Source organism: Archocentrus centrarchus, chromosome 8, assembly GCF_007364275.1.
Source record: "Archocentrus centrarchus isolate MPI-CPG fArcCen1 chromosome 8, fArcCen1, whole genome shotgun sequence".
Lineage (NCBI taxonomy): Eukaryota > Metazoa > Chordata > Actinopteri > Cichliformes > Cichlidae > Archocentrus > Archocentrus centrarchus.
Genome location: NC_044353.1, coordinates 14,349,638 through 14,633,911, shown reverse-complemented (window position 1 = coordinate 14,633,911; position 284,274 = coordinate 14,349,638). Strand labels below are relative to the sequence as shown.

The window sequence follows — 284,274 nt, the reverse complement described above, 5'->3', positions numbered from 1 at the left end:
AAGTTAAACCAAAAGGAAGAACTCCCCGGGCAAAGAGAGAATAACCAGCATCAAAATGAGAGTGTCCTTCGTCCTGAGGCTGAAGTTGTAGGTACACTGCACACACTGCAGATTTGCATCAGGATGTGGAGCAAGTGGCTCATAATAATGTCTCCTCTGCTGGTGTGATGATACAACTGCTCAGCCACTGAGGGGTTTTTGTTCAGGTCTACTGATGTTTTGTGTTACAGTGGCCCTCTGATGCAGTAATACACAGCAGCCTCTTCAGGCTGCACAGTCTGTTCAGGTACAGACACCCTTGTGTCCTGTGTGAAGAGTCTAAGCTGGTGCTAAGCTTGTTATTTACTGAATCTTTGCAGTGTGAATCTTCAGAATATAATTCAAATCCACTCCAGTACTTTCACTGCTATAGGTAATAATAAATAATCAGTGGCTAAATATTAAGTAGCTTTTCAAAAAACAGTTTTACTATATAAGATTAATGTGCTCTGAAAGCTAAATAAAATGCTAAGTGCACTTTATTATATATATTGCTATGTAACTATGAACATAGTATTATCAAAATAATTACTAAGCCCAGCTGATATTGTTAAATATTTTACAGATCTTTGAACTCTTTTGATTCTTTCAGTGTGTTGATTGTGTTGAACTGCAGTTCATTTCTGTAAATGTGAATTGCGAAAAGCAAATTTTCATTTTGGGATGTGCTGAGTTTTTGTACAGCGTTTCTTCCTCTTGTGTCACTGTGGCTCTCGAGCAAAATAATAAATAACTGAATCCTCAGTCTTCAAGCTGTTGATCTGCAGATACACCTGCTTTCTGCTGTTGTCTCTGGAGATGGTAAACTGGCCTCTGACTGACTGAGAGTAGGAGATATCACTACCATCATTGAGGATCCTAGCAGTCCACTCCAGTCCTTTTCCAAGAGCCTGTCTGATCCAAACAGCATGAATATCACCACCAGACCCTGAGTATGTGCAGGTCAGTCTGTGGGATTCTCCAGGCCTTTTAATCACTGATTCAGACTCAGTCAGTGTTTGACAGTCAGTACCTACAGATAAACAAATAATTAAATTCTGTATTTCAAGCACATAACTTGTTATTGAGTCATAATATTTGTAAAAGAACTGCACTGTCCTTACCAGCCCAGTAAGATGAAAGGAGAAGAAAAACAACCATAAATTCAGATTGATTCATTTGTCTCTGCCCAGCCTACAGTGCTGGTTAATCATGTAGTCCCATTCTTATATTCTGCATCACATATTCAAACATGGTAGAGCTTATAGTTAGCATTAGCTCCTCCCCTTCAACACACACACACACACACAGCAGAAAATGTTACATTGACCTAACGTAACAAAAAGTATCTTGAAGCCTGTACATTTGTAACATGAAGCCACCAGAGGAGGCGCACTCAGACCATTGATCAGTTCAAAACCAGCTCAGAGAAAGTGCTTTTTATCTGTGCTATAAAGCGTTGTTGATGTTGAAATTATTTAAAATAGATAATTGATTATATTGATAGCATAAATTTATTAACAAGCTTTGATAAAATTGAATTCCTGTGCTTGGGACGACACAGATCTTGATCTAATTCTCATATATAGTGCTGAAAACAGATAACAGATTAAAATAATTTACACTGATCTGCAAAATTAAGTGAACTCAGTATGATCCGTCAGATTAGATTATATGTTATAGATTCATTTATTTACACAGTTAACAGTTAATTTTTTTTTCTGTAACAGGGTGGGATAAACACTGGCACATTATGTTTTTGTTTTTTTTCTTTTTATCCTTCTCCATAAGAAAAAAATATACAGTATGTTTTACAGCCTATGTTTGTGTGATACTGAAAAGCAAATTAAAAAGTAAAAGTAGAAAGGAACAAAATTTTTTCTGTAAATGTTGTTTTCAGCACTTAAAAAAACAAATAACATTGAAAGTGATATGTGGATTAGCACTTAGCATTACACATGAAAATTTTTCATCTGGCATTTCTCAAGACGATTATTGGAAAAAAGATTTTTCTTTGATAAAACTCAATGTTTTCAGTGCTGATGGTAAATACATTAAGTTTTCTTTTTCTCACATAATAATGATCTTGAATTCATCTGTGGTCTAAGAGCTCCTCTTCTGGTGGCTTTATGTTATAAGTGTTCAACCATTGAGGAGCTTTTGTTCAGCTCTACCGATGGTTTGTGTTACAGTGGCAGTCTGGCACAGTAAAACACAGCAGTATCTTTGGACTGCATATTCAGTCCAGCTACAGTCACTGGCTCTCTTGAAATGTCCAAGGCAATGCTGAATTTGCTCTTTAGCAAATCTTCATAGTAAGAGCTTCCAGTATCTGTCTGATCCAAACTGTCCTCCAGCTGCTCAGAGAGTAAGAGACCTGACAGCTGATGGTTAGACCTGGCTGCACAGTGATACAGGCTGGCTGTGTCCGCGGTTCACAATTTATATCTGTAGAGGAAAACATGTTGACTATAAGTCTAATATCCTGTGATCACGCTGTCTCTGCCTCAGTCACACTCACAGGATCCTGCAGCAGCAGCAGCAGCAGTGGAGCTACAGAGAACATGTTGGTGCTGAAGGCGATCAGATGAGAGCTTCTCGTTCTGCAAATGACAGCATAATATCAGGTTTTACATCAGCCTTTGAGGATGTTTGCTTTGGAAACCAGCAGATTACATGAGAAAACAGTAATAAAAAGAGTTTTGGATTTTAACCATTTAAAAGCAAATTATTATTTAAAACACAAATATAGTGTTTGATGTGTTTTTTTTTTTCATTCCTTAAAAACTCAATTCAGAAAAAGCAGACAAAAACATGCAAATCCACATGTTTACATGTGAATTTGATACATATTTTACATAATATGGTACATTATCATATTACATATACATGTATTATACATGTACCAACAAAAAATTTAATGTAAACCAGGAGAACACCAAAGCTTCACAAAAACATTTCCAAAAGAAGCAGCTGTTTTATCTCTTTGAGAATGTTGATGAGTTTAGGGTAATTTCTGGAACTTGAACATTACTGTGTAACAATGAACATGAGTATTATCAAAATGATTACTAAGCTCAGCTGATGCTGTTAAAATTTTTACAGAGCCTTGCCCTTTTATTGTTTCTTTCGATGTTCTGATTATGTTGAAGTGAAGTTCATTTCTGTAAATGTGAACTGCAGAAAGCAAATTTTTATCATTATTCTGTGATTTGATTATATTCGGTTTCATTTTAAAATAAAATAAATAAATAAAAATACACTCAGTGATTAGCACAGGGTATTCAGCTGGTGAGCAGAGTGATGCATTTAGCAGCTTAACAGTCCTCTTTATGAGCTGGTAAAGTCAGTTTATTTTCCAGATGGCCCAAAAGCACAGCTTCAAATAAATCATTGTGCAGTTTCAGAAGGACAAAATATAATTGTTGCAGATTTAAAACCCAGATTATTCTGACATTTCTCCTGCTCAGCAGCAAATCTAGTTATATATTGAATATGATATTTATGTTCCCTTACAGTGTTTTCTGCATTTGTACCATTACCTTGGCCTACAGCAACATTGTGAGGAATCTTGGAGTTGTTTTTGACCAGGATATATTCCTCATATCCAGTTCAGTCTGACAAGATTTATTATTCATGGAAACTGACACAGACAGATTTTGAAAGAAGGATAGGCTCTTTATTCACTGAAGAGCAAACACAATTCTACATACATCCATTAAATCTTTAAGCTTTACATTGTGATATGGCAGAACACAATGATCAACAATAAATGACAATATTTTTCTGTAAAAGTGTACATGATAATGAACACATTAGATTGACTCAGCATGTCAAGTTTTTGTACAGAGTTTCTTCCTCTTGTGTCACTGTGGCTCTTTTGCACAGTAATAAACAGCAGAATCCTCAGTTGTCAAGCTGTTCATCTGCAGATACACCTGCTTTCTGCTGTTGTCTCTGGAGATGGTAAACCGGCCTCTGACTGACTGAGAGTAGGAGATATATCTGTTATCATTCTCGATATAAGCGATCCATTCCGGTCCTTTTCCAGCAGCCTGTCTGATCCAACCAGCATGAATATCACTACTGAACCCTGAGTATGTGCCGGTCAGTCTGTGGGATTCTCCAGGCCTTTTAACCACTGGTTCAGACTGAGTCAGTGTTTGACCCTCAGTACCTAAGGATAAACACATAAATTTGCTTCTGTATTTCAAGCACATAATTTGTCTGTCATAATGTCTGCAAAATAGATGCTCTGTCCTTACCAGCCAAGTAAACTGACAGAATAAGACAAAGAAACAGAAACCCAGGACAGGCCATTGTAAAAGTCACGTGTCTCTGCCCAGTTTACAGTAGTGTAAATCATCATGTAGTCCTGTCTTATATTCAGCAACACATATGTAAAAATCGCAATTAGCATCAGCTCCTCCTCCTCCTCCTCCTCCTCAAAGAGGAACACTTCATCTCATACAGACCTATCCACATAACATTGCATTTTAAATATTAAAATATGTGTATTATTTATTACATAATAAATAATAGTTTGCTCTCAGAATTTAATCACCAATCCATATCTGATGCATGTGTAAAAATGACCATATATGTTCAATATTTAATGTTTATCCTGTGTAGTCAATAACAGGAACATTTTGACTCCTTAATGTGCATGCTTTTGGCAAAGAGGAAATGAACTCTGATTTCAATGAAAAAGAGAAGAGTCTATGAGTGACCATCACTCACTGTCATCTGATTGAAGAAAGCAAGAAGCAGTCACAGAGCAGGAGAGTGAATGTGTCCACCGTCCTGAAATCAGAGATGTGACCTCTCCTGTTCCACATAAAGTACAAGATTTAAGATCTGTGCCAGGTTATCTAGCTCAGAGAGTGTTAAATGTCCCAATTTGCCTGATTACAGTAGAACTGAATCATACCCTATATTGTGGAAAGTTGTCCTTAATTGTGGCACACAATATCTCATCCAAATGGCACACAGAACAGCACATTTTCAAACAAATGCATTTGCAAAGTTTCATTTTTAAAGCCCCTTCCTTTGAATAAACAGTTTTAATTACTGCTAATGCTGTGTTGATTTAAATAAATGGGTTTTATTTTTCAGAAGATGAGGGACTCTCACAGCAGAACCTAAAAACATGTTTAGATGGAGGGTGAAAGCCCATCAAAAATTCAAAAACAAAAAGTAAAGAGCAGAATCAAAAAGTCTTCCTGAGCTATAACCAGGGGTGAAAGTAAGCCTGTACGGTCCAGTACTGCGTACCACTAAAAGATTCTGCGCCGATACGCAGTACGTGGAAGAGGGGGTGCGGCTGTCTGCTGTAAAGCCGTCATTCAGAACAAATCAAGGCTGCACTTTGGGTCAGAATAGATCGACTAGCAATAAGCAGTCTAAAACATGACTTAATCAGTTAATAAATAGCTTTTTTTCTCATTTCAAATTGTTTCTGAACTGTTCATGCTATGCTGGAGACTCAATTTTCTAGCTTCTCTCCCCTCGGAGCTCAAGGCTTTCATCGATGGCTAGCCTTTAAAACATTCACCGCTACATTTAATGTCTGTCTGCTCATTACAAAATAGGGGAGGGAGAAACAAACAAACAAACAAACAAACAAAACATGCCAGAACAAAGAATAAATAAGTCAGTAAATTACACCAAAGAACACGTTTTATAATCTTATTACAAGACAGACACGTTTCAGGACTACTGCATTGTTTGTTTGTTAGTTAACAAATGAAGAGAAGGAACATCATCTAACTATCAGACCCTGAAATCCAGGGATTCAGCTGGAATATTTCATTTCATTTCTCTTCACTGTTTTTGTTTCTTTAGTGTTTTATAAAGTAGATAAAAGTAAATTTGATCTGAGTATTTTGGGCTTATAAGAATAAGTGATTTGAAAGCTCCTCCTCTTGTGGGTTAAGGTTGCAAGTGTTTTTAGACTTTGTGGAGTTTTTGTTCAGGTTTCCTAATGTTTGTGTTTCAGCATCTTTTGTACTGTAACAAACAGAAGTGTAATCACGCTGCACATTCTGTTGCAGTCTAACAGTGTGACACTGAACTCTGTTCTTTAGTGAAGTTTTGCAGTATGTTTAATCCAACATGTAATTCTGTGCTGGCTGTCTGATCAAAACTGTGCACCTGCTCACATAAAAGAGAAAGCTGATATGTAAGGGTCAGACTATCCAGTCATGGAGGCCAGCTGTGTGTGATCACACTTCACAACTGTGGATGTTAATTGTTAATTGTAGAAATGCTAACAGTGTGCTGTGGTCATGCACTGCAGCCAATGGATCTAGCAGAAGAGCTACAGCCAGACTTTCTTCGGAAGGTGATCTGGAGGAACAACTTTCTGTGACTGTGAAAGGATAGGCTCTTTGCTCAGACACAAGCAAAAATAAGAACGCACAAACCACAGAATAAGGCAGAGCTTCACAAAAATCTCTCCAAAGCAAGCATATTTATTGAGGCTGTGATTGTGTGAATGTACAGATGATGATGAAGACAAAGCTAATTCTTCTGCTGATGTTGCCTCACAGCGTCACCGTGGCTCTTGGGGACAATAATAAATAGGATCCTCTGATGTAAAACTGTTTATCTGCAGAAGCACCTGTTTCCTGTTGTTGTCTCTGGAGATGGTAAATGGCATGAAACTGCTGTGAGTGTTACTTGTTGCTACCACTAAAACTATAAAGAGTAGCTACCCACTAAAGTCATTTCCTCCCATTTTTTTCCCTGGAATTAAAACACTTTTGTGGTCTTAGGGCTCCTCCTCTGGTGTTTTTATGTTACAGCTGTTAGGCCACTGGTGGGTTTTTGTTCAGGTTTATTTATATTTTGTGTTATTACTGGCACAGTAATAAACAGCAGTGTTTTCACGGTCGTGCTTCAAGTGTGTAAGTCAATACTGGACTTGTTCTTTAATGAATCTTTAAAGTGACAGTTCCCAATATTTTTTTCTTCCTAATCCACTCCAGTCCTTTTCCTACAATTCAATTTAATTCAATTAAATTCAGTTCAATTCAGTTTTAATTATATAGCACCAAATCCCAACAAACAGTCACCTCAAGGCGCTTTACATTGTAAGGGAAAGATTACACACAGAAAACCCAACAGTCAAAACAACCCCCTATGAGCAAGCACTTGGTGACAGTAGGAAGGAAAAACTCCCTTTTAACAGGAAGAAACCTCCAGCAGAACCAGGGAGGGTCAGTCATCTGCCACAACTGGTTGGGGCTGAGGGGAGAGAGACAGGACAAAAGACACTGTGGAAGAGAGACAGAGGTTAATAATAACTAATGATTAAATACAGTTTGGGGTATAAACAGAGTAAAACGAGGTGAATAAAAAGAAACACTCAGTAGATCATGGGAACCCCCCAGCATCCTAGGCCTATGGCAGCATAACTAAGAGAGGGTTCAGGGTCACCTGATCCAGCCCTAACTATAAGCTTTATCATAAAGGAAAGTTTTTTCTTAAAAATAGAGAGGGTGTCAGTCTCCCGAATCCAAGCTGGGAGCTGGTTCCACAGAAGAGGGGCCTGAAAGCTGAAGGCTCTGCCTCCCATTCTACTCTTAAGCATCCTAGGAACCACAAGTAAGCCAGCAGTCTGAGAGCAAAGTGCTCTATTTGGGTGATACGGTACTGTGAGGTCTTTAAGATAAGATGGGGCCTGATTGTTCAAGACCTTTAATGTGAGAAGAAGAATTTTAAATTATATTCTAAATTTAACAGGGAGCCAATGAAGAGAAGCCAACATGGGAGAAATATGCTCTCTCTTTCTAGTCGCTGTCAGTACTCTAGCTGCAGCATTTTGAATCAACTGAAGGCTTTTCAGGGAGCTTTTAAGACAGCCTGACAATAAAGAATTACAATAGTCCAGCCTAGAAGTAATAAATGCATCAATTAGCTTTTCAGCATCACTCTGAGAAAGGATGTTTCTAATTTTTTAAACATTGCGCAACAGGCTGCCTGATCCAAGCTGTAGAGTAGCCAAGAGAAAAAGAGTCCTGACAGGTGACGATCAGTGACATAAAATGGTCAGTCAGTGTGTTGTCATCATCTGCTTCAGTGAGACTCAGAGGATCCAGCAGCAACAGAGCCACAGAGAACAATGTTGGTGCTGAAAGTGATATGATAGGAGCTTCTCATCTTCTTCTGCAACTGACAGCATGATATCAGTCCTTATATCTGTCACAGTTCTGGGCCTTTTGCCCAGTGTTCTCTGTTTTTTGGTTTTGAAGTTCTGATATTGTTAAATTTGTCTGTTGTGTTTTATAATTTGCTTATGGTTTGGATTCCTAGCTTACTGTACATTTTGCAGTTTTTAATGCCTCACATGACAATATCAATCAGTGAGGAAGTTTGCCTTCCATACAGATGGACACTGACAGATTATATGAGAAAATGGATCACGCTGTCAGTCCAGGCAGTAAATGAGAGTTTTGGAATAATTAAAAGAAATGAAACACAAATACATTTTTCATATCTTAAAAACTCAATTCAGCCAGAGCAAATGGAAATGTTCACATTCATACATTCACCAAAAAGATATTTTTCATATAGAACTGGAGAACATCAAAATCAGAAAAACTTAGATTTATTGTATCTTTGAGTACGCTGATGAGTTCAGTTAAATGTCTGGAAATTTGGGGGGGAAAGCTGACTTAATTTGATGTGTTGAGTTTTTGTACAGCGTTTCTTCCTCTTGTGTCACTGTGACTCTCGAACACAATAATAAGCAGCTGAATCCTCAGTTGTCAAGCTGCTCATCTGCAGATACACCTGCTGTCTGCTGTTGTCTCTGGAGATGGTAAACTGGCCTCTGACTGACTGAGAGTAGCTGATGCTGCTACTGTCCCAACTGATAGTAGCAACCCATTCCAGTCCTTTTCCAGCAGCCTGTCTGATCCAAGCATTCCAGTAAGGAGCATCAAACCCTGAGTATGTGCAGGTCAGTCTGTGGGATTGTCCAGGCCTTTTAACCACTGGTTCAGACTCAGTCAGTGTTTGACCCTCAGTACCTGCAGACAAACAGCTCATGAGATGCTATGATGCAGACATTTTATTTGTCTTTTCAGTGAACTTAAATTTATCATCCTTACCAGCCAAGTTAATAAAAAGACTGACAAAAGAGAGCCAAATATGAAGTCTTGTCATGGTGAAAGCCATTTATCTCTGTCCAGTCTACAGTGGGTATCGGTGTGATTTTGTGTGACTCTGTCACACTTATGTGAAGATAAGAACACTGCTTTGCATCAGCTCCTCCCTCTCAAAGAGAACCAACTGTAGCTCATGCAAAATCTGTCATAGTACTGATCACCTAATTATGATTATTCAAAATGTGTTAATTTGTTAATTATTCGTTAATTACTCGTGACATGAAAAAAATTAATTAATTATTTTCAGGTAAGATGGCTCAGTCCATATAAATCTATAATAGATTTATATCATTATATCATTTAGAAAAAGTACCGCATGTCTAAGAAGTTGTTTTTGGAAATCTTGAACTCGAAAACTGTGACAGTAAAAATAGCCGTCTTCCATGTGTGTCTGTTTGTGTTAATGTTTTCTAAAAGTTGGTCCTCTACTGGCAACTTTAGTTTTTATTAAGTTTTTGTACAGTATCTAGGTTTTTGTGGTGACATTTTGTTTATGGTTGTGGTTCATATGATAATTCAACAGATCACTGCTTTCACCTGTACATTGAACTACATTCCAATTAACTAATCTTTATAAATCTTTGTTGACAAAGTGTTTCACTCCAAAGTACTCAGCAGCTGTGACATCCCACTCTTTTTCCTCTGCCATGTTTTCATACAATGATGACTCTTTGGAAAAATATGTGTGCAAGGGGATAGCACATCTGTTTTCCAATATGTTGACCATTTCCAAATGGAACACGATTGGACGGTGATTTGAGTGCGTCTTTGTGAGCTGAATGAATAAGCTGGTGCTCTATACAGGCTCACGTTTATGGATATCTGAGCTGACGTTGGATGATTCACATTAGCAACTATTGTGCTGTTTTTTTTAGCTATCATGCATTAATTATACTGCAGTTTGTGGCGTCTTTTCAGTCGGTTTAACAAATTTGTGTTGCCTTGATGTTTTGCTTTTGATTAGTTGTGCAGTCCTGGTGTAAAGTGTTCAGCTGGTGAATAGAGTGACGCATGTAAAATGAGATCTAGGTCAAATATGACATGATGTCTGAAGTACACTGCAAAGACGACGATTTGTATGAGGATATCAGAAAAGGGAGTGACTCTTGTACAAACAGATAATTAGGCTTTAATTGTAGCATTTAGTGATTAAAAATGTTTAATATAGCTGTTTATCATACATGTTGTGTAATGAAAAAAAGGTGCTTTTTTATTGTGGTTCACTAAAAATCAATACAGTAAATATGAATAAAAGAGAAAGTAGTCAATTTACTTCTTAATGTAGCTTTGCTTTAAATTAAAACTGTTACGCCTGGTGCAGGCAAGGCAGGGAGGACTTCAGAGCAGGACACAGGACACGAGCTTAATAAATCCTTAGTTTTATTGAAATATACTTTAACACAAAAACCTGACTGGATGGGGACCAACTACACAAAGAAACTCAAAACTTGAAAAACTTGAAGACTCAAAAACAGAACACACAGCAGTCGTCAATATTGACATAGAAATGACGAGGATCCGAACCAAGAACAGAGGAAAACTAAGGGCTTAAATACACTCAAGTAAATCAGGGAGAGTGGAAACAAAAGGGAACAACAGGTGAAACAAAAGAACCTAATAACATAGGGGAAGTTACTGAACACAACACACAAGGAGCACAAGACTACCAAAATAAAACAGGAAGTGACTAACATAACACACACAGACCTAACACAGAAGATGTGACAAAGGGGAGAAGACATTACAAAGACACAAAAAACTGAGAACACTAAACTAAAAGAACACAACCCAAAATTAGAACAAAACAGAACTAAACAAAAAGGCCCAGTACCATGACAAAAGCTGAATGAATGGTAAGCATTTCTCCACATCCTGTTCTCTGGGAATCTCTTGCTTGAGTGCTGCATATTTCTCATGTCATCCATCCAACGGTCAGTCAACTTAGGTTACTCTTGACTCTTAATAACAATTTTGTTATGTCTTTACCTTACAAAATAAAGTGCACAGTAATTCTTTTTTATTAATTTATAATACAAAGTTCAAATTTATCATGATTCATTTATGTTGATATTATCTAAGTGGCTTCATGTTACTATGGATTATATTTATATATTCCCCTATTTTCAATTTCATAAAGTGACTTTTCTCTGTGGTCTTAGAGCTCCTCCTGTAGCATCATGTTACAAGTGTTTCACCATTGAAGAGTTGTTGTAAAAGTGTCCTCATGGTTTGTATTACTGTAGAATAGAATAATATTCAAGGTTCGTAGTAAAGCTGTTTCTTTGAATAATGATGGTGATTTTGTGAATGCCAGAAAGAAATTTATGTTTTGGCTTGAGTTTTTGTACAGAGTTTCTTCCTCTTGTGTCACTGTGACTCTCGAGCACAGTAATAAACAGCAGAGTCCTCAGTTGTCAAGCTGCTCATCTGCAGATACACCTGCTTTCTGCTGTTGTCTCTGGAGATGGTAAACCGGCCTCTGACTGACTGAGAGTAGAAGATATAGCTGCTATCATCCTCAATAAAAGCGATCCATTCCAGTCCTTTTCCAGCAGCCTGTCTGATCCAAGCAGCATGAATATCACCACTGAATCCTGAGTATGTGCAGGTCAGTCTGTGGGATTCTCCAGGCCTTTTAACCACTGGTTCAGACTCAGTCAGTGTTTGACCCTCAGTACCTACAGAAATGTTTAACACTCATTACTCCAATAATTTCTCTTCATGTGAGTTTAGTTTTCAACAAAATGTTTGTCCTTACCATCCAAGAAACAAAACAGAAACAGGAAAACAACTATATAAACAGGTCTGATCATTGTTAAAGTCAGTCGTCTTTGTCCAGTCTGCAGTGTGTGTATTAGGTTGAGTCCCTGACTCTTACTCTTGAACACTTATGAAGACGATGAACACATCAGTTTTGCATTGACTCCTCCTCCCGAGCAAAAAATATCACTTTCACAATCCATGTACAGTACACCCTTATGGGTGATTTAATTATAATTAATTAATTAATTATTTTTAATTTAAATATATTTTTTTCTTTTCAAGAACACTGAGAAGTATCTGTGCAGGTTTTTGGTTTTAGTTTGATGCCAAATTATGACATAATAAATAAATACGTACAGTCAAAATGTCATTTCAACCAAAATCTTTCCTTCATTGACAACATTTTATGTCAAAATTTAAAATTACTTCATCAAAGATGACAGCAAAGTTCAGTTTCATGACATTTTATTTAAGAGCTGCATCAAAATATCAAAACATTTTCAAAATCAGTTTTGTGGAATTTTCTCACAGAAATCATTTTGAATACATTAGTAGTCTTAGAGCGCCTCCTCTGGTGGCTTCATGTTACAACTGCTCAGGCAGTCAGAGGTTTTTGTTCAGGTCTGCTGATGGTTTGTGTTACTGAGACTCTCTGGCACAGTAATACACAGCAGAGTCTTCAGGCTGCATATTCTGTCCATTTAGGGTCACTCTGTTGTTGGAAGAGTCTAAGTCAATGCTGAACTTGTTCTTTAGTGAATCTTTAAAGTGAGTGGCCCCAGTATATCGCATCCCAATCCACTCCAGTCCTTTCCCTGCAGGCTGCCTGATCCAAGCTGTGTAGTAGCTGCCCACAGAATAAGAGACCTGGCAGGTGATGGTCAGATGCTGACCTGGCTGTATAGTCTCAGAGGATGGCTGTGTCAGCTGTTCACAGTTCACAGCTGTGGAGAAAACATGTTGAATGTAATTGTAATAACAGTAAGAGTCAGTGTGTTGTGTCCATGCTGTCAGTGTCTCTGCCTCTGAGACTCACACAGAGAACATGATGGTGATCTGATGGAAGCTTCTCTTCTTCTTTGGTAAATCACAGCATCATATCAAGTCTTCACAGATGAATACAGCCAGATTATAAAAAAAATGGATTAGCCTGTGGCAAGTAGTAATGGCAGGGGAGGGGGTCTTAAAAACACAATTTAGAAGACAGATGAAATTTTTATTTTATTTTTTTACATAGATTTACAAATGTTATAGATGCAATACATATGAGTAAGAAGGCTTCACAAAACCATTTTGCAATATTGCAGCTTTATTGTGTCGTTGAGTGTTTATGGAGTATGATTGTTAGGTTGCATTTAATTCATGTGACTGTGAAAAGCAAATTGATGTGTTTTTGTACAGAGTTTCTTCCTCTTGTGTCACTGTGAGTCTCGAGCACAATAATAAACAGCTGAATCCTCAGTTGTCAAGCTGTTCATCTGCAGATACACCTGCTGTCTGCTGTTGTCTCTGGAGATGGTAAACCGGCCTTGGACTGACTGAGAGTAGTAGATGCTGCTACTGCTATCACTGATAGTAGCAACAAACTTCAGTCCTTTTCCAGGAGCTTGTCTGATCCAAGCGTTCCAGTAATGGCTACTGAACCCTGAGTATGTGCAGGTCAGTCTGTGGGATTCTCCAGGCCTTTTAACCACTGGTTCAGACTCAGTCAGTGTTTGACCTTCAGTATCTACAGACAATCAAAAATAATTATTTAAGTATTTAAAACATATACTTGTCATAACATATACATATATTTGTCTTTTATGGTTTGTAAAAGAAATATTCTGTCCTTACCAGCCCAGTAAATAGAAAGGATAAGAAAAACAACTATAAAATCAGAATGATTCATTGTAAAGGCCATTTGTTTCTCCCCGGTCTACAGTGGTGTTGCTTCGTCTTGTTGTGCCCATGTTATACACTACACCAAATATTCAAAGATGGAAGCAGTCTGAGTTTGCATCAGCTCCTCCTCCACCTCTTCAATCTATTTTACACAAATCATTAATATATTAATAATTATTTGTATATATTTTTATATATTTCATTTAACCAGGAAATAAAACTCTTTAGATTAAGATTAATCATTTTTCACAGCACTGACAGAAAGTGCATTAAACTTTCATGTTTTTCAAGTTGCAGAAAAAATTGTTCTACTGGAGAAAACCACAGACCACACATGCAAACTCCGTACAGAAACCAGGCCCCTCCTGCTCTAAGGCAACAGACACAACCACTGAGCCACCATAAACATTATGTGAAAATGTGTAAATATATTATCAACACGTGCTCTTCAAAGTCAATAATAGAAACATGATGCATTACTCTTTGACTGCCAAATTCAATATAGAAGAATTCAGCCACTGAGGGGTTTTTGATCAGGTCTGTTTATTATTTGTGTTATTGTGGCCGCCTGTCATCACCCTGCAGATTCTGTTCATTTAAAATCACTTTTAGCCTATTTTAGCCTAATAAGAGACTGAAGTTCTTCTTTAGTTAATTTTTGTAGCTTGAATCATATCCAGCATGTGCACTTCCAGTCAACTCCATGTTTCAGGAGAGGGTCAGACACTGGTCTGGCTGCAGCCTGACTGTGTGTTTACACAACTGTGGAGAAAATAAGTAACAGTTAGTGTGGTGTGATCATATTGAGGTCACCTGAAATGACAAGGTTTGACGGGTCTCACGGTGGTTTCACAGGAAACAGTTTGTGGTAATGACCAACATGTTTTTTCACACCTTGGATCATTTGTTTATGAAGAACAATGGGTCAAAAACCACCTTCAAAGGGGGCAACCCCCACTAGGGTTTAAATAAAGTCCAGTCACTTTTTTTCAAGTTCTTGAGAACACCAAGAACAACACATTTCTCATCAGCAGCAGACAACAAGTGGTAGCTATGAGGAATCAAAAAGCATCCAGTTTCATCAAATTATGCTGTATACGCATATGGTCAATATGACTGCTAGATATATTACCAAAAGTATTTGCTCTTCTGCCTTCAAACACATGAACTTGAGTGACATCCCATTCTTAATCCACAGCGTTTAATATGATGTTGGCCCACCCTTTGCACCCAAGCCCAAGTCCTGAAAAACAACCACATGCCATTAGTGAGACGCCATTTCCTCTCCAGCTTACGGGTCATCTGCTTTAAGCTGCACATTTGTGAGTTATACCAGGCAGTCAGCCACCTCTGATTTGATTCTCTCTTGTTCACAGGAGCCACAGTATCTAGTATCACAAAGTGAGGATGCAAAACTACTGATGAGATAATCGACCTCTGTGGGAGCCAACTGAAGAGGGGCATTAGGGAGGTCAAGGCTGTATATGAGAAGAGGTGGTGGGTGTGGCAAAGGGTTCAGCATATAATAAACTACAGACCCTGCCTGTCAGTTGATGACAGCAACATCAATCTAGCAGAAGAGCTGAACAGTTTCTTCCCCACTTTGAGGTACAACAACACCCATCAGCCGGCAGCAACAATGACAGCAATGGCAAGAGAGAATGCCATTGCCAGAGCCCTCCACTCTGCTCTCTCCCACCTTGAGTGGGGGTGGGGGAATTACGCTCAGCTGCTCTTTGTTAATTTCAGCTGTGCATTTAACACCATCCTTCCTGGCAGACTGGTGACCAAACTGTCAGGGAATACCAAGCTCCACCTGTCTTTGGATCAAGGACTTCTAGAAAAGGTGTGAGAAGGCCCCACCTCTCCTCAGCCATCAGCCTCAGCATTGGTTCTCCACAAGGCTGTGTATTGAATCCACTACTCAAGTTTGTGGCTGACACCACCACGGTGGGGATCATCTCAGGGGGGGGATTTCACTTTAAATTTTGTTGTGCAACATGTGTGTACAATGACAATGATATATACATGCGTGTGTGTGTGTGTGTGTGTGTGTGTGTGTGTGTGTGTGTGTGTGTGTGTGTGTGTGTGTGTGTGTGTGTGTGTGTGTGTGTACACATACACACTTTATTTTTATTTTATTTATTATTTTATTTATTATTTTTTTGTATTTGTACTCTGCACTACACTGCATCCCTGCTGCTGTTCCTCCAAATCTACTCTGAGCCCATAGCAACATAATTTCATTCTAATGCGCACTGTATAGTGTAATTTGAATACTAATAAAGTCTGTCAACGTCTATCTAATTCACTGACCCTGATTTCCAAGGCTACAAACAGGCTACATTTGTTACGAGTATTGTTACTGCTAAAGGAGACCGAGGAGTAACTAAACATCTGACACACAGAGCAGGAAAGTGCAGGATGAACAGGAAAAGAAGTCATGAAGATCAGAAATTAAACAGTAATGTTTAAAATAAGCAGCATAACAAGCAGCACACAGTATGTACAGAACTCTTGTTTCTAATAATGTCTTATGTTTATGTAAGTCAGCAGACACGTGACTGCTAACCAGAGATGAACACAGAATCCATTCGGCTCAATTATTTGTTCAAAATCTGTGAGATATGGATCTATAATCACAAACATCCATGAAGTAAGTAACACTTTAAAATCAAAGCTGGTATTTTAAAATAAAAGAGGACTGGAATATTAATTTCAAGCAGAATTATAAAACACAGTGGAGGCTCTGTCATGGTTTGGAGCTTCATTTCAGCCAGTGGTGTTGGAAATCTTGTGATTTATATTATGTTGAACATAATATTTTATTCAGAGGTGAGAACATGCTATAGGTATTAAAAGTACTGTGCTGCAGTGGTTGGAATCATATCTGTCTAATTTACTCCAATTTGGCTTGTCAAAGGACATTCAAACTCTTTTTATTGTCCATTGATGATTAAAAAATGAATTCCCTAATTGTTTAAATAAATAGAAGAAATTAAAAAGGAAATGAATTTACTGATATATAGTTTATTGCACTATTAATTAAATCACAAAATGCTTTATTTCAGTGTTGCGTAACTCTCCTGGTCCTCTAAATCAGGTGCTTGTAAACCAGATCATTTAGTGCCCCCTCCTGGCAGATTGCGTACATGCAGAGTGACTGCTTGATTGTGACTTCTGCAGAGAATCTTTGTAGAACCTGTGATGTTGCCTACACAAGCGGCCAATGCCATTGCCAGCATTTATGTCTCATATCTTGTGGTTGTGTCCCATGTACGCTGCCAGCCACAATGGAAACAAATAAAATGATGATGGAACTGGAACAAACACAAAATCACTACTATGATTATGTTGCATGATGCAGCAATCCGATTCTTTGCTTTTCTTTAATAGATGTTCAGCCTACAGTTAAATGTGTCAAAGGCAATTAAATTCTGTATTAGAATAAAGTTTTAAGCAGAGATTCACTGTGGGGTAGAATATCAAGATACTGGTTTGATGGCACAAGTCTTCTCATCCTCTTCCTTCTGCTTGTCATCCTTATGGAAGATTTTTCCATCAGGCTGCTTCACCCAGTTTAGCTCAATGTCTCCACACATGCTGTCCTCCTTCAATTTCTGACTGAGCTGTGAAACACAAAGACCTTACTTTAATCAGCTATAATGTATATAAGATGTATATATGATGCAAATAATATGCAAACTTTCCCAGTCTAGTTACTGAATCAGTTCTTAAAAGGAAAGCGAGTCAGGATAAACTGGAAAGTAATTTTTCTCTTTTCTTCTGCTGGATTGTTAATATGTAGGGATGGGATGCTCAACACTGACATTTTGACGCGGTGTTGAGACTATAAAGCGCAGATGTTTCAAAATCCTGCTCCGAAGTGTGGTTCAAAACACCCACGTCACGTGACCATGACTAACTGAGGTTTTCGTGCAATCCACCTCCATTTTAGCAGGTAGCTTAGCTGCTACCTTTGGGTTTGATTGACAGTGCGTAAAATAAACCCCCACAATAGCAGCCGAAAAGCAGCTGTTAGAGAAACCCACAGAGCAAATGCTTGTGCCACTGTAGAGGTCAAAAGACCCCACTGATGAGTTTGTTTCAATATATATATATATACACACTTTTAGAACGTGGCAAAAAAAAAAAAAAAACAATATGCTATGTACAATCTACAACAACTGTGAATGGATCTTTTCTAAGACTTGGGAGGTAATTTATAAAACAAGAAGCTGGCCCAGCCAACAAACAGCTGAAAAACTAATATTTTTGATTTTAAAAAGAGTTTTTTATGACAATTTGAGGCATCGTTACTTGACTTTTCTCTTATTCATCTTCATTTTCCATAAGCATTTGTTTATTAGACAAATTCAGTCACAGTTTATTCCACCACAGACAAAATATCTTCCAAAAAAATTATTGAGGTTTACATTTAACCACAAAACCTATGTGGTTATAACAATAAGCAACGCAGACTTTTATGAATATATTTAATTTTATAAATTGGTTTGTTTTGAATCGCAATGAATTACTAAGCAACTGAAACAGCCTCATGTGTGTTAACACAACAGAAGCAAAATAGTATCTGCTGAAACACACTGTTCATTACAGTCACAGCTTGCTGTCTTTAACGGTGGCAAAACTTTTTTTGCTTTATTTTATGAAGATTTATTCAAAGCATGTGTTGATTATAATTATTAATAGACTGGTATTCTCTCCAAATTGATCTTATAATGTCTTCCTCTAAACCATTAGACCCCATTCCTACCACAATGCTCAAAGAAGTTTCACCATTAATTAATGTTTCAATTTTAAATACAATTAGTCTGTCTTTATTGACAGGCTACATGCCACTTTGTTAGCTAATTATAAACAAATTTCTAACTGTCCTTTGATATTAAAAATTCTTGAAAGACCAGTTACCAACAGTTAACTGATCACTTGCAAAGAAATGGTTTATTTGAAGATTCAGAGTGCATCACAGAAAAAGCACCAGTGAACATCACAAATGATCTTTTTGTGGCCTCTGGCAGTGGACTCATCTCTGTGCTTGTCCTGCTAGACCTCAGTGCAGCATTCAATGATGTTGAACATAATATTTTATTCCGAGGTGAGAACATGCCATAGGTTTTAAAAGTACTCTGCTGCAGTGGTTGGAATCATATCTATCTAATTTACTCCAATTTGGCCATGTCAGTGGGGAGTCTTCTGCACACACTAAGGTTAATTATGGAGTTCCACAGGGTTCTGTGCCTGGACCAGTGTTTTTTGCATTATACATCCTTTGCTTAGGCAGTATTATTAGAAAACACTGCATACATTTTCATTGCTATGCAGATGATTCCCAGCTTTATCTGTCCATGAAGCCAGATGATACAAATCAGCTAGTGAAACTACAGGCATGTCTTAAAGACATAAAGGCCTGGATGATCTCTAATTTCCTATATCTTAATTCAAACAAAATATGGTGTCTAATCAGATACTTACATTGGATGGCATTACCTTGGCCAGTAGCACTGTGAAAAAATCTTGGGGTCATTTTTGACAAGGATATGTACTTCAGCATGTGTATTAAACAAATAATGCACATGCTGTGCATTCATAGTGCATTCATTTGCACTATGATGCTAAAATTAGAAACATTCTGTCTCAGAGTGATGGTGAAAAACTAGTTTATGCATCTCTTACTTCTAGGCTGGACTACTGTTATTCATTACTATCAGTTTGTCCTAAAAGCCTTCAGCTGATCCAAAATGCTGCAACTAGAGTATTGACAGGGACTAGAAAGGGAAAGCATATTTCTCTCATATTGACTTCTCTTCATTGGGTCTCTGTTAAATCCAGAATATAATTTAAATTTCTTCTTCCCACATACAGTAGAAGGTCTTGAATAATCAGGTCTCATCGTATCTTAAAGACCTCTTAGTACCGTATCACCCCAATAGAGCACTTTGCTTTCAGACTGCTGGCTTACTTGTGGTTCATAGGATACTTAAGAGTAGAATGGGAGGCAAAGCCTTCAGCTTTCGGGCCCGTCTTCTGTGGAACCAACTCCCACTTTGGATTTGAGAGACAGACATTTTAAGATTAGGCTTAAAACTTTCCTTTTGGATAAAGCTTATAGTTAGGGCTGCATCAGGTGACCCTGAACCCTCCCTTAGTTACAATGCAGTAGGTCTAGGCTGCCAGGGGGTTCCCATGATGCAGTATATAGCAGAAAGTTCTCTAGCAATGTGTTCATGATGTCATGCAAGAAACCTCAATACTCAGAAATCATTACCCTTTCCAAGATGTCCTCCTTCAGCTCCTCCATATCCACAAAAGCATCAGTTTTCTTCAGCTCCACCTTCAGCATCCTCCTCACCTTCATAACTGTTTTCACATAAAATAACCAAAAGAATAAATTCCATTTGAATTGTAAATTATTTGTAAAAGTTAAATATAACAATTAAATAGAAGCTCTGTGACCATTAAATTCTTCTTTAAAACTGAGAACATACAAATCAGAACTCACCAGTGTTACAGACAAAGGGCCGCAGGTATTTACATTCAGAGTTGACCCACATGCCCACACCAAAGAAAGCACCATAAGAGGCTGTGACTAGAGTAGATATTTTGTTAGTCCAGTTAATGAATGAATATGCACTCCCCTCTGACCACCTCCATGAATTCCTGTAGAGACCGATCCATGTGTAAGAAGTCACCATCATCTTCAGCTGTTCATTCTCAGATTGGTTCCTCACAGTGGCCAGGTCAGTGTAGTTCTCCCTGCAGTAGCTTTGAGCATTGTTCCAGGACTTACCCACATTCACAAAGATGAATTACAAATATCTGAACCATGTTACATTTACCTCTTATTTTGTCAAGGTGCTTTAAACCTTGCACGTGTTTAGTTCAACATTAAATCATTGAAATATATATAAAATGACTAGAGATAAATTATGGATGTTCACTAATTGCTTTATTGGTTTAATTGATAGTGATCAATAGTGATAATATAGTGATAATAGTGATTCATTACTTCTGTTGTAGCAGAAGAATGGGAAAGTGTTTTCACACCCCCGATCTGTCCAGTTCCCATTTGCAGCCATTGCCACACACGCTTTATACATTCCTGGACCGTCATTGGGTTCACCATTGTCCCACTGTCTGAATGCAGCTTCTCCTTCACCATAGTCATCCAGAGACCACCTCCATGCTTCAGTGTCAGTCTGGAGCCCGATCCAGGCAGTGCTAATTGAGTTCATCGTTACGAGTTCAGTGAGTCTGGCCAAGTCTTGCTCATTATCTACACTGGCCAGGTCAATGTGATTCTTCCTGCAGTAATCTTGAGCTTGAGTCCAGTTCATTTGAGTTTCAACAAACTGGTAGTTGTGAGGAAAACAGGCAGGTATGAAACACAGTCCTGTGGTAATGACAAAGATAGTTTACTCACAGTTTATGAATGAATATGACATCATGGGTCCACTCATTATTGTGTGTTCAATGTGGCAAAGGCAGACTCACACATTGACACACTAACAAAACTTAAGACACAATTTTGCTTAATTTGGGGAAAATAATTTCCTCCTCTGTTATGGATTCACATCAAAATAAATGTGAATTTTAGAGGTTTGTAGAAAGAAATGATTTACACTGACCTGATAGGACGATCACCATAACTGCAGTCATGATGTTGGAAAGCTCACTTATGCCTTGAACTGATGAAAGTCAGTATATCAGTGTTATTTTCTGTGGTGGGAGACAAAATATAGCATAAGTTGCAAAGTACAGTCCCAGCATAAAAATGACTGATACAAGTAAAAGTGTTGCATTTAAAATAATAAGTACCACTCTTCTTCTATTAAAAGTAACAAAAAATGACTGATTCTCATCAATTAACATTTTGATTAACTGCATTACATTTATTAAACAAAAACATCTTGTGGTTCTTTGTTTTAACAAATGTATTCTTTTTGCTTACCTGAAATAAATGTTAGTTACCAGTAAATAAACAGCTGAAATAAACATGTTGTCTATTCTCAGTGTAGTCAGTGACTGAGTGCAGTCCTCTGATTTGAAAAAAATGCTCTTGATTAGGAAGAGTGAGTCTATTAAATTGGTGCGCAACATCCGTTCTTGAAAACGACCCATGACAGCAGGCATCAAATTTGTTTATCTCCCTAGCACCAAATGTAAATAACTAAATCCCTGTTCTATCCAGTTAAGTAGGAATGACACTCCTGGGACTGCACTCACCTTCAAACACAACCTTCACGTTGATCTCAATTACACACCTGTAGGATTTTGTTGATGATGGTGTCTTTTGTTTCCCTCTCATTTTCTGCTGGGTTGTATGGCTTTGAAAGCACATCATTTTTAATACATACCCAAACATTCAGTGACTCTTTGTGTACTATAAATGAAGGCATTGTGATCATGGAAGAGAGCACAGAAATGCTTCATCATTCATTTACAGTGACCCTTTCTTATTTAGAGACGAGTACTTTGATGCTTTACCACTTTCTGTTTATTTATCACATCATACACTGAAGGTATCAGTTCCCTGAGGAGCAGTTGTACTGTACTACAGTATGTAAGGATTTTTCTTATTCAACACGACACCACAAGGACACATAATACACAATTTCTGACCCTTTTTACTAATATACTTCCTGACAAATAAAAAATGATAATGAAAAATTTGTAGTACAGTTTCTGTTTATTTATTTGTTCTTTGAGTTTTGCATGACTTCTGTGACGTAGATGGCAGCGTGCATAAATGCAGCAGCTCAACTCTGTCCAATTAGGTGCTGTTTATTTGTGTTTTTTGTTTGTATGTTTGTTGGCAATAGTTACATTAAGTACCGCGAATCCTATATACAGATGTCAGGATCTCCTGAGTATCGGATTACAGCAAAACCAGGCCATTACAAGGGATATTCTGCACTCACACAGCATACCAGAGGAGATAGCCAGAACACCAGGCGCTCCGTGTGAAGGCACACACACAGGAACACTGCAAGTGACACACACATACCGCAATGCTCAGAGACACGCACACACACACACACACACACACACACATACACACACACACACACACTCCAGTTGCTAAACATTGCAACCATTTTTTTCCTTTTTCTCTCTCTCTTTCTTTCTCTGAGCCACACACACACACACAGATACAGATACAAACTCACACACACAGAGAAACGCTGAGTCTTACTCTCACACACCAACTCCAGTTGTTCTTTCTCTCCAAGGCACACACACACACACACATGGACTCAGATACACATGCACACAGACAGCAGCTCACAGACGTTTTTCCCAGATTTCTGAGCTTCTGTTCTCAGATGTATAAATCAAGCAAAGAATTTATTTAAATTTCTACTTTACCTAATTATTTAAAAATTTGGGACTTCTCACATTTTTTGTTTATGTTTGCTATAACCTTAATATTTATCCATTGTTTTGTTTTGTTTTGTTTTTGTTTGTTCTTTTTTTTACATCTTTAATTTTGTTTTACTGGTTTCTCTGAGGATTTCATCCTCTTTTTATTCACTGCAGTATCAGCCCACTTGTTCACACACACACACACACACACACAACATTCCAAGCATTCAAAGGCCTCCTCATTCACACTTTTAGTTGCAACTTTACTAAACCAACAACTGCATGCCAATTTCTTAGTCTCTATTTTATTTATACAACACTTTTGCAACAATTTTTCTTTTCTGCCAACGTACGCCATGAAAAGATTGCCTGAAATAGTGGTTATGTTCAAATTTATCTAAAAGACAGCCATGAGACTATTAAATAAGCAAGTCATTATTCTTAAGTCTTATTCAGTTACAATGCTTCTGGTCAGGCCAAACCTCTATAACAGCACAAACTTTTTCAACACGCCACCACTTACAGCGGGACTCTAGCTATTAGTCTTTAATCCGGTATTCCAAGCCACCGGTCATGCCCAGACACTTAGATTAGCTCTACTGATGTCTTGAATGGTTTCAACACGCTACCACTTAACGGCGCGACTCAAAAAATACTCTTTAGATGTTACTGCACAAACGTCACTACTCATCATCTTTCATGGTATAAAAGCAGTTCTCACACACATTCTTCATGCTGGGGATATCAGGAATTATTTCTATTCAATAGAAAAATTTTCCAACCACATACACTTCTTGGTTTTAATAAATAAATTTAATCAATACCCTAATGCTTTAGTGCAGTTTTACGTTCCCAATCTCTCTCACACTCCTTTTTCACTCATTTCAACTCTTATCACTTCACTTACTTTGTTTCTTTTAACCAATATCTTCAATTCTTAATGTCTACCATTCTTCTGGTGCTTCAATATATGTACATTTCAAACAGTTTATTTAACAGATTCTCTAAAATTTATTCTCTTGTGACCTTACCCCCTCCTCAATCACAAAATTTGTTCACACTCAATTTTGAAGAATTCGGTTATTTGAACAACAGGTTCCTGCTTACGTTTTTTATGAGGCGCCCCCAGTGAGTGTTTTGAGGAGATAAGAGCCTGAGGTGAGTCATGGAGAAAATATTCCCCATCGTCTTCTTATGCCAATCATCCTCCTTCACAAATCACCTGTTAATACCTGTTATCACATCTTATCACATCGAGGTCACCAAATTGACAGGGCGTGTGATTTGTTTGTGAAGGAAGACACCTGAAACACTTTAATTAAAAAATTATGGCATTTAATCTATTAAAGAATCAGAAGAAATCACATGTACATGTGGGCAAATCTTGTTGAGTGAGGCACAGGCCTTCCCAGCCAGTTGCCTGTGCTCCCTCCCCAGAAGAGCACTGCTCTTAGCAAAACATAACAATTTTATGCTACAGGCACTATCAATTCAAAAACAGTTGGAGAGAGCCGTGGTTTAGACTTGTCCGTCTCTGAGTGGTTCATCCAGTAGTTGGTTCCAGCGTCACGGCACAAGCTTCTCCAATCAGCAATAAAAGCTCCATAAAAGACACACACGCCTTCCCCTCTTACATATTCCTAATCATGACTTGGCAGTTTTATTCTACTTAGCAACAGGATACGATGACCTACACATGCCCTTCCCTCCTTAGACACTGACGTACATGTTTTGGTAAAACCTTTGAGGATATGATAAACATATTCTTCTCCGAGACCGAGAAGGTGATAAATAAGATAAACATATCGCCCAAAGACTGTGAAGTTGGTCTGGTACTATCTATCTGTTGCTCTCTGTCTAATGTATTATTTAATTGTCTATTATTTGCTTCAGCCACTTATTATTATTTCTATTTATTTATTATTTACTGGAGTTTACTTTTAAACATTTGTCATTTTATTCATTGAGTAAAAAATAATCCCCAACATGTTCCTCATCACCTCATTATCTTGTGTGTACATATAGTCTGCTTTCTAGTCCGTTCTTTGTCATGTGCCGGTGTCTTGTATTTTGTTCCATGCCTTGCTTCCAAAAGGATTTTGTTGTTCCTGTTTTGTGATTTCACAATGAAGACTTTTAAGTTGACGCCTACGGAGTCCTGCATTTGTGTACAACTCTTCGCACTCACACTGCCCAACATGACAGAAACAGGATTTACCTAAAAGAACAAGCAAGTACATCATGAATCTGATATGCACTTTTCTCAAAAACAAAACAAAACAAAATGATGAATGCTTATTGTATTTTATGCACTTATTTCTATTAAAAATTCACTTTAATTTTGCCTCAGTGCATTCATTTGTGATGAATCAGAAACTCATGTTTGCTTCGCAATAAAGGCTAATCTTACCAGTAGCAGTGATAGTAGCAATTATGTAAAAGTGCAGGATAATTGTTTCTATTTTTGAGATGATTCTAAAAATAAATATTTCCCACAATCATGAACATGCTGGACTCCAACAATAAAACTGCACTGAGAGTAAAATGCATGCTGAATTCAGGTAAGCTGGTGATTTATATATGGGTGCGCCATAAACAACATGTGGATGTATATGCTTGTGCATATAGACCAGGGCTCTTCAACTCCAGAGCCCCTGTCCTGCAGGTTTTAGATGTGTCTCTGCTTCAACACACCTGAGTCAAATATAGACGTCATTAGCAGGACTCTGGAGAACTTGACTGCACACTGAGGAGGTAATTCAGCCATTTGATTCAGGTGTGTTGGATCAGGGACACATCCAAAACCTGCAGGACACGGGCTCTCGAGGCCTGGAGTTGAAGAGTCCTGATATAGACTATACTGCCAAAAGTATATTCCCATCCAAGTCATTGAATTTAGGTGTTCCAATCACTTCCATGACCACAGGTGTATAAAATCAAGCACCTAGGCATGCAGACTGCTTCTACAAACATTTGTGAAAGAATGGTTCATTCTCAGGAGCTCAGTAAATTCCAGGATGGTACTGTGATAGGATGCCACCTGTACAACAAGTCCAGTCATGAAATTTCCTTGCTACTACTGGATGGATGCTGAGGCACATAGTGCGCAGAGGTTGCCAACTTTCTGCAGAATCAATCACCACAAACCTCCAAACTTCATGTTGCTTTCAGATTAGCTCAAGAACAGTGCCAAGCAGCTGCATCCAAATGGTGTAAAGCACGCTGCCAGTGGACTCTAGAGCAGTGGAGATGTGTTCTCTGGAGTGACAAATCATGTTTCTCTATCTGGCAATCCGATGGACAAGTCTGGGTTTGGTGGTTGTCAGGAGAACAGTACTTCTGTGACTGCATTGTGTCAAGGGTGAAGTTTAGGGGAGGGGGGATTGTGGTGTGGGGTTGTTTTTCAGGAGTGGGGCTCAACTCCTTAGTCCCAGTGAAAGGAACTCTTGATTCTTCAGCTTACCTAGACATTTTGGAAAATTTCATGCTCCCAACTTTGTGGGAACAGTTTGGGGATGGTCCCTTCCTGTTCCAACATGACTGCACACCAGTGCACAAAGCAGGTCCATAAAGACATGGATGAGTGAGTTTGGTTTGGAAGAACTTGACTGGCCTGCACAGAGTCCTGACCTCAACCTGTCAGAACACCTTTGGGATTAATTAGACCTCACAAATGTGCTTTTCGAAGAATGGCCAAAAATGCTCCTAAACCTTGTGGAAAGCCTTCCCAGCAGAGTTGAAGCTGTTATAGCTGCAAAGTGTGGGCCAACATCATATTAAACCCCATGGATTAAGAAAGGGATGTCACTCAAGTTTGTATGCATTTAAAGGCAGACCAGTGAATACTTTTGGCAATATAGTTTGTGAGGAAGTTTAGTTGTGTCCAGATTGTGGACAAAAACTTGGAATTGGCTGCAGCTCTCAGCTTCATTTGATATGAAAAGCAAATCAAACCAAATCAAAGCAGGCTACAGTTTGAAAGAGGATCTCTGAGAAAAGAGTGGAATTGTTAATACATGAATTCCAAAATATTAACTTAATTCCAAAAACTTAAATTCAACTGACCTTTGCATAAGTCATATGTGTTTGATATGGACAATAATGATATTTTTTTCTGAATTTGTTTCTTGAAATAAAGTTACAATATCAGGAGCAAAATCAGTGAAGAACATGAAACAAATTATGATTAAATTCTCAAACTGTGTGCAGCTGCATGATCAGGAGGATATGACAGCAGGTTGTTGCTTGATCAGAAGAACCAACTTCTAGCACATCACAGAATTACTTTTGCAGGGACCCCTTGTTATCACATTTTTATACTATTATTTCCTCTGTGCTGGTTACTGCACCAGGACACCATCTTGTTGTTGGTTAAATTAAGGCACAAAAATTACCTGGTAAAGTATTCTGACAAACAACTATTTAACTTGGAACTACCAATAAATTAGATTTTTCTGCACCTGGATCAGACAAACAAGTGAAGCCACAGTAACATCAATTTCTGCCCATTACATTGAGTGAAGGGCTCACACTCACTTCTCCAGTAGGTGACTGTTTCAGATATTGGTTTTGGAACATTTGTATATTAATTTGAAGTAAAATTTTCTAAACAATGATGATCTAGGGTTAAGATGTTTTTATGAATCTTTATGTGTAAGGAGTTTCTTTTCACTTCTGTTTACTTTCAGCACATAGAAATTAACTGTGAATAAATGAAAATAAAACATGTAGATAACATAGAAAGCAGCCACACAGGTGCAGTATAACTTGCAACATTCTGGCTGCAGATTTGAACACAGTTTTGAAGTGAAAAAAAAAAAACAGATGTTGTGACCGTGCCTTCAAATGAGGATTCAAATGGGATTCATTCAAATATTCTTTAAAGGACAGAGGGATTTATTTTACTAAACAAATGAACTTAGATGACTTACACAACCTTTACATCCCCCAGGTACCTTATAAAAAACAGTCGGCATATACACAAAAGACACTACTTCTACACTAAGAATACACAACCTTTACATACACAGATAAAGTGCTTGTTTCTGCTTTTTGTTCGATATATAATAATTGAATTTCATGTGATGAAAAGATCATCCAATAAACTGACACACAAAATTTAATGTGGAGTCCTATAGCACATACAGTGTAGTTACAGGCTATGCTTTGTTTTTTGTTTTGCAGTAATACTGTGGACTATCACTGCACAGTAATTATTGTAAGATGCAGTGACTTTTTACAAAGGTGAGAAAAAAAAAATCCTCATTCAACAACCATTTTAATAAATCCCAGCCAGTTACAGCACCAAAGACAGAAATCGACCAGAGTAAAATGCATAGGGTTACCAGGGCCCCACCCAATACATCAGGTACGGCAGCATTGACACACACTCTATCACAGTCTATCACTGTCACAGCACTACTGAAATGGAGTGAGCATAAAAGGTAATGAATAATAAATAAATAATGAATAATATTTTTTGACATGAGGGTTTTTGTTGCAGGTAAATGCAATATTTCTAACGGCTCAACAATACCAGTAAATACAACTAAATGCAACAAGCTAATGGTACTGGTAATTAGTGTATTCCCCAGGGAGGAAAAAAAAATGGAGAAATATCAAAGCTGAACAGGAGAGGATGAATGCTATTTTGAAAGTAAAGAAAGTAAATGACCTTTAATAAACTGGAAATGTAATGCTTCCGTATAATATCCTAATTAAATTTAGAGTTTTAGGATGACCGGGTAGCTCAGTGGTGGGGCAAGCAATCGCATACGTATATATGCTGCATTGCGGTGCAGGCGGCGCAGGTTTGAGTCCCGGCCTGTTGCCAATTTGCCCGCATATTTTCCCCTGTTTCCTGTCTCCCCTACTATCAATGAAAGGCCCTGTGGCCAAAAATGCAAAAAAAATTTAGAGTTTTAAAATAAGATGTTGGATCTATATATAATTTGTTCCTGAACTGGTTTTGTGAAATGTCTTGCAAAACAAAATGAAATATACTAACTTTGTGTTAATCAAAGACTGAATTGAAATACTAGGGAGGTTTGTGCAGAATAAACTGTCTAGTTTACAGTAATGCCCTATGTTAGAATGGTGCAGAGCATGTTAGGTTACATCAGGGATAACAGACATCAGTATAAATTTAAGGCAATGATACTGATAAAATCCACTCACTGAATTCCCCTTTACGCTATCTTTATGTAGTACAAGGCTGGGAAATCAGACATGATAGCTCATGTAACATTTGCTTATCTTGTTCAGTTGTGTGATTCCAAGAACAGCAGAACAGATCAGCTGCTCACAGCCAGCACATAAAATCTACTGGAGGCCATAATGCAAATTAACGTAACTTATTTCAAGGTGACCTTTTTCCACTCACTACAGCACTACAGCACTACAGCTGATTTTTGGAGATCCATCCATCCATCCATCCATCCATCCATCTTCTTCTGCTTATTTGGGGCCAGGAGCCTAAGCAAAGAAGCCCAGCCACCTCCTCCAGCTCGTCCGGGGGGACCCCAAGGCTTCCCAGGCCAGTCGAGAATATAATCTCCAGCGTGTCCTGGGTCTGCCCCGGGGCCTCCTCCCAGTAGGACCAGAACACCTCACCCAAGAGGTGCCCAGAAGGCATCCTAGTCAGATACCTGAACCACCTCAACTGGCTCCTTTCAATGTGGAGGAGCAGCAGCAGCTCTACTTGAGCCCCTCCCGAATGTCTGCACTCCTCACCCTCAAAGGGAGAGGCCAGCCACCCTTCAGAGGAAGCTCATTTCTGCCACGTATATAAGCGATTTCATTCTTTCGGTCACTGCCCAAAGATTATGGCCATAGGTCAGGGTAGGGAGGTAGACTGACTGGTAAATCGACAGCTTCGCTTTCACGCTCAGCTCCCTCTTTACCACGACAGACCAGTGTAGCGTCCACATCACTGCAGACACAGACCTGATCCGTCTGTCAGTCTCCTGTTCCCTTCCCTCGCAAACAAGACCCCAAGATACTTAAACTCCTCCACCTGGGGCAGCAACTCGTGCCTGAGCTGGAGTGGGTACTCCATCCTTTTCTGGCTGAGGACCATGGTCTCAGACTTGGAGGCGCAAATTCTCACGCCAGCTTCTTCACACTTGGCTGCGAACCTTTCCACTGCAAGCTGGAGGCCACCACCTGATGAAGCCAACAGGGCCACATGAGCCACAAAAAGCAGAAATGAGATTCTGAGGTCACTAAGGCAGAAGCCTTCCACCACTTGACCACACCTAGAAATTCTGCCCAAAAAAAAATTGTGTCTCCTGAACTAAACAAATAATTTAAGTTGTTTAGTGCTGTGATTTGACACAGGTGAACTCAGGTGAATGATGAAAGGAAAGGGCATGGTCTCTTCCTCTGGCAGAGTGAACACTCAGAACAGCTCCTCAGATTAAGAAGTTGATCAGGTTTGAGAATCAATATATCAATATATACAAGCATTAAATGGCCATAATAAATGTAGAATCTAAATTCTTCTTTATTTCTTAAAAAAAAATACAGAATTAAATAAATAAAGATTACCAAAACTACTAGAAAAAAAGCCAGAGCCTGAGCTTCAACAGGTAACAAAGGCAGTGGTGAACAGTCAGGCTTGTAACATTGCAGCCTCCATTTCTACTTGTTCATGTTTCTACAGTAGAATCACTCTGACGACCGCTTTGAAGTCTCTTTGGGCTGGAGCAAGAGTCTATATTAGATGCATATTATATATTTTACCATATTCAAGGATGCACAAGATTTTCCTATTGTGCTGACCTGAGAGCTCCTCTGGTTGCTTCATGTTACAAGTTTTCAGACACTGAGGGGTTTTTGTTCAGGTCTTCTGATGATTTTTGTAACTGTGAGTGGTTCTCTGGCACAGTAATACACAGCAGAGTCTGCAGGCTGCACATCAGATCAGAAACAGTCCTGCTGGAAGAGTCTGTGCTGATACTGAACTTGTTCTTCAGTGAATCTTTGTGCCATGTGCTGTCTCCATGTGCACTAACAATACACTGCATTTCTTTTCCTGCAGCTTGTTGGATCCAAAATGATCGAGCATTTCTAAGACAATAAGAAAGCGGGCACGTGATGATCAGTTGTTGCCGTGGCTGTACAGTTGCAGGAGCTGGCTGGGTCAGCTGTTCATACTTCACACCTGTGTAGGAAAACATGGTGAACATGAATTATTGTAACAGTGTGACAACAGTAAAAAAATTTATATATATATAAAAAAATAAGCTAGGTCCTCTACAGGAAAGACTGTGGGCTTCCTGAGGCTTTTTCAACACTGGAGTGGTAATGGACTCCAGAGCCTGACCACTGAAACCTGCCAAAGAACCAATGACAGAAACAAAATAAAGAACATTTAACAAACTTCCACACTGTGTGTCATAACATGAAGACACTTACAGTACAGGACAGATAGAGCACTGTCTGCAGTACAGACAGTCTGCGGATCCCCTCAGGCTTGCTTCCCCAAAATCAAGAGGACAGCCAGTCACTAAGGAGAGAAGTATGCCATCTGAATTTCACTAGGGAGGGACTAAAATATCTGGCTTAAATATTATTCAAATGCATCTCAGTATAAAACTGTTGCATCCAGATTTATACATACATCTGCATATTGTAGATTCCCTTGCTTCAGCACCTGTGCTTTTATAACTGCTAAACTTTGAAACATTTTGATTTTCTTGTTCATTTTCCAACAGTTTGATATTAATGGTGCTAGTATGTCTGATAGGCAGAGACATGCTGTGGTAAATATAGGTGAATGCAGCAGCAGAACAGATACAGTGAACAGACACGTGGACAGCAACGGAGCTGTAATTCTTCATTTCTAAAAAAGATCAAAGATTATGATAATAAATATTTAAATGATAAGTGATGTACTCATATTTAAACCACTGAAAATATTTATTTTCTGTGTATTTTAAATCTTGATTAAATGTGTTCATATATTCTTCACTGTTCAAATGTTTGTGTTCATGATTTTTCATTTGTCTTTATTACAATCACACATTTTTAGATAAATTAGAAGACTTTATTTGAGTTCCAGAACACCCATCCAAGAGAAATACAAACAACAGAAACAAACAGGGGGGACAGGTGTCTGAGGTCATGCAGCCATTTTACCGGCGCTACCTTTAGCAGGAAAACAGAAAGAGCTACACTGGGATAGGTAGGTTAAAAACAATCATCTCGTACTGTGTTCATTAAGAACACCTTACGAGGTTCCAAAAAACACCTCAGCAAAGCAGTAGCACATTTAAAGCCTGGAGAGCACTAGGGTGGGTAGGGGAGGGGCTGCCAGCGGAAACGAGCAGGATACTGTGATGGCCACACAGCTTCCAGACCAGCAGTTCATGATAATGTTCATGATAACATGGTATAGTCAGCCTTAGTTGCCAGGATACCAGTTCATACAGGTCACAACACGGGGCGGGGGTGAAGAGCATCTGTTTACATAACATCTCCAGGAGACAATTTAGGTATCCCCAGGTCCAATTTGGGACAAATCCTGGTATCAATATATATGCCACATCCACACAGTGCAGCCAGGAACGTTATCTTCCATCCCTACAGGAATCCATAACATAGCCAGCCGGTTATGTAGTTGGACCGGAGGAAAGAGGGTTCTCCTCGTGATGAGAATGTGACCATCAATAGTGTTGAGAGACCAGCTGACCAGATCCATAATTTAATTTCCAGTTCGGGGATGTGTGAAGAGACGCTCTAAGCAGCGAAACAGCAAAAAGCAGAGGTAGATAGGGAAGGTTGGAGAGAAGAGAAAAATGCATCCGTCTCCACTGAGAGCAGGAAGAAAAAAAAAAAAGATATATTTTATAAATATATGTTTTTCTAGTTCGTAGGATCACAGGTTTTATTGTGTCTGTGAGTTAAACATCATATTTTTGATCATCTACTGCCCCCTATTGGTTATTGTAAAATTGTATGGCTGCAGGTTTTTTTAAAGCCTCTCTCATTACTTAAACCACTGTGCATCTTTGGCGCAGTAATACACAGCAGAGTCTTCTGCCTTTAAGTTGGACAGTCTCAGATGCACCATGCTGTTGGTGTCATCTCTACTGATTTCTATACGTCCTGCCAGACTACTCACATATCTGTTACTACTGGGATTAGAAAAGCCTTCTCCTATCCATTCCAGTGCTTTTCCTTGTTGTTGTCTTATCCAGTGCATAGTACAGCAGCTAAATGTGAAACCAGATCCCCTGCAGGAGAGACTGAGAGTCTCCCCAGGCCTTTTCACTACTGGACTGGAAGAAATCGACTCCATGCTCTGACCTGTAACACCTGATAAGATAAAAACAGAGAAGAACCAGTGAAATTGTCATCTGTAAAATGTTCTGGTATCACTGACTGACAGTCAGTTTCCTGGTAAATGATGAAACATTAAGAAACAAAAGCACTCACAGGGCAGAGAGAGAGCAACCAGCAGCAGCAGAGTGTGTGTGTTTGTCATCCTGGACCCTCGAGAGTCTCCACTGTTTCCCTGAAGCTCAACACACAGTACAAGATGATTCAGCAGGACAGAAGTACACTGCACACTCTGAAAATTTGCACTCGATATTATGGTGGGAGGAGCTCTTCTGGCATCTTTTGTAATTAATCACATTTTGCCTTTATTTTGTAATGTAAATGGTTTCCTCAGTGTACAAAAAAAAAAAAAAGTGCAACTTTAATCCCTTATATTCAAGAAAATATAGAAATGTCTCCAGCATATATCCATAACAGGGCAACTCACACCAAAGTAATGTAAACAGATGAGCAGCACATTAAAACTAAACTTGTTTCATTTTCATTTGATTTAATATGAAATTGAATTAAAATAGAATTAAATGTATGGCTAAATGTTTTTAAAAATACATGCTCTATGGAGCTTTATATATTCTCTATTTCTTAAGTTATACAGCTAATCTAGTTTTAAAGTTCTGATTTTATATTATCTAGGATTTATCTTATAGTTATTTCTTTTTGTTGTGAATTTCATCAAATTCTGTCACAGACTGGGCGTGTCAGGGATGTAGTGTCCATCAGAAATCTTTCTTCCACTGTCTTTGAATAAAATTATAATATTTCACTGTCTCTTTTTTTTTTCATACTGTAGGTCTACTGATGTGTTGTGTTACTGGGATTCTGGCACAGCGACACATCAATGTCTACAGACTGTACAGAAGATGAACTGATAGGCGCTTCTCTTCTACTGCTGCCTCTGACAGCATCATATCAAGGCCTTATATCAGCCTGTGATGCATGCTTTGCATACTGATGGATACTGACAGATTATTATGTCACTAATAGTTAGAATTTGGAAATGTGTTTTCATGTATTTTTGTCCTATAAAACAGTAATGAGAAATTTGTAGGATGGTGTTTTCATTCCTCCATAAAATTCAGAAAAGATGAAAACATTTGCACACTTCTTACACCATCTGAATTATATATCAAAATTAATTACACTCAGTCTAAGCTGAACGAAATGTGTTGCAGATCCTTGCACTTTTGTTGTTTCTGTCACAGTGTTATTGAACAGCAGTTCACTTCTGTGAATGTGAATTGTAGAAAGTATTTTCTTGTACAGCATTTCTTCTTCTTGTGTCACTGTGGTTCTTCAGCACAATAATAATCAGCATCGCAGTTGTCAAGCTGCTCATCTACAGGTATATATAGTGTTATTATTAGTAGTATTAAGGTTAATCTTGTTTGTTGATTTTATATATATTCCTTTCTTAATAGTGTGAATTATTATATCTTATTTATATTTATAATAACTGCGGCTGCTGTTACACCCAAATTTCCCCTCTGTGGGACAATAAAGGCTGTTTCTTCTTCTTCTTCTTCTTCTTCTACACCTGCTTTCTGCTTTCTCTGGAGATGGTAAACCGGCCTCTGACTGAGAGTAGTAGATATTACTGCTTCCATCCTCGAGCCAAGCAATCCATTCCAGTCCTTTTCCAGCAGCCTGTCTGATCCAAGCAGCATGAATATCACTACCGAATCCTGAGTATGTGCAGGTCAGTCTGCGGGATTCTCCAGGCCTTTTAACCAGTGTTTGACTTTAAGTTCCTATAAAAAAATGGTTCATTAGTATAATCACATTTTCTTTATACAGTTTTATCGGTCCAACAAAAATGTATGTCATTATCAGCAAAGAAACAAAGGAGAAACAGGAAAATTACTAAATAAAAAGGTCTGATCATTATAAAAGTCAGCTGTCATTGTCCAGTCTTCAGTGTGTGTTAGGTTGAGTATTTGTTATTTGTGCTGCAACACATATGAACACAATGAACATGTCAGTTTTGCATTGACTCCTCCTCCTTGTGAAAAAAGTACTATTTCACAAAGCAAAAACCTGAAAACCTTAAATGTTTTCACCATTATTCTGTGATTTAATTGTGTTCTTTTTCTTTTGAAAGCAAAAGAGAATTTTCAAATGTTTAAACTTAATAGTGTAGCAAGACACTCTTGATATGCTGCGAGCCAGTTGTCTTCAGTGTGAAAGATCTAAAGTCCAACAGTATACACAGTGATTAGCACAAGGTATTCAGCTGGTGGGCAGAATGATGCATTTGGCAGCTTAATATTCCCCTTTATGAGCTTACATGTCACATGTTTTACACGTGTTCTCTAACCACTAATTAATTTACTCTCAGACAATTCAGACAAATCATTAATACTTAATAGTACTTCATTTTATTATATTAATTTATCCTTCTGAAGCTTTAAACTCTGTTATTGTTTAGTTTTGTATATTTGCAAATCTATCATATGCTCTGTTATTGATGCATATATATTTTATAGCACTTCAATAAAAATGTCATTAAATGTGTGTACTGCTATATAATTTTTAGACTGAATGTTGACAAACTGTCATGCAGATTAAATAATCAGTCTGAAAAATCAGAAATAATTCCAAAATGTTTCCACATTCAATAAATAAAGTGCATGCAAGACTTCTCATCAAACCAGTATAAAGTCATCAGTGGTCTTAGAGCTCCTCCTCTGGTGGCTTCATCTTACAGGCACTGTTGAGGTTTTTGTTCAGATCTCCTAATGGTTTGTGTTACTGTGGCATCTGGCACAGTAATACACAGCAGTGTCTTCAGGCTGCATGTTCTGTCCATTTAAAGTCACTGTGTTGCTTGAAGTGTCTAATTTAATGCTGAACTTGTTCTTCAGTGAGTCTTTATAGTAAGAGTTCCACTTATCTTTCATCCCAATCCATTCCAGTCCTTCCCCTGTAGGCTGTCTGATCCAAGCTGTGTAGGAGCTAAGAGAGTAAGAAACCTGACAGGTGATGGTCAGACGTTGACCTGGCTGTACAGTCACAGAGGCTGGCTGTGTCAGCTGTTCACAGTTTACACCTGTGGAACAAAACGTGTTGATTGTAATTGTAAAAAACAGTAACAGTCAGTGTGTTGTGATCATCAGTGTCTCTGTCTTAGTGAGACTCACTGGATCCAGCAGCCAGCAGCAGCGGTAGCAATATATGATATGATATTTTGTGCATAGTATACTGTGGCTTCCATGACTACCAGATCTAAATGTAACTGTAATCCTGTGGGAGATTCACAACTTTGACTGACATTAACTGAATGAAAAGAAGGGGTTTATGCTGTATAACATGCAGTCTATGAAAATGAAAGAAATTCTGTGTTAAACATCTCTTTTCAGAGGTTATGTGTCTTGTTTAATTTTGGAGGCTGTAAAGTCTCAGCAGTGACAGATGAAGAACAAAATAGAGTTTATATGTTTTGAGAATCTGCCAAGCAGCATTGTACTGTGATATCTGGATTCATTTCCTAGTAAGTTATATATAAGATACATATTCTTCATAATGACTTCTAGAATCACTTGTGTTTTTGTGTTAATGAGTTGAACATCATAGTTTTGATCACCTACTGTCCCCTGTAGGTTCTTATGTTTTGTCTTTCTCATTACTTAAACCACTGTGTGCCTTTGGTGCAATAATACACAACAGAGTCCTCTGGCTTTAAATTGGAAAGTCTTAGAGATGTCATACTGTTGCTGTTGTCTCTGATTTCTACACATCCTCCCACACTGCTTGCATAAGTATTACTACTGGAATCAGAGAAACCTCTCCCTATCCATTCCAATGCTTTTCCTGGTTGTTGTCTTATCCAGTGCATAGTACAGCAGGTAAATGCGAAGCCAGATCCCCGACAGGACAGACTGAGAGTCTCCCCAGGCCTTTTCACTACTAGACTGGTGGGAATGGACTCCATGCTCTGACCTGTAACACCTGATGAGATAAAAAGAGAGTCCAGTCAGAATTTTCTGGTATCAGTGACTGACCATCAGTCAATGCGTCCTCGTAAAAGATGAAACAGTAAGAAGCAAAAGAACTCACAGGGAAGCAAAATAGTAACCACCAGCAGCATCAATGTGTTTGTCATCCTGAGTCTACAGATTATCCACTGCTGCATGATGATCAACACAATTACAAGATGAGTCAGCAGGACAGAAGTACACTGCACACTCTGAAGATTTGCATCAGGATATTACCGAGGGGGCATGGCTCTTATGCAGGGATCCCATCTAATTTAACCTCATACCTGACTTTCAATCTATGTGCAGCATTAAAAAAAATCAGATATTTTGAAAAAGGGCATTTTGAAATAGAAATAAAATAACACACTCTACCTCACAGATAGAACTTGTTTAGACTTTATAAGCTATAATATGAAAACAAAGTAGACCCCAAAAAATTCAACAGTATCTCAATTTCCGTTTTCCATAAAAAACATCATGAAAATATAAGAAATGCATCATTTTTTGTTTTTATTTATGTTTAGTAGCATTGATAAACTGCTGTTTTGGAACTGACTAATTGACCATCAGTCCACCATATTTTATTTTAAAAAAAGGCAAGAGCTGAGATCCTGGATGCTTTGAAGTTCCACAAACTATTGTGGGACACATTTCTCTTTTTTTTTGTATGTTAAAATAAGAATATTTATCATGTGGAATATCATTAATTTGAAATAATTATGAACTGGCATTATATAATTTTTTTCCCCAAGTCAATCATTTAACCTGTCAGTTACAAATACAACTACAACTTATTGCACTCATAATTTTGTTTTCTAGGTTATTGTGCCACAAACATGCACCTGCTGTTGCTTCACAATTCAGTCTAAGGGTAACGGCTCTTGCAACAATAAGATTTTTTTTCATGATCAATATTTTGTAATGTAATATTTTAGAATTAAATTTCTGTCATTTCTTTCTTTCCTCTTTGTCCATAGGGCTGCCCGTTTCTGATTTGGCACTCCCAACCTGCAGTGTTTATTTTTGTGTTTGTTGTCTCTTTAATTTCTGTTCTTCTTTCTTTGCTGCCATCCTTGAATCTGGGTCTCCCAGAGGTTTCAAGGGAACTTTTCCTCCCCACTGTCGGTGTAACATTGTTAGGTCTTTACCTGACAGTAAACATAGATAATTTTTGTTATAAAGGAATTATACATAAATAAAAATGAATGAAATGGAATGTCACATAAATTAGGACAAAAGGTTTCATGCTGATGGCAGCCAACCCAGGATTCAATTGATTATATTTTACTAATATTTAATTGGCATTTTATTACAACTAGAATAAGACTCTTATTTATATTGCATATACCCCAATTTTCAGTATTATGCAAAGTGCATATAAGACATTGCTTATTGTACTGAAATCATCAGTGGTCTTAGAGCTCCTCCTCTGGTGGATTTATGTAACAAATGTTCAGCCACTGAGAGGTTTTTGTTCAGGTCTAGTGATGGTTTGTGCTACTGTGGGGTCTGGCACAGTAATACACAGCCGAGTCCTCTGGCTTTAGGTTGGACAGTCTCAGATACACCATGCTGTTGCTGTTGTCTCTGGTAATTTCTATACGTCCTTCCACACTGTTGGCATAAATAGTTTTACTGGCATCATACCAAATAACTCCCATCCATTCTAGTGTTTTTCCTGCAGGCTGCCTGATCCAGTGCATTCCATAGCTGCCAAAAGTGAAACCAGATCCTCTACAGGAAAGACTGAGGGTTTCCTGTGGCTTTTTTATCACTGGAGTGGAGGGAATGGACTCCATAGCCTGTCCATTCAGACCTGCCAAAGAACCAGTGAGATGCGTGAAGGACTGGGAGAAAAGAGTCACCTAATAAATTAATTGAAATAAAAAAATAATAATTTAGTCAGTTATAAAATGAAGCAACTTACAGGGCAGGCAGAGCACCATCACGAGAGCAGACAGTCTGACCATCATTTTGAAGATGAAGGTGTGAAAGCAGTACTTTGAGAGGACAGCCAGTCAGTAACAGAACCTAAGTATGCTATCTAGATTTCAATAGGGAGGGGCTAAAAAAAACATTCAAATGCACCTAAAAAATAAAAAAGAAATGTTGCATCTAATTTTATGCAATTTTTTTGTTTGTTTGTTTCTTTTTTGTTTTGTGTTTGTTCATCAGCATTGGTTTTACTCATAAACTTGCTTTTGTAATTTCTAAGCTTTGAACATTTTGGTTTCCTTAATATTAATGGCACTATTTCTCCTGATGGGCAGAAACATGCTGTGGTGAAGTGAGGTGGGCTGCAAAAATTAAACTTATACGTTGATCAGAGAAGCTGACAACAATGGGGTTGTGCTTGAAAATGAGACATAGTACACACACACATACACACAAAAAGACAAGAACACATTTATGACAAAGCATAACTGTGAGTTCGGCCCCATATTAGCTTCTGTTGAGTTGAAAAAATGCTGGGACACAGAAGTGAAGTTAAATAATATAATTAACATAAATGTTTCTGCTTAATGATTTATCCATGTATTCATTGTCTTCACTGCTTTTCTAACTTGGGGGTCATAAAGCACGAGGCAAGGTACGCCCTGGGTCAGTAACCAGTCTGTCACAGGGATTTATTTTATATTAATAATTCATAAATAAAATGCAATCAAACTCAGTGTCACAAAAATTAGACTAACAGAATGATCATTTATGATTTATGCTTATTCTATCCAACTTTTTATGACTCATTCCACTACATCCTGCTGATATTTAAGTAGTATCTCATCTCAATGCCATTTATTTCTTCTATATAATTCTTATATTTCTACATAATATTCTTACATTTTCAAGATTATATTAAGTACGTACAAGCCTTTTTCTTATGGTGCTGATGTGAAATGATCAGTGGTCTGAGGGCGCCTCCTCTGATGGCTTTATGTTACAAGTGTTCAGACACTGAGGAGTTTTTGTTCAGGTCTCTTGATGGTTTGTGTTACTGTGGGTGGTTCTCTGGCACAGTAATACACAGCAGAGTCTGCAGGCTGCACATTCTGCCCAATCAGAGTCACAGTCCTGCTGGAAGAGTCTATGTCGATACTGAACTTGTTCTTCAGTGAATCTTTGTACCGTGTGTTGTGTCCAACATGTACACTACCAATGCACTCCATTTCTTTTCCTGCCGTTTGTCTGATCCAAAATGTTCGAGCGCTGCTAAGAGAATAAGAGACCTGACAGGTGATGGTGAGACGCTGACCTGGCTGCACAGTCACTGAGGCTGGCTGTGTCAGCTGTTCACAATTCACACCTGTGGAGGAAAACATGGGGAATATTGAAACAGTAAGAGTCAGTGTGCTGTGATCATACTGTGAGTGTATCTGCCTCAGTGAGACTCACAGGATCCAGCAGCCAGCAGCACCAGCAGAGCCACAGAGATCATGTTGGTAGTGAGGGTGATCTGAAAGGAGCTTCTCTTCTTCTGCTGTAACTGGCACCATGATTTCAAGTCTTTATAGCAGACTGTCAGGAAGTCCACTTTGCATATAGAGAAGAACTATGAGAGGTCTGTCACAAGTGGCTACAGCTTAAAATTGTGCTAGTAAAAAGGTGCATGTTATTTAAACCAGGAAAAAAAAATGGTTCACAAATTAAACTCTTATACTTGGTGATTGCACAATTTGGAGAATTTCCCCATAAATTTTGATTCAGGATTTGTTAAGTGCTTCTCTCTTACTCTGTCTCTGATTAAGTGACATATCTGACATGTCTTTCATCTTTTTTAAAAAATGGTTTCACCATTACATTCACCACACCACGTCAACAACATTCATCAGTGCAATGTAGTGTAAGTGCAGTTGGGTTCTTTAACCATCATACTTGTCTTTTTCAGAGGTCAAAGAGGTCAAACTTACACTAACTAATTTTTGAAAACATCAAGGATTATGATAATATATATTATTTACATGATGTTTTGTGCTCATCTCAAAACAACAGAAAATATTTATTTTCATGTGCATCTTAATTAAATGTGTTTTTGTATTCTTATAAAGGTGCTTAAATGTTTATGTGCATAATTTTTCCACATTATTTTTTATTATTATCATAACATGTTTTTAGGTACAGTACATTTCATAAATATGCATTGACAGTTGATAGAATCACAGGTGTTATTGTGGCAGTGAGATGTACATCATGTTTCTGATCATCTGCTGCCCCCTAAAGGTTCTTCTGAAACTGTAATGCTGCAGGTTTTTGTAAAGTCTCTCTCATTACTTAAACCACTGTGCATTTTTGGCACAGTAATACACAGCAGAGTCCTCTGGCTTTAGGTTAGAAAGTCTCAGATACACCATGCTGTTGCTGTTGTCTCTGGTGATTTCTATACGTCCTTCCACACTGCTGACATAAGCAGTTCTACTTGCATCATTCCAAATAGTCCCAATCCATTCTAGTGCTTTTCCTGCAGGCTGCCTGATCCAGTGCATTCCAAAGGTGCCAAAAGTGAAACCAGATCCTCTACAGGACAGACTGAGGGCTTCCTGAGGGTTTTTCAGCACTGGAGTGGAGGGAATGGACTCCAGACCCTGACCACTTAAACCTGCCAAAGGGCCAGAAGTCAGACATCAGTGAAAATCATTTCAAACAAATTTATAGCAATGAAAAATTAAATTAGTGTATCATAACATGAAGCAATTTACAGGGCAGACAGAGCACTGCCATCAGAACAGACAGTGTGAGCATCATCATGAAAGTGAAGGTGTGAAGGAAGTGCTTTGAAAGGACAGCCCGTCAGTGAGAGGACTTAAGTATGGTATCTAGATTTCACTAGGGAGGGGCTAAAATATCTGTTTCAAATATTATTCAAATGCATACTAAAATAAAATATTGCATTGAATTCATTCCTTTTTTTTTCTTCCTTAGTTTTGCTTCCAAAACATGGATTCACTTGCTGCAGGATATTTGTGTTTGTAACTGCTAAACTCTGCAACCTTGTTGATTTTCTTTCTCTCTTTTCAGACAAGCCGACACACACTCACACACAAACAGAGAGAGAGAGAGAGAGAGAGAGAGAAACACACACTTTTTACGAATGCATAAGGTTTGCAGCCTTATTTTATCTTTTGTTATTTGATATTATGTCGGAAGAAGAAAAGTGAATTAAAGAATTAAATAACTATCCTTTTCTTGAAATACCAATTTTTAATTGTTTGTTATGTCAGAAATAATTAATAGAATCTAAGGATGAGTTGGCAGCAACAGCAAGTAGTGGGACACTTGCTATTTCTTCACACTTCAGTACAAGCATGTGTGATGGCCGCTGGGTGTGCCTTAGTTTCTTGGTGCCTATGTTTTATCTTAATCCGCTAACTGGTGGGTGGAACTGACCCAATTTCAGATGCAGCACATCTGAGCAGGTCAGTTTCAGGTGCATTATAAAGCAGCCCCGCCTGTCTCCTCAACTCTTCATGGATGCTGCTTGGCTGACAAAGCGTTTGGTTTGTGGCACATTCCCATCTGTGGCATGCATTCTTATATACTGACAACCCATACACACTATTTTTTTTTTGGTTTCTCAATTTCATTTCATTAAAATGAGCCACAGGCTTCCAAGCCTATGTGTGGTCTCCTTCCTCTTGTCACATACTTGGAGCTGGGTTGCGAACCATGATGTCCCTTTGGACACCACACTTTTTTTTCAGCTTGCCATGAATCTGCAATTTAATTTTTTTATGATTAGTATTTGATGAAATTTCTTGACAGAATTTTGGAAAATTATATAATAAATGCTTAACTTTTTCCATGCACATTTCATCACTTTTCTTTTGCTCCAGCACTGGAATAAAAGCCCTAAAAGACGGTAGTATCTGAGCTATGATACCTCTGTATCCATTACAAATATGGCCAATAACCCGACAAATGCGCACCGGATCTTTGACGGCTAAGTAAACAGACAAGATTGGACCCTGAAAAATCCAAACTCTGAATGAAAATCCGTTATATATCTGGATAATATCCATTTAAACATCTGTGAAGGATCAGATCTTCCCATATTCTCTCCGGAAACATTACAGATCACTGGCAGATCCATATCTGCCATGGATCATTCCAGAGCGTCTTGGGTCTTTCTGGATACAAGCCCTTTTTGTCCAGTGCAGAGCTGCATGTTTCAGTTTAGGATTCTTTTAGTGTGTGTTCGCTCTTACACTGACTCTGGTGAAGCGGTCTGTCTAAAACCTTTCTTGTAAGCCACACTTCAAACATTTTAGTTTCACCATGAGATTCACCACTTTATTTTATATGTTTGATCTCATTTTAATGTGATAAGCCCCAGTGATAGATACACCAATAGGACTGTCTTTTATGTGTTATTGCTTCCTCCATTTAGGCTCAGTTCAGTTTTATGCTTGAAGGCGCACATTTATGTAAAATAAAAATTTCCCTCAAGTGTGTTAAACATAAAGTAACAAGCCTGTTTTGAAAAAGTAAGGAGGAGAAAGTACAGATATTTGTGTAAAAATGTAGGGAGGAAAAGTAAAAATACTCATGTAAAGTGCACCTGAATATTCTCCTTAATTACAGTAATGAAGTATTTGTACTTTGTTGCTTCCATCTCTCTACATACAGCAGTGTATCCATAATTATAGAGATTCAGAAAGGATTCAAATCTGCTCATTTTTTCCATGCTTCATTATCTTTATTAGGAGTTAATGTTTATATTTTGGCCCTAAATGTTACATGTTTAGAGAGGCAGACATACACAAACCAAATACTGAAAGAGGCCAAATGTGTTCTGTGAAGAAAATGTTGAATGTTGAATCACTGCAATATCTGCAAGCAGAACTACAGAAAAACTTTTGGAATTAATGGTTTGTGTTATTGTGAGTCTGTGGCAGAAGTACATCCAACACATGTGATACAAATCCATCCCAGTCCTTTTTCCTGCATGCTGTCTGATCCAAGCTGTGCAGTAGCCACAAGAATAAAAACACCTGACTGACCTGACTGCACAGTCACAGAGGCTGGCTGTGTAATGTGTTCAGTACTCAGTGTGCTGTGATCATACTGTCAGTGTATCTACCTCAGTTAGACTCACAGGATCCAGCAGCAGCAGAGCTACAAAGTTTCTTTTGAAGGTGATCTGATAGGAGCTTCTCTTCTAATGCTGCAACATACAGGATGAGGTCAAGTCTTTACAGAAGATGGCTAAGAAGCTTACTTTGCATGGAAAATTACACTGATTTAAAAACAAGCCTTTCATGGCACAAGTACTTTGAAACTTTGAATAGTATTTTAAATTGGCTCTGTCTAAATGACTAAATTATTGGTTTGTTCAAAATAGTGAAACATTTCAGGTAGAGTTCCCTTTCTTTGCTGGTGCAGCTGCATTTCAGAAAGTAAAATGCAGCTGCACCAGTCAGTTATATGTCAGTTCTTGTGGTCTTTATTGCGTTTGTATTGTTTTTAGACCTGGCTGTCAGAGATGTTGAATATATGGCCATATTTTTTATCTTTATAACGCTCATCATATTCATTCACAATATTTAAATGGATAGGTAAATACTAATAGTACTTACTTAACCCAGGAGACCGAGACATCTGCAGCCCCCAAAGTAAAAATTAGCAACTAACAATTAACAATTTAACAACATGCAGCATGGTGGCACAGTGATGACAAAAAAATGGATGGATGAATTCAGTAGTGTAGTGTTTCAAGTACAGGCATGTTTTCCAACAACAACAGATGCACGTAAATAAAACATAATCAAAACAGGAAGACCTCAGCTTTCACTCTGTGTGTAAAAGCATGACATGCTTGTCATAATATCTTAAATTATCGATCCCCTGCTTCCTTCATTTGTTGATTGCAGGAATAAGTTGCCTCTCTGATTACTTAAACCACTGTGGGAGTGTCTGGCACAGTAATACACAGCAGAGTCTTCTGCCTTTAGGTTGGACAGTCTCAGATGCACCGCTGTTGTCTTAGGTAATTACTATACGTCCTTGCACACTGCTGGCATAAAAGGTTTTACTTGCATCATACAAAATAACTCCAATCCATTCTAGTGCTTTTCCAACAGGCTGTCTGATCCAGTGCATTCCATAGTTGCCAAAAGTGAAACCAGATCCTCTACAGGAAAGACTGAGGGTTTCCTGGGGCTGTTTCAACACTGGAGTGGAGGGAATGGACTCTAGAGCCTGACTATTCAAACCTAGTGAACAACCAGAAGTAAAACAAGATCAGTGAAAGTCAAAGAGAAATGTTTAATACATTTAAAAGCATAGAAAATGCCGTTAGAGTGTTGTAAAATTAGGCAACTTACAGGGCAGACGGAGCACTGTCATCAGAACAGATGACATCATCTGAGATCATCTGTTCTGATGTCACCTGTCATCTGGTATTTGAAAATGAGTGTAGAGGCAGTGCTGTGACAGAGTAGCCAGTCAGTAAGAAGACATAAGTGTGGCATCTGGATTTTACTAGGGATGGGCTAAAATATCTGTGTCAGATATTCAAATGCACTTCAAAATCTTTACCCTACAATCTAAAGTACACTGACATGACTTTGCTGTTGAAATAATGATATATGGATAAAACTGAGTGTAAAATGAATGTTACAGAAAGCAGGACAACAGAAAAATATTTTATGATATTCTGATAGCCAGCTTATTAGGATACTTTGCTGTTGTCATGGTGTAATCATTATTTAATGTTCTTCTGATAACCATTTGTAATGGCTGAGCTAATGGATGCAAAAATAAGCATTACAAAAGTCAACGACTCTCTTCCTGCTACAGCCACACCCTCCTCGTGCCTTTATCTCCTCTGCACAACAGTTTAAACATCTAGATGTGGCAGATTCAAGCAAAGGAATATTAGACACACCTGTGGAGCAAAACATTTATATGTACCCTTGTTTTGATTATTTTTTGTCATTAATTATTATATTTATTTATATAAAAGTGCTCTAGATTCTGTAAATATGCATTCACAGATGGTAGGATCGCAGGAGTTATTTTATCACTGAGTTGAAAATCTTATTTTTGATCATCTACTGCCCCCTGTAGGTTATTGTGCAACTGTATAGCTGAAGGTTTTTGTAAAGCCTCTCTCGTTACTTAAACCACTGTGTTCTCTGGCGCAGTAATACACAGCAGAGTCCTCTGGCTTTAAGTTGGACAGTCTCAGATATGTCATACTGTTGCTGTCATCTCTACTAATTTCTACACGTCCTCTCAAACTGCTTGCATAACTGTTACTACTGGAAGCTGACCAGCCAATGCCAATCCATTCCAGTGCTTTTCCTGGTTGTTGTCTTATCCAGTTCATAGTACAGCAGGTAAATGTGAAACCAGATCCCCGACAGGACAGACTAAGAGTCTCCCCAGGCCTTTTCACTACAGGACTGGCTGGAATCGACTCCATGCTCTGACCTGTAACACCTGATCAGATGTAAAGAGAAAACAGTTAACTCAGTGAGACAGACATCTGCAAAGTTTTCTGGTATCAATGACTGACCATCAGTCAGTGTTTCCTGGTAAATGTTGAAACAGTAAGAAGCAGAAGCACTCACAGGGAAGCAAAAAAGCAACCAGCAGCAGAGTCAGTGTGTTTGTCATTGTGAGTCTGCAGATTCTTCACTGCTGCTTCAATGATTGACCTAAAGTACAAGATGAGTCAACAGCACAGAAGTACACTGCACACTCTGAAGATTTGCATCAGGATATCTTGTAGAGGGAGTGGTTCTTGTGCTGGCACCTCTCATAATTTAATCTCATTTTGCCTTCATTTTGTGCTGTAGCTGATTTTCCTTCTATGTAAAACATCCAAAATTATATGTTTATTGTTACTTCAACGTAATTTTTGAACCATAAAGGTGATATGTATGTATGTTTGTGTGCATACATTAGATGCATTATATCCCATACTGCATCTTGTGCATTTTTTTGTGGATTCAGCGGGACTTACACAATATGCTATTCATGAGGATAATGACAGGTTCACATGCTCGCGCGCGCGCGCGCGCACACACACACACACACACACACACACACACACACACACACACACACACACACACACACACACACACACACACACACACACACACCTCTATTTTCTCCTCACTATCTGCCTAAGGATCTCCTCCTTTCTTCCTTTCCTCCACTTTAACACTTCTTGCAGTTCCACTTCTCTATCTGTCAGACTAGTTTATTGTTTCCAGCCACACTTTCAGTAGCAGATGAATGTCTGAGCAAAAACACAGCAAACAATCTCCTCTTTGTCCTCTTTCTGCATGTACTTTTCTGCAGGTATCTCTGGTTGAAGGGTTGCATGTTTCTGATCTGGTCCCCGCCAATATGTTGAATGTTTGTTTTATCTTTATCTTCTTCCTTTCTGTCACCCCACCTGGTCACTTCAGATAGCCTGCTTAAGCCTGATTCATGAAGTACATTGTACAGCATGACTTTTTATTGTTTAATGCTAATGACAGCTTACCCATGATTCATTTAAATATGCTGCTGTGTACTGCTATTTAAGGGACATCTTCGGTGTTATTGCATGTAAACCATATGGCATACAGAGTACTGTTATCAGGACAGACAGTCTGAGCATCATTTTGAAAGTGAAGGTGTGACAGAAGTGCTTTGAGAGGGCAGTAAAAGGATATAAATATGGCATCTGGGTTTTACTAGAGAGGGGCTAAAATATTTGTCAGATATTCACATTCATCTCAAAATCTTTACCCTGCAATCTAAAGTACATTAAGATTTTTTATTGTAAAATAGTGATATAGAAATAACACTGAATTAAATTGAATGTCACAGAAAACAGTAAAACAAAAGAAGATTTTATTTTATGCTGATAGCCAGCTTATTTGCTTTTATGAAGGTGTAATCGTTATTTAATGTACTTTTTGCTAACCATTTGTAATGGCTGAGCAAATGGATGCATAAATAACCATTAAAAAGTCAATGACTGTCTTCCTGCTCCGGCCACACCCTCCACGTAACATCACCTGCCTTTATCTCCTGTGCACACCAGTTCCAGTCTCCAGATGTGGCAGACTCAAGCAAAGGAATATAAGACACACCTGTGGACATTTATCCGTGGTCATAAACATTTTTTCATTAATTACTACATTTATTTACAAAGAAGTACTCTGGATTCTATAAATATGTGTTCTCAGATGGTAGGATCACAGGCGTTTTTGTGTCAGTGAGTTGAGCACCATATTTTTGATCATCTGCTGCCCCCTGTAGGTTTTTATGAAACTGTATAGCTGAAGGTTTTTGTAAAGCCTCTCTCATTACTTAAACCATTGTGTTCTCTCTGGCGCAGTAATACACAGCAGAATCCTCTGGCTTTAAGTTGGACAGTCTCAGATAAACCATGCTGCTGCTGTCATCTCTACTGATTTCTATACGTCCTGTAAGACTGCTCACATATCTGTTATTACTGGAAGGTCTGTGGCCAACTCCTATCCATTCCAGTGCTTTTCCTGGTTGTTGTCTTATCCAGTGCATAGCACAGCAGGTAAATTCTGAGCCAGATCCTCTGCATGAGAGACTGAGAGTCTCCCCAGGCCTTTTCACTACAGGACTGGATGGAATGGACTCCAAACTCTGACCTGTAACACCTGATGGAATGAAAAAGGAGAAGAGCCAGTGAGACAGGCATCTGCAAAATGTTCTGGTATCACTGACTGATCATCAATCAATGTTTCCTGGTAAAGGATGAAACACTGAGCAGCAGAAGCACTCACAGGGAAGCAGAAAAGCAACCAGTAGCAGAGTCAGTGTGTTCGTCATCCTGAGCCAGGAGAATGTCCACTGCTGCTCCATTGATTAACACAAAGTACAAGCTGAGTCAACAGCACAGAAGTACACTGCACAAAGTGCAGATTTGCATCAGGATGTTATGAAGAAGGAATGGCTTTTATGTTGGCATCTCTTATTGTTTAATCTAATTCTGTCTTCATTTTGTAATATAGCAAGATTTCCCTCTATGTACAACGTCCAAAAGTATTGTATGGATGTCTTGGAAAAAGACACCTTTTTTTAAATATTTATTTTAACTTTAACACCCTTTTTTTTAACCAGAAAGGTGATCCACTTCACAGCTAGTAGTGTGACTGTAAATGGCTTATTCAGTAATCAGAGAATAAATATATTGTGAGACCACTAAAGCAAAACTTAGTTGTTAATTTTAGGTGAAAAATTTTTTTATGTGAAAAATAACTAACTAATATAAATTCATAATCTAACTATGAGTAGTCAACAACAGTGGCTACCTGTCAATGTGACTCTTCATACTTAAGTATAAGCATGGCATCCTTTTGAACAAAAGACTGATGGGGTATTGTCAAGATCAGAGGTTTTCTGAAAATCTTGTACTTGCAAAGGATTTGTGCCACCTAATGATTCTACTGCTGGGATGCTGAGGGGTGACAATGGCAGCCTGCAGTAGTTTTTCAGTTTGCCATCAACCTGCAAGGCTTTTTTTTTTATAATCAATAGTTTATGAACTTTCTTGACAGAATTTTGGAAAATCAGGTTACAAATCCTTGACTTTTCTCTAGCTTGTCCATTCTCCTCTCTGTCCATGTACAGGTGTCTCTTGCTCCAGGGCTGCATGTTTCTGATCCAGCTCTACCAACCGGCTAAATGTTTATGTCTGTTGACTCTTTAGCTTCCTTTTCCTCTCTTTGCTTTTTGCTCACCCCACCCAGTAATGGCAGATAACTGCCCTCTCTGACCCTGGTTCTGCTGAAGGTTTCATCCTGTCATTGGGAAACAAAATTAACAATCAAATCAAGTTTGCCAGGTGTCTTTAAATTGATGCTTTGCCCCAGTCCTTTGGAAATTATCCTACTACCATCATCTTTGTTATTTGAGGAGATTTCAGTGTAGGATTCTTTTAGTGACTTGTCCTCTGTTATACTGACTATCGTGAAATAATTTATCTAAAACACCTTTTTTGTAAACCATGCTTCAAACATTGTAGTTTCACCATCAGGTTCACCAAGCATACACACATCAACAACATTCATCAATGCAAAATTAAAGTAGCAGAGTGTAAGTGCAGTCAGATTCAGTTTAGTTCTGTTTAGGAACAAGACCCCCTGTAGGTTTTTGTGCAACTATATGGCTGAAGGGGGATTTTTTTAAGCTTCTCTCATTACTTAAACCACTGTGTTTCACTCTCTGGCAGTAATAGGCAGCAAAATTCATCTGGCTTTAAGTTGGAAAGTCTCAGATATCTCATTACACCTGAGGAGATGAAAAAGGAGAGGAGAGCCAGAACTAAATGTTCTGATATCACTGACTGACTATCAGTTAATGTTCCCTGGTAAATGATGAAACAGTGAGAAGCAGAAGCACTCACAGGGAAGCAGAAAAGCAACCAGCAGCAGAGTCAGTGTGTTTGTCATTCTGAATCTGGAGATTCTCCACTCAGCAGGACAGAAGTACACTGCACACACTGCAGATTTGCATCAGGATTTGGAGGTGGATTCTTGCTATGAGATGACAGTTCAAGCCACTGCACCTAAAGTGACTTTTTTAAGCAAAAGGCAAAAAGTGATGCTCAACAAACAGTAGGAGACTGTGAGACTGAGACGTAAAGTACACTGTTGTGGAGCACATTTCTTTTTTTATTAGTATGAGGTTTTGTTCTCTTTTTTTTTAACCTTTTTTAATTTTTGTCCAACTTAAAAGGCCTGTTTTTATGTCCATCCTTCCACAAAATTAATAAATAAACATGGTCAAAACATGGACCATGGTCAAAGATGTTTCTCATTTCTCATTTTACAAAATTTGAGACAGAAGCAACAAATCACTCAAGCATCTCACACTCAATGAACTTAACAGTATGAAAAAAACATCTCTGAGAGGCTGAGTCAGAGTACAGGTGTGGAGGAGCAAAGAATTTGAAACATACTGTAGTAAGGCTGTTTGCACTAAAAAAGGAAGTTTAAATGATTTGAAAATGGTTGTATATTTTTAATTTACATTTTATACAGTGACAACTTCTTTGGAAACATAGTTGTATTATTTGTGATTCCAATCCTGACAGACCACTGCAGGTGCTTATTTGACTGGTTTTTAATCACTCCTTCCTAATCTGCACAGGAACATGTTTGTTTCAAAATCACATTTGCACATTGTGTCTGTTTCATTTCAGTTTCACAACCTGCTGATGTTTTAACACAGACACACAGTCATACACAAAGCATTTCTGTCATCCATCATTAGTCAAGCAACTACATTGATTAAAACTGGCCATAAAAGAAAAGTAAAAGAAAACATACATTTTTACACACCACATTTCTAGAATTTGTCTCCTACAGAATGAAAAAGAGCATTAATATTTTGGATTTGTTAGAGTTTGTCGGTGCTTATCTTTATGAGGCTGTTTGCATACAGTGTATTCACCACTCCAGGCCCGGACACCTGCTGACATTCAAATGTGCGCAATGAAATGTGTGTCTTGTTTCAACAAAGTTTATTTGTAGTGTTGATGGTTTCAAAACAGTTTTGCATGTACAGCTGTGGTCCCAGAGGTAGATGAGGGCAGAGAGTTTCTAAAGCTCTGCATGTTTACAAAAACAAGGAAACTGGAAACCTTCAAAGTTTAACTGATAACAGAAGCTCACAGTATGACCTCACTATCACTACTTTTTTGTTTTGTGTTACCCAACAACAAAATCCTTCAAAAGCTGTCACTGCTTAGTACACTTGGCATTGTAACTGTACCACAGTATTATTTATCTCAAAGTGCTTTACATTACAAACCATATTCGCGTGCGCGCACACACACACACACACACACACACACACACACACACACACACACACATTTATGCAGGGCTTTTAATCTAGATGCACCATTTTCTCTGTCACACATACACACTTCCACTGGGAAGGAGCAGTGAATGCTTTACTAAAGGAAAACATCCGGCCAACAGCAGGACAGAAATATCCAGTTTACTGTCTGGATATCTGCACTGGGATCTTAAAAGGGAGGGGCTGAAATGTCTGTATCGATAAATACTAATGCAACTAAAGGAATTTCAGCTCTGGATTATTGTAGGAACTTTATCTTACAATATAAAGCACCTTGAGGCAATTGTTATTGTAAGTTGGCGCCATATAAATAGAATTGAACTGAACTGAATTTAATTTAATGCTGTTTTTTCCAGAACCGCTTCCACTAACATGCTCACTTTACTGCCGCACTTTCCAAAAGAACTGGAATTCTGACCAGTTTCCCCCACATCCAGCCTGTCCTGAGGATGAATAAGGAGCAAAAGAATCAACCCACTGAAGACAAACAACCCTGTGTATTTTGATAATGTCAGGAGAAACACTAGAAAAAAATCTTTGTTCAAAATTATTGTTGTTTGGCACCCAACTGACTCACAGCGTGAGGATGATGTAACCAAAATTAATATTCATTTTATTAATGATTTTTACAAAAGACATGACATAACCAAAATAAGAATCTACTGTATGTGGTGAACACAGTTATTCTGTTATATGTTACACATATATGTGTGTTATATACTGTATCACATATAATTTTAAATACATTGTCTGATTCCTGAGCTAATTGCCATGATCTAATATTATATGATATTTAATAATATGATATCTACGAGTTAAGACTCAAGAATATGATGCAGATTTACTTTACTACACACATCATATAATGTTGCCAAAGCATTGTTTTTTATGGTCATATAACAGGCCAATTTTCTACTCCCATAAAAAAAATCATGTCACAGTCATTCATTGCTTTTGCTGAATACTTGCATCATGTAGAGAATATGACAAATCCCTTGCATTTACAAATAAAGCAATTCTTCGATTGTTACATACAGTATGTAATTATTAAAGATTATAGATTAAAAAAAAACTGATGCTACAAATTTAAAAGCTTTTTTTATGCAAACACTAACATTTGACCATGATTGTGAAGTTGTGCACATGCACAGCATTTAAGCCTATCTTTCTTTTCCAGAGCAAAGCGGCAGACATAATCCATATGAGACATCCCTCGTCTCGTCTGGCGTATGCAGACCACAGCTGATTTCCACAGTTTATACACACACGTGCTCTCACTCACTCGCACTAATAACAGAAGGAAATTTAAGAAATTCACTAACACAAGCAGCCCAGGGAACTTGACTGAATCTGGCATCATGAGTCTTCAACAGCCCTGCATCTTTCTCAGAGGAGGAAAGAGGAGAGATGTGAGTAAATATGGTTTCATGATTTAGTATTGTTCAGTTTGTTATTGTGACTTTATATCAGTTTTGTCATGGTCATGATGCATGTCTTTATCTTAAATTTCTGAGTTTGTCAGAAATGTAAGAATATTCATTAATTTTTTCACTGTCAACAGAAATGCTTTTTTTCCCCTTTAACAGTCCTTCTGTTCTCATAGAAATTCTAACGTCATATCATTTTAAACTAGTTCCATTCTGTAGTGGAGCTAAGGTCATCTTTTTACCTGGTACTTTACCGGGATCAGTTACATTGAATACATTGTCTCTAATTTCATAGAATTAAAGCACCTTTTGCATAAATTAAGCAAATGTAGGTTAGGTTATATTCTATACGGGCTCATATTAATATTTCAACTGTTAATAATATTTGATTTGATCTACTCAGCTGCAGCTGTCAGCTGAAAAACATTTCATGCAAAGATTTAACAGATGACACAGATTCATGTTGGCTTAAATATGTGCATATTAACACATTTTAAAACATATACCATTCAGGAATACAGCAAGCAAATGTTAGAAAAACATACTGAACAAATGTTTGTTTGTTTGTTTGTTTTCCTCTGGAATCTCCTGCACAGCTGTTTAAGAGATTTTCAATTTGTAAATTAACAGACTTGTTTACTTTAGTATATGATGTTATGGAACTGTTGTTATGGATGTTATGGATGGAACTGATGTTATGGAAAATAATTATCTTGCCTCTTTTTACTTTACAATATTCTATTGCAATAAATTTTTAAATAAGTTAAATCTACAGTTTTCAGTTGTACAGACTCGCATATCTCAAAGGCATTGAATGAGAACAGTTTCAGCAACTGTGTTATGGGTGTGCTTATTGCACAGGGAACTTAGTTTTCTTCTACACTATATGATTATATATTTATATGCAGAGCTTAAGGAGCCTTGCAGAAATACACAGTGTGCACGACTGTTTCTATGACCCTGCTTTCAGAAAGCAGCATTTTTTACCCCGGGGATGAGAGTGTGTTGCGTGATTTGGTAACATCTGTCTAAGAACAACAGATGAAAAGTGCTTCATGGAGGACAATGTTTGTGGTGCTACTAAAGCATTACTAACATCAGTTCATATTTGTATTTATGTTGTTTTGCAGTCAAGAGCACTCACACATGATGAGATAGAAGGTAATTATTTGTTATGCTTTCATATTTGCATTTAAAAAGGGTGTATAATTCCTTACATTTCTCATGTTTCCTCAAATTGTATGCTCTGCAGAGTTACGTGATGCTTTTGTAGAGTTTGATAAGGACAAGGATGGTTTAATAAGCTGTAAAGACTTGGGGAACTTGATGAGGACCATGGGTTACATGCCAACTGAAATGGAGCTGATAGAACTGAGCCAAAACATCAACATGAACTGTGAGTAATGTGAAACCAAAGTAACTAAAACCTACGCTTTATTAACTAATGAAAATCAGTTCTAACCAGCGCATTTTACGAAAACTAATGTGGACAAATATAACAGAGACACTAAAAGACAGTCTTTTGAAATCATGTCTCATTGCAGTGGGGGGAAGGGTGGACTTTGATGATTTCGTGGACCTAATGACTCCCAAGCTTCTGGATGAAACTGCAGGAATGATTGGGATGAAGGAACTCAAAGATGCTTTCAAAGAGGTAAACACACCTTTAAGGCTCTTTGTGGTCTTTGGCCCCCCATGGTGGACAGTGCATGAACTTACCATAAAAAACTTGGAGTTAAAATCTGGCAAAACAGTGTGAACTTCTTGCAGCCGAAATCCAAATTTTTTTTGTATAAAAGTTGATTTCTTCTCACCCCTTTCTGCAGTTTGATTTAGATGGTGATGGTTCGATCACTTCTGATGAGATGAAACATGCTATGATGAAGTTATTGGGCAAACACACCAGCACAAATGAAATTGATGCAGTGGTCAAAGAGGCGGACAACAACGGCGATGGAACAGTTGACTTTGAAGGTAAGATACAAATCAAGACATAAACACATGCAGACAACAAAAAAAAAAAATCTGTCTACAGCAACATTCTATTTTATTTCGTGTTGCCTCACATAACAGCAGTGATGTGAGAGACAGGAAAGTTTAAGAAAGTAATCAACATAAATAAAATGTAAATTCAATTCAATTCAATTTCATTTACATAGCGCCAATTCACAACAACACTCTCCTCAAGATACTGGAGGCTAAAGACACTCCAATATCAGAAAGAAAAGAAAAGAAAGCTAGTTTCACCTGTGCTTTTGTTGTTGTGACAAGTCTATCCTCAATATTTGTCTTCCTATTATTGTGACAGTCCTCAGTAGAAAAAAATGGACATTTGTTTAAACAGTTTGGTTTTACCCATATTTCAATCTTGTGGGTGTAATCTATAATGTTGCTGTAAAACTGTAAGGCTTGAATAGGAGGATGAATAAATAGCTTTTCTACAAAGCTACAAGAAAATAGCTCATCAACATTGTGTTGATCTTCTTCACAGAGTTTGTGAAAATGATGTCAAAGAAATGAGAACAAAAGAATGAAGAGAGGAGCGGATGCATTTTTAATAAGCTTTCTATTGTTGTTATTTTATTTCTGGTAATGGGTACCCATGTAACTACTACTGTAGATACCGTGGCACTCCTGATTTTTTTTTTATTATTATTATTATTGGTTAAAATTTGAATGTTAGCTCTAGAGAGCCAGACCTGGTTTTGTATGTTTGTCATTTGTTGCATTTCTTAATGACTTTTCCAAGTTAAGAATGATTGACTGTAACTGTGTCATTGTTAGATGTTTTAAAGAATTTGTAATTATGTTTCCAATACAAAAAAGTAGCAAGTCTACAGAATTTTAAATGAATCTATGATGTGGAAATACTTGGTTTGCTGCACTGCAGACTCACCTTAGACAACTAAAATCAAACCCAGTGAATTTTACAGTCTTTGCTGGATTACAGGAGTTCTCACCTACATGTTCAGCTGAACTGGTGACCCTTGCTGTGAAAATAAAATAAAATATTGTATTCAACCAAGAAAGGAGACTGTAATTTATATAAAATTATAGACAGCCTTTGATTTCCAGTTTAGTTTGACTTAGCAGTGGAGTTGACATCAAGGACTGAACACATTGACTTTCTTCACATCTGCTGCTACTCACCAGACTGTATGTGTAGTCTAAATGGTGCTGGGCCCTTATTTGGATTATACATCACAGATTACCCTTGTTTCTGTGCTGCTTTGTGAGATGTGATATATTTAAATCATATAAGATGATTATGATAGAGATGGGAAAGAAAGAAGAATTAAAAGAATAAAGGTGTAGGATTACAATAGCAGTCAGGATTAAAAAAAAATACTAGCACCATCATACTAACAATGTGGATGTGTTATTGTTAGGTGTTTAAATGGCACTGTTTCAATGTATTTTTTTTTTCCTTGCCCTGACATCTTCACATGAATGTCAGAAAATTTTTTAATAATCATCATTTTCCATGAGTAAATGAACACAATTGATAATATGGGTAAAAATGTGTTATTCACGGAATAACATGATGAATATGTATTATTTATGGATGCTGTTCAAATTTTATCCCTATATTTTATGTTTTGTTCTATGTTTGTCTCTCCACTGTCCGCTTGGGAGCTCAGTCAGGCTCAGCTGTGCACGTTGTTTTGGGAGAAAGAAGAACAGGACACAGATGTTACTCTGGGGTGGGTGATATTTTGGCTTTATTGACAGACAAACTTGAAGTGGTTTTCTCTGTGATCAGGAACAACTAGGCTGCCTGATATAGCAAACAGATCATATTCTCATGATGTTATTTTACCCCAGACTGCATGTTGTGGAAAGCCTGAGGATCTTTTGTCTTAGGCAGGTCAGCTGTTGCATCCCACTTTTCTTTCTGCTGGGATGGCTTAAGTGAGAAGGAAACCATAAAGTTGGAACTGTAATTTAATTCTCCAACTTTTCTCTTTAACAATTTGAGTCCAGAATGCAAAAGCTGTAATAAACCTCTGAAAGATGACTGTTTCCTTGGAATTCAATTTAATACTGAAATTAATAATAGATCAATAATAGACCAAGCAGATTATTTCCAGTTGAATACTAATGACTGATGTAATGTCTAAACAGCAGATTGCCAGTGATAGTAAACAGAGATTTATTTTTTAACCACTTTCCACATTTGTGATCTTTCACTTTAGGGAAATCCCTCTATAGTTGCTAATTCTGTTGCATAACAGAAGAACAGCATGTAAGTTGCTGCGTGTGACAACGGCTATTTTTGTCTTTCAGATAAACGTGATAATTTAACCATTGCATGTATCACATGCGATGGTTAAATTTGTACCGACTAATATCAAGGCTGGTAATGAAAAATTATGTGTTATAAAATTGTTATAGTTGCAGAAAAATGTTTAATTAGCCTTTTTTATTAATACTGGCCAATAATAATACAATATGCCATTACCGGCATGCAAATATCTCTGGAATATAGGTTTGGCTTCATTTTAAAATATTTGACTGCATATCCCTTAATTCTGAAAACAAATTACTTGTTTGCTCACTTTTAAATTGTTATACTATTTGCTAATGAATCTGAAAGCTTCATTATTCCTTCCTGTCACATCTCACACAGCTTGAAGAGTAAATGTCCCCTGCTGAATGAATCATTGTCATATAACTACGTTTAAACAGTCTCAGGAATAATCTGTCTCTTTGGGATGGATTAGTTCAGTTGCTGTAATCCTCATCATGGGACCCTCAGAGGAACAGATGGCAGATAAGACAAAATCACCACACTAATTCTCATCTACTGGCCAAAAAAAAAAAAAAAAAGGGAACCAAAAAAGAGCTGCATGACCTCAATGAATGGGAATGTGTCTCAACATGATGTTTTGAATTAAAAGGCAGATAAATTCAAATGTTCTCTGTGATATGTTTTAGAGTGCAAACCTGCCTCTTTTTTTTTTATATTATTAACTTATCATGCTCTCCTAAATAATTATTTTTCCTTAAATAATTACATTTTGATGTATATACAGGAGTTGAGAAGTCTTTTTTTAAGGATAAATACTCATTTATGACTCATTAAATTGTGGAAAGTTTGTTAAATGTGCAACTAACAAAACTCACTCTTCCAGTATGCATCAACAAATATATACTCTCACCATTCACTTTATTAGGTACACCTGTTCCATTAGCACACGTGTCCATTCAACCAATACCATGGCAGCAATTAATGCATTTAGGCATGTAGATGTGATCATGAAGACCTCATGAATTTCAAATGAATTTAAATGTGATGTTGGTGCTACATGGGCTGGTCTGAGTGTTTCAGAATCTGCTGATCTGCTGGGATTTTTCCCACACAAACACCAAAAAAAGAGAGAGAATACCAGTGAGCACCAGTTCTCTGGGCAAAAATGCCTTGTTGATGCCTGAGGTCAGAGGAGAATAACTGCTCTGAGCTGATAGGAAGGCAACAATAACTCAAATAACCATTCATTACAGCCAAGGTATGCAGAAGAGCATCTCTGCATGCACAACATGTCAAACCCTGAAGCAGATGGGCTACAGCAGTAGAAGATCACACCTGGTGCCACTCCTGTCAGCTAAGAACAGGAAACCGAGGCTACAAAATGGTAGCATAGGTAGCAAATTGGACCATAGAAAACTGGAAAAACAATACCTAGTCTGATGAGTCCTTATTTCTGCCACTACATTCAGATGATAGTATCAGAATTCGGTGTAACCAACATGAAAGCATGGATCCATCCTGCCTTGTATCAACAGTTCAGGCTAGCGGTAGTGGTGTAATAGTGTGGGGGATGTTTTTTGGGCACACTTTTAGCTCCTTAGTAACAACTCATCATATATGCCAAGACAGTAATGGTTTAATCATTTATTTGTAATTTGGTTTCCAAAGAGCATTGACAAAAGCCTCATATGTACAGCACTGTGCAAAGGTTTTGAGCCACCCCTCAAAATTATTATTTTGTTTCCAATGAGCCAAACTTTTATGTAATTTGGTGGTCTTGATCAGTAGATCTTCAGGCTTTCTGAAGGTCTTTAAAAACTTTTCTTTGGCTATTTGGTGCTTTTTCACTCATGTGCAATCCTGTCCTTATACCTGACCATTTTCAGAGAAATGTTTTTTTGTTTTGTTTTTATTTTGTTGTCATTGTTGCCGTTTGCCCACGGCAGCCCCTGAACATGATAAGCGAAAGAGAATGGATGGAGGGATGGATGTTGCTGTTTGTTTTTTAAGCCACTTAACACTGAGGCTTTTTTCATGATTTGGTGCTCCATTTCAGCCAGTGGTGTTGAGTATCGTGTCAAAATTGACGGAATTATGAACACAGAAAAGTAAGAAGTTTTTTTCAGATTTTGATCCATCTTGCAATGCCATCTGGAAAGCATCTGATTGGTATCAGCTTCATTTTTCAGCATGACAATGATAACTGGCACTGGCAGTGCTTTTGGGCATACCTGGATAGAAAAACACACAATGGATTGCCCTCCCCAGAGCCTGGACCTCAACATTACTGAAGCAGTGTGGGATCATCCTGACAGAGAACAGAACAAAAGGCAGCCAACATCCAAACCTGGAGAAATATTCCTGAAGACTACTTAAAGATATGAGAAGAAAGCTGTGATGAAGCATAAAGGTGGTCACACCAAATATTGACTCTGGTTTTGCTTTATATACTGTTTTTCCATGTATGTTTGCACACATTTTTAATTTCCTTGCAAAATATAAAGAAATGACAGGTGGCTCAAGAATTTTTCACATTACTGTATGTTCTATAATAACCACTACATGACAACCAGTTATAAACAAATAAAACTATAGGAAAAGATCTCTAGATAGAAATATACAAGCATACACAGAGTACTGTAAATAGAGAAAGAAAGAAATAATATATATAAGTCAATATATGTTTGGGAAACAAAAATAAATTTATATTTATCTGATTTTTGGGTTTTCACAGTTTTTTTGGTTGAACCATATTAGCATATTCAGTTGAAGCATATTAGCACATGCACCAAAAGTTCAAAGCAAACTCCAGTAAACAGGTAATTTTCACATGCATGAAGTTATGACATCAAGATGCTAATGCTGGATCTGCTCTTTGTGCTTTCAAGTGATGTTCAGTTTGTTGGCTAGCATTTAGCCTTGACTAACAACAGCATAATGCATTCATGTGACAAATCTCGGTGTAGCGCAGAAATCCAACACCACTTGAAAGCATGGCTAGTAGCTTGTGTAATTCTTGGGGCAGATTCACACAGTGATTAATTTACTGGAATGAGAGCAGTGACGTGCAGTCAGGGGAGGCAGGTGAGGCACGGCCTCACCTGTCATCGTGGAAATATAAAATTAAAAAATAAATTAAATGGTTATATTCATTCAGTGATTTGTATTTTAAAGTTCTTTTCCATTTAACTACACCATTTTTAGATTAGTTTTTTCAAAATCGCTGAATTTTCGCATTTGCCGGTCAAATACTAAGAGACGAACGGTGAGGCACCAGCCCGGCGAGCCGCACCACGGATTGCGCAATCCGTGGTGCGGCTCAGTATAGTCATTGCCAATGACTACTAACTGTGCTGGCATGCTATGCAGTGAGACCGGATTACTTTCCGGTCTCACTGCACTTTTACTATATGAACTAAATTTCCATATTTTAGCTGGTGTATATAATGCACAGTTTATTTTTTGTTTTTTTCATTAACAACTGTATGTGTGTGTAATGCATTCTTGTGTTGAGCGATCATGAAACTGCTGCGAAGAGACTCTAGGTGAGGCACGCAGTTCTCGTGCCTCATGGTAGGGGGCGCTGGTGATCCCAGGGACTCTACGACTCCTCGGCGGCAAGCTACCATAAACAGTTAGCAAGGCCAGTTAGTTTTTCCTGTTGCTTGGCCTTATGTTCAACATGGAAGATTACATAACTCAACTGAAAGAATTTTCTAAACTGGACTTTCAATCGAAGCAGAAGATAATAATTAAAGGAAGACCAACACCGGAGCTAAAAGGTTTGCTTCAGACTATGTTAATGTTAAACAAAACAACTGTTGCCAATCAAATGGTGAATAAGCTATATGTTTGTAAATCTGATGTGATGACGTCAGTGCCTCACCAGTCACGACCCTCACCGCACGTCACTGAATGAGAGGCATGTCCCAGATGAAGCAGGGCTAATGTAAGGCATCCGTTCATGTTGTATACAAGTTTAGAGGTCAGGGCTGAACATGAAATCCAGAGCTTGTCTCTCTGCTGCAGCCACATTTGGATGCCAGAGGTCTACACTCAAAATGACGCTAGGTCTAGCATCTGGAGGGCCTATAAAAACACAGACACAGATACAGTTTTAGCATAAAAAAATGAATAGCTGTTTATCATCATTTAATTCAACTAATGAAAATCAAGCAAAACCCTTAAATAATCAAGGGACATTAAAAATTACTAAACTGTTTTGTGCACAGAAATGAGTTAAATTTAATTTTTAATTTTCCACCACATTTTGCATATTAACATTTAGTTATATGTCAATTAATAAATGCAATAAACTAAAAAAAAAAAAAAAAAAAAAGTTTTCCCAAGATAACAGTTGTGATCACAAATTAATTAGTTTTTCAAAACTGACCCTTGTGGGAGACAGTGTGAAGGAAGGAGTCATCAACCAGGAGGCAGTGTCCTTCTGACCAGCACTGAGGCTCCCCTCCCACCACCAGCTCGCACAGGGGCGGAGTCTGCAGACCTACAGAAGTGGAGTCTGTTTCTCAGCTTCAGTTAGAAAAATACAGCATTATGTTTTCCCCTTTACTTAAAAGGGCATGGGCTCCGACCCTGTTTTTATTTAAAGCTGCAAGGATTATAGCCAGATGGATCACATTACAAAAAGGACAAAAGGGAGCTGACTCTCAACCCTGACCAATGAAGTATCACATTATGCAATGGTTTAGTATTTAATTCTTTTTAGTGTAGCAAATTCTGACAACAATGTATTGTGTGCACTCAAAATAGTTCCACCATATCTTAAATCTGACAATACTGCTATGTTCTCTGTCTCTCACACTGCATTACCTGTGATAATGATAATGAACCTCTAATAATTTCCATTAGTGGCCCTACACTACATACATGTAAACATATTGGAGTCCTAGAGGTGGTCATATCTCTAGGACTTCAGTATGTGTAAGTGTACCTTGATGTAAATATCATGAAAACATGTCATTAATTAAGGAGGATAAGAGGATAACTCCATGTATTTGTGTCATTGGGACAGTTACAATCACTATAATTTCATTACATACCAAGATGACAACGTAAGCGTGTATTAGTGGGTCCATATGAGCTTCCCAAAGTTGCTCCAGGCCCCAGCAGCCAAAATCCCGCAGATCCCAATGAGTTGCTGTTTATAAATGTACGCAGAGACAAAAGCGTCCGGTAGGTGCAGGGACAGGCACGGCAGTTTCCTGCCACACAGACACCAGCACTGTACAAATGAAACACAGCTTGGCCCTGAAAAAGATAACAGTCTGCATTTAACCTATGACTCAGATGATATACACATGGTGAAGCAAAATCAGTATATTTATTATTACAAAGATCTCTGGATTTTTAGTGAAGAAAAATTGCAGATATGTTCAGTTATGTCAACTGAGTTATCAAAGCTTGCATAAATACTAATACTGTGGTCTTTCTTGGTGTCTCTTAGATGTGTATACGTGTGTCAGATTTAACATGTATTTATTATGAGATTAATCTGACTATGGCAGCATCTCTAAATGTGTAGTACTTGAGCAATTTTGTTATGGAGCAAAGAGATCCATATACTTTTGTTTTGTTTTGTTTTGTTTTGTTTTGTTTTGTTTTGTTTTGTTTTGTTTTGTTTTGTTTTGTTTTGTTTTGTTTTGTTTTGTTTTGTTTTGTTTTGTTTTGTTTTGTTTTGTTTTGTTTTGTTTTTGCCAACATAAAAATTATTTGTTTAACACAGTCATTGGATTGACTAAAATTCAGAACAATGGAAAAGTCCAGGGAATTTTATATAGTACATCCAAGTGAGGATCTAAGGAGAATTGTAGATTTACACAAATCAGGAAGGTCTCTTGGAGCTATTTATAAACAACTGCAGATTCCAAGCTCATCAGTTCAAACAACTAAGTTTTTGGATGTGACACCACTTTAGTAAGAAGATCAAAACTATCCCCTTCAGATGAGAGGAAGTTGTCTAGGAGGTTCAAGGGCAACCCAGGAACCAACAAGGCTCAAGTCTGCCATGAACTGGAAACCGGCTGGAACACCAGCGTCACTGTCCACAGTGAAGTGAGTTTTAGAACACCATGGACTGAGAGGGTGCCCACTAAGAGAGAAGCCCCTGCTCCATTATTGACACTTTCAAACTCAACTGAAATTTACAGCTGCCTACATGGACAAGCCAAATGCCTTTTGGAGAAAAGGTTTTTGGTCAGACAAGACAAAGATTGAACTGTTTGGCCACAATGACAAGAGGTATGTTTGAAGGATTTTAAAGGTGAGGCTTTCAAACCTAAGAACACTGTACCAGCTGTCAAGCATGGTGGTGGTGCATCATGCTCTTGGGCTGTTTTGCTGCCAGTGGTACTGATCCATTGCACAAAGTGGATGGAATAATGAAGAAGGATGACTACTTCCAAATTCTTCACTTCAAATCAACAGATAGAGGGATGAAACTTGGACACAGTTGAGCATTCCAACAGGGCAACGATCCCATACACATCAAAACTGTTTTTTTAAATGGATAAAGCAGGCTAACATTAAGCTTCCGGGAAATCAACCAGTATGAACTCTACCAATTCTGCCAAGAAGAGCTGTTAAATATCCAGCCAGAATTAGAAGCTTGTTAATGGCTACCAAAGGCATCTGTTCAAGGTCCAACTTGCTGAGGGGCATTTATCTAAATATTAGTGGGGATATATGTATATATTTGTGACTGTATGTATAACTTTGGCTCTTTGCTTGTTAGAGAAAATCCAAAATAAATTCAAACTAGTGCACCCAATTCTTGTTTTTATAGTAATTAAAGCTGTATGTTGTATGATCATTCCACCCTGGAAAAAGAACAGTTCAAGGAAATAATTAAAAGACAGTGATTACCATGACATTCATGCCCATGAGTAGTGTGAACTTCTGACCTCAACTGAAAACTAAAAGCTTGAAAACCAACAAAAAAAAAAGAAAAAACTATTAATAATCTGAAAAATTTCATATACTACAATATGTTTCAGGTCATAGTGCAAAAAGCAGATTTCCAAGATCTTGCCAAGTTCTTTTCATAATATTTTGAGTCACAGATCATTATTTAATTTTATTTTTATTTTATTTTCTCTCAGCTGGCCTGATGGATTTTATTGCATACCTTTGGTCCAACACAGGTCCAACCTAATTTTGAGTCAATGCCCTTCTGGTAAACAGCCTGGAATTCAGCCAAGATCATGGGGTAGTTAGCTTCCAAGACCTCAATGTCATGTCGATGGGCATCACGTGGGAAGAAAGGCACACTTGGAACATCTGGCAGGAAGAAAAGATGAGGCTTCTGTATAGCAGAATGTTCATTCAGTCTGACCTAAAGTGAGACAAATGTGAAATCATTGATTATTTCTTGGCAGAGTTTTCTTTTGCTTTCTTTGGCTTCAACAATATAGCTACTAATGAGATGTTAGAGTGGCAATGTAGCAACACAAAATTGTGCAGCTATGCATGCTCTGAAGACAAATCTTCAGAGCATGCATAGCTCTGTGCTTTAAATTCACAGATTGACCAGTTGTTACTTTTAAAGGACTGAATTTCTTTGAACAACTCTACTGCCACCATCTTGTAGTCCACATGGAATAAGCATACCTGTTCACGGAGGCCCTTATGAATGCGGCCCATGCCCACCCAACTGTAGCGTTTGGCATACTCTTGCAGGGCTGTGTACAGCTTCTTGGCTTCTGCAGATGCCTGGGCAGGGAACAGGGCATGACTCAGCACTGGGGTGAGGTAACCCCGTCCCTGCTCCTCATCATCCACTGTTTCCATGGAAATAAAGGGACTAATTTGATCACTCCTTGACAGCTTGGATCGCGCGCTACACCTTGTTCCAATGCAGCTACCGCTACGGGTCATCATGGACCGCCGTGAGCTTGACTTGAGCTTTCCAGCATGCGCATGGCCTGGGATTGGCAGATCGGATCCCATCCGATAACAGTGCCACAGAAACAAAAGCAGTAGAGTCCACAGAAGGCCGCTCAGTGAATGGACACCCAGCTCCATATATGGAGTCAAGGGAAGTGTGTTCATTGACCAGTGCATCCTTTAAACTGGGGAGACCCTGAAATAATAAAATAGAAACAGACTAAGAAATAATACACATGTGTAATAATGCAAAGTGCTGAAAAACATGTTGCAATTTTAAAGAATTTAGTTGTTTTACAGGAGCCATCACACTTTCTACTAGGACTTACTGTATGGTTATATTTTTATTGAAAGTGGGTTTTTTCTTAATTTACATAATAAAACGACAATTTTTCCTACAGTCAAGTTTTGCTAACAGTCTAACGCAAACAATAAATTGTCCTAGTCCAACTTATTTTCTTCATTTTAATCCCTGTTGAGCGTCATGGGGATTGAGGTCAATGTCAGAGTGTAATTGAGAGAAAACAGTGAAACATTTAGGACATGTAGCTTTGCACTGGATCACTTACCCCATTTTTTTTTAAAGTTGGGACTGAGGCTGACGTGGCGTTACATAAGCCCTGATCTGTGACCCAAACTAGCTGTGGATATAAGATTTCACAGCAGGCTGAACTCACACTAAGCCTTCTGACTACACTTCAGCCTTTGCTTTAAATTCACAGATTGACCAGTTATTACTTTTAAAGCTCTGAATTTCTTTATTTTTTCCCCCTTGTCCTGTTGTACAAAACCACTGTAGTATACTGTGTAGTGGCATCATCTATTAGTTGATAAGTTGAAAATATTAATTGTTAACACTGCAGTGAGCAAGTTCAACTGTTGCATTTGGATTTCTACAACTGTGGCTTTATAGATAAATGTGTGTGTGTGTGTGTGTGTGTGTGTGTGTGTGTGTGTGTGTGTGTGTGTGTGTGTGTGTGTGTGTGTGTGTGTGTGTGTGTGTTTAAAAGATTCGGTAAACAAAGTGTCGGGGTGGGGGGGTCTGCAGATTCGTTGGTCGCTTCAACATGTATGATGAAGATGCCCACTGGAAACACCCTGTGGTGCAGCACAGACACACACCATGAAGGTGTTTCATAATTTGTGGATGATTATCTTGCACATGCTTCAGCATACATTTTGTTTTTGCTCTGCACCAGCCCCCACAGCTTAGCTGTCTTGTTTATTGTCCGTGTTCCATGTTAGAGCAAACATCCACCCATTCCAGGAATCGGCGGCGCAAAATGTTCTCCATGCATACGGTACGGCACATGCAGGCCTTTAAATGAGCAAACACACACTATTTACCGTGCCGTCTTTCCCGTCTCTGTCAGATTACCTTGATATAGGCTACCGCGCAGCGCTGTCAGGACGCACTTCAGCACCGCGTCGGTGGACAGCTCCTCCACCGCTCACTGGCAAAATGTGGATAGTGGCTTCACGCCGCTTGCAGTTACAGCACTGCGCCGCTAGGGTGCACCTGGAGCTTCAACACAAATGCCCTCACATCATAGCCGAATGCGTCAACCACACGGTAACCAGCTAGGGGCATCTCACCAGCGCAAATCCCGCCGTATTTCAGCCTAAAGCAACAGGATACCTGCCAGGATAAAGAACACTAGAACGCCGCCTGGAAGACAAAGGTGAGTGGCAGGCGCGTTTAAACGCTGATGAGATGGTTGCTGGTCTCACGGTGGTGATGACTGGTGTCAAAAATCGTCCTTCGCACAAAGAGGGCCGAGGGAGAGAATCTGCCTCGCAGAGCCCCATCATTTTGTAATACACCAAGCTGGTATTTTCACCAAGGAAACGCCTCGAATAGCAGCGGAGGTGATTTTTGACACATCACCGTGAACAGGTAATGCGTTTAGATTGTGCATGCGGCGAATGCAGGCTTCCTCACTGAATTTTGGAATAGCGCATTTTCGGCGTGTTGTTGCAGATTTGAATGAGAAAATGCAGAGGAGAGCCTGAATATTTAACCTTATACCTTGTGCGACATGTGGGCCTACCTGGTTCTCTCTCTCACTCTCTCTCTCTTTTCAACACCTGTAACAATAGCCTTTAATAAATAGACGTGTATGCTTCTACACTTTATAAAATGAATTTCCATTTGAGATGAGATTTTACGGTATCGCAGTGATGTTCAGTTCCGAGTCATTGTGGCCTGTGTAATGTAAACATGTGCTGAATTTGACTGAATTTGCAATGATTAACAATTTGTAATTCATTTCCACTCCTGCGGATTATGCCTCCCGCAGCAATCATGATTATTACTATTATTAGTAATCATTACAACCTACAAAATGAAGAGGCCTAATTACATGATCACATAACAGTTTACTAATCGATCCGTTCATTTTAACCTTCTCAGGTCATCCATAACCATGAGGTTCACACGCCTTGTGACATTGTCTGTCACAATGATCCACCTAGTTTCAGGTAACTATGTGTATGTGTATGTTCTTTAATGTATGCACACTTGTTGTTCCAGCAGAATCCTGGTGGATTTAGATATTTATTTAGTATCTATCCAGTATCTTTACATCTATAAAAAAAACATTTGTAGTTTGTTTGCCATGACATGTCTTTGCTCCCTTTTGTTGCAAACTATGTGTGCCTATTCCAGGGATGAGCTTCATGACTCCCGAGCCTGATACACCACCAACATCCCCCCCAGACTCCTACCCACTGGGAGACATGATCCATGCTGCCCTGCAGAGTAAGGAATATTTAGGACAAGCTTCTGCAAGCACAGGTACACTAATACTGCTCTTTATATAGCTTAAGGAATGCAGCTATTGTTAATTGTTCATTAGAAATTACACACATTGAATCAAATCCTTGGACTGTGCAGGTACCACCACCAATCCAACTCAGGCTGTGCCCAGGCTGGGGCAGACTGAGTCAACAGCCAGTGCCATGTCACCAGGGCTTCTCACAACAGCTTTAAGCTCCTCATCTGCTGCCAGCCAGATGGGATCAAGGAATACCATGTCCCCACTGCCCATAGAGGAGGAGACAACCACCACTCTGATTACCACAACCACCATAACCACAATGCACATGCCAGGTAATTGCCTACCGCCACTTTGCCTTCCCTGAGTTTTGTTTGTTTGCAATGTGATGACCCACAGCAGCTACAAATTCCTGCTGAATCCGATCACGACTTCAACTTCTCTTCCTCACTTTGAAGAAAGATTACCAAGAAGATCTTGACATACAAGGTAAGATAAAATCATAATTAGTTTCAGTAAATATTAGTACTGAAACATTACCAGGTTACCAGTGTGACTTGTAAAAATAATAAGAAAAATAATAATAGTAATGTGAAGTAATATTCAATATCTAGGGAGTTTTAAAATATCATTTTAGCTCACTGCTAAAGATGGAATATTTTTCCATTTTCAGTAACAATAAAAGTGCAGTCAGCACAGATATATGTGTATATTTCTGGACTAATTCCTGCAGCAATACTGTGCTTCCTTTGTTTTTACATTTCAGGATTCGTGATGCAAAGGAGTGTATACACTCAATACTCAATGAAGAAGATGGTGATGAAGTGTACTCCTACTTTCCTATTTGATGTAGACAGTGAGACCACCTGCGGTCTCCTTCTCCCTTCGATAATCCCAAAGCAAAACAAAAACAGATTGGTTTACCAGCTTGAGTTGTTTTTAGATGGTTGAAGCCAGCTCTATCAGTGATACATCTTCTGTGGACTTGTGTATCTTTGATTCAGATGGTTAGTATAAGAAGGAATGGTAGTGAAGAGAGCCTGGATAAATGGGCTGTTCATCCTCTGTCATTAAATCTGGAGAAATTCACTTAGCATGTTCCTAACTGGCCCACTGAGTCATGGACAAAGTTTTACACTGATGTTTCAAATTAATTTTTAAAAAAAAAGCTTATCTGATATTTATAATGATGTCATTCCCAAATTATGGTGAATTACTTTTTGACTGGACTTGTGATGCTTTGAAACAATTATGATGTGCACACCTACACTGCTAATTAAATAACACATAATACATATGAATGAGTGAGTGTGTCCAACTTTTGACTGGCACTGTAAGTACTGCACAATTCCTTCTTAATTCAGTGGCTACATTGCGGTTTACACATTTGCCTAAAATCCTGGGAGGAGACACAAGTCCTTTGGGTTGCATCAGGAAGATCGTCTGGTGCAAAAATCAGCCAAATCAAACGTGCAGAGCTGCCCTCTGTGGCGAGCCCTTGTGAATAAGGGAGCAGTTGAAAGTAGCTTTCCAATTATATTTTAAGTTGTGTTTAATTGATCCACAAAATAGTTCATGGTTATCAAATCATTTTAATTACTTTAAAAGGAAAGAAAAAATGTCTCAGAACTCTAAATATTCAAGCCAGTAAAAATATTACAGTGTACAAAAGGGACTGTTCTCTTTATCCAGAGAAATCTTAATAATCTTAATAATGAAGTCTAATGACACTGTTTATCTTTATCAAAAAAGATGAATAAAATGCATTAAAAAAATAATTGCTGGGCATGAAAGTAACTGAAAAGAGCAACCGTGAACCTTGAAATACCAGTACATAGCTGTATGATCAGTATATCAGGGCAAGTATGCTGATACAGGGTGGTGAAAAGTGCAACAGCATCCTGTCAGAGATGCACTTAAGTGAGACACCAGTACAGCATTTCTGTGGGCTCGGGTGCCTGTGCAGCTCTCGTTGAAGATAGATGAGAGTCACACAGCGACAGCGCAAACGAGAATTGGGAAATTTGATTGAGCTGGAGGAGGGAGGTCAGCTGATTTACACCATATGTGGGAAGAGAAATGTCACAGAAGATGAACAATCTGTGAGGTGTGTGCAAAGGACACAAAGACAGAGTGTGTTTGTCACCTGATTCCTCTTGGGGTTTTATTGTGTCTTTAGTGTTAATTGTTTTCTGAGGAGCTGGGAAAGGTGTCAAATATTATTTGCTTTCCAGCAGTGGGGAGCAATTAGAGACATGTAACAGAGTTAGATGTTTCAAAAATAGAATAAATGTAATTTAAATCAGTTGCTAAGAAAAATGTGTTGTTCAGTTGCAGTTATTAAAACCAATCTTGGTCAGTAAAGAAGGAGCTCCATTTAAATGTTCATAGCTGTAATCAACCTGTGTGCCATGACTGCTACCAGTTGACACATCATGTTGCTGTGCTGTTGTCTTCCTCCTGAAACCAGAAGCAGGCTCAAATATAACTTATTTGTCAGATATAAAAAAAAAAATGTTGCCAGCTTCAAAATGTCAAAGCTGAAGAAACAGCCTCTACTTCTTTAGAGCATTTACTTTCCTGCTGTAGTTTAACACATTTGTCAGAAGAGTAATCAAACAGTAATTAAATTTAATACAGAACTTTAATAATTAAAGTCATTTTTTTAAAAGTTGCATGGCTAAACTTTAAACCGAGTTTCTAGTAATCTGTAACTCATACATTTCAGAAGTAACCTTCCCAACACTGTTGTTTTCTTTCTAAGAGTCGAGAAGACTGACCTGTGTGAGTCTCATGTCTGTACAGTACAGTGCAGTATGAGGCAGCAACAAGGATGACTTCCTTAAACGAGGTGCAAAACCAACATGTTACCATTTTAGCATGTTTTCATAGTCCTTTACCCAGTGGGGAATGCTTTCTTTGTTTCTGTTCAGTCTTTGCAAAATAGACTGGAAAGATTGTTTCCTCCCCAGAGACCATTTCTGTATAAGTGGTGGTCAGTAATTTGATTTTATTGATGCATAGCAGCAGTTTCAGTCAGTCAATAAAATAATTGAAGCCAGGACAAACCAGCATATTATGTGTTATCCAAGCCAGTGCTTCACTGCAGCCATTACTTGCTATTATTATTGTCAGTTACTATTTATCTAAACCAGCTGATGCACTGTTACTGAAAACTTCCACTACCTTATTGCACATTATACATCTGAAGAAGAGGAATGTTGCTCCTTGTCAGATTTATTTATTTATTTGGTCACCTTTATTTGGTACAAGATGACCAAATGGATGATAATTTAAGTCACATGCAGAACCTAACAATCATAAGCAACCAGCACCATATTTATATAGTAACTAAACCATCATGTGGGTCTCTGCAGGCATTTAAAATTGTACCTTCATGACTGCTCACTTTAGATCATTGGGCATGTTGGAGGCATCCAGAGTTTCAGTGATGACACAGTTCGGTAAAAGATCTTAAGACACTGGAACTTCTCTCATCTCTGCTTCCAAAATGCAGGCTACTGGAATGCAACAATACCACATCTCACCAGCATCAGGCTGATTCATTGACAATTTGTCATAATCTCAAGAATACATTGACAGCCTGTGAAGATATTGCTTGAGAAAAAAAGCAATTCATAATTACTTATAGAATAGAATAGAATAGAATAGAATAGAATGCCTTTATTGTCATTATACAGGATGTACAATGAGATTGTACATCCTAGAAACTCCCAAGAAGCCCTTGAGAAAAGTGTCTGACATAAGCTGTTGTTATAAAACGTATACGTAAGTTTGCCACAGCTTTTATTTGTGACACGCTTCTTCTTCTCCTGTGCTGTCCCTCTCTTTTTACAGTTCAGTGCAATGCTACTTTGTTAGCGATGGAGGATGTTGTTGAGTCGCCTGATCCCACATCGTCTTCATCTTTTTCCCCTTTGGAGTGCACCTACAGCATTACTGTCTATGCAGGTTATGGGGTGGAAATTCAGGTAATGTGTATCATAAATTCATAAATACAATTCCTCCCAAATCTTAACCAACTAATTTTATCCTCACACACAAAATAAAGTGGGAGGATATTGTCAACTGTCCATCTGTCTACGAGGTTGTACCTTTCCGGTCTATAGACCACGAAATTTGGCATGTGTGTTCTTTACTCTTCAAAGATGTGCAACATGATATTCATATTCCTTAATATTTAATACCCTTTGTACACTCTGGATGTATTTATCTGAAGTGGAGAGTAAACAACATACAATTTCAGACTGCTAATGCTATGATAATAAATGCTAATGATAAGCAGCCTCTTTCAGCCAAGCATTGAGATTGAGATTTATTGGCTTAGCTTATTCATGTGATCATATTGTGCTGTGTGATTGGCTATACCTACTCCAACATTATTGAGTGAAATGAAGAAAGTTGGAAAGCAAGTAGCTAGACAGTGAGAAACTGGAGAACCCCAAATTTCTAAGTAAACAGCCAGTCTATTTGTAGTAACATCAGTTCTAGGCTGCACCATTATTGATGAGCCTGCAATGCCAACTTCTGATTGGCTGATCATGTTGATCAGGGATGACTCATAGCCATAAATAGTACAGACTGACTCATCACTGAGCAATATTAAAGCCATACCTACTGCTCATTTGAGCATATTGCTCAAATGTAAGAAACATGGTCGCATTATGTTTTGTACATTGTTGCCTTATGAATATAGTGATGTAATACATAATGCATTGATATCAGCAGATTATGTAGTATGGGTGCATACTACATAATCTGCTGATATCAATACATAATGCATTGATATCAGCAGATTATGTAGTATGGGTGCATCATGTAGTAATATTCCTGTACACACAAGTATATTATGATGTGAATACCTTGTACATATGCATTATGTCTGGCTTATCATTATAGATTATATAAATAGAAAGACATTAATAGTATCCACCCTTTTATAAGAGTGTAGTATGTACATTCTCTAATCTGTTTACTATGGACATTTTTTGTGTGTGTTCTAGGATGTGGTTACCAAAAAGCATTTGTAGAAATGTTAAAGATAATCACAGAATCTCTTACAGCAGGCTTAAAATAGTTTTGATTTTATTAGTATTGTTAACATTGAAAACATAATTTTGCTGGAGTATGTATCTTTACTAAACCAGGGGTGACTGAAAGTATTTGGATAAAATTTTAGTACAAGACCTCCAAATTAGGGCAAAATAATTTTGCAGAAAGTAATAAAGATAAGTCTGCTGAAGGGTTTTCTGTTATGAAATGAGGCTGTAATGTTATCCTGACTTCTACATTTATTTTATATTTTCATTAATTGCAGGAGGATATCCCCATCAATGAGGGGTCTTTTTTAACTGAGTCTCTAACTCAGCTCATGCTCTTCTAGGTGCAGTACTGTCATGAGTTAAATAAGGTTGTATAGCGTCAGTGTCAGTAGAATAATTTCATGAGCTGCTAAACTACCTGACAAGTTTATATAACAATGCCAGCAGACAGAACAGGTGTCCTCTTTTTTTTTCTCAGGTGAGAAAGGCTAACCTTTCCAAGGATGAGTCTCTAACAATCATGGGATATGGAGGTTCAGGACCAGAGCTGTTAGCCAATGAAACCCTGGTGAAAGAGGGCCAGGTGATTCGCAGTACAACCAATCAGGTGTACATTCACTATCGCAGTCTCCAACAGACCAACCATGGCATGTTCAGCCTCCACTATCAAGGTAACTTAACCTTTCATAAAATAAATCGAACATTTTTAGGTCTCTTTATTGACCTTTTATGCCTTCTTTCTATCTGCCTTTATTTGGCAGCGTTAATGAGAGACAGTATTATGTGTCTGGCATAAAAGGCTGCATAAATGTACAGTGAAACCAAGAAGCATGGTAAATGCCTCTTTCAATTTAATTTGGAGGTTTTAATTCAGTGACTATCTTTTGAGTTTTAAAGTTAGAATTTTTCACCTGCACATTTTTATGTGCACCACGTATTCTCTACAGCCTGCCTCATTTAGCCAGAGAACACTGAGCTTCACACTGTGGAGTAAAATGAATGAGAAGACTAGAGGTGAATAACAAGTTTCAGTGGCGTCTTCATTAAAGAAACACCAGTGATGACAAACAATAAGTGTGCAGGTGAAGAGACAAGCAGTGTACAGTGGCACCTGCTCAATCATGCCACCTTGGATGATTCTGTTTGTCGTTTCTATTCTGCTATCTGATGAGAGCATAACAGATATCTAAGAACTTAATGATCAACACTTGACAGATGACTTTATAAAACATGTAGGGAGTAGAAGATGCTGAATAAGAGGAAGCTTGGGAGAATGGGACAATGATTATCAGAGTGCACATTGTAGAAAGTCACTGGCAAAAGAATACAGTATATAACTGAGAAAGAAGATTGGCATTGAACAACTGATTTGGACATGTTCAGAGGAGGGATAGTGAATGTACTGGACAAATGTTGAAGATGGAGCTGCAAGGCAGGAGTAAAACACAACAGAGAAGATTCAAAGATGTAGTGAAGGAGGAGATGCAGAGGGTTGGCATGACAGAGGAGGATGCTTTGGATAGGGTGAGATGGAAGCAGATGATATGCTGTGGCAACCCCTAAAGGAAGCAGCTGAAAAAGAAAAACTGAATGTTTATCTGTTTGTTAACCTTCATCAACAGCCTTTCTCCTGTCCTGCCCATTCCCAATGTCTCCTGAGGGTGGTGGAGTGACAGTGACAGACATTCATCCTGGAGGTCAGGCACACTTCCACTGTGATCCAGGTTTTCAAGTCCGCGGCCATGAGGTGGCGACTTGTGTGAACACAACACAGCCTCACTGGAGCACTCCTGAGCCTCAATGTGTTGGTTAGTGAACCTATTTAGATTGTTTTATATTTCCCACTGCCTCATAGTCTTTACTAACTGTTTTAGTGTGATGGGTGGTGGATTGTTAATTATTTTACGTGGATTTTATTTTTTTCTCAGCTGTGTCTTGTGGAGGGTGGATTCGTAATGCAACTGTGGGACGAATACTGTCCCCACCGCCTCCATCAGTAAGCAACCACAGTAATGGAAATAATCTGAGCTGTCACTGGTTAATAGAAGCCAAGGAGGGACACAGACTCCACCTACACTTTGAGAGAATTGCACTGGATGAAGATGATGATAAGTAAGCCTGTGTTTCTACTACTTTACATATTACACAATATCTTCCCTTAGTTTGTTTAAGGATGACTAGAATAGAGTACAATACCGATAACAAGTTTACATTTTTGTATTTTTATGTTTTGAATTTTAGTATTTGTCTCTACCTTCGCTTGTAGGAGCAAACTTCCAACTGTGCTGGATATCTGGGTTTATATTTTTATTCCAGGATTCCATTAGAATGGTTTTCTCAGTGTTACAAATACCCCCTTATTTATCCTACATTAGCCCTTTATGCAGCCCCTAAGCTCATCCTCCGTTTGAAATGAGTCATTTCAGTTCCTGTTTCTTTAAAAGCCCAGTTTCTTGTGACTGGTTGTCCTTGCTTCTGCAAACAAAAAACAGTTTTGCTTGAAAATAGCATATAAGGAAATTGAGGTGATGTCAGCTCAGTGGAAGAGTATCAAAGAAACATTGGAAATGCAGTCTGAAGCCTGCATTTTGGACTCATATGGATTAATTTTGCATTCACAAATTCCTCACTAGCCCTGGACCTGATCTTTGTCCTCCAACCCCAGTCCTCTATCAGAGGCCTGGGAGCTTGAGAACTCTGCACAGTAAAATCCAACCAATGGCTGGACACAGTTGGGCTGAAAGACAGCACAGAGGCACTAATCATGGCTGTACAGGAACAACCTCTAAACACAAGATCGATAGAGGCTGGGGTCTACCACACAAGGCAAGACCCCAGGCAGGCTGTGCAGAGATACCCCTGAGACAATTCAGGACATAACAGCAGGGTGCAAGATGCTAGCAGGCAGGGCTTACATGGAACGCTATAACCAAGCGGCTGGCATAGTATACAGGAACATCTGTGCCGAGTATGACCTGGAAGTCCAATGGTCAAAATGGGATACGCCCCCAAGGGTGGTTGAGAATGACTGTGGGACTTCCAGATACATATAGACAAACTGATGAGAACCAAAGCGATATACACACACACACACATATCTATAGATAGATAGATAGATAGATAGATAGATAGATAGATAGATAGATAGATAGATAGATAGATAGATAGATAGATAGATAGATAGATAGATAGATAGATAGATAGATCAACAGGTTCAGGTAATATTCAGTTGCTATTTTTAAGTCACCTACCAGACCTACCAGATTCACATTCTGAATTATGCAATAAAAATAAAACCTTATGTTTTTGAGATTGTATTATTTTCCCTTTTATTTCCCAGCTTCTTCTTTGAAGGCCATCCATCTATTCATCCATCCATCCATCCCTCCATCCATCCATTTTCTTATTAAATTCAGGGTCACATGGGGCCAGCTATCATGAGGTAGGGTGCACCAGGTTCACAGTCTGTCACAGGACTAAAACAGAGTCAGACATCATTCACACTCAAATTTACACCTATGCCAAATTTAGAATCACCAGTCAACCTAATGTACATGTGTTTGCACAGTAATAGGAAGGTTTATATTTTTGTAAGTTAGCTTTTAATTCTGTGATGACTTATATCCAAAGCTCCTTTAACCTGCTGCCCGTGCACATTCATGCTTTGCTTATTCACAATCTGATTGAAGCATTTCTGCTAACCTTTCTGGCATCTTTGTGATTTGTCACTTTTAGGTTAATTGTGCGCAGTGGAAACAGCTCGCTGTCTCAAACACTTTTTGACTCAGATATGGATGATGTCCCAGAACGTGGGTTGCTGAGTGAGAGCTCCACGCTGTACCTGGAGCTCACAGCTGATTCTTCCTCCATCCCTCTGCTGCTGGCACTGCGATATGAGGGTGAGCAGAGACTTTTTTGATGCTCAGCTTGCATCCTTTTTGCTTACATTAGATCTTTTCCCAGATTCAGCCAAACAAAAAGACAGTAGCAGAGCTGCACATCCTTATAACCTCATTACTGTGAAATATTTGATACACGGGTCAGCAGTGTCTGAAAAAATGTCTGAATTACCAGAAATAATAAATTCTACAAATGGGAAGAGCTTGCAGATGATGTGTTGTTTGTTGCAAGTTTGTTTAATCTCACTAAAACTGCTCATGTCTTAATTATTGATAATTCAGGAAAGATATTTGATAGACTGCATAATGAGCCACATAAATGCTTACAGTCTGCTCACGTTTCAGTGGGATTTATCTTAAGGCTTTGAAGCTGCTCAGTACTGAAGTTCTTAATGTTTTACACCTGGGCTTTTTCTAGCCGAGAGGGATCAAGATTCTGGGACATACCAGCTGAAAAGCTCCACTGCTCCCTCATGAATCAAATTAGTATGGCTGCTTAATTTTATCTACCAGGAGAACAGCTGCTAGAATATCAAATGCAGGAATGAGGAAATACTCTGTGATCTGTATATATGTGCACACATTATTTGTATTTTTTTTTTCCTGTGTTCTTTTTAAGCTTTCGATGATGAGCACTGCTGGGAGCCCTACATGCCTCATGGAAACTTCAGCAGCAGTGACATTACATATCAGCTGGGCACCACCATTACCTTCACCTGCTCTCCAGGCTTCGTCATGGAACAAGGTTCAGGGACCATTGAGTGTGTCGATCCCAGTAACCCCCACTGGAATGACAGCGAACCTGTGTGCAAGGGTAGGTTTAAGGATTCATTGTTGTAAGAGAATATGGTAATGTCAACGCTTAAATCTGCACCTTATGAAATCAGACTGTTTTCTAATTCTCAGTATAATAATAATAATAATAATAAGGTTTTTCATACTTTTTAGAAACAGAATAAACTTCAGTTGTTCTTTTCTCAGGCTGCATTTTTTTTTCTATTTATTTCAAGCTAAATGCTAATAGTCCATATTTTAAAAAGCATATGTAGTTTTGATTAGTTGGGGGTGTTTAGTTTGCATGAAGTGAGGAAAAATAATTGGATTCATTGATAGTTAGACTGAGTTGTGCTAAGATGAGTGGCTGAAGCTTCAAGATGCTGTATGTAGCCACATTGACTGTATCATCTGCTGATCTGCCAGCATGCTGTGAAAACTGAGAGCTGCAGAGATAAAACTGGCAGAGACTTTGCACCGGGTCAGGGACTGGCTGAAAACACAGGTGCCATAGTTTTATCCGTGACATATTCTGAAAGCCAAATGCTGTGTTTTATTTTTGCTTACAGAAAATAACAAGCAGCTTGTATAAATACTGATGCAGAAAGGTGAAAGATGTATGACAGAGCATTCTTTGTATGGCACTCAGGCTGGAACCTGTTAAACTGCTTACAAAATGATGGTGGTTGTGAGAGTTTTTATCTGTGATCGGTGTTTTGTTTTATAAAGTGAAGGTTGTTTAGTCCTAGTCTTCATATCTTTGTGATCAATTTTCTCTCACTAAATTAGATTTGGCAAATGCAGAGTACAAAATGTAGTGTGTGTGTGTGTGTGTGTGTGTGTGTGTAGGATGTTAACTCTCATTCTGCATGTTCTTCTCAATCACATTTATCTGAAAAGAAAAGCTTGTACTCACTCCATAACAACAGTTAGATGTGTGTCTGTGCAGCATCACAGTTTCATGCCTTGGCTTTAATAGGATTCAGTGAGGTTTATGTGAATTCAGCACTAGCCTCAAACACATACTTAAGAATATACATTAAAATATATTAACTTCACCCTTAGGGTTGCATCAGCAAGGGTATCGGGTGTAAAACCCTGTCAAACATGCAGAGAGACCCGCTGTGGTGACTCCTTGTGAATAAGAGAGCAGCTGAAAACAGCTTTATGCTGAAATAGAAGTGATGCTGAGTAGCCACTTCCCTACTGACATACTTTCCAAGCTGTTTGTATTCGATTGTATTGTAGTTGCTGAGAAGTAATGAGGTAAGAGTGTCAAAGCAATCATTCCCTAAAAGACTGAAAGTCAGCTACCTGCAGCTTGTGGTAAGGCTTCTAATGAATGTGTAGTAAATACAATTAGTAAGAAAGCTTATGCTCATCTTGCTTTATACCCTGTTACAAATGTCTCTTTAAGGTTCCTCATCTTTCCTTTTATTTCTTTTCTCTGAATTAATATTTAATTCTTTTGCTTTAATTTCTGCTTTTCACTGCCCACAATTTAAGCATTCTCAATCATTCTCTGTCTCTGAGCCTACATCCTCACTTCAGTTTCTCTCCTGTGTCTGCTCCATCAGCCCTGTGTGGAGGGGAGTTAACTGAGCCCTCGGGAACTATCTTGTCTCCTGATTGGCCCCAGAGCTACTCCAAGGGGTTAGACTGTGTATGGCAAATCCATGGTAACGAGGAGAAACGCATTGAACTGGATGTCCAGATGTGAGTGATTCATGTTTGTCTATCTTAAGCATTTGGACAACATGATGTATTATATACTATGCTGCTGAGAGTTTGAAAAATACATATTGTTTTAATTTGCACCCAAACTAATGCAAATAAGTATCTTCAATCTTGGTTGTTTTTGCCTGTGTTTGTTCACAGTATGAATGTATGATCTAAAGATTAGCTTCTAATTATTCATCATGTATAATAATATCTTTATGTACCTTTTTTCAGTACAATATAAACATGCATCCCCTTCTCCTGAATGCTATATCTCAGGAACAGCATGGGAGAATTTCTTGAATTTCTAAATATTGCTTAGTAACAGACTTAGTAATAAAGTACTAAAATTTCACTCTCCAAAACTGGAGCACAAATGTACTTAAACAATCTGTACAACAGCAGGACATGTTGTTTGCCAGGCATTTCATCAAAAATGCTCCACAAAGCACCGGCCATCGGTTGCAGCTGCTTGTGTCAGCATACCTGTCAGTCAAAGCGCCTACACCCCTAACTTTAAGCTGTAGTAGTCTATCCATAGAGAGCAAAACAGCTTGAATTTCTTTTCTTTTTTTTTCTTTTTTTTTAATGCTGTTTACTTGAACATTTTAACAAGAGAATCAATGTGGAATGACACATTTTGGAGGCAGCCTCAGGTGAGAAGTGGAAAATGAAGCCACCTTCTGCAATGACTTAATGTTTCAGCCTTCAGGGGCTGCTGCTTGGGTGCACCCTGGACATGTCCCCAGTCCACCACAGGCTAATACAGAGAGACAGGCAACCACACACACTCACATCCACATCTAAGGCTAATTTAGAGTCACCAAACAGACTAACAAGCATGTCTTTGGACTATGGGAGGAATCCAGAGCACCTGAAGGAACCCCACACAGGCACAGGCATAGAAAGGCTTCAGCCAACCAGGAAGTTTAAAGCATCTTGCTTCAAAGGCAGCAGTGCCAACCATCGTGCTATATATGATCAATTCACTAATTATGACAAAATTTCACACAATTTGCAAACTGGTGAACTGACTTACATTTTATATCCAAAAAGGTAAAAGCAACAGAAGGGCAGCTTGTAATGGTCTAAACCGGTGCCACTAAACTTAAAAATGGGGTGACAGTATAAATCTTCACTGCTGTCACGTTGAATATCTATGTGAAGCATCCGAGTTTTAGAATTTGTATCTGCAGCCATATTTCAAGTATTTTATACTGTCCTGACTTGAATGCTTCTATCAGAATCAGCTTTATCGGCCAAGCATGTGAAATCATATAAGGAGCTTGACGCTTTCTCTTAATGAACCCACAAACTGACATAGTAGAAATATAGCAAAGCAGGAATTTCAAGCACAAAGCCAAGTCAAATCAAATTTATTTATGTATTCCTCTATCAAGGATAAAAAAAAAAAAAAAATGATTTAAGAGGCTTCACAACAAACAGCATCCTTTTTCCTTAGAGCCTTAACTCAGATGAGGAACAACTCCAAATAATCAGCATACTGGAAACATTGAGATAAACTGCACCTTTGTGTGCTGTCTGGGTAATTGTATTTTAATAAATGCGCTTAATTAAATTTCCCCTTAAAGTAACAGAGTCACAGCACACGACAAACTGAATTGACAGTATATTAAATGAGCAATAGAGAAAAATCATTTAATCAGCATCCTGGTGCCAAATTTAGGTCACGAATGCTCCACATGTACAATTCAATTTCAGTTCTTTCTATTCTGCTGTTGTCTTTAATCACCAGCACATTTATATTGTAATATAAGTTACAGTTTCTTCACAAGTTAGACTGCATATCTTTGCACATATGAAAATAGTCTTAAAGCATTAAATGTAAATCAGCAAACAAGTGAGAAATAAGATAAACTAATATGAGAGCTCTTAAGAAGCAATTCCCTGCATTTTCATGTCTAGTGTATGTGGACTATTGCATTACAAGCTTATTTCTATTTTCTAATTCTTCTCTTCGCTCCACAGTTTAAATATCCGTCACACTGATGTGCTGACAATTTTCGATGGGCGCGATCTCACGTCCCACGTGATCGGCCAGTACCTGGGGTCCAAAGAGCGTTTCCAGGTTGTGTCAGGGGGGTCTGAGGTTACCATTCAGTTTCAGAGTGATTCAGACGATTCCAGTTTCATCCTGAGTCAGGGATTCCTCATTCATTATCGTGGTGAGTGCACTAATTGATTAGCTGATGCAGTGGCTCAAACTGTAATAATATACATTTACATTTAAAATATAGTGAAGGTGTGTGTATAAAGAACAGATGTCAAACAAGCTGTTTCTGTTTCTTCCACTGAATTGCTCCTTTGTCTGTGTTATGAAGAGGTTGAACCTAATGACACCTGCCCTACCCTTCCTGATATTGAGTTTGGCTGGATCAGCTCATCCCACTCCTCTCCCGTGAGAGGCAGCGTGCTGACCTATCAGTGCCAACCGGGGTATGACATCAGCGGCTCTGACATCATCACCTGCCAGTGGGACCTGTCCTGGAGCAGCAGTCCACCTACCTGTGTTAAGGGTGAGACAAACAGTGAGAAAAAGAGCTGGGCCTGTATTCACAAACATGCTGAGAATCCTCTGAGAGATGCTGGTAGTTGTCTTCTTGCATTCAATTGCTGGTATATTTAGCAATTAATCTAGCTGATGTTAACAAGGGAAACCGGTCAGCTTTTATCAGTTACACCAATCACTGATCGTTACCTGTGAATGCTGTTTTGTAGTTCACTTTAAGATGTGAGAAATAAAGTGTAATTCATCACAGAATGAGACTGTGAAAGCTTTGTTTGACACATCGAAGTCATCGCTGCTGTGCTGCTGCAATTTTCCAGTTTTTCCATATCGTACTGTTGTGATGATAACTTTGATTTCCTCCACCAAAGAAGTTATGTTTTTGGAAATGAATTCTGATAAAACTTTGTGGTGATGCAGAGTGTTAACAATCCATTAAAAGGTCTTCAAGGTCAACTTAATGATTAATTGATCAAAGCCCTATAACTTAAAAACTATCATTCTTACAAGTGTGGTGTGTATTGTCACCATATTGAAGATAATGAGATTTAAAATATCCATCCATCCATCCATCCATCCATTTTCTTCCGCTTATCCGGGGCCGGGTCGCGGGGGCAGAAGCCTAAGCAGAGAAGCCCAAGCTTCCCTCTCCCCAGCCACCTCCTCCAGCTCATCCGGAGGTCAGAAGACCCTTATGAGTGAAAAAACAAGGGAACAGTTTACCCTGCCCGGGATAGGGTTACCGGGGCCCCACCCTGGAGCCAGGCCTGGGGAGGGAGCTCGAGGGAGAGCGTCTGGTGGCCAGGCATTAGCCCGTGGTGCTTGGCCGGGCGCAGCCCGAAGAGGTTACATGGGCCCGCCCTCCTGCAGGCCCACCACCCGCAGGAGGTGTCGTAGGGGTCGGGTGCAATGTGTGTCGGGCGGTGGCCGAGGGCGGAGGCCCTGGCGGACCGATCCCCGGCTATCGAAACTGGCTGTTGGGACATGGAATGTCACCTCTCTGGTGGGGAAGGAGCCTGAGCTAGTGCATGAGGTTGAGAGATACCAGCTAGACATAGTTGGGCTCACCTCAACGCATGGCCTGGGCTCTGGAACCAGTCTCCTGGAGAAGGGCTGGACTCTGTTCCAGTCTGGAGTTGCCCTCGGTGAGAGGCGGCGAGCTGGGGTGGGTATTCTTGTATCCCCCCGGCTTGCTGCCTGTACGTCGGAGTTTTCACCGGTGGACGAGAGGGTAGTTTCCCTGCGCCTTCGGGCTGGGGAACGGGTCCTGACTGTTGTTTGCGCTTATGCGCCGAATGACAGTTCAGGGTACCCACCCTTTTTGGAGTTGCTGGGTGGGGTGCTGGAGAGTGCTCCATCTGGTGACTCCATAGTCTTGCTGGGAGACTTCAACGCTCACGTGGGCAATGACAGTGAGACCTGGAGGGGCGTGATTGGGAGGAACGGCCTGCCCGATCTGAACCCGAATGGTGTTTTGTTATTGGACTTCTGTGCAAACCACAGTTTGTCCATAACAAACACCGTGTTCGAACACAAGGATGTCCATAAGTGCACATGGCACCAGGACACCCTAGGTCGCAGGTCGATGATCGATTTTGTAATCGTATCATCAGATCTGCGGCCGTATGTTCTGGACACTCGGGTGAAGAGAGGAGCTGAGCTGTCAACTGATCACCACCTGGTGGTGAGTTGGATCAGGTGGCGGGGGAAGATGCTGGACAGACCTGGCACACCTAAACGTATTGTGAGGGTGCGCTGGGAACGCCTGGCAGAAGCCCCAGTCCGGGAGATCTTCAACTCCCACCTCCGGCAGAACTTCGACAGCATTCCGAGGGAGGCTGAGGACATTGAGTCCGAATGGACCATGTTCCGCACCTCCATTGTTGAGGCGGCTGCTCAGAGCTGTGGCTGCAAGGTGGTTGGTGCCTGTCGTGGTGGTAACCCCCGAACCAGATGGTGGTCACCGGAGGTGAAGGGAGCCATCAAGCTGAAGAAAGAGTCCTATCGGGCTTGGTTAGCCTGTGGGACTCCGGAGGCAGCTGACAGGTATCGACAGGCCAAGCGGAATGCAGCTCGGGCAGTGGCCGAAGCAAAAACTCGGGTGTGGGAGGAGTTCGGTGAGGCTATGGAAAAAGACTTTCGGACGGCATCGAAGCGATTCTGGCAAACCGTCAGGCGACTCAGGAGGGGAAAGCAGTGCTTCACTCACACTGTTTATAGTGCGGGGGGGGGTGCTGCTGACTTCAACTGAGGCTACAGTCGGACGGTGGAAGGAATACTTCGAGGACCTTCTGAATCCCACTGACACGCCTTCTGTAGTGGAAGCAGAGTCTGGGGATGAGGGGGATGACTTGACCATCACTGGGGGTGAGGTCACTGAGGTAGTTAAACAACTCCTTGGTGGCAGAGCCCCTGGGGTGGACGAGATTCGCCCTGAGTTCCTGAAGGCTCTGGATGTTGTAGGGCTGTCTTGGTTGATACGCCTCTGCAACATCGCGTGGAGATCTGGGGCAGTGCCATTGGATTGGCAGACCGGGGTGGTGGTCCCCATCTTTAAGAAGGGAGACCGGAGGGTGTGCTCCAACTTTCGGGGGATCACACTCCTCAGCCTCCCCGGTAAGGTCTATGCCAGGGTGCTGGAAAGGAGGGTGCGTCCGTTAGTCGAACCTCGGATTCAGGAGGAACAATGCGGTTTTCGTCCTGGTCGTGGAACGCTGGACCAGCTCTTTACCCTCTCAAGGATATTCGAGTGTGCGTGGGAGTTTGCCCAACCAGTCTACATGTGCTTTGTGGACTTGGAGAAGGCATTCGACCGTGTTCCTCGGGGTGTTCTTTGGGAGGTTCTGCGGGAGTATGGGGTGTCTGGCCCATTGTTGCGGGCCATTCAGTCCTTGTACAACCACAGTGAGAGCTTGGTCCGTATAGCCGGTAATAAGTCGGATTTGTTTCCTGTGGGTGTTGGACTCCGTCAGGGCTGCCCTTTGTCACCGATTCTGTTCATAATTTTTATGGACAGAATTTCTAGGCGTAGCCAGGTGGCGGAAGGCTTCTTCCTTGGTGGCCTCAGAGTCTCATCTCTGCTTTTTGCAGATGATGCGGTTCTGTTGGCTTCATCACGGGGGGGCCTCCAGCTCGCAGTGGAACGGTTCGCAGCCGAGTGTGAAGCGGCTGGCATGAGAATCAGCACCTCTAAGTCTGAGGCCATGGTCCTCAGCCGGAAAAGGGTGGAGTGCCATCTCCGGCTCAGGAACGAGTTCTTGCCTCAAGTGGAGGAGTTTAAGTATCTCGGGGTCTTGTTCACGAGTGATGGGAGAAGGGAACGGGAGATCGACAGGCGGATCGGGGCTGCTTCTGCAGTGATGCGGACGCTGCACCGGTCCGTCGTGGTGAAGAGGGAGCTTAGCGTAAAAGCGAAGCTCTCGATTTACCGGTCGATCTACGTTCCTACCCTCACCTATGGTCACGAGCTTTGGGTAGTGACCGAAAGAATAAGATCGCGAATACAAGCGGCAGAAATGAGTTTCCTTCGAAGGGTGGCTGGCCTCTCCCTTAGAGATAGGGTGAGGAGTGCGGCCATCCGGGAGGGGCTCGGAGTAGAGCCGCTGCTCCTCCACATCGAAAGGAGCCAGTTGAGGTGGCTCGGGCATCTGATTAGGATGCCTCCTGGCCGCCTCCTGGGTGAGGTGTTCCGGGCATGTCCCACCGGGAGGAGGCCCCGTGGTAGACCCAGGACACGCTGGAGAGATTGTGTATCTCGGCTGGCCTGGGAACGCCTTGGGAGATTTAAAATATAAAGATTTGAAATACCGTGTAACATTTGACCTCTGACCTCTTCTTCAAGGTCAGTAGATTGATCTGAAGGTCAAAGTGATAATAATGCTATACAGAGCTATTTAAAACTATGATTCTCACTGCCCTTGTTTGTATTGACAACATATAGGCATAAAGGGAATGATATATGGGGACTCTAAAGGTCACACTAAATTTTGCATTCAAATTTGACCTCTGATCTCACTTTTATATTTCACATCTGCTTTTCTTTCAAGCTGACCCCAAAATGTTACGTCTTTAAAGAAAGTGTTGTCAAGAGAAGGCGAATGAGCTGCCTGGTTAGTTAGTAAAAATATACTGTGATATAATATTATATAATAAGCTCAAGTCAGCATGTCCAGTTATTTACAAATCAGTACCTATTATCCATTACCTGATCCCACATAATGTTCATGTACATCTGTCATACTACCCTTATCTGATTTTTACTGCACTTCAAACTTTGTAAAGTACATTTAAAAGAGCAAAGTAAACAAAATGGACATATACAAAGTACAACACTATTCCCTTAAAAGTAAATACAGCTCAGAGAGTGAGCTGCCTCGGTGGAGGTTTGCACTCTCGGCGTGCTTCTTGTTTAGGCTGTTACTGTATTGGGTGGGTGATGTAACTGCATCTTTAATGAGATCCGCAACAAACATTGTTATCTAACCTTTGTGGTGTGTGGTGTTCTTTGCTTAAACAATGAAGCAGCTTTTAAGGTGGAATGCTTTCTTGCATGTTACTCAGTGGATGATTAGATGTCATCAATCAGTAAACACACCTTAAATATTCAGTCCTCTTAATCTTAAAAAATGAATTAACCATCCATCCATCCATTCGCTTCCGCTTATCCTGTTCAGGGTCGCGGGGGGGCTGGAGCCTATCCCAGCTGTCATAGGGCGAGAGGCAGGGTACACCCTGAACAGGTCGCCAGCCTGTCACAGGGAAATGAATTAACCAGATTATGCAAACTGCTTATACAGTATTTCATCACTTGGAGTGAGAAAACTTGGCAGAGCATTTTTCCAATCCACTGTGATAACTCTAAATTTTGTCTTTCCAGGATTTTCTCCTAGGGCTCTTAAAAGTCCTCTTCCCCTCTCCTAACAGTTTTCCATTATAGGAACTCTTTTAAGGGTTTGAACTGTTTTTGAAGACCTTTACCAGGATGTAGTCCTAATTTTAATTAAAAAATCTTAGGAAATGATGTAATTCTAAGCACTAAGAGCTACGTCCAGTTCCAGGAAACGTGTGCTCACCAGATATGGTGTAGAAAGTGAACTGCATGTGTAAACCAAGTTCTGACAATTCTGGTTAAAGTTTAATGTTTTCTTTTTGTTGTTGTTGTTGTTGTTGTTGAATTTTGAAAAAAAAAATATATATATATAAATTACATATAGATTTTTTAATTCATGCCCTTCTTTTTTTTTTCCTTTACTATTTTTAGTAAAGGAATATTCTGATAATATTGTATATTATCAGAATATTCCTTTACTAAAAGGAATATTCTGATAATATTGTATATTCTGAGCTCTGCTTATCTGGAATACCCCTGGCTTTAAGGCGCTAACACTACCTATTAAAACATTACATTTTCCAGTAAATGTTTTTTTTTTAAACTAAACTAAGAGGTTTAAGAAGTACCAGCTTGCTGTGGGTATCGGCCATGTTGTTGCTGCTTGTTTTTTCCTTATGTTGAATTTTATAACATCATTTCTGTCTCATTCCCACCCCGCCTACAGTACAGCAGTGTCCTGATCCAGGGGAGGTGGTAAATGGAGCACGCTCTGTGCGCCCCGAAGCTGGTTTTGCAGTTGGGACAGTGGTCCGTTTCTCCTGTAACCAGGGCTATCAACTGGAAGGTCCCAGCCAAATCTCCTGCCACGGACGAGACACTGGCACCCCCAAATGGAGCGACCGCAGCCCAAAGTGTGTCTGTAAGTGCACTTCCTGTTTCAGCTGACCTTTTGTGCACATTTCAAATCAATTGCCAGTACGTGACTGTCTGCTGTGTGTTTTTGTGTGCTGCGAATAGTAAAATATGACCCATGCCCAAACCCTGGAGTCCCCGACAATGGTTACCAAACTCTTTACAAGCACACCTATCAAGCTGGAGAAACTCTGCGTTTCTTCTGTTACGAGGGCTATGAACTTATCGGTGAGGTCATTATCAGCTGTGTGCCTGGCCATCCATCTCAGTGGAACAGCCCTCCGCCCTTTTGCAAAGGTGAAGCTTATCACTATGGAGGTTTTTTTAACATTGTTTTTCAGTCAAGGTTGAGAACAGAAAAAATGGCTTGCAACATTGTGTCCACTTCTGATGTTTTTTGGATTAGACTAACTAATTTCAAACTTTGTTGATTATTAATTATCTGCATTTATAGTAGCCAGGTAAATATCAGCATAAAAATGTAGCAGTAGCAACGAGTTCCTGAACACATGAGTATATTGTATTTTTTGTCTTTCTCTTTTTGAAGTGGCATATGAGGAGCTATTGGATGATCACAAGTTAGAAGGTAATTTGTTGATTTTTTTCTCAAATAGGTCATTTAGACATGCTGTTTAAAACTAATGCATGTGGGATTTTAATTCCTTTTAGCGGTGTCATTGGTGGCGTTTAAAGGAAAGTGTTACATGTGCTGAAAAGTAATCGCTGGTACACTTAGATTAAGTAAATGTAATAAATGTGTTTGGCAATTTAGGCTCATAGGTAAACCAAAAGTACACTGTGAATGAGATGTAATTAACAGCTAATGAAAGACTTCTGATTGATGTGCAGTGTCCCAGTCATTCGAGCCGTCCCATCAGATCCTGAGTGAGAACATTGCTTTGGCAATAATTCTGCCAATCATCCTGGTCATCCTCCTAATTGGAGGAATTTACATGTACTACACAAAGTAAGTCATGTACACTCATCTGTCTCTGTGGTATAAACACTGCAACACTGCTTTCCAAATGTTCTTCACCTCAGTTCCTAATAACCTGTGCACTGAAAAATTCATGGATGTGGTTACATTTTGTCCTTCACAGCATATGCAGACTAGAATGGAAGCCACACTTCTGGAAGTCTCTGTCTCACACACACTCCTACAGTCCTATCACAGTTGAGTCAGACTTCAACAACCCTCTTTATGAAGCAGGGGTAAGTACATGGGGGATTACAATTAATATTATTAACTTTACTTGGTTTTAATTGAGATCTGACTGAATGACTATTTTACACGTGCATTCTAAATATTTGCATATGCCTACTGGTCACTTTATTAGATACAGACAACCCAAGTATCTAATCAGCCAATCACATGGCAGCAATTCAATGCATGTAGGCATTTAGACATGGTCAAGATGTCCTGCTGAAGTTCAAACTAAGCATCAGAATGGGGAAGTAAGCTGATTTTACTTACTTTGATTTAAGTTGTTGATGCTGGTCTGAGTGTTTCAGAAACGTCTGATCCACTGGGGTTTTCCCACACAACCAGGGTTTACAGAGGTGTCAGAAAAACTGAAAATATCCAGTGAGCAGCAGTTCTCTGGGTGAAAATGCCTTGTTGAGGTCAGAGGAGAATGGTCAGACTGCTTGAAGCTTATAGGTAGGCAACTAACTCAAATAACTGCTCATTACAAGAACATTGCTTGTAATGTACCTAATAAAGACCACATCAGGTGCCACTCCTGTCATCTAAGAACAGGAAATTGAGGCTACAGTGCCCATAGGTGCACCAAAATGTCACACTCAAAGATTGGAAAAATGATGGCTGGTCTAATGAATCTTGATTTATGCTGCAAATTCTGTGATTTCTGCTGGATGGTAGGTTCAGAATTTGCCACGTAACATGTGATCCATCCTGCCTTTTATCAATGATCACACTGCGGTGTAATGGTGTAGGGGATATTTTCTTGGCACACATTGAGGCCCCTTAGTACTAAGTGAGCATCATTTAAATATCACAGTCTACCGTGTCCATCCCTTTATGACCACAGTGTACCCATTGTACCCATAAATCTGCAGCAGCTGTGTGACACTGTCATGTCAGTATGGACCAAAATCTCTGAGGAATGTTTCCAGCATCTTGTTGAATTTATGCCATGAAAATTAATGCAGTTCTGAAGGCAAAAGGGGGTCGAACTTGGCGCTAGTACAGTGTACCAAATAAAGTGCCCAGTGAGTATTTTCTGATACCATTTCAAACATTAAAGTTGGTCCTTTGTTTTTTCTTTGACAACAGGATACGCGGGAGTATGAAGTATCCATTTAATGGCGAAAAGGTCTTGATGAGAGCATAAAACCACAGAAAGATTAAATTCTTTGGGAAGACAAATTCCTCAGTATTATAAGGCCTCACTCCCCCTTTTAAATTCTGGATTATGTTTCTGATTTACCATCTCTGTAATATCTGGTTTATGATTTCTTTTGATTTTCTGTGCTGATGTGGTGGTCTGCCAAATGTGAGTCCTACTTCATCCTGTATCATTAGGACTGGTGCCTTATGAAGGGTAAGAAGTTGTCAACAAAGAAAACAAAATAAGTGAGAATAGAGCAGGAGAGCAGTAAATTGGATTTATCTAGTTAGTAAAATCAGAATGAGACCAAACATTAGAGAACTTGGCAATACTTTATTTGTAACAATCAGAGGTTACAGTCATAACACATCCTGAATGTTTCTCTTATACTTTAAGCAGCTCGTATTACATTGTTACAATACAGGGAAAGAATCGTTTAATTTTATCCCAGGAAAAAAAAGTAATTTTCTCTCTTTTACTTTTTCTCTGTGTGTGTAAAACACACACACTCACACACATACACACACAAACTGAATGTAAATATCTGACTTAATAGTGACTGAGGTTTATAAATATATAAGCCTCATATACAGATATATATACACACACTTATACATGGTGGCGGGAGGTTATATATTTTCATTATATCTATATAATGAAAATCCAGTGCCAAAATATAATGTTAAATTATTTAATGTCTCTTAAGTGTTTCATCTGTTGTTGAAATAGTGTTTACAAAAGCAGTGTTTATTTTATTCTTCGCTGTTTCTCAAGTGCATCATCATCACCCAACGTCACACGACATAATGTATAAGAAAAAGGTGAGGACATGAATGTCATTATGCTTAGAGCATGCACTGATTGTAAATTATATTGCTTATGCTCAATCTTTCCATTATCATTATAGTTACTGACAGTTATCATTGTTATCAAATTTGATGTTGTATGCACTATGTTGATGAAAAATTACAAATCTGGCTGCTTGCTGTGATGCATTATGTGTTGATTTACAAATGATTGTTTGAAAAGTGAATGTATTCTCATTCACTGTGCCAAATGAAGGATCTTGGAGACTGTTTCTGATCTTTGTAGATTTAATTCTTCTCTTATCATCAGTAGCATTTCTTTGCTTCATATATGAATACACTCTTTGGAAGGCGGTAAATTATTTGCTGAACTGGAAATAAAGTCTCTGTTGAATGGTGTAAGAAACGTGCAGTTATTTCCCCACGATCACACCACATGTGCGCATACTCAAATCTTGAACTCTGTTAATTATGTCAATAACAAATACAGCTTAACAAGTGGAAAGAACAATGGGAAATAACAGCTTACTGTACATTTCACATTTCTTTTCAGTTCTTAACTGAGAAGGGAAACAGGAAATACACAATTAAAAAGCTTTCCGCTGTTTCATCTTTCAACAATTTCATTAAGCATATTTTAATACAGAAATTGTCATTAAGTAGTGACAATTAATTTATGTATTGGTCCTTTAAAATTGGTCATAAAAACTTCCATTTCCAGCATTTGACTAAAAAGCACTGCTATCAATAAGTATACATAATACACAAAAGCATTAATATGATTATTTTAGCACTGAAGTTGTTTACATTAATTATATGCAGTATAATTGTATAGGTATTGTATGTGTGTCATTGTAATTCATGGTAACTCAGTTTGTAGCACGTTTGTGCGTACTATGCAGCTGATGTGGCCTATCTTGAGAAAAAAGAATGCATCGTTAAGGTCTTTGAAATCTAAAATCACATATTTGGATTTATTTCACATTGGAGGAGGACCTGCATCTCTGAGTCAGCTCAACCTGTCAAGCAGTGACCACACATTGTGCTTCTTTTTGGCCTCTGTGACTCATGCTAGAAAACCATAATGCTTGTGCTACAAATACCATAATCATAATCATGATTTGTGCTGAGAAAATGGGTCTACAAGTATACCAATACTTTAGTATAAGTATACCAATACTAAAGTATTGGTATACTTATTGACTTGTAAACTGGATAAAAACAGTTTGTAGTGTTCTAATGCAGTGAGGCGCAAGCATCAAAAAAATATTTTTTAAGTTCTTCATTGTGACCAATGGATGGCAGTGTATACACGGCTATATCAGGGACAATCACCTGCCAAAAAAAAAAGATTTCTGTATAATGTCAGAGAACTTCTGTTGCCTTTACATTTAGGGGCATGGAGTTACAAATCATTCGCAAATGAGTTAAAAAAAAACTGAAGAATATCTGTGGCAGCCTGTTACAGCATGTTACTGTAGGCACTAACCACTTACTCCAACAGGTGGCAGTAATTCCATTGAAAGGTTGGTTAAAAGTAGAAGAAGAAAGCAGCGGAAGAAGATGGTCTAGTTTCACTTCCGACTGACCTACTTAGCTTATATTAGCTGTAGTTTTGTACTGAACGATGGAACTGTAGTGAATGTTGAGTTCGTGGTTTTGATAGATATTTTATGATTTTTCGTCCACGAAGAAGCGGCGCGGAGCAAATGAGCCTTCGTGGCTTAAAGCGTGGCCGAGTAGCCTAGCTGTTGTTAGCCTCTTTAGCTGCGCTGTAAATTCATCTGGACTCTTCATAGAAGCTGGCTAACTGATTATCAACTGCTGGCTAATTAATGCCACACATTTAGCTTTGTTAGCTTAGCTAGGTTCACCCCGTTAACACCCTTGGATGTTCAGTGTGGTAAGTACAATTTATCATGAGCTCGCTCCGTGTGATTTGAGATTAATAGTCCGATATGTGTGCAGCTGTCAGTCAGGGCTATCATTTGAGGTGCCTCATGTGACCGAAGGTGTTTATGTTGCCTAATCCATTCCTGCCGGTAATACTGCTTACTGAGATGTGTCAGGGATCTGAGAGCTAACTCTTCCAACACGGCTTCACATAAAAGGCTAGTCTGAAACAGTTTCCAGTTTGTAAATAAAATAGAAATTTGATCCTAATGTTTTATCCTGATAGAGGTTAAAACCCATTAAAAGGAAAAAAAGTATAGAACACAAATTGGGTGTGGTTGTAGAACGTGTATTATTGAGTACCTTAAGGTTCTTATTTAGGTTTAATTGATCCTAAATTATCTGCAAAGACCACTACTTAAACGGCTGGAAATTGGAAATCCCCAATGCATTTTGTCTGACTTCTTGAATTTTTAATTAGTCTTTATCTGTGATTTCTGTCGATATAAATAATCATGTCATCAGTTACCGTTACAGCAGAAAGGGCAAAGCAAGCAGAAAGTACCTCAGATTCAGTGTTAGATTCCTAAAGTGCTAACAGCTATTATATTTCTGTGTTTACATCTGTCAGTTAAGAAATAGTTAAATTAGCATCATCTTCCACAGTGGCATGAAAAAATCACCACTTTCTCTTTTCCAACCTGCACTATAAATACACCAATGTAATCTTGTTTATTTCAGTCAGGAAGTGACTCTTCAGCCCCATGTCTGCTGAGGCTTCAGTCGGCAGTCATGCTGCCGACTCTGCCCAGTCTGCTGTTTCCCAGCCTGCCTGCCTCCCCACAGATGACCACAGGAACCATGGTCTGCTGGGGAGCAAGTACGTCAAGTTAAATGTGGGTGGCTCATTGCATTATACGACCATCCAGACGTTAAGCAAGGAAGACAGCCTGCTGCGAAGCATATGCAATGGAGAAACTGATGTTACCATAGACTCAGAAGGTGGGTGCATGTATCTCTTTAGTGAGCACTAAGACTGTGATGCTGAGATCAGGAATTTTAACATGATGTTAGTAACATGTAACATAACATGACTTATTTCAGGAAGTAATAACTCTAGATTGCTGTGTATTGCACTGAACAGAATGATAGAACATTAATGTTCTAGTTCGAAATATAGAGCACAAATCAGATTCTGCACCTTTACAGAGCGCAAACATTAAGCCGTCAGTGAAGACTCGGTGTGGGAGTCCACTAGCCCACTTCCACTTAAGGCTAGTTGATTTTGAACAGCAAATCAGTTAAGATGAGAGAAAGACAATAAACACTTCATTCAGCCCATGTTTGGGAAATGTTTTGGTACAGCAGTTGAAGAAAATTCTAATAGTAGTAGTAACAATAAAATAAAGGGGCATAGGGGACAGTTTAGAACTGCACCAAATTTTGGTTGTAATGAAACTGCATGTCTTAACTAGCTCTAGATGTCACATAATATAAACCCAGCACTGCATTATGAAAAATTTTTGCAGGACTTTTTTTGTGTGTGTGTGTATGACATAATCTGGAGTCCTGTATTCTTAAATAATTATACCACTCTCCAGCCAAAACAATGTTCACTCTGAAAGGAGGCAAATATTGAAATCTGTTGTATCCTTTTTCTTAACTGTTACGCTAACACATTAGGGGGACCTCTTTTCCTACCTCAGTAACCTTAATGACAGCAGAAGAATTCAAATGACTGAAATTAATGTTCCTGCTGGTCTAGGTTGGGTCGTTTTGGATAGATGTGGTCGGCATTTTGAGCTGGTTCTGAACTTCCTGCGAGATGGCTCGGTACCACTTCCAGAGGACCACAGAGAATTAGATGAGGTTCTAAAAGAGGCCCAGTATTATCAAGTCCAGGGACTCGTCCAGCACTGCCTCAGTGCCATGCAGGTAAACGGATAATATGATTTCGTTGATGGGTTTATTATAATAAAATGTGTATGAATTCTGACGTGTTTTCTTCACCTTCAGAAACAAAAGGACGTGTTTGAAAGTGTGTGTCGCATACCCATGATCACCTCAGCCAAAGAAGAACAGAGAATGATCTCTACATGTAGAAAGGTAAATTTAATTTAATCTACACCACCAGGATGACCCCCTAAGCTGGTAACACATGTCAGCTTAGAGGTCATAAACTATATGGACAAAAGTACTTGGCCACCTACACATTACACCAACAGGAGCTGCACACCCTGGAAGCCTGTGCCATGAAGCTCCCAGCCCACAGTTTTTGTGCTGATGTTAATGCCATGAGGAGGTTTGGAGCTCTGCAGTTTAATTCCTCAGCAGTCGGCAACCCCTCTCTGTAACATTACATGGTTTGCTACTTCACGGCTGAGTTCCTGTGGTTTCTAAACACTTCCACTTTGCAATAATACCACTTACAGTTGATCCTGAAATTTTTAGGAGGGGAAACTAGTTTGTTGCAGCTGTGGCATCATATTGCAGTTCCACACTCAAATTCAGTGAGCTCTTTAGAACCCATTCTTTCACAAATGTTTGTAAAGCTAGATTATGGCTGGGTGCTTGACTTTATACACCTGTGGCAATGGGACTTAAAATACCTGATTTCAAGGATTAAGAGGTGTTTTCCAAGTGGCACAAATATCATATTGGTATTGTAAACATGAATAAAAGTTGTGATTGCTCCAGGCTGCGGTAGACACTTCCTTAAAAAGTAGCCAAATAAAGCCCTGCTATCTTTGGAGCAGAAGCAGTCTTATGTCACAGAAAGTTCTGTATTTCTTAAATTCTGTTTAGAGCAGGGGTCTCAAACTGCAGGCCTCGAGAGCCCCTGTCCTGCAGGTTTTAGATGTGTCTCTGCTTCAACACACCTGAGTCAAATATAGAAGTCATTAGCAGGACTCTGGAGAACTTGACTGCATACCGAGGAGGTAATTCAGCCATTTGATTCAGGTGTGTTGGATCAGGGACACAGCTAAAACCTGCAGGACACCAGCCCTCGAGGCCTGGAGTTTGAGACCTCTGGTTTAGAGTGTGGGTTCCCATTTCTCTAAGTTACAGCATCACACTCTCAGCAGGAACTCAACATTTCCTGTGTGTATTTCAAATTAAAAGCAGTGTAGCATTTCCATGCACAGAAAACTTTTTATAAGACTGTTTTTACTGTAAAACATTTGCAAGAACCCATTGTGGGGAAACTCAGTATGGCACTAGGTATTTGCATTAAATTTTTGTTTGTTTTTTGTTTTTTTTTTGTGTTGTTCTCCAGCAATGTCCAGTCTTTACTGACCTGTTAGGTGTCTTTTCTAGTGGATTGTCCCAGGTGTTAGATTTGTGCTTCTCTCTGACTGTTAAAGACTAGAATCTGCTCCAGTCACTGGACACATCCTTTAAGTGTTTTATATCCCATTTTAAAATGTTTTAGCTTATATGTAAGTGTGCCTACATTTATTCCTCTTTCTTGTTGTTACAGCCGGTAGTAAAGTTGCAGAACAACAGAGGAAACAACAAATACTCTTACACCAGGTACAATCTTTGGATTTGTTAAGTGCTGATTAATCCACAAAGTTTATAGATACTTACCCTTCTTTTTTATGCACTTCTGTGACCAGCAACTCTGATGATAACCTGCTGAAGAACATTGAACTATTTGACAAACTGGTGCTGCGATTTAATGGCCGCGTCCTGTTTGTCAAAGACGTGCTGGGGGATGAGATCTGCTGCTGGTCTTTTTATGGTGAAGGCCGCAAGATTGCCGAAGTATGCTGCACTTCCATTGTCTATGCTACAGAGAAGAAGCAAACAAAAGTAAGTCTCATTAGATAAATATTGAAGCATTTGTTGTTTAATATTCTGGGAAATGCACCTATTTGCTTTCTGGCAGTGATGGCAGCCTTTTAGTAAACTTTAGTATATAAACTCTAAAGGTAACAAAATCCTTCCACTAGAGCCAGTTTTTTTTTTTTGTTTTTTTTTTTTTAAGCTTTCTACATTAAAAGGCAGGAAGCATGTGTTAAAAAGTGTTGACAGCAACACTGAAGTGATATGCCAATATGAATTTTAAACTTAGTACTGTGCCAGAGTTTTGGAATATACTAGATGGTGGTTGTCTTACAAGTCAGGGATAAACGCACACATCTCTAATAAATTAAAGGAACACTTTGGAAACACATCAGATTTCAATGGGGGGAAAAAATCATGCTGGATATCAATACTGATATGGACCGGATAATGTTTGAGGAATTAAAGGATTCCACATCCTTTGGAAATAAAAATTATCAACCTAAAGAGGGCTAAAGGCAGAATTAGTGAAAAACCAGTCAGAAAAGATGAGGAGGGAAAAAGTGTCAGTGGCCTCCACCTGTAAAAGCATTCCTATTCTGGGGGGGGGGGGTCTCTCTAATACCTCTGTTGATAATTTGATTAACACCAAGCAGCTGAAACTAATTAACAACCCCCTTTGCTACTTAACTGAGCAGATCAATATCCCGGAAGTTTCATTGACTGGATGCTGTTCATTTAATTTTTTTGATGAGTGAATGTTCGGGTCGTTTTCCAAAGCAAATAAATATTTACTCACTCCTACCAAACATCTGTTTTTTTTTGTTGTTGTTGTTTTTTTAGGTTGAGTTTCCTGAGGCACGGATATTCGAAGAAACCCTCAATATCCTCATCTATGAGAACAGCAGAGGATCTGGACCAGGAGGCTTACACCTTTTAGATTCAAGAGGCTCCGGTTCATCACTGGGAACCGGTCAGTCAGAGGAAGAGGGTGCCGTGGGAGGGGATAGACGAGTACGACGGATCCACGTAAGGAGACACATAATGCATGATGAAAGAGGCCATGGTCAGCAAACTGTGTATAAGGACTAATAATGTGAAAACAAGGCATGGGAAAGTGACTTAATATGTTTGTTTGTTTGTTTGTTTGTTTTTTAATGCTAAGGGAATGAAAGACATGACTTTGACAGCAATAGTTTGGTATGTAATTATTTCATTAGTTGTCTTTAAACTTTTCAGAAGTGTTGGTTGATGACTGATTTTTATAAATTAGTTTTAAGTGTTTCGAAAGAAAAATGCTTTTGTTTACATGAAAACAAGATGTGTACAGTCTTTAGATAGAAAATATGTCAAATTATTTGGTACTGATACTGGCATAAACATTACGTTTCTGAGGTTAAAGAACCTCCTGCAGGCTACTGAATGGACCTCAAAACCCAGCGTCCACCCCATCTTTATCTTAGAGGAGACAACCTAACGTTCATGTGGGTTTTAATGACATGCACATGCGGCCTCCTCTGTGTATGACATTTAGGAAACACGGTGTCAATTTATGCAGGCTGTGAAACTTTATTTCCCTTCTCTTCTGAAGTGAGATGCTGCCAAACATTGATGGACAGAGGATGGTGAAGTTGAGCCTTGATATTTCAACACTGGTATAAAACACAGTGGCCATTTTTAGGGAGGTTGTCTGTGAATGTTGAGCAGCTCAGTTTTCTTTGTTTAAATTATTACAGCTATTGCTTCAAGATGTTTTTATTAATTTATGAACCTAATTTATTGTTTGGTATTTAACTTTTGTATTGAATCTTTGTGTTGACTCGTACTCGAGCGAGTTTTAATTTCTGAAATGGTACGTTGCACTCTCTGCGCTCCATGTTCAAATTTACTTCTGTAAATGAATAAATTATAAAATTGCATTTCAGTTTAATGTTTCAAGAGGAACGGAAACCATTTTTTTTTGTCACATTTTATTCTGAGCCATAGATTTTCACTTCTTCTGTCTTAAACCAAACTACAGAAATTTCTTTTTTTGGCCATATAGTGACGATAAAGGCAGTGTGCACTGGGATGTATTTTTAGTTCTCTCAGGGAGAGGATTTTCTTTCTAATGTTCACTAGTGACTTGTGTAACCCTAATCACTCTGAATACTGGAAAAAATTGAATGAGAGCAATATGTATCTTGGATCCTTTATAAAATAACCCTGAAGTTCCTTGAAATATGCACTAATGTAATTTCCGTCCAATAGTTGTCATGGAAATGTTCTGAATAAATGACTGAAATCAAGCTTGGTCTATTTTTTTCTCCTTTGCTTTATTACACCTCTGAAGTAATATACTAAAGGATATGGTGGTTTTACAAAACAAGTGGTGCTTATTACTCATATGTGATGTGCTTTCTTTCAGTTTGTCAGCAATATTACACAAAAACTAACACTGAAATTAATGAAACTTAGTGAGGAAGTAGAACTTAGGCAAACAAAGAATCCACGATCTCTTTCTCTGTGTTGAGCAGTGGCAGATGCTGCCCTTCTAGCTATTATTTAATCATCGTTCAGCTGCTCACTTTAGAGGTTGCATCCTCCTCTGTCAGACAAACTCTCTTCATGTCCTACTTCACTTGGTCTGCTGTGAGCTTCATCTTTCTTCCTGTGTGGCAGGGGGGGGATAGTGGATATAATAGACAAAATAATTTTCCATTATATTCACTATCCCTCCTCTGCACATGTCCAAACCATCTCAGCCTTGCCTCTCTAACAACTGCAAACTGCTCAACCAGAACTGTCTGTCTGATATACTCATTTCTAATCCCGTCTACCTTGTTTCTGCTGGCTTTCATTCCCCTTCTCTGCAGTGCATACCTCCACCTCTCCAAACTCTCTTCCATCTGCTCCCTACTCATCGCAGTGTCAACTGCAAACATGATAGCCATCACTCCTGCTTGACCTCATCTGTCAACCTGTCCATCACCAGTGCAAACAAGAAGGTACCCAATTACTTAATATTCTTTCATTATTTGTTCAACCAATGTGACTGTACCGTAGTAGAAGAAGCTACTTTCAGCTGCTTGCTTTTTCACAAATGGGTCACCATGGTGGGTAGTTCTGGATGTTCAATTTAGCAGACATGACCCCAAAGAGATTTGTTTCTTCTCCCAAAATTAAACTGGATCTTTGGCTCATCAGGTGCAAGTGCAAACTATGGAGCCACGTTCCTGTACCATAGTATGTGGAACAAAACCAGAGTCACATACACATTACACAAAAGTATGTTACAATGCAGATGTATCAAAAAATGTTGCATCTGCACTGTAATACATTCTTGATATCATCTGAGGTTTCCTGATTATTTAAAAGACTACTAGTACCATGTAACTGGTCATTATTGTAATGAAAACACACATAAAAAGGCAAAGAAAAAATACTGTATATTAAAAAGCTCGTGGCCTCTAATGTAAAGTGCTTGGCATATACCTGGTGTTGGATTAAAGTGCATTATTAAAGAAAGTTTGAGTTTTAACAGGTTTAACTGTAAGAAAGCCCCTTTACTAGTATTTACTGTTATCTTTCTAATTCTTCAATATCATAAACAAAGAAGTGCAAACAGATCCACACAAAGAGAGATAACTAAGGAAAAAAAATCAAACTGAATGAAAACTGAAAGACATTAGTCAACAAAATTGGTGCCATTTGCGTTTCATAATGTCAGAGTATTATTTGCACAGTATCTCGGATTCACTGAGTGTCTTTAAAGCTGTGCAGGTTTTGTTTGCCTGCCTTCATCACATAAGATGGCGCTATTTTTTGTGCTCATTAATCAAGTGTAGCAAAGTTGTTGTGGTTCCTAAACTGTTCAGCTACACCAAAGGGGCGTGGTGCGTGTCTGACGTCACTTCCCATTACGCGCGGTGGTTCCTGAGCAACCGCCAAAAAGAATCCGCCGGAGCGCGAAAGGATGGTGTCGGAGAAAGAGGCGGCGGGTATTCGCAGGTTTGTGTGCGGTGAGCTCCGTGATGAGGCAGACCTCAGGTACGGTTGAAGGATTCACGACGTGTGTGCGAAGAACAAACAACACCGGCCTGTGTCGCCGCGTGCGTGTGTAACTTTTTTTATTGTGACTTTCAGTTACATTACCTGAGCCTTCTGAATAGTCAGACCAGCAGCATGTTGCCCATTTTAAAAGTAACACTCAACATTTAACTTGCCATTTACTACCAAGGCTACTCCAATGTAACGTAGTTTAAGTGTTATATAACGCCCTATTCAGATCTCTGCTTATTATTTTTCTCATGCTAGCTTGTCATGGTTTCACTTAGATTTGAGGTTGTTTAAAAACAAAAATATATATTTTGTTTACCAACAGTGGCTTCTTTAAGTACAAAAAGAAATGATTTTCTGAGTTCATCCATTAAAAACTGTAGTAAAAAATTGTTGACTGTGAAATTTGTCCATTTCCCAGTCTTTATTTGGGATTTTATTCCTTTTCTCTGAGGTATCAGTTAGGACAGTGCTGCTGGATCTTACAATTTTTAGATGTATTTCTCAGTGTGTTCAAACCACTAAGAAATGCAAACAGGTGGTGGTTCCTGTAAATGGCATCCTCCCTGTCACTCACTGATGTAATGTTTCTGCTGTTTTGTTTCAGCACACTGACCTTGGGAATTTTAAAAAAGCGATACCAGGCACACAAAAAATGTGACTCATTAAGTCCAGAAGTAAAAAGTTATATGAAACAGGTGGTTCAAGAGGAATTGATGAAGATGCAGGTAACTACCCCCCCCCCCCCCCCCCCCCCCCCAAATAATGATATATAAGTTTTCATTCTTTTGAAAGCCTGACTCTTAGTCTTGTCCATCCTAATTGGGAAAATCAAAAACCTGTTTTATTTGTTATTATTTATCGTCCACCTGGTCCCTACTCAGAGTTTCTGTCTGATTTCTCAGACTTTTTATCTGATTTAGTGCTCAGTTCAGATAAAATAATTATAGTGGGTGATTTTAACATCCATGTAGATGCTGAGAATGACAGCCTCAACACTGCATTTAATCTATTGTTAGATTCAATTGGCTTCTGTCAAAATGTAAAGGAGCCCACCCACCACTTTAATCATACTCTGGATCTTGTCCTAACATATGGCATAGAAACTGAAGACTTAACAGTATTCCCTGAAAGCCCCCTCCTGTCTGATCATTTCTTAGTAACATTTACATTTACTTTAATGGATTACACAGCAGTGGGGAATAAGTTTTATTACAGTAGAAGTCTTTCTGAAAGTGCTGTAACTAAGTTTAAGGATCTAATTCCTTCATTGTTATGCTCTTCAGTGCCATGTGCCAACACAGTGCAGAGCAGCTACCTAAACTCTGCTCCCAGTGAGGTCGATTATCTCGTCAATAGTTTTACATCCTCACTGCGTATAACTTTGGATACCATGGCTTCTCTGAAAAGGAAAGCTTCAAATCAGAAGTGCCTGACTCCGTGGTATAATTCACAAACGCACAGCTTAAAGCAGATAACCCGAAAGCTGGAGAGGGAATGGCGTCTCACTAAATTAGAAGATGCTCATTTAGCCTGGAAAAAGAGTTTGTTGCTCTATAAAAAAGCCCTCCGTAAAGCTAGGACATCTTACTATTCATCATTAATTGAAGAAAATAAGAACAACCCCAGGTTTCTTTTCAGCACTGTAGCCAGGCTGACAAAGAGTCAGAGCTCTGTAGAGCCGAGTATTCCTTTCACGTTAACTAGTAGTGACTTCATGGATTTCTTTACAAATAAAATTTTAGACATTCGAGAAAAAATTATTCATAACCATCTCAAAGATTATTCTTCATGTTCGGCTGCTTTCAGCACTGCTGGTATTTGTTTAGACTCTTTTGCTCCAGTTGATCTTTCTGAGTTAACTTCAATAGTTACTTCCTCCAAACCAGCAACATGTTTGTTAGATCCCATTCCTACTAGACTGTTCAAAGAAACCTTTCCAATTATTGATGCTTCAATCTTAAAAATGATCAATCAGTCTTTATTAGTTGGCTATGTACCACAGACCTTCAAGGTGGCTGTAATTAAACCTCTGCTTAAAAAGCCATCACTTGACCCAGCTGTCTTAGCTAATTATAGGCCAATCTCCAACCTTCCTTTACTCTCAAAGATTCTTGAAAGAGTAGTTGTAAAACAGCTAACTGATCATCTGCAGAGGAACGGTTTATTTGAAGAGTTTCAGTCAGGTTTCAGAATTCATCACAGTACAGAAACAGCATTAGTGAATGTTACAAATGATCTTCTTAGAGCCTCTGACAGTGGACTCATCTCTGTTCTTGTCCTGTTGGACCTCAGTGCAGCTTTTGATACTGTTGACCATAACATTTTATTACAGAGATTAGAGCTTGCTATAGGTATTAAAGGTACTGCACTGCAGTGGTTTGAATCATATTTATCTCATAGACTCCAATTTGTTCATGTAAATGGGGAGTCTTCTTCACACACTAAGGTTAATTATGGAGTTCCACAGGGTTCTGTGCTAGGACCAATTTTATTTACATTATACATGCTTCCCTTAGACAGTATTATTAGAAAGCACTGCATCAATTTTCATTGTTATGCAGATGATACTCAGCTTTACCTATCAATGAAGCCAGATGACACACATCAATTAGTTAAACTGCAGGAATGTCTTAAAGACATTAAGGCCTGGATGACCTCTAATTTCCTGCTTCTAAATTCAGATCAAACTGAAGTTCTTGTTCTCAGCCCCACAAATCTTAGAAACATGGTGTCTAACCAGATACTTACTCTGGATGGCATTACTTTGGCCTCCAGTAACACTGTGAGAAATCTTGGAGTCATTTTTGACCAGGATATGTCCTTCAATGCACATATTAAACAAATATGTAGGACCGCTTTTTTGCATTTGCGCAATATTTCTAAAATTAGAAACATCCTTTCTCAGAGTGATGCTGAAAAGCTAATTCATGCATTTATTACTTCTAGGGTGGACTATTGTAATTCATTATCAGGCTGTCCTAAAAGCTCCCTGAAAAGCCTTCAGCTGATCCAAAATGCTGCAGCTAGAGTACTGACAGGGACTAGAAAGAGAGAGCAGATTTCTCCCATATTGGCTTCTCTTCATTGGCTCCCTGTTAAATCTAGAATAGAATTTAAAATTCTTCTCCTCACATACAAGGTCTTGAATAATCAGGCACCATCTTATCTCAAAGCCCTCATAGTACCATATCACCCCAATAGAGCACTTCGCTCTCAAGACTGCTGGCTTACTTGTGGTTCCTAGGATACTTAAGAGTAGAATGGGAGGCAGAGCCTTCAGCTTTCAGGCGCCTCTTCTGTGGAACCAGCTTCCAGCTTGGATTCGGGAGACAGACACCCTCTCTATTTTTAAGATTAGGCTTAAAACTTTCCTTTATGATAAAGCTTATAGTTAGGGCTGGATCAGGTGACCCTGAACCATCCCTTAGTTATGCTGCTATAGGCCTAGTCTGCTGGGGGGTTCACATAATGCACTGTTTCTCATTCACCTTATTTACTTTGTTTATACTCCACTCTGCATTTAATCATTAATTGATATTAGTCTCTGGCTCTCTTCCACAGCATGTCTTTCTCTCCCCTCAGCCCAACCGGTCGTGGCAGATGACTGCCCCTCCCTGAGCCTGGTTCTGCTGGAGGTTTCTTCCTGTTAAAAGGGAGTTTTTCCTTTCCACTGTCGCCAAGTGCTGCTCATAGGGGGTCGTTTTGACTGTTGGGTTTTCTCTGTATTATTGTAGGGTCTTTACCCACAATACAAAGCACCTTGAGGCGACAGTTTGTTGTGATTTGGCGCTATATAAATAAAATTGAATTGAATTGAATTGATCAGCTGCACCATTAAAGCATTCACTGACAGTTAAAATGGATAAAACTGATCTCCTTATTACAGTACAACCTTTTGCTGAGAAACCTTTTGGTCCTTATATGGCTGTTACTTTTACATTCATTACCCACATAAAGATTACTGCAGACCAAGTAGTCCTCCATATGGCAGCAGCCCTCCCCAGCTGCAGAGCTCTTCTCCAGTTGAACAATCCCCAGCTATTGCCTGTCCTCAAACTCCCCATATCCCAATCCAATCAAGCGTCCATATGCGCTGGAGCAAGCCACAGTAGAATAACTCTGTGTAATAGAGGTCCCGTGTTCATGCTCTCATGGGTCAAAAAAGTATAAAACTTCTTAATATTTGGCAAAGGGATTTTAATGTGGTGGATCAGTGTTAGTGTATATATAATACATAAGTTGTTCTTTTTAAAATATTTATTTTTGTGGTTGGTCATTTTAGTTCTGTAGTTATTATCATTGTTGAATTTACTCATAGGATGAAGAGAAAAACGGAAGTGACTCAGAGACCAAGAAGCCCCAGAGGAAAAGGAAGAGAGAAAAGGGAAACGAGGAGGTCATAAGTGAGAGTGATGATGAATCCAAAGCAAAGAAATCACGAAATAATCATTCAAGCTCATCATCAGGTAGGCCGTCAGTGTCAAATTCATCTGAAATAAAAGCCACACTAGGAAATGTAAATCTCTGGACTTGTACATGTACACATCATTTAATAAATCTGATGCAGTTTGGTCCACAAAAAGCACGCTAGCCCTTTAAAACATTTAGTCAAGTCTATCAGTGCTTTCTCATTACTGCTCTCTTGGACGGGTGCCCTACAGCCACAATTCATTCCAAAATTATGGCACAAATGATGTTCCTTGAAAACAGAAATGATCATTTTGTAAATGGGTACATAGGCCTGAAGGCTACATTTACTTTAACTATTTCTATTCCTTGCAGCTTCACTGTCACACCTGTCTCCCTCTCATTCACACACATGTATTCTGTCTTGCTTCTACTGACTTTCATTCCTCTTCTCTCCTGTTTGTACCTCCACCTCACCAGACTCTCTCCCACCTGCTCCCTGCTCTTACTACAGTTCACCATGTCATCTGTGAACATCATAATCCTGCCTGACCTCATCCGTGAGCCCGTCCATCTTCACTCCAAAAAACAAGGGGCTCAGAGCCAATCTCTGATCTAATACCACTCCCAACTCGAATTCTTTTACACTTCTAGTGCATAATGTCTCTCTCACTGTCCTCATACATGTCCTGTAGCACCCTCACATACTTCTCTGCCCCTCCTGACTTCCTCATGCAGTACCACAGTTCTTTTCTTAACACCCTATCTAAAAGTGCATTTTCCTGTCATTTTTGGCCACCCTTAAATTAAATTAAACCACCCTTATCAATGTATTGTCTGTAGAATCCTGTCTGTCATAAGGTTTGTCACTTCTTTTTAAATGGTAAAATGTTGTCCTTTTGTGTGTTAATAATGACAGAATCTGAGGATGAAGAGAACCACAAAACAGAAAGTGAGGAGAGTGGTGACGATGAAGAACATGCCAAATCTCAAGCCAAAGAAGAGCAAGAGGCGAAAACATCAGGACAGAGACATGGAAATCGGCAAATTGACAGTGACATGTCTTCTAATGAGGAACTTAGTGAGTCAGAAAGAAAAGAGAATGAAAGTAACTGCAGTGATAGTCCAGAGGAAGTGGTGAGAAAGAATGGAGAGACAAGAACCAGCAGTAAAGGTGAAGGAAGGAAAACACCGCAGAGTGATAAAGAAAATGACACTGATGGAGACAGCAAGTCAGAAACAAGTGACAAAGTTAAGAGCGACGAGTCTTCTGACAGTGAAAAAGGTGACGTACAATCAAAATTTATTTATTACTCTAATTGTCACAGTAATTTATATGCCTTGATATGTGGGTCGGCTGTGGCTTAGGAGGTAAATACGGTCAGTGGTGGGATCCCCAGCTTCTATAGACTGCATGCTGAGGTATCCTCAGGTTAAGTGCAAGATACCGAATCCCAGGTTGCCCCCAATGCATCCGTTGGAGTGTGAGAGTGTGTAAGCACTTCGTGTAGAAAACTTTTATATATAATTAATAGTCCACTTACCATGTGTCTTACTGATGTGTTACAGAAGAAAAAGTGGAAAAGAAAACCAACGACACCGACTCAGACTCATCATCACTACCTTCTTTGGAAGATGACAAAAATGATGAGACCAATAAAACAAAAGATCAAAAGAAGATTAAGAAGAAAAGTGTGAAAAAAGATGAAAGCTCCAAAAGACCAAAGGTGAGCTTTGGGAGTTTCTGTGACATTTAAGATGGTGCTGCTTCTTATTTGGTTGAGTGACTTCAAACAAAGTTTAAATTCATTTAAATATTGCACATTCATAAAACATATTTATGCAGTATAGTACCTGGTCACGCACACCACAGGAGTTTAGGAATCTTATATCTTACGAAGAATTAGCTTAAATATTCTTTTCTGCATGTATTTGGTTCTTTAACTTGACACTATACTGAGTAAAGATATAGTTGCATTGATTTGGCTGCTTTCAGTCAAATAAATGCAACTAGACTAAATGACAGATGACCTTTTAAAACTATGTTGGAAAGCTGTAAGGAAGAACTATAAAAACTTTTTTTTTTCACATCTTCTATGTCCTTGGCTTCATCCTGCAGTCTGATGACAAATCTGTAGCAAGGCTCAAACGTTACATTGCCCTTTGTGGTGTGAGGAGAAATTATAAGAAACTCCTACAAGGCTGCTCCTCCATTCGCTCCCAGGTGACTGTTCTGAAGAAGGAGCTTGAAGATCTTGGTGTGGATGGTCAGTAGGCTCTTTATTTCAGAGATGATACATTCTGGCTTTATTTGCACATTTCTAAAATACAGGTTTCACATTTGCTCATAAGCTTTCATCAAAGCAGCAGTAGGTCTGTATGTACACCCATAGGGCTGAATTTGTTACTTTGTTTGTCTGGGTCATTCAGTCCTGGTACAACTGCTGCGAGAGCTTCGTCCGCCAGCAATGAGTCGGACTTGTTTCCAGTGGGTTTTGGACTCCGCCAGGGCTGCCCTATGTCACTCGTTCTGTTCATAATTTTTATGGATAGATGATGGTCCTGTTGGCTTCAGTTGCTGGAAACATTCCTCCGAGATTTTTGGTCCATAATGATATGATAGTGTCACACAGTTGCTGCAGATTTGTTAGAATCTTCTATTCAAACAATTCCCAGTGGTAACTGTGGAGGCCATTTAAGTACAGTGAACTCACGTTCAAGAATCCAGTTTAAGATGAGTTGAGCTTTGTGACATCATGTGTTATCCTGCTGGAAACAGGCTGTGGTGTTTAAACTGTGCTGAGTTGGTACTCAGGCTACGTTCACACTGCAGGCCTTAATGCTCAATTCCGATTTTCTGTGAAATAAATTATTTTTTTTTTTTCCTGCGTGGTCATTCACATTTCTAAATATATGCGACTTGTATGTGATCTCCTCTGTGAACTGCAAACAACCTATAAGTGTCCCGCATGCACAGTAGAGGATGCAATAACGTCACACGTAGCGAGCATGCTCAGTGTTTGTGGAAGTAAACATGGATCAGGACGCAGAATAGTGATGTTTGTCGAGTGTCAGTGACGTGCAGGTTGGATGAATGCGACCTGGCCGTACAGACACAGATCACATTTGAAAAGATCAGATGCGTATTGGATTTAGGAGAACATATCCAAGTGGCCTGGGTCATATTTGTTCAAACTGTCATGAAATGATCAGATGCAGGTCGCATAAGGGTAAAAAAAATTGGATTTGGGTCACTTTGGACTGCAGTATGAACGTAGCCTAAGGGGCCCAAAGTGTGCCAAGAAAATATCTCCCACACCATTACACCACCAGAAGCCTGAATTGTAGATACAAACCAAGATGGATCCATGCTTTCATGTTTACACCAAATTTTGATTCTACCATCTGAATGTTGTAGCAGAAATCAAGACTTATCCGATCAGGCAACATTTTTCCAATTTTCTGTTGTCCGATCGTGGTGAGCCTATGTGACTTGTAGGCTTGGTTTCCTGTTCATAGCTGACAGGAATGGCACCCATCTTCTGCTGCTGTAGCTCATCTGATTCAAGGGTGGGCATGTTTCATGATTAGAGATGCTCTTTTGCATACCCTGGTTGTAACAAGTGTTTTTTTTTTTTTTGAGTTACTGTTGCCTTCCTATCTGCATTAAGCAGTCTTGCCATTCTCCTCTGACTGCTGACATCAACAAGGCATTTTCACCCAGAGAGCTACTGCTCGCTGGATATGTTCTCTTTTTCAGACCACTCTCTGTAAACCGTAGAGATGTTTGTGTGGGAAAATCCCAGTAGATCAGTGGTTTCTGAAATACTTAGACCAGCCTGTCTGGCATCAACAAGCATGTCACATTCAAATTCACTTAAATTACTTTTCTTCCTCATTCTGATGTTCAGTTTGAACTTCAGCAGGTCATGTTAACCATATCTACATGCATTGAGTTGATTGGCTGATAAGACATTTGTATTAACAAGCAGTTGTACCTAATAAAGTGGTGAGTGTCACAGTCACTGCACATACCAATGCTTAAAGCCAGCAACTGAACCCACAGAGACAGTTACTTGTTCTGGCTGGATAGATGAGCCCCAAAACAAAAACTTAAATTCAGCTCTATCTCTCTATAAACTGATACGAAGTGTGCTCAAAAAGTTCTTGGATTCGGCCCAATAAATTAAAAAATTATATCTGATTTTTAAATTCAGCCATAAGGGCTAATTATCTTCCCAGGACTTTGAGATACTAACAGAGGAAATTAGCTAAATTTAAACCAAGTATGTTTTTGTTTTTTAATTATCACTTTTATTTTAATATACTCTAGTTCCAGAACATTTTGAGCACACCTGTTACTGCCAGGTGTCTAGTTTCTGTTTACAGTACATGTAGTTGCATTTAAGTGGGCTTTGATTGGATGCTGGTAAATAGTGCAAAGAAAGAGTCTCCCAATATCAAAATTTCTCTTTTTTATTTATTTATCTGTTATTTGAACATCAGCTGGTTACACAGGAAAAAGCAAAATATAGGTTGTTTCTCTCAAAGGCAGAGCCATCAAATGATTTCCATACTGAACCCAGTAGGAAAAACTTATTTAAAAAAAAATTATTATTTTTTTTTTTGGATGACATAATTTGATTAACTCTGATAATGATGGGTTAAAGTAACTATCTTATTCTGTTTTCACACAGGTCAGCCAACTATTCACAAATGTAAAAAGGTCCGAATGAAGAGAGAGCAAGCTCAAGAACTGGCTGCTCTTGATGTCGGCAACATTATTACCACACAAGGTAACCAGCTCTGTCCTCATGCCATGACTCCTTCAGAGCACACATGATTCAAAATGTTGCACTGACACAAAATGCACAGATGCAAGTCAACTTGCTCTACCTAATAATTAGTAAAAATTAAATTTCCATTGCTTGTGCATATCATTAATCTGAACATGATTTTAATTGCAGTCTAAATATATTTAATGGAGTGGATAAACAGAACTGCAAAAATATTTTTATGATATGAGTGTTGAAATAATTTTACTCCTAGGACTTGTAGTTGTGGTTTATTACTTGGTTATATGGAGAAATTGTTGCAAAAAATCTGCAATATTGAGTGTCAATTATCATGTGGCGTAATTCTAACATGGATGCTTCTAAGGTCGACCTACACGCAGAGGAGCTTCAGCAAGTCAGACACAGCATGAATCTCCATTCTCTGAATATCAGCGCACTCTAAACTCTGACTCCGAGAGTGACCAGGAAAACAGTACACACAAAGGGCGCAGGAGAATGTCAGAATGGGCCAACCTGCAGGGGATCATCAGTGACGATGGAGACAGTGACTGACCAGGATCATTCCTCCCAAAGTGTCCAGATGCATCTTGGACATGTTTTTTTTTTGTTGTTGTTTTTTTTTAATGCTTTGATGCTAAACATAGAAAAGTTTAAATATATTTTTTGTCAAATAAGGAGATAACAATGATAAAAAAAGGGTATTGATGGTGTTTGAGTGTTAAAATCTTGTTAAAGTATTGGTAACATTTTAAATGTATAGCTGTTCAATTTCAAATAAAATATTGCGATTAAAATAGTCATGTGGAGGAGTAATTTACTTTTCTGATTGAAGTACTGTTTATACGACGAGCAAAAGAGAGGAAAGTAAATTCAGAGAAAAGACGTAAAACTTTTTTTTTTTTTTTTAAAGTATCAGGGCTCAGTAGTTAATAGTGGTTTATTATTATTTCATAATTATTTGATGCAGTTAAGATAAGATAAAAAAAAAAACTTTAATAATCCCACGACGGGGGAATTTGTGCATTACAGCAGCTCAATACAGAGAAAAAATGAAAAGGATGAGTAAGAACAAATAACTAAACTCAAAACTAAAATTCAATAGAATAAAATAAAATAGCAAAAAACTATACACATATACATAAGCACTATATACATAAATATATAAATATATATATATAGTTACGTTTACACATTGTATCTTTGAGGCCAAAATAACACTGTCCTGTTTTGTAACCATGCTGGAGCCTTCTGCAGTCATGAGCAATTTGCATTAACTTCTACAGCAAAATCATATCTGCGTGGCTGCACCGGAACCAGTGTAAGCTCTTGAGTGTACGGAGTATTTCACAGACGGACTGGTCCTACAGTTTAATTTGACCGCCCGCATTTCTACAGGTCAATAAGGTATTGATCGTTATTGTAATACTGTTGCCATTTTTCAGTTTTGAATGTGTGGAGGCGACATGGGGCAAAAAAGGATTTTTGCCGAGACCACGTAGCCGGATAGAAATAAAGAACCGCGTGGATGTGATCCAAAAACCGCTGCAAACAACGAAAAAGCACCGCTGCTGTTCGCGTGTATTCAGCATAAACTGAAGCAAGTTTATTTTATCTTTTCAGTGTGACGGCTTTTTTGAGCCATGTATGTAAAATAAACCAATAAATGTACGACTTTTATGCGCAACAGTCCAACCAAGCCTTTGTACTTAAGGTTTAGGAATGTGTAGTTACATATTTTAGTTTTATTTATTATTGTCATATAGAGGTAACAATGGCACATCACTACCAATGAAATTCTGAGACTCAGGCCCTTCAGTATTGAACATAATCTAACACTTAAATAAAATATAAAGTAGCTATACAAAACGACTATAAGAGTCTATACAGATAGAGTAAAAATAGAATATATGTAATCATCTTACAGTAACAAATGAGTAAATCAGTGCTGGAGTGTGTGACACCTGCACCAACGTCATTACACTTAAACTAAAAACTATTAAAACTACCTGAAACTATAATAATACTTAAAAATTAACTAACTTTTAGTCTTTTGTGAGTTGGCTGATGAGGTTTTGGTACATTTGTTTGTGGAATATTGGGATGTCTACCTTCAAAAGATGTGTTTTTGTTGTAATACATGTACAACATCTTGTGTCCACACATGCTTCCAAACAACAACTAAACTGAAACAAGCAAATCCTCTCCAGAAAATAACTGAAACCAAACTGAATTCAAAACAGAAACTCAAAAAAAGAGAGAGAGAAAATACAAAACTTCTTATTTTTACATTCTCTAAAGTAGTATAGTTTCCTGTGGTTTCCACTAGTGTGCCACTAAGATTTGTTTCTTTGTCCAGCACCTGTGGCACTTTAATAATGCTGTTTATCTATTGTAGACTGCATTATTTTTTATTCTTTTTCCTGCCACAATAACACAGTAGTTTCCTTTGTGCAATCAATAATGTATCTATCCAGATATCATTTGATTCACTGCATCCTCATCTAATGGAGTGGTGCCAACAAAAATCTAAAATATTTCTATAGGTCCAGCTGTTTGTAATACTGACTGTCTTTATTTTAGAACAAAGAGAGCTGTAAACAGAAGAGTTTAATAAAGCAGAAAGAAACAAGAGAAAAAACAAGCTTATTAGAATATATATATATTCTTTAAGCTGACTTTCACATTTCATGCAGGAATGGATGATGACACACAAGATGAGGCATTTGCTGATCTGAAGTCCAGGCCCCTTGGAGGATGGGGTGTTGCTCAGATAGGCGTTGGCACTGGGCTTGCTGTATATGGCATGTGGGTGGGAATTCTCCAGCCCGGCTTCCGAAAAGTCCCCTTGAGGCTACAGGTATGGTCTACATCGTTTGTAACACTTTCAATAATAAGTGGTGCTCTTGTGTCACTTCTTTTCTCATCAGTACTTTGAAAATTCTCCCAGGTCCCCTACATTCCTGCCAGCAGAGCCCAAGTACAAAATGTAATGACATTGTTAAGGGGTAGAAAGGGAGACCTTGTGGATTTAGGATCTGGTGATGGTCGTATTGTAAGTATAAACAAAATATTTTGGCTGCTTTTTTTCTTGTGCAGATAAATAATGGGGTTTTAATGTGTCCTTTAAGGTCTTGGAGGCCCATCAGTATGGTTTCAGTCCTGCTGTTGGTTATGAGCTCAACCCCTGGCTTGTTCGCCTGGCCCGATTTCATGCGTGGAGAGCAGGGCATCATGGAAAGGTGTCGTACCGACGGGAAGACCTCTGGAAGGTTTGTCACATTTGTATCTGGTATTAGTGACCCTTGCATTCAGATTTGCAGAATTGCTTAAAAAATCATTAGGAAATACAGGTGGGAAATAACCAAATAGATTTATGAAATTTTCCTTTTCCAGTTTTTTTTTTCATCCTCCTTCCCTTTCACTCTTGCTGTTCTTTCCTAAAACAGAAGTGCTGTTAAAGCGGTTTGCTCATTTACATCCTGCCTTGTATCTCATCACAGGTGGACCTGACAAAATGCAAGAATGTCACAGTGTTTTTGGCTCCTAGTGTGGTGAGTAATATTATAAACACAAGCGAGCTATAAATTGTTTATAATACAGATATAAAGAGTAAAAAAATAACTCAGGCTTATGCAGCACTAGATTAAATTAGGTGTGGTGGGTCATTTGCAGGCATTAGAGGAACTTTGTGGTCATTATTACGGATAAGTATTGCAGTAATTTTTTTTTCTTCTGTTTTTAGCTTTCATTGTTGCAGGAGAAGTTGCAGACCGAGCTGCCTGATGATGCTTTAGTGGTGGCAGGTCGTTTTCCCTTCCCTGACTGGAAACCTTGCAGAATTGAGGGACATGGTGTGGACAGAGCTTGGGCATATAGCGTGCAAGCACAAAGACAGCACACTGTCAACAAAAATGATGACCTCACAGCCACATAGTGTGACTTTGACAATGAACTAACTAATAAGAAAGGATCCACTTAAAGCTATATGGATGGTCCTAGTTTTTGCCCTGGTAGAATGGAAGTATGGACTTAATTTGCTGCTTCAATGATATAAACACATTCACTGAACTGTGACGGATGTTCAACCTGATTATAACCTGATTAGATGTTTTTTTTTTTTTGTTTGTTTGTTTGTTTGTTTTAACTACATCTACAACATATGCCGCTCTTACTTTCTGCTCCTCTGTGGACTGTGTTCACAAACATTCAGAGAATTCCATCAGAGTGCTTCTAATCCTGCCTAAAAATGGGAAAATTAGGAGTAAATCAGGAAAATTCTGTGTGAAACTCAGAGCGAGGAAGTATTGATCACCTTACCATATCTGGCATTTCATTTTAAAAGGTGTGATCAAGAAAAAGAAAGCAGAAAATGCTTTCAGAGTGAGGATGGGCATGTAGCAGACAATGAAATCAATATACTTAATAAGAAGAGAAGAAGAAGAAGAAGAAACAGCCTTTATTGTCCCACAGAGGGGAAATTTGGGTGTAACAGCAGCCGCAGTTATTATAAATATAAATAAAGATATAATAATTCACACTATTAAGAAAAGAATATATATAAAATCAACAAACAATATTAACCTTAATACTACTAATAATAATAACACTATATACAATGTGCATGATGTGCCGGACTATTTACAGTATATTATTATTATTATTATTATATATTATCCTACATTGTGTAGGCTATTGTGGTTTTTGTTGGGAGCAGTGATGGTTATGAAGTCTTACAGCTGCTGGGAGGAAGGATCTGCGGTAACGCTCCTTTGTGCATTTAGGATGCAGCAGTCTGTCACTGAAGGAGCTCTCCAGCTCAGCAACAGTTTCATGCATGGGATGGGAGACCTTGTCCATCAGTGATGTTATTTTGGTCAGAGTCCTTCTGTCTCCCCCCACCTGCACTGAGTCGAGAGGACATCCTAGGACAGAGCTGGCTTTCCTGATGAGCTTGTCTATCCTCTTCCTCTCAGTTGTAGACAAGCTGCTGCTCCAACATACTGCTGCATAGAAGATGGCTGATGCCACCACAGAGTCATAGAAGGTCTTCAGGAGTGTCCCCTGCACTCCAAAAGACCTCAGCCTTCTCAGCAGGTAGAGTCTGCCCTGACCCTTCCTGTAGAGCGCATCAGTGTTATGAGTCCAGTCCAGTTTATTGTTTAGGTGAACACCCAGGTACTTATAAGAGTCCACTATCTCAATGTCCACCCCCTGGATGTTCACCGGTGTCCGTGTGGTGGGTCTGCGCCTGCGGAAATCCACCACCAGCTCCTTGGTTTTAGCGGCGTTGATCAGGAGGTGGTTCCGCTGGCACCAGTCCACAAAGTCCTGAGTCCACTGTCTGTACTCTGAGTCATCCTCACCTGTGATGAGGCCAACTATGGCAGAGTCGTCAGAGAACTTCTGCAGATGGCAGCGTGGGGAGTTGATGGAGAAGTCTGCAGTGTAGAGGGTGAAGAGGAACGGTGCCAGCACAGTTCCCTGTGGGGCCCCCGTACTGCAGACCAGCCTGTCAGAGACACAGCCCTGTGTCCTCACGAACTGTGGGCGGTCAGTGAGGTAGTCAAGTATCCACTCGGAGATGTGGTGGTCCACTCCTGACAGTTCCAGCTTATCTCTCAGAAGTCCTGGCTGGATGGTGTTAAAAGCACTGGAGAAATCAAAGAACATGATCCTCACAGTGCTTCCAGGCTTCTCCAGGTGGGTCAGAGCTCGGTGCAGGAGGTAGATGATGGCGTCATCCACCCCGATGCCAGGCCGGTAGGCGAACTGCAGCGGGTCCAACGAAGACGACACCATGAGGCGTAGATGGTTGAGGACCAGCCTCTCGAGGGTCTTCATTAGATGCGATGTCAGGGCTACCGGCCTGTAGCTGCTAAGATCCTTTGGATGTTTGGTCTTTGGTACCGGTACCACACAGGAGGTCTTCCACAGTTGTGGTACTTTCCCCAGCTTCAAGCTCAGGTTGAACATGTATCCCATGATGCCACACAGCTGATCTGCGCAGCACCTCAGGAGCCTGGAGCTGATGCCGTCTGGACCAGCAGCCTTTCGCTGCTGGTCCAATAATTCATTTTAGTCTGTTATGTCAGGGTGTACTTAAATGTATTAAGCCATGGAATTCATTCATTCATTTTATTTCCCTAGAATTTTGTCACTTTAAATAACTTTTTATAATAGTACTATTGTAAAAACAGCCCATGAAATTATATATATAATAATATATTTAGCACAGCTGCCCTTTCACAGCTGTGCAGGGCTTTTTTTGTAATCACACATCTAAGGAGGGCAGGCTTTTAAATATTCATCTGCTCTTGTGTGTCACCTATATAACAAAGAGGTGTAGTTTTCTGTTTGTGACTCCATTGTTTTAACTAATTATTTTTAGGCAGTATTTGTTGTACTAGAATATTATAATCTTAAGAGGAATTTTTCAGTCCCAGAGTGCAGCAAGTTTTTCAAAAGTAACTATAATTGTAAATGCTCTGTGGATGTGGGTTAAAGGTGCTCAGTACTGGAAAAAAAAATTGGAATGTGGCTTCAAGTGACTGGGCCCATGGTATCTAAAGTGTTCATATAGTAACAACAGCACAGTTGTAATACATTCCTGTATTCTTGTATGACACAGTAAGCTCTATAAATGTTATATATGTGTACATGCATGTATTTTCTGGTGTTATAAATAATCATACAGTGCTCCAATTTCTAATGTCTTCTTCCCTCACATACTTCTCTGCCACTCCTGACTTCCTCATGCAGCACCCCAGTTCCTTTCTTGGCACCCTATCAAATGCTTTCTTTAGATCCACAAAGACAAAGTGCAACTCCTTCTGACCTTCTCTATACTTCTCCATCAACACTCGCAAAGTAAACATTGCATCCATACCTGGTCTTTCTCAGCATGAAGCCATACTGTTCCTCAATGATTTTCATCTCTCTTTTTAACCTGGTTTCAGCAACTCTTTCTCATATCTTCATGGTATGGCTCATCAACTTTATCCCTCTGTAATTACTACAGCTCTGCACATCACTCATGTTCTTGAAAATTGGTACCGGTACACTTCTCCGTTCCTCAGGCATCTTCTTACTCTCCAGGATTGTGTTGTTAAAAAGTCCACTGCTCTCTGTCAGAGACATGTATAAACTGATCTTTCTTATATAAATTATTAATGGCAGGCCTTCACCTTTACCTGTATAGTGAGTAAAATTGTTCTATCACCGACAATCTTGGGCTGTTCAAAGTAAAATCAGTTTCTTCTTATCCAATTTATTGTTGATAATTTTCTGTTATATATGAGAAATATAGACGTTATCAAATTTTATTATTCTATTTATGTAACCTTATTTCCCTGATAAACAGGCAAATTCCTGTATTTGTATGTTTGTGGGCGAGCAGAAAGACAGTATTACAAGAGGAAAATGACAAAACGTAAACAAGCTGTTTTAACAGAAAATTGTTGTAGTGTGAAAGCTACAACCGGAGATTGATCTTTCTTAATCTGCGTGACTTGACAGAAGCTGATTGGGTTGTTTGCAGCAGAAGAGGAAGTTGCGAGACAGACTCTGAAACCTGCAAACCAGCTTTATTCTTGAGCCGCCCTAAGCATTGGAAAGAGGACTGACAGGAACAGTCGCGGATAGTATTTTATAATTGGTGTTTTTACGGGTTTGTGAATTATAGAATTTAGGTGTTTTTTTTTTTTTTAAAGCCCGCTTTGAATTTTGTAAGAGAAGCTGTCGTGACCGGACACAGAAGCATGTCTGCGGTTGACAGTTAGCTAACGAAAATTATGCCTTCATCCTTCTAGAAAAGCTAACTGGCTAGCTATCCGCCGCAACGTTAGGAACTGGGTAAATTAGCCTTGAAATGCTCGACACAAAACGCTAATTAACACTGCACACTTCCGCGGTGCTGGAGTAAGTGTCGGCTAGATGCTCCGCAAAACTATGTTTCTTTAGTCAACCTAACGGTGGAATTAGCGTTGTACTGCAATGCAGCTAACCTTTAGGGTCGACATAGCTAATTCAGTGTGCGAGCTATATGTCTGGTAATCGGAAGACGCTTTATTCGAGCAAGGTTAAATATATACATATTCAAGACACAGTCAACGACGTCAATCTTTGCTAGCTAGTTTTGTGTCGACCTAAGCAGTCGAGCAGAGCATGATGAGCTCCCTTTGCAGTTACGTTAGCCAGCAATACCTTAGCTAATGTTAGCTGCACGATAGGCTAGCTGAGTTAACTAATGTTGGCTTATTACTGTAAATAATCAGCGACTAAGTCAACTGAAGAAAGAACCAGAACCAGCTAAACATGGTAAGTATGATTTAAAATGTATCATTTATCCGGTTGTTCACGTTTCTTCTTGTCTTCCTGCTGATGGCTAACGGAATGCATAAGCTTTATTCTTTAAAGTATTCATGAATATAAAAATCTGCTTTAAGTAGTTTAGATAAATACACGTACATATACAGTTGGTAGTGTGCGATTGTATGCTCTACGCACATAATATACCTGTTATGTTAGCTAACGGTTCTGAGGCCAGGTATTTCACAGGATGTGACAGCTCTTAAAGCCATTTTACGGCACAGGACGCCCATCTTGCAAAAGTGAATATTTTCTTTGACTAGTGTTGAGTCTCGGAAAGTTGTGGCTTATTTGTGGAATTCAGACTTGCCTGACACCGGGGCTTCCCTTTAAAATCTCAATTTGCTATCTTGCTTTTACTTGAGAGGGCCCAACTTCCTCCATATGAGAAAACCGGGCTCGAGCTGTTCATTTGCCAAACTAAATTATGCTTAAACCTGTGCAGTTGCCTTTTATACCCAAGCGCAATTACCAGACAGTAAATGAATATAATAATTTACTATGGGAACAAAATACTTGGATGGCCAAATGTGAACATGTGTTTAGGGGCTTTTTTTCTGCATTTGAGCATGAATATGTGGTTTTACCACCATTATACACAACAAATAATGAGAAGTCCTTTAAAAACTCAGTGATTTTATGTTATATATGGTGACATGTAGCTCATGTTGCTTGTACTTAACTTTCTATTACCTGTTAGGCTTCAGAGGAGGCATCCCTGCGTGCACTAGAGAGCCTGATGACCGAGTTCTTTCACAGCTGCACAACTAATGAGCGAAAAAGAGAAATAGGTAAGTAAGACCTGAAAAAAAACCTATCAGGACACTTAAGAAGGTATGAGTATGGTGTAGTATTTTCAGGTTCCCATCAGGCTGGTTTGAAATGGAAACAACACAGAACGGTGTAAGAATGCGTAATTGAGGGTTAATGCGCATACCCCATAATCATCCACAGTTTAACTCCAGGTTGGCCAAACCGTTTGTACATGCTTACCCATTTTCCTCATTTCCTCTGTGATTGTTGCTGTTAAATAAATGCAAAATATCTCAAAAAAAGAATACTTAAGTACTTATTAAGTAAAATCTAAGTAAAAGATGGAGTCTGATCGATGCATCGTTTGGCAAATATTGGCCTGTCACAGATGTGTCAGTTTCTTTGTATACGTTACCATGCACTCAGGAGGTGTGTGACTAGTTTAGACATTTCCAATTGGTAGCAGCCCTTGCTAATTGGTACCAGAAATACTAATCTGCTTCACTCGCTGACAGAAATTCAAGTAAACAAGCATAGTTCTGCAGTACTTTGATGTAGAAAACCAAGTAAAAGACAGTTCAGTGCAGGCATGTGGATGTTAACCTGCTGCTGCCAGCGGTGCCACATTGCATGTTTGCATTTTGCTCACAGTGCTTACACTCTTTCAAAATTACCTCAAGCTAGAAATTTTACATTTTTGTTTTCTCTTCAATGTACATAAAAACTGTGAATATGTGAATTTTGCATCCCCTAAAGAAGTCCAGTATCAGTCTGGATGTACTGAAAAAACTTGCCTAACTTTTACCCAATATCAGTTTATACTGACATTAACTTTATAATTTGAATATGTTTTATCAAAGGTGAAAGAAATCTTGTAGCTCTCATTTCCTGGTAAAAAGATAAACAAGTCTTTGTCTTTCAACATAGATGAACAGTAGAGTTTCCTCTGTGACACTCTCTTCCCCTTTGAATCCATAAAAGATGATATATGTATGTCTTAATCAGTTATGATCTATAAAGACAATAATACTGTTAATTGATCATATGATAATCATATTTAAAATGGCCTAAGATAGTTTTGTTTCTATTAAAAGGGTTTTTTTTGCTTTTTTTAAAAAATGCACTTCCTGTGTTGTGACGCACTACTTTCAGTCTGTCTGCTAGCAAAGTACTAGCATTGAACTACTGTTAGAGCTCATGGTTACTTCCTTTTTTCTGCAGAAGAGCTGCTGAATAACTTTGCACAGCAGACTGGAGCGTGGCGCCATTGCTTGTTCTTCCTCTCCAATACTCGGAATGAGTATGTGATGATGTACAGTCTCACGGTATTTGAAGTAAGTCCTGTGGGTGAAAGATGCATGCTCTCAGTTGAAAGTACTGGCAAGAGCCTTCAAATTTTTTTGACATTTTACTTTCAGATACTTTTACATACTTAATATGTGCATGTTGCAGGAAGAGGCATGTATTAAGGAGAATGTGTTTCATTGCATTTTCCTGTGTCCTCATTTTATAAAATCTGCAAGTCAGATTAGTTAAGTGTAACAAATTTTGCACAGGATGAAAGGATAAACATCAAGTGCCCCATAAAACTGACTTTAACCTTTAATGCATGTCTGAGATATGTAAGCCTAAATTTAGGTGCAGCTTTATACACTGCTCAAAAAAATTAAAGGAACATTTTTTAGTATAGCAACAATTCAGTTAAACTTCTAGGATATTGATCTGGTTAGTTAAGTAGCATAGGGGGTTTGTTACTCAGTTTCAGCTGCTTTGGTGTTAATTGAATTAACAATAGGTGCACTAGAGGGGCAACAATGAGACAACCCCCCAAATAGGAATGGTTTCACAGGTGGAGGCCACTGATGAGGAGGCCACTCCTCATCTGGCTATTTTTTTATTTTTTATTTTTTTTCCTCACTAGTTTTACATTTGGCTAGGGACAGTGTCACTCCTGGTAGCATGAGGGTACACCTGGACTCTACAGAGGTTACACAGATAGTTCAACTCCTCCAAGATGGCACATCAATATGTGCCACCACCAGAAGGTTTGCTGTGTCTCTCAGCACAGTCTCAAGAACATGGAGGAGATTGCAGGAGACAGGCAGTTACTTTAGGAGAGCTGGACGGGGGCGTAGAAGGTCCTTAACCCAGCAGCAGGACTGGTATCTGTTGCTTTGTACAAGGTGGAACAGGATGAGCACTGCCAGAGCCCTATAAAAATGACCTCCAGCAGGCCACTGATGTGAATGACTCTAACCAAACCATATGAAACAGACTTAATGAAGGTGGCCTGAGGGCTCAATGTCTTCTAGTGGGCCCTGTGCTCACTACTTGGCACTGTGGCGCCCGATTGACATTTGCCATAGAATACCAGAGTTGTCGGGTCCCCAACTGGCACCTTGTGCTATAGCACAGATGTGAAAGTGTCTGGAGAAGCGTTATGCTGCCTGTAATATCATTCAGCATGACCGGTTTGGAGGTGACCTCCACGTCATCATGCACTTTAGACTGTCCAGGAACTCAGTGATGCCCTGGTCTAGATCTGGGAGGAGATTCCCTAGGACAGCATCCATCAGCTCATTAGGAGCATGCCCCGATGTTGTCAGGCATGCATACAAGCACGTGGGGGCCGTACAAACTAGTGAGTACCATTTTGAGTTACTGCACTGAAATTTTGGCAAAAAGGCCGCTGCATCATTTTTTCACTTTGATTTTTGGAGTTTCTTTTTCTAGGTTGATAATTTTCTTTTCCACCCAACATTGTGGATTCATTTCATTCCTAACACATGATCCAGTCCATATCAGCATGATTTGGTTTTTTGTCCCCCCCCCCCCCCCCCCCCCCCCCCCAAAAAAAAAAAAATTGAGATCAAATATGATTTCAAGGTGTTTCTTTGATTTATTTTTTTGAACAGTGTATTTATGCGTCTAGAAAGTTTTAAGGCCCTTTTTTGTTTTCCGCATTATGTCATGTTTCAGACTCAAATGGTTGACATTGTACATTGTTTATTTAATATAAAACTTGAAATATCCCATCTATGTAAGTATTCCCTTTCTTGGAAAATGACTCCCTACTTCTATCAGTGGTCTGTGAGATGGTTGTACAGCTTGATTGGGATCCACTTGTGCCTTATTTGGACATAATTTAGAAACGCACACATCAGTCTTTAAAATTGTCTCTGTATCCATGGTATATTAAGTTAAAACCAAAAGTTAAAACCAAACCACGAGATTGAGAGAATTTACTGCAAGACGTTATTCAAGTCAGTAAGCTGGAGAGGGTTGCACATAAAGCTCTGCAGTATTAAAAAGAGCTTAGTTTTATTCAGGACCCAAGAGCACTCAAACCTCTATAATTCTCAAGTGGAAAATGTTAGGAACTAGAAACACTCTTCCATATATCGATGACAAGCTAAATTGGGGGGAAAGGCATTCACAGCCAAAGGATCCTCATCAGATGGGTAACCTAGAACCCAGCTGACAATATGAAGGAGATCTGTGGAGATGACCCATTGCACCCTTCAGAAAGAGCTCTCAGAGCAGCACTTTTATCTATCACTTAATGCTAGTGGCCAGAGGAAAGCCATTCCTCACTAAAAGGCTGAGGATTTGCCCAAAGACACCTGAACAACTCGGAGCAAGAGCAGCAATATCCTCTTGTCTGATGAAACATTAATTTTCTTAATCACCTGTTTAACTTAGGGCTACAGGGGTAGAACCTATCCTAGCTGTCATAAGGCAAGAGGCAGGCTACTCCCTGGACAGGTAGTTTGTGCTAGAATTCCCAACACTATGTGTGGAGGGAACCAAAGACAAGCATCTATTGCACATCACCTCATTTATACAAAGCTGTGGTGAAACATGATGGTAGCAGTGTCAGTTTAGACAGTTGCATACTAAAAATTAAAGAGCAGTCTTGTTCAGTGAAAACCTTTTCCACATTACAGATGTCAGTCTGGCAGTCCAAGCTTGCAGGATTTTCCCCAACAGTATTTGAGGATGCTATAGCTGCCGAAAGCGCTTTAACCAAGTGAAGGGCCTGAATATTTTTGTAAACAGGATATTTCATTGGGCAGCACGGTGGCGTGGTGGTTAGCACTGCCGCCTCACAGCTAGAAGGATATCTAGAAGGTCTGGGTTCTAATCCACCTTGACCCGGGCTTTTCTGTGTGGATTTGCATGTTCTTTGCTTGGGTTTCTTCTGGGTGCTCCAGTTTCCTCCCACAGTCCAGAGACATGCAGTTACTGGGGTTAGGTTAATTGGTAACTCTTAAATTACCCAAAGGTATGAATGTGAGTGTGAATGGTTGTCTGTCTCTCTGTGTTAGCCCTGCGACAGGCTGGTGACCTGCACAGGGTGTACCCCGCCTCTCGCCCCATGACAGCTGGGATAGGCTCCAGCCGCCCCGCAACCCTGAACAGGATAAGCAGGAGAGAATTGATAGATATTTCATTGTTATAGTTTTAATAAATTGGCAAATATTTTTGCTTTGTTGTGGTGGTGTTATGTGAACAGATTGGAGGGAGTTCCCTTTTAAGATGACATGACTAAGACATGATCCACTGTGGAAGTGCACTGCATGTGTTTTGTATAAATGTGTTGTTCTCATTCATACACATTTTACAGCTGATTGTTCATTTTATTTTCAGAACCTGGTGAACAAGATGTGGATTGGACTTGCTTCACAAGACAAAATGGAGATTCGCAGCTGTCTTCCCAAGCTCCTCCTTGCTCAGCACAAATCTGTGCCCTATTTCATCCGTAACAAGCTTTGCAAAGTCATCGTGGACATTGGTCGCCAGGATTGGCCGATGTTCTACCATGATTTCTTTACAAACACCCTTCAGGTAAGCCCACGGAAGGTGTTGTTTAGGGCTGCAACGATTCATCGACATAAGCGATGACTTCGACTACAAAAATTAGTCATAGTGGAATTTGAAAGTCAAAGTGTCATATATACCCATCCATTCATTTTCTTCCACTTATGTGATTTTGTAACTGCAATACACTACAGGAAGATATGGGGGCATTATTACCTCCCTTGTCTGCCAACGATGCCAACATAACGATGGTGGAACAGAGGAGGGTGTAGAAAATGAAAGAAAATGGGGACAGACTGTCGAAGTTTTGGAAGCATTTGACAGAAAACAAAAATACTTGAATGCAGACTGTGCAAAGCAGAGCTTTCCTTCCACGGTAGCATCATTGCAATGCGTGAGCGTTTAAAATGCTGGAGCCCTGGAGCTGTGATGTCAGCTCTGGATACGTTTCAGAGTTAGTGCGTCGTGTTGATACCCTGTTAATGTTTGTACAGTAATGTTTCTGTTAGTTTACCTGTTGGAAACAAAGTCTCATGGATGATATTTGCTTCTTTTTTTTTCTCGCATTAATATTAGCATTCAATCTGAATAGTGATTGAATGCTAATATCATCAATATTCAAAGTTTACAGATGAATTGAATCATCTGTAAACTTTTCAGTTGTTCTGGACAGAAAAATCTTTTTGATTTAATTTGAAGCCTTATTTGAACTTTTGGACAGAGGCCATTTTTATTTATTTGCGCATTATATTATCATTTAAAAATAAAAATTGCATTCACTTTAATATGAATTCTTTATTTGATATTTATTGTGGTGGTCACATTAATGTTAAAAATACATTTGATTAGTTTCAGTCTCATATCTTTATGGGCCATTATTTTAATTGTGAGAAGAGACAACAAGGTGATATTAACAGGTGGGCAGGCTTGAACAGGTGAGGTAAGATTGAAATAATCATTGACTAATTGACTAATCAATAAAAGAATTTACAGATTATTTGACTACCAAAATAATCTTTAGTTGCAGGCCTAGTGTTGTTTAGTGTAACTGGGTGTGTATTGGTGTTTTAAGTATTGAGATGAAGTGAAGACAGAAGTTGCGTTACAAAATTAGAGCTTCTGTTGTATGGAACATAGTAATTTGAAGTAGTCCAAAAATATCTCTTCAATATCTGTCAAATTAATTCCAATTGTCTTTGAGGTTGTCTTTGTTTTTGATGTAATTTTTTTTCTTTTTTGTTTTGAAACTGTGTACAGTACTGTAGTTATGGTAGGTTTTTGCACAAAGATGTTTTGAGGAAGTGGCTTATTCTTAAATGGAGAAGTTAAATTATAAGCCATGAGAAATTCTTTTATTTTTTTTTTAATCTCACAAGATATCTGAAATAAACCCGACTGTTTTCTACATATATTGTTCATCCAAAGTGGTGAACTACATGAACTAGATCTTGAAATTGATATCTTGTCTAGTGGTGTGTTTTGCAAACCAAAGCTTATGTGTAATGAATTTGCTCTGTAAAGGATAATTATATTTCATAAAGGAAGTAGGCAAGAGTGCATTAAACTAAAAAACAGTTAATAAACATCAACTGTCAGCCAACCTTTTATGAAATTTCTATCAGGGGTGTTTTAACTGAATAGCCTGGAAAGCATTTTTGAAGAACTTGTTGGTCATTCATAAAATGAAGTAAACTTTCTGAGCTGTTGTCAATCTTTGGTTTACAGTTGATCCAGTCCCCAGCTCTGGCTCCACTGGGGTTGGTGATGTTAAAAACCACGTCAGAGGAGCTTGCGTGTCCTCGGGAAGACCTGAGTGTCTCCAGGAAAGAGGAGCTCCGCAAACTGCTGCTGGAGCAGGTACCAACGGTGCTTGGACTGTTGACTGGTGAGAACAACCTTTAACTTTATCTCTTTGTGATACTTCATAATTTAAGTCTCTTTCTTCCCCTCTGCAAACAGTGAAGATGCAAATTTTATTTATTTTTTCGCTAGTATGCTAGCTTACAGTTTAACTGCATATTTCTTTACTGAAAAAAAGTGTTGTGCAATCTTTATATGTCACATTGCAAAGGATGTGCAGGACAGTCTTAAATGCAAGTCCACTTTTCAAAGTAAAGCAGCTATACGTTATGTTTGCTAACTTTATTGAAGATAAAATCTGATAAATCAGACAAAAAGTCTGGTGAAAACCTTTTAGTATCTGTGAGCAACTGGGTATTTGTACTTGTTTTCAGGAATCCTGGAGACATACTGGGACAAGCACAGTGTCATAGCTTCTACTCCACCTCCCTCACCCACCTCAGGGGAAAGCAGTGAGTGAATTGTCTCTTACATTGTTAAAATGGCAGACTTAAAATTGTGAAAGAGAAGTTTGTTTCTTGTGTATGAACCATACTCTTTTGTGTTTCTTAAATCAGTGGAATTGCTGGGCAGCTTGTTTCAGGGAAGCCAGTACTCAAAGCTGCTTTGTCAGCCCATGGCAGCATTGGACAATGAGAGTCATCAGCTCTGTTGCCTTGTTCTGGAGTGCTTGGCTCACCTGTTCAGTTGGATCCCTCTGTCCACAAGTATTACACCCACACTGCTGGCATCCATATTCCATTTTGCACGATTTGGCTGTGATCTTCGGCCAAAAGCCAAGACGGACTCCTTCATCTCTTCAAATTCCTCCTCTTCAAATGGACAGCATAATCCTGGAACAGTGCCACCAACATCAAATGGAGGAGAGCTAAATGGACAGCAAAGCGAGGGTAACAAGGTGGACCGTGCACGGCTTGGTGTGCTTGCCATGACCTGTGTCAATGAACTGGTGTCAAAGAACTGTGTGCCAATGGATTTTGAGGAGTACCTGCTGCGAATGTTCCAGCAGACGTTCTTTCTCCTGCAAAGGCTGACGCGAGAAAATAATGCCCATACGGTCAAGGGCCGCTTACAGGAACTTGATGAGAGGTATGGCTGGGTGCTTAATTTGATGGGAGCATTGGTGCACTAGTAAACTCACTCAATACAGCCATGTACCTTAGCTCTGTTACATGTTTTAAGGTATTCTCTCTGCTTATAATGTAAAATGCCAATGACAATTGGTGTCTTGGTCTTTAAAGATGGGAATCACCAGACACCCCACAATTCGATATCATTGCAATACTTCACTCATGAAACAATATTGTGATTTTGAACATTTGAACATGTTGCAATTTATCTCCAACTGCAAATTATGTCTTCAAAGTTAAAACTTTGTCAGTATCTGTTTTATTCAATAAGATAAAGTTATCTCAGTTCAGTTATTTTTTTTTTTCTGCCATAAATTTTGCCATGATAGTCAGTCATATATTAGTCTGTGATTGAATGGAGTCAAGTTGGCAATTACATGCAATCTGTTTCTGATAATACAGTAATTAACTGTGATAAATCCTTGAAAATCACATATCTGTTACTGTCTGCATAGCCAGAAATTCACATTTAACTATTGTCTTTGCAACTTTCCTGTTCTAAAGCACTATAACCAGAATATAACCAGCCAGTTCAATCAAGTCCCCATCAAGTTGTGGTCATTGACAAAGGCTCATTCAGACTGATGGCAGGACGTTGGCAAGTTGCCTGATCAAAAGTAGTTGGGAGTGTGCAACACCCTCAAACTCTGGGCAGCCATTTAGTCACCACAAGTTGCAATCAGTCGCAGAATGAGGAAAAAATTCAATCCAATCACCAGGCAGCCACTTTTTTTTTTTTTTTTTTTCTCCCTCCCTCTTCGACTTCCCCCACCCCATTGGTCTTTGCTAAGAACATTTCCTTGTGTATTTTATTTATTTATTTATTTTTTAACTTTTGTTGAGTTTACAGGGTGATAAACTATATATTTCATTTTGAAGGTTGCACCAGATGCAGCAAACTTTTTTCATATTTCTGTTTCATATATTTCATGAAGCTTTCTTTGAACACCTCACCTGTGAAATGTGATCATACCAAGTTGGCATTTTCAGGAGTGGTCACACACATAAGCCACATTATGGTCTGATTATATAATGCTGCATTTAATCTGATAAGTAATTATATTGTTGACTATTATAGGCCATCTAAAGTATGTAATGACTTTGGTTTAATTATTTCTTTCTCATCTTGCAGTTACCTGGAAAAGTTCACAGACTTCCTGCGGCTATTTGTCAGTGTTCACTTGAGGCGAATTGAGTCAAGTCCTCAGTTTCCTATTGTAGAGTTTCTTGCCCTGCTTTTCAAGTACACCTTCAACCAGGTAATGATTACCTTTTTTAAACGGTCTTGTTCATGCAATACATGAAATGTGCACATTTCCACAGATGTGATGCAAACTTCCTTCTCACTGATCCTTTTTTTTTTTTTTTTTTTTTTTTTTTAAAGCCTACCCATGAAGGCTATTTTGCCTGTTTGGAGATTTGGAGTGTATTTTTGGATTTTCTGACAACCAAAATCAAAAGCAGATTAGCAGACAGGGAAAGTGTCCTGAACAGGTAAGTTGACCGTAAACAGAAGACAAATTTAATGAAGCCCTCAGGGAGCTAAAATCGTTGACTCTTGAGTGTAAAATTGCTGTTGTGAACCACGTGTGTGTGCACTCGTGCAGGTACAAAGATGCTTTAGTTCTTCTGTTGAGGGAAGTTTTGAATCGCATACAGTTCAGATACAACCAAGCCCAGTTAGAAGAGCTGGACGACGAGACTCTGGATGATGATGTAAGAGAATTTAACAAACTATATTTCACAACACATTACGAATAATATCTGCATCTTTTCATGCAATATATTCTGAACATCTCTTGTAGCCACACAAAGCATTAAAGTTTAGAATATTATAAGCATAAGTAAATGCTAAAATATAGCTTTATTTTCAAAGTCTGAATGTTCTACTTCATTTGGTAACTATAGCAACAGACTGAGTGGCAAAGGTACCTGCGTCAGAGTCTGGAGGTGGTTGCCAAGGTGATGGAGCTGCTCCCATCCCATGCGTTCTCTACTTTGGTAAGAGGTCACTGCTGGTCTCTTTGTTATTTTGTAAGAAAGTTTAAAGGCATTTCAAGTGAACTAGATCAGAGTTTTATCATTTTTTTAAAATTTTGAGCAAAAATCCATTGTATTTGATACATGGCTGCAAGAATGCATATGACATCATAATAAAGCATTTATCTGCCCAGTGTAGCGTCCCAAAACAGTGAAACTACTTGTCACTGATGGGAGGAAGTGTCTTCTGTTAAACCAAATACATCGATAACATTTAAAATTCTTTTATAAATGTAATAAAAGATTAAAATGACATTTAAATGCACACTAAGGTGTTTTTTTTTTTGGGGGGGGGGGGGGGGGGGGGGGGGGGGGGCGTGCAAAAATGGTATGTTATCTTTTTTTAATCAACTGGAAGTGTTATTTTAAACAAAGATCTGTTTTTTTAGTTTTTGTTTTTTTAGCTATAGAGCATGTATTTATATTTGTTATTCATAGTTTTCGTTTCAGCAGTGTTTGGTATAATGGTATATCTAGCGAATGCTTTATTATACTTGTGTATTATATCTGTATTTATAACTCAGTCTGTAAAACTGATTTTACTTTCAGTTTGAACTTGGTTCCTTAGAATATGTCTCTCAGTAAACTGCTTAAATTGCTCTTGGGTTCTGATGTCTAATAAGGTTTTCTTATTACATGTTGGGAAAGGTTAGGTGATATCCCTTTTCACTCTCCTCTCTTCTCTTTAAAGTTTCCAGTTCTCCAAGAGAATTTGGATGTATACCTCGGTTTGCAGCAGTTTATTATGACCACTGGCACAAGTAAGCACAATTTATTGGGAAAAAAAGGGGGGTGGGGGGGTGCCACATTTCCAAATGACATCAATTTATACATTAAATTGTTAGTGATGTGTAACATTTGTTTGTGTCTTTTTTTGTTTGTTTGTTTCACAGGTCGACGGCTAAATATCACTGCTGAGAACGACTGTCGCCGACTTCACTGTTCTCTCAGGGATCTCAGCTCCCTACTTCAGGCTGTTGGACGCTTGGCTGAGTATTTCATCGGGGAGGTTTTTGCTGCCCGTTTCACTGATGCCCTGGCTGTGGTAGAGAGGTAAGTGTTCTGCTACCCTTCTAAAACCTAGCGAGGGATTGTTGCGCTAAAATCAGAGGGATATACTATCAGTGTTCAACACAGCCAAACTTTCTTTTTTTTTTTTTTTTTTTTTTTTTTTTTGCTTTTGCTGGCTTGATAAAACCTAAAACCCCAGTTGGAGGTAACGGGTATCATGAAAATTATCAACTTTCTCTGTTAAGGCTTTCTGGTTTAGGGGCTGTGCACGCACACATTAAAAATAGGAATTTTACACATCATATAACTCTTCTGCAAAAGTTATAACTGAGTGCTGCTTACTGCAATCAGAGACATCAGATGATGATAGTGATTAGAAATGTATGAAGAGCATAAACGATATAACAGTATAAGACAAGAGAATGCTGCAGAAAATCATTAATCTGGTGACTTGGCACACAGAGCTTTAAAGTAAACATCTGAATTTAAGTTAATTATTATACCGCTAAGTGCACACTCAGTACTCCTCTTTATTTCTAATGTGGAGGCTGCTTTAATATGCATCCATTTAAATATTAAAACTTACTGTACCATAGGCCAATAAAAGGAGACTCTCTTTAGTTTAATTCAAAAAGAAACATTTTTTGACTGGACAGGTATTCTTGATGTGTGTTCTGTGTTCTAGTAGCTGAAATTCCAGGAGTGTAAAAAAGACTTGGCAGTAGATTAGAATCAAATATAAAACATTTATACATTTTCCACAGCACTAAATTAATACATGCTCATTTCAATTCAATTCAGTTTTATTTATATAGCGCCAAATCACAACAAACAGTCGCCTCAAGGCTCTTTGTATTGTGGGTAAAGACCCTACAATAATACAGAGAAAACCCAACGGTCAAAACGACCCCCTATGAGCAAGCACTTGGTGACAGTTTCTGTGACAATGTGAAGCACAGCTTGTTTTTCATTCAGCGGTTTTAGTTTGGTACAATTTAACAGTTTGTACACATGAAGTGTATTATTTACATATAACCGACCCCCAACCAGGTTATGTGTTCAGCATAAGTTACACACCTAAGCAAACAAATGAAAAAAGAGCCACTTTTATGACACAGAACGGATTTTTAAGCTCGACATAGCTCTCTAACCATGAATCTTGCTTCGTAGTACACCACTCTGAAGGCTATATTTGTATTTAAAAATGAACATTGTTGTTGCAAATTTTGTCAATATTACAAAATCTCAAGTTGACATTGATTTCTCTTTTTGTGTTTTATTTAAATTACTGTATGGCTTTCTTCATATTGTAATCGATTGTAGTGTTTAATGAAGGGTTAAAATACCAAAAAAATACCATTTTGTCTTTTTTTTTTTTTTTAAAAAGATTGGTTGAGGTGACTTGCTATGGCTCCCAGACCAGCCTCTATGACCTGGAAACCGCTGTGCCTTCTGTGCTCAAACCAGACCTCATTGATGTGTGAGTATCATCTTTAAAAATAACACATTATATATGATCTTCCTGTTAGAAATGAAAGAATTATAAAGTCACAGTGTCATGTAGAAGAGAACAGGGTACTTAGAGTGTGAATAGCTATAGGGTTTGTGTCAAATGTTGTGACACTTCACCGCCCACGCTGTTGGTACGTTGTTGGTGTAGTTGCCTCCCATTTAGAGCAACCTCATGTTTTACATTATGAACTTACAGAATATTGTTACTCTGACTTCTAGAAATCCAATATCTGACATGTAAGAGTCTAAAATATACACTTCACAAGAAACATTTCAAAGTTACACTAACAGCAAATTGGGTAAGCTGTATAAGAAGCATGTTTTAACTGAGTGGGTGTGGGGATGTGTGTTTGGTTTATTTTGTCACAGACATGCACAGGCCCTCGCTGCTTTGCAAGCATATTCCCACTGGCTTGCACAGTTCTACAGTGAAGTCCACAGTCAGAACCAGAGCCAGTTCATCAACCTCATTACATCCGCAGTTGATGCCAGTAGCCCACTCATCACAGCTAAGGTAACTTGCCTGCTATGCCTCATTTTTTTTTCTCAGGCATGTTACAAATCCAGTCTTTATTAATTATCAGTTTCTATTAAGAAAAGCAGTTTAGAAATAATTTGTAGAGAAACTTATATTCAAGTATACTTCAAACGATAAATGAGTCGATTATAAGAAGCTGCATGTCATGCACACAGAAAAGTGGTAAGTTTCAAGTTTCATTGTTGCAACAATGGTTTAAAAATTAAGGAAGACATATGATTCAGAAACTGTTAACTAAAGCTTAAAACATGCAGCACATGTTCACAGTTTATGTATGTTTTCGGCTTTATTTTTAGCTTTATACATGTGATCCATACAGTTTGTCTTGGCTTTGCTTGAGTGTAATTATAATGAGTGTGGTTGTGCATGACAGATTGATTAGCGCTGTTTAATTTTACACTTCAGTTTTGTTTAAACTTTTTTACACTGAAATCTCCAGGTACCTGAAAAGTTGCTGCTGTCAGCGTGCCATCTGATGGTCTCCATAACCTCTACAGTGAGGCCTGTGTTCTTGGTCACCTTGCCAGCTGTTGAGAACATCTTCAACCTGATTACTACAGAAACTCGGACACGCAGACTTCCCCAGGAGGTAAATAGTTTTTTATTTTACATATATCTAATCATTATAGTTTCTATACACTATATTGCCAGAAGTATTCACTCACCTGTCCAAGTCATTGAATTCAGGTGTTTCATACACTTCCATGGCTACAGGTGTATAAAATCAAGCAGCTAGGCATGCAGACTGCTTCTACAAACATTCATGAAAGAATGGGTCGTTCTCAGGAGCTCAGTTAATTTCAGCATGGTACTGTGACAGGATGCCACCTGTGCAACAGGTCCAGTCAGGAAATTTCCTTGCTTCTAAATATTCCACAGTCAACTGTTAGTGGTATTATAACAAAGGGGAAGCAACTGGGAATGACAACAACTGGTACGCCATGTAAAATCACAGAGCGGGGTCAACAGATGCTGAGGCACAGAGTGTGCAGAGGTCACCAACTTTCTGTTGAGTCAATTGCCTTAAGAGTAGTTCAAGAACAGTGCGTAGAGAGCTTCATGGAATGGGTTTCCATGGCCGAGCAGTTGCATCCAAGCCTTACATCACCAAGCACAATGCAAATCTTCGAATCCAGTGGTGTTAAGCACGCCACCACTGAACTCTAGAACAGTGGAGACGTGTTCTCTGAGGAATCACACTTCTCCGTCTGACAATACAATGGACGAGTCTGGGTTTGGCAGTTGCCAGGAGAACGGTACTTGTCTGACTGCATTGTGCCAAGTGTAAAGTTTGATGGAGGTGTGGGGTTGCTTTTCAGGAGCTGGGTTCGGCTCTTTAGTTCCAGTGAAAGGAACTTTTAATGCTTCAGCATACCACGACATTCTGGAAAATTTCATGCTCCCAACTTTGTGGGAACATTTTGGGGATGGCCCCTTCCTGTTCCAACATGACTGTGCACCAGTGCACAAAGCAAGGTCCATAAAGACATGGATGAGTGAGTTTGTTGTGGAAAAACTTGACTGGCCTGCACAGGGTCCTGACCTCAACTCGATGAAACACTTTTGGGATAAATTAGAGCATAAACACCCCTAAACCTTGTGGAAAACCTTCACTGATGAGTTGAAGCTGTTACAGCTGCAAAGGGTGGGTCGACGACATATTAACCCTATGGATTAAGAATGGGATGTTACTCAAGTTCATGTGTGTGTGAAGACAGATGAGTGAATACTTTTGACAATCAAGTTCAAGATTCTTTATTTATCTTCCTTGGGAGAAATTTGACTTGGGGGGGGGGGGGGGGGTATACCACTACACAACTGAGCGTTTGTACCTTATGTTTACAGAGGGGAACCTTTTACCTCCTACCTGAGTTCAACAATACGTTCTCTGTGTGCAAAACATGGGAGCTGTCAGTTAAGATATTATTTGCCTGTAAAATGACTACCTGGTCAAAGAGCTACTGGAGGTTAAAGGGAATGTGACCCATAATCTTCAGTTTTGCCTGCTGTTCTTATTAAATTGTGAATTTGAGTATAGTAGTATGTTTACCTAATATAGGAGTTCAGTGCTTGGAAGTTCTTTGCTGGATGGTTTCTCTCTGCACAGCGTAACAATTGTGAATATGTAGATTTGTTTAAAATAGTGTCAGTAATTGAAATTTTTGATATGTCCATGATAATGAAGTAATTACTCTGTCTGTCTGTCTGTCTGTCTGTCTCATACAGGCTCACATGTTGGTGTGTAGGTCTTTATCCAATACGTTGTTGCTCCCTTGGCCAAATTTACCAGAGAATGAACAGCAGTGGCAAACACGCTCAAGCAGCCATGCCAGCCTGCTGGCTGCGCTCACTCGAGAATATCGCATTTTAAGAGGAACAGTGAACATTACTTCACGGCAGCCTGGCCTAAATGACAGTCAGTGTCCACTTAACTTTCATAACTCCTTATCTGTTTTATTATTGCTACTATGCTGAGTCATTGTTTTGCCTTCCTTTAATTTTGTTTTCTCTTTTGTAGTTAAAGGAGTAGTACAGCAGACTCTGCCTGTGCTCCGAGACATAGTGGACAGCGTCTCCAGCGAATCCACCAAGTCACGTCAGATCTGTTATCAGAGTCTTCAGGAGTCTGTCCAAGTGTCCCTCAGCCTTTTCCCAGTGTTTATTCAGCATCCAGGTCAGTTTGATATCTGCGGTTTGGATCATTCTTAGTCTTAATGCCACAGCACAATTTGAAGCCTTAGAATCTGCTATTCCCTTCCAAAACCCTTAAACACAAACCTAATCAACATATGGTACTACGCTGAAGTATTTCCTTTGTACGTTCAGATTCATTTTTATTGTACTGATTGACATCAATTCTCTGTTAAAATTGTTCCTTTCATTATCTGATAGCCACCACCACCATTTTCCAACTAGTGCTGAGAAATAAAGGGCTGTCCAGATCAAGAAGGGCTCGGGCAAATGAAGAAAAGTGCTTTTATTAAGCCCGTGGCTTTGTTTTTATAGATTTGATTGCCTTTTAAATGTAAATACTGGAATTGAATTAAAAGCTGTTTATTCATTCACTGATACCACTGTCCCAGCACAGCTGCAGTAACTTTATGACCCACTTGGTGGCTACAGCATGGGCTTTGGGAGTCGCCAATCTAGAGTTGAAACTAACTTTTTGAGCACGGTGAAGCTTGATTCACTCTAATCTAAAGTCTAATATTTATTACTGTGAACACTGAAGTTGTTTTCTTTAACTTTTTTACTACCCAGCAAGATAATTTCACATGCAATTTGGCCAATTTTGTTAATTTTCATTTCACTTCTGCAGATGTGACAGATGAGATGTTGGCCTTCTTCTTGACACTGTTCCAGGCATTGCGAGTCCAAATGGGTGTTGCTTTCACAGGACAGATCATCCACACGTTCCTCAGCATGTTCACCAGGTAAAAAAAAACTTGTAGCTTAAAACTATATTTCAAACAATAGCTGCTTTTAGCAGCTGCATTCACAGTAGCATTACATCATATCTTAATAGGTAAAGGTTTAAATAGTATAGGGCAAACACTGAACTTGCTGGTATTGTTTTTAACTCCGAGTAACAATGTTGCTTTCATGTGCTTCAGGGAGCAGCTGGCAGCCAGTATTTTGCAAGAAGGCAGTGCAGGGTGTAGAGTAGTCCAGAAGTTCCTGAAAATCCTGCAGGTTGTGGTGCAAGAGCCCGGTCAAGCTTTTAAGCCCTTTTTACCCAGCATCCTCTCCCTGTGCATGGAGCAGGTCTACCCAGTTGTGGCAGAGGTCAGTTGGTGCTTCATTCTTTTGATTGACTAGCAGCTAAAATGTCACTTCTTTCTTTAGAAATCATACATAATGTACCTTGTTAAAATATGAATGGATTAATTTTTGGTTTGTTTGATAGCGATCTTCTCCAGACATCAAGGCTGAGATGTTTGAGTTGCTATACCAAATACTTCACCAAAACTGGAGGTACTTCTTTAAAACTTCAGTCTTAACAAGTGTCCAAAGAGGAGAGCCAGAAGACACAATGGAAAACGAGGCCCAGTTCACAGCTGCCATGCAGGTGCGTTCATGCATGTAAAAGTATTACCATATGTTTTGGAGGTTCTTTGCGTTTCCAAGTGGTGTAACAGCTATATACAGAACAGACATATACAGACTTTGAAATTGAAATGTATTCTCAAAATCAGCAGTAATTTGACTTTTTTTTTTAAATGTGCTAATTGTAAGTCAACTGATTGTTATCACTGTTGAATTTAACCTCACTAAATTGCCGGACTTGTGCTTAAATCTCTTTACCAGGCTTTTGGACAGTCTTTCCTGCAGCCTGATATCCACATCTTCAAGCAGAATCTGTCCTATCTGGAGTCTCTCAACAGCAAGCACAAGTTATACCACAGAGTGAGTTAAACTCTCCGTCAGCATCTTTGATTATAAGAAGCAGGCTGTCACAGTCTCTGGGGTTCAGTGGTGCACAGATTTCACATTTTGCTATGCATCTACAGGTGCAGCATATCCAGAATTCTTTTAAACTAACTTTTAGAGTCATCTGTGTACGTTGCTCTAAATAAAATATATTGAACTTGATACTAGATAGTATTCATTGTGGCTGGTCAGTTGATCTGTGCAGTGTTAGCAGAAGAGTTGCAGATTCTGCCTGTTGCCAGTCAAAAGATTGTACAGGACTAATAAAATGTGTCTCCTTTTTGAAGTCTGATTTAACATGTAACATGCTGTTCATGTCAAAGGGTGGAACTAGAGCTCGATTATTTCTGGTTTAGATACTTGTTTGTTTTGATCACAGTTTTAGTGAACAGAAGTCTCATACCAAATCAAATGGCCTTCCATTTGGTAACCATACTCAGATCAGTGTGACCCTAATAATCCTTAGGTTTAAAAAAAAATGTATATTTACAGTAAGGTTGTTAAAAAGAAAAAAACTACTACTATTTGTTTTGATTGCCTGTAATTAAAGTAGCAGTGACTGGGCCCCAGGTCAATGTCCATCTCAAAAACCCACCATCAGAAATTCTTGCACAATGTGTCCAAGGAAGCACACACTTCCTTTATCCACAAATGTACACTATATGACACATGCACCAACTTTATTGTCATGCTTTGTGTGTGTGCGTGTGTGTGTTCTTCAGAAGCTTTTCCGGACCTCAATGCTCTTCCACTTCATCAACGTGCTGCTGCAAGTCCTTCTTCACAAAAGTCACGACCTTCTTCAGGAGGAAATCACCCTTGCCATTTACAACATGGCCTCTGTCGACTTCGATGCCTTTTATTCGGCCTTCATGCCAGAGTTCCTCAATAGCTGTCACGGTGTGGACAGCAGCCAACGAGCTGTTCTCGCACGTAATTTTAAGCTTGAGCAGGTAAGTTCAGTGCCAGTAACTATAAAAATGCTATACGTGTTGTTCTGTGGACTTGCAGGTTATTCTCCACTGATAGGTTAATAAGGGTAAATTTGTTATCACACACTGTTATATTGATACACAGTGATCAGCTCCGATCAGCACATTTTCCCATTTCTTTGTATTCTGTTAAACACCTAGACACACACACATACACAGGCATTTTCACTTGTCTGATGGGAACTCTGCTCAAGGCTGTACGTGCGTACATGACATTTTTCTGAGTCCTCTGTTTCTGGTTGTGCAGGGAAACTACACCCCTATTTTTTGTAGAACTACAGGAATTTGTAGCCCTGACATCATTCACGGTGTAGCTCCACCAACCTTTAAGTCTGACAAAATAATCTAGTCTTATCAGTGCAGTGCTTTATATTAATGTTGACATACAGGGTGTAACCAGAACCAGCATTCCACTTCCACTTAGTCTCATTCTGCAGAAATTAGAGAGTAAGCAGGAAAGCCAGTTCTGCCTATGCTAGCATCCAGGTAATGTCTGCTGATTGGTCGATTTAAAAGATTTGCACCAGGACATACTCAGTTGATGGCACCCATTTCCAAACAATAGTTAATAACTACTGAATTTGGAAAACTAATGATCTTTAGGTGTGTAGATGAGAAGCCACTGGTTGTGGTGGTCAGTGGTAGCTGCTGTCAGGAAAATTTTCGGCTGCTTCACATTTCATGCTTGAAATCAATATAATGCACACTGTGAACTGGTTTGTAGTACTGTGTTGTCCACAAGACTTGGAGAAAGGTATTTTAATACATTCAAAGGTCAAAAATCTAAAATACTGAAAATATAATAAAAATTGGTTTAAAAATGAATAAACAAAAATTCACTAGTGCCGCATGTGAAACCAGAAGGTTTAGAGAGTGGGAGTTCTTGAAGTTTTTTGTTTTATTATATTGTAGCTTCACCAGTGTATCACTCATTGCTGTATCCATTTAGGGGAGATGTGTTTTTGTGCATTTCTTTCATAAATTAAAATTAGTGTTTATTTCTTCTTCTCTTAAGGACCTGCCTTCATTCACTCAAAGCGTGCAGCGGCTGGTGAACGATCTTCGCTACTACAGACTGTGTAATAGCAGTTTGCCCACTGGCACCATCAAGCTATAGCACGATGACTGTTTTGAACCACTCCACGAACCGACTATGATTTCAAGGACTGCCTGTGCTGACCACTTTTCCCGACACTCCTCCAGTTCGGCTTTGCTCCACCTTTTCAGAGTAACAGGACGGAGCAACACATGTTCGGTTATGGAGGTCGAGGATGCTGCTGATGTTTTTATTTGATTTCTACTGTAGTAGGTTGGCACATTTATTATTTTTAAGGCAGTCCCCTCCTTGTGAATTGCCAATGACAGTTTGGTAAGAAATGTAAACCTGGTCTGCAATTGGCTTTTGCCCAGACCGGGAGCAGTCTGAGCCAGACCTTCTTTCCCACGCCTCTACAACAAAGCTGGGCAGGGACAGAGCACTTTCAACTCATTTTGAGTTTTTTGTTTTGTTTTTTTTAATGTCTGCTTTTATTCATTTTGCCTTTTTCATCTCCAAAGGAGACAGACTCTGAACTTAAGACCTTTCATATCATTCCATTCTGAAAAGAAAAAAAAAAAAAGAATCTGCTTGAATAATAAAGTGCTTTTTTAATAAAACCTTCAACTGGTCTGTGTGCCCTCTGCTGGTTGTGTTACAGTATTAATGAGAATTGTGGCATAGACATATTTTCCTCCACTTCATTTACATTTTTCAGTGATGCATTAAAAAAAAAAAAAATTCTTTGAACTTAAAATCATCTGCTTCAAGTATAGAGTAACTTTTAGCCTGTAGTTTTTGTGCATTTTGTAAAAAATGCACAAAAACTATAGTTGGTAGGCTAAAAGATCACAAAAGGCAACACATCAGGCCACAAACTAAAGAAACAGCTGAGAAACAAAGGCATGGACCTGTATGAGCCTGGAAAGTGTTACAGAGCCATTTCTAAGGCTTTGGGACTCCAGTGAACCACAGTGAGAGCCATTATCCACAAATGGAGAAAACTTGGAACAGTGGTGAACCTTCCCAGGAGTGACTGGCACCATCAAAATTACTCCAAGAGCTCACTGACAACTTATCCAGGAGGTCACAAAAGAACCCAGAACAACATCTAAAGAACTGCAGTCCTCACTTGCCTCGGTTAAGGTCAGAGTTCATGATTCAACAATAAGAGAGAGACTGGGCAAAAATGGCATCCATGGGAGAGTTCCAAGGAGAAAATCACTGCTGACCAAAAAGAACACAAAAACTCCTCGAACATTTGTCAAAAACATCTTGATGATCGCCAAGACCTTTGGGAAAATATTCTGTGCACTGATGAGACAAAAGTTGAACTTGTTGGAAGTTCTGAGTTCTAGTGTAAACCTAACACATTTCATTAAAAAAAAAAAATCATACCAACAACATCAAACATAGTGGTGGTAGTGTGATGGTCTTGGCTGCTTAACAAAGTGAAGTTCCTGTTAAGTCAAAATGTCACTTGAATATTTTACCACCCAACGTTTAAATTGCCAGTTCTGGAAAGCACCAGATTTAACTAAAGAAAATTAGAGGTGGTTTTGCAAACAGGATTTGTGGAGGCTGAATGATTAACAGGCACACAGATGTCTTGATAACAACACAAATGTGCTTTGTAAATTGTAAATGCTGTTTAGAAGCCAATGAGTGATCCAAAAAGGGCCATCGTGACATAATTTTTCTTCTGCTGCATTAATTTTGGGACGTCGGTATGATTTGTATTTTACTACAACTACTCATTTTCACAAAGAGACTAAACTGAAGTGCAGCGTCATTGTTTGAAACTAACAGTCACCACCCCACTGTTAGATTTCGACTGTAGAAAGGGGGAAATTTAAGTGAAATAATATTTATGCATGGAACTGTTAATTTTTACATCCGTCTGCGAGGACACAATTTGAATGGCGCACACGTGTTCGGAGAAATAGGGCAAACACAGCTCTGGCATCACTAGAGTTAAATGATTCAAACTGAGTGACAATGAGGAGAGACGGACAGAGGGATGACTCGTGAGTTTTTATTGATGAGGGTTGACTTCACTCACTAGAGGCTGACAAAGCGCACATCAGATCACGGTCATGTTGCAGCTGCGCGTTTTTAACAGACTTCTCCAACACTTTTATTGGAGGACTCAAGAATCCACAAAAAGTCTCTTACCTGGGTTTTCCTCTCAGCTGTGGGCTGGATACTTATCTACCTGGCATAGAAACAAATCAAGTAAGTGGTTCATTTTGTATCAGCTGGTAAGTACACCCATATGTTTTGAGTAGCAGACTAATGATATTAGTTCTTTGAGGCAGAAATTGAGAAGGAGTGGTTTATAACACTTTCATGTTATTTTTAATGGTTAAGTACAGGTTTTTTTTGAATTACGAATTAAAAATTTGCACTGTTTTGAATATACGATTGTGACATGATGAATGATTTTACTACAAAATGCGATTTTAAAAGATTTCTGTTGAACGTGTTTGGCACCGAGTCTATCAGACTTTAGCCTCCCTCCAAAGTTTATTTGTCCCAAACTTAACGGACATGTTTGGGAAAACAAACTTGCTTGCCAAACGCTTGAGGTCATGAACTGAAAGTAGGTTAGAGGCATAAAAGTTGAGCTGTAGAAATGATGCGCACCGGTGCGCAATACCGGCGCAAAACTCTGCGTTTTTTGAGAGTACCATACAAAACACCCAAACCTTTGTGTCAGAACCAGACTTCCATCCAGCCCTCTATGGAGTCGCTGTGCTTCACTGACTCAGCCGGTCTTAAAGATGCAAGGAGGCTGCAGTTCTCGTGGATAGCCACGTGTGTATAATTGATCCCATGCAGTCATTTATAAGGGGTTGTGTGCAGCTTCTATTTTGTGTAACTAAACAAAAACCATGCATCTCATGCAGTTTTGGTCACTGAGGGTTGTCTGTCTGTTTGGCGTGCAAACTCACGTGAGCGCGTGAGTTCATTAGTAGTAGTTGGGACCTTGTCTTTTTAAGCACGCTATGGGGGACACCTTTTGGTGGGACAGAAGCATGTCTCCATAACGTCTATTGTGACTTTATGGTGTTTGCATAGGCATGTAGTGATAATGATTATGGTAACTCTTTTAAGATGATGAATATCAGCCAATTTAATGTATAAAATGCTTAAAAGATGCTTGCATGTGTGTATGTGTTTACCTGCTGTAATGCTGAAAACTTGAGGTGATTAATTTTTTTTTTTTTTTAATCTTCCCTGTGGTATGATTAACACCCAATGCTGCTCTGTTGTGTCTGGTCACATCAGCTCTTCCAGATGTGAGTGAGCGGACTCTTATAGCCGTGAAGCCAGATGGAGTTCAGCGTCGTCTAGTTGGACAAATAATTCAGCGCTTTGAGCAGCGGGGGTTCAAGCTGGTTGGCCTGAAGATGATGCAGGTTAGGAGTTTGAAATGTGTTTGGCAGTGTGTGTGTTTGTGTGTGAGATGTGCAAGCTTCCTGTTTAATCTGTCTCTGTTTTAAAGGTGTCTGAAGATCTTCTGTCTCAGCACTACTGTGAGCTGAGGGCTAAGCCCTTCTATCCTAGTCTGTTGCATTACATGACTTCAGGCCCTGTGGTGGTCATGGTGAGTGCTCCTTCCAGGATTCTACTGGTTTTCTCCTCATTACATTTCTGCTTATTTTTGTTTTGGGCTGATCAGGCTTCCCAATGCATGTTGCTTTTCATATATAGGTATGGGAGGGACCCAATGTGGTCCAGACATCGCGTAAAATGGTGGGACCCACTAACTCAACTGAGGCCCAAGCAGGCACAGTCAGAGGAGATTTCAGTGTCCATGTCAGCAGGTAACCTGATGTCATGTCATCTCATTATGTGCACTGGCTTTTCTGTGTGTGTGTGTGTGTGTGTGTGTGTGTGTGTGTGTGTGTGTGTGTGTGTGTGTGTGTGTGTGTGTGTGTGTTTGTGTGATTTAAAAGCAACTATTGAAAATTACAGCTTGTGACAGTGTGCTTTTTCTCACTTGGCAGTACAGTGACCGTGTGTGTTGATCATTTAAAGGAATGTGGTCCATGCCAGTGATTCACTGGAGGGGGCTCAAAGGGAGATCCAGCTGTGGTTTCAGGGAAAAGATCTCCTGGACTGGGACAGCTGTGACCAGAAGTGCATGATGGAGGACTAAAGATGTCCAAGGCAGCGAGGATCAGTAATAACTACCTCTTTGCCTGCTGCTTAAAGGTCTGTTCTGTCTCCCATGAGCCATATTTTCTCCCTCTAAGCAATTTACCTCAATAAGTGCACTAAGAATCAAAACTGCTGAAACAAATGTGAGATTTTAGAACTCAAGCTGCATTAGCAACTATGCAGATATACAAATATATTGTAGTTGTTGTCATCTTGGTCTTAGCATTGGTATATTATTGCTATACGCCAATCTGCTACAACTTGGAAAGAATACTGAATTGGTTCACTGGACATGCGTCTTAGGGACCACAAAGGATCAGTGGCTCCTCATACAGAGCCTCTGTTTAAAATAATAGTTAGCTTTATGAATGAAGCATAAAGCAAAAGAAACAACAACCAAAAGAGACTAAATAAAGACCATTAGATTCAAAATCTTCACAAGTACTGTTTTAGGTGCAGAACGGCTGTAAAGTCTCTAAACCGCCACAATGAGATGCAAAATTCATACAAACAGATGTGAATTTTGGCTCACAAAGAGACACAAAATGATCACTACAAGGTGCAGATGCAAAAGTGTGATAAATAGCCAGAATTAGATGCAGTTTTTCAGCCTTTCGGTTTTTGTTTTGGTCCTTTCAGAGGACCCGCCTGCTCTAGCAGGGTAATGCACCTCCCCACATTGCAAAAGTATTTCTGTAATCCTATGAAGAACATGATAGAGAGTTCAAAGTGTTGAGTTGGCTTCCAAATTCCTCAGATCATAATCTAATCAAGCATCTGTGGGCTGTGCCGGGAAAACAACTCTAACCCACAGAAGTACAACCTTTCAGTTTTAGGGACTTGAAGAATCTGCTGCTAACATCTTGGTGCTTGATGCTACAGGGTCCGGACCTCCACTGATTGGAGCGATTATGGCACAACAATGGGGCTCGAATATTAAACAGATGGTTTAGATTTTTGTTGCTGATTCTTTCTGACTTAATAGTTTTTAAAACTTACTCTATGTTACACCAAAAAAACATATATGCATATTTTTGTTTTCATATTATGAGATTTGATTGGACAAATATGTTTTGTTTACACTGTTAATTTTACACCCCTCCCCCCACATCTGCCTTATTGTGTGGTGATTATTCTTATTAACAAATATTATTATTTAATGTATACCTAATTAAATTGTTTACTTGACCTCTGTCCTCAACAAAAACCTAAGTGCAATTTTTATATGTGATTGAAATTTTATAATACATTTTTGTAACTGAAAACACTGAATAATTTTTCTACCTCTGAAGAAATAAAACAAGAGAACAGTTTAAAAGCAGGTGCACTGCACCACTCTCTGTAATGCTGACTGACTGCCATCAGCTACCACTGAATCGGAGTTTTTATGTGAATTTACATCTGCAGTATCACTTTTTCTTCATTATTTTAAATCATAATGTTTCAGTTGCAGTGCTCCTAACACTACTAAAATCATTAAGTGATTGAGTACAGCGTATAGCACGATATCTCAATGTTGTACATTATGTTTCGGAGCTATAAGCAAAGAAAGACAGCATATATTTTTTGGCTTGTATTTATTGTTAAGTTTCAAATATTGTCTGAACAAATTATACAAATATATTAACTGTAAAACAAAAAAAAATGCATTGCATGGGAGTAATAAGAGTAAACTTGTGAGAAGATCTAATAAAATAAAATAAAATAAATGGATCCTATGTCGGAGTACTGGAGCGTTAATTACTTTTAAAATCAGATGTTTTTGTTGATAAATCTGTCATGCGCATAATATTTAACAGATTTTGTGATTAAAATATGAGCATTGCCTTTATATCAAAGAAGCTCTGATGTCACATCTGTGTTAGAGGATAGTGTAAGTCTGTTACAGTACATCACTCCTGTTTTGAGTTAATCTTCAGCTTTTGCATCTCCATTGATGCGTCCAGTTCTGAAGCCTTGCGTGCATCCTGAGGAGGGCAGAAGATTTAATTTTACTTCACTTTTTTTATGCACTTAATGTTCTTTGGGCATATCTGTTTCAAGAATGTGCACTGAAATTCAGGTTTAAACACATCACTAAAGACACTGTTTATGAAGTCTATTTACTACAAGAAGAATTATAAAAGATGCCCACCAGCACCGCTGACCTATACAGTATTTCCTGAGCCACTATGCATTATGGATTTTGTAAACTGAAAAGTACAGTGGCAATAAAAAGTATATGTACCCTTTGAAATGATCTATTTCTCTTGGTTTTATTGGTAATAAAATCTTGAATCCAAGTGTAGGCAAACAAAATGTGACACATGCACTATCTTGTGGATAGTTCGTTTTCTTTTTTTTTACTAGTGAAATTTGCTCTGACTTACACTTCCAAACTTTTTGTTTAATTAGGCTTCAATTTAATTGAAGCTGTGACCACATTTTAAAAACAATTTATACACGACTGCATTAAATTCTAAATTGCTAACATTGTTGCTGCTGTAAATCTTTAATCAGTTTGGGGCAGTAGCAATGATGTAAGTCTGTGCATATGTCAAGGCTGAGGAAACAAATGGACCAGGGCTCACGGACCAAAGCATATCTGTACAAACACACACATACACACAAACTAGTCCACTGGACAAACCTCAAGCAGGGTCTTCTGCTCCATCACCTTGCTGTAAACCTTTGCACCCTCTTCTGGTGACACCTGAACAAACTCCTCCTTTTTTAGGGCGAACAGCTGCGCTCCATTTAAAATTCTCAGGCTCTGGATTGTCCTGGTAGAGCAACAAGGAGCGACAAGATCAGCATTTTCCTGTTTGTTTTCATAAAGCTTTCACTGTCAAAAAGATCCTCTTTTATTTTTTTTTCAAAATTCACCTTTTAACTTCTGTTGGGGAAAGTCAAATTCAGTACTCAGTAAAGCTATACTACACAGTATTGTCAGCAGGGGTATTTTAATCTTTACTACACAACATCAGCATGTGTATCTTTGAACTCTATGGCAGATGTATACATCTCTTGGCGGGCAGTTCTAATACACTAAACCAATATAAAAAAAAAATTTCACATACTTTCAAACATTTTGAATATGCTGGACATGATATGCTTCAATTTAGTAGCTCTTGAGTACTACCTATAGCTAAACATAAACAAATATACAAAAACTAGTCTTTCTCTGAATGTGAAGTACTCACAGTGGCATGAAGCCTTTGGCAGTAAGCCAGGCCTCCACCTCACTAGGCGAAGAGTCATAGTTCAGAGATGTAGCGTTATCAGCTGTCTGTTGAAATGAGCCTCTTCTCCAGGCTATCTTTTCTGTGATTTCCTTATTCATCAGAACTGTACAAAAAGGAAAAGCAACTCCATTCACATACACATGCACAATTGTAGCCAAAATTGTGCATGTGTATGTGAAACTAATTTTGAATTTGATGACAATATGTCTCAAAAAAAAAGTTGGGACAGAATGACGTTTACCACCGTGTAGCATCCCCTCTTCTTTTAACAATAGTCCTTTAACATCTGGGAACTGAGGACAGCAGCTGCTGGACTTTTGGTCCCATTCTTGTCTGATAGAGGATTCTTATTCAACAGTCCTGGGTCTTTTTTGTTGTTGCCAGTTAACATAATTAGTTGCAAAATCTTCCTCCAACTTTTCCTTTTTAGTAAAATTTACTGTTCCAACCTTTTGTTGCCATTTCCCACCTTTTTTGAGATATGTTTCTGACATCAAATTCACAATGAGCTGATATTATTCATGAAATAGTCAAATGTGTAACTTTGATATGTTTCCTATGTTCTATTGCAAATAAAATATGGGTTTACGAGATTTGCACATCACCGCATTTAAATTTACATTGTACAGAGTGTTCAAACTTTTTTGGAATGGGTTTGTAACTCAAACTAAGCTGAGACTAAACATTTTTAATTATTTAAAATCGAAACCGAAATGAGCATACTCACTCTGGAAACTAAACTGTAAACATACAAAACTATGATAACCCTGGTTGTCACTCAATTTCTTTTGTCTTAGAAATAGATACTAAGGACCTGAAAAAACATCAGTAATTGTCCTTTACTGTGTCTGTTTCTACCATCCTTCAATACAAAGTGAGTATGGAAAGCACTTATTAATGATAACATGTTGCTTGGATTCAATTTATCGCCATCTGCATGTTCATTTACAACATGGCATGCATGGGTATGTTACCTCTGTCGTTATTGTGTCCCTGCATTGTTGTCGATGGTAAAACCATGCTTTGAGGTCGCACTGTTGGACTTGTTGCAGTGGTACTCTCAGGACCCACACTTGATGGGGTGTATGAATAGCACTTTGTCCGAGGCACAAGACCTGCCTTTTGTTATGGAAAAACAGGAATGAATAAAAACTGCATTAGACAAAAGTTCACAGTATACACAGTTTCTGTGGCAGTGACAAAAAAAAACTCTTTGTGTAGCTGTGTCTCTACTTGTACCTTTGACTCTCTGTGCACCAGTGGGGCAGCTCTCCCTGTCTTATTCAGAGCAGAAAGAGGCTCCAAAATGTTAAAGGGAACAAATCCTATCTCGCCATAGCTGTTCTGACACTTCCACCAGCGTTTTGATGAGTCAATTACCTACGGAAAGATGACTCCTGTCAGCTTACTTGTGTGACGTATTCCCAGAATTTTGTAGGCAGATCACCACCCATAATTCTAACACAGGGTGTGTACCTCTAGTGTTTCTCCTTTGAGCACAGAGAGTTCGCTGCTGTTTCTGGCAACAAAGTCATAACTGCAGCAGTAATAGCGCTCGCTTTCTGGAAATCCATTTCCATCTCTGAAAAAGAAATATGATTTAAAAGATATCGAACGCATTTGAAAAGTAAACATCAAATAGGAGCCAGAGATCAGCAATCATAATCATGGTTTGTCAAGCTAACCACTAGACTGATTTTATTATAGCCAGTAGGAATATGGCTGTCATTGTCACAACTGCTGTAAAAACATAATATCTCGCTATATTTCTGCATATTTACACTTCATCACTGGTTTCCCCGGGGCCCTCTGCTGCCTGTCGAGCTTGGTCCTGTTGTCTTTGTGTCTGCCTGCTTTCGTTGAAAGCATCCACTTTGTGCTGAAGCTCGATGGGATCTTCCAAAGGCTGGCCAGCAGAGTCATAAGCCTGAGGCCGCCACCCATCCAGAAAGACGGGTGCATACGGAGGAACAGACACACTGAGCTGCGAACTGGAGAAAATGGAACAAATCTGTTGTTAAAACCATGTTACACACAGTCTCTGGTAAATTTGACATTTACAGTCACAAACACACAGACCAAGGTGAAGTCCAGTGGCTTCCCAGTGAAGTCCACAGCTCATGTTCCTCTGCAGTCAGTTGCTTCTGGAGCAGTGTAATGGCACCACTGGTCAAAGCGGGACTGACGATGGATGAAGCTAATGCTGGCCCTCCAGTGGTAGACACCAGCTGTAAGAGAGAGGGGTCACTACAGTAAAGATCACAGAGAAGGAGACACAACAGAAATGCTAAATGAAGTTTTCAGGTGTCTCACCAGTCTGAGAGGCAAACAGATATAATGGAGCAGCTCTGGGGCATCAGGTGAGATGGATGACTTCAGTCGGTCCTGATTAAAAAAACAAAAAAAAAACAATTTGGTTGGTTGTACTTTTTAAACAAATTTCTTTATGTTTAATTATGTGTAGTCTAATCTCACCAGCAGACTGAAGGAGTATTTGATTTTCTGAAAGATGTCCACAAATTCTTCCTCTGGTGGAGGACAAGCTTTAATGGTCAACAAATCATCTGCACACAGAAAAGCACAATACATACACTGTAGATATAAAACATAAGCTTGTTATAACCACACAGTATAACTGTTCTTTTTTGTTTGTTTGTTTGTTTGTTTGTTTGTTTGTTTAACATATACATTGGTCAGATCTGGAACATGTGGGTGGTAATTAACTGACACTTTAGTTTGAGGAAAACCTTTACAAAAATGAAAATAGAAATGAAAAGGACTCCTAGAAGCCGACACGCTGTGACTCTTGTTCTAGCTTGTCTCAGCAAGTGCTCTCCTAAGACAAAGCCAGAGGTAATGACTAATAATAACTCTGTGCCTTTAGTTCATCCCAGCATTAATTTAGGAAACACCCAGATCAGGTTCCCAGGTTAGACAAAAGAGAAACTCAAACAGTGACTCAAACATTAATTAATAGTGGTGAAGAACAGTCCAGAATAAAAAGCTTTATTGCAGCATGAAAGAGCCTCTCAGCTGTTCTCTTTACCAAAGAGAACTGCATTAAAGTCTTCTCAAAGAAGAACCTTTCAGATTTGTTTAAGAAGCTTGACAGAATTTGCACCATCTTTCACCCCTCTGAAATGCGCTTGGTGCCAGCTGCATTGTTCTTTATCTTCCCAGAGTTACTTTCCAGCTTCAGTCACTTTGTATGTCTTCTGTCTTACACATGCAGGAATTTTCTGCATTACCTGAAAGAGTTTTTTTGGCATCCTGCCCATTGAGTAGCTTTCAGTGAAATATTGCGTCAGCGTTCAGCCCTTGTGAATTGTTCCTTCTTCCACATGTTTTGAAGCTGACTAGAAGCCACCAATGGCCACACTCCTGCCAAGACTCACCTGCTGTCCTCTTTCAACACCTGAGCTGCATTTTAAACTCCAACATTGCCTGAAACACATCTGACTATATGCTGTCACTCGAAGGTTAGGCTGCCTTGCTTCCATTATAACTCACGTGTTTTGATCAGTGCTACTGTGGAGGTGCGACTCTCACCTTCTTGGGGCTCCTTCTTCTTCTTCTTGCTGCTCCTGCTGTTTTTCTTTTTCCTTTGGTTGAGAACACTCTGGGCCTCAGCCACCTGTTGTAAGCGCGACATGAATCGCTCGACATCGTCAAAGCAGTGGTTCAGAATCTCCTGAGGATTGGTTCAGACGTGAGGCATGTTTTAGCCACTTACCACTGACTTACAGGAATTAACAATAAAATTAATCATTTAACAGCTCATAATGCAACCAATTTAATAAAAAACCTTTAAATATAATAGGATAAGTTGACATTTATGCAGCTATAATGTAATGTACAAATGACATTCCATTTATAATGCTAAAATTGTTCTTTATTTTTTACATACTTGAATTATATTTGCGACTTTGTTTTTCATTTTCAAGAGCCCCACACCACGTCAGTTTACTATCTCTAAAGTTTGCATAATGGTTTGTTGTGCATATCTGTGGTTTCCTGACTTTTGATAAGCTTCTTTGTGCAAGCTGCATTTGAATTCAAGATTGCATTGATAATTTTTAAGTCTTTTTGTACCCACTCATATATGCACAAAAAAAGAAAGAAAAAAAGAAGAAAAAAAAGAGTATGAGTACATACCACTTCTCTCTCTGCATTCACTAGAGATTTATGATTTGACTCCCCACTGGCACCATTCACTGAGCAGATGAAGAGTAAGGCCATTAGTTCAAAATGCATAGAAACACCTAGGTTACCATAACGTGCAGAAGATGGAAATGTATCTTTTTTGCCGACACTACATGCTCACAGAGGAGTGTACCTTTGCCAGACCGTGTGTAGGTATGATGTCCACCAGGAACCTGCTGTTGTCCTGTAGGGACCATGACTCGGACACCTGAAGCCCTTCTAGGGTTTACCAGCGGAAGTGATGTTGACATCTGTTTTATGTGGATGTAAACAGGATGTAATGCAATATACACAGAATAGGGAATAATGCTTTAGTAGCACAGTACTTACATTTACTCTTTTTTCAGTGTCTCATTTCTTATCCCGCCGTGTTTTACAATCTTAAATGTCCACATGCAGATCACTGTTCTTCTAACTGAATCCTCCAATTATATAATAGATGCTCATACACTTTACGTGTCTGGCTGGCTTCATATTAATGTTGGGGATTAATTTAAAAAAATTATAAATGAGAGCACAATTGTGTCACATACCACAGGCTGATTGTAAGAATGCTGAGAATTCAGTGTTGTGTACACTGGCGTGTTCACATGCAGGTAAGTGACAGGTGCACACTACAGGAAAAACCTCTGTCACCAGCTGGTATGCAGATGATACAATCATCGAAGCATGACAGAGAAACTACACCAGCTCTGTTTTTTTTTTTTTTTAAGTCTCTTTATCACAGGTTATAATGTAGCATTCTTTAGTGCCATCGCTTCTCCTTTTTCTGCCTTTCTTTCCTTAGCAAGGTGACGGAGCACAGCACAAATATTTCTGAGTGGTATCTCATTCAACACAATTCATGCAGTAAGCAACAAGCAAATACACATCCTGAGGTTAGGAGCACTAGTTTGTATCTTCAAAAAGTCCAAACGCAAGACATCCGTCCTTCATTTGACAGGTTTAATTTCTAACACTGTCATTTTTACCCTCTTTTTCTCTCGCTCTCTCACACACACACACATACACACACACACACACACACACACACAGAGTTTAATTCTTTAAACCTAGATACATGACTGTACCTTTCAGTGTGGCTCGCGTGTTTAAATCCAGGACACAGACACCAGTCCTCCTGCTGAGCTGACTGTAGTGAGTTTAGCTGTTTTGTGAGATGTCTTCCCTCCTTGAGATGTGCCAAAACGAGAAAAACAAGTCTGGCTTCCTTTCACAGTTACACTGTGTTGCTTTATTCCCTCCTAAAACTCCAATACAGAGGCGCCCCTCCCTCCCTCCTTATCACAGGTATTTCAATCAACAGCTGCCTTTGGCTTGTGCCCGGAGCATAGTGTGATCTGCCCTACATTCCTTTTCACAAATGTAGGACAGTCTTGCTGAAGCACTTCACGTTCACTAATTCAGGGACATAAAGTTTCATTTGAGCAGAGGCCAAAACCAAGATAAAGTTGTGTAATCATATCATATGATGGAAATGAGCTAATAACTTAAATCTAATATGTTTTAAAATTTGTCTTTTACTCTGGTGAAACAGTATTCATGAACTTGCCTGTTAATCAGACCCACACACAAAAAAATTAATTGAATTAAATAAGCACAATTCTTATCATTCGTGTATTTGTTGCTTTCTTGGGTTCTTGTTACCCAAAGGAAACCAAAGGAAATAGTTTGAAGGTGGATCATTTATTAACCTCTTTTTTTATAGTTATCTTTTATTGGTGTGTAGACACTGAAAGGACTGATTCCTGAAGAATGAAAAAAAATAGAAAGAAATCCATGATTTATGGAACAATGTGGTAATTCATTTAAATTTAAAAAAAAACAAAACAAAGTTTGAGCCTCAGTTTAGGATTAATGCTGATGTTTTACAACTAAATGAAAGATAAAAACAATCCCAAGAGAGCAGCAATAATCAAGGGCTTGGAGCCAAAGGGGCATAAGTGACATTTCCCCAACTTTACAGGAGAGCCAAAACAAAAAAAATGACCATAGTTTGCTTTTAATTTGTATACTGATTTTAGTTTTTTTTTAAGCATGTTTCTTTTTACAAATTGATGACACAATGCTTAATGAACAATATTGTCTTTGTTGTAAATGCTCTTACGCCCTTTTGGCACCAACTTCTTCTGTGCACTCAGATTTAAGCCTTTTGGTTTTTGTTGAATAACTTTATTTCTATTAATATTTTACTTCTGTAATTTTGACAGTAGATAGAGCACATCAAGAGCTTTCATTTGATCTATATATCTCAATTTTGACCAAAATGTCACTTACGCCCCTATGGCTCCAAGCCCTCGTAATGTCCTTAGCTGTTTCTGAACAGAGAGGTGACTGTATGCAGGTAGGGATGGCACAAAGTGAACAGAGGGCTTTTAAGCTGGAAAATAGTGACACCAGCTGGTCATTTCATCTCATTTCCTCATGTTTGAATATCTACAAGCTGTTGCACAACTTGTAGATACTGCATGAGCTCATGATCTCGGATTGTGAATGTATAGATTCAATTCCATGCTTTGTGTGATCTGACACTATGTCCTATTTGTTTCCCTGACTCATTCACTCTTGGCAGTGTCACATTTTGGACAGCAGTAATCATGTATTAGTGGGCGGTGTAGGTGTACTTGTATAATATCCCCTGCTTTGTATCAGTTGTCACTTTCAGATCAGCTGATGTGCTGCTTAGCTCAGCCTGCAAAACAAACCTTTCCATGTTCTTGTTTGTTTTTTTTTTTGTGAATTAATGCTAAAAACCTCAAATAAAATTTTGAATTTCAAGGATGTGTGCAAACATGACATTTTCCACATTTGGATTGTTCTAAAAAAAAAAAAAAAAAAGAGATTAACTTTACAGTCATTATTGCACAATGACAATGAGCGATGCAGCACATTTTCAGGTGCACAGTTAGTTTAGGACCTACTATCCTGCTGTGAGCGTTGTCTTGTAGAAGGGCACTTATAATCTGCATTCCAGCAGCAGGGATACTACTTCAGCACAAAGATGTCCACAGCAGGAAAACAGTGGAAATTTCTGCCCCACCACCTTTTTAATGTTCCTTTTAGTGAAAATCTGGCCCTTTTAAATGTCAGTAAGATTTGAACTTAAGAAACATGTTCAGTCACTTGAACTGCTACTACTCTGAATTATCGCAATTCTGATCACACTGCTGAACCACAAGTTTCAAGCCTTCCAAACAGTGGGTTATAATATGGCTGAGTTGGTGGAAGTTGTCATTGTGATACATTTTCTCCACTAGAGGGAGTGTCGCTTCTTTAAAACTGACACTATTCTGTAAGAATGGCCACAGCGGCTTTTTAATCCCGGTAATCCATGTCATGTTTATTTAAAATCAGCATTCATTTCTATGCAAAGCCCAAAATTTCGTTTCTGTGTTAGAGCATGTTATTTTTTTTCCACACAAAGCTTTTTACTTCACTTCTAACAGCTCCGTTACAAGGCCCACGTTATTACAATTTAGTAACTGAGCTGTGCCCACTGCACACAGACTATGAGACGTTTGGTTGTGCGTTTGTGTGCGCAAATAAAGGCACAGGTGGCGCAGTCTTCTGCGCTCTCTGGTTGAGTTTTAATGAATCTGCTAATGGCTTTTATTTATGCGTGTGACAGTAGCCTATAATTAAGTCTAGTGTGAGCAGTTCAGCATGTTCACATTCAAGCTGTGCAGGTTCCACACAGTAATCCAGCAGCAGTGTGTATTCTTGTGTTGCCGAGCCCCGCTTCCCATTTTGGGGAAGGGCAGCTCAGCCCCTTCAGTCTTCCCATTGGCTCAGCTCCTCTCCTTCGTTTCTTCTTGACTTTATGACCACGGTTTGTTCCAACTCACGAAACGTGGTCACAAGTTGTCAAACCTAGTCAAGGCTTTTGTCCCTTTGTCAGCTGTATCTGCTACTTTGATTGCTATCAAAATTTTTTAAAAAAGAAGGTTTTTAAAAATCAGCCCTGTGGGAAGAAGAGCAGAGAAACCAACACCGGGACTACTAGAAACTCTACTCCTCAGTGGGACCCTGCTGTCAGCATGGTATGTCCACAGCACATCGTTGTTTGACTTTTACTCTGTAATGCTGCAGCTTCGTCAGCTCTAATGTCAAACCTCCCCCTGCATATCTCATTCACGCTTTTCTTTTTTCAGTGGAAAAAAAAGCTTCTTGTTGTTCTTATTGTTTGTATTATGTACCGGTGGCGGACTCCTTTGCCAGTTATGTAATCAGTCATGTGCGCTTTAAACCTGTAGGCTGCCTCACTATGTCTAGGCTCGCCTATGGATTTTTACACAAGAATGCCTTCACTGTTTATATGTTGAGAAATAGCTCCACATCCAAAATCAGCAACTTTCAGGACAAAGAGTGTTTCTGCGGATGAAAACCACTGCTCAGTGAAATTAAGTATGGATTGCTGCATAAGCCAAGCTGCAGCCAAAAACACATTTAAACACTTTTTAAAAATATTTGTTCATCTTCTTTTTGTTTCGTTTTTGGGGTTTCGTGTGTTTTATGTTTGTTTGTTTGTTTTTTTGTCCACTCAAACTTTGGGCACTGGTGATAAAATCTGCCACAGTTGTTACACATTTATCTGATATGTGGATGCAAACGTCCTTAGAGATGAAAGGCTGCTCTCCAGCATCATGATAACAGTTCAGTTTTAAATAGGATATTTATGATGGAGTAAGGAGCAAGTTCAGCCCTTTGTTACTCAATGCAATTTTAAAGACTAATAAATAAATCTTTTTGTTTTAAACTGTATTGTAAAACCAGCTGCGTTCAGCGAAAGTTTCTGTGGTCATTTTATACTGTGGGTAGCAACAAGCAGCTGTCATGACTGACAGCTACTTAGGCTGTGCAATGCCACAGTGCTGAAGCCTATATGCACAGTGTAGTGTTATATTATGTAATGACTGAATAATGTGATTAACAGTGTATCCTTTTATAAGTGGTTGCATACATTTTTATGCACATCCATTTTTTTAAATTATGTTTACAAAAGACCAGCATCATCACTGCAACAGGCCAAGTACTGACCCCCCCCCCTTTTTTTTCTGTCATGGAAATTTTGCTGTTTGATTGTCATTTTGCAGCAGCTGGCATGAAAAACAATTTACGGTGCATTGCCAGCTAGCTGTTAGCCTGATGAGTATGAGTATTTATTTTACTCTTAAGAACTGGAGAGACTTTTACAGGAAAAAACATATTCCCACTCTTCTTCAGATGTGATATTGAAATGTAAAATTGAAAAGGAGTTTTATTCGAGCTGTTTGCAGGGGGCTGGGGAGTCTGTAAACTGAGAAGCACATGTTGACCTCATGTACTTTGAGACATTAGGCCACATAATGTGACTTTACTGCAGATCCAGTGTTATGACATTAAACTCAGAACTAAAGCATATGCTCCAAATGTAAAAGTGTGCAGTATTGTGTCTATCTATACTTTATGCACAGGATTCAGTGTGTTGTACTTATGTGTTTACTGATGGAGTAATTTTGTACCTTAAGGATAACTGAACCACTGCTGCATGATTTTGTGCAGAGTAGAAACATAGATGTGTGGTTGCTTGTTTTCCAACTGGTCCCTGGGATAGATGCTCACTGACCAGTGGACAAAAATTTACAACCACTGATTGTGTGTGTGTGTGTGTGTGTGTGTGTGTGTGTGTGTGTGTGTGTGTGTGTGTGTGTGTGTGTGTGTGTGTGTGTGTGTGTGTGCGTGTGTGCGTGCGTGCGTGCGTGCGTGCTGGGGTTTCTTGTGTAAGGAGGACAATTAGGGTTAACCAAGTATAGCAAAAGAGAAGGAAAGGGAAAAATACTGTAGTTCTTTTGAGAAACACTGCATAATGGCTTTCAAAGTTGGAAAATGAGTTTAAAATTACAAAAAATATCAGTCAAAAGTGGAAATAAACATTGAATACAAAGGCCTCATATGGCAAATGTGTGTATATTGCTGATCTTTTTGAGTAAACTACAAAACCAAATACAGATTTGTGTCCTTGTGGTTTTGTAATGGCAGATACACTAAAAGATTCAGGAATTTAACAATATCAACTTATATATACAGGTCCATATCAATGACAAATGTTTAGTTTTCCTTTGAAGACAGACATACACAGTATTGTGTAAAAGTCTTGCGTCACCCCTCATTTCTTTCTGTTTTGCTAGGAAAAAATTTTTGTAGTGATTTATTGAAACATCCAAACATTAATGGAAATACAGGATAAGAGGCAAAAACAGAGTTTGCACCATTCTAAGGAGCTTGAAAGTCAAGATTTGGGGTGACCATCTTTATTCTTCCACACAGCCTGAACTCTCTGAGGCAGCTTCCTTGTCATGTCTTTAAGTAGCCTTCAGGAATAGTTCTCCAGTCTTCTTGAAGGACATTCAAAGCTCTTCTTTGGATGTTGGCTGCCTGTTGTTCTGTTCTCTGTCAAGATGATCTTCAATAATGTTGTGGTCCAGGCTCTGGGGAGGCCAATCCATGACAGATAGTGTTCCAGTGTGTGCTTTTCTACCCAGTTTATCTATCAAGGAAATCATAATAGTGTATTCAGTAAAATTACATGACTAACCAAATAATCTACTAATCATTTTAGCTCTGTGTTGTTCTAAGGTAAGCAGTCAAATAAACTCACAGGAGTGTGTGAAGCGACTTTTTTCAATATTGTCCAACAGAACTCTTTTTATAGTTTGTAAATCATTTGGATCTGTAAAGCGTAATGAAGCTGTTGACTTTTTAGCTATTTGATCAGTATATCCTGATAGCTGAAGCCTAATAACTTTTTTCCTGTCTTGTTACCGACTGCGCCCACTTTGTGGTTTATCCATGCACCTCAGCACCACCCACAGTATGAACCAATGCAAGCCTAACACCTCCCAGTGGATTTCTCCCTCCCACTCCCACTCCCACTCCCAACCACACATCACTGTATGCCTGCTGTCCACCCTGCTTTTCCCTCCTTTCTATTTGTGCATGCATATTTTTGTCACAGTCTCACATTCTACGCATGTGGGCATAGATATTTCTGAAATCACCTGCCCTATCCGGGCATGTGTCTTGAACAGCCATGAACTCTTTCTGGGTCATACATCTTGTAATTTTCCATTCTAACCAGCTGATACCAGCAGGGCATGTGCAAATTATCCAGATAGGTCATGTTCTGAAGCCGGCTTGGCTTGTGTTAAGCCATTTTGGATCCAGCCTACTCATCTGAGCTGACTTGGAGTGTTCAGTGTTGAGGTGATTTAGCTGGTGATTTTCTACATGCTTTTATTTTCTTTTTCTCCTAAAAGGCACACCATGACCCTGGGGTTTATGCATATCTGCACATTATATGAAGGAAGATTCAGGTGATCCAATTAATCTGGATAATTTCATAATAACAAACCACAGTAAGAAACACAGATCCTTTACCTATGCATTCAATATGGATTTAAACTTGCCAGTCAGTGTCAGCCCTACTAATGAACACATGTGCTTACTGGTCAATCACAGTTAGTCTTCACCCCAGTGCTAAATATGCCAGCTGAATGACTTTAATGTCAAAGAGCATCAGCAGGAAATTTAGTGTTTGCATTAGTATTTTATTATACATCTAACACAGTAATAGGAGAATAAAGACTAAAGGTAAATGTACATTAATAGTACATTGTCTCACTGTTGTTGTTTTCAGTGACAGGTAAGGAGTGGTGGTCTGAGCTTAGACTACATATGACAGCATAACTACGAAGCCCCCCCCCCCATTGTGGTGCCTGATAAATTCAGTGTTTTTCTAGCCTAATTAATTTTTTTCCTTACATAATTCTGTACAGAGTAGTTTATCTCCACACATATTTTCTTGTGCAGAAATGTTGCTCAGCATAATGTCTTTGATTTTGTGTAGACTGTGACACGTCAGCCTGGAGCTTCTACTGATAATTGGTTTCATTTATCATATTACTTCTTCTGTTTATGACAAGACGGAGAAGCCTCCGCTGGACTGCAGCGAGGGCAGAACCTGGATGGAAGAAAGCCAGTCTCAGACTCAGCTTACAGCTGTGGATGGTCCTGATGGAGTTGAGACAGACGACGGAGACCGTCCGGCATGGGATTCTAAGATCCAATATGTTTTGGCCCAGGTGGGGTTCAGCGTGGGGTTAGGGAATGTGTGGAGGTTTCCATACCTTTGCCACCAAAATGGAGGAGGTGAGTGTTAAAAGAAGATTAGCAGGTTTAGACTGATTAACTTAATGGCTGTTTTGATGCCAAAGCAACACAACACATAAAATCACCAAAATTGCTTGAATAAAAGTGAATTTTAATATAAACAAGCTGCAGGACCTCAAAAAACTAGAGCGCTTTCTACTACAGCGCAGTAATAATATGATAATACTGGGTAATAATAGGAGATAGCACCTTATTACCACTTAATTACCAACGTAATAGCCAGGGATATACAAGTAATTATCTTGTATTTACAGTGGTTATGGTTAAGTAATATATTAAATTTATGGGAAATTTAACAGGCCAGAAACTGGGGGTAATAATGTGAAAACAAATATGCCTATGAGGCAAAAAAACAATTAGTAATAATATCGTAATATATTAAAATGACAAAAATCTGTGCATTACAATTTTGATATACGGACTTGTGGTAGTAACCTCATAATAATGTTATATTGGTTGATGAGTTAACATTTTAGCATACTAATACCATATTATAATGCTGGAATTAATCCTATCTTATGTCCCCAGCATTCTTCTTTGTTTGAAGGCAGCAGTGTAAATATTATGTTCAATGTTGTGGCATTATTACGTGGATACATGTGTGGTAGTTCCTGTGTAATAACCAGGAATCAGGGCTGCAAAATGCAAAACTGTCTATTTCTAGTGATGTTAACACCCTATTAAAACAAATTTCAAGAAGTGTGATGATTACCTGGAAATATATGTGGTAGTTTATCTGTGATAACCTGAAACCAGGGCTTCATTTTTTTTTCTACGATAACTTAAAAGTCATTGTGATTGAAGCTGACTATTATTAGAGAAGAACAGATTTCCAAACTAGATTTTGTATGCCTTTATTTATAGGACATTGCACTTTTACAACACATACTTCCAGCCTGTTTGAGACTGAGAGACTCCAAGTATGTCTTGGAAAAGTTGTTAGCACAGAAATTCACTTATTTTTTCCAGCCTCAGTTGTGAATTATGAGTCTATATTTAATACAGAAAAGAAATGTAGAACTGTTTTTTGTCATGTGTTTAGTTAGATTGCGTTTTCTTGTAACTGGGACTTAGAGGAAGATCAGTATTAAATTTGTAAATGCAAACTTTTTTCCTGGAACTATTGGTAACTTTAGCTTTGCTGTTAAAGTATACCTCCTCCTCCTTGCCTTCCAGGGGCCTTCATGCTGCTGTATGTTTTTCTTTTGCTGGTTGTGGGGGTTCCACTGTTTTTTATGGAGTTGGCGGCTGGCCAGAGCATTCGACAGGGCAGCATTGGTGTATGGAAACACATCTCCCCAAAGCTGGGAGGGATTGGCTACTCCAGCTGCATGGTGAGCATATTCATTTTTTTGTTTTTGTTTTTTTGGGGGGGGGGTTCTGTGTTTGAAACCAGCCTGTTCATGTATCTATGTATGTTAAGTTGCATTTTGGATGATTTGTTAAGTGGGGCAGAAGAAAGCAAGAAAGCCTGTTCTCCACCTTTATACGACCCCTTAACTGTGAAAAGTTGGTGTTTGTACGCCATCACAATGATTACTCATAGCTTCGTACAAGGCTGCTGGTTTAACAGCTTTCTTGCTTTTTCAAGTCAACACGTGCCACCCTCTTAGTCACCTTTTTGTAAACCTTTTTTCTATATCCAGCTACGCTTCATGTGTGTATATATATACTCACACACTCACATGCTGTAACATGAGAAAGACAGTGTGCCGTACGTCTGTGCTGGCAGTTGATTGTGTAACAAGATGGGGAAAGCACAGAGTGCCCAAGAACTTTTTGTATGTATACAACACACAGAAACGTACAACTTGATAGCCTGTGCCTCTTATAAAACGCGTTTGTCTTAGTCAAGGTCAGCGTCACAAACCTTATGTCTGCATTCCCTGGGTTAATCATAACTAGAAGAACACACACGTAGAGAAGCATAACATTACACTGGAGCTCCATCCTATTTTAAGTCATTTTAGGTCTCACAAAACACATTTTCAAACAATCTGCAGCACAACATATTTAATCCGGTATATTTAATAATGATAATTTATTGAGTGAAGCAGTAATAAACCCCTTCTTCTTCCCCAGGTCTGTTTTTATATGGCTTTGTACTACAATGTTATCATTGCGTGGAGCCTGTTCTACATGGGTAACTCTTTTCGGTATCCTCTGCCATGGGAGCAGTGTCCAACTGATGTAGCCAGTAATGGCACAGGTAATCACATAACTGACAAGTGCAATGAGATGAAGTCCAAAAACTTATAAATCTATAGTGTTGTTTTCTCAATCAGTAGTGAAAGAATGTGCAGGCAGCTCCCCGACGTCGTATTTCTGGTTTCGGAAAGCTCTTAACATCACAAATTCCATTGAAGAATCTGGAGGGTTTAACGCCGTCATGACGGGCTGTTTATTGGCCTCTTGGGCAATTGTTTCCTTGGCAATGATAAAGGGCATCAAGTCTTCTGCAAAGGTAAGTGAAGGCCAGCCCCAACTTTAGCAATAACACACACAGGCTTGTACTATTTTACAGGATTAAGGCAAATCTTGGGAAATCACTCTTATCTCTCAGCCAGTATCTCTATTCAGACACTAGCATTAGTGCACTTCTATATATTACACTGTGTTCATTGTTCTTACTTGATTGAAATTCATCAAAATTAATGTATGGAAATGTTGCATTAGTTGCTACATTTTAGATATTTGAAGCTTGATGAACATCTGATGATACTAAAATCTTCTATATTGAAAACACTTCAAAAGTTTTTAGTGGGTCCTTCCGACTAAAAACATTACTGTGGCTCAGATGGTAGAGCAGGCTGTGTACCCACTGGAAGGTTGGTGGAAAAATGCTCAGCTCCTCCAGTCTGCATGTCAGGGTATCCTTGATAAGATGCTGAACCCCCGTCATGCTCCTGATGCATAAGTTTGTGAATGTTAGCAAAAAGCGCTGAGGAAAAGATAAAGCATTATGTGAATGAGAGTTGTAGTAGGAAGCATTTTGAGTGCTCAACTTGAGTAGAAAGGTGCTATATACGTACCAGTCCATGTACAATGGTAGATGGCCATAAAGGCGACCACAGCTTTACATGTGGCTGTTCAGCCAAATAGTGCACCTACCCAGCAAACAGTTTGATGCTGAATAACTGTCGGCTGGCAGTCTTTTCTCAATGTCCAGTCATTGTTGAAAAAAGCACCAAAATGAAAGTAGAACCGACATCGTGGACGTTACCACAGCATTGGTTCAAGCTTCATCTTCAGCGTTGCATGCACATCCTTGACTTTGTGGTCAAGAATTGTTTTCTGCTATCTCTTTATTGATTAGAATCAAATCAAATCAAAAAGCTTCTGGATAGAACAAACGAGAAGAAATAAAAAAAACAACAACACCTCCATGGTGAGTCAGACTCAGCCCCTCAAATTTGGGTCCACCAAGTTATCCTACTAAAGCGCTCTAAATTCTACTCTACTCTTGTTGTGAATCGGTGCTATATATAAAAAAAAGTGAATAGAATATTAGTTGTTGTTTAAAACAAAGCAAACACAATTGCATTGCTGTAGTGGCTCTGATATCTGGGAGTCCAGTACATCAAATGTGAAGGACAGACACGAGAAAAATAAATGAGCATATTTTAACAAAATGTTGAACTTTTCTTTTAATATTTTCTGTCTGTTTTTCATTTCTTTTTCCAATCTTAGGTGATGTACTTTTCCTCTGTTTTTCCCTACGTGGTGCTTTTTATTTTCCTCATCAGAGGGTTACTGTTGGACGGTGCCGTGGAAGGAATCACCTACATGTTTTATCCTAAAGTAAGCACACTGTTAAATCACGTTCATGTGAAAAAATCTTCATAGAACATTTTAAGGGTTGAAAAACACCATTTCAACCTAAAGAGAATTTTATTTTGTTGTATTTGTAGCTGGAAATCTGGGGTAATCTGCAGGTGTGGCGACAGGCTGCTACACAAGTGTTTTTTGCCCTCGGCCTGGGTTATGGCTCTGTTATCGCGTACTCCTCCTACAATCCAGTCCACAACAACTGCCACAGGGATGCGCTGATGGTCTCCTGCATCAACTTCATGACATCTGTGCTGGCCTCACTAGTGGTTTTCGTTGTGCTAGGTTTCCGTGCCAAGAACATTGCACTGCGCTGCGTGGCTGAGTACGGATGTGTGTGTATGAGTGTGCGTGATTAAAAACAATCCCAATCCAACTGCTGAGGATCTTGGGTTGACAAACTCTTAGAACGGTGGACTGTTTGATTGTGTTTCTTATATTAATTAATTTTGTTTTTAACTTTTCCAGAAATCTTGGTGTATTAAACACAATGGCATCCAGTGGATCTGACCAGCACTGGTGGCCATGGTTCAACATGACAGATGCAAGCTCTGTGACTATAGATGAGTACAGACAGTGGTACCAACACTACAGCTCCATGGTGGGCCCTAAAATCACTGACTGCAGTCTGGAGCAGGAGATGAATAAGGTAATCTTGAGATATTAGCAAGTCACAGCTTTACTTCACAGTGAGGTAAATCCAGAAGAGACCTTCAGAACAGCAACGTGATTAAAGCAATAAAACAAGCAACTTGAGGCATGTAGTTTCAAAGATAAGATTAAAAAAACAAACAGATCTGACTTTTGCCATAGCTTACAGGAACCTAAGAAGCTGAAATTAGAATATATAGTGTAGCTTGTAGAATGATAAGAAGGTAGGACTACACATCTATGAGCGAGTGTGCAGATTAGGAGACTAGCTGTTCTGTATTAGGCTACATTTTAACAAGAGGTATGTCCAATACTAAAGAGTGGTGACTGGTATTAAATCGGGCTTTTAATGTGGTATTTAGATGCAGTTCTAGCCTGTTTTGTATCATTGGGGGAACTTCTGATTTTTGAAAAAGATGCTCCATTCTTCCATCCATCCATCTTCTTCCACTTATCCGGGGGTTGGGTCGCAGGGGCAGCAGCCTAAGCAAAGAACCCGAGACCTCTCTTTCCCCAGCCTCCTCCACCAGCTCATCCGGGGGGGGGGGGGGGGGGGGGGGGGGCAAAGGTGTTCCCAGGCCAGCCGAGAGATATCATCTCTCCAGCGTGTCCTGGGTCTGCCCCGTGGCCTCCTCCTGGAAGGACATGCCCGAAACACATCTCCTAAGAGGCGCCCAGGAGACATCCTAGTCAGATGCCCGAACCACCTCAACTGGCTCCTTTTGATATGGAGGAGCCAGTTGAGGTTTCATTCTTCCAGTACCACAAAATGTTTTGCTTTTAGTCCCTTTTAAAGAACACTTTGTATAAGCGAAAGAACTGCAGGTGTCCTACGAGACACAAGATACTGGATTGCTTAAAGGAATTCAGGGACCAAAGGTGAACATTTCAGTAACAATTGTATGTAGGCGCTGATGTTCCCAGGACCTATGAGGAATCTGGGAGGTGCCATAAAATATCCAGCAGGCAAGAGGGTGAAAATGTATTGGACACTGAATCTTGCTGGTTTCTAGGAAGAATGGAAGCAAGCTGTGATAGAAAGGAAAGAAAGGAGAAACTAAAGAAACAGAAGAAGAGGTACAAAAAGTCATGTTATCTCACAGTGTTTATTTAATTTTTTTTTTTTTTTAAAGGCTTATTCTCTGTGCTGTCAAGCTGAAAAGCATTTTTTTTTTAGCATGTGGTACCAAAGAAGCACAGGTATACTTGTATAGGTTGCCTCTAAAAACAGCACTAACAGTTAACTTGCATTTGTTGTCTGTCAGACTGAGTGGATCCTGCTTATTCTGACATGTTTCCATTATCTGTCGGTCTTCCCTTTGTGTGCGTTCAGGGTGTCGAAGGGACAGGCCTGGCATTCATAGCATTCACTGAGGTGATGGCATTCTTCCCAGCCAGCCCCTTCTGGTCCACTTTGTTTTTCCTCATGCTGCTCAACCTGGGCCTCAGCACCATGTTTGGAACCATGCAGGGAATCCTCACACCTCTCATGGACAATTTCAGCCTCTTGGGGCGCCACCGGACCCTACTCACGAGTAATACAGATAAAGTCACATGTTCAAACTGTGCTGCTGTATTTTATTTTTTTAATAAAACTACATAACTAAGAAAGAAAGTACATGTTTTTCATAGTGCAGTGGTGTGTTATGAGATAAATACATATTTTCTGTTTTTTTAGTGTCCATCTGTGCTGTGGGGTTCCTTCTAGGATTACTGTTCACTCAGTGTTCTGGCAACTATTTTGTGACCATGTTTGACGACTACTCTGCAACCCTGCCCTTGATCATTGTGGTCATTTTTGAAACCATTAGTGTGGCGTGGGTTTATGGAACAGATCGGTAAGAAACAATATACAAATATACAAATTTTTGTCTTTATGTTATATCAAAAAGATGCACCTTATGTAAATCATTTTGATGACTGCAGCTTCTTGGATGATATTGAAGTAATGCTCAAATGGCGCCCTCCAGTGGTGTACAAGTACCTTTGGAAATATGTTTGCTTGCTGTCGATGGTCACTCTTCTGGCAGCCAGTTTGTTGCGCATGATCTTCAAACGGCCCACGTACACCGCCTGGAATCAGAGCACGGTAAAATCTTTGATTGTATCTTGTTACTTATACAGTGCTTTTCTACTCTGAGCACTCAAAGCACTTTTTACTACAAGCCACAATCAGGTACTTCTGCTTCCTCCCACAGTCCAAAGATGCATTTTAGGTCCCTGATGATGCTAAATTGGCTCTAGCTGTAATTATGAGTTTTTCTCGATGGGTTTGTGACTGGCAGCCTGCCCAGGGTGTACCCCACATCTCTCCCTATGACCTCAGGAATAGTCTCCAGCCTCTCTGTGACCCTGATCTGCATACGCAGTTAATACAGTGAATGGAAAAAAAATTGTAAAAAATAGATTTTTAACTTCTTGTTCCCTCTCGCTTTTTTTTTTTTTTTTTTTTTTTTTTTTTTTAAAGCAAAACTTCATTTTAAACGGCAACTGTCAACTCGGAGCTGTACATTTAGTAGCCTAGCATTCAGTGGTTTAAGCGTTGGTAATTTGGATTGATTAATTATTTTATATCAATCAATTGTACAAAATGGCAGACCCTCACAAGAAAAAACTAATTTGTAGCTATCCAAATAATTATGTAGGTCTAGACTGTCATGACTGAGGAGATCTGGTCGACTCAAAATGCAGACACGTAAATCAGAGTTGAGTGCATTTATTTACAGCAAAAGGTAAGCAGCATATAATAATGGGAGGGTCAAAGGTTAGTGGCTTCTGATGTTTGCAGTAGTCTGATCCAAAGCTCACAGCTCTAAGTCACAATCCATCAGAGCCACCAGAATAACAGAGCCTCTGTTTCTTCACTCCACAAACTCACTCACTCTCAGGAACACACTCAGGGTCCGGATTTCCTGTACAGAAGGAGACAAAGGGTTACAAAGGTCTTCTGGTAGCCAGCAAGAAGCAACACACAATGCACAACCACTGGAGAGCCAATTTCACTGACTAGGTGTGGGTAACAATCCAGTAGTCCGTCTCCCTCCAGCTTAGGTAGGAACTGCTGATCACCAAATCACCAACAGCTGCAGTAATCTGCCCGGGTGCTGGGCCAATGAGAGCTGGAGGAAGACCCGTCTCTAAAACACAGGGAGTGGTTAGACGACATATACACAACAGAACAGAGAGAGAGCCAGAGTGAGAGAGCGAGAGAGAGAGAGAGACCATGACACTATCCGGCATGTGCTCCACAACAATATCTCTGTAGCTATATATATAGTGGAGATGAGACCCAAATCTAATGGAGAATAAATTTAAATTTGTTTCTAAAGAAAATCTGTTTAGGCATTTGTTGTAGCATCAACTTGTTCATCTGATAATTGTACTCATATGCTTTTAGATTATGTGATATCATATTGCTTAATTATCATTTATCTTCTTATTAATGTCATAGTTTCTGTAAGTCTCACAAATAAGCCATACATACGAACAGTCAAAGGTAATTCTGCCTGTGCTTTTCACCGATCAGCTCTGTGTCTTTGCCTCTTCAGGCTTCAGAGATGACCCTTGAGTACCCTGGCTGGGCCCTGGTTATGATCATCATGCTCATACTATTTGCCAGCTTGCCTGTACCTGTTGGCTACATCCATTCCTTCGTGAAGAACCGCCGGGTCCGTAGCACTCCCTCCCAGGATGAGGTTGGCCAGGAAATGTGTCGTGAGTTGTACACCAAGTGCAGCTCCACTGAGCAGCTTGATTCCCATTCTCGTCGAGTCCCCTCTGAAGAAGATGAGGTTCATCCCAGGCCCGTCTTCCTTTCGGTGAGCAACGAACACTACCAGCTCCTTTCCCAGCAGGAGGACGATGACGAGGAGCAAGACACAAGGGTGTGAGCATGGTGGTCAGAAGGAAGTTGCTTGTAAAAGGACAAAATACAGCTATGAAGAAAAATACAAAGACTAGAAACTAAAGCAAGTAGAGGCATGAACAGCATTAGCCTTGGGTTATAAATCTTTATATTCCATAAACTGTAAAGCTTTGACAAGCCAAAGTTGTTTTAAATCTGTATTTATATCGTGCTCCTAGTGCCTCCCTCCATTTGTTTTCTGAACCATCTTTGCTGTTCAGAAGATAAAAAGAGTTGTATTTAAAAAAAATGAAGATGAGGCTGCTGTATTTGGTGAGACAGTTAATGGAAGGATTTGGAGCAGGAAACATATCTAACACGTTGGCGTCAGTCACAGCTTTTCTGTCTGGTGAATTGTGGAATGCAGCAACTCATGAAAATGTTCATATGATTTTTTTAGCTACAGTAAAAGTTAAATATGTATTTGCATGAAAACATTCTAGCTTGAGAAACTGTGATGTGTTTGCATGTGTATGTATGTGTGTGTTTAAATGTTGTGAATCAAGCTGGTTTTGAAATGTAATTTTTTCTTTTTTTTTTTTTTTGTATTCTCACAATTTTACCTCAGAAGACAGATGTTTGTACATTTGTTCAGAAAAAATGTGCAGTAGCAGTATTTTTACTGTATTTTAATAAACCTCTAGGTGGCCGCAGCCTGATTCTGTGCCTTTTTTTATGATGCACAGCTCATCTCACACTTTTTTCTGCTGTTGACACCTTTAAAATCTGATATTTGTTTTGGGTAAGAAAAGAGCAGCTAATATTTGGCTGCTTTGTTTTTCCCTTTCTGTGTGGTTTGTTTGTTTTTTACTATGCAAAAAGAGATATGTATAATTAGTGCCAGTGTTTTCACATTACTTGTGCAGCTTGAATCCTGGATTCAAAAGTATGTCCTATTTTTGTGTAGCAAGTAATTTCCCAGGCTACATTTTTATATTTGCATGCCCTCTTAGGAAGATTTTGTTTGGCCTTTAACCTTGAAATTTTAAATATTTTATTGAAATTTACTAAACTAGGTGTACTTAAGAATTGTGGGTCTATCAGTGTTATAAATTGACTGAACTCTTCATGATGAACATGAGTTATAATATCCAGATGAGAAAGACGTAGTTCAAATGGTTACATTTAGATATTAGTTGGCCGGTCTCTCAGACATGAATTAAGCCTAGTCCTAAACTAAGGGTCTCAAACCTGAGGCTTCAGAGCTACACACGGCTCTTCTGCCCATCTCCAGTGGTTCCCTGTGGTGATAAAAACTCATCTGAATAACGTCCTCATATTTATTAAATATGAGGATGAAGTTTATTAAAACTTTTCTAGTTTTACAGACCACTCAACGTGGTTTAGATTTCAAGTCACACTTTTAACCAGACATTCATATGGCACTTTATTCTATACACTTAAAGCACTTTATCTACCTCACATTCACAGTTACAGCCAGTTTAGAATCACCACTTAACCTAACATGCATGGAAGCTGGAGTACCCAAAGGAAACTCATCCAGGTACAAGGAGAACATGCAGTATGCTGCATCAGCACCAAGAAATGAGCAAAATGTCAAAAAAAAAAGGGGGGGGGGGGTGGAAAAATGTTTGTAGAACAAGCACACTGGACCTGTTATAGAAAAGTATGGAAGTATTTAAGGAAGGATACGAGAAACAGAGCAATCTGTAAATCAGAGAGAAATCCGAGGACATCGGTTCAGCTCCAGCTCAGCTGCTTTACGTTTTATATTTGTTATAACAGTAGAATCCTTTCATTTTTGATTAATTTTGCACAAACACAGCTCAAAGTGGCCTTTAAAGCAGGTCTATACTACAGTATATGTGAGTGTTTTTCATGGTTCAAATGTGCCTTTGGGGTGGCTGTGCAAGTAAGCATTGTCTGAGCATCAGTCTATTTTCCTATTATTTCTGGCCATTTGGTGAATACAAACGTATTTAAGGTTAAATTTAGCCCCTCAGGATTGTTATTTAAAAAAAAAAAAAACAATCCTGGTGATTTTCCTTTGCTGGAGGACCAAAACCTCGTTAGTGGATGTCACAAATGTTTATATGAAAAATTTTGCACATTCGCATTGTACATTGTACTGAACTATCAGCTCTTCTCTTTTTTCCTACCACTTCAACCATACACACAAAACAAGGAATACATTATCGCCCATCTTGTTTATTTATTTATTTATTTTCACGGCTTTTTTCATCGCCAAGGACGGCAGTGAGCATCGTCTAGTGTTTGGAATTGGTATAAATGAAATTCTACCCGACTCCAGAGTCCATGCTCGATTAGAGGGAATCAATCCCTGTACAAGAAAGATCAGAGGCTGAAAGGCCCACACCTGTCCGAGGGGTGGTTGGCTCTGAAAGTGAAGAGGAGGGTAGTGCAGTGAAGGAGGGATTTGTGCTTGAGAGAGAGAGAGAGAAAGAGAGCGAGAAAGAGAGAGAGAGCGAGGCGTGCGCGCTCAGGCAGGACAGGAGGGCGCGCGGGACATCAGCACACCGGCCGGGTCAAGAAGCTGCAAAGATGGAGATCCGACCAGACAGGTTTAAGGCGGTCGCGGGCAAAACTTTGGGGAAAATTCACAGGTACATTCTTATTTCGAATATTCCCAACTCACCCGCTTTTCCTGGCGTTTTATTTTTTCCCCCTGCAAAACAGAGCATTGCTGGTGGTGGTGGTTCTGTTGCTGGTCCCATCATCTCTCTCTCTCTCATCCAAGCAGTAATTTTCAAGTCTAAAAAGTTGGTTCTTTATTGGTTTTAATTGTTGTGGAATGCAACTGCTGGGTTTAACCAGCAAGAACAGCGACAGAAGTCCACGTTTGTGCGGTAGAATTCTTTGATTATAACAAGAGCGGGGAAAATAGTTTTTATAACTGATAAAATCCATAATATTTTGCATATTTTGATTTATTTGGATGGATGGATGGATGGATGGATGGATGGATGGATGGATGGATGGATGGATGATTTATTTGGAGGGAATAAATATGACACAATGTCTTCGCTGTAACAGACGCCCATCATGAGTAGCCCGTAGTATGACAGAACTTGGCAGTGAAAGTGTAGCGATCCGGCTGCGGCGCAGGAGACTAGAAATTTTGTTTGTTTTGCTTTTGGTTGTTTTTAGTTTGGGTTTTTTTTGGGGGGGGGGGGGGGGGGGGGGTCGTTGTGGTTTGATGCTTTATTGCATACATGATTTTTCCTTGTGTGCTTGTCTGTTTATTTGCTGTTGTGCGATTTGGTCCAGCTCAAAGTGGTGTTTGTGAGAAGAAGAAAGTCCGGTTACATAATGCGTCCGTGCGTTACTGGCACGATCTGGCTGAATGGAAGCGGTGGCCAGATAATACCGGAAAGTGTTAATCTTCCGGTTTTGCTGTTTAAACTCCAGTTCCTGGACTCCAAATTGTATTTGCCGCATTTTTAAATATAATGGGTTTTTTTGTTGTTGTTTTTTTTTTTTTTTTTTTGAATGATCACCTGTGTGTGTGTGTGTGTGTGTGTGTGTGTGTGTGTGTGTGTGTGTGTGTGTGTGTGTGTGTGTGTGTGTGTGTGTGTGTGTGTGTGTGTGTGAAGTGCAACATTGACTTCACCTCCCATTTGTCATAATAACGCTGTGCAGGAGTAAATAAACAATATTTCACATGTTTTGGTTAAACAAAATGAGAAGAAAGCACAAAAAATCATGTCTGAATTTCTCAGGTGGAAGGTTAAGCCCTGTGCTGAACCCTGATATTTCAAGGCCATGAAATTTACCAAGAAAATTAAGTTTCTGAAACTTTGAGTGACAGAAATACAACCTGGTATTTTAATAATCATCTGTGTGATAATACACACAAAACTCTGTGGACACTCTGTGGACAAAACAAGCAGTTTCCTTGAAATAGTGCTTTTTTCCCTACCTATATCTGCTACTTAACTATACAAACCAATTGATTATTCATATATATCATATATATATATATATATATATAATATATAGCAAAATTATAGGGGGTTAACTAAGACCAAAAGTACTTCTTAGTTGCAGTGGAACAATGATTGTAACTGTGTTACTGCCGCACCCTGTATGATACAGTGCCTCTAGTTGATGACTTTGCAGGTGCATGAAGGTATTATTTAAAAAAAAAAAAAGATATACTCTCATTCTCTAAAAATTGACATTTTAAAGTGCTGCATATACGTAAATAAACTACATATGAGTGCAAAAGTTGCTACATAGATTGATGTACTAACAATATTTCAGTTAAAAAAAAAAAAGAAAGGACAGATTAAAGACAATCATAAAACCTCGTGCAATAACCATTGCTTTAAGCTTTGGCTCTCTCAGGATTTGAGGTAGCAACCAAACGTATAAATCCTGTCCTGAAATAGCCTGTTTTTCAGTCCAGCTGTCGAGCCACGCAAATCCCCAAACTCTCCCCTCCCACTCACTCCATCCCATGCAGCCCATGTCACTTCCTCCAGCCGCTGTCTCCTCCTTCTCCTCCTTCCTCCTTCTCCATCCATTGAGACACCAGCATGGGCAACTTTCAGTCTATTGGGGTCTCCCAGATTAGCAGACATGCAAATCTCTTTTCTCTCTTACTGGTCCTGAGCCATGCACCACCACAGCTGACTCCATGAGAGATGTGATATGCTGGAGCAGATTCAGGTTGACTTTAGTGGGCGTTTCCTCAGCTTAGTGTGACCTTGTGGTTTTATGTCATCGCACGTGTTAGGTGCAGCCAAAGAAAAAGAGAGCAGTGTGTTTAAATGGGTGCAAAAGCAAATATTGTGAGGCATACATCTCTGTGTGTGCATGCGTGTGTGTGTGTGTGTATATATAAAGGTGTATAAGTATGAACACATGCAGAAACTTGGGCATCCCTGCATTGTGTAAGTAGATGAGTGTGTCTGTGTGCAATCTCACCACCTCACAGACAAAACCATGATCCCTTCTGATGAAAGCAGCCAGGAGTTCATCTATTATTTAAACATTTTCTCCATCAGAATGCATCTCCTGTTTCTATATTAAACTCCACTAGGTAAGCACAAACTTCAGTGCTATAAGGTCACTCCACATCTCTACTTTCATTATTTGCTCTTTTTCTCTTTTTATGATTTCACATGAACTCCCCAAATCCAGCTATTCTCAAGGAATTATTTGCACATCAAATATGATCATACAACTGTCTCTCCTGGTTCTAATTTGGGTTGTGTGCAAAAGTTACTAACAGTACCCCACGGACATTAGCATAAAACGCTCCACCTCGATTTATTAAAAGACTTTTAAATGAATTGGCAAGTGTATGCATCTGCAGGATTGCTTGGCTACACAATGAGAGCTCGTGTTGTACTACACACAAGGCAATACAGAATATGACAGGTAATCCATTTTTAATCCATCCTGCTTGTAGTGGAGTGCATTTTTCAGTTACTGTCGTTCAGTGTCATCGCAGAAGTGGTCAGAATAAAAAAATAAATCAAATAATTTAATCACAGCATTCACCATTAGTTGTTATATCATATGTAGTATGTTGCTGACATTAATTTACTGTTAATCTTGATATCACTATAAAACTGTGCCTGGGAAAATAGCATGAGCACAATCAAAAGGCAGTGAATCCCATGAGACCGAAGAGCACTTTTGAGACACTTCTGACGGTGTTTCCTATCTTGATCTTTTATCTGTTCATCTGTCTCTATTATTGTGTGTGGAACATGAACACAGGTTTGTGAAATGGTCTTCACAGATGAGCAGAGATGCATCTACAATAGCTGCGCACTTTGGAGAGTCAGCTCCAACGACTCAGCATGCCTGGTTTTTGGCAGCAATGCTATCCCTGCTGTCGCTTTCAGCATTTAGTGTCTGCTTCAGTTGTTCAGTTTGTGTAGAAATTTTTTAATATAAGTTAATATGTGGTTTGATGATCATATTATTACCTGGTGCAGTTCATTGTGGAATCGCTGTTCTCAGACAAATGCAGAAGGAACTGTTGTGTGCATGTGCAGTCGGAGCTCACAGAGTGATTGGCTTATACTGTGTAAGTATTTAGATAATATGTCTATGAAGGTTACACGTGTGTGTGTGTGTGTGTGTGTGTGTGTGTGTGTGTGTGTGTGTGTGTGTGTGTGTGTGTGTGTGTGTGTGTGTGTGTGTGTGTGTCAGCAGGCGAGAGAGAAAAAAAGTGGTGTGACAGGATGGGGAGGAGGGTGTCTCCCTGGGTGACATAGTCCCACCGAGACCCAATCTGTTCACTTCAGGGAGAACGAGAGGCTCGCAAAAGAAGGGTGTGTGTGTGTGTGTGTGTGTGTGTGTGTGTGTGTGTGTGTGCAACACAATCACTATTAAAACTATAAAATGATGGGACAATTTAAAAACTGAAAGCAAAAAACAAATCTTCAAGCTATTGTGCACACTTTGAAAAGAATGAAATGAGGTAAGAAGAGAATGAGAATCAAAGAAAAGAATCAAATCAAGGATTGATTCAGCTCACAAATTTGGAGAAATAATGACGGGGGTGCCCGGTGTTATATAATATTTTTAGTCCCTCTCCCTCTCAGTTTCTCAGGATTCCACTGAATACACTGTGAATTGGTGAATTCAATACACAATCTAATAAAGGTCCCAGATCTCCTGCGAATCACTGTGATTTTATCAAAGATGACAAAAGACTGCAAAATCAAAGACTGCAAACACTAACTCACAGTTTAGGAGTTTTAGGAGTTCCATATTAAATACATGGACTCTGTTAACTTTGACAGCTACACAGACTCCAAAATTAATAGCTGCAGACTGAGAAATGTGCTGATTACTTTTTTGTATGTACATTTGTTAAGTCCATACAATCTTTAGAAATACATGAGCTGTGAGATTATACTACACAAAAAGGCAGATTTTTCCACAATGATATCAAACATATGAAATCTGCTTCATATCTAATAATGTTCAAGTTGAAATGCAACTTTGATACTGTTTTATTTAACTTTTAGGTAACTGTAGGCACTGGAGCCTTCACATTGGGGTTAAACAGGTTTTAGAACGTTGCTTCTTTTGCTCGGCTGAAAATCCTGAGCTCAGTTTGAAGTGTGTGCCTCCACTGAGCCTGCTACTATTGTAATTATGATATTTCAGAGAGCCCCAGGTCGCGGGACTCCTGCCTGCTCATGCTCACTTGCTCATTAATTGTTGACAGCTGAGACCAATCAGGTCCTCTCTAAGCTAACGAGAGATGCTCCATCAGATGAGTGGAAGCTCACGGTATTGTGAGCCTGTGTGTCTCATGCCTCTGCTTGAACAGAGAGCTGGTAAAATTTTACCAAAAAAGCATGTTAAGAAGTAAGAAGTTTGCGTATGACTTCTGTCTTTGCTTGCAAGCCATAAACACCTTCACTTCAGCTTTGTACACACACACACACTGGGGTGAGGCTGCCTTTTAGTGGAAAGCATCTGTAATTAACAACCATTTTTTGCTGTGGGGTAGCCTCGTTAGCTCTTAGCATATGGGCAGGTGTCAAGCTGCAATCTGTCTTGAGGTTTAATGAGGATCCTCCTGCAGCCTTCACCAACTCTGAAGGAGGAGCTCCACGCAGGGGGACGAGTCAGCACATTTGTTTAGCAGCAGGAACTTGGACAACTGATTCACCAAATTTACATACACCACTTTGCTTGTATCATAGCACCCTTTAAAATCACTTACAGGATTGGTTGCAATTTTCTTTTGTAGTATTTGATGCACGTGGATTTACACACTAAATCATGTCCTTAGGTCAGTGCACTTTGCATGAAATATCATCTGACTGCATCTGCAGCTGAAGACATTATGAGCACGGGGGGTATGAGCCTTTTGGTCCCACTTTCAACAATCAAATAGGCCATTTTACAGAAATGTAGAATATTAATGAACAGGTGAAACAAAGCTTTAAATTTTCTGAAAGGTAGACTAGAATAGCTGAAAGAAAAAGCCATTACAGTAGGACTAAAAACATGACCAGCACAGTGTGTCGTGATAGAGGGAGAAACATGCTGAATCGTGCCCAGCAGAGCCAGTCTGTCCATCCATATTCATTTCCGGAAGTAAATCATTTTTGTAATCCTAATCTTAGTGTAGTGACAGATTAAAAGGGAGGGAGGGGGAGCAGGAGAGAGAGGATGCGGCCTCTCTAATCTGTCACAAATTCAAAAATGCTGCTTTCCATTGTATTTTCTCTTGTCCTTTGAAAAGTTGAACATTTCTTGATGTAGACTGGTTTAATTATATTCATAATTGCATTGATCTGTCTTTTACTCTTATTCATTCTTTTTTGTTGTTTTTGACAGATTGCATGGATGCATAAAGAGATTATCCAGTCTGCTGTGTGCAAATGGGGGAGGGACTGGAATTCACAAGCATAACTAAAGAAATAATGACTGTGCATGGGTGACGGTAGATGGATAAATAGTGACATGGTGTAAAAGATGGACTAAATTATTTATCTCACTCAAAGAAAAAAAAAACATCAATAATTAATTAGTGTCAGATTCTAACATGTCTTGTGTGTAAAGTGCACAAATAAGTTATTTTGCACACTTGCTTTAGAATCGTGTATTAACCCTGAACACTACGAAACCTCATCAGTCAGACCCTCGTGTTGATTGTGCCTTTTTCTGTCCATAATTCTCCAGCTCACTGGCTAACTGGATCAACCCAATGGAAAGTGGATGGCTGACACATGAGTGTGCTCTGCTGTGAACAAAAACATAACACACACTCACAGTGAGCGATGAAATATACTTTCACTGGAAATGGTGGAACTTTGTCTAATTTAATGTATATCTTTGGGTATGTAGGTATTGTTTACTGCCTGCGTGTATGTGTGTGTTAGTGGGAGTGTATTGTTGTAATACACAGATGGCTGCTCTCTGACTTCCCTGTTTGACTCCTGTGTGTGCTCGATGCTCGACAAAATTTTACAAAAATGGCCACACAAACTGAACAATAGCATGAAAGAAACAAATATCCTGGTCAAAACTATTTGATTTAAGTAGTTAAAAGAAAAATCATTATGTTCCCACGATGAGCACATTTCAAGTTTGGATTACACCCCTCTCTTTGCAGCTCATTGAATCATGACTCTGTGAAAGCTGTTTTTCCTTTCTTTCTTCTTCCTTTTTTGATTTTTGACATAATGTACAGTTTATTAAGCAGGGTCAGCTGAATGATGTCATAAAATAAATGAATGCATTTGGTGGTAAGATGCCATCAGAGCGAGTGGACTAGGCAGCAGGTTCCCTGCACCCTGTAGCAGAGAGGACACTGCTACCATAGCTCCTCAGCTTGTGGCAGCTGCTTGCACATGCTAGGATGCACTGAGTCAGGCATGACCCCAGAGTGGAGCATGATGTCAGCCTGAAGGAGTGTGTCTGTGGGAGACAAAAAAAAAAAGGGATAGAGAGTACAAAATCTTTGCAGCTTAAAACATGCATGAAGAAAAGACAACCTCTTTGTCACAGGCTGAAAATAACCTGGTAACTCCATGTGACGTCAGCATGAAGATGGAAACTGCAATCACTCTCTTGCTGAAGCTTTTAGAACCAAATAGAGCTCCTTTCTAAAAGAAGCTCCCATTTTTGTGTCCCTGTCTTTCTTTAAAGGAAGATGGTACACTAGATTGGACTGCTTAAATCAGCAGGTATTGTTTGTTTTTTTTTTACTTTGATCTCTTAGATCAGATCATCTGTGAGGCTAAGTATAAAGATCAGTGCTAACATCCCAGCATCAATTGCTAAAAGGCATCGATTTCATTGCAGCACATTGTAATGCATTGAATTTAGTATTTTCCATCATTTTCTATGCGTTCACCTAAATTCTATCACATACTCTTTTGTCTTCTGTCAGGCTGATTGAGAAACGGCAGGCAAATGGAGAAACCATTGAGCTATCAGCAGAGGGTCGTCCTGAGCTGGTGGAGGAGAAGGAGCTGCCTGTGGTGGATTGCACCTGCTTCGGCTTGCCCCGGCGGTACATCATTGCCATCCTGTCTGGCCTGGGATTCTGCATCTCCTTTGGCATCAGGTGCAACCTTGGTGTGGCCATTGTAAGTATGGTCAATGACCATACTGTCTACAAAGGCAACAAGGAAGTACTTGTGGTGAGTAGCAAAACAGAAATTAAAGTTTTTGTGCTTCGTTCTGTTTGATTTCTCTGACGAGCCTCTCATGCGTCAACATTTTTAAATATTTGTTTATGTTTCTTCATGCCTTGGTTTATTGCCCTACTTTATAACTTTGATATTAAACCATGTGTACTGGGTGTACTCCAGGATTCATCCACCCTGGCAACCTTTCAAAATGAAACCATGAAGCGTTGTAGCATGCTTAATTTTGTGAAGGAAATCATTTAAAAAAAAAAAAAAAAAAAGATGCGTGCACAAATGTTAGACAAGGTGCTTAAGTATAGAAAAATTGCCTGTGTGAGCAATGTGCATTGTTTTGACTTAAGTACAGTGGAGTGAGGAGGCCATCAAGAAATTTAGAAACATGTAACATGAACAAAATATGCACAACACAACAAATAAAAGATTGAAAATAGAGTTTTTCCTGTGTGGACAGAGGTCTTCAGGACTATTGATGAGTGCAGCAGTATTCTCCTCTGTTTGGAAATGAACTGAATTAAAGTTGTGTATTTTCTTCTTCTCTCCAGGCTGCACAGTTCACCTGGGACCCGGAGACAGTAGGCATGATTCATGGCTCCTTCTTCTGGGGCTACATTGTCACACAGATCCCGGGTGGCTTTATATGTCAAAAATTTGCAGCAAACAGGTTAATATCTCCACATTTATGGTGTCTTTTCCACAACGAACAGCTCAGTAATCTGAACTACTGCTAACCGGTTGAATTGGAATACATATTTGTTATGAAAAAAGAATAATTTCACGTTGCATCAGAATGTAAGAGGTGAAGCAGTTGTGGCAGCACTGACAGAAAAAGCCATTCCTTTGTTCCTGTATTGTTGTTTCATGTTATGATTACAGTGTTACTGCTGACTGTTAAGGCTGCTTGTGTGTCCTTTGTGTGTTTAAGAGTGTTCGGCTTTGCCATAGTGGCCACATCCACACTCAACATGCTGATTCCATCTGCCGCTCGCTGCCATTACAGCTGCGTCATACTTGTCAGGATATGCCAGGGCCTTGTTGAGGTAAATACGAGTTTTTGTCCACATCTGGATTCAGTGTAGGACAATTCCCACAAGCACAAGTGTTTCCCTGATCGTATTCTGTCCTTTAGGGTGTATCATACCCAGCCTGCCATGGGATCTGGGCCAAGTGGGCGCCTCCTCTTGAGAGAAGTCGATTAGCCACAACGGCTTTTTGTGGTAATGTTTTAACAGCTTGCTGTCACCTTTCTTCACAAATCAATATCTATGATATCTGCAGAGGTTCTGTGAGTTTGAAATCAAGTTTATGAGTATATCTAAACCATACTGTGTGCAAAATATGATATAAATAAGCTAGGAAAATTCTTATTTTTATTTACATTTTCTTTGTGTCTTTTGCCTTTGCAGGATCCTACGCTGGAGCTGTGGTGGCCATGCCTTTAGCAGGGATACTGGTGCAATACACAGGGTGGCCTTCTGTATTTTATGTCTATGGTTAGTACCTTTATCCACAAATATGTGTTGTATTACTTTTATTACTATCCTTCTCAGCAATAAAGAGTCATTTGTTTTCCTAAAAGTCCACTTCTTGATTCTCTTGAAATTTCAACTCCTTTTCATTTTCACTCTTTCTCTCTATTTTCTTAAACTTCCTCTTTCTCTGCCATGTCTGTGTCTTTTGCATCCTCTCTCGCTTCCTCTCCCAGGCAGCTTTGGGATATTCTGGTATTTGTTTTGGATTCTGGTGTCTTATGAGAGTCCTGCAGCTCATCCCACCATCTCACCAGAGGAGAGGAAATACATTGAAGATGCAATTGGAGAGTCTGCAACATTTCTCAATCCTCTTCAAGTATGTGTATTTAGACACATGCAGTCAGCTGAGTCTGCAGTTCTTGATCAGTGGTGCATGTTATTAATATCTTATTACTTTTGATGGCAGAAATTTAAAACCCCATGGAGACACTTCTTCACCTCCATGCCAGTCTACGCCATTATTGTGGCCAACTTCTGCAGGAGCTGGACCTTCTACCTGCTGCTCATCAGCCAGCCGGCCTACTTCGAAGAAGTCTTCGGCTTTGAGATCAGCAAGGTGAGATCAGAACAAAAGCTTCAGTTTCACACAGCATCCAAGCTGTTACATTTAAGACCGTAATTTTCCCACACCATCAGAACAAATTTGAACATCCATCACCCCCCAATACACTATTCTTACCTTTTTCACGCACATGTGCTCACTGTCTGCCTCTCCTATACCACCCCCACCCCCTGCCCCCCACCTTTTGACTTTCAGGTGGGCATAGTGTCAGCTTTGCCCCATCTGGTGATGACAATCATCGTGCCTATTGGGGGCCAGTTGGCCGACTACCTGAGAAGCCACAACCTGATGTCCACCACCAACGTCAGGAAGCTCATGAACTGTGGAGGTGAGACTATCAAACATAAAATAACACCAAAGATGGTGTAAGAGCAGAAACTAAACAGTAGTGCTGTATAAATATATGAATAAATTGTGGCTTAGGAAAAGGCCAGTAACAGGCACTAAGATTTCATCTTGTCATCAGCTTGAACTTATGATAGCATTTCATTTTTGCTGGATTGAAAGCAACATACAAGTGAAACTCTTTCAGTGCTTTCCATAATATTCAAAAAAATCACAGTGATTAAAGCTAAATGAGCAACATTTCTAAAAAAAAAAAAAAAAATACATACAAAATACAAAAATAAAATGAATTATTAATGATGCTGCAGTTCTCCTAAAATTCAACATATTATGATACATTTCTGTCATTTGTGTGGCACCTTTTACCCAGCAACTTACAATTAGGGTGCTTGAAGTGCAGCAGGTGCCATTATTAGAACCAAATTAATATTTCAGCACAGCTTAAAGGTCATATCAGTCTGTGCGTAAACACCTTCACCATTTCAAACACAGCAAATTACAACATACTGGTACTTTCACGTCCCTCTGTTTTGATTGTGAAGACAAGGTTTGTGGTTAGTTTTCTTAATTTCTTTGTGTTGTTGTGGATTTCTTTGGATGGATGCGTTTCAGGTTTTGGAATGGAAGCCACCCTCCTGCTGGTGGTGGGCTACTCTCACACAAAGGGTATTGCCATTTCTTTCCTGGTCCTCGCTGTGGGATTCAGTGGATTTGCTATCTCAGGTAATCAATGTTCTAAACAAGTCAGGCAAAAACCTGATATATCATGTTACTGTTACTGCACAAAGGTGATAGGAAGGTCACTGTAAATTGCCAAATCAAAAATTTTGAGTTTAAATTTGAGCAGTAAAGCACCTCAGTGTTTAAATGAAGAGGAGACAGAAAAGAGAGCGGGGAAGACACGCAGCAAATTCACCCTGAGGTCAGATGGTGCAATGCTCAGAGAAACTGCAAAAAAACAAAAAACAAAACAAGAGCTCCATCTCAGACTCTACAGGCCTCAGTCAGCATGTTAAATGTTAAAGTTTATAATGGTACAATTAAGAAGTGGAAGGTTTGACAGGAGAAAGCCCTTTTTCTCTAAAAACAACATGACAACACAGCTTAGGTTTGCGAAGCTGCATCTGAATAAACCACAAGACGTCTGGAACAGTGTCCTTTGGACAAATGAGACCAAAGCAGAGATGTGTTGGCAAAAACCAGACACAGGATATCTGTCAGCACAGGGGTGGAGAGGTGATGATTTGGGCTTCTTTTGCAGCCACAGGATTTGAGCACCTTGCAGTCATTGAGTCAACCATGAACTCCTCTGTGTGTCAAAGTATTCTAGAGTCAAATGTGAGGCCATCTGTCTGACAGCTAAAGTTTGACTGACAATGATTCCAAGGACAGCAGCAAATCTATGACAGAATGGATAAAAAAAAAAGAATCAAGGTGTTGCAATGGCCCAAAGTTCAGACCTCTCCTATGGTGACACCTTAAGTGAGCTGTAATAAACAAATGGCCACAAATCTTAATGACCTAAAGCAGCGCTGTAAAGAAAAGGAGGCCAAAATTCCTCCACAGCGATGTGAGAGACTGATAAAGTCAAGCAGAAAATTATTACTTCAAATTAATTATTGCTGCTAAAAATGGTTCTACAAGCTCCTGAATGATGGTGTCTACTGTTGATAAACACAGTATCCCTTTTTTCTACCTTAAGTGCAAAAATCATCTTGTGCTTTTGTTCTTTCACTCAGGGTTTAATGTCAATCACTTGGATATCGCGCCCCGATATGCCAGCATACTGATGGGCATTTCAAATGGAGTGGGAACATTATCTGGAATGGTGTGTCCTCTCATAGTGGGCGCCATGACCAAACACAAGGTGAGTCATTCACATGTATCAATAAAGCCAAGCATAAAACTCTAAATGTAAAATATTTAATGGATAAAGACATTAGGCAGAGTTGTTCTTTGTCTTGGATATGCTAAAATACCTTTTTAATTATTTCAGACACGTGAGGAGTGGCAGTACGTCTTCCTTATAGCCTCACTTGTTCATTATGGAGGGGTGGTTTTCTATGGTATGACTTCGGCTTTACGATGTTTTGTGAGGCATGTCCAAAAGATCTCACTCTCATTACTGACTGTATTTTTTCCTCCCTAGGACTCTTTGCATCAGGAGAAAAGCAGTCGTGGGCAGACATAGAAGATACAAGTGAGGAGAAGTGCGGTATAATCGATGAGGATGAACTGGCCAATGAAACAGAAGAGCTATACCGTGGAGGCGGGCAGTACGGAGCCATAAGCCAATCAGGGGCTGGTTTCAATGGCGGAGGAGGAGGAGGAGCAGGGGGAGGAGGAGCAGGATGGGTGACAGACTGGGATAAGTCTGAGGAGTATGTGCAGCCGCCTGGATATAACTCTTACATGTATGGAGGAGAAGTGGCGAAGGAGCTCACATAGAAGACTGACATGACACAAGTTTTAAAAAAAAATAACATAAATGAAAGAGGAAGGTTGTTTAAGAGAGTCACTGAACGGACCTGCTCTGTGCTTCTGAAAATGTATAACAGCACATATCAAAAAAATTGATTTGCTTCATTCCACTGTAGGTGTGTGCGGGAGTGAGAGTGTGTGCAGGCATGTGCATGCAGAGTGCTTAAAATACACAAACACAAACAGCTTCCATTTTCATCAGAACTCATCTTACATCCTGATCCTGATGCTCATTGTGATTGGTCAGGAGTTTGTGCGTGTGTGTGTGTATTGTGGGCTTTTGCCTGTATAGCAACTTGCTGAAGCCACTGGGATTGTGTTGTGTTTAATTTTTTATGTGTGAGTCATGCATTTACTTTTATTTTGCTGGGAAAGCACCTTCAGAGCCTCAGTTTTAAAACCTCATACTTCTATTTATTACAGAATTTGTTACCAAATCTAAGCTTTCAAGGTTCAACAGATACATCAAACACACACTACCAGCCACAGTGAGTTCAACTTTCAAACTTTCTCATCAAAGTGAAAAAAAAAGGTGCTTACGTGTTGTAAAGTCATACATTTGTATGTGTAAAGCTGTAAAACCTCGGTGAAAGCAGGTTGCTCTTCACATGTGTGCTTGACACACAGAGCCGCCTATAGTGTCTCACTGCATCTCACCTGAGTCTGACCTAACTAGGTCACGTCCAGCCAGGCTTATGGGTCACAACAAACCTATCACCAGGAATCATCTGACACTTGCAGCTTTCCATTCAGTGTGTATGCTCCCATCAGAGAGCAGTAGTTATAATACTCCCAGGCCTCACAGCACTTTCTGTCTCTGTTCATGCCTTTTGCTGTTTCTCTGGCTGCCTCTCCCTCCATTTTCCTCTCTGTCTTCTTCTTTTTCTTCTAAATATCAGTCATGTTTGTGTTGGTAAAGCTGAGCTTTTCAGACCGTCTGTGTGTGGGTGTATGTGTGTGTTTGTGACAGCAAGTGTGCCGTTGTGTTGGGTGCAGGTGCTGAAACGTTGTGCAGTGAGCATGTTCTAATGGACACAGTGGTGCAGTACTGCGCCAACCCTCTTTTTTTTTTAACTTTCTTTTTTTTATTCCTTTTACACACAAATAAACACAGGAGGCTAATTTCATGCAAGCACAGCCAAATGTGCAGAGAGAGTGGGACAGGCATACATTATTAGAGAAGGTGTTAAGTTTGGTAATGGTCACGGCCAATCACATCAGCTCCTCTTATATCCCTTAAGAGCAGTGTCCCTCTGCCTGTCAGTGCACTGGCAGCTGGGAAATGGAGTGCACTGTCATACAGGAGAGGAAATCTATTGTACAAGCTGAACAGTGCAACTCTGTGCAGTAGATAGAGCCAACAGAATTGGACAAAAACAGTGCGCGCACACACCCACCCACACACAACTCCTACATTTGTTCGTGCTGACGGACAGAACATTTATGGATGGTACTCATCGGGTCACGTTTGTGAGATTAAAAAAAAAAAAAAAACTGCTGGAATGTTAAAAAGGATATATTTGATTCACTTGGGGGGGGGGTAGTTTTTAAATGTGTTGCTATGTCAATAAATAATTTTTTTAAAAAGTGAATACAGTGAATTGCCATTTTGCTTTGAGAGAGTCTTAAAGAAGTGAATGATTATAACTGTGAACAAGTTCATTTTGTACGTGTTGTATCAGTGTATCTTTGATCTGCTTTCTTCTTCTTTGTCTCAGTTTATGGCTGCTCCAATGTTTTCCTCCCCATCCTTGATGAAATGTGTGGTTACCTGGTGGGCATTGGTGTAAAAATTAAAAAAAAAAAAAAAAAAAGGATCGTATTTAAAAATGCAAAGACATGGAAAATATTTTATGTATAAAAATGTACATGTGAAATAACCTTGTGTATAATAAAATGTGAGCAATTTAAGATGATGTCACTATTTCAGCGCAATTGTGTCATCAGGGTTTATCACCTACAGCATGATGACGCATTAAAATAGTGTTGGTTTGTAGATTATCAGAGCGACCTCGGGGCTTTGTCTTTCTCTCTCTCTTTCTCTCGGGACAGATGGATGCGGGATTATCTCTGTGATTTTAGGCAAAGATTAGATAGGAGAGCAGATGCACTCAGTGGGAGAGTGAGGGCAAAACATGGGCGTCACAGACAAGGGAAGTGAGGGTGATGGATCAGAGGGTAGGGCGTGACGCCTGCCTGTGTGTGCAGCGCAGTGCCGCTTCCCAAAGAACTTGCAATTTATAATCAGCGATTCTCCACAATAAAGTGTATTTACTACTTACTTTATTTTACTCTGTTGAATTATTTATTTGTAATTTATACAGTCATAATAATCATTCTGTTTCCAAAGGAGCTGAACTGATGTAAGCAGTGATTTTCATCGTCATCTTTTAATTATTTAATATCCACTCTGTCGGCACTTTATTAACGAATCAGTTTGGTCTTTATTTTGAAAGAATTAACCGGAAGTATTGCCTGCATTGTCATGACTAATGGATTTAAAAGTTGTTTTGGCCACTAGAGGACAGAAAAGATTAATGACTCAGGTCATCCAAAATTCTACAAACCCATTCCCGAAAAAGTTGGGACGTTGTGTAAAATGTAAATAAAAAAAAAATGCAAATCTCATAAACACGTATTTTATTCACAACAGAACATAGAAGACATGTCAAATGTTTAAACTGTGACAATGTACCAGTTTTTTTTTTTGTTGTTGTTGTTTCTTTTGGGGTTTTTTTGCCTTTTTTTACAATTAAAAAAAGTTATTTTGAATTTGATGGCAGCGAAATGTCTCAAAAAAGTAGGGACAGGGCCATGTTTACCAGTGTGTAGCATCCCTTCTTCTTTAAACAACATCTGGGAACCGAGGAGAGCAGCTGGTGGACTTGTAGGAGAGAAAGGTCGTCCCGTTCTTGTTTGACAGAGGATTCAAGCTGCTCAACAGTCCTGGGCCTTCTTCGTTGTTGTTTGTTTGCTTGCTTGTTTTTCATGATGCTTGTTGGTGAAAGGTCTGGACTGAAGGTAGGCCAGTTCAGCACCCAGACTCTTCTACTGTGAAGTCATGCTGTGGAACAGATGCAGTATGTGGTTTAGCATTGTCTTGCTGAAATATGTGAGGCCTTCTCTGAAAAAGGAGGTTACTGACCTGCTGCCAGTTAAACTAATTAGTTGCAAAATGTTCCTCCAGATGTTTTTGTTTTCCATGCTACTTACTTTTCCAGCCTTTTGTTGCCCCGTCTCAACTTTTTCTGTGTTGCTGCCATCAAATTCAAAATGAACAAAATCTTTGAGAATAGTACTAGTAATAGTAATGAATTTCTCTGCTCTATTGTGAACAAAGTATGAGTTTATGAGATCTGAAAATTATTACATTCTGTTTTTCTTCACATTTTACACAACATCCCAACTTGTTTTAAATTGGGGTTGTACCGTAGGTGGTAAAGGTGCTATGCTGATGAGCTTGATTAGCAAACTCCTTTCATACACTGTGAGTGCAACACATAGATGCACATATAACTGCTTATTTGTACTAAATAAAAAAATACTAGATGGTAAAACGCTAGCACAAAGTTCTTGGACAAGCTGTAGTCAGATGAGCCATTAAAATGCTACAAAAGGCACCAACATGCCAGCACAAATATGGCTGCCAAGTCCAGTTCAGTGACTCCCAATCAAGGAAGCCACGCCATTCAAGAAGGAAGACTATGGAGATAAAGGGTTGCTGGTTTAATTCCAGCCAGACACACATCCCTTGTCAGGGTTGTGTCAGGAAGAGTATCCGTTGTAAAACTGTGGCCACCCCCTGTGACAAGAGAGCTGCTGAAAGTAGCTTTAGGCCCTGTTTTCAGGTTAAAACGATAAACTTTTGTTGTGTTTCGGCCATTCGTTTATACGACAGTGACGTTTTGAGTCCCTGAAAATGGCACAATTTGAAAACGGCTTCCAGAGTGGAGCATTTTGATAAGATGAGAAATTCTTTTATTATTCCCAGGATGGGAAAATTCAGTATCTCCATGTGAGTAGCAAAAACGCTACTTTTTAAAAAAGGGAGGTACTGGCACATGCGCACTATGGTTGCTATTTCCAAACACACACTGCCAGATTGTGGCCTGGTATGAGAACTACAGCGTTTTCAATGTCACTTGTGGTTTCATGTGAACGGCAATCATTTTAAAAACGTTTCCGTCTGAATGTGCTACTTTTTGAAACTGAAAACAGAAAAATGATACCGTTTCAAGAATATCATTTTCATGTAAACAGGGCTTTAGTCAGTGGCGATTGACTTACTTTTGAAGCCCTCTAGTGGGACCTAGAAGAACTGCAGTTTCTGCCACTGTTATTGGCTTCATTTTTCCAACTCTGGAGATTGCCAGCAGTTAAAGGTTACTGCCATGTGGTGCTGCTAGTTGTCTTTGAACAATTTAATTTTCATATTACCAAGACCAAGTGCATTGATTATAGCGAATACTAGTGATATGACAATCAGCAGTGACTGCCTGGAAATTGTAGTTTCGTACAGTGTCCACTAGAGGGCAGTGAACACAACTCAAAATTTGAAAGTCAAAATCGGTTTGCACAGCTGTTTATATAGATAACTATTAAAAAGTAAATGTTGGATAAATTCAAGATTATCACTAGTAGTAAAAAAAATTGTGAAAAAGATCAAAATCAAAATATTGCTTAAGTAGGGTGCTGCAATACAATGCCATTAAACCTTACAGCAAAGTAAAAAGAAAAAAAAAGTCTATATTTCACAAAGCTACTGTTTCTCAGAAAGAAATAACTTTAGTATATTTTAGATGATTTGGTGACCCTGCTGTGCTGGGTTAGACAGAGTTTAATTTTTTTGGCCAGTTTATCTCTCTAAATCCAAAATTAAAAGGTATTATCCACATTGACCTGCAATAGGTCTGGGGCATCTAAAACTCATTTAGGAGACATAAAAAATAATATTCCTATATTACCATTTTATTTAATTAAAAAATAACTGTTTAAAGTATAATGTTCAAGAGAAATGTATTTTCATTAATATAATAATTGCTATATTTATTAATATAACAGTTATTGTGCATTAACTAATATACTGTTGCAGGTCATCAATCTGGCCAGTAGGGGGTAGTGAAAGCTCGTATCTACAGCATATTCTGGAGTCATCAAGTTAAACATCGTAACACTTCCGGAAAGCAGTTTGCGAATAAAATAATCGTTACGCAAAGCATTCACAAAGCTACTGTTTGCTTCACATTTCTTGGGGTTTTTTTGGTTTTGTTTTGTTTTGGGGTTTTTTTGCTATTGTTCGTAATAAAAATTTTATTTTGTTCTATTTGTGAGCATTTTTGTCCACTTAAGTCGGTAAGCAGAGTATGCGAGAAGAGGAAGATTGATTTTTAAAGGCCACGCCTGATTAAAGCCACACACCGCTTTGTAATTGGACAATTCAGCAACCGTGGGCGAGGTCACGAACAAGATGTCCGCTGTGATTGGGCGGCTAGGATGTCTGTCTGCGTGCTGTGCTCCCGTTGGCTGTTTCACGAGAGGATTAACCTTAAAAAAAAAAAAAAAAAAAAAAAAAAAAACGCCCGACTTCCAATGAACGACAATGAAGAATAAGTAGGAACTCCAGTGAATCTGGGATTTTAATTAATTAATGACATAAATTCACATTTCTATTAGTAACTCCACAGATTCGCATTATTTTTTTTGACGCGCAGGTCAGAAAAGCGAGTTGCGGACACATCCCGAATTGTTTCTACAAGTGTTTTAAACAAGGAAATCAGGCTAACGTTATGTAGCGAGCTAATCTCATTTATCTAGTCCTAAACTCCGTTACTATTTCACGCCGTTATCACTTCTACACAAAGGTAAGCCCGTCTGCGCAGCTTATACATTCATTTGGTATTCATGTAGATCGATTCAACTTTCGTAAAGAAGACTTAAAACGTCTGCGGATAAATCTGGGTCAGTCAGTGTCTTCCTCGCCATAGCAGTTTAGTGAGGAAGGGGGGGGGGCAAATGGTTAGATCTGTTAATGTTTACCTGATCCGGAGTCGCAGCTTTCCACCTGTTGGCTTCATCCTCTGCAGGTATGACCGAGTACAAGCTTGTGGTGGTCGGGGCAGGAGGTGTGGGGAAGAGCGCGCTCACCATCCAGCTCATCCAGAACCACTTTGTGGATGAATACGATCCAACCATCGAGGTGAGAGTCCAGCAGACGCAAAGTGCTGTGATATATGGGCTAATCTGGAGTTCAACAAGTCACTGCACTGTTCATTAGTGCTAAAATTGTGTTATTAATTAGGATTTTATGTTATCAGAGTTATTCAGGTTTTAATGGTTTAGCTGGTTTTAGAGAGTGATATCTACTGGTAGTGCTGGAAGAAATGTCCCCTTGGGATAGGTATCGTGTGTTTACTTAATAAATTTGTTAATCTTAGGTAAGTGTTTGCATATGAAACTATCTAACCCAAGTAAAAGCTTAATTTAGTACCTCAGATGGAGCATTCCTTTTAAACCATTTTAAACTTTTAAATATCACAAATACATATAAACAGATTAATGTAGATATTACAGTTTTACAGTAGTGCAGAATTACATTATAGGATTGTTACTCATGCTGCACAACCATGTGAGAGACATTTTTAATGTGTTTCTAGTTGCGATTGAGATTTAATTTAATATTTTTCTGCCAAGTGTTTCATAGACTTTATATATTTTGTGTCCAAAGTCTGCAAATAAAATCTAGCAACTATAGCTGTCTAGCAACCGTGGCGTACGTCACTGTGCAGACTGCTGCCAGTGTCAGGCCAGAAGATCTGTTAAAACCTGCCCAAAACCATCTAATAATGTAGTCTTCTGCCAAGGAAAGTTTTGAACGGTTCAGTTTTGTCAGCAAGACTGTGCATAAACCACCAAGGTGGAAAAGGTGAAGCATGGGGCTAGGCACGAGCAAGAATCCATTAAATTTTGGTGCAAATCCAGACCTCTTCAATTAAAATTGCTAAACAGACCATCTGCCTTGGGAGAGAAACATGCCCTCAGGGTACCCTCCAAGTTTAAACATGGCAGGTATTTGATAAAACAGAATAATTAGCAAAGATTTAAATAACTGTCACTTACAGGTCTAAATTATAATGTGTTTATAATGTGTTATCATGTTTTTTAAATGTCAACCTTAAAGCCAATGGTGTGATTTCATCATTGCTTAGAAAATATTCAGTCATACCAAAACCGCCTAATCATCAAGATCTTGTTTCTACATGATGCAGCAGTGTGAGTGTTAAGGGGGGAAAAACAACTACAGGACTCAGTATGATGCAATCTTGAGAGATGTGTTTGTCCCTGCTTGTTTGGTCTAACTCGTGTGGTCTTGCAGGACTCATACAGAAAGCAGGTGGTGATTGATGGAGAGACGTGTCTGCTGGACATCCTGGACACTGCAGGTCAGGAGGAGTACAGTGCCATGAGGGACCAGTATATGAGGACGGGAGAGGGCTTCCTATGCGTCTTTGCCATCAACAACACCAAGTCCTTTGAAGACGTTCACCTCTACAGGTACAAGAAGACTCACAAGTTCACATCAGCACAGACAGCTGGAGAAAGAAGTTAAACCAGTGCTGTCCAAGTAGGACTAATTCCTTACTTAGCCACACAGTGATTAAGACAGCTGTGCATAGTGTAGCCTAGTGTGCAGGTCTAGACACTCAGAGACCATTTCCTGATTAGCAACTGCGCTCAGTTATCTAGCACAAATCTGCAGATACATAGAGCATGTCTGCAAGTTACATGTCATTTGTAGATTTCATATCTGAGCCAAATATCTTAAATCATAAATTTTAAGTGTTGCAAACAGGGAACACACAGAAAAAAATTGCAACACTTAACCCAGCAAATGTTGCAACACTGACTGAATTATTCTGTCTGAAAATCATAAAGCTCTAAAAACTCCAGCCTTCACTCTGACCTGCTGGTGAATATTTTGAATATTGCTGCCGGCCTGATCTGGTCTCAAAAGGAGGTGATCAGTGATTGTACCTACCTGTTCAAAAACCACTGTGCTCTGTTATGTGTGTTCTCAGAGAGCAGATCAACAGGGTGAAGGACAGCGACAGCGTTCCCATGGTGCTCGTGGGGAACAAGAGCGACCTTAGCACCCGCACGGTGGAGACACGACAAGCGCAGGAGCTGGCTAGAAGCTACGGAGTGCCGTTTGTCGAGACCTCCGCCAAAACCAGACAGGTAACCATAACCTGCAAACGGCGTACGTCAATCCATTCATGATTGCCTTAATAAAACAGTTTGAAACCTTAAATCTGCATCTGTGTCATGATGTTTTGCTTCTTCTCTGTCTTGCAGGGTGTGGAGGAAGCTTTCTACTCATTAGTACGGGAGATCAGAAGATACAAGGAGACCAACCGCAGCAACAAGAAGAGCAAGAAGAACACTCAGAGACGTTGTATAATACTATAGCAAACCACACAGAGCCAGCATTACTTACAGCACTTGTTTGACCCTCTCCTCTCCACTTAGAAACTGCCCCTTCACCTTGGGGACATTGTGCACAGCTCCACACAAGGACATAGACATGGGGGGAAAAAACAATTTTATTGCTGTGACAGTTTCCAGTTATGTGTGTTGCCACAAGGTTTGTCATTCACACATTCATGTGCAGTGTCAGTTTAGCAGCATTTGTGCAAACTTACTTTTTTAAAAATCTGATTTTATTGGAAGTTAGTGAGATGTTTTCAGCATCTGTTGACCATTTAGAGGTCAGGGGTTCACAGTAATGCATCACTGCACTTTATGCTGTCACATTTCCATTTATTATTGTAGTGCTCAGCACATTTACACTTTTCCTTTTTTTTTTTCTTGCTGAATGGTCAGTGTTTGACTTCACCAGGAAGCAGTGTTCAAATGATTTTGAGATTTTTTTTTTCCTGTGAAACCATTTTACCCCACACAAGTAGTTAGACAAAACATGTCCAGTCTTCCCCTTGTGTTCATTTAAAAAATATATATATATAGGTTGGTGCAGTCTCTGGGGTTTGAAACACAACAGCAATATTTACTTAGGAATTTATCTGATTAAGTAAAAAAAAATGGATAGGATGATCACATTAACAAACCTCAAAACTGTGTTTCAGACTCTCAGGTGCACTTTATTAATTTTCTGTTGCGTGTTTAATTCAGATTTTAGGATTAGTGCCACTTTAAAAGTTACTCAGGAATACAGTTTTATCAGATGCTGATTTATAACAGAGCAGTCAGATAATCAGCTGAGGTCTGATTCTGGCCTGTTAGTAGTTTTCTACCATCCAAACTTGATTTTAAGGCTGTTGGTCTCATATGGTCACACTTTATTCCAAAGTCCAACTTTTAATGCAGTTTTTTTGCCTGTCCTAGTGTTGTCGGTGGTTAGTTATTGTGTCCAAACACTGTTTATGTCACACCAACTTTTACCACACCATGTAGTTTGTGAAAATAACCCTGTGGTATTACAGAGAACATTTCAGGCACAGTAACAGTTGTGAGATCTGGTCATACTTGATGCTGGATGATAAGGATATTCAATAGGGCAACATAAAGGATTGTTAAAATATATAATATATATATATGCTACAAACATCCAATATAAAAACCAGCATCTGCATTAATAAAACGCTGTTTGAATATTTACTAAAACTACATCAGTGTTCATTGAACTAACTTCATGTGAGGTGCATCCTGCTAACAAGTCAATCCATCCATGTAAGGATTTTTAATCATCTTAACCAGCAGGCTCCAAATGCCATATAAATGTTTACATATATATATATATATATATATATATATATATATATATATATATATATATATATATATATACAGTGGTGGCCAAAGTACTGACATTCTGTACTTAAGTAGAAGTACAAGTACTTGTGTTAAAAACTACTCTGGTAAAAGTTGAAGTACTGGTTCAACTTCTGTACTCAAGTAAAAGTAAAAAAGTACAGGCTCTGAAATCTACTCAAAGTAAGAAAGTAAAAGTAGCTCCTTGTTTCTACCTCTTTCTTACATCTTTCTCCATCTGAGTGAACTTATCGCTCATTCTTTGCTCTCCCCTAAAATACAGCAGCTGTTCTTTTAGCTAGCAGACACACTGTGTGACAAACTGCACACACTGTTTTTGTCCTTTACGTTTTCTGTCATTTATTTTCCTCACCGTTCCGGCGTGCAGCCTCTATGTAAAGTGTAACTTCCTCTAGCTCTTTCCGGTCTCCGTGCGAGCGTTGCAGGAGCCTCTCCCTCTACCGTGCCGGATGTTCCGACCCGCTCGCAATCAGAAGCCGGCTCCCGCACTGACCGGAAATGCAAACGTTTCTCAGACGCATTCAACCTAAAGTAACGAGCTTGTTTTGAAAATGTAATAAGTAGAAAGTACAGATACTTGTGTAAAAATGTAGTGAGTAAAAGTAAAAAGTTGTCAGAAAAATAAATACTCAAGTACAGATACCTGAAAAATCTACTGAAGTACAGTAACGAAGTATTTGTACTTCGTTACTGTCCACCACTGTATGTGTATGTGTATATATATATATATATATATATATATATATATATATATATATATATATATATATATATATATATATATATATATATATATATATAAAAAATATGTGTAAAATGTTCAAGGCTGTTATCTGAACAACACTGTGTAAATCTGTAATGCACTCTGCTGTAAGGAGGAAGTAAAAGTCTTCAGCTTTTACACTGTGTCTGTTTTATGTAATCTGGATCTTTACCAACAGGCTTTCAAAATGGTATAACTGACACACAGTAGGTGCATCCTTGTGAATAACTGACACACAGTAGGTGCATCCTTGTGAAAATGAAGCCCCTGAATTGGGATCCAGCTAATAATGTAAATTCCCAAATTTTCAAGTTTCTCACAGGCCAACCTTGACAAAGCTTTACCAGCACTAGTGCAGGTGATCTTCACACCAAGCCTCACAAATGATCAGATTAATGGATTTTTGGCCAGATATTGTCTGTACTCCAAAAATAGGAGGGGTGCATTCTCCCCATCAATGCTTTCTGCCATCCTTTGAACATAAAGTTGCAAGAGCCCTACACCTCCTTCCTCTCCCATTGCTGCTTGCAACTATATTTATAGGGTTTTAATCTGATGTGTCAAATCGGTGGAGAGGAAGGCCTGTGGTTGTGAGGTTTGACTGAGACAAAAGTGCTGGAGGTAACCAAGTTCCTCTTTTCATTTCTGTGAACTAACACACTTTGATGTCAAAGACTGGAGTGTGCACATATAGCTGAACAAAGTGATTTCATTTACTGTAGACATGATGGTGTGTTCACTTTGATTCCTTTTTAAAAGACAGTTTAATAATAAGGAAAGTCCATAAATTGCTTTTTGATTTTATTTTACAAAAGACACTTAGAAAACACAGAAAATAGATACATATGCATTTTTTTTAAACAAAAGACAGAAAATACAGTGAGAGGTAATCTGAAATGAGGCACGTGAGTAATGGCTGTGCACATGCCTCCCTCACCATCCGAAACGAGACACCAGCTTGCTCTGGTCGTCCAGATCTTTCTGAACCTTTTTCCTCATGTAGAAGATGGGACAATCCCGGCTGCAGAGGAGACAGCAGGTACTGAATTATACCTCTGCAACAAACAAACCAGCTGGGATCATAATGTTAACTGTATATGCACCTGGTACAGAGCACATCCTCATGGAGGGAGCCTTGACAGCGCTGACACTGAGTCCACAGGCGAGAGAAACGCTCCTCCAGCGTGTTCAGGTGAAAGATCTGTGATTAAGAATGTGCTCATTAGCAACACACTAAAACGGACAAAATGTTTATTTGGTTTTTTAATCCCCCAACAATCTAATAAAGTGGTGCTCCTATATGACAGCTTGAAAAGACAAAGCCACAATTTAAACATCACAGCAGCGTGAAGCCACTTTTACCTCCTTTTGGTACAGCTCAGACTCCTTCTTCTTGCAGAAATCACACACAGCCGCTGTAAAGATGTACATTACAAATAAAACTTACAGCCAAATGCACACAAAGTAACAGGATCTGTGGTGTTTTCCAAAAGCAAAACACCACCTAAAGTAAAAAGGTGGAAGTTTAAAAAAAAAAAAAAAAGAAAGAAAGCATACACACACCGTCTGTCTTGAGCACAGCTTTGCAGCCAATGCAGGTGCTTCTCTTCTGAGCAAACGCCATGAGGCCCCCCACCTTCGACGTCAACACGGTCTTGCAGCGTGTGTGGTCGCCCTCTGAAACACACCACCAAATTCAACAGCAAGATTTACAGTACTATCTCAGACTTTTAACTTTTATGTTCACAATAACGGGTTTTTTTTGTTTGTTTTTTCCCAGAAAATCAGTTATTTATTTTTGTTAGTTATTTTTGTTTGTTTTTTCCCAGAAAATCAGTTATTTATATACTTAGTTTTAGTTACACACAGTAACCTTGTTTTGATGATCTAGCTATAGATTAATGAAGCAACAGTTTTTATTTCACAAATATTAAAACAGGCTCTGGAAGACACCATAATGTTTAGATGTGCCGACTTACTGAGCAGGATGCTCTCTGCTTTGCTCTCTCCCAGGATGGGCTCAAATATTCTCAGCAGAGGTTTGGACAGCTGCTGTTCCAGATAGTATTGTGTGTCAATGGGAATGTTGTTCTCCAGCACGTAGATTGGGTCCTGAATGGACACATTTAGGAATGGAGATCATCATCATCATCATCACCAGGGCTAAATATGTACAATAAGATCAAAGGTGCAGATGCTCAGATTGAACATTAACAGATGCTACACACCTCTGATTTCATGTACGCTGCTGCTCCCTTAGCAGCCTTGATGATGACATACGGGACTCGGTCTCCCAGGTTGGGGGCGCTACCTGCATCCCTTTTCCTCATCCTGTAAAACAAATTTAAGGTTTTAAACATTTTTTTCTCTGATATCTTAATAAGTTGTCTCTGTGTCTATTTAGGGATTAATCAGACCTCTCTGCCAGCTCCACATGCGCCTGCTTGCCAGCGTACTCCTGGGCAGTGCGTGTTAATTCCTTGGTGATCACCAGCTGGCTGATGTCGATGCGATTGCAGAGCAGGTCTGAGATCACTTCTTTGGCGTGTTCCACAGCTCCTTGGGGATCCCTAAAGAAACATCACATCAACTCTGTTCATTTTTTTTTAAACCACATTAACATTTCTCAGTTCGGGTTCAACCAATAAGGCAACGAGAGCTGAGTGAATGGAAGCCAAAGTTTTAAAAGTCATGACTTATGAATTTCTATACGCCGCAAAATGAACAGAGAGTGCAGCAAGCGTATATGTTTACCTGTCTATGAGGATTTTCTGCAGACAGGTGTTAATGAGGTTAGCCACCAGAGGGCAGTTGTCTCTGCGGACAGTCTCAATTCCTTTGCAGTCCATCTTGTCATGTGTGTCTGCGCTGGAGGAGAAATACAGGCCTGCATAGCGCTTCTTATTGATCAGCAGATATGGGAAGTACACCTGGTGAAATATCAATAAAGACATAATTAATACAAAATCCCTCTGACAAGTAGAACAGGTTATTGATTCTGAAAGCTTTGGGACTTTGGTGCTAAGAGGACCTGATTGCAAGCCATGGTCACCCTTAGACCGTAGCTGGGACTCAGGACAGAGGACCACAGTGACACAGATAAAGTAAGCAAAGGGCCAAACACTGAACAGCTGAACTGAAACATGACACACAGTGTTGAATTGTGACAAGCAGCATAAATCTGGCAGAAAAGGAAAATACTTGCTGGCTTGTACATTCGGTTACAATAAAAAGATTATATAAAAAATCCAGGAAAACACTGTATCAACTTTTGAATTAGCCTACATCTGTCTAATTATCTAATATGCACCACTGATAAACTGACACATTGGAAATTAAATATACACTCGAGGCAAACAAATTTACAGTCAGGACAATGTAATACTTGTCTCCATCAGTGGCACTCACATGAATAATTATAAACAAGCACACAATCAGCTTTATGAATATAAATGAAATCAAAATGTATATTTTTTTGTTTTTATGTAGCTAATAGATGTTTTCTCTAGCGTGACAAATCACGTTTCTCCATCTGGCAATCTGATGGATGAGTCTGGGTTTGGTGGTTGCCAGGAGAACGGTACTTGTCTGACTGCATTGTGCCAAATGTAAAGTTTGGTGGAGGGAGGATTATGCTGTGAGGTTGTTTTTCAGGAGTTGGGCTCAACCCCTTAGTTTCAGTGAAAGGAACTCTCAATGCTTCAGCATACCAAGACAATTTGGACAACTTCATGCTACCAACTTTGTGGGAAAAGTCTGGGGATGGCCCCTTCCTGTTCCAACATGACTGCACACCAGCGCACAAAGCAGGTCCATAAAGACATGGATGACCAAGTTTGGTGTGGAAGAACTTGACTGGCCTGCACAGAGTCCTGACTTCAACTCGATGGAATACCTTGACATACGGGACTCTGTCGCCCAGACTGCAAGCCTGGCCTTCTCATACAACATTAGTGTCTGACCTCACAAATGTGCTTCTGGAAGAATGGTCAGAAATTCCCATAAACACTCCTAAACCTTGTTGAAAGCCTTCCCAGACAAGTTGAAGCTCTTATAGCTGCAAAGGGTGGGCCAATATTGTATTAAACCCTATGGATTAAGAATGGGATGTCACTCAAGTTCATATGCATGTGAAGGCAGATGAACGAATACTTTTGGCAATATAGTGTATATTAATATCTTTGCAGCACAGACCTTAAGTGCCCTCTGTTGGATTTAAATAGTAGAACCCTCATGATAGGCATTTGCCTCTTGATTCATTAACATAATTCTATCTTCCATTGTGGGGGAACTAGAAATCCCACCTCACAGCACTGTCTCTGTCACACAGTCACACTACAGTGTCTATCTAGACTCATAACAGACTGCTCAAATAAATTAAGGAAACACTTGATTTTTGATGACCCTCATGAAAACTAGAGGGTGAAACACATTGGTCAAGCAATAGAGGTGTTCTTCATACTACAAGTGCTGCTGGAGCTTCAACTTCTTTAGCCATTGTTGGAACTGACAGTCCACTCAAGCTGAACGGCACAGGACTGTGAGCATAGGTCCCACTAAAGGCTGCCAGGTCCTCATGCCTCATGGAGTCTGTCTGTTTAACCCTAACAGTTTAGTTAGAAACATGCGTGAGTCGCCCACTGGAGGTCATTTTGAAGGGCTTTAGCAGTGTTCCTTCTGTTCCTCCTCACACAAAGGAGCAGATAACAGTGCTGGGTTGATCCCCTTCTACAGCCCTGTCCAGCTCTACTTATGTAATGGCTGGTATCTCCTCCACACTCTTGAGACTGTGTAGGGAGACACAGCAAACCTTGCTGTGACAGCACATATGGACGTGTCATTCTGGTGGAGCTGAACTACTTGTGCAACCTGTCTCATGCTCCCAACAGTGACAAGGACAACAAAAAGCAAAACCAGGAGGAATAAGGAGGGTGCAATGGTCTGTAGCTGCCACCTAAAAAAATCCTCCTTTTTTGGGGTCTGTCTTGTTGTTGCCTCTCGAGTGGACCTTTTGGCACGTTCATTGGCACCGAAACAGCTAAAATTGATTCAAAGTGATTTATACTTCCTAACTGTACAGAATGATATCCATCAAGTTTAACTGACTTTGTGTTATACTGTGATGACCAAGGGTTTTGAGCACCATACATGTAGTGAAGCCACAGAAGAAACCTTTGGACTAAAATGGTACCTTCTCAAACTCCAGTTTGATGGGTGGTGTGAAATGGGATGACACCCACTCGGCTGCCTCTCTCCCGATATCCATGGCCTCCCTTACTGTTGCAACACCAAGCTTTACCATGACAGAGTCTGTGTCTCCATAAATTACCTGAACAGGTTTAAATAAAATGGAAAAACAAAACAAAAAAAAAAAAAACATGCATGTCAGGATAAGAACAAATCTTGTATGTCAAGTGTTTTTGAAATGTCAGACATCATCGAGAAAAAGAAAGAAAAGGAGAAAACTTTGGTTCATTATTGGGGGAAGCAGCCATATGTTCTCACCTTGGCATCAGCCTGGTACCCATTGGAAATTGTGTATTTAGACTCCACCAGCTGCTTGGTTTGCTCAATCATCTGTCTTCCAAAACCAGTGACACTCTGGATGAGACGAAAAAAAAAAAAAAGATTTAAATACATTTATCACTAAATTACCAACAATGTTGGGAAAAGAGTTAATGTTTTAGTCACATTGCAGGCCAGAAGTTTCAATGTTTGGGAAAAAAATATATATCTTCCCTCAAAACAGCCAGACACAGAGCTCTCTGTAGTTCAGCTTTATACCTACAGAAGATCTTTTAGGTTTTCTTTTTACTTGTTAACATGTTTTCTCCACCTGTTCTGTGGTTTCTTTTTCATTGCTAATCTTTGCTCTACATCTTTGATGTTTGCATTTACATCTGTGCACACAAAGTATAGTGCAAAGAAGTTAAATGAGGACAACTTGGTTTAGACTGATAGACAGTTTTGCAGGTCCTTAACTGTGAACATTTGCTGCCCAAAAATAGTCATCTGATCTAAAATGCTGACCTGTGAGATCTCTAGGCAGGGCAGTTTGCCCACTTGGGCCCCCGTGAAGCCATACACAGAGTTTGCACTGATTTTGAGGGCCAGCTGTCGGCCGTCCAGCACTTGCTTCTTGAAGGGGTCAGTTTCCTTTTTTAGTTCTGCCTTGGCCCTGTGGACAGACAGTGGGATCACACAGGTTGTGAACTCAGACCATTTCCATTTTACAGCTTTTGGAAAATTGTCACTCCAGTCCAAACAGTTTTTGAGATTTATTTTAACCAATGCGAACCTCTTTCGGGCAGACAGCAGGTTTTCCAGGATCTCTGGAAGAAGTCCTTTTCTTACAGAACTCTTCACAAAAAGATCACCTGTTGGAGTCTTGATGAAGTCCTGTGGTGCCAGACTGAAGATACACAATAATTTTGATTATTAACTCGACTTTCACTTAAATTAATATAAACAGTAAAGATTTGCAGACGTGACGTGAATTAACACTGCACACAATTTCAAACTGTTTGCTTACTTAGTCAGTGGTTTAGTTTAACTAGCCGAAGCTGCATGTTTGTGAAGACAGGCGCAACTTTATGACATTTCAACTCTGATTACAGTTTTAACAGGCTGAGAGGAAGAGTTAATATGCACATACACACTGCAAAAGCATAGCAACTGGCAGAGCAAGAAGATCCTAACCTAAAGATAAATTAAATTATTTTGGCAGTTTCACATCAGCCTTCTTTTGATTCCTGTTCAATTTAATTTTTTAGTTTTTGTAGTGACAGCAAAAAGCAGAGGTCTGCTGACAACACTTCAAATATGGGCAAACAGGCTAAAACTATTCAACAAAACACATTAATTAAGCTTAAGAAACTAAAGGCAACAAAGTTGCATAATGTGAACAACTACAAAACTCAGTTTCTCTTACATGCTTGAATTGGAAGAATTGGATTGAGTGAAACTGAAGTGGTTTCATTTCATTTTAAATACAATCAATTTTTACAAAGCTACTCTCAGTTGCTTCCTTATTTACAGGGGGTTGCCACAGCAGGCAGCTCCTTATCTTTGATTTGGCAGACTTTTAATATCAGTTGCCTTTCCTGACTCCAAAGGGGTTTGCACTCTTCCTGGGATTGAACCAGGAGTTTTGTTTGTTAGGTGAATGTGTAAACCCACTACACTACAGAACCCATACATCCACCCATTTTCTTCCATTTATCCAGGGCTGGGTTGTGGGGGCAGCAGGCTAAGCAGAGACACCCAGAACTCTCTCTCCCCAGCCACCTCCTCCAGCTTATCCGAGGGAACACTGACGTGTTCCCAGGCCAGCCAAGAGATATAATCGCTCCAGCGTGTCCTGGGTCTGCCCCAGGACTTCCTCCCAGTAGGACATACCCAGAACACCTCACCAAAGAGGTGTCCAGGAGGTATCCTAGACAGTTGCCCGAACCATCTCAACTGGCAGAAATGAGCTTAAGTGGCAGAAACAAGCTTCCTCTGAAGGGTGGCTGCCCTCTCCCTTAGAGACAGGGTGAGGAGTGCAGCCATTCAAGAGGGGCTCAGAACAGAAGCACCTCAAAAAAGAAAAAGAAAAATGCATACCCCAGTTTCTCCACTGAGCCCTTCTGCAGCAGGGTGGTGTAGCACAGATTATGAGCCATCATGATGGATGGATACAAGGAGGAGAAATCCAGGGTGGCAATGGGAAGGCTGTAATATCTACACAGAAGAAAGTGGGATAGAAAAGTACATGACGAGGCCGTAAGAGGAACAGTGGACTGACATAATCATAGATTATACTTACCCTTTCTCTGGCTCAATGACAGTGGCTCCAGTGTAGTCTTCTCCTCCTTCTGTCTTTATAACGGGCATTACCAGATCCTGTTTCATAGCCTAAACATATACATGCACTTAGTTTCCAAATCCAGGTGAGCAAATGCAGAAGCCATATTTGCTTTGGCTTTCTTACCTGTCGCAGCAGCTGAGAAACAACTTTGATCTGCTGTCCTCTTGAGAGCAGATAGGTGAGAGGCACACCTGTCACTCTGGCCATCTCCATGTAGTTAATCACACACATCAGCTTCTGTAGCAGGCGCAGGGGCAGATAGGCATCTTTCAGACAGTAGACTGCCAAACGACGACGCGTCTGTTCATTTCCATTCTGTGATGGAGGAAGAAAAGGCAAAGGACAGGGACAGGCAATTTAATGTTAATTGTTTTTAGGTTCTTTAGTAGCACATAAAAATTGATTGATAGGTTGCTTTGACCTTACCTGCAAATCAGTGATGATTGAGTGCTGCACATCCTCCTTCTGCTCTTGCAAAAAATGGAAACTCACAGCATTCAGTGTATAAGAGCGCAATTTATAATCCCTGAGAAGAACCTGAAAGAAACACACCAACTCAAAGCTCAGTCTTTCCACAAAAATATTCTTAGCTACATATTGTCTTTGAAGCAACCTATAATTGGAATTAGAACGTGCTCACCTGCAGCAGGTCAAACTGAACTCGGCCCTCCATGTTAATGGTTTTGTTCTCTCTGCGGCCCATCTGCTTGCTCTGAAAATTTGAGTCTTTCAAAACTGATCTGCTGTTTCGCACTCGGCCCAAGTAGGGAAAATAATCAACCTGAACACAAAAGAAGATTTATTACTAGGTGGATAAACATAGAAGTTAACAGGCAATTAAATATTTCCATGAAATCTTTACTGCCAAACTTCAATACGAGCAGTGAAGCTTCTTTCTCAAATATTTTAGGCCTTGGCAGTGGCCTAAAATAAATCAGGCTCCATCTAACCTTCAAAGCAGCTGCCCTGTTGAGCAAGTAGGGAAAGTCAAAGTTTTGGATGTTGTAGCCAGTAATAATGTCTGGATCCACAGTCCTTAAAAACTCAGCCCAGCTCTGCTCATATAGAGACAGAATAAAAACAAAATATTACTCATAAGGAAACAAAGAAAACATGTCAAACTATGTATGTCTTTCATTGCCTTAAAGGTACACATGTATACCTGCAGTAGCTTTTTCTCTTGTGTAAAGCAGAATATCTGAGAGCCAACAATGCTGGCACAGGACTGCAGGGTGAATACTGTGCGAATGAAGGGCTCCATCTCACCCTGCCGCTGCACCATAGATGCAATTTGAATCACAGGATCTTTGTCTGGCTCTGGAAAGATTCCTGGAAATAAAGAATCAACACCAGAGTCATTTAATTTTCATCAGGTTAAATGAGGCTTTGGTCATGAGTTTAAATAACATTTTAATAGGTATTTTTATCCAGATTAAGAACTCCAAAGAGGACTTTCTTTAAAAAAACAAACAAACAAACAAAACAAAGCACCTTTTCTTCCTGCACACTCTATGTCAAAGCTGAGGACTCTGAGTGGTGCAATCTTCTGCCACTCTCCCTCTGCTGGGTGACTTATCAGATCTGTCCATCCTACATCCACCTCATACTGACACAATGAGACCTGGAGAACAACCACAAGAGGGGCAGAGTTCATGAACACCAACATTAACTACAGAAATGCACCAAAATAGCATGAATGGACATGAAGGTTAACTGGTGACCAATGTAGCATCATAGCCATTAAGTGTATTATATGAGAGATTGTGTCCTATGTAAAACATATGCTACACCTACCTTTCCTGATGACTGAGAATTCGTGTTGTCTATGCTCTTCTCCTCACGCACTCTGTACGTGCCTTTTGGGAGTTCAATCCAACAGCAACCCACCACGTCACTGTCCACCATAAACCTGAAAACACAGAGGCTTTTTATACACAGGCATAAATACATACATACTCTAAAGATATACAGCATTTTTTTGTTTATTGGCTGTTTTATAATAATGGGTTCCTTAAACACTTTAAGAGAGGTGAGATTTCAATGGTGCTTCGCATACAAAGGGTAAGCAGACACCCTGATAATATAACCAAGAAAAAAAACATGAATATGGCAGTATAAGAATACCTTACTAAAAATCTGGAATACTTCACATAAGCAAAATAATCATTTTGAATGAAAATGCATCAAATATATGATGCATTTTCATTCAAAAAAGGGCCCACTCCGAGTTGGGAACAAGTTACTGCCCTAGATGCAGGAGTTTAATTATCTTGGGGTCTTGTTAATGGGTGAGGGGAGAGTGGTGTGTGAGACTGACAGATTGTTGTGGTGTCAGCAATGATGTGGATCCTGTACCGGATGTGGTGAAGAGAGCGCTCAGCCTAAAAGCTGGCTAATCTACATTCCTACGCTCACCTATAGTCACGAATGCTTGGTAGTGACCAAAAGAATGAGATACTGGATACATGTTCCACTAGATGGAGTCCCCGGGGCAGATGCAGAACAGGATGAAGAGATTACATCGATTGGCTGGCTTGAGAATGCCTCAGTGTCCCCCACCCAGAAAAGCTGGAGGAGGTGGCTGGGGAAAGGGAGATCTGGGCACCTCTGCTTAGACTGTGCCCCTGCGACCCAGAACATGCATGGATGGATATGATACATCTTTTTTTCCTTGGTTTAACCTGAATACGCTGCAGGTTCTGCAGTGCTCCGCAAGCAGATATACACGTAGTGTGCCATCACATTCTGCTAACTTAATAATTGCTACCCAAGACTCATGTTTTCTGTGCTGTATAATTCACCATAACAAAACACAAACTGACAGAAGAACCCAGAAAATCTTGGTGCAGCTATAAATGATTTCATATAAAATTGCAATATGGGAGGAACAGGCCCTCTCTGGGCTTGTTTTGGTATGATTTCCAAAAAATATTCAGCTTCCTTTAATAAAAATGGTCCTTTTCATCTCTCTGTCATGTTTTCACAAATTTTTTTTTTCAACCATTTTTATTATGCACACACACCTGATTTCAAAGTCTATGTTTGCCTCGTAGGACTGGTAATTCTGGATAGGAAAATGTGCAAACTTAAAGCCCTGTTCCAGCAGTCTCTTTGCTGGGGCGATGAGACGAGGCATCGCCATGGTTATCCGCAAGAAATCCATACTGCGTTTCCCATGGTAACCATACATGCCTGTGGGGAAAAAGAAAAGAGTGCTTGGATGCCTCTGGGAAAAAAGAAGCTTGCATCTGAAAATTAACACCATTTTATTTTATTATTGTACAAGATTATAGTACACAGTAATAAAATATGCAAGTTAATGTATTAGTGAATGTTGCTGTCCAACAAGGTTCAAGAGTTTGATCAAAAACACATTTGTGATTGTGCTTCTCTTCACAGATACACTGTTTGTTTCACCTAATAATAAACTTTAAAAGTCACTTGTACTCACTCTCTTTGCGGGTGATGTCCACAGCCAACACTGTGACAGAGATATTGTCCTTATTGGAGCGCATGTCCTTCAGGACAGCAGAGTTCAACTCCTTTTTGAATTCTACCAGGTGAGCAGATGTGAACCCTTTCCAATCAAAGCAGAGGGGAACATAAGTACAGAGCACCAATTAGATAAATTATTTTCTTCCTGAAAGCAGAATTTTTCTTAAGAAATGTGACAACTCAGATAAAAAAAGAACAAAAAAAAGAAGAGAGTGGTATTTTAAACAGCCACTTTGAAGTGATTTGTACTGAGGAAATGTAGTATATCACAAAAATGCAAAGATTAAAGGATGATAAGCACTCACCATTTGGAGCAGGAACATAGAAGTAAGGGGCAAAACCATGGACATGGCAGCACACGCTGTTGCCATTGTCTGTTACACCAAACATTCGAATGATTGGCACTTTTCCTTGTGACTGACCAGGCATGTCAGCTACCGTTTCCCCTGCAAGACACAAAACCATTAGAAACCGAATTACACACCATGATATATTTTCACTTGACTGGGTGGATATGCTCTAAAAAGGTCAAAATAACTGGAACTTAACTAGGATCTTTTCACATGATACCACAAGCCAGCCAGGTCCATAATTCTGAGACTCAAATCTACAGCAAAAGTGGCTTTGACAAAAATGATATCTGATAATTACCCAGATAGTAGTCCAGATCAATCTGCTGGAACACCAGAGTATTAGATGATGGGTCCAGTGTCGGGGCAAGAGGGCGTCGCCAGCGAGGGTTCAGGTCTGCTGAGAAAAGGTCACCTGACAGGATGGAAGAACCAAAGACCTTTAGTTATTACTGTATGTCAATGGACGGGGCTATATGAAAATACAGCTTTAGAAAGTCACTTAAATAACTCAGTAATCTCCTCGTACACAATGCAAACATGATTCTGCACTTTGCAGTTCAACACTCACCTACTGGGATAACATCATGTCCTGCCTGCCCCTCCATCTCCTCTGCATCCATCTCTGCTTCTTCAAACATGGACAACTCCTCTTCAAACTGTGAGGGACTGTCCTCCCATTCACCCGATGCTTTACCCTTTTTGGCATGTGACGCACCACCCATGAGATGGCCACCATTGTGCCGTTTGGAATTCATGCCTGCAAGCCGATTGAAAGAAAACTTTGTAAAAATCTACATGAAAAAATAATGACAAAGAGAAAGATATTACTTAAAACAGCATAAAAAGAAACCCTGAAGGACAGCAGAATGTGACATCCTATTTTTGGCAAAATTCAGGATTAGAAAGATTAGCCAAAACGGCATATTTGACTAGATTGCTGTCAGTGTGCAGCACACAAGATCAGAATCAGCCCTGGGGGCGATGAGACTACATCCAAGCCCGAAATATTAATTTTAAACAAAAGGCAGCATTACATTAATAAAGCCTGAGGTGAAAGACTTTAATAAACAGAAAAAAGAACGGATACCATAACACTGAATAAAAAGAAACAAATGCAGCATCAAGAAGGCAGTAAAACTGGGACATTTAAAACACATTAGCGATCTAAACATGTAATAAACAGACTGTCATGGGTCTGGTGATAACCATCCACAACCTTCACACCAAACAGCCTGTTGCCATGTAACTGTGACTGCTGTTGCACCCCTAATAGCTCTCCACAGCACACTACACATTAGCATCACATCCAGGCAGTGCGGGTCGCTGTCACCATCTCCTCTGCTTCTCTGATAATTTATGCACGTTTCAGTGCCGTACGTCCAAATGCAACATCTGACTGGAAGGAGTAAAAAAACATATGAAGCTCAGTAACAGTGCGGTAAAGACTCATCGCAAGGTAGAGGGAAGCCTCTTTTCTTTTGTAAGAGCTAAAGCTGAGTAAGCTAGCGAGAGCAGATATAAACACACACAAGTCTCGCGCCCTCGAGCTAATCTTACCCAGGTGTAGAAGCGACCTCTCTGTGAAATCTGCCAGGACCAGCTATCAGTGACCGCCGCGTTTCTAACCAACTTATAAACGCCTAACAGTGGTACTTCTTCACAACAGACCCTGTCTTACAGCAGCTCCCGCCACTCTTCTTTAATTTGTGAACTTTCACCGACGAACGCGCGGAAAATTTCCGTTTAGATGCCAGGCTCAGAAGTAAAGCAACGGACAATTACGTCACACAATGGGCGGAAACCTAACGGCAATAAAGAAGAAGTTGAGCGCGACTTGGCTAAACCCATTACAAGCAAAAGACCGTGCGTTCGCGGCAAAATGACGCAGTCAGTGCGTAGCGGCAAGGGAGGGAAACTTGCCATTTCTTTTATTGTCTGTCCTGTTTTAAAAAACTAAATAAATAAATAAATGAAAGAACGATTAATACAAACTAAAACCGTTTTTGGCATGAAATTATGTGTTTTGTAAATTTGTTTTTTACATACCACCTTATTAAACACTGTTAAATCCCCATAGCAAGAGGAACTGGTTGATGAAGTGTTGATGAAGCTCTTGTATCTGAAGTTGACACAGTTTCATCCAATGAACACCTATTCACAGACTTCCAAACCTAGGGCAGACAAGACAATATCAGATATTTGATTTCTGCAGATGTTTTATTGATAAATAGAAAATAGGTGGTAACAGGAAGCTGCCTTCACACAGAAGAGTTGGCAAGAGGAAGTTTACTAATCTACACATGAAAGAAAAACGTTGTGTAAAGTGTAAGGGCCACTAGAATATCTTCATTGCACTTTAGTATTGGTTCTCCAAATGTCCCTGGAGTGCTACTGAAAATATAATCATTATTCATAATATATTCTCCTTTTCAATGTTTTGATGATGCTGCACTGTGAAAAGGTTGCATTACATTTTACAGCAATATACCAACATCACACTGCCAGTACAAACTGTATTTTTTACAGTATTATTACTGTATTTTCATTTATAGTATTTACTTAATTTTACTAATGTAAATCAAATTACAACACAGAAAAATTACAGTAGTGACTATTTCACAATCATCTTTTGTTAGTTACAGTAATATACTGTATACATATATTATAGTTTCTTACTGTACACATTGGTTCTATACAAAAAAGGAGATCAAGAGGCTCTTTTTCTAAAAGAAACAGATCTTTCAGTGTAAACAGTGAAATGTGTGTGTGTGTGTGGTGAGTGCAGGGTCTGCATTTGAAGCTGTGGGGGAGAGGGGGTCATCCTGACCACCTTCTGCACCACTTACTGGACAGGCAATATTATTCTGTTTATTTAAGATATTTATTATATATTTGTTGTGTGTGATTTATTTATTTATTTTTTAACTGCTAAGTATTTCCCAAGTCTACCTTATCTTATCTTATCTTATCTTATCTTATATCACACTGTTTGGAAACAAAGATCAGGCTCAGTGTGGTGAAGAATACTGTCTCGCTGGTCCAGTATCTCTTACAGGGGTTCAGTGGAGGCCACAGCATATGATTCACATGATTCTCATTCTCATCACACCCTTCAGTGACCCCCCTATGGATAAGTACTGCCATCCAAGAAACGACCGCTCCCATCAGGCTATAAATGTTTTACCATAAGATAAATGTGATAGCTCTGCACTGACTCCCCTTTCCAAACCATGCTAGAAAACCCCTCCTGCAGCATAAGAGATCCACTGGATCCCCCTCACTGCAGCAGGGGTGGAGAGGTCAGGGGTTTTCCTTTAATTTGATAGCTCTGAGTATTTCCATAGGTACGATAGACCACGTAAATCTGTAGGGTTAAGAGGCTTAATGACACTGGTCATACTGCATTTTCAAACCTACTCAGTGTGTAGTTTGAGGAGCTTATAAATAGCTCTTCCTCTTCTCCCTCTCACAGGAAACGAGGAAAAGTTCCCTAAAGACCGTGACTCCCCATCTTTTGTCTGGATAAAACGTTAATTCACCAATAACCTCCGCCCTTTAACCTCTTCCCAACCAATTGCATCTCCTCGCTGAGGAAAACACCCAGTTCCTGTCGTGTCTCGAGCAGAGGCGGAGTCACAGAGGAGCCCCCGGCCAATAGCAGTGACGCTCATGAATAATGTGAGGACGCAGACTCCGGGCTCACCAACCCAAACCTTCTTCCTGCATCGCAGGCCATGAGCGTCTCGGCCCTCCGCACGACTCGAGCGCACCAAAGCAGTGTGACTCGCTGACATTTAACCAAAGCTGCCGCCCCCTTCTCCTCACTCTCTGCTGTTATTCTGGTTGTGGACTGACTGCGACAGCTGCCAATGTGTGGTTCATTTTCGTGAAGTTGGGGAAAAACTGAAGGGTAAGTGGACATCTGTGTTTTATCCTCCACGGCGATAATAAGTGAATAATTTCTTTAGCGTGCGCGCGTCTGTCCCGGACGCGGCGTCTGTTTTTCCGCAGCTGTGTTGCAGTAGGTGCTTCATGTCACGTTCGCCCCGCAACTCACGAGAGGCACGCAAACATGCAGACGTGCATGTATGCTGTTGATGCCTGAGGTCTTAAGACGTGCCTGTCTCGGAACATTGTGGGCTTTTCTCAGAAACGTGGCCCTGCTGGACAGCAACCACTTTATTCATTATAAGGGGCATTAACAAGGTCACCGTGGTGCTGCTGCTGATGGTGATGATTAGGCTGTGGATGAGGATGGTTTATAATGAAATACTAATGAGGCAGATGGGTACCCCCCCCCCCCCCCCCCCCCCCCCCCCCCCCCCCCCCAGAGCCTGGGGGAATCCCATGTGGATTCAAAGAGAAAGTTTAAATCAGCAGTGATGTATTTACTCTGAGAGTGTTTGTAAGGATAGTGATGGTGGAGTGAGGACCTGTCATATTTAGCTATCTCATCAGAACAGAATATGGGGAGGTTACATCCAGAAAGATGGTAAGTTTATATTAGAAAATGTTTGGTTAGCCATCAGATTGAAGGCCTATCAGAGACTTGTGTTCTGTGTTATCAGTAGCAGCTCAACACAAACACGTTGGAATTTGAGTATCAGCTTCTTTCTACAGTAAAAGTCATGGACAGGATTTTTATAACATGTGGAAGAGGCTATACATTTGTCTGCTGGTTTTTGTGGCAGTTTTTCACATGCCTGAACATCAGCTGATTCATTTCATAGTAGCCCATCATCAGTCCTTGCCACAGGATCAAGTTTATACCTGATCTATGTCCTTGTTTGTCTCTTCCTGCATCCTTTCTCATGCCACTCCCCTCTTTCTTCCAGAGGTTTCATTACATCTACAAGCAGGAACAGAACACAGTTTGTTTTACTCAGACAAAGGGAATGACACCACCTGCCCACCTACTAAATGTCTACTACTAATGAGAAGACAGGTGCAGAAGTGATTGGAATTAAAATATTGTTTTGACAAAGTGAAACTTCACATGTTTCATGCAAAAACTAATGTAACACGTGATATGCATTACTGTGCACATATCTGTGTCCGTGTGTGCCAGAAGAAACCCTATGGTCCTATCCGATAGTGCCCCAAAGAAAATCTGAACATGTGTGCACTCCTATGTTAGACCACCGTTACTCAACACTTCAGTGTGTTTGTTTGACTGGGCGCTCTGTTCCTGTGAGAGCAGGTACAGGTTTGTCTTCTATCAGGAATAGAAGGGAAATGTGTGGAAATGAGAACTGTAAAAGAATTGAGACAGATTGAGTTTAGATCCCAGTTGTGTAATATTGTAAGAATGATGCAATAGGGTGTGTGGTTCAGTGAAAGCGTAAAGGTTTCATACAGATATGTGAGGAAATGTTGGTTCAGAGGAAATTACTCATATAAACCTCTTGAGGTTAGCCTGGTTCTATTTTAAAGCTTAAGAGTAGCTTATGTTTATGATTTAGATAACGTATTCAAAATACTTGAAATATTTGATTAAACATGAGCTGTTTAAAATAAGTGTGTGAAATTTCCATGGACAGAAATAAGCAAATTGGCAAGATACATATTCGTACATGTGAACTGCTGGAAAATAATTCCAACACATGACAGCTACATTTTGTGTGTGCATGGTTGTAAGGTGTCTCCATCTCAGGGGAGTGTTTTCTATATTTACCCAGCATGCCGCTGGCTCGCAGCCTGTCCGTCACGTCCCTGTCAGGACTGGAGGAATGGGACGAGGAGTTTGATTTGGAGGATGCCGTCCTTTTTGAAATAGCCTGGGAGGTTGCTAACAAAGGCAAGTGTTTGGTGCTTTTGAAGATAATTGAAACAAGTGACCAAGTTTTGTTGCTCCACAAAAAATAATGTACTTAAGGTTGAATCACATTATATCTATATATGTGTGGCATCTTTTGTTCTGTGTGTGAAGTCGGAGGCATCTACACCGTCATCCAGACCAAAGCCCGTCTGACCTCAGAGGAATGGGGGGAGAACTATTTCCTGGTGGGTCCCTATGTGGAGAGCAACGTGCGCACTCAGGTGGAGCTGATCGAGCCCACTAACCCCGCACTGAAGCGGAGCATTGACAAGATGAACTCCAGTGGGTGTAAGGTACTACCATATGCACACTGTAAACACACACACACCTCTGAGTTAAATTTATACGTTCCACTGAAGGGCAGCCATTCTTACCACTCGTGGCTGGGATACTAATAGACTGATAGTTGTGTACACATGCAGTGAATGTGCATTCTAAATCTCAATTGGAGTTTATCTTTAGCCCATCTTTTATATCTGACACACTCCCACTCAGCTCAGCCTTCTATCCTTGAGCACAACTCAAAACCCAGTGACATTTCCCCACAAAGGTTAAAAGTTGTATCAGTGTCTCCCTGTTGCTCTCTCTCTTTCTTTCACACAAATGCAGCCCAGAAATAGATGACTGAGTGTCATACTTTTAATGCATTGTGCTGTGTCATTCTGAAGTATCAGGACATAATAATTAAAAAATTATCTTTACTAGGTTTTAAAATTATTTGAATACAACCTCAGATGAACGACAACACATATGACATTTTACACAGTGTCATTATTTGTATTTAAAAAAAAAAAACCTCAGCCAAAATGCAGATGCAGTGTGTGAAAATCTAACTATACCTCATGATTCAGTAGCCTTTAGAACCACCTTCAGCAGCAATAACTTTTAGTAGTGGTTTTCTATATGACTTAATCTCTCCGTTCATTGTGAAGGAATTTTGGTCCACTCTTCTTCACACCATTGCTTCAATTCATTGAAGTCTGTGAACTTTTGTTTATGCACAGCTCTCTTAAGGCCCCACCACCGCATTGAGACCTCAGCAGGTTGAGGTCTGGACTTTGCTGCTTACTCTCTTAATTCTTGTAGTAAGGGTGTACTTTATTTTTTAAATAAATAATGACACAGTATAGTATGTCATGTGTTGGTGTTCATCTGAGGTTGTATTTATCTGATTTTAAGACTTGCTTAGGACCAGATTATTTAAAAAATATTTTTAAAAAACTGTGTCCTGATACATAAAACCTTAGAATTGAAAGAGGTTGTAGGTTCTTCTTCACATGACTGTATGTAGCAGTAGTAGCAGTAGTAGAACTTGAATGAATGGGGCCCAGGGTTGCTCACAGATGCACAAGTGAAGTGGGGGAAGGGTGCAAGCAAGGGTAAGGGGGATAATTTGCCTATTCATGGATCTGTTCAGCCTAAATAAGGTAAAGGAATGTAAGAACCTGAAAGCCATTTTAAGTCTTGAAGGAATCATTTGATGACAAAAGATGCACCTTTAGGGGTTTAATCATTGTTTGGAGAGAAACTTTAGATGATACTTAGACACTTTAAACAACTTTGAACCACTCGATCCAGTTTAATCTCAGATTGTATGGTTGGAATACATTTTTGTAAAGGTATAGATGCTATTCACTTAAGTTTTGTTAGAGAGAGAAGGACTAATCAATTAATATAAACATGAAAACAAGTTTAAAAAATGTTAGACATTGTTGCAGCTCTGAATGCAACTAAAGCAATAATTTTAAAGAACTTCTCATGACCTTATCCATGAGTGCAATGTGGCAAAACCCTTTCACCCTTGTCTCTATTTTATTACAGGTCTACTTTGGCCGCTGGCTTATTGAAGGCAGTCCCTATGTTGTGCTCATTGATGTCGGATTCACCGCTTGGTCTTTAGACCGCTGGAAGAGTGAGCTGTGGGAGCTTTGTTCTGTTGGTGTGCCGTGGTTCGACCGTGAGGCCAATGATGCAGTGCTGTTTGGTTTCCTGACTGCCTGGCTTCTGGGAGAGGTCAGCAGCTCAGACTAAATACTACACAGCTGACAAGAATGGACATAAAACATAAAGATTAATTATCTGTAGGTCCTTCAGCAGTGTAAAAAGCCCTTTAAAGTAGCATAGTAAACTAATCTGAACCACTTTTTTTTTTTTTTCTTCTTCCATGTTGCAGTTTGCAGCCCAATGTGAGCAACCTCCACACATTGTGGCCCATTTCCATGAGTGGCTGGCAGGTCTTGGGCTGGTGTTATGTAGACAGAGACAGCTTCCTGTTGCAACCATCTTCACTACACATGCTACACTCTTGGGGCGCTACCTGTGTGCTGGAAATGTGGACTTCTATAACAACCTAGCAGAGGTATGTGTGTTTGGCAGTATGTACCTGCTTTTTATTACATATCATTTCAATAAAAAAAAAAAGATGTCGTTCAACAGTTTTTAACTCTGGATGATTTATGATCAAATATTACCTAGTTCAAAAATATGTGACTACATTATAATCTCTTTCTGTCCCATCTATGTTCAGTTCAATGTAGATAAGGAAGCAGGCGATCGACAGATCTACCATCGTTACTGTTTGGAGCGTGCAGCGGCGCACTGTGCCCACGTCTTCACCACAGTGTCTCAAATTACAGCCATTGAGGCAGAACACCTGCTCAAGAGGAAACCAGGTACATGGAAGTGAATTAGTGTATGACTTTGCATTCAGGCCGTGGAATAGACTGGCAGCCTGCCCAGGGTATACGCCGCCATTCGTGCTGTGACAGCTGGGATGGGCTCCAGGTCTCCCCGTGACCCTGAATTGGATAAGTGGTTAAGAAAAACGGATAGACTTTGTATTCAGGAACATTTTTGATGGTTAACTCTGTTCTCATTAATATTGCTGGCTGATGTAGAAGGCCATGTAATTCTGGTGATTTTCAGTGTAGCACTATTTTTAATTAACCAATCATCACTTCAGCAAAGGGAGGTTTTTCAACAGTATGCTTATGTTTTGGATTTCCTCCATCACAACAGATATTGTGACTCCTAATGGGCTCAATGTGAAGAAGTTCTCAGCTATGCACGAGTTTCAAAACCTCCATGCTCAGAGCAAGAGTCGGATTCAGGAGTTTGTCAGGGGACACTTCTATGGGTCAGTCCACAAATCACTGTGTTCTAAAAATGCTCAAAATGTAATTAATTTGGCCAGAAAAGAAAGAGACCAATCCCATTGGTAAAATGATCTCATTAACATAACTTCTTGACCATCAGACACCTGGACTTCAACTTGGACAAGTGTTTGTTCCTCTTCATTGCTGGAAGGTATGAATTCTCCAACAAAGGAGCCGACATCTTCTTGGAGGCTTTAGCCAGACTCAACTATCTACTGAGAGTACGTATGTATGATTGTGTTAAACACAGGTGTGATTGGAAGTGTGTTTGAGGAAGGAACAAAGGGTCAGTCCTAGGTGTAAAAATGTAACTCTATATTTTTGTGTGGTCTACACATCAAAGGTCAACCACAGTGATGTGACTGTGATTGCGTTTTTCATCATGCCAGCTCGGACGAACAACTTCAATGTGGAGACCTTGAAGGGTCAAGCAGTCAGGAAGCAGCTCTGGTGAGGTTGTTTATAGATGCAGTTGTTTCAGAAGGTGTAGCATTTAGATGGTGTGTCTATCAGACGCATTTACTTCACAGTGGGGTAATGGCTATGTATTCTTTTTTTTTTTTTTTTTTTTTTGTCCCTGACAGGGATACTGCTCAGACTGTGAAGGAGCGCTTTGGGAAGAAACTTTATGAGTCACTCCTAGTGTAAGTTGGCCACTTTTTGAGTCTGCTATCTGAAGCCTGCAAGATGTACACCCAGCTTCATTACAAAAAAATATCTCCTTACAAACAAAATCCAGAAGTTGTTCATTAAACCTGGATATACGTAAATCTGCGGTAAACCTGTGGAAAATTTAGACATTGTATTGATTTTTCAAAGTCAAAACAAGCTATTCTGCTAGTTATTTGGGGTTTTTGTGCATCTGTTCCGCTGCGGTGCAAGGTTCTTTTTAACATTAAGTCGAGCCATTTTCTTCAGTGGGCAGCTGCCAGATGTGTCAAAAATGCTGGACAAAGAGGATTTCACCATCATGAAGCGTGCCATCTTTGCCACTCAGAGACAGTGCCAGCCACCAGTCTGCACCCATAACATGCTGGAGGACAGCAGTGACCCCATCCTTAACTGTGTTCGCCGCATCGGCCTTTTCAACAGCTCTGCTGACCGGGTCAAGGTAGGTCAGATGACAGGAGTGGAAATAATGTTTTGTTTTTTTAAGTTGGAAGGCATCCTAAACACATCTAAAAGTGTAAAATGTTCAGCTGAGCATGGTTCAGCTATTTTTCAGTCAGTTCACTGTGTGGGTCGCCATCAAGTCATGGGCAAGAATTACCCCTCACACCATTGGTTCTGGTAATCCTTGTATTTGGGATATCTGTCTGTAACACTGAATGTCTTCATCCATTAGATTATCTTCCATCCTGAGTTCCTTTCATCCACCTCTCCTCTTCTTCCAATGGACTATGAGGAGTTTGTAAGAGGTTGCCATCTTGGCGTCTTCCCCTCTTACTATGAGCCTTGGGGCTACACACCAGGTATGACTCATGCATACTGACAAGATGCATCTATGTGTATAATATAAAAATACTAATTAAGCCTCACTGTTTCTGTGATCATCAGCTGAGTGCACGGTCATGGGAATTCCATCGATCTCCACTAACCTCTCGGGCTTTGGCTGTTTCATGGAGGAACACATAGCAGACCCAACAGCATATGGTGCGTGCCTTCATACTGTATCTTCTAAATTCTCCTTGATTGTCAAAAGAAATCTTCCTTTTAAAGATAATCAAGAATAACTGCTTTCCTTTTCACTTTGCAGGTATTTACATCCTGGACCGCAGGCATCGGGGGGTGGATGAGTCATGTAACCAGCTCACTTCCTTCCTGTTCCAGTTCTGCAAGCAGAGCCGGCGCCAGCGGATCATCCAGAGGAACCGCACTGAGCGCCTGAGTGATCTCTTGGACTGGAGATACCTCGGCAGGGTAACATTACAAATCCTGTTGCACATCTCTGGAACCCCCTGGGTGGTGCAAGAGTTTAGGTGGCCCATGGGCTTTACTGTCTTTGTTGTACTCACCATATTCTCAAGGCTGCTCCTCCCTTTCCCTCTAGAGTTTACCTTAAGCTCTCTAGTTATTGAAATAAATGCTTACTTTTGGAGGTTTTTGTGTTGTTCTCCACTTTATGTTGCAGCCCACAGCCAGGCTGTAACAAATCTCCAAGATAAAATTTGCTTATGCAACAGATTCTCAACATTTTTTTTTTTTTGGTATTTTTTAAATTCCTTCTTCTTTTCTGTATTAGTATTATATAGCTGCCCGCCACATGGCCTTGGCTAAAGCCTTCCCTGACACCTTCATATATGATCCTCATGAGCCAACTCAAGTAAGTTAACTGGTGTTTTTTATTTTATTTTTATTTTTTGAATTGAAGCAATATTTAAATTAAGTGTGAAATCTTTTAAGCTTCATCTTCCAGTTTGAGTTTCTGATACTTTTTACTTTAATACTTTCAGACCACCGGTTTCCGTTACCCCCGACCAGCCTCTGTGCCACCATCTCCAGCCCTGTCTCGCCACTCCTCCCCGCACCACAGTGAGGCTGAAGACAACGAGGAGGACGAGCGCTACGACGAGGATCTGGAGGCCGAGAAGGACAAGGTGAACATCCGCCAGCCCTACACCCTGCCTTTCAAAAACAAGTCCAATGCTGTCACTGGGGCCAATGGGAACGGTGACAATGTGACGAGCGTGAAAAACTGAGACCGACGCACTACTGCTAAACCTCACTCGTGAAACTGTGGTTCAAGTCATCTGTGTACTCGCAAACCTTACAAATGAGCGTGGCTGTGTGAACGCGTGTGGTGAATTTAATATTGGCATGTTGTGACAAAATGCATCACTGTCAGTGTCTTCCCGACCTGTGCGTACCTCAATTGGTTTGATATATTTTGGTATTGTTTCAGTTACACCAGCAGTGCAAACAGTAGTTTGCTTTGTGGAGTTAAATGGCAGATCAACACAGGAAAATAAATCAGGATTGCTGGATTTTTGTAGAGTACTAACAGTGAATAACATAGATGTAACAGAGGATTATTAGTAGCAGACTGTGGAGTTTGATTTTATACTTGATTCAAACATAGGTCAGAGCCTAACCCTCCTTTTTTTTTCTCTTTTTTTTTTAAAACCAGCTTATCATCTGTACAAGTTCAAAACAGGATGCTTCCTGTGAAAAGCCCCACATTAACGGTATTATGCATTAAGAGCCAGAAAGAGCTTCTGCTCTTTTTTGTTTTGCTTTTTTTTTCACTTGTGGCCCACCTAATGTGACAACCATACAGTGCTTCAGACTTCGTTTTCTGCCTTGTAGAATTTTTCTTTTTCTTTCACACGCCTTGTTCATTACAAAACTGCCCAGAATGGAAATAAGATCCAGAGCACACACTTAAAAAACACACTGCTGAAAATGTTCACATTTTGAGAATACTGTCAGGTGTGTGTGTGTGTGTGTGTGTGTGTCCTCATTTTGTTTCTATGCCTTACAGTATCACAGTTTGTCCACTGTACTCCTGTTCTGTGTGTGCACTTGTGTGTGAAGATCGTTATTCCTTAGTTTACCTGTTTCAGCAAGTATTTATTTGTGAAAGGGAAAGAGGTGAAACGTAGGGGAAATGGTACTGTGTCCTGAGATGGCAACTATACTTTCAGGTAGAAGACCTGAGAGCAAGAGGGCTGAGAAATATGCTACTGTATGTGTTGACTGTTTGTCTTGGAGGAAGAAAAACGGTTTTACCAGGCGTATACTGTCACTATCACTCCATGTAAGAGTTATATAATTTGCTACAATCTTGCACCAGATGAAAATATAATAAAATTGAAATATCTATATACACCTGTTGGTGTTTTATGAACAATAACTGGCTCTTCCTTCATTGTGTTCATGGAGTTTATTGAAACAAATGCTTCTAAAGATCTGCTTCTCTGTAACACGCTGATCTTGTCTTCACGGTGTATCCTTCATAAATTATTCAGATCAGCTGGAATTTTGCAGTGAATTCTCTTCTTATGGTATAGGTAATCCTCCATAGTCCTCAACTTCTTCAGCACAAGTAAACTCTGCCCCCGTGACCTTTGCAGACTGAAAAGAACAAGAATGTAAAGGTTAAGATCTGAATCTTAACATGATACATACTGATGCACACCGTACACTGACACTGATGAAAAGTAAGAATCTAAAAGGGGTCTTATTTTGTGACTTCCACCTCCAAAATTGTTATGCTTAGACTCTGCTGTAGACATTTTGCATCACTCACACTTAAAATTTATCCCCATTTATCTTATATTAGCCTCAGTGCACCTCCTAAGTTCCACTGAGACAAACTCACTTTATCTTTAAGCCAGTTTTCCTTCTTTTGCCCCTCATAAACAAACACTTTGAGCAGCAGGTTTCATTGATGCTTTAATTATCATGGTGGGTGTGCCAGAGATTACCATATTAAGGGTATCTGCTTTCATTAGCATCATATAGAGCCAAATGTAGAAAAAACTGTGTAAAACTGAATATTTAGAGCCTCTTGGCTATGGAAAAATCAATAGGGAGAGATCAATAGTCTGTGGCCACCACTTCAAAAGAATTCTCTTTTTGGCAGTTGTCTTGTTGCCTCCTCAGTACACCTTTACAGGACTTACAGGACTTTACTCTCACTCTGGCCATTATCTCTTTGCACTGTTGCCCTCTGGCAGGTGCTACAGGTCAGCCAAGACAGGCACCTCCAGATACAGGGACAGTTTTTTTCCCCCCATGTGCAACAAGTATTTTAAAGGAAAAGCACTAAAAATGCCACGCATCTTCCTGCTGTGCAGTGTGCACCCACACTTCATTTATTAATGTACATTCAAATTTGTGTATTTTTAATACAGATTTTTAAGTCTTTGTTTATTCTAGATTCTAATTTTTATTTTATGTATTTACTAAGACCATAAAGGCAATTCAGCCATCCATTTGGACTTTGGGATGAAGCCAGAGTGCTTAGAGAGAACCCACAAAGACGCAAGGAGAACATACAAAGTCCACACAGAAAGGCCCTGGGCTGGATTCAAACCTGAGAGCCGACAGGTGCTAACCACCTCATCACCATGCCTCCCCTAAAGGCAATTCATTTCAAAGCAGGTGAAATTGATTCACAGTGATTTCTGCTTTTTAATTGGACAGATTGACATCCCTGAAGCTGATTTTGTGTCACACTGAGATGATCGAGCGTTCCCTGAATCGTTTTAAGCAGTGAGAAAGTATCATATAGCATGAGAGAAAGTGAGTGGAAAGCACCACTTACAGAGCTTCAGAACAGTTTGGAGGTGTTTGCATTTATGCTACCTTCTGCACCAGTACATTTATTTTACATTAAAACATGTAGCACCGAAAAACCTAAAATTGGTTATTATTAAATACATTGTTGTTACTTATGCTATGTAGTCCCCAATGAATGGGGAAGGACATTTTTTAAAGAGTAATATTTTACTTTTAATACTTTATGTAGGATTTTATTTTAAATTGTGTCTTTTTAGACTGATTCTTAAGGATATAAGTTATTTTTTAAATACTAACAACAGACAGTGTAGATGACAGTGAAAAAAAGGGTCAGCTTGTGTCCACAGCTGACAAACCAGATTCACTGAAATTTGCTTTTATCCAGCTATTTGCCTGCTTTTTTGAACAATAAAACAATTGTCACCTTAAAGGGGTGGCTTAGAGTGCTTTACATCAGAATCACTGAGAAAGCGTTTGGCAGTCATTCAGGACTTACTGAGTAAACTATTCCAGAAGGAGTTGTATGTAGCACTGCCAGTAACAGCTCCAAGTTTGGCTGGATTCCTCCTCACTGTGTGTACTGAGAAACCATCAGGCCCAGTCACCTCCACCTCCACCACGTGATAGTCCCTTAACCTGCAGCACGAAGGAACCTGAAGTTGGATGATGCAGGCAGGATGTGAAAGTTGCTGTTTCGTGAAAACAGATTTTTTTAGAAGCACTCACGCTGTATCTGACACAATCTCTCCCTGGACAGCAGTAAAGCCCAATGTTCCTGCTGCCACTGCTGCGGCTGCCATGGTGTTCACATTGTTAGGAGCAAGTGGGCACAATTCTGCAACGGAGCCTCTGAATAAAACACGCCTGCCCTCTCCCTCCGTCCAGTCAGTGAGGACATCTCCTGTCAGCCGAAAGCAGGATGGATGCTTGGACATTCTTATGAACAACGCCTGAAAATAAGCCAAGAGAAGACAAAGTAACATTAAGTCTGATATGTTCATGTACTCAGGCGAAAGGAAAACTCAGAGCAGCTGCATTTTCATTCCCACAGTTTAAACATTGTGCACTGCCCTGTGTTACCTTTAACATCCCGCTGTCATTCAGCCTCTGGATGTCCTGGCCTCCCCATAATGCACCACTGGGTACGTAGAGAGTCCTGCCATACTGCTGAGCAGCCTGACGCAGCTTCTGGTTCAGATCAGGATCAGCAAGGGCAGACGGAGAGCCCACCTACAGGAGAAAAAAGGGGGTATCATGACAGTACGTGGAGACTGAATGGACACTTGTTTGTTCCTCTAATTTTTTAAATCAGATGCTGAATTTAAATCTTAAGAGCAAATGCTCTTACCTGTGTATTTGTAAGATCCTACAATAGTTAATATATGGGACATTTACAGTAAATTTTTAATTTCAGGATGGTTCACAGTCACAGACACAGCTGGAGATACTATGTAAAACAAGTCTGTGATTAAGAAGTGTTAATTGGAAACTGTCAAAAACAGATGGTGTGTCAGGTGTGTTATATGTGTTAGCTTAGGTTAATCCTGAGGCACATAAAAGACTTTTATCTGCAAGAAAGTGGACATTGAAGTATAGCAATAAATATTTTCATTATGTACAATGGCCAGAGGACCTCTTTGCCATTCTTTTTCTGATAGTAAAGTTTCTCTTTGTGAGGAATGAGTAGAATGAATTAATTTTAGTTTATGAAGTAGGACTTTAAGCTTAACTATCAAATACTTATGAGGGGTCCTTTTTTACCAAAGGAAGAGAAAATTTCATGTTGTTTTGCTATGACTGGAACAAAACCCGGCTGTAGTATGATTGGTGAGTTAATAAAGGCAACGCAGTTTCAAATTTACCAATGCTTCCCGGATTTTATGCCTGGAAGGGAAGAATGGAGGAACTACTTTTGTGTTTTTGTGTGATTTTAACCTAACCAATCAGAAGAGACTTCAGCAGGACCAACATGACAAGATGATTACAGTTGAATCACATGATATTCTATCCAAACATACAGTATCACTACTAATTTATCTACACCCACTGTGATCAGTTGAGTTAAGGCCACTGTAACTCAACTGATCACTTGTTAAACCGAAGGTATGCAGAAGAGCATCTCTGAATGCACAGCCTTGATGGGCTACAGCTGCAGAAGATCACACCAGATACCACTCCTGTCAGCTAAGAACATAAAACTGAAGCTACAGTTGACATAGACTCACCAAAATTGGACAACAGAAGTTTGGAAAAAAAATGTGGCTTAAACAACATGAAAGCATGGATCTATCTGACCTTGTAGGTGTAGAAAACGCCTTGTTGAGGTCAGAAGAGAATGGCCAGACTACTTCAAGAAAGGCAACAGTAACTCAGACAACCACTTGTTACAGCCAAGGTATGCAGAAGAGCATGTCAACACGCAAATTATGTCATACCTTGATGCAGATGGGTTACAGTAGCATAAGACCACACCAGGAGCCACTCCTGTCAGCTAAGAACAGGAAACTGCTTGCACAGGCTCACCAAAATTAGACAACAGAAGATTGGAAAAATGTTGTCTGGGCAGGTGAGTCTTGATTTCTGCTGTGACATTCATATGGTAGGACCAGAATTTGGTATAAACAACATGAAAGCATGGAGCCATCCTGTCTTGTTTCAGCAGTTCAGACTGGCGGTGGTGGTGTACAGTAAGTATTTTATTGTGTAAAGTGCTTACTGTACACCAGTACTTAATGTCAGATTTATTGCTAACCACATCCATCCCTATTGTGACCACAGTGTACCCATCTTCTAATGGCTGCTTCTAGCAGGTTAACACGCCATGACATAAAACTCTTATCACCTCAAAATGACTTCAGATCTCAATCCAATAGAGCGCCTTTGGAAACGGGAGAGTCACATCATGGATGTGCAGCTGGCTAATTGTGTGATGCTATCATGTCAGTATCATGGACCAGAATCTCCGAGGCATGTTTCCAGCACCTTGTTCTGTGCCATAAAGAAATAAGGCTGTTCTGAAGGTAAAAGGGGGTCCAGTCTTATACTAGCAAGGTGTACTAAAATCACCAAAGTGTTTAAACAGTATGTGTCCATAAGCATTACCAATTTAAGACATTTAAAACAAACTATATCAATAAATTAAATAAAATGCTTCAATTACTAAAAAATTAACTATAACGTTTAAAAAATATATCAGAAAACAAAGAAATGTGCCAGTTCTTTCACTCAAATATCAAAATCAATAAACAGGAGAAGCTCACCATGAAATGAGACTGAGACAGAAACTGGAGCCCAAATTCTTTAACTATCTGAGGATGGCACACCTCCACAATCACATCACATCGCCTGCAAAACACACAGTGATTATACCTAAAACTTTATAAGAGAGGTTATGGAACACAAAAAAGCATTGTTTTTTTATGGTTATGTGTGTATTTGCACCTTTCTACAAAGGATGATAGTTCCCCAAGTATGAGCTCAGAGGGGACGAAACCACTGAGTTTGTCAGAATTCCTGTTCCAGACAAAACCCAGAGTCAAACCAAGGGCAGGTCCATCTTTAAGGATCCGCTCCACCAGGTACTGCCCTAAATTGCACACACACACACACACACACACACACGCACACACACACACACACACACACACACACACACACACACACACACACACACACACACACGCTGTCAGGAAATAATATACAGTAATTTACAGAGTGTTTGCTGGGATTTAAAGGGAGACTTCAGACCTAGATGTCCAAATCCTACAACTCCAATCTGCAGGAGGGAAGAATCGGCTGCCATGTCTGTACAAAGGAAGCAAACAAAGCAGATAAAAGACAAGAGTGCAGCTACAAAGAAAACCAACACACATGCACGTATATACATATCTATTTAGACCTTAAACCCTACCTGATATCCCTGAATTGCTTCTTGTACAGTTGCTGCATTTATTGCTCTACACACCAGTAGCCCTGCACCCCCTCGAGCGATGTCTCCCACCCTGAATTTCAATAACCAGCCCACAGCTCCAAGAACCGTGGGCAAGCAAAGCACAAAGTTTGACTCAGAGTAGCCTGTAGTTAATCATTGTTGCAGGTCTGTGAAATTTTTACACGCAGGGCTCCTCCCCATCCGCTTAAACTTAAATTTCAGCTTCAGACCCATTATGTACAAAAGAATTTAAATAATTTGTCTGAAAATTAGAAACCACATCCAGTCAAGACAAATAATGAGCACCAATCAATACATAAAGCACTTTTTTTGTCCTATATGCACTGTGAGAATGTGTTTCATGTTTTAAACAGTGCAATTTTCTTTGATCACAATCCACAAAAATGAGTAAACAATACTTTTAATTTAGTTTAAAGCTAAAACTAGATGGGGCATGGCACAGAAATTTTTCAAAACCATGCACATTTCTTGAAATAGTTGCCACAAAGATAAAATAGAGCATTGTGAATTTACTAACAGGTCTACAGATATGAATCAAAGAATTCAATAATTTCACAGGAACATGAACATTTTCTTTTTTCATGTTTGTTTAGTCAAATACTGAGACATGAATGTCTTAATGACAGTAGTCATCAGGTTAAATCAGTTCACCAATATAAAAGTTTACATTTCACAGTGATTACACCTGCACACTTCAACTTTGCACCTTACGTGCTGCTGTCACCAATTTATTTCTGCTGGTGAGGTCAAAGGTCAGCAATTTGACCATTAGAACTCAAAACAGGGAGAGCATTGATTATCAGAGTGCAATCAGACAGTGAGGATAGGTCTAAAGTTCATTGACATGAAACGCCAACAGACTAAAAGACACGACAGAGGTTCAAGGCGAGGGGTGCGGGAGAAGAGCTGAGGATTGTACCTGCTGGGAATCAAGACAGTAAAGCCAGAAGAACAAAGGAGTTTGGACAATTTTTTTCCTTCTGAGACAACTGACCACAGCAGCGCTGACTGATAGAAGATGGACATCCTTGAGACTCACGCCTATCACAGGCGGCAGAGAAGAAATGAGGTACAGTTGACCTATATTTACAGCCACTGTTCAATATTTCTTTATTTCTAAAAACAGTTTACTTATTGCAACCAGATGGAAAGATGTTTAAAATCATAACTTCATTCTGGTTCATACAAAAAAGTGATGCCTCTCCCACTTTCCTTCTCTTTGTCTCTTTCCATCAGTCCTGTGCTCTCTTTTTCTTTCTCTTGCCTTTCTTTTTGTCTGCAGCTTTGTACTTCTACCTCTGGACTCCTGATTCCCCCCCGTCCATCATATCTGCAGGTGTCAAATCTGCACCAGTACTCCTACTGGCTGTAGCGGTGCTGAGCTGGAATGGAGGTCAGAGTGTTTTGGGTGTGGTGGGAGGACTGGTCTTCTCTGCTGTTGGTGATTGCTGCCTAGTGTGGCCTGAGCTTTTTCTGCATGGTAAGAGCCAACGGCTGGACGAGTTAAACACAAATTGGAGCATTTTTGACTATATTTCATTGTAGGCCTATTGCTTGCAAATGCCTCATTATTGTAATGCTTATTTGTAATAGTTACCTTGAGAGGATATGCTCAGTTTAACATGCCAGGATTTATAAATTGCAAATCACATGCCCACTATGTCCTCAACATCTGTTTCAGGAATGAGTGCATTTGCTGTGGCTCATCTGCTGTACTCACTCTCCTTCCTATCCAGACGTTATGCAACACATTCCTCTTCCTGTTGGACCCGTTTTTTGTATCTGGTCTTGTTCATGGTTGGAGGAGGTTACTACATATTTCTATTTCCTTTTCTACAGAAAGACCCAAAGGCTGATGTATTAACTCCAGCTGTTGGAGTCTACTTTGCCTTAATTATTCTAATGTGTGCATTAGCGGCAAGATCTGGCAATGTAGCAACACTGTTAGGAAGTCTGAGCTTCATTGTGTCTGACGCAACACTGTCTGTGCAAGTTTTCAAGGTGATGGCACCAATGCAGCATGGTAACTCTATGGTAATGGTGACATATTATTTGGCACAGCTTCTAATCGCTGTGGGTGACATGACAGTAGCAGAAGACACAGATGACTTTTCAAAATGGAAGAGGTCCTAATCAATATCCCTGTGGTACTCCAAAAGCTTGTAATACATTACATGCTCTCCATTTTCATACGTATGTCCTGTAAGAGGTGATGTTTTTTTTAATGAAAACATTTTTAATATTTTAAATGGAAGAATTTATTTACAAACAAGATGGAAAAAAATATTCAATAAACTTCAGTTTATAATATTTGCATTCTGTGATTTAATGATCAAAGTATTTTCTTAGACATCCATGTTTACAGGTAGATTGTGCATGTGGTGGTATGATGTGAACTGCACATTATACTGTATGTATCTAAACAATCCTGTGTTTCATTAAAAGCAAATAAATATGTCTGTAACTGTGAGTTCTGTTTTCTGAAAAAGACAACTGAAATGAAAGACTGTAAACCTTAAAGCAATGAAAATAACACAGATTAAACAGATTAACACCAATTAAAATAGGAAGGACTTTACATACTGTCTGTAATGGAGATGCTTGGAATTCTATTTAAGATATTAAAAATGTCAAAGATTGGACTGAAATAACAGTACAGTTATTTTACACATTACAATATACAGTACAGTTATTTACACAGTGAAATCCAGGTCCTGGATTACATGCAACTGTCATAACAGACAAAAAACATTGCTCAGCATCCATGACCCAGCTTATGAATGCTCAATTGCATCTTTTCATACTGATGCCAAAACAGGTGAGGTCAGAAACGAAAAAACAAATTAACGATCCATCCCGACGTCATCTGAGTGCTGCCCCGAGAAACACATAACCCTGAGACGCTCACAGAAGTCAAGCTCTTCCTGTTGGAAACAAACATGTGACTTTAAGAAGATTCAGCTCATTTTTTTATTAATTCTTTTATGTATCTCAGTATTTGCAACTAGTTAGCATTTAACAAAATCAGCTGTAGTTTTATTTCTAGACTGAAATAAAAAATTTATAACATAATCATAATATTTGTATCCAGTTTTAACAGTCTGATTCTCAGACATGAATTACCTGACTTTCAGCTTTTCCTTGGAGTTCTTTGGCTCTCTGTTTGAGTAATTCCTCCAGACCCAGAGTAGGATTCCTACAGTCTTTGAGCCCTTGTGGAAAGTCTTCCACCAGACTACACCAGCATCAGAAATAAGGATGGGTAAAGTTACTAATAAGAACCATGAAATAATGTCAGCTTCTCAGTACCAAAGCCAGCAAGGTAATTAATATTTCTTACCAGCAAAGGGCACCAAGCACGTGTTCATGGACAGGTGAATGTGGTGTGCGGAGCACTGATACCAGCTGCTGTACCATACCCATGGAGACAAGTGTGTCTGCAGGGAGAAATAATCAGGAATAAGCTGGAGTTCATGTATATTAAACCCAAATTAAATAAAAGCTTGCATAGAGAAGCACATCCACAGTAAAAGATCTGTGGTGGCTCCTCTTGTTATGTCTACTATACATGTGTTCCCTGGGCAAAGGTAGCAAGAGCAGTGAGTAACACAAATATAACAAGGACAAAATGAAAGGGCAGAAAGTATAAAAGTTCTAACACAAGACTTAATTCTAAGAAAGACACTCTTAATTGCTGCATGAGGAGATTCATATAAAGGCTGCTTTTTTATTTTTTTACCCAGTAAAGTTCTGAATTTGGGACATCAGAAACTAATCACAGATGGAAAGCAAAGTTGTTCACAAACTATACAAACAGTACAAATTTTACACACAAAAGTTGGCTCTATAAGCTGTTAATGACATAATGAGAAAATATTGTGCCTTAATAAAACACTATAAAGTGCCCTATCCTCCAGGTAAAACTAATTGGCATCCCCTTGAGTGTAAACCAAAAAAAGAAAGAAAGAAAGAAAGCTACTGGTATAGGTTCACAGCGCTGTCCTTTCTGAATGTCATTCTCATGCATACCTTTCTGTTCAGGATGTGACGTCAGCAGATTGAGCAACAAGAAAGCCGACTTGGTTCTGAGCTTCTCGTTCTCCGACTGCATGCCTCGCATCAGCACTGAAAACCCATCATGGGACAGGAAGGCCTGGAGACCTGCCTCCTGCTCTCGGACCAGACCTACGATCACAACAGGATACAGTATTGTTGAGGGATGTGAAGCATGTTGGTCCTAATATGCTCTCATACCTTTTACATGTCGCCAAACAGCCCTGAGCCACTAAGATGGTGCCATGTGCTATTTGGCATTAAAAAGGGGAAAGCAGCAGATAATTTTGGTTCTGCAGGTTTACAGCTGAGATGAGGGGGTACACTTGGCAGATTGGTAAAAAATAGACCTAGAACATGCAGCTGTGGAACAATACATCAACTATGGGAACCAACTGTTCACTTAAATATTCTCAGACTGTGACATGCACAGTTAAAATGTTCTTGCTCATGTATGCTGCACATCAGTCACTGCACAACCTGATGCAGACTTGTTGTTTTGATGATAATTTTTGAAGCAAAGTGTACCTGCAGGTTAGAGCTCTACTTACATGAGACAGCGTAAAGAGCTTTCACTCTGACAGTAGGGTTTGGGTCTGAATCTGTCAGCTGCAGCAGCTTTGGCAGAGCCCCGATGCCAAGCAAGTGGACCTGCAGCTGTGGCATGTTCTGGGCACAGGAGGCAATGAGCTGGGCAGCACGCCACCTCAACCCACTTTGGGTGTGATTAAGATACTGGGAGACACACAACTCCAGCCCACCAAGGATCATCAGGTCTGTAAAGGACAGGATACAGTGAGCATACAATCAGCACATACTGTCTTTAGTGTGCCTGATCACTACTCCAGTACCATTTATTACAAACCTCTGGCATTGTCCAGATTCTCACACAGCTCAGACAGCATCTCAAAGGCTGTTTCCCGCTCATCATCCTCATCATCCTCTCCCCTCTCTTCCTCTCCAACTCTCTCCCTTTCACTCCCCTCTTTATGTAGGACAGCCAAGCACTGCTTCATCTGCTCCACTTCATCCAACTGCCCTTTGCATAATTCTGTAAGAGCTTCTCTCAGCCATGTTTTCCTCTGGAACAAAGAAAAGAGCGTGAGGCTGTCACGATTAATTCATATTCTCTGATGTGATATCTCCAAATATTGAATGAAAAAGAAAAGAAAGAAAGAAAAGAAAAATTACTCAATTTTTGTCGTTCATTACTCAAGTAAATGACATTTCAGTTGATGTGAAATTTTACATTACTGTAGAAAAGTCTTGAGTCACCCCACATTTCTTTATATTTGGCTTCCAAGGAACCAGAGTTTCTTGTATTTTTAAGCAATAATTGAGCAATAGCTCTCCAGGATTTCTGAAGGTCTTTCAAAGTTTTTCTTTCGACATTGGCTGCTTTTTTTGTTGAAAAACTTTTTCAGTCCAGTCTCTGTACCTGAGGAATACATATATTTCAGAGGAATGTGTTTTCTGTTTCTTCAGCCACTTAACACTGACCTATGAATCATTCAAGCATTAAAAAAGGCAGAGAAACAATTTTAAATTGTATCTTTAGGCCCTTTTCACTAGCAGCCTGTCAAAAAAAAACACACAATTTGTTCCCATTTGTCGAGTGGAACCAATGAAAAACTCCGAAGTTAACACAGTTCGACAAGCATAAAATAGCATTTTTCTACCAACAAGGTGATGCCCTAAAAGCTATTAGCCAGAATCTTAGTATATCTCAGCCTGGTGTGCAGTGTGTCTTTAAAGAATTTGATGAAACTTGAAGTGGCAGCCCTAAAAAAAACTATCTACAGCAGATGAACAGTATCTGAGAGCCTTGTCATTAGGAAATATGAAAAAACGACAGCAAAGAGCTGACACAGGACCTGAGAGAAGCATCTGGCCCTTCACTTGTTCATCTACTGTTCATGAAGCCTCATCAGAAATGGTCTCAGTGGAAAAGTGGCGGAAGGAAAACAGGCGGAAAAGGCTGAGGTATGCCACATTACACATGAACTAGACTGAAAATCAGTATCAACAGGTCTGATGGAGTGATGAATCCAAATCTGAAGATTTTGGTTCAAACCATCGTGAGTGTCTTACAGTCATGTGTAAAACATGATGGAGGCTATGCCATGATTTGGGGCCAGTGGTGTTGAGGACCACAGACTGAAACAAAGCCCCCAAAACAAAAATGATCGAATCATGAATGCAGAAAAGACCATCAGATTTTAATCCACCATGTGGAAAGCATCTGATTGGCAGGAGCTTAATTTTTTCAGCATGACAATAATCCCAAACACACTGCCAATGTAGTAAAAGCATACCTAGACTAAAAAAAAAAAACCTCTCAAACACACAGTGTAAAATGATCATGAATTGGTCTCCCAGAGCTCATACCTCAACATTATTGAAGCAGTGTGGGATCATCTTTACAAAGAACAGAATAAAAGACTGCCAACATCCAAAGAAGAGCTTTGAATGTCCTTCAAGAAGCCTGGAGAACTATTCCTGAAGACTACTTAAAGAAAGACAAGAAAGCTGCTGAAGAGAGTTCAGGCTGTGTTTAAATGTATTGAAAGCGCTGCCAAAAGCATGCCCCAGGGATATTCCTACTGGCTTACTGAGGACTGGGGTTGTCAACACTTCTAATAAATAAAATTTCTATTCTCTTTTCACTTAAATTAAAAGCTTTGTGTGATCCAGTTTTATCCTGTTTATTTATGGCCATAATGTCTGTCTTTCATTACTCATTTTTTAGCCCACTCTAGTTATCATTATGTTATTACACCTATGCCCCAGTCAGATGAGGTTTTCAGGCTTTTAGTTGACGAGCTGCTCACTCTACTTATTTAAGCTCTATTTCTGTCAAAGCCAGAGGTGAAGTGAGGTAAGCTACAATATTTGCACCCAACGCTTTGTGAGGTTATCAGACTTAATCCTGTTCAGGGCACAGGTACTTACCTCCTCTGACATGGGTTCAAGAGGGGCAGGACCCTCTGCAGCGGATCCAGCCTCCACTGCGAGCTGAAGGACCCCCTGGAGGTTCTGGGGATATCTTCTATCTTCTGACATGATGTTCACAACTAAAGAGTAAAGTGGAGAATAAAACAACCAAAAACAAAATAAAACAAAACAAAAACAGATCAACAAGACAAGTAGAGGAAGATTTAAAACAAACAAACAAACAAACAAAAAACCTCGAGCTAATATAAGGCTCCTAGCAGTGGCACCAAGTAAAGCCCCAGGATCACGCTTTACTACAAACATTCAGCCTTAATGGACAAAACCCGCTGCTAGTCTCTTACGAATAATATTGCCCACTTACCTTTGAGTTGTCTATAAACCACCGTAGAGTTTAGACAGGTTAAGTTTTTGTCTGAGCTCAGAAACAGCTCCCTCCCTCTATAAACACACCAACATGAATGCGCTCGAACCTTCTAGCTAGCTCTCGTCTCACGAGTGGCAAGGGGAGCGCCATGTTGTACCGTAAAAAGTAAACCAAGTGGGCAAGCAAAGTGATTTTTTTTATACTATTTACTCTTAAATCAAATTCATTTTAGACTTTCCTTTTCTTGCGTCAAATCAGCTTCTCAAAATTATAATACTGAATATATAAGACAGTATAACCTCGAAATTTAAAAATTGATTACCGCAAACCTCCCCGTATTAGTATATTTAAGGTAAACCAGCAACGCTTGTACGGACAATTTACAGAGAGAATTAGTTATGTTAAAATGAGTACGTGCGAATCCAGTCAAACAGAAGAAACGTGTCAAACTATGACTGTCTGAGATACGTTTGATATTTTTTGCATATTATTATAATATGATACTTTTTTCAGTCAACTTATTAACATACATTAAGTGCAGGCTACTTCGTATTGCTTACTTCTTTTTATCATAATATCTACCGATTCTATTATCTAATTGTTTAAATAGGTTTTAGCTTATTGTTTTGCCCGTCATTATTATTCATAATAGTGGTATTTGGGATAGCTTCGTTAGTAGTTGCTTTTGTTTTAATGATAATATTTTATACACTAATTTAAAAATGCGCATGTGCATGTGCGCAAAAGGCGCGACATCTTTGATTCTGGCAGGTTACTCTCTTGGATTCTGATCGTCTTTGGTGTGTCTTAACCAGCGAAGATGGCGGCGCTTGTAGGGCTACGTGCGTGTTTCTCTGGTAAAATGGTTTAATTCATTGAAACCCTCTCACTCTGTTTGTGTTTCTGACAGCTAATTGAGCCACGCCACCTTGGACTGCTTTATAAATAATATCAAACGTTGTTGAGGGCTCTAGAATTACAAGAACATGAAAATAATATATGATGCTGTGTCTCCGACAGCGGAGCAAGGTCACGTTACTAGTGACGGTTAGCTAACAATAAGGCCAGCAGTGGATGAAGAATGATTATTAAAACCAGCAAGTGACAGTCAGATATGTAAGGAAACATACTGCTGAGATAGGTAGCCTTTAAAGAGGTGTGGTGCCATCCTTCTGATGCAAAAGGCACCAAATGACTAAATGTTAGCTGCAGCTATTAGCCTGATACAGCCTGCGTGGTTTATGCAAAAATCTCATTAGAGCTGCTCCTGGCATAAAAATTTCAGGGCCAGTGCGAGTGCCGAACTCCCGGAGCTGTGCAGATATGCTGGCTCATCTATGTGAGCACACGCCTGCACTGATTGAAATGGAAATGAAGGCAACAGCCAAATGTTCATTGGCCCAAAATCAGTACATATGTGCTTTAGAAACAAACCCTAAACAGTTTATGTATGTTTGTCGATGTTTCAGTGATTGCATTGTGACAACTATAGCTCAACTATCCAGCAAGTTATCACTCTTGATCAAAATATTTGTAATCTTCTGATTTTCTCGTCAAAGCTCTTCAGCTATCTTCACCAAGCCTCTTGCACAGCTCCTACAAATTGGTAAGTAGTCAGACAAACTGCATGCTGCACACTGTGAAGCATTGATTATTATTTTTATTTTTTGCAATTGTTTAATTAATAGGTTTCTCTTTGTCGTGCAGTGTGCTGTCCCTCTGAGTCGGCGAACCTTCGCTGCAGAGGCGAAGAAGACGTACAGCAGAAGCAAGCCCCACCTGAACATCGGGACAATCGGCCATGTCGATCACGGCAAGACCACCCTGACTGCAGCCATCACGAAAGGTAGATTCTGTCAAGCTCCTGCTGTCGCACTGTCCTGGCCACAGACTCATGTTAACATGTCTAATGTCGTAGTCTGCCATAAATTTGACCTTCTAAGGAAAGTAAAAACTTCTTCAGGGTCTTTTTCAAGCTTCTAAGATGGACAATTGCAAGCCAGATGTTTCTTCCTACCTTTTATGCTTTGCTGAGAAATTTTATATATAAATTTATGTGTTGATTAATTGAGCCATAAAATGTGGTCATAATTGTTTTACCTGTACGTACTAGTTTTTCTGTTGTGTGATTATTTTGTAATCCTCCCCAGTGCTCGCTGATGCTGGTGGCGCACACTATAAGAAGTATGATGACATTGACAATGCCCCAGAGGAGAAAGCCAGAGGAATTACCATCAATGCCTCTCATGTAGAATACTCCACAGCCAACAGACATTATGCTCACACAGACTGCCCTGGACACGCCGACTATGTCAAAGTATTCTGCTTTATTTTAATTATTTTAAGCTAAGAAAACAGTGACCTTGATGCTACCTGGTTGTTTGAGTGTTTAAGAAATGTGGCTGCCTTTCTTTTTCAGAACATGATCACAGGCACAGCTCAGATGGACGGTTGCATTTTGGTGGTGGCGGCCACTGATGGCCAGATGCCTCAGACACGTGAGCACCTGCTGTTGGCCAGGCAAATCGGCGTCGAGCATGTGGTGGTTTTCATCAACAAGGCCGACGCCGTGGAGGACAAGGAGATGCTGGAGTTGGTGGAGATCGAGATCCGCGAGCTGCTCACAGAGTTTGGCTACGATGGCGAAAACACCCCTGTTGTGATTGGCTCTGCACTCTGCGCCCTGGAGGTGAGGGGAAACAGTTTTGTATTTACGAGCCAGTCGCAGCTTTGTCAGCTTAAATATTTGGTCAACAAAATAAAAAGCATAGATGCATAGATATGGAAGCCTGTTTCCACCACTGGAAAATCCTGTTTTTTATTTTTTTGGCATCTGTAAGTCTAAAATTGGGGTTATTGTCCCAAAATTTCAGTTTACTCAAACTTCTGAGAAAAGAAATCAAAATTGAAAAAATAACTTAAAGTTTTGAAATAATAATTTTTTTAATAAATTGTATGATTCTTTGAGAAATACTATAGATTGATATTTAACTTTAATCCCCTACTCCTCCCTTATTCCTAGACCAACTCTTTTGAAACTTTGTATGAATATTCAATGTGCAAAAGTCTACAAAATACTTAAGACAATTTTTTTTTTTTTTTTAATTTTGAAGATAAAGAGTGCATTCATGTTTAACTTCAGTGACTGCTTCTCCCTTATTTAATGGCTGAATCTTTTGAAATTTGCAACATATTCATTGGGAAAATCTTTACAAAGTGCCACAGATGAATCAGATTTTTTCACTTTTTACGAGTTTTCTAAATTTTCAAGAAATACTGTAACTTCAATCGCTACTCCTTCCTTATTTATAAGACGACTCTTCTGAAAAGTGCCATCAGTATTCATTCACAAACTTCTACAAAATGCTGGGGATGGATTTTCTGACTTTTTACAATTTTTACAAATTTTCAAAAATTTCAAGGAAACATTGATGTTTAATCGCTGTTTCTCCCTTGTTTTGTTGATCAGTTCTTCTGAAACTTGTCATTAATATTCATTAGGCAATGGTCTACAGAATGTTTCAGACAGATTTTAAATTTTTTATTTATTATTATTATTATTATTATTTTTTTTTTTTTTTTTTTTACAAATTTTCAAAAGTTCTGAAAAACAAACTGTCAGCTCAATGATGGTTGACCTACAGCCAAATTAATTTACCACATATTGTACAAGTAAAGCATTTGTTAGGGGGCTCTATTGGCCAACAGGTCTCTTGTCTCTCCATTTCAGAACAGGGACCCCGAGCTGGGTGCGAATGCAGTGATGAAGCTGCTGGAGATTGTGGACGATTACGTTCCTCTGCCCAAAAGAGATATGGAAAAGCCTTTCCTTCTGCCCATCGAAGGGGTTTATTCAATCCCAGGTAGGAAAACACACAGTAACACTTTCAGTCTGAAGCTAGTTAGGTAGGAATAATGTTGGTTTCTCATCAGTCCCGGTGGTTGCATCATGTAAAGTTGAAGGCAAATGAAAAACTACAACAGTTAGTAAATTTTCTATAAACCAGTTGTGGATAACTCCAAACATCCAAATCAAGAGTCACCCTTTTTAAAAAAAAAAAAAAAAGAGGTAAGGCTGAATTTGTAACCATCCATGGGTCTCTGAGGATGCTAAAATGGTGAACTTGTGCCACATTTGGTCTGAAAGCAGTGATTCTGCCCTGAACGTAAACACAACAAAATTGTTGATCAGCCAATTCAGCAGCTGGCATTATTTGATAAGTCTATTAAAGGGGTTTAAAGAAAACATGGTGACACTTTCTACCTGTGTGTTGCATGCTGCTCCAGTGGTGTGTTGTGCTATTGTTATCAGATGCTGGAGAGCCTTCCTGTTGTGAACAGTGCAGGTTGCAACAAAGCTACAAGGAAATTTATGCGCTGTGTGTTTTGTTTTTCATGCCCCCAAAACCCCCAAAACATTCATTTTGTCATGATGCATTGCATTAAGAGTTTTGAAGCTTTTAGTGGCAAAATGTTAGTGATTCTAACAATTTGCAGTAAGAAGATTGTCGATATCTGACACAGTTTCTAAGTTGAGAGAGAAAATGTGGTGTACTTTGAGTCTGAAGGTTGCCACTTGTCTTTCAGGCAGGGGTACAGTCGTGACGGGCACTCTGGAGAGGGGCACCATCAAGAAAGGAGACGACTGTGAATTTGTGGGGCATAATCGCAGCTTCAAGTCTGTAGTGACAGGTGAGTGAAATAAAATAGAAAGCAAGGGGACCTCTTATGTTAAGATTGGATGTACAGATAAAACATGACAGCTTGCAAGTGAAAGGAGAACCCTAGAAAAAAGTAAGACAGAAACTGTACAAATGTGTCCAGGGGCTCACTGAATAGTTTGAAGAGTATACATGTGCTGCAAAGCTCATACAGTTGGCTCAAACCTTTATTGGAGTTCATGGGCTGGTTTATTGAGTATTTAATCTTTTTCTTTTTCTTTTTATTGGAGTGCAGGTGTTGAAATGTTTCACAAATCTCTGGAGCGGGCAGAGGCAGGAGATAACCTGGGCGCTTTGGTCCGAGGCCTGAAGAGAGAGGATTTGAGGCGAGGGATGGTGATGTGCAAGCCAGGGTCCATCATGCCTCATCAGAAAGTCAAGGCTCAGGTGTGAGACCATAGAGTTTGACTGTTGTATAAAGACAGTTTTAATGATTTATTTGTTACATTAAACAAGTAGTGTTTACTAAATCAAAGTCACTGTCTATAGTGTGTCTAACATGGGGCAGCAAGACAACAGTGGACTTTTCAATTCAGTGTTATTTATATAGTGCCCAATAACAACAGTCACCTCGAGGTGCTTTTTATTGTAAGGTAAAAACCCTCAGGAATAACAGTGAAAAAATGTGAATTATTTATGAGTTTTCTACAGTTGTCACACTTTTGCAAGCCATCCAGATCTGATGTAGATTTTTGTGCAGCAGCACATGGTTACTGGACCTGGAACTCTGGTGTGGGTGTTCATCATTTCTTTACTTTGTTTCAGGTTTATGTTCTGAGTAAGGAGGAGGGAGGCAGACACAAGCCGTTTGTCACCAACTTCATGCCCGTCATGTTTTCTCTCACCTGGGACATGGCCTGCAGGGTCATTCTGCCTGCTGACAAGGTGTGTGTGTGTGTGTGTGTGTGTGTGTGTGTGTGTGTGTGTGTGTGTGTGTGTGTGTGTGTGTGTGTGTGTGTGTGTGTGTGTGTGTGTGTGTGTGTGTGTGTGTGTGTGTAATTGAAGATCCCAAAATTATAGGCACTGATTTCAGAGGAAAGTGATTGTTTTTGCTTTCTTTTAGGAAATGGTGATGCCAGGTGAGGACACTTCATTGACGGTCACTCTCCGCCAGCCGATGGTTCTGGAGAAAGGCCAGAGGTTCACTCTGAGAGACGGAAACAAGACCATCGGCACCGGCCTGGTCACAGAGATCATGACCGTGACAGATGACGACCAGTGCAACTGGGGCTGAGGGGAGCCTCTGTAGAGGGCTGGGCTTGGGGGTGGGGTGGGGTGTGTCAGAGGGGAGACTGAATGTGTGGTTCTGTGTCTGGTCAGATCCAATAATTATAGAAATATAAATGAACAATACATAAACACAGGTGAACAGGAGACAGAAGAGGACCTGGAGAAACGCATGTCTCCGTTGTGCAGGTCCACCCAACCAAAACACCTGTGATGTTCCACTTTCAGTCAACATTATGTCGTTTATGTAATAAAATGTATTTAATAATAAAAGGGACTCCTTGGTTTTGTGCTACTCAGTGTTAATTTCATTGACTAAATATTTTTGTCATAGTTTTCGTCAACGACCCTTTTTTTCATGACGATAACGAGAAGATAACTAAATGAAAACTACCTAAAAGGATAAAAACGATAACGAAATTAACTGACACTTTCGTCAACGAATGAAAATGAGACAGAAATGCTTGGTGGGGACAGAATCCAATCAGAACTTATTTAACTTTGTGACAGGGCGGGACAAGTTAGGAAAACATCCAATCAAATGCACAGCTGGGCAAATTTGCTCTAAACCTGGGAAGACCAAAGTAGCCTGTGCATTTTCTTTACTTCCGATAGAACTAAGTTATGTAAACTATGTCAACAGGGAGAAAGAGAAGTATGTATGGACACATTTGTCCTTTGATACCGTGACAAACGAAACGATGTGTAAACCATGTGGGGCGACTATCTCGGGTAAAAACATGACAAATCTTAAACATCTGCAAACCAGTCACCCAGATCTCCATGCAAAGGTAAGCATTTTAATATGCAGGGTAAAGTGTTTTTCCCAGTTTAGCATTTGTGTTTAGAGAAAATCACACCGCAGTGGATTAGCCTTTCCTGATCTGAGTCCTGAACACTGCCCTGTACCTTTCAGAGCGTGTCCTGCTGTAAAACACTCGTATTATCTCAGTAAGGTGGTGTTAATGATCAGGTGTGTGGGAAGCAGGTGAAACGCTAATGTTAATATTAATAATATTAACATTAGCGTTTAATAATATTCCATAACTTTTAATAAATGTTTAATTTTGTGTAAGTGTGTATAATGACTAATTCAAGGTAACTGAAGAAAAATCATTTACATTTTACACCCTTTATATTTTAGTCGACTAAATCGACTGTAGATTTAGTCGACTATATTCTTACGATAATTTAGTCGACTAAAACTAAACCTATTCAGGTGACTAAATTATGACTAAAACTAAATTACATTTTCGTCTTAAGACTATGACTAAAACTAAATCAAAATTTGCTGTCAAAATTAACACTGGTGCTACTTGAGTCGATTTTCATGATATCAGTTTGTGCTTTGAAGTCTGCATGTAGAAACAAATGCTGCAAAGAGAGGATGTGTGTGTGTGTGTGTGTGTGTGTTTAAACAACACACTGGTAGCGGTTTCATGTAAATAACTGCTCTACCTCCACTGCAAAAATAAATACCTAATATTCTGTTTATTTTCTGCCAGTGCATTATCTGTTTTTCTTTTACAGAAGTTTATGGACATTTCCATAAATGCTAAAATTAAATGTGGTTAAAAATACAGAAAAATTATTTATAAAACTCCTTCATTCTAAAACTCCACATTTTATTATTTTTTTAGGGATAGTATTTTAGTGTTGCTTTGCTGTTGTTATCAGGGTAATAACTTGGGAGAGCGGTCTAATGGTTAATACAAATAAAACAATGAGGAGCAGGCTATAGCTGTATCCCACCTATCCAGAGCTGTTACAAATCAAAACATCTAGGCAGCTTGTTTGCCGTCTTTTTTGAGTTTTTCAGAGCTGAAGGAGCTTTCATCCAAAATTTTACAGCTCTAAACTTTTTTATATTCATTCTGACACTATGTAAATGCACAGTGAGAGCTGCGTCACTGTGTGTAGAAAGGTTAAAATGCCACAGGAGGGCAGCAGAGACGTGCCTCAAACAAGGGTCAAAGTCTTGTAAACGATTGTTGTAATAAACATGATTAGGAACTCGATTTGATTATGCTGCTCAAATACATGTTCTTAGCAAATTGTTCTCACTCATCAGTTTGATGTACAGTACTTGTGCAAAAGTCTTGAGCCTGTCCCCTGTTTCTTCATATTTTGCTTTCTAGGAACCAGACTTGTCCTTTTTTTTTTTTTAAGTGGCCTTGATCAATAGTTCTCAAACTTTCTGAAGGTTTTTCTTTGGACATTGGCTGCTTTTTCACTCATTTTCAGTCCAGTCCTTGTACCTGACCATTTTCAAAGAAATGTTTTTTTGTGTCTGTATTAAGCCATGTGATGTTTTATCCATAGCCACACAATTTAAATAAGTTGGTAATATTCATTCACACTCATATAAATCAGGCACAAACTTAAGGTTTTATGCTCCTACATTCTCACATTTAAGTTAATTTTGCAGTCATTGAAGCTGTTTAGCTTGTTTGGTTAATTTGTTTTAATAGACATTATGACACTAGACTTTTTAAAATGATGGCATGCATGTTTGGGTAACATTGTTTTGTTATTGATTTCTATATGGTGCGTTCATTATTATTTTTTCTGTTTTCTTGAGTTATGCCTGTCTGCTGCTCCAGTCCTCTTCTCTGATCTGAGCAAAGGTGAAGGTTGAGGGTTGAGGCCAACCAAATGAACTGAACCATCTCCTGGGACCACATGAGGGAGAATAGAGTTTTAAATTAAATTTAGTTATTGTCCCTGTGGTTACCCCCCTTTCCATTTAAAATATACTCTGCTAGTGTATAGGTTAAGCTGTTAGATCAGTTGGTTGATTTAAGGTACTTTTTTGTGAAGCTTTATTTTTGAGTAGATTTCTGTTTTATGTGACCTCTTTTTAATTTTGCACCTTGTGATTTGGTGCTATATAAATAAAATTGAATTTAATTGAATTTTAGGGGGTGCTTATTTCTTAAAATGACCTGTTTTCATGATTATGTATTTTGTATTTTTTTGGGTATAATAAAACCCACATTTTGAACATGAAACCCATGTCTGTACATGCTTTAACTGCTTGGTTACTTACCAGCCACTGAACTCTGATCTGTAAATCATGCAAGCATAAAAAAGTCTCCTAACTCAAGGAATAAACCAGTGTTGTGTCTACACATAATAGACAACTTAGCAAAGAACTCCCTTTAAATTGTATCTTTAGGCACTTTGTTATTAGCAGCATGCCACAAAAAAATACAAAACAAAACATAATTACTTCCCAGTCCTTTTAGCTGAATCTATGAATGTCAAAGATAACACTTTTTGACAGGCATAAAGTATTACTTTTGCACCAATAAGCTGATTCCCAAAGAGCTGTTAGCTCAAAACCTGGAATATCTTTTCATGGTGTGCAGTGTGTCCTTATGGCATGGCAAGTGGAGGACAAAAGAAGATGTGACAGGCCTAAAAAACTATCTACAGCAGATGAATAGAATCTGAAAGTCGTGTCCTGAAGAAATAGGAAAAAAAAAAAAAATCTAGCAAAGAGTGTCCTTCATGAAGCCTGGAGAACTATTTCTGCAGACGACTGAAAGAAATGACAAGAAAGCTGCCTCAGAGAGGCCTCAGAGAGGCAGCTTTCTTGTTCAGGCTGTGGTGAAGAATAAAAGTGGTCTCACCAAATATTGACTTTTAAGCTCATTAGAATTGTGCACTCTGTTTTTACCTATTTCCATGTATGGTTGCACATGTTTCATTACGTCACTGCACCTACTTCCCATTTTTCTAGCAAAATACAAAGAAATGAGTGGTGACTCAAGACTTTTGCACAGTACTGTATTTTTGACTATCAGCTGCTTCAGTTTGCAATGGATAAATACTCCACGACGAAAAAATGAAAAACTCCACGCACAGTATTTTTGGAAGTTTGTCTGTCCAAGTTTGTGTAATACACTAATTAATAACTAACTTGAAGGTAAGCAATTAGTGTGGTAGGTGCATACAGTACATAAAACAAAGCCTGCTGCCAAATGCTCAAACACAGTGAAATTAAGATAGTTAAGTGGTTCATCAGGTTCTAAGCTAGAGTCAATGCTGCAAGTAATCCGAACAGATTTTCCAGGTTTACAATAACTGCTTTTTGTCACATAACCAAAGACCAGCCTAAGAAAGAAAAAAGAAAAAGCATCAAATGAGACTGATGGTGAGAGTAGTTTTTATAGCTTTTGGATGGTGATAGTGTTTGACAGTAGAGTCCTTCAGCAGATCTCAGCCAACCTGACCTCAGTGTACACAGAGCAGTCGGTGTCCCTCAGCTCGTTCATTCCCAGAAGGAAGCTCTCCAGTTGCTCTGTGTTTGCTGTCGGCATTTGAGTCAGTGCCTCCAGTAATCCAATCAGCCCCATGCTGTAATCAAATACTGCATGTCTGCAGGAATCGAGGCTGGAGCAGCAAGTACTACTGAGTGATGTGCTCAGCTGGAGGGTAAACATCTCCAAAATTACCTCCTTGGGACAGACACAGATGACCAGACAGAAAGCGGTAGTGTGTTTCAGTGATACAAACATTAATTGTGTCACAGGTGTGTTAGCACATTAGATGTGATTCAGCTGTGTTTAAACCTGTGGGGGATGTTTGCTGAATTATGCTGAGACAATTTCCTTGTTTATTTTAACAACAAGCTGAGATTACCTTCAAAGAGCTGTTTTAGGGCTGAGACTTGGTTTCAAGGTTAGGGTTGAACACTGTTATCTTTCAGCATAACTGGTTTGGCTGCCTGATTAATAAAAAAAATGAAAGCATTTATATACAGACATATGTAACATTTTAATGATTTAAAGCATATTATGATAAAGATTGGTTAAAATACTATTTAACAACTATAAAAATAACAATTGATAAAGTCAGTGGTGAAAGAAATAGATACACTCTTTATTAGGTACACCTTGCTGGTAGTGAGTTGGACCCCTTTTGCCTCTATAACTGCCTTAATTTTTCATGGTATAGTTTCAATAAGTTCCTGGAAACAACTTGTTTTGGTCCACATTGACTTGATAGAATCACACAGTTGCTGCAGATTTGCTGGCTGTACATCCATGATGTGATTCTCCTGCTCCACCACATCCCAAAGGTGCTCTATTGTGGAGGCCATTTGAGTGCAGTGAACTCATTGTCATGTTCAAGAAACCAGTTTGAGATGATTTGAGCTTTGTGACATGGAAGCAGGCATCGGAAGATGTAGTTACAGTTACACAGGCAGCAGCAGCAGCAGCAGCAGCAGCAGCCTGAACTGTTGATACAAGGATCCAGGATAGATCCATGCTTTCATGTTGTTTATATCTGGCTTCGGTGAGCGAGGAGTGGGACCCGATGTGGTCTTCTGTTGCTGTAGCTTGTCTGTTTCAAAGCCCAGCATGTTCATTCAGAGATGCTCTTCTGCATATCTCAGTTGTGATGTAATGAGTGGTTATTTGAGTAACTGTTGCCTTCCTATCAATTTAAAGCCATCTGGCCATTCTCCTATGACCTCTGGCATCAACAAGGCATTTTCACTCAGAGAACTGCTGCTATTTTCTCTTTTGTGGATCATTCTCCACTAGAGATGTTTGTGTGGGAAAATCCCTGTAGATCATCAGTTTCTGAAATACTCAGAGCAGCACCAACAACTGTGCCACATTCAAAGTCACTTAAATCACCTTTCTTCCCCATTCTGATGCTCAGTTTGAACTTCAGCAGGTCATCTTGACCATGTCTAGATACCTAAATGCATAAAGTTGCTGCTATATGATTGGCTGATTAGATATTTGTGTTAATACAGTTTTAGGTTGAAGCAGTTAAAATGTTGTAACTGGTGTTTGCAGTCACATTTCTCTGTTTATGAGCTTTTTCTATGATTTTTCTTTGCTTTTTTACACAGTGACATCCACACACACTTCTTTAGCACAGCTACTATTAGAGTTAGATAATAGTTTACATTACAGTCTAATCTGCCCTGATTTCCTCCCACAGTCTTTCCCAGACAGGGTGGTACTTTCCAACCAGCGATGTTCCATTGACAAGTTCACTTCTCTGACCTTTAAGCTGTTCACACCCCTCAAAAAAATAGTATGATGCCACTTTAGCTGCCTGGTTTTGCTGTTAGTGGAAGGAAAAGCTGCAACATAATATAATAATACCAAGAAGATGCTACAGTGGTTTCCCTGACATGTTCTGTCTTGGATAGATGTGATACTGGAAGGCCAGTGACAGCGTTAATGGTTTCATTTTCACCATGCACACTCATTTCCCCAAAGCCTGATCATTATTCCATGAATCTTGGATAAATGGAGGGTATATCAAGCCAAATAGCATCTGAATGCAGAATTTTTAGTTTATATTAAATTGATGATTAACCACAGTAGAACATGCAGGCAACATTAAGCTCTAGGGTGTTTTTAAAAATTCTACTGATTTGATGCAACGCAAATGAGGAAGCAACAAGAATGATACCTCCATTTTTGTCTTCAGTAAATGGGCCACATCTACCCCCTATAAAACAATGTGTTGTGTTTTAACAACAGATACAGCATACAGTAACAGGAAGGAGAGAGTTAAGTAGCAGCCATGCCATGTATTATCTACTCCAACAAGGTATCATTTATGTACAGCTTTTATTACACAGAGGGCCTGTAATCTGTTCAGGTCAAGTTTTGTTTTTTGTTTTTTTTAACTTACAGTGTCTTTAAGGAGCTGAGAACATTCAGAGAAACCTGAGTTTTAATGTGACAAATTCAAGACATCATCAAGGCAGAGGCCCTATTGTTCTCTACCTTGATGATGTCTTGAATCTGTCTCCCTGTGCCTGTGTGGGTTCTGATGCATGATTTTTTACTCGATAGCAGAAAGTAGCTCTGAAGTAAAACAGCTTATATGCAGCAAGAATGTAATCTAGGTCCAAAATATCTGGAGTTATTGCTTAAGGAACAGAAATGCAGCTGTTAGTACTGCATCATGTTATTTTTTTCCTCCACCCTCCACCTCGTTCTGGCAGCTGAGGTAAAGAATAGAGCTGGTCCAATTAAGGCTGAATTTGCCTTTCAGCAACCCACTCTGCATGTTTGAAGACTGACCCTCAATGGCTTCTCATCCTCCAACACTGCAGAGTGGGTGGGAAGCATCCCAGGTTTATTCTCAGTGCTCCTTCCATCACACAGCACATCTCAGAGGATGCAGCCGGATAAAAGTAAGAAATTGTGCTTTCATTTGGCACTAATAGTATGAAAGTCAAATGCAATTAAATGCAGAACAGCGTGCCACGGGTTTAATATTTCTCACAGCCTCATTTCAGCTCCTCATATGTCAGGTCACATTAGGTGGTAATTGAGTAAAACAAGATTTGAGTAGCATTACAATTAGACAGAAGCACCACCAACACATAGACACAATAATATTCTACTTACATGTGCACATTTTTACTAAATTTGAAGCATTTCCTATCAGTCGAGACTTTTGGTGACTGTGAAAGAGAGCTAAAGAGAGTGAGAACAACCTGTTAAACTGTAGCAGGAGCAGTGACGAAGGCTCTACATCGCATTTCTTTGGTGTGAGTATATGTGCATGTGATCCCTCTTCAAGTGCTCAAGGTTACAGGGCAGCAAAATCCAAAAGAACTGCCAAGTCTTGTGTGTGTGTGTGTGTATAGATGCAAAGACGTGACTGATTGGTTGCATAAGAACGAAAGAAGAAACCTCTGACCCCAACCAGATACCCTCAAACCAAATCGCAGTCATAAATCCCAGTCCATTCCTTTCTGCTTATCAAAAGGCTCACTTACTTTCCTCAGTCACGCTACAACATACGCACTCATCAGATGCTTATTGCAAGATTATCCATGCACTTAGTGTCTGCCTACCATGAAGGAAAACTTTTTTTGTCAGACAGATTTTATTGTGGTAATGAGCAGGAGAAATCTTTTTTCTTTTCTTCTTTTTTTTAGCACATCTCCCACTTTTAAGCTGTTGTCTCACACAACAAACGAAACTCTGCAAGGAAAAAACAAGGCATAAATCAGAGTCAAGAGTTTGGCTTCAAATGCATTTAGTGGAAACGAGCAAAAAGAGGTCAAAGTTGTTCATGTCATTAGATGTTATTTTAGTCCTTTAAGCAAAGAGAGTATTTCCAGTTTCTTGTCTTTCTCAAGATACTTTAAATACTAACCCTCACTTTTGTAAAACAGTGTACTGACATACACTCACCCCAAATTTTATTAGGTACACCCAGCTAGTAATGTGCTGGAACCTTCTTCATGGAACAGATTCAACAAGGTGCTGGAAACATTCTTCACACATTTTGGTCCATTGGTTGTTACACCACCAACACCAGCCTGGACAGTTGATACATCCGGGATGGATCCATATTTCATGTTGTTTATGTCATATTCTGACCCTACCATCTTAATGTCACAGCAGAAATTGAGACTCATCAGGCCAGGTACCCTTTTTCCAATCTTACATTGTCTAATTTTGGTGAGTCTATGCAAATTGTAGCCTCAGTTTCCTGTTCTTAGTTGACAGGACTGGCACCTGGTGTGGTCTTCTGCTGCCGTAGCTCTTCTGCTTCAAGATTCCATGTGTTTTGTGTTCTTCTGCATACCTTGGCTGCAACAAGTGATTATCTGAGTTAATTCCTTGAAGCAATCTGGCCATTCTCCTCTGACCTCTGACATCAATAAGGCATTTTTTTTTTTTTTACAGAGAACTAATGCTCACTGGATATTTTCTCTTTTACTGGCCATTCTCTGTAAACCCAAGAGATGGTTCTGTGGGAATGTAGATGAGCAGTTTCTGAAACACTCAGACAAACATCAACAACCATGCTACGTTTAAAGTCACTTAAATCACCTTTACCCCGTTTGCTCTCCATCTTTGCTCCGCCCCATTCCCCATTTGCTGGGATGTGATTGGCTGATAAGATATTTACATTAAGAGCAGCTGAACAGGTGTACCTAACAAAGTAGCTGGTGAGTCTCTCTCTCTCTCTCTCTCTCTCTCTCTCTCTCTCTATATATATATATATATATATATATATATATATATATATATGTGTGTGTGTGTGTGTGTGTGTGTGTGTGTGTATTTACAATATCAAATGTATGTACATTATCAGACTGACACATATACTAAAGTTCTTGCCATTTTACATACAAAAACCTTTGACTTTGCTCTTAGTGCAACTGTTATTTGAACCACCGTATGTTTTCTGGAGCAAATCTATTCTGATATTTTCAGCACAAGTCAGCAATATATCTACATATACAAATGTGTTGAAATGTGCTGAAATGGCAGTTAGGTGTATAAGTTAACCCACATGGAGTTTTTTAGTTTGATGAATATGGAGGGAAAACTAATTTCTCTCTCTAGCTCTCCTGAGATAATACAAACAGTGCAACACAAGCTGACCTATTATCCTTATTAAGAAGAAAAGGAAGTATAAAACAATAATCTTTCCATAAGAAAAATCATCGGGCTGTTACCAACAGATTAAACAGTAGAACAAAAATTGATAAAGTGCATCTGTTCAGTGGCTGTTGTTACTGAACATGATTCATCATTTGTAGCTGTGCATGTGATCTTCCGCCACATGAGCAGGTCAGAGTAAAACTAGGACACTCAGGGTCACTTCAATTAATAAATAGCTAAGATATCTGAAGTGTGATTTGATTAGTTTGCACTGGTTGAAATTATTGAAATGTCCTGACTTTACTCTAAATACCTGTTCCACAGAAAAAGAAGCCACATCAGCCATCTTCTGAAAATCCCTACAAATTATAAACCAATTGACTTCATATGAACTTAGTTGTTATGTCAGGGCCTCACTTTTGGATTTGTCCTCTTAACTCAATATAGAGCTCACATATGACACAGTATTAGTCCAATCTGCCTCCCATGGGTCACATATGGAACAGTGTTTCATTTCACATGTCATTAATTAGACTCTTCTGTTGCCAGTGGGGTCCCTCCAAAATTATATGTCAAGCTTTTTTGCTGTTGTTTTTTTTTTAAACCAGTATCTGAGTCGTTAGATCTTATTAGTGTTTGCTTATTTCTAAATATATTTTTTCAGACCCACACAGCTCAAGATTTGCAGGATAACCTTTGAAAGGAGAAAAGTGGGCAGTTTTATTTTTATTTCATAGTCTGTTGCATCTGAGAGGAATGGACAAATTTATTTCCAATTTAAGTCCTGACTCAGATCACAAAATGTGCAATCATGGCTCCAGAGCTGTAAGCAGGCAAAGCATGGATGAATCAGTGCTGGCCTTTGTAGTAACACCAGGTGAGGTTATGTAAGTAAACCTAGCAAATGTGCTTACTTTAGATTATTATAGGATTCAAGCTTCCAAATGACAATATTTTGTGTGGGCCCACTGGTTAAGCCAATAAAAGACATGCTCAGATCACATCCACTGTGCTTCTGTTTCTAAATGGCTTTTTGCATTTCTAATGTGTGGAGCATACCATAGGCCTGCTAATAGAAATCTCATCTCTGCCTTGGTTGTAGTTTGCGAGCTAAGCAAAATTTGCTAAACAAAAAACTTACATTTGTTCTTATCATAGATATATGGAGGAGTGAAATATGTAACAGTGTACGTGGGTCTCTTCTGCACTATAATTCACCACCACATTGTTGTGGGTAATTGGCACTGATTTGGGAGTGGTTTTGTGTGTCTGTATGTTTCACAATTACTGTGAGCCAATTAGGCTGGGTTAATTGAAGGCAGGTATATTTGTGCAGACACTGCTGCACATTTTCCTGTTTTTCTGTGCCAGGTCGTACTGCATGCTGCAGCTTGAAGGTAGAGTTGGCTGGCTGAGGATGGGGTGGTTGCCGGGCTACCCTGTACAGGACAGCTGCTGAATCCTGTGGAGGCTGTCAGTGTGCCAGAGAGGCTAGCTTACACAGCACAGCCAACGCTGACCTTGAACTGTGTGTTATGCCCATGAAGGTTTTCAATCATCTGGGTCATGGTAGTCTTCAGTGCTTGAAAAGAAGGCATCTGGACTTCTTTAGGTTTGTGAAGATGTTTTGTCTCTGGTCCAAAAAGCTTCTTCAGTTCTAAAACAACTGGCACAGAGTCTCAGGTATTTAACCCCTAATGAGGGCTTTGCGCCTTGGCATTCTTGAAAGAGTGTTCTTTCTCTTTTATGTAAGAGAAAACATTCATTCAATGCATGACACAACATAGCAGAGCCACCTCAATGGGACAAGACTCAGCTGTACACCTACACTTAAAGGAGAAAGGACACTCTTCTGATGATGCCAGTGCTCACATTTTGGACCAGGAAGACAGATGATTTGAGAGAGAGAAAGGCTATCTGTGCCCACTGTGAACAACTCATCGCTGAACACCAACCATCAGCCACCTGAAATGCAGTCTTGAGATCCGTTCCCTGGCATTTAAACCCCACTCATACCTTGCCTCAGGGGACCTCAATAGCCCACATGATGGCGGGGTGGTTTCACACTTTGGGCCTTGTGATGCCTTTTTTCACACCTCGGCTCAAGTCATGTGATGACTCACACAATTAATAATGACCACAACCAAGGGGACAGTCAGCAATGGGGTTTAGATACTCGGGACTCTCTGCCAGTTGTTTTAGAAATGAAGCCTCTTGGATGAGAGGTGAAATGTCTCCAGGAGCTTAAAATGAGTCCAGCTGCCTTCTTCTTAAGAACTTAGGACAGTGTGTTGTGTCTATTTTCCAAGTTGGACTCTTACTGTTCCCCCCTTAGCTTCTATGCATGAAATACCGTAGCTGGGATTGTTTCCCTCTGATTTTACTGTTTGTCTAAAAAATTGTATCTTAAAAATTCTCCCTGAAGTCATATTTTTCCCATAGCTGAGACTGTTGCTCAGACCAAGATCAATGCAGTTTCTTTATTTGCAGAGTTTCTGCACTGGTTCAGCATCTTGTGAGAGTGCACTTTTTGGTTTGGGGCTATTAGCCTTAGTCTCTGTATCATGATAGTCATGAGAATTTCTATATTTAAGACCACTTTCTTGTTTTAAAGACTTTACAAAGTCAGTCTTTACTGCCAAGTCACAAAATGAACATTACCTTGATTAACCAGCAAGGTACAGTAGATAAAATCATTTGGCCTACAAAACTGACAGTTGCAAGCTGGAAAAGACACTGTTTATTGAGAACTTTCTGAAATTGAGGAACCTTTGTTTGGAGTGAAAAAAACAGTGTCCATCATCAGAGTAAACTGTATAATGTGTGCAGTAACAGTGGAAAGTTTGACAGGCGTAGTAACAGTTACCAACAGAAGTGAGCAAACTGGTTCTTCAATGGTATATTAGCTCTGAAAACAGCTGATAGCATCATACAGCATATTTGGAATACTTAACACACTGTAAGACAGTTTGATTTCTGTGTAAATGAGAAAATACCCATAAAAATGGAAAATGAATTGTGTTTATTTACTGTAATGTATTAGTGTGCGTTTGTATGTATTAATATTATAATATACAGTATATAATAAGAATAACTCATTTTATGAACATGTCTAAATTCAATTAATTATTTCTTCCATTTGTTTTTCCCTGCTGTCCACCACCACTTTCTCCCTGTAAGCTTTTTCTTCCATTCATTTTACCATCATTTATTTGATACACACCACCAAGCTTCATGAAATAGTGACTCTGGTAAATCAAACTAGCAGGGGGATTGATTTGGAACTCCAGGAACATTTTCAGCAGTGTATCAGTAATGTATAGCAAGACGATATTTTGTCCCACCCTTGCTCTCGGTGCCGCAGAGTTTCTAGTAAACTGCAAGTAATTAAAATTAAAATTTAAGATCAAACATTTGTCACTGGTTGAAATAAATAGAGATGAATAGTTTTCCCTGTTATATACAAAGCTTATACATGATGTACCATCATGTGTGTTTCTCCTTTTTGGATAGAAATATGTATAACTCTATCTTGTCTTGTGTGCCCAGTTGTTACATGCAGCTCAAATCTGCATAAATGCATTTGTGCCAACCAGCCAAATCAGTCACTGACAGTGTTTAATGTAGAGCATTTAATGTTGTTGTTATTCAAATAAGTTTTAAGTTTCATTAAGAAGAAAATCCACCTTTTAGCTCCTTTCGATTTACACTTTTGTTCCTACCAGGTGAGCTTGGAGATAATATTTATACAAACCTATGCTATTGTCATGCAATTAATTACTAGGAACATCTGCAAATGCAACATGACAGTTGTGTTTCATAAAACTCGGTGACCATCTCAGGAGAGCTGAAATGTTCATCAACGAGTTTCACTCCTCATTAATGCTGGTCCTCCACCTGCTTCAGCGGCGTCCTCATATCAGCAGAATGACAGTCATAGGTCTCTTCATGTGACAATGTTCGAAGCACGCAACAGACAAAGGTTAAATCTCAGATTCCCTACGAGAGGACGTTTCATCGTGTTCAGTAAAGGTCGACTCATTCACTAAATCAGATGGACACTCTCTGTCTTGCTCTTTCTCTGTATCTCCCTCAACCTCCTCATCCCTGCTGATGAAGGCCAGCTCATTCTCATAGCAGAAGGAGTTGGCGCCAGATGTTGGGAATTTTCTCTCTTCCATGTCTTTGGCACTGCACCTGGGGGTAGACGGTACTTCAAATGTTTTGTGAAAGTAGGCGTAATCTATCCTGTACTGGTTCTTCTCCTCAAAGATGACGGGCTCAAAGCGGTGACCCCACAGGATCTCCGAGGGCAGGTAAGAGCTGCGTGCTTGCGTCGTCATGGCTGTGGCCTCCACCAGCCCTTCAAGTATAATTACTATCTCAAAGTCAGATGTTTCAAGATCGTGTTTGCTAATGCCAAAGAGTGGACTTTCTTCATCTATCTCGTGTATGACAGTGAGAGGAGCAACCAGAAACAAGCGGTCCGTGCCTTTGTCGTAGCCGACGTTCATGTCAATCTGATCCAGAGGGATATACTCGCCTTCCTCTGTGTACCGAGGTTTCACCATCTGGGCTCGTACGTGAGCTTCTACGATGTGGCTCTTCCTTAGATTCGCAACTCTGAACATCAGGCACAGCTTCCCATCACGCATAGCGATTACTGCATTATGGCTGAAAAGTAGCGTCTCTGCACGTTTTTTGGGCCTTGCCATCTTTGCCATGATGGCACCAATCATAAAGGCATCAATGATGCAGCCCATGATAGACTGAAAAACCACCATGAAGACAGCTGCTGGGCATTCCTCTGTGACACAGCGAGCTCCGTATCCGATGGTTGTCTGGGTCTCAATGGAGAACAGGAAGGCTGCCACAAAGGTATTAACGTTCATGACGCAAGGAACAAAACTGTCATCCCCTCCAGGATGGTCCATGTCACCATGCAGCAGGCCAATGACCCAGAACGCAAAGCCAAATGTTAACCAGGACACCACAAACACCATGCTGAACAGCAGGAACATGTATCGCCAGCGGATGTCCACACAAGTAGTGAAAATGTCAGATATGTACCGCTGTGACTTCTCATCCATGTTTGCGAAATGGATGTTGCATTGGCCAGTTTTGCTGACAAACCGGCTGTGTTGTTTGCGTCTTGTGTGGATCTTTCCATTGCCAAAACTGCCCACAGCAGGCATGGTACTTAGTCTAAAGCCTTCGTCTTCACAGGACAAGAAGCTGTGGTGGTGGTGGTGGTGGTGGTGGTGGGCTCTTCCCACACTCATGCCTCAGTGGAGCACAGCCACAGGGCTTTACGCTATCAGCCTGGCTCATAAAAAAATGACCAGGCTTGGGGTAGCACACAGCTCTGTCCAGCAGTCACTGAAGGTTTCTGTAAAAGAAGGACAGGAAGGATATTAATACACAGCATCAAATAAGTGGAAAATAAGATAATCGTATTTGTCTTTGCTTGAGCAAAGGTTTAAGATAACTGCACGGCCTCAGAAGATGGTGGGGTCACATGATTATCAGCATTGTATATCAGGTTCATTAGTCAAGTCCAATGAAAATTATGCTCTTTTCTGCTTCAGTTTCCCCTTCCTGAAGTACCTTCGGTATGATTGCATTAATCTTTTCTGTATTCATTCTGATGTTTTCTACCTTTCACATTTCTTTCTCAACCAAAGCACATCTACACTTATAAATGTGTAACTGCTGATTTAGGTACAGCTGTGTTTTCCCCTGTTAGTTTATTCTGCCTGTGATACATCAAAATCATGATATTTAAGTTTTTTCTTTTTTTTTAAAAAGCTGTTTAGATATTGTTGAAGTGAAATAAGGCAGAGAGATTTGATAGATACTTTCTAAAACATTTTTAATATCATTCAATTAATAATCTACTTTCTTTCCAGCTTTTCTGTTAGAAATACTCGCCTATATACAGTGCATGTTTCACTGATCAACAAGGTACAGAAATAGCCAGCTAATCCAATGCCCTGCCATTTTATGTGACGTGTCTTCTGTTTCTTCCAGCTGGCAAAACTATTAGAGTCACTGGAGTACAGTGATGAGGCTGTGTGATTCCCTTGTGAGGCTGAACTGGAAAGTAATATGGGCTGAAAGAGATGGGGCAGAACACTGGGTATCACAGAGATATAGATGGCAGAAATCAATCGGCTCACTTCAGACACTTTAATGCAATTTTCTTCTTTTTTTTCTGAAAAAGTTGCATGTGGAGGAAACCTTTGTTCAAGCTTGTATTGTACTAAGCATTAATGTTATACAGCGTGCCTGAAGAGGCTTTTCAAATTAAAGTGCTTTTCTATGTCATCGAATGGCCCACCATCCACCCCTGCCAGAAATAATCTTTACACTCTCTTTTTCTTAAATGTAATCAAACTAAATTTTATATATCTTTAATAGTACGATATGCATGAAAAGGCATAAATAAAATTTCCCTTCGACAGAAAGAATAAATGTGTTGGAAGGATCAAGCCTCACCTCATTTCTTGAAATATTTTTAAGGTCAAGCTTTCCATGAAATATTATGACTAAATAATTCAACTTTGCATCAAACAATATAGTGCAGTAGATTTAATAAAAATCATCAATAATTAAAAATGTGAAAAAAGTATGAAAAGTTGTATAGTGGTAGATTTTTTTTAATGCTCTTTCTTTTAAAAACAGGACATGCTTGTGCAGGCCAAAACTGCCACTGCCATCTTGTTTGTAAAGATGGCCACCATAGGTGCTGGTTTAGGTTACTAGGTAGAGTAGGCAACACATCTGCTGTAAGGCTACTGTAGATGGCCTGGGTTTGGATCTGCTCCAAAGCCCTTTACTGCATGTTTTTTCTTGATCTTTGTCACAGCATTCTTGTCTTCTCTCTGCTGTCCTATTGCAATAAAGGCTTAAAAGCCCAAAGGAAAAAAAAAACAACTACATTTGCAATATTTCAGTATTACCAAAGCATTCATTGGCTGATAAAATAACACGTCTTCCAATCTGACCCACAATATGACCCTTATAAGCGTTTTCAAAATGAACCCCCCTACATGTGGCAGGAGCAATCGCAACCTGATATTGTGAAGTGGTGAATAAACTACAGGCCAATTTTTAAAATAACCATTCGGGTGCCATGTCAGTGTGTAACATGGCTGTAGCTCAGAGGGTAGAGCAGGGCACCTGCTAATTGGAAGGTGGTGTCTGGGTGCTCCAGTCTGTGTGCCAAAGTATCCTTGGGCAAGATAGTGCTTTTATGAATGAGTGTGAAATTGGCATGTTGTATAAAGTGCTTTGAGTGCTCAACTAAAGTAGAAAGGAGCTACTGTATATAAGAACCAGTGCATTTAATGTTTAAGCTTTTCCTGTGGTATCTAATGCCATTTAGTCCACAGAGACTTATAGTCCACATAGAGCAAACTGAACACGTTATTCACACTCCCTTTCGAGTACGACTGCTAGAAGTCGCTTAATTTTAAGACATAGGTATTGGTCGTAAAAATGTGCCTGCTCATGTTAAATGAGGACAAACTTTAAGATCATTTATATTTGGACACAATTTAGAATCTTTTTTTTTTTCAAAATGTAAAAAGATTTAACCAGTTAATCCCACCAGGTGTTTGACAACCTCTTTAAGGTTATACGCGACTACAAAATGTCATATTGCAATATCATTGCTAGAGCAACATCATGTGTTTACGTTCCCTAGTGTGCACAACAATAAGGCAAGCCTGGTGCGTCTGTACTTTGCAAAATATGCAAGAAAACTGTTCCCGCCAAATGTGGAACTAACAATCTTGTTTCACCACTTGAGGCAAACATACACTGTCCAGTACAACCAGGCTATGAAGGAAGAGATACTAGCAGCTGGTGATGTGCCACTTAAATGTAGACAAATTACTCAAACAAGCATCATGTGACAGGAAGGGCAAACAGGCAGGTGGAAATTACTGATGCGGTTACATGGTGGAAAAGCAGGAGTTTAAGCAGCTGGTTAAAAAGTTTGACCAAAGACACAAAATCCCAGGTAAAAAATATTTTTCAGTCAAATGCGACAATATTGTGCAGCTCCTGCAGAGTTACATGGTTAGGTTACTTTAATTACTGTTAAACTAAAGTGTTAAACAGCTATTTTAGACTTTTACTTTAAATTTCCAGGGAAAACACTACTTTTGTGCTTATATTTGATTTATGCTGTGTCACTACTATTGCACTGCAATGCTGCTGCTGCTGGCACCTTGTTTCAGCAGATTCACACTTTAAATTAGGTAGTGTGCCATCAATGACAGTAGCTCAGTAGAAAACAAGGCTTTTGTACACAACATACCAAATGATACACAAGGAGATACATTTTAAACGAGGCTAATCTGAATTTGTAATAAACAAGACACTCGGCTATGTGAGGCAGTGCTTTGCGCTAAATTCTAACTTGTTGACTACGACTATGCTAAAATTTGTGATTTCATACCAGAGACATGATCAGAAAGAGACAGCATCCTGAATTCACACTTATGGGAAACTTTTGCAACACCAGAGATAGTATAGAAATTCCAAGGGGGAAAAATATGTTTTTTTTTGTTGACAGGGTCAGCAAACTGGTGAAGGTTTTTTTTTGTTTGTTTTTTTTTTATCAGATTTGAATGGGGACTGTATGTGTGCATTTCCAATGTCCTGGTGACTTCTGAAGGTAAAATTAATTTATTTTTGTTTCAAATTAACTGCCCGGAGACATTTCAGTATGGTTTCCAAGTCAACAGATTTCTGGAGGTTTCTAGAAGGACTCCAGAAACAAGTCTTGAAATGATACACTTGAGCAGATACATTTTATCATTATTATTATTATTATTTATTTTTATTTTTTATTTTTTTAGCTTCTACAGACTTGACTGATGTAGCTGCACTTTGGTCTGATGTACCCAGAAGCACCTTACACCTCAACTACAGATTAGCACAAGATGAAATTTTTACTGTGACATGTTTACTTTTACATATGTTTTTATCATGTTTGAGTCATTTGTTTTTTCATCATATTGTTTGGGCTTCTTTTCAGATATCTGAGAACATTACTGGATCATAAGACTAGTTGTGTATGCTCAGATACAGGATAAGGGATTTTTTTTTCCTCATCATAAAAGATGTAATCATTGACAAAACTTAAAAATAGAAGTTGACCACACCATGGATAGTTAGTCATTAATACCCTGTACATATAACAGAACAGATAAACATAAAGAAAGGCTATGTTTGTTAGAGCTTAGAGTTCAGGCTCTAGGATGGCAACTTATGATAACAAATCTGACTCCCCCCTCCCTTTCTCGAAGGTCTAGTTGCTAGGAAGCAGGATGTTGAGTGTCCAAGGGATATTAATATCTAATTATTTGTGCGACTGGTCCTTGGCTCTCTCAGGAGCCACTCTCTGCCTGCTGGGCTGTGATCTTAACTCAGGAGCAGCGATGAGTCTTTCTCTCTGCTGGCATTTATCACAGTAGAAACTGTTCTCACTGAAAATATTCTTGAATTGAGCAATAAGAGACAAGCACCTTACCGTGTGTGCATGCAAGTGTTCCCAATATGCGCTGATTCCCAACTTTCCTTTTCCTCCAAATGTCCGAGATTTCTAGCCAAGCTGCCGCATGTTTGACCTCAGGCTTCCTTCACTTCTTCTATCCTCCTGAGGCAGAAAAGTAAACAGCCACAGAGTGTCTTCATCTCTTTCTCCACTAAATGAGGAGAGCAATCACTCCTACCGTCAAGTACTCCAGAGTTACCTCTCAACTGATATCCAGTTGATCAGGAACAGAAATAACAAAATGGTTTTAGTCATGCGGTGAAGTTGTAATTTTGATCTTCAGTAGCGCAACACCTTGGTTAGAGCGTGAGCCCAAATCAAATGAATATAGTGCTCACGTGGCCTGTTGAGTCCAGTCCAATCAAAAAAGTCAATTCCTCACAGCTTATTTTAGAGTCTTGCGAGAGTGGACAGTCTCTCTTCTTCCATGTGTCTCACACTTTCTTAGTATATCTGCTATCTGATCTCGTTCTGCTGCAGATCCCACTCTGTATCCCACATCTAGTGAACTATTGCTCACTGCTCAGCTCCAGTCCTCCCCCTCCCTTCCACAGTGTCACTGTAGATACTTGGCATTTGGAGACTACATGCTCTTCCCCTACAAAGTGTTGACAGTCAGGTGATCATCAGCGGCGTTGAAAGAACCACCCGGTTTATTCAGGGCTGTTGTGCACCACAGAGCGATGAGAACACACTGATTTATTTATTTATTTTAGTTGTGCTACTTTTTTGGGACCATGTATTTAATTATTCTGTGACAGAACAGGGTGCACTCCTCCTGCATGAATAAACTTACAATTATTTCCAAATATGGATTATATATTCATATGTTTATTTTCTAACTAAAACCCAGCATATCACAGAGTGGGTGGTGTGGTCTCCATTTTTACTCAATGAGAAAGCAGAGCAGCTCCTGCTGAACATGCTGAACTTTGAAGAGCCCATGTAGGCAGTTTCTGATGTTTGTGTGCGTGCCTGAATGAACGAGGAAGTCTGTGAGGGTTTTGTATATCACAGGGCCATGGAGGAGATGTTAAAAGCAGCACTAGAAGCTCAAGCAGTTATACTTGAGGACGGCACCACTTTGAGCTAAATGGCAACATCGACATGCTAACAAAGTTGAAATGACTATGCTGATGGCTACACAGGCGTAAAAGGACTGGTACTTTTATAACACTTTATAGCCCTATTGCCCACTCAGAGTGTTATAATGCTTACCATTTTAGTTTACTGTGTTACCATGATATAATTTATTACTTGGCAATTGAATTCAAACAGATAAAGCCAATGGGATTATCAATTGTTTTTTTAAGGTGTGTAGCCATAATAGGACAAACCGAAAATTTTAGATGGTGGTGATAGACGGGCTCACCAAAAACAACATATCAAATGTTCAAACTAAGAAATTTGATTGTTTTTTTGAAAATAAACCTTCTCATTTTGAATTTGAACAGTTTTCTTGTATATGAAGAGTTTTATGAAGCATAGACGGGGAGTTCATCACTCTGTAAATGCAAATAGGCAACTAGTCTCACAATTAAAGAAAACGTTTTTTTCCTTTTTATAAAATAGCAAAGTAATTAGGAATTTCATCATTTACGCTACATAACGTCATTAAAAGAATCAGAGAAACCAGTACTGCCTACCTTGTGACTGCATGGGCTCAGGAAAATTTCTGAAAACCATTGTGAGTGAACACTGCTTCAACAAATGCAATTTAAAACTCAAGGTCCGACTTGAGTAGCTGAAATCTTATAACATGCAAGACCTGCAAAACTGTTAGCTTCCAAAACTGCAGCAGCTGGTTGCAGAGTATTATTGAAAGGGAAGATGATGCAACACAGGGGTAAGCATGCCCTTGTTGAAGTATTTTTTAAAAAAATGCATTTTTTGCAAATACATAAAAGGTTTTAGAAGGTGTATGTATTATTTTGGAAACAGCAGAGCTGTAGGTCAAACAGACTCACAGTAGCAATCAACATTTCCTGTTTTGAAATGTTTCTGCCCGGCCATTAGCAAATCTTAAACGAGACAAAAACAGGATTAGCACTTCCAGTACTGGCCTAACTCAGATTCACTGGAGGACGTCACAGAGCAAAGGGATTGGTGGAAGGTTTACGTGCAACACACCGCTATGATGACCTGCAAGGAAGCTAAGCCATGATGGTTTCGGTATCAGTTTTCTAAATATAATATGAAATAATATTTGACCTTTGTGAGTATTAGTCCCACTGGATCTGTTTTGAATGCAGGCATCTCACATGTGAAGGACTACCTCGCATACAAGATGATGCAAGTAAAATAAAAAAGACATTCAATTGGTCAGACCCTATTTTGAATGAAGACAATACATATAACAGATAAACACGGTGCTCTGAATGCTCATAATCATTACTGTACATGTACACTGTGAAGTGTTACTATGATGTCAGATCTGTAAATAGGTTATGGGTTCAGTTAGGGGATAGCGGCCCCAGATGGGGATGTGGAGTGTGCTATCAGGACAAAGCGTGTCCAGAGCTCGGCCAATACTTCATATCCAGCGAGTTATTTAAAGGCCCCTTCTCTGCAGCAGGATAAAGTGGGCCAAGCTTGACTGTACTTCAGAACATACAAGAGGCAGACTTTGATCACCTTTAAGATTCTCAGCACAGTGCTGATCAAAACACATTAATTTCAGGTATGTTATTTTGTGGTTATCCCTGTGTGAGTAAAAGCACACAATTTTTACTCAAAACTCTGTAATCCAACAATAATATTGCTAGTATCCTATGGTATTAATGCAGCAATACTCACAAGGCATTACCTTTCTATACCAGGTTGGCTTGTAATCTGCTGCTTTCTAAATTATTTTGTTAAAAACAGCAGGGGAAAAAAGTTTGAGATGTTGAGGTAACTTTGCTGCAAAACACGACAACAAGCTTGTTTAAAGGCCTGTTTCTTGCAGCAGTGATCAAGGAAGAAAGAGCGCAAACACGAAGGATGAGATGCTGTACAAAGTATCTGCTGGCAGCCAACACAAACTGAGTGTGAGTGGGGAAGAGAGGCGTTGTTCACCCACCCAACAGAAATAAAAGGCTGTACATACACAAGATTCATGATTTTGTTTTTCTTAAGGAGCTGTTCACTAACCTCCCTGCTCCAGTTAGTGAATATGCTTCAGACCTGCTTAATTAACATAATAATAAAGCACTCACAGTGCCAGTAACTCAGAGAGGCAATGATAGCTCCACACAGGACTGGAGGTTGAATCCAGGTCACTCTTACTGTACTCAGTCTAAAGGCTAATTAAATCTTTCCCTTATTCTGCCTTTTACAAGTGAATAATGAAAGTGTGTGGATTTTTTTTTTTTTTTTGATCACATGATTTCTATCATACTCTAGATGGAAAAAAAAAAATCATAATCTGGTCTGACAATGTTGGATCACACACAAATCTCATGCACCAGACTTCTTGTGTTTGATCTTACCATAATTTCCTTACAGCACATACAAAAACCGCTTCCCCAAACACCCGTCAGCCTCATCATCCCCCATCCCAAAACTGATATTCTCAGGTGAACAATGTAGGATTTATTCATTGTCATGGAAACAGTGATGAGTTTGAGTTAAGTTGCATGTAGGTCACACGCCTCTAGCCCTGATTTTATAACAGTGTAGTTCAAATCAGAGTGGGAATGAAGTTTGTGCAGCTCTATGTTGATCTGATAACACAAACTTGGACTTCTGTCACACGTGAGAGAAAAATAATGAAAGCTGTGGTCCTGTCCACAGCGCTGAACTGTATCTTTGGAGAAGCGGACTGTACAGACCAGAGCAGTCACTGTGCTGGTTGCAGTAATTGATCTTTGCATGGCTAAATGGGCCACTTATTTTTACAGCCTGAGCAGGTGCACCTGTGTACTGGTGTTTCTTCACCAGTTGCTGATCAGTCATGAGGACCTGGTGAGTTTGTGGGGCAGCTCGACTAAGAACAAACCCTGCAGGTGCACATGAAAAACACACACACACACACACACACACACACACACACACACACACACACACACACACACACACACACACACACACACACACACACACACACACACACAGAGTGAGGAAAGTTTGTAATGTTTTCCAGTGACAATTATTCTGATGTAGCAAGTTTTACATATATACATTTAAAGAGAGGATCATTTAAATATGAAATTTTTAAAAAGCACATGGTAATAATTTTATTATCAGTAAGAATGATTTCCAAACATGATTATCAAAGGTTTTTAATTTAAAATCAGTTGAGAGGTGAAGACGAGAGTGCTGGCAGGGTGGAGTGGGTGGAGACAAGAGTGACAGAAGGATAGCAGCAATGATGATGATGATGATGATGATGATGATGATGCAGATGGTTTGGACATGTGCAGAGCAGGGACTGTGGATATACTGGACAAAGGATGCTCATGGAAGTTCATGGATGCAGTGAATGGTGACATGCAGAGGGTTGGTGTGATAGGGATAGGGTGAGATGGAGGCAGATGATTTGTTGCGGTGACCCCTAAAGGGAGCAATCAAAAGAAGAAGAGGATTGGGTATTTTTGATGTAGAAATATTAAGTAGGCTGTAAAGTTTATTTTATGAATCCAATCATCTATTTCAAGAGCTATAATCCATGCAACAATAAGGATGTCAGCTATACTTAAAATATAATAGGAACTCTGCCACCCTGCTAGTACCAGAAGAAATGGGACATGATTTAAGTCAGATTAAATCCTAATCTGACTTAATTCTGGACATACTTATACTTATACTTTAAATACTATACTATGAAGATATATATGAAGATATAAATAGGATAATTTGAAGAATATAATCAAGATGTGCTCAGAATGTACAGTGAGATAAAATGAAAGTGGAATAATTAACAAAATATAGTCAAAATAAAACTGAGCGGCCTGCAGCTAGTGATTACACCGACGGTCAAGGAGTGAAAAGGGAAAAACAGGGTTAGAACTTGCAGGTGCTGAGGCGGGTTGGAACAGATGTGAACAGATAGATGCTGAGGATAAAGGATGGGGCCAGTTTACCACCATAGTAGAAGTAACAACCTGGAGGAGAATCACAGCCACAGCAGATCCTTAAATACTCAGCCTTCAGATGAACAATGGATTGCAGGTGTGTGGGAGTGAGCCCGGGAAAGTGGCTCCACCTGGAGGCAGAGACAGGAAAGAAGTAGCCTTTAATTCCACCTAAAAAGAGAAAGGAAAAAAACAGCCTGACCATGGTAAACGGGGCATGAGGTCTGCCCACTCCTCTGTATGAGGATTACATAAGAAAAAGCTTATAATGTATCATATAATATGATACAGCTTCTCTGTCAAGATCATCCCACACTGCTTCAATAATGTTGACATCTGGGCTCTGGGGAGGCCAATCCATGACTGATAGTGCAACACTGTGTTTTTCTGTCCTATCCAGGTATGCTTTTACTGCACTGGAAGTGTGTTTGGGATTGTTGTCTTGCTGAAAAATTAAGCCGTTGCCAATCAGAGGTTTTCCAGATGGTATTACATGGTTGATCAAAATCTGATGGTAATTTTCTACATCTATAATTCCATCAACTTTGATGGAATTATGGATGGAAGATCCCCAACACGACTGCCTGAAATGCCAAAAAATATACGTGGATTTTTACACACCAGCTTACAAAAGCTTGCAGGTGCAGAATTATATCCATGCTTAATAACACAAAGAATCAGCTTTGCTATTTCAAAGTGTCAACTCCCTTGACTGGAGTTTCACAGGCAGTCACAGTGAAGGAAAGATGGGTGTTGGGTTTTAATGAGGTGCGATGTTCCATTTTGGAAATGCGACTCCAAGGAACAGGGTACCACTGAAGTTACATACTCTCCACATGCACTGACAGCTATGACATTCACAGAAACTGGATCTCTGGAGGTGTGGGTCAGTGTTTCCAAAAAAATAAAGCTTAAAAAATATTTTTTAAAAAAAGCACTTATAAAAGCTTCACTTATTACCCTAATTAGTTAAATAAAAGGTTTTCACACACATAAAGCATTGAGAGTTATCTGAGGTGTGTTTGAGTAATATGAAGCCTGTTACAGAGCAGTTTAGTGGGACAGCTATTTAGAATTCATTACAAAACACTTGGGATCTTTCTGCCATGAAAGAGAAACGCAGTGTGATGCTGAGCAGCACAGCAGTAGGTTTTTGGAGACCAGAAATCCTGACTTCATCCTGTAACCCTAACAGCTCAGTTGTATATCTATGCACGGGATGTCCTGTGAATACAAACATGAACACACTGCTTAAACTGAAAATCTAGTCAACTTTTTTATGCTCAGGAAAAAGGCAGTGTGCTTTTTTTTTTTTGTATCCTTTTTGTGTCCTTAAGGGGCAGTTTCCCTGTAACACTGTAAAATCACTTGAGTCACTGTTTACGTGGTGAGATCAGTCACCTCCAACAGCTTCTTTTTAGAGTCTACAACCCCAAATCCAGAAAAGGTTTGGGACACTGTGTAAAATGTAAATAGAAACAGAACCTATATTTTATTCACTGGTGAACATACACAGAAAACATATCAAATGTTTAAATGTTTGAATTGTGACTTAGATGGCAACAACACATCTCAAAAAAGCTGTAATGGAGGCAATAAAAGGCTGGAAAAGTAAGCAGCACTAAAAATGTTGCTGCAGAAACAGCTGAGGGAACATTTTGCAACTAATTAGGTTAATTGGCAACAGCTCGGTAACATGATCGGGTATAATAAGAGCATCTTAGAGAGGCTGAGTTTCTCAGAAGTAAAGCTGGGCAAATGTTCACAGTCTACAAAAAACTGCATCTACAAATTGCAGAACAATTTTAGAATCATGTTCCTCAATATAAATCTACAGTTCATAATATTATCAAAATATTCAGAGAATCTGGAGGCTGGTCTCCTCAGCTGTTAAAAGAAGAGAGGATCTACACATGGTTTTAGTTTATATTGTATTCTCTGAGTCTCTATGTATTCCTGCCTCCCTTATGTCTGGTTTAGTCCTCGTCTCTGTGTTTCTTATGTGTTTTGTGTCTAGTTAGTCGTAACGCCTCGGTGTTTAGTTTTTGTTCTTGGTATCCAGTTTAGGTTTCACTTTGTGTTAGTATTTATATTCTCAGGCCTTCTTAGTCTTAGTTGTATGGGTTCTGTTCTTAGTTACAGGTTGTTGTATTCTATTCCTTGTTTAGTTATCATGCTTCCCCTGTGCTCCCCGTTAGTTGATGTTAGTCCCTTTCATGTCCGGTCTGTCTTAGTTTCATCTCTGTCCTTAGTGTCGCCGTGTCTGTCTTGTCGCTCTGTGTCCTGCCCCCATGAGTGTCTGATTGCCTGATTGTCAGGTTGATCTTGTCTCCCTGTTCGGTTATGTCTCTCTTCCTGTTTTCTGTGCCTTTAGTTCCCTGCCTGCTCCAATTGCTTAGTTGCTATTCCCTTTTATATTCCTATGCTGTCCTCCCATCTCTTCTCTGTATTGTTTATCATCTGTCAAATTTGCATGTCTTAGTCCTGACCTAAGTATTAGTCTTCCAGGAGTCTTATTTTAATAGCCTCTTGTCCCTCATCTGTATTTAGTTCCCTTGTCTTGTCTTAAATGACTCACCCCAGTTGTGCTCCCACCTGTTTCCTCTACCCCCGTTACCTTGTATTTATTATCTGATGTCCCTCATCCTCATACCCAGTGATGTGTTCTTCCCGAGTTCTGTGTTCACCCCTGTCCCTTGTTTATGGTTCCTGGTTCCAGCCCAGCTCTGTGTATTCTGTTTTGGTAAAACCTTCAGCATTAAAGATGCTTCTCTTGAGTTCATGTCTTGTTTCCTGAGTCGTACATTTTGGGGTCCAACTCTGCCTGTTTCACTGCACTTCATGAAAACATCACCAAAATTTTAATAAATTAATTTTGAAAGAAACCCCCCAAAAAACAGGCACCGTGGGTTCAAGCTGATTCATTTAAACATATTTTAAGTCTGTTTGGTAGCCCCCTGTTACACATATTGTGCTCCACTTAGTTTAATGTGTCTGCTTGAGGTAATTGTTTTCTGACTGATCAAACAATTAAATGAATCATGCATAAAGTAATCAACAGATTCACTGATTGGTTCGCCTGTCGTAAGTTGCTAAGTCCACGGTATTTGTTTGTAGGAAACATTAAAACAAACACTGATGATAGTTAATGGTTGTTTAAAAATAGTATTTTTTTATTATTATTATTATTATGGAGTGTATCTGGTAAAACTCAGTGAATTCATCAAAATACAAACCTTCTTTTACCTTTTGCTCCTATTTGTGAAAACAGTGGCCCACATTACATTGACCAATCTCATTTTATTCGAAAGCTCAGTTATTTTACATCATAAAACAGCTGCTTTGAATAAATTTGAAGGTTCAGAAAGTGACATCTTGGTTTCAGGAATCTGCTGCCTCTGCTGGAAGGGTAAATATTAGATTATGTGGTCCATAATGTTAAATATAAGTGATCCAATACATTTATGTGAGTTGTACTTTAATGTAAATACAACCAGTATGTCTATAAGTTACAAAATCACTGTATAATTCACTGAACTGTAAACCAGAAATATAATGTCACTATGATATTCTTTCCTGTGTTAACTGTATGTGTAAAATGATCTGTGTTTGTTGCTCCCTCTAGTGGTTGAGTGGGTTATTCTGTTAATTCAACACACCATCACAAACTTTTTACACAGTAAAAAGTTGTACTATTTCTGAAATGCTCTGAAGTGCAGATGCCAGCAGCTCATCTTCTTTGGATCAGAATGACTCAAACAGCTTCATTCTTTCTTGGACAGAAAGGCCCTCTTTCAAACTCTGGGGGATAAAGAAATGTACAAAACATATTTAAAATAAGATCATGTGAAGTGGTGAGGGGATGAAGGTCTATGTCTAGTTACTGCCACTGAATGTGGTTTGGATAGCGGAAACATTGTTGAATAGCATTTGTCATCACACAAGGTAACAGTTACAGTCGTGTGAAAAAGAAAGTTTTCACAGAGCTCTGCAGCCCTAAAAAGACTAACTAGATTTCTGGGCTTTGACTGGGCCATTGCAAAACCTTGACTCTTTTCTTTTTCAGCATTCTGTTGTAGATTTGCTGTCCTGATGCACCAAGCTGTCGTTCAGATGGCCTCACATTTGACTCCAGAAAACTTTGGTATACAGAGGAGTCCATGGTTGACTCAGTCACTGCAAGATGCCCAGGTCCTGTGGCTGTAAAACAAGCTCAAATGATCACCCTTCCACCACCATGCTGACAGTTTGTATGAGACGTTTGTGCTTGCATTGCACAGTTTGTGCATTATGGTCAAACATTCATACTCATCTGGGCAAAGGACACTGTTCTAGAAGTCTTGTGGTTTATTCAGATAAAACATTGCAAACCTAAGCCATGCCACCATGTTCTTTTTAGAGAGAAGAGGCTTTCTCCTTACTTTAACATGTAACATGCTAACTGAGGCCTGTAGAGTCTGAAATATAGCTCTCGGGGGGTTTTGCCATTTCTCTGAGCATTGCACGGTCTTGGGGTAAATTTGCTGGGATGTCCGCTCCTGGGAAGATTGTGGTATTATTTTAACACACACCTGAGTGCTCCAGACCAGCAAATTGTCAAAACTTCTGCTTTATAGAGGTGCTCACACTTGCTGATGATCAGTTAATCAACTGCATTTGATCAGCAGCACCGAGGTGATACTTACCCTCTTCATTTCTATGAAAGGGAGAACTTCACAGGACTGCACAGAGTCCTGTGAAAACTTTCTTTTTCACATGACTGTACTTTCTATTTTGTTAAAGCATTTTCCTAACAAAGACTTAAAATGTAGATGCTGCATCAGTTCTTACCTTTGATCTAACTGCTCTTATTTGACGCACGAGGGATGATTTCTTTGGAAAAGTAGCACTGTTTGTGTTTGTCGCAGAGTCCTCTGAGTGGGGAAAAGAGGACAGAAAGGACCATCTAAACCTCAGTTTCCTATAGTTAACAATGTGCTGATAAATGCCATCAGGCTTTACATCAAGACAGACATCACTCACTTTGTATTGGATGCAATGTTATATGGTTGGATGCTTGTGTAAGTAAAAAAATTATTTCATTTTATGATCTTCACATTGTTAAGAGCCTCTCACCATGACTCTGCCCTGAAGTGACTCTTCTTGGAGACCATGTGGAGAACTTAAAATGTTCACCAATATTATTGACGTGTTGATGAAGATCATCTTGGCTGTTTGTATAAGTGATCTTGAGCTTATTCTCAGCGTATATTTTGTCCTGTGACACAGATACACACACAGTTAGGTTTGAGTTAAATACTAAATTGAACAAGGTTAATGTGAATTATTTGCTTTTTTGCTATTAAATTCCTCCACTGTTCTCAGTAAATATGACGCATGATAGCAAAGTACATCGTTAATATAACATTGACATTCAGCAAAAATTACAACAGGGTTAAAAAAAAAAAGTACTACCATTTGAGCAATCTTCAACTCTTCTTTGAGAGAATGAGCTTCCTGTCTGAGAAACTGAATCTCTGCCTCCCTCGCCCTCAGAATCACCTGCAACATAGATTGATTAATACACACACAGTATATATTTTCTTCCTACTTAACTATATAACCCTTTGTTTTTGCAAAAAAGATAACAAGCAGTTAAGTGTTTTGTTTTGTAATGTGAATGTTTGGAGTCATTAAGGATACAGAAGCTGAATTTTTCAGCAATCTGTTTTATAGACAGCAGGGAGCACTTTAGCAATAAATGTGGCTGAGACATCATTTGTCTCCCTCTCTGCATGTCTCTCCTGAAATGTGGATATAAGATCAGTGAAAGCATGTTTTTCTAACCTGTTTATTTTTGAGTTCCTGGTTTTCTTTTTGGCACTGCATCATTGATTTTCTCTCATCTTGCAGTTCCTCTCTGAGCTGAGAGCTTTCCAGGCATTTCTCAGTGTGCTGGACCGACAACATCTCGAGCTCCTTGTGCAATAACTGGACCTCCTTCCTTTGATGACAAAGCACAGATGACGTTGAACAGTAAAGTAAGCAGTCCCCTCATCCTGCATGATATGGGTTGGGTATTTAATTTGTAAATCTGAAGCCTCTTTAGGCTCAGTCTGAGGCAAAACTATGTCTTAGAACAGATTGTGCTGGCAATTATGTGGATTCACACAGATAGCTCTGCAGGGAAACTGAGAAATGAGTCATTCACCAAAAAGCCATTTATGTGTATTTGTGTACTGCTCATGCATTTTAGTCAAGATTTTCACATATTTTTGAGAATTTTGTTGGTGTTGTTTGAGGTGTTGTTTTTGTCAGTGAGCTCAATTATTTTCACATCTGTAAATGTGCATACTATATATTTCAATTCAGTTCTATTTTAAAGGAAAATCATATCTTTTCAAATCTGACCTGTTGTACAGAGGAAAGAAAATAGCACTAACTCTTGAACCTGCATTTCTAGACACATTTCACATCATTAACACTAAGTTACCGGTAACAATTTAATGCAATACAGCACGACAACTCTGAAATAAGTGCTGCAGTAAACACAACTGCTGGACTTTCTATTGAGAACCTTCAGTGAAAGACAAAGAAATAAACGTGTTGAAAGGACCATCCGTCACTCACTCGTATTCGCTGTGGAGCTGCGTGATGTCAGCACTTTCCATGATGCGCTGAGACTGTCTGCTTTTCTCTAGTTCCTGTCTGTGGGCTCTCCTTATTGCCACAATGGCTGTAAAAAAACAAAACTTAATTTCAGTACTGCCCTGGTGAAATCGTTAATATCAGTCCTAAGTGTAATGAAACATTCTTATAACTAATGTTATAAAATTTTTCCCATTTTATTAGAGGTATTTCTTCACTATTGCTAAACTAATGGCCTGTGTACTGTAACTGAATAATAATTCTTCCATAAATCTCCCCATTTAAAAAAAAGGAGGAAAAAGGTGTTTTTATAAATGCATGGCTTTTTGCTTACCTGCCATTGTTGCAGCTGTCTCCTCCTGTAGGAGCTGTTCTTTCTCCTTCAGAAGTTCAGCCACCTCCTTCTGATGCTGCTGCTGCAGATCTTCTATAAGATTCCTGTGCATTTCCTCCATAGCAGTCAACCCCTGATCACAGGAAGCCTATAATGATATTTTAAATTAGTTGTTGCTTGATATAATTGGCTCCATAGTGTAGTGGTTTACACATTTGCCAAATAAATGAATGGTTCAATTTTAGGAGGAGTCACAAATCCCTTGGGGTTTTGTTAGGAAGGGCATTTAGTCACCTGTTTAACTGTTAGTTAATGCAAATATATAGTGATAAAAGCAGATATTTTCCCAGAAATAATACATGAAACAATGTCTGAATGATTCTGTCATGGCATTTTTGGAAGTCTGAACCAAACTGTAAATTATTTACAAAGAATTCACTCTTTAAGACGAATCATCTCACATAAGGCAAAGTCTTGGCTACCTGAAGATTTTCAAGATCTTTCTGGTAAGCCTCTCTCATGGCTACTGCATCACCTCCCTTCATCTGAATTCCAAAGTCCTCCTTTGTTTTTCTCTCTATCAAAGTCTGCTCTGGGAGAGAAGATGTACTTTGGACAAAAGGGGCTGCCTCTGTGCAGGATTTGGTCTGTTTCTCTCTGGAAACACAGGACTTGGTGTAGTAACCATGTAAGTGTTTCATCTCCTCTTCGTGGATCTGCTGCAGTTCCTTTATCTTCTCCTGAAACTCTCTTTCCAGTTTTTCCATTCGTTCTGTATGATAATCCTCAATTTTCTGTATGTCTTCCAGGAGTCTCTGGTTCCCAGTCTTTACAGATATCATCTTTTGTTCAGCCAGCTCCAGTTCTTTTCTTAGCATGCCATTGTCTTCCTGAAGCTGGCAAATGGTGTCATTTAAAGCCTCTTGATCATCCATTACATTGTTGCCCTGCTCTTGCAATTTGTTCATGTCAGATTGAAACTCTTGCTTTAAATCCATGTATATCCTTTCTGACAGATAAATTAACTTTGCCTGCTCCAGCAAACATTTTAAGTCAAAGGCAGAAGCCTTCTTCCCTTTATGCTCCATACCGTCCTCACTGACAGGTCTGCTATCATCAGAGATCACCTGGCAGAGTTGGTGTAAAAATTTAGCCCTTCTTTGCAGCCGGGAAATCAGTCTCTCTAACCAGTCTGGCTTTTTCTCTGCCTCTCCCTTTTTGTCATCTGATTGGTCCTCTTCTGCTGGTTTTGCATCTTCTTTCAAACCTTTGGCATCTACCTGCACTTGCTCCTCATAAGGAGCCAACTCTGAGGGACTGATATCTGCCAGACCCACCATTTGATCCTCTACTTCTTTGCCCTTTACCTGAGTCACACTTTCATATTGTTGCTGAATTTTTGAGGCAGCATAAATGAGCTCTGCTTCAGCACAAACTGTATAGATTGAGCTTTCTAAAGGGTCATCTGTGTCACACTCTGTTCTCTCAGACTGCGTCCTTTCTTCTGCTTTCAGGGTTATTCTTTGAGTGATTATGTTTTTGTACCTTTGTGCCACTTCCCCCTCATCCTTTCTTGATATTGAGGATAGCTGACCATGCTGGCTCTGAAGGACAGATGCAATTTTTTCCACTACAAACAATTCCATCATTAAGCACTTCTCAACACTCCCAGTGTCATCCAAAGAGGACCAAGTATTAGTGGATTTACTTGTGTTACTCTCAGCTCCAGCTGATTTCTCATCATTGAGGATCTTGCCCTCTCCTTTGCTGACATTATATGATTCGTGCTGTTGTTTCAGTGCATCTTTTTCTCCTTGCTGAAGACAGGCGGCAACAGTAGCTAGTTGTTTCTCCAAGTCTGGAATATTGAGGGGAGTAGCATGAAGTCTCTCTCTGCAGGCCTGAATGATGTTCACAGCCACCTGAAACTTGCCGACTAACATCCGGCAGTGATTCTCTGTCTCCTGGGCAAAGCGCTGGCTCTGCTTAGCCTGACTGTGAAGCAGCAGACTGAGGTGCTGGGCGGTCGCTCGACTCTGAGTCAGCTGGGAGCAAAGCTGGGGGTCTCGACAGTTGATGTGACTCTGGTGTTCCTCCAGTCTTTGTGTAATGTCCCTTAGTTTCTCTTCCGTTACATACAGCTTGGTTTCAAGCAGCTGGATTACAGACATAAACCGTTCTGGATCATCTCCTGCAGTGATGAAGTACTGGTATGACTCATCAAGTGATCGAGAGCCGGTTCTTCCATGTCCATTAGAGTTGTCACCATTTATGTGGCTGACATCTGCAGTATTGGACCAGTTAAACAACTGGTAACTGTCCTTTTCTGTGCTTTCATTTACAGTGAAATGCGGTGTTGTTTGCTGTTGTCGCTCTTTATGTTGAATGATCTCTGATGAATTATCCCCCAGCCGAGAAGAGGCACAGGTGCATGCTTTCAACACCTCATTCAGTTTCACTTCTGTCTCCTCCAAGCTATTACCTAACACTTCCATCTTTAGCAAAACTTCACTCAGCTCTTGTTCCTTCCTGTCAAGTTGTCTCTCATATCCTTCTCGTATGTCCTGTGTTTCAGACTCCCTTTGCCTCAGTTTCCCCAAGGCCACCTGCAGTTCCTCACAGACTCTCTCATACGTGTGCTCCAGATTGTAGTAGTGGGTTTCTTCTGTTTTCAAACGGTCCTGCAGCCTGCTCACTTCCCTGTCTGTCTCTGATAACTGATCCTGCAGCTCCTGGCAGTGACGCTCGACCTGCTCTCTTTCCTCTTGCAGTCGCTGTACAGCAGATATTGTACGTGCCAACTCTTCTTGAAGCTGTCGTTGTGCCACCTCAATTTCTCTTGTCCATGTCTGACTCTTAGTAAGGCTCTCGACCTGCTGCTCAGACCTGTCCAGCTTCTCCTGAAGGTCTTGTGAGTGTTGTTCAGCCTGCGCCAGGCTTGCCGTCAAGCTCCTTCGCTCCCTCTCCTGACTTGCTTGAAGGAGCACGAGGTGCTTCTGTAGCCGAGTATCTTTTTGAGCCTGTGTCTCCTCATAAGTATGAAGCTTTGCTGACACCTCATCAAGATTTTTCCGCAGCCGTTCAGCCTCCTGCTGAAGACTTTGGTAACTATCTAATTCCTGCTGCAGCTGTGACAAGCGAGACTCGGTCTCCTTCCTCTGCTCCTCACTGATGTTCAGCTGGGACTTCAGCGATGTCACACATTGCTCCCATTCCACCTGCTGATCTTGAAACCTTTGACGCTCTTGCTTGAGATGTGCTTGTGCGAGCACTGTGGCATCGCCTGTCACCAGCAGCTGAGCTTGCTGGGCTAAGAGATCGACTCTTTGCTGTAGTTCTGCTTCTCTGGCTTCCTCATGACTCCTTTTTTGTGCTTCCAGCTCAAAGCGAAGGTCCTGATTTATCTTCTGCAGTCGCTGTAGAGCCAAAGCTTGTTGTGAAGACGAGTTGGTGGCATCCTACAAGACAAAAAGCCTTGATTAAGAGAAAACCTTAGATTATATTTGCTGATGTCTTAAAAGAAAAGTTCACATTTCACGGATGGAATCTCCTACTTTAAAGTACTTTAACTTGGAATATTGCTCAATATAGACATTATATCTGTACTGAGCTATAAGCCAAATTGTAATTTTAAACAATGGTATCGCTCCAGAATTTCACAGTTGGTGCATCCCTTCTAGCTATGTGCTCATTTGTAAATATATATAGATGGGTATGTGAGTATTGCTTTACAATAGAATTAATAATCTACATGCAACTTTTTAACTGTGCCATTAAGAATTTAAATAGGTATATTTGAAAATTTTCTGCATTATACCTGTGCACCAAACCATTCCCTTGAATGGATCTCTTTCTCTCTTTGCAGCTCATCCTTCAGATTCCTGTTCAGCTGCTGGAGTTGAGACAGTTCCCTCTGTGTTTGTTCCAGCTGCAAAAATAAATAAATAAATAAATAGTAATAAACTGGATGCATTCTTGTATTATTTAGTTATTTCATTTATTCAACTGATTCCTTCACATATATATCACAGATATATCGGTATCAGACTTTTTGTTGTTTGATATGAAAACATTTTCTAAAAACAGACAAAAGATCAGCAGGTATCAGATTTTGTACTGATATCACTTGGGCTCCATTTTTTGGTTTGATACATAAGAAAAAAAAATATGTGTGCTCTTGTTATTGTGATGGAAATGCAAAATTAATCTCACCTCTTTGACAAGTTGCCCAGTTTGCTGCTCACACGCCAGAGTTTGCTTGTCTTTTGTGCAGTCACGGCCGCTGTTTATCGATACCTGCTGGTCTTCCCTCTGCAGAGTGTGTTTAGTTTGATGTTCACTGACGCTCTGCGTGTTCAAATTGTCATCAAAACACTCGTCATTTGACAGCACCACTGCTGAAGTAGAGCTGTCACTCTGGCATCCTTCACCACATGATGATGCATCTGTGGCACCCGGTGCACAGAAGACCACACAGAAAATATAATATATTAACATATTATTTTCTATTAGATTAATATTTATGGCATGTGACTTTAGATGTGGAGCTTTTCTTTTCAAATGAGTTCATTAATGAGTTACATAGGTCTCAGTTTTTTAATGACTCACCAGTTTGTGTAGTTCCACTAAGAACTGGACACTGGTGAGCACCTGTGCCTTCCTCCTCCACCTGGCTTGGAGAATCAGTAGGAGCTGGAGCACCAGGTGAACCAGCGAGAAGAGAAGATGAAGAGTTTCCATTGGCTGAGCTCTGCATTTTTTCTACCTGCACTTTGGAGTCTTTTTCCTGCTGTTGATGTGAAGCTTCCCTCTGGCTGCTTGTTCTGTGCCCTTGCAACTGCTGGGTCTCCGGCTCTGAACGAGAGCTGTGAATACAGAAATCTCTTTACACAAAGTGCAATTTAAGTAAATTGATCTGTCAAGCTGGCTTGTGAGGATTTAGAGTATCACATACCTTCCAAATAATTATCCCAAACCCACTGGAATATATATTAATCTACAAGTTTGACTCTAACAATGCAGCACTCATCTACATAGAAATAAAGGCTACCTTGTGGTGTCATGTGCAAAACTGGGCCGCACGTTCTTGAACACTGCGTGGACCCAGTTGCGTTTCATCCCAGCGGTCATTGCACACAGTGTGTACACCCCATCTGTGGTCTGCAAAAGTGGAGACATTTTTAAGAGAAATATTACAGATGTTTTGGCTTAAAACGGCAGTTTCCCACTGCATTAAAGTCAGCAGTGTCTTAAACTGTTGGATGACATTGATTTCTCCTGGAAAACTTAATGAAGCTGGATTCTTGCTACTCAGCCCATGCAGTAAATCGTGGTACACAGATACTTGCTGAATACAACCCACCAACCCACCCCACCCCCCCTTTTTTTTTGCAATTTTCTTTAATATGCAACAATAGTAATAATTTATTTTAAGGTCAGTAATAAGAAATAGTGCAATAAAAGTGTTGTACGTTCTCAAAAATAGTGAGCACAAGACCAGCGATGGATGCCTGTGGACCAGATTTAATAGCCAAAACAATTCCTGTAGATCATGAGCTGTAGCTTCAGCGTGTTTAGATTTGAACAGAAAATATGAGATTAAAACGTAAAAGTACCAGTTTCTTTCCTTTGATGCAATGATGGTGATGTGCACTGGTGGAAACCAAAGAGGAGGAAGGCTCTGCTGGCTGCAGGGAGCTGCTTGTTTTCATTCTGTCAGCATTATCTCCATGACAGGACTCTTTGCTACCTCTAATAAATATATAAACAAAGCAGATGGACAAAACAGGATAATACTGACAGCAGATCACATGACATGATCTATGTTTCTAATGAACAATCATTAGAAACATAGATCATTTCATAGAACAACCATTTAAACAAATAAATAATTTTTCTTTTATTAACCAAACCTGATTTTGTCCAAAGAGGAAGACAACCGGCCAGTGTTCAGAGTTTTCTTTCCAGAAGCTTTGTCTTTTTTGGCTTGTGACCTCCCTACCGCATGGTCTGAATCTGACATAAAGACAGCAGTAAAAATAAAAACAACCCATGAGCCTTTTTCAGTGGTAATTGAGGATTGTTCTCTTTCTAATTCAGCCACATCTTTGTTGGAGTGCGAAAAGCTAACCCAGAATAAATTAAAATTGCCATCATCTTCAGGTTAAGAGAATTATTCAGGAATGGAAGTTAACTTTTACAGATGTTCTGAATATCTATTTTAAAACTACAAAAATAGACACATAAATTAAACATGCATAGATTTACCATCTCCAGCGGATCTTTGGTCGAGCCTGTTGAGAGATCGGCTGCTTCTCATGAATGGAGCAGCAGTGAGGGAGGTGGTGTGGAGGGATGAAAAGCTTCGGCTGCTGCAGAGGCGGGGACCTGCTCTGGCTGTGTGGGAGGCTTGTTTGGTAGCCGGGTGGCCAACAGAGCCAAGGTGGCTGAGGCTGCCTCTGTTCACACTCCCTCCAACTTTACTAACAGTTGCGGTAAAGTCACTTCCCCTGCCGAGGCTGTTACTCCGGCCACTGCTAACACTGTTTTTGGATGCATTGCTGCCAGCCTGTTTACCTCCAGGTGCTGGTAATGATGTGAGTTCCTTTGTGTGTGAGAGAGAGAGAAAGAAAAGAGCCCCAGTGATCGTCTGAGGAAATAAATCACAAAGGAATGAATTCCTGCATGTTTTTCATTTATACCGCAAATTGTCTCCAATCCTAACTTCCACTCTTTGGCACATACAGTGAAGAGCAGCATTTAATCCTGGTCAGAGCCTTTAATTTGCTTAAGAAGCATTTGACGACACTGCGACCATGAACACACGCACACAAACGCGCATGCCGTAAACTTGATCACACTTGAGCACACTTGGAGAGCCAGCAAATCTAGGCGGTCTATTCCAGTCTGAGTAGATGCAACCTCACCAACTGCAGAGGTAATGAATCTGTGGCTGGATTTTGTGGCAGAGAAATCAATTAGAAGATGCTTGAAGAGTCCTGACTTAGCGATATGTGCTGGTCTTAACTGCACAGTGTTGATCTTTAGCCATTAATGGCTACATAAATCAAATAAATGTGTGCACATCTCACAAAAACACACACCCAGTATAAGGAAACTGAGTGTTAACACAGTACAAAACTTTCATTAGTTATATAGCTAAAGGAAGGGATGTTTAAACTAGTGCTGTATTTCTATAATATATATGGCAATTATGATCAGTACAAATCATAAAAGGAAATAATTGTTTTTTTTGTTCTTACTGAACACAAGGCCTGTAAGATTCAGCACAGCTAGTGTTTTCTTTCCTCAAAAGTTTGGCACATGGGGGATGTGTCTGGATGATCTAAGGTATTTTAGGGATCTCACTGGGAGGATCTGAAAATGAGACCAGATTCATGCCAAAAAGTGATTTCCAGTATTTAAAGTGTTTTAAACCACTTGTTGAACTATAATTTGTCAAACATATCCCCAACATATCTCTTGTGAATGATATCAAGTCACTTTGAGCCAGAAAGAACATGACGTCTGAACAGAGAAGCTGCAATCTTTCTTTCTTTTTTTTTTTGGTAAAGGGACTTTTACATAGCTTATATTTGTCCTGGTGAAAACTCTCATTGACATTAAAATGTCTTTTTGAAGACAGACCTGGCCAAGAGGGCAATGGAATTTGTAACATATATAACATCACAATTCTATAAAGAAATAAATCTGTAAATTTAAGCTGCCAAAAGGACTGGATCAGAGTTCTGGAGTCATAAAGATATTTGCAAAACAGGTAATGTCTTTATTTAATATGTAACCTCTTTGTAAATCCTGTTGACTACAACTTGTTTACCAATACAAGCAAAGATATTGGACATAGAAAACAGAAACATTGGCAATCACTTTTTGGCACAACACTAGTTCATAACTCGAAACCTATTAAAAGAACTTACTTTTGATCAAATCCTTGTGGTGAAATGTGTTGGACAGTGTGTGCAATGTGTATTTTAACACAACAAAGCTGATCTATAAGGTAAGATGCATGTTTTGCTCAATCTTTGTGATTTTCCACTGATCTAGCCCCAGAGGAATTTATGTCTCCTCCTAAAATCAAATCGGGGCTCTTTCGCTTGTCAGAATGTGTAAACCACTACACTATGGAGCTACTTTCAGCTGATGATGAATTCTGAAAAAAAGTGATCAAACTGAACTCTTCATCACTGAATACACAGCTCTCATTGCTGACTGTTTTTTAAATTAGTATTAAAAAAATGATCAAAGAGGAGTAGATCCTTGTTTAGACTTTCAAAAGCAACATTAAATGACCTTACTGAGCGCTGTATGTTAGCACTTACCTTTCCCCCTTTCTTCTGTGTGGGATTGTTGGTCTTAGCATTTACCAGGGTCTCCTGCCACCTGAAATAAGATAAGATTAAGGCAGCTTCACATAAATCCTGGCAACTGGTAACCTGTACTTTCCCGAGACACTTATTTAATATTGTTACTTTATTTGTTTACAGTTAAAGAGAGATATCATCTGTTTGCAGGTGCTACCATCTTTCTTCATATTACTTATTTCACAACAGCTACACTTAGACTACTAATAGAAAAACAAACACCCATATAATGTTTACCTCTAAGAGAGCTATAAGACTTGTGACATAAACCCAAGTTAGTAAAAAAAAAGCATACAACCAGAGATGACTGCTGTTGGTCAAAATGATCATCTGTGCAGCTATTTTAACTCGTGAAGACATAAGGCTCATGTAGCAGGTAAACAGCAGGGTTTGATTCATGAACAACTGAGTAAACTGAGTAAAAAGCCAAGTAACAGAACAAGTATAGGATTAGGTCAATTTAATTTATACTTGTCTGCACATCAACTAATATGACTGTTTTGTTATGAAATAAATCGATACCTACCTTTGCTTCTTGGACATTATTTTCAGCAGAACAAGGATAACACCCTGATGGAGACAAACTAAATGTGAGAACTTTTGGCTGACATTGGTAACTGTCTGCAAAAAGAGGTGAGCGCTGTCTTATTCTGGCGAGAAGAGAGAGCAAATCACATGCAGGTCTATACCACAGGGTCCCAGAGAAACACACCACATGCACACACTCATGTAATCCCGCAGAGAGTTGGCAAACTCCATTAGAGTTTTGAAGGATTAGGCCGACAGCTTAACCGGATTACTACACAGTAATTTTAGTGAAGTTAATGTATAGGCTTACATTGTCCTTATTGCCCCACTCCTGATGTCTGTCAAATTGATAACAAGACTCTGTATTCCTCTGACATCAGCACAAGTATAGTGGAGAAAAACTCACATGTCTAACTTCTGTCCTGGGTTATTGTCTGTTGACTGTGCACTTGATCTGCTGAAGACACAGCTGCCACTGCGAATCCCTGAGCTGTGACCTGACCTGAGCCATCAAGAGCAATTTCTCAGACACAACACTTGTCTGGGTAAAATCCCTCCTTGTGCACAAATGAGCTCTTTCCTGTTAGAGACAAACTGTGTATCTGTTAATAAATATATCTGAAATGTCACGCCATGAAATGAAAGCCATAACTGTGAGATAATAATAATAATAATAATACCTTTATTTATAAAGCACTTTTTAAAACACACAGTTACAGATAAAATCACACTTTACAGATACACATTTGCATGTTTGAACATGTACATCTGTACATGTTCAAACATGCAAACACGTAGTCAAATGTAAGGTCTTACATTCATTCCTGCATATACACTCTCCAAGCACACACACACACACACACACACACACACACACACACACACACACACACACACACACACACACACACACACACACACACACACACACACACACACACACACACACACTTTAGAAGAACACAAGCCAAGAATAATAGCGCAACAATTAAGGAAAAGTTAACCTATGAAAATTTGTTTTTAGCAGATGCTTAAAAGAAACCACAGATGCAGGTGATCTGATATGCTGAGGTAGGCTGTTCCAAAGTTTAGGAGCTGCAACCTCAAAAGCGTGATACATATAAGATAATTACTGTGCACTGTAACAAGAAAAAAGAAGCTGAAATTGGCATGATTATTAAATAGCTATTTCTACAATGATGAACAAGGTAAAATATTCAGACCACCCTTGAATATAAGGTTCACACATGGAGGTAAAAAAACAATCTGGTTATTTAAATGCAAGACTAACTGATAGTATTTGCTGATACAAGGTAATGATGCTGGTGTTAAATATGTAATTGTGACACACTATTACAAACTTGACATCTTGTTTTCTCTGCACTGGAGAAAAGAGAAAGTGAAATCAGCAGAAGCAAGACAGAATACTTGTGTGTGAATGGTAATGGTGAAGATGAAATGAGCAGAGGTAGTGAAGGCGGATGAATTTAAATGTTTTTGGTCAAACACCACTAAAGCAACGGACAGTGCACAAATGAGGTGAAGAAGAGTGTGCCGGCAGGGTGGAGTGAGTGGAGATGACTGTCAGGGGTGATTTAAGGTGTTAGTGCAGCTGCGTGGTTTGGAGACAGTGGCACTGATCAGAGCGAGGAGCTCGGGTTGAGTGGTTTGGAGACAAAGTTAGAGAGGCAAGGCTGAGATGGTTTGGATGTGTGCAGAGGAAAAAAGAGGAAAAGAGGAAGACCAGAGAGAAGTTTCATGGATATTGTGATTAAGGGCATGTAGAGGGTTGGTGTGACAGAAGAAGATGCTCAAAATAGGGTATCTCATCCCCTGTGGCGACCCCTAAAAGGAGCAGCTGAAAGAAAAGAAAAAAACAATTTTATTGTGTCCCACGAGAAAAAAATCCTCCCAGCTCAGGCAAAAATCAAACATCAACACAAAAACGCTAAAAGAGTGCACAGACGTTAGAATAAATAACAATTAGCAAATAATTTAAAAAAAAAACTATTAACTTTATTTTAAAATAATAACGTACGGAACCCCGCAAGGGACATGGGGGGAAAAAAACATGGGAGGAAAAAAAAAATGGCACTTTTGCGAGGTCTCGCAAAAGTAACTCGAAATCTCGCAAAAGTGCCTCTTTTTTTTCTCCCATGCCCCCCATGTCCCTTGCGGGGTTCCGTACGGGGTTCCGTAATAACAAAAGTATAGAGTAGCAAAGACATAATCATGCACACTGAGGGATTATACAAAAAAAAAAAAATTGAACATAAAAGATACTACAGAAACTGGGAAATCATGAGAATAAGTTCAGCTTAAGGTTAAAAAAAAAAAAACACGCGCAGACATACATTCAATGCATACACTGAGTGTGTTTTGCTTAAGTGCTAGAAACCTGATAAAACTTTAACACATTATATTTTTTATTACCCCACGTGACATGAACGCAGCATGTGCAACGTTTGCGGTCAGTCTCAGTTGGTTTTATGTTTTCTCAGCAGGCAGCGCTAATAAGCTGGTGTTTATTACCGTGGGGACAGTTACCTTTCGAAGCTGCTGTGAAAACAGCGCCTCTGATTGGCCGGGTGTCACGTGACCTCACAGCTGATTTCGTTGGATGAAGTGTTTTGCTTTGTAGCCATTTCTGGGTTAGCACCCCCGTAGGGTAGCATAGTAGTCATTGTTGACTTTTAACGGCGCTACTATGGCACAGGCAGCGCAGACTAATGCTTTTGATGCAAGCAACTCTCCAATCCGGGTGGAGCACGATAAGAAGCGCCGGCAGTTTGTAATAAGGCTGAATGGTGAGTTCAAAACATTCTAAACATTAGCGTGCCAGCTGATGCTAGTGTTAGCTTTCTCTCGTGCTAACGTTGTCGTCGCCCTTTTATTTTTACCTGCAGCTGCCATTTCAGACACAGATGGCTGCTCACATACAGTCGGAGCTGCTGGCTTCCTTGTATTGTAACTTCACCAGCATTATTAGTATTTTTTGTTTTATTTTATTAAGACAGGCCCAAAATATGTAGCCTCCATACCTCAAATCAGGTATGCAACTTTGAATAGCACACAATCACAAATACACAAATCCCTGTATTAATCTTCCCAGGAGAACTCATTATATAGCAACATACCTATCCACAAGGTTACGTTATGCTTCAGACACCTTTCCAGATTGAGCATGCTGTGCGTTTTATTAGTCAGGCCTCCGCCTCCTACGTTTAGTTCAAGCGTTTTTAAAAAATTTAAAGTTTTAAACTAACTCTCCCTTGTTTTAATACATATTAATCCTCAATAACACAATAATATCGCCTTTTTAACTGTGTCAGTATGCATGCCTGTCCTGGTCAGTCGTTGCACAGCTGTTAAGAGCAAAATGGTGGGTGCCATTGTTGTGCTGAATGGAGATCTTTATCTGCTCTTCACCCAGCAACATGACCCTTCCTCCACAAGGGCATGCCTGTACCTGGCCACTCATTCCTTGTCTTTCTCAGCAGCCGTGGTGAATTCTATGCAAATTAAAATCTGCTACCACACCTGCAGCTGTGTCTGAAATGGCAGCTGCAGGTAAAAATAAAAGGGCTACGCTTTAAAATGCGGAGATGCTGCAGTAATTCTGGGATATTCTGGGATAAGACTTGTAGCATGCATGAGCCACATGGCAGGCTTCTGCTGTTGTCATTTTGTTAGGATGTCCTAATGATCAATACAAAGACAAACTTCTGCCAGAGATAATAAAAGATTGTGTTTGCTCTCAGGATCCCATGATCGTGCGGTTCTTCTGTACGAGTATGTTGGCAAAAAGACGGTGGACCTTCAGCACACCGAAGTTCCAGATGCTTACAGAGGGAGAGGAATCGCCAAACACCTTGCCAAGGTCATTTTTAAACCAAAATTTTAGGTTTGCACACATGCAATAGAAAGTGATTTGAGGAGATCGGAAAACCATGAATCTTAACGGGCATATAGATAGTAATGTTTTTTAATTTTTTGGTTGGGCAGCCTGTTTACATTATAGTAAATTGGAAATACCTTTAGGTTTCTGAGTTGGTCACTCAAACCAAAGTGTATGGTGTTTCTTTTGCTGTGGAAAAAGCATGTTTTGTGCACCTCTAATTAAAATCCTTATACCAGTAAGACAACAACACTATGTTTATATGAAATTTCAACTACTAGTTAGCTATCAAAGGTGGACTTAGTTTATTTTAAATGTGAAAAAGTGCCATATTTTAATTATTGGCTTCCAGATTTTACTATTTATATCAGGCAAGTGTAGTCAGGCATACTCCACATAGCTAAATATACAATAACCGGCCACTTTATTAGGCTAGTACCAGGTTGGGGCCCCCTTTTAACTTCAGAACTGCTTTAATTCTTCACAGCACAAATTCAGCAAGGTGCTGGAAACATTCCTCAGAGAATGAATCCACACTTTCATGTTGTTTACAACAAATTCTGAATGTCACAGCAGAAATGGAAACTTGTCAGACCAAACAATGTGTTTCCAATCCTCTATTGTTTACTTTGTTTAGCCTGTTCTTAGCTGACAGGAGTGGCACCCGCTGTGGTCTTCTGCTGCTGTAGCTCATCTGTTTCAAGGTTTGACATGTGCATTCTTAGCTCTTCTGCATACATTAGATGTGACCAATGGTTGTTTGAGTTGCTGTTGCCTTCCTATTAGCTCAAAGCTGTCTGACTATTCTCCTCTGACCTCAACAAGGCATTTTCACACAGAGAACTGCCGTTCACTGGATATTTTCTTTTTCAAACTATTCTTTGTAAATGCTAGCGATGGTTGTGTGGGACAATCCCAGCAGATCAGAAGTTTCTGAACTACCCAGACCAGCCCATCTGGCACCATGACACATTCAGAGTCACTTATGCCTTTCTTCCCCAGTCTGATGCTCACTTTGAACTTCAGCAGGTTTTCTTGATCATGTCTGCATGCGTAAATGCACTGAATTAATGCCATGTGATTGGCTGATTAGATATTGGTGTTAATAGTTGAACAGATGTACCCAATAAAGTGGCTGGTGAGTGTATTTCAAGCAAGTGTAGTCATGTTTTCATAGAAAACACTGTCCCAAGAAATACCACATGGTTTTGATGTGAGTTTCGTGCTCTATGTCATTGCAGGCAGCCATGGATTTTGTGGTGGAAGAGGACCTGAAAGCTCACCTGACCTGCTGGTACATTCAGAAATATGTGAAAGAGAATCCTCAGCCTCAATACTTTGAACACATTTACCAATGATTCTACATGGCAGTGAAGAGAGGTGGCGAAATGGACTCCAAGGAGAGAAATACTGCGCAGCGGCATGCTTTGGAGCTACAGGATGATACACAACAAAGGACCTTTCAGGCATTGTTAAAACACAGCATTGACTGAATCCCGAGAAACAACTGATCTCGTACCGTAGACGCCTGTGAACTGAACGTTTGACCGACCGGTCAGTTAGCGTGCATAAATGCGAGGATACACACTCACCGCAGGCAGGAGGCGAATTAGCCAATCATGACTTGTACAAACAAAGCAACCAAAGGTGAAGCCTGTTACCTCAGACAGAAACTTCCAGGATCCAATACTGACTTGAAGTAAAGGTTTAGTCATATAATAAGAGCAGATTTGAGTCAAATGTTACAGTGTGTTGCAAATTTCTGTCCTCACCTGGATTCGGTGGTCATGAGCAGCACTATGAGATGACCACCCCTGGTGTTTTTGTCTTTGGCTCTACTGATGCTCAAATGTTTGTTTGTTTGTTTGTTTTTTTTGTTTTTTTTAATGTTTTCTTTTTCTTATTTTTTACAAATATTTCAATTTCCTTCCTCTTTTAGAAATTGCGTTTCTTAGGGCTGACATGTTAGTTTAGAAGGTTGTGTATGCAAAGTGCATAAAAACATCGATATGAAATATTTTTTTTTCTTGTTGTTTACCGACAAAGCGGGAAAGCCATACATTTGGTAGGATTTTAAACGTGCTCATGCTAATCTATTCTAATCTAAATTTTACTAATGTTCCTCCTCACAGAGCCTTGGTTTAAACTTCACTCCATCCACTTTCATTCTTCCACATAACAGTATGTGGAGTTACTGGAGTCATAATATTGATTCACTGAGTGATCAAAGGTGCAGAACACAAACTGACAATATCTGACTGAGCCTCAAGATAACCCTTGTCTCCACTGTACGTTAAATGTTACAGACACTACTGATAAATGAGGTCTGAAGCCTGGCATGGTGTGGTGCAACACTTCAGTGTGTGTGTATGTATAGATATCTCTGTTCGAACCAGCAACAAAAACAGCACTGTTCTATTCAGGGCATTCACATTTATGTGGTGTCAAACAGCCCTTTGTCCTGTCGTTTAGGAATTACACTGGGTGGCTGTGGCTTTTTTTTTTTTTTTTATGGTCATTTGATCCATATTTCCTCTGACCCGTAAGGCTTCTCTGCCCAGCTGATGTCAAAATGATAAGGTCATTTGTTAATTTTTTTTTTTTTTTTTTTTTTTTTTTTTTTGGCTCTTCGGGAGGATTTGCTGTTGACAATCTTAAGTGTTGAGGAGAAAAAAAAAATACCTCAGGTTACTTGGCACACTCTGGCAAGACACCACAGATTCTATCTGCTGTACTCACTCTTAGTTAATTGCAGGAATTTCCCTTTGTAAAAGTTCCCTTTAGGTGGAACACACCTAAGGATAGGCCAAGGTATTCAAAGTATTGTTTCATTGTGTGTTTGTGTGTCTTTAAATTTGTGTGTTTCTATGGGAGGAAGCAAATGCCTGAATTAAAATTTGAGCGAGTGGCTCTCAGAGGCATTAAAATCCAGTCCTTATTACAGTACATTGTTTTGTGATTGAGACTTTTTTTTCCTGCATTTGCTGTCAATAAATACATAAATAAATCTAATAGACATCACATGACCAATGTTTTATGTATCTGTAGCAGAGCAGAGGAACATGTACACTTAGCTATTTGTGAAGGAAACATCTGATCCTGTACAATATACTTTTTATAAACACAGAACATCACTATGGTGGTCGCACACTGACAATAATTATCTGTAATGTGGTTCATGTTGTGCTGTTAATATTTTCAACATGGACAGGCGTTCAAGACTTAAATCAAGCTGTTTTTACACTGGCAAACCAGAACTTTAATGGTGTGGGCTTTTGATTTATCTCCAAACACTTGGGTTAAAAACTAATATTTTTATACTCTGCTGAATATCTTTATCAAACCCACACATCAAAGCTAGTAATTGAGTTGATTCCTGTTCTTGATGAATGATGACAGATATTGTATTGGCGCCATCAAGTGGCAATTTGAAGACATTAGCTATAAATGATCCCCATTGCTGTTTCTACTAACGAGCCATGTTCAAAGGCCTCTCCAAGCAGCAATTTAGGGTTAAAACCCATAAACTGTGTAAAAGATGGGACATATACACCATCATGCCACCCACTGGTTTAAGAAGTCCTGTTTCAAAGCCACAAGTTCAGCATTTTGGTGGCTGCCATGTTGATTTTTAGAGCAAGATATGACCATCTTTGGATGGGAAGATAACAAGCTATGTCAACTTTAAAGGTACTGCATGTAAATTCCTGTGTTTTAAAAAAATTATTCATATCTTCCCAAAATTAAACACTATGACTTTTTGTAAAAACATGTACTCTGATAAAAGAGATATTAGCAGAAGTTGAGCTAGGGCTGGGCTGTACTTTCTTGTAATACCACGTTGTACCACAAGGTGTAGTGTAGTGAGTCAATATCACCCTTATTTAATCATGCAAAACATTAAGAACACATTCCTAATTTCAGTGCCAGTCTGCATAAGGAAAGCCATAGTGATAGACATTACAATACCAAGTGATGGTAACATCAAGAAGGAGCACGAGAAGTTTGATACCAAGGCCTCAGAGAAGAGCTAGAGAGGATGTGGAAGGTGGCGGTAACAGTGGTAATCAGAACACTCGGGGCAGTGACCCCCCCAAACTGGGAGAATGGCTCCAGCAGGAATGACATCTGAGATCTCTGTCCAGAAAAGCACAGTCCTAGGAACAGATACTGCGCAGGACCCTCAAGATGGCAGGCCTCTGGTAGAGGACCTGAGCTTGGAGGACGAAGATCACCCATAAGATGAGCTGGGAATTTTTTTTGTTTGTTTTGTTTATTCAGTAGGGTTATGGGCACATTGAAAAGGCATGGGACTTATAGAACTGAAACTGTGGCTGCACCTACTTTAATAGATCTTGTTTTGTTTTTTTAATTGATAAATAGCACCAATGTATGTATATATTTTTATACATTCTATTTTTTGTATATTTTAC

At 39.5% G+C, this 284,274-nt stretch overlaps 21 protein-coding genes and 2 gene segments (V, D, J or C); 14 read left to right on the top strand and 9 right to left on the bottom strand.

Moving 5' to 3' along the window:
• Positions 1-39,021: 39,021 nt before the first annotated feature.
• LOC115784396 (immunoglobulin heavy variable 3-33-like) lies at positions 39,022-39,540 on the bottom strand. The segment is given in 2 exon segments: positions 39,022-39,356; positions 39,468-39,540. Coding segments are annotated over 2 exon segments (381 nt in total).
• Positions 39,541-41,802: 2,262 nt separating this feature from the next.
• LOC115784395 (immunoglobulin heavy variable 3-33-like) lies at positions 41,803-43,200 on the bottom strand. The segment is given in 2 exon segments: positions 41,803-42,131; positions 43,179-43,200. Coding segments are annotated over 2 exon segments (351 nt in total).
• A 10,398-nt stretch (positions 43,201-53,598) lies between these two features.
• cabp5b (calcium binding protein 5b) lies at positions 53,599-58,638 on the top strand. The gene is made up of 6 exons (XM_030736719.1): positions 53,599-53,790; positions 54,939-54,969; positions 55,061-55,204; positions 55,353-55,462; positions 55,635-55,782; positions 56,300-58,638. Exons 1-6 carry the CDS (start codon positions 53,611-53,613, stop codon positions 56,326-56,328), a joined length of 642 nt encoding a protein of 213 aa, XP_030592579.1. The 5' UTR covers positions 53,599-53,610; the 3' UTR covers positions 56,329-58,638.
• A 1,124-nt stretch (positions 58,639-59,762) lies between these two features.
• On the bottom strand, positions 59,763-67,387 carry asphd1 (aspartate beta-hydroxylase domain containing 1). Its single transcript, XM_030735897.1, has 7 exons — positions 67,344-67,387; positions 65,690-66,161; positions 65,208-65,414; positions 63,124-63,331; positions 62,454-62,567; positions 61,983-62,149; positions 59,763-61,118 (listed from the first exon to the last, which is right to left on the bottom strand). The coding sequence occupies exons 2-6, from the start codon at positions 66,140-66,142 to the stop codon at positions 62,040-62,042; spliced, it is 1,092 nt and encodes a 363-aa protein (XP_030591757.1). The 5' UTR covers positions 66,143-66,161; positions 67,344-67,387; the 3' UTR covers positions 59,763-61,118; positions 61,983-62,039.
• On the top strand, positions 67,371-92,026 carry sez6l2 (seizure related 6 homolog (mouse)-like 2). 2 transcript variants are annotated; one of them, XM_030735896.1, is made up of 19 exons: positions 67,371-67,647; positions 68,379-68,446; positions 68,634-68,762; positions 68,862-69,077; positions 72,601-72,734; positions 74,284-74,476; positions 75,428-75,613; positions 75,734-75,917; positions 77,541-77,704; positions 78,324-78,518; positions 80,056-80,194; positions 82,187-82,383; positions 82,540-82,734; positions 88,280-88,474; positions 88,573-88,764; positions 89,015-89,053; positions 89,317-89,434; positions 89,568-89,679; positions 90,764-92,026. In XM_030735896.1, exons 2-19 carry the CDS (start codon positions 68,392-68,394, stop codon positions 90,791-90,793), a joined length of 2,673 nt encoding a protein of 890 aa, XP_030591756.1. In that variant the 5' UTR covers positions 67,371-67,647; positions 68,379-68,391; the 3' UTR covers positions 90,794-92,026. The 2 variants fall into 2 exon arrangements, with proteins under 2 accessions (XP_030591756.1, XP_030591755.1); XM_030735895.1 differs by having other exon boundaries at positions 89,012-89,053.
• A 1,123-nt stretch (positions 92,027-93,149) lies between these two features.
• kctd13 (potassium channel tetramerization domain containing 13) lies at positions 93,150-99,594 on the top strand. The gene is made up of 7 exons (XM_030736410.1): positions 93,150-93,527; positions 94,259-94,519; positions 95,283-95,452; positions 95,534-95,623; positions 96,999-97,051; positions 97,138-97,333; positions 98,150-99,594. The coding sequence occupies exons 2-7, from the start codon at positions 94,282-94,284 to the stop codon at positions 98,396-98,398; spliced, it is 996 nt and encodes a 331-aa protein (XP_030592270.1). The 5' UTR covers positions 93,150-93,527; positions 94,259-94,281; the 3' UTR covers positions 98,399-99,594.
• A 1,640-nt stretch (positions 99,595-101,234) lies between these two features.
• hirip3 (HIRA interacting protein 3) lies at positions 101,235-111,324 on the top strand. 2 transcript variants are annotated; one of them, XM_030736111.1, is made up of 8 exons: positions 101,235-101,335; positions 101,952-102,072; positions 105,666-105,813; positions 106,674-107,039; positions 107,324-107,481; positions 107,874-108,021; positions 110,452-110,550; positions 110,915-111,324. In XM_030736111.1, the coding sequence occupies exons 1-8, from the start codon at positions 101,262-101,264 to the stop codon at positions 111,100-111,102; spliced, it is 1,302 nt and encodes a 433-aa protein (XP_030591971.1). In that variant the 5' UTR covers positions 101,235-101,261; the 3' UTR covers positions 111,103-111,324. The 2 variants fall into 2 exon arrangements, with proteins under 2 accessions (XP_030591971.1, XP_030591970.1); XM_030736110.1 differs by having other exon boundaries at positions 101,260-101,397; positions 110,915-111,323.
• Positions 111,325-111,893: 569 nt separating this feature from the next.
• Positions 111,894-115,058, top strand: antkmt (adenine nucleotide translocase lysine methyltransferase). 2 transcript variants are annotated; one of them, XM_030736104.1, is made up of 6 exons: positions 111,894-111,954; positions 113,244-113,407; positions 113,498-113,602; positions 113,679-113,819; positions 114,051-114,101; positions 114,293-115,058. In XM_030736104.1, exons 2-6 carry the CDS (start codon positions 113,246-113,248, stop codon positions 114,482-114,484), a joined length of 651 nt encoding a protein of 216 aa, XP_030591964.1. In that variant the 5' UTR covers positions 111,894-111,954; positions 113,244-113,245; the 3' UTR covers positions 114,485-115,058. The 2 variants fall into 2 exon arrangements, with proteins under 2 accessions (XP_030591964.1, XP_030591965.1); XM_030736105.1 differs by lacking the exon at positions 111,894-111,954 and adding an exon at positions 111,966-112,147.
• Positions 115,059-118,092: 3,034 nt separating this feature from the next.
• Positions 118,093-139,661, top strand: xpo6 (exportin 6). Its single transcript, XM_030735174.1, has 24 exons — positions 118,093-118,866; positions 119,618-119,708; positions 120,892-121,004; positions 124,321-124,518; positions 126,217-126,376; positions 126,726-126,803; positions 126,909-127,440; positions 128,614-128,740; positions 128,866-128,975; positions 129,089-129,197; positions 129,390-129,482; positions 130,213-130,282; positions 130,415-130,574; positions 131,920-132,012; positions 132,414-132,558; positions 133,022-133,171; positions 134,809-134,998; positions 135,101-135,256; positions 135,902-136,016; positions 136,197-136,368; positions 136,490-136,651; positions 136,891-136,989; positions 137,736-137,966; positions 139,021-139,661. The coding sequence occupies exons 1-24, from the start codon at positions 118,864-118,866 to the stop codon at positions 139,120-139,122; spliced, it is 3,459 nt and encodes a 1,152-aa protein (XP_030591034.1). The 5' UTR covers positions 118,093-118,863; the 3' UTR covers positions 139,123-139,661.
• Positions 139,662-141,032: 1,371 nt separating this feature from the next.
• On the top strand, positions 141,033-144,889 carry nme4 (NME/NM23 nucleoside diphosphate kinase 4). Its single transcript, XM_030735176.1, has 5 exons — positions 141,033-141,276; positions 142,333-142,463; positions 142,550-142,651; positions 142,759-142,871; positions 143,086-144,889. The coding sequence occupies exons 1-5, from the start codon at positions 141,138-141,140 to the stop codon at positions 143,204-143,206; spliced, it is 606 nt and encodes a 201-aa protein (XP_030591036.1). The 5' UTR covers positions 141,033-141,137; the 3' UTR covers positions 143,207-144,889.
• A 150-nt stretch (positions 144,890-145,039) lies between these two features.
• Positions 145,040-151,836, bottom strand: eps8l1a (EPS8 signaling adaptor L1a). The gene is made up of 14 exons (XM_030735175.1): positions 151,706-151,836; positions 150,769-150,886; positions 150,588-150,646; positions 149,982-150,123; positions 148,908-148,996; positions 148,746-148,817; positions 148,512-148,660; positions 148,214-148,423; positions 147,909-148,014; positions 147,672-147,812; positions 147,407-147,551; positions 146,391-146,535; positions 145,838-145,970; positions 145,040-145,175 (listed from the first exon to the last, which is right to left on the bottom strand). Exons 2-14 carry the CDS (start codon positions 150,884-150,886, stop codon positions 145,101-145,103), a joined length of 1,584 nt encoding a protein of 527 aa, XP_030591035.1. The 5' UTR covers positions 151,706-151,836; the 3' UTR covers positions 145,040-145,100.
• A 2,647-nt stretch (positions 151,837-154,483) lies between these two features.
• slc6a16a (solute carrier family 6 member 16a) lies at positions 154,484-167,817 on the top strand. 2 transcript variants are annotated; one of them, XM_030735654.1, is made up of 12 exons: positions 154,484-154,675; positions 158,597-158,822; positions 160,020-160,177; positions 160,926-161,052; positions 161,132-161,307; positions 162,534-162,644; positions 162,755-162,996; positions 163,140-163,320; positions 164,656-164,857; positions 165,001-165,160; positions 165,249-165,411; positions 166,871-167,817. In XM_030735654.1, the coding sequence occupies exons 1-12, from the start codon at positions 154,673-154,675 to the stop codon at positions 167,210-167,212; spliced, it is 2,091 nt and encodes a 696-aa protein (XP_030591514.1). In that variant the 5' UTR covers positions 154,484-154,672; the 3' UTR covers positions 167,213-167,817. The 2 variants fall into 2 exon arrangements, with proteins under 2 accessions (XP_030591514.1, XP_030591513.1); XM_030735653.1 differs by having other exon boundaries at positions 161,129-161,307.
• A 1,932-nt stretch (positions 167,818-169,749) lies between these two features.
• Positions 169,750-184,094, top strand: slc17a7a (solute carrier family 17 member 7a). Its single transcript, XM_030735905.1, has 13 exons — positions 169,750-169,811; positions 177,086-177,338; positions 177,890-178,008; positions 178,270-178,384; positions 178,474-178,561; positions 178,751-178,837; positions 179,050-179,192; positions 179,283-179,432; positions 179,634-179,766; positions 180,396-180,506; positions 181,523-181,650; positions 181,780-181,849; positions 181,933-184,094. The coding sequence occupies exons 1-13, from the start codon at positions 169,750-169,752 to the stop codon at positions 182,229-182,231; spliced, it is 1,758 nt and encodes a 585-aa protein (XP_030591765.1). The 3' UTR covers positions 182,232-184,094.
• A 3,751-nt stretch (positions 184,095-187,845) lies between these two features.
• LOC115784208 (GTPase HRas) lies at positions 187,846-192,099 on the top strand. Its single transcript, XM_030735344.1, has 5 exons — positions 187,846-188,125; positions 188,348-188,460; positions 189,637-189,815; positions 190,340-190,499; positions 190,617-192,099. Exons 2-5 carry the CDS (start codon positions 188,350-188,352, stop codon positions 190,728-190,730), a joined length of 564 nt encoding a protein of 187 aa, XP_030591204.1. The 5' UTR covers positions 187,846-188,125; positions 188,348-188,349; the 3' UTR covers positions 190,731-192,099.
• A 1,571-nt stretch (positions 192,100-193,670) lies between these two features.
• On the bottom strand, positions 193,671-206,316 carry pold1 (polymerase (DNA directed), delta 1, catalytic subunit). Of its 2 annotated transcripts, XM_030735882.1 has the most exons (27): positions 206,128-206,316; positions 205,139-205,327; positions 204,869-204,982; positions 204,523-204,663; positions 204,174-204,299; positions 203,746-203,914; positions 202,517-202,631; positions 202,214-202,343; positions 201,885-202,051; positions 201,673-201,777; positions 201,363-201,503; positions 201,149-201,259; positions 200,846-201,037; positions 200,681-200,769; positions 200,479-200,595; positions 199,172-199,285; positions 198,904-199,051; positions 198,379-198,474; positions 198,065-198,202; positions 195,628-195,803; positions 195,291-195,443; positions 195,102-195,204; positions 194,853-194,985; positions 194,437-194,550; positions 194,236-194,288; positions 193,977-194,074; positions 193,807-193,894 (listed from the first exon to the last, which is right to left on the bottom strand). In XM_030735882.1, the coding sequence occupies exons 2-27, from the start codon at positions 205,323-205,325 to the stop codon at positions 193,807-193,809; spliced, it is 3,318 nt and encodes a 1,105-aa protein (XP_030591742.1). In that variant the 5' UTR covers positions 205,326-205,327; positions 206,128-206,316. The 2 variants fall into 2 exon arrangements, with proteins under 2 accessions (XP_030591741.1, XP_030591742.1); XM_030735881.1 differs by lacking the exon at positions 206,128-206,316 and having other exon boundaries at positions 193,671-193,894; positions 205,139-205,325.
• A 1,996-nt stretch (positions 206,317-208,312) lies between these two features.
• Positions 208,313-217,352, top strand: gys1 (glycogen synthase 1 (muscle)). The gene is made up of 16 exons (XM_030735432.1): positions 208,313-208,480; positions 210,249-210,367; positions 210,500-210,681; positions 212,210-212,401; positions 212,562-212,747; positions 212,916-213,060; positions 213,407-213,524; positions 213,644-213,764; positions 213,887-213,993; positions 214,128-214,187; positions 214,462-214,654; positions 214,889-215,015; positions 215,101-215,196; positions 215,300-215,463; positions 215,786-215,866; positions 215,997-217,352. The coding sequence occupies exons 2-16, from the start codon at positions 210,250-210,252 to the stop codon at positions 216,240-216,242; spliced, it is 2,136 nt and encodes a 711-aa protein (XP_030591292.1). The 5' UTR covers positions 208,313-208,480; position 210,249; the 3' UTR covers positions 216,243-217,352.
• Positions 217,353-217,411: 59 nt separating this feature from the next.
• On the bottom strand, positions 217,412-222,840 carry aspdh (aspartate dehydrogenase domain containing). Its single transcript, XM_030736602.1, has 8 exons — positions 222,698-222,840; positions 222,535-222,591; positions 222,229-222,373; positions 222,048-222,132; positions 219,868-220,017; positions 219,514-219,737; positions 219,284-219,423; positions 217,412-217,617 (listed from the first exon to the last, which is right to left on the bottom strand). The coding sequence occupies exons 2-8, from the start codon at positions 222,587-222,589 to the stop codon at positions 217,580-217,582; spliced, it is 837 nt and encodes a 278-aa protein (XP_030592462.1). The 5' UTR covers positions 222,590-222,591; positions 222,698-222,840; the 3' UTR covers positions 217,412-217,579.
• Positions 222,841-223,599: 759 nt separating this feature from the next.
• On the top strand, positions 223,600-225,060 carry tmem86b (transmembrane protein 86B). Its single transcript, XM_030736164.1, has 3 exons — positions 223,600-223,808; positions 223,976-224,219; positions 224,421-225,060. Exons 1-3 carry the CDS (start codon positions 223,758-223,760, stop codon positions 224,870-224,872), a joined length of 747 nt encoding a protein of 248 aa, XP_030592024.1. The 5' UTR covers positions 223,600-223,757; the 3' UTR covers positions 224,873-225,060.
• hspbp1 (HSPA (heat shock 70kDa) binding protein, cytoplasmic cochaperone 1) lies at positions 225,041-230,436 on the bottom strand. The gene is made up of 8 exons (XM_030736163.1): positions 230,109-230,436; positions 229,745-229,866; positions 227,658-227,874; positions 227,344-227,568; positions 226,769-226,924; positions 226,080-226,176; positions 225,863-225,974; positions 225,041-225,663 (listed from the first exon to the last, which is right to left on the bottom strand). Exons 2-8 carry the CDS (start codon positions 229,853-229,855, stop codon positions 225,583-225,585), a joined length of 999 nt encoding a protein of 332 aa, XP_030592023.1. The 5' UTR covers positions 229,856-229,866; positions 230,109-230,436; the 3' UTR covers positions 225,041-225,582.
• Positions 230,437-230,879: 443 nt separating this feature from the next.
• Positions 230,880-236,354, top strand: tufm (Tu translation elongation factor, mitochondrial). The gene is made up of 10 exons (XM_030736162.1): positions 230,880-230,968; positions 231,671-231,717; positions 231,819-231,957; positions 232,262-232,428; positions 232,531-232,800; positions 233,842-233,974; positions 234,699-234,803; positions 235,068-235,219; positions 235,598-235,717; positions 235,896-236,354. The coding sequence occupies exons 1-10, from the start codon at positions 230,932-230,934 to the stop codon at positions 236,064-236,066; spliced, it is 1,341 nt and encodes a 446-aa protein (XP_030592022.1). The 5' UTR covers positions 230,880-230,931; the 3' UTR covers positions 236,067-236,354.
• Positions 236,355-248,907: 12,553 nt separating this feature from the next.
• Positions 248,908-255,456, bottom strand: kcnj12b (potassium inwardly rectifying channel subfamily J member 12b). The gene is made up of 2 exons (XM_030735620.1): positions 254,996-255,456; positions 248,908-250,840 (listed from the first exon to the last, which is right to left on the bottom strand). The coding sequence occupies exon 2, from the start codon at positions 250,731-250,733 to the stop codon at positions 249,435-249,437; it is 1,299 nt and encodes a 432-aa protein (XP_030591480.1). The 5' UTR covers positions 250,734-250,840; positions 254,996-255,456; the 3' UTR covers positions 248,908-249,434.
• A 7,880-nt stretch (positions 255,457-263,336) lies between these two features.
• Positions 263,337-276,354, bottom strand: LOC115783925 (nuclear mitotic apparatus protein 1). The gene is made up of 18 exons (XM_030734931.1): positions 276,254-276,354; positions 275,942-275,985; positions 275,374-275,434; positions 273,302-273,638; positions 272,947-273,049; positions 272,650-272,785; positions 272,085-272,194; positions 271,643-271,899; positions 271,247-271,479; positions 270,852-270,962; positions 267,517-270,492; positions 267,035-267,182; positions 266,683-266,788; positions 265,900-266,056; positions 265,528-265,614; positions 265,189-265,330; positions 264,904-264,986; positions 263,337-263,874 (listed from the first exon to the last, which is right to left on the bottom strand). The coding sequence occupies exons 2-18, from the start codon at positions 275,956-275,958 to the stop codon at positions 263,818-263,820; spliced, it is 5,121 nt and encodes a 1,706-aa protein (XP_030590791.1). The 5' UTR covers positions 275,959-275,985; positions 276,254-276,354; the 3' UTR covers positions 263,337-263,817.
• Positions 276,355-278,536: 2,182 nt separating this feature from the next.
• natd1 (protein NATD1) lies at positions 278,537-282,445 on the top strand. The gene is made up of 3 exons (XM_030736028.1): positions 278,537-278,750; positions 279,705-279,823; positions 281,083-282,445. The coding sequence occupies exons 1-3, from the start codon at positions 278,651-278,653 to the stop codon at positions 281,197-281,199; spliced, it is 336 nt and encodes a 111-aa protein (XP_030591888.1). The 5' UTR covers positions 278,537-278,650; the 3' UTR covers positions 281,200-282,445.
• The last annotated feature ends 1,829 nt before the right edge of the window (positions 282,446-284,274 follow it).

Coding starts and splice junctions, on each gene's coding strand:
- cabp5b (XM_030736719.1), top strand. CDS start 53,611: ATGCAGACCACAGCTGATTTCCACAGTTTATACACACACGTGCTCTCA. Junction 55,463..55,634: donor TCAAAGATGCTTTCAAAGAG/GTAAACACACCT, acceptor CCCTTTCTGCAG/TTTGATTTAGATGGTGATGG. Junction 55,783..56,299: donor TGGAACAGTTGACTTTGAAG/GTAAGATACAAA, acceptor TCTTCTTCACAG/AGTTTGTGAAAATGATGTCA.
- asphd1 (XM_030735897.1), bottom strand. CDS start 66,142: ATGCACTGGTCAATGAACACACTTCCCTTGACTCCATATATGGAGCTG. Junction 63,332..65,207: donor GGACCTGTGTTGGACCAAAG/GTATGCAATAAA, acceptor TATCTTTTTCAG/GGCCAAGCTGTGTTTCATTT. Junction 62,568..63,123: donor ACGCTTACGTTGTCATCTTG/GTATGTAATGAA, acceptor CCACTTCTGTAG/GTCTGCAGACTCCGCCCCTG.
- sez6l2 (XM_030735895.1), top strand. CDS start 68,392: ATGAGGTTCACACGCCTTGTGACATTGTCTGTCACAATGATCCACCTA. Junction 89,054..89,316: donor GGATGATCACAAGTTAGAAG/GTAATTTGTTGA, acceptor ATTGATGTGCAG/TGTCCCAGTCATTCGAGCCG. Junction 89,435..89,567: donor ATTTACATGTACTACACAAA/GTAAGTCATGTA, acceptor TGTCCTTCACAG/CATATGCAGACTAGAATGGA.
- kctd13 (XM_030736410.1), top strand. CDS start 94,282: ATGTCTGCTGAGGCTTCAGTCGGCAGTCATGCTGCCGACTCTGCCCAG. Junction 94,520..95,282: donor TGTTACCATAGACTCAGAAG/GTGGGTGCATGT, acceptor CTGCTGGTCTAG/GTTGGGTCGTTTTGGATAGA. Junction 97,334..98,149: donor CAGAGAAGAAGCAAACAAAA/GTAAGTCTCATT, acceptor TTGTTTTTTTAG/GTTGAGTTTCCTGAGGCACG.
- hirip3 (XM_030736111.1), top strand. CDS start 101,262: ATGGTGTCGGAGAAAGAGGCGGCGGGTATTCGCAGGTTTGTGTGCGGT. Junction 101,336..101,951: donor CGTGATGAGGCAGACCTCAG/GTACGGTTGAAG, acceptor GTTTTGTTTCAG/CACACTGACCTTGGGAATTT. Junction 110,551..110,914: donor CAACATTATTACCACACAAG/GTAACCAGCTCT, acceptor GATGCTTCTAAG/GTCGACCTACACGCAGAGGA.
- antkmt (XM_030736104.1), top strand. CDS start 113,246: ATGGATGATGACACACAAGATGAGGCATTTGCTGATCTGAAGTCCAGG. Junction 113,408..113,497: donor AAGTCCCCTTGAGGCTACAG/GTATGGTCTACA, acceptor AAATTCTCCCAG/GTCCCCTACATTCCTGCCAG. Junction 114,102..114,292: donor TGTTTTTGGCTCCTAGTGTG/GTGAGTAATATT, acceptor TTCTGTTTTTAG/CTTTCATTGTTGCAGGAGAA.
- xpo6 (XM_030735174.1), top strand. Junction 126,804..126,908: donor ACCCACCTCAGGGGAAAGCA/GTGAGTGAATTG, acceptor TTCTTAAATCAG/TGGAATTGCTGGGCAGCTTG. Junction 129,483..130,212: donor CCCATGCGTTCTCTACTTTG/GTAAGAGGTCAC, acceptor TTCTCTTTAAAG/TTTCCAGTTCTCCAAGAGAA.
- nme4 (XM_030735176.1), top strand. CDS start 141,138: ATGTTGCAGCTGCGCGTTTTTAACAGACTTCTCCAACACTTTTATTGG. Junction 142,652..142,758: donor CAGGCCCTGTGGTGGTCATG/GTGAGTGCTCCT, acceptor TTTCATATATAG/GTATGGGAGGGACCCAATGT. Junction 142,872..143,085: donor TTCAGTGTCCATGTCAGCAG/GTAACCTGATGT, acceptor GATCATTTAAAG/GAATGTGGTCCATGCCAGTG.
- eps8l1a (XM_030735175.1), bottom strand. CDS start 150,886: ATGTCAACATCACTTCCGCTGGTAAACCCTAGAAGGGCTTCAGGTGTC. Junction 148,818..148,907: donor AATACTCCTTCAGTCTGCTG/GTGAGATTAGAC, acceptor TTTTTTAATCAG/GACCGACTGAAGTCATCCAT. Junction 145,971..146,390: donor GCCAAAGGCTTCATGCCACT/GTGAGTACTTCA, acceptor TTGCTCTACCAG/GACAATCCAGAGCCTGAGAA.
- slc6a16a (XM_030735653.1), top strand. Junction 158,823..160,019: donor TTGCCACCAAAATGGAGGAG/GTGAGTGTTAAA, acceptor CTTGCCTTCCAG/GGGCCTTCATGCTGCTGTAT. Junction 164,858..165,000: donor CCACCGGACCCTACTCACGA/GTAATACAGATA, acceptor CTGTTTTTTTAG/TGTCCATCTGTGCTGTGGGG.
- slc17a7a (XM_030735905.1), top strand. CDS start 169,750: ATGGAGATCCGACCAGACAGGTTTAAGGCGGTCGCGGGCAAAACTTTG. Junction 178,562..178,750: donor AGCCACAACGGCTTTTTGTG/GTAATGTTTTAA, acceptor TTGCCTTTGCAG/GATCCTACGCTGGAGCTGTG. Junction 179,433..179,633: donor TCGGCTTTGAGATCAGCAAG/GTGAGATCAGAA, acceptor TTTGACTTTCAG/GTGGGCATAGTGTCAGCTTT.
- LOC115784208 (XM_030735344.1), top strand. CDS start 188,350: ATGACCGAGTACAAGCTTGTGGTGGTCGGGGCAGGAGGTGTGGGGAAG. Junction 188,461..189,636: donor AATACGATCCAACCATCGAG/GTGAGAGTCCAG, acceptor GTGGTCTTGCAG/GACTCATACAGAAAGCAGGT. Junction 190,500..190,616: donor CCTCCGCCAAAACCAGACAG/GTAACCATAACC, acceptor TCTGTCTTGCAG/GGTGTGGAGGAAGCTTTCTA.
- pold1 (XM_030735882.1), bottom strand. CDS start 205,325: ATGAATTCCAAACGGCACAATGGTGGCCATCTCATGGGTGGTGCGTCA. Junction 194,986..195,101: donor CAGCGTACATGAAATCAGAG/GTGTGTAGCATC, acceptor GTGTCCATTCAG/GACCCAATCTACGTGCTGGA. Junction 193,895..193,976: donor GAGGATGTGCTCTGTACCAG/GTGCATATACAG, acceptor TCTCCTCTGCAG/CCGGGATTGTCCCATCTTCT.
- gys1 (XM_030735432.1), top strand. CDS start 210,250: ATGCCGCTGGCTCGCAGCCTGTCCGTCACGTCCCTGTCAGGACTGGAG. Junction 214,188..214,461: donor CTTTATGAGTCACTCCTAGT/GTAAGTTGGCCA, acceptor CATTTTCTTCAG/TGGGCAGCTGCCAGATGTGT. Junction 215,016..215,100: donor GCCTTGGGGCTACACACCAG/GTATGACTCATG, acceptor TGTGATCATCAG/CTGAGTGCACGGTCATGGGA.
- aspdh (XM_030736602.1), bottom strand. CDS start 222,589: ATGGCAGCCGATTCTTCCCTCCTGCAGATTGGAGTTGTAGGATTTGGA. Junction 222,133..222,228: donor CTATCATCCTTTGTAGAAAG/GTGCAAATACAC, acceptor TGTGTTTTGCAG/GCGATGTGATGTGATTGTGG. Junction 220,018..222,047: donor TGTCTCAGTCTCATTTCATG/GTGAGCTTCTCC, acceptor TTTCTCCTGTAG/GTGGGCTCTCCGTCTGCCCT.
- tmem86b (XM_030736164.1), top strand. CDS start 223,758: ATGGACATCCTTGAGACTCACGCCTATCACAGGCGGCAGAGAAGAAAT. Junction 223,809..223,975: donor GGCGGCAGAGAAGAAATGAG/GTACAGTTGACC, acceptor TCTTTCCATCAG/TCCTGTGCTCTCTTTTTCTT. Junction 224,220..224,420: donor GCCTGAGCTTTTTCTGCATG/GTAAGAGCCAAC, acceptor CATCTGTTTCAG/GAATGAGTGCATTTGCTGTG.
- hspbp1 (XM_030736163.1), bottom strand. CDS start 229,855: ATGTCAGAAGATAGAAGATATCCCCAGAACCTCCAGGGGGTCCTTCAG. Junction 225,975..226,079: donor GTGCTTGGTGCCCTTTGCTG/GTAAGAAATATT, acceptor ATGCTGGTGTAG/TCTGGTGGAAGACTTTCCAC. Junction 225,664..225,862: donor AAGGAAAAGCTGAAAGTCAG/GTAATTCATGTC, acceptor TGTTTCCAACAG/GAAGAGCTTGACTTCTGTGA.
- tufm (XM_030736162.1), top strand. CDS start 230,932: ATGGCGGCGCTTGTAGGGCTACGTGCGTGTTTCTCTG. Junction 231,958..232,261: donor GACTGCAGCCATCACGAAAG/GTAGATTCTGTC, acceptor AATCCTCCCCAG/TGCTCGCTGATGCTGGTGGC. Junction 233,975..234,698: donor AGGGGTTTATTCAATCCCAG/GTAGGAAAACAC, acceptor CTTGTCTTTCAG/GCAGGGGTACAGTCGTGACG.
- kcnj12b (XM_030735620.1), bottom strand. CDS start 250,733: ATGAGTGTGGGAAGAGCCCACCACCACCACCACCACCACCACCACAGC.
- LOC115783925 (XM_030734931.1), bottom strand. Junction 273,639..275,373: donor CACAGAAGAAAGGGGGAAAG/GTAAGTGCTAAC, acceptor TCACACACAAAG/GAACTCACATCATTACCAGC. Junction 270,493..270,851: donor GGGAATGGTTTGGTGCACAG/GTATAATGCAGA, acceptor TTTGTCTTGTAG/GATGCCACCAACTCGTCTTC.
- natd1 (XM_030736028.1), top strand. CDS start 278,651: ATGGCACAGGCAGCGCAGACTAATGCTTTTGATGCAAGCAACTCTCCA. Junction 278,751..279,704: donor GTTTGTAATAAGGCTGAATG/GTGAGTTCAAAA, acceptor GTTTGCTCTCAG/GATCCCATGATCGTGCGGTT. Junction 279,824..281,082: donor TCGCCAAACACCTTGCCAAG/GTCATTTTTAAA, acceptor ATGTCATTGCAG/GCAGCCATGGATTTTGTGGT.